At 38.7% G+C, this 266,028-nt stretch overlaps 32 protein-coding genes and 1 non-coding gene across 66 annotated transcripts; 8 read left to right on the top strand and 25 right to left on the bottom strand.

The window, feature by feature from the left end:
• Nucleotides 1-27,943: 27,943 nt before the first annotated feature.
• Nucleotides 27,944-28,016, top strand: Trnam-cau. Its single transcript has one exon. It is a non-coding gene; the product is annotated as a tRNA-Met (tRNA).
• A 1,077-nt stretch (nucleotides 28,017-29,093) lies between these two features.
• LOC108148327 (NHS-like protein 1) lies at nucleotides 29,094-50,751 on the bottom strand. Of its 8 annotated transcripts, none has more exons than XM_017275322.2 (9): nucleotides 50,654-50,751; nucleotides 48,112-48,689; nucleotides 42,196-42,278; nucleotides 36,522-36,610; nucleotides 35,825-36,054; nucleotides 34,780-35,221; nucleotides 33,702-34,189; nucleotides 31,538-32,284; nucleotides 29,094-30,780 (listed from the first exon to the last, which is right to left on the bottom strand). In XM_017275322.2, exons 3-9 carry the CDS (start codon nucleotides 42,240-42,242, stop codon nucleotides 30,049-30,051), a joined length of 2,775 nt encoding a protein of 924 aa, XP_017130811.1. In that variant the 5' UTR covers nucleotides 42,243-42,278; nucleotides 48,112-48,689; nucleotides 50,654-50,751; the 3' UTR covers nucleotides 29,094-30,048. The 8 variants fall into 8 exon arrangements, with proteins under 8 accessions (XP_017130811.1, XP_017130810.1, XP_041565222.1 ...); XM_017275321.2 differs by having other exon boundaries at nucleotides 48,112-48,936; nucleotides 50,654-50,744; XM_041709288.1 differs by lacking the exon at nucleotides 50,654-50,751 and adding an exon at nucleotides 49,047-49,445 and having other exon boundaries at nucleotides 42,196-42,232; nucleotides 48,112-48,936.
• A 5,701-nt stretch (nucleotides 50,752-56,452) lies between these two features.
• On the bottom strand, nucleotides 56,453-59,043 carry LOC108148365 (neurochondrin homolog). The gene has a single exon (XM_017275384.2). It carries the CDS (start codon nucleotides 58,791-58,793, stop codon nucleotides 56,622-56,624), a length of 2,172 nt encoding a protein of 723 aa, XP_017130873.1. The 5' UTR covers nucleotides 58,794-59,043; the 3' UTR covers nucleotides 56,453-56,621.
• Nucleotides 59,044-69,290: 10,247 nt separating this feature from the next.
• LOC108148410 (zinc finger protein 155) lies at nucleotides 69,291-71,290 on the bottom strand. The gene is made up of 4 exons (XM_017275445.2): nucleotides 71,028-71,290; nucleotides 70,352-70,968; nucleotides 69,863-69,997; nucleotides 69,291-69,724 (listed from the first exon to the last, which is right to left on the bottom strand). The coding sequence occupies exons 1-4, from the start codon at nucleotides 71,169-71,171 to the stop codon at nucleotides 69,454-69,456; spliced, it is 1,167 nt and encodes a 388-aa protein (XP_017130934.1). The 5' UTR covers nucleotides 71,172-71,290; the 3' UTR covers nucleotides 69,291-69,453.
• Nucleotides 71,291-72,025: 735 nt separating this feature from the next.
• On the top strand, nucleotides 72,026-78,537 carry LOC108148309. Its single transcript, XM_017275296.2, has 4 exons — nucleotides 72,026-73,416; nucleotides 73,485-73,727; nucleotides 73,979-74,417; nucleotides 74,476-78,537. The coding sequence occupies exons 1-4, from the start codon at nucleotides 72,626-72,628 to the stop codon at nucleotides 76,939-76,941; spliced, it is 3,939 nt and encodes a 1,312-aa protein (XP_017130785.1). The 5' UTR covers nucleotides 72,026-72,625; the 3' UTR covers nucleotides 76,942-78,537.
• A 2,286-nt stretch (nucleotides 78,538-80,823) lies between these two features.
• LOC108148264 (histone-lysine N-methyltransferase, H3 lysine-79 specific) lies at nucleotides 80,824-123,876 on the bottom strand. Of its 6 annotated transcripts, XR_001774550.2 has the most exons (10): nucleotides 123,680-123,876; nucleotides 123,013-123,312; nucleotides 92,416-93,702; nucleotides 91,638-92,221; nucleotides 91,331-91,506; nucleotides 86,794-90,618; nucleotides 85,805-86,023; nucleotides 84,767-85,318; nucleotides 82,885-83,445; nucleotides 82,338-82,447 (listed from the first exon to the last, which is right to left on the bottom strand). XR_001774550.2 is itself a non-coding variant. In XM_017275210.2 (9 exons), exons 3-9 carry the CDS (start codon nucleotides 92,692-92,694, stop codon nucleotides 81,330-81,332), a joined length of 6,753 nt encoding a protein of 2,250 aa, XP_017130699.2. In that variant the 5' UTR covers nucleotides 92,695-93,702; nucleotides 123,013-123,312; nucleotides 123,680-123,876; the 3' UTR covers nucleotides 80,824-81,329. The 6 variants fall into 6 exon arrangements, 5 of the variants coding, with proteins under 5 accessions (XP_017130699.2, XP_017130701.2, XP_017130702.2 ...); XM_017275210.2 differs by lacking the exon at nucleotides 82,885-83,445 and having other exon boundaries at nucleotides 80,824-82,447; XM_017275212.2 differs by lacking the exon at nucleotides 82,885-83,445 and having other exon boundaries at nucleotides 80,824-82,447; nucleotides 123,694-123,876.
• Nucleotides 123,877-124,859: 983 nt separating this feature from the next.
• On the top strand, nucleotides 124,860-145,315 carry LOC108148305 (transmembrane and coiled-coil domains protein 2). 3 transcript variants are annotated; one of them, XM_017275289.2, is made up of 10 exons: nucleotides 124,860-124,995; nucleotides 138,096-138,275; nucleotides 140,612-141,289; nucleotides 142,143-142,207; nucleotides 142,269-142,777; nucleotides 143,700-143,820; nucleotides 143,894-143,998; nucleotides 144,081-144,194; nucleotides 144,285-144,460; nucleotides 144,531-145,315. In XM_017275289.2, the coding sequence occupies exons 2-10, from the start codon at nucleotides 138,134-138,136 to the stop codon at nucleotides 144,655-144,657; spliced, it is 2,037 nt and encodes a 678-aa protein (XP_017130778.1). In that variant the 5' UTR covers nucleotides 124,860-124,995; nucleotides 138,096-138,133; the 3' UTR covers nucleotides 144,658-145,315. The 3 variants fall into 3 exon arrangements, with proteins under 3 accessions (XP_017130778.1, XP_017130777.1, XP_041565184.1); XM_017275288.2 differs by having other exon boundaries at nucleotides 124,860-125,338; XM_041709250.1 differs by lacking the exon at nucleotides 124,860-124,995 and adding an exon at nucleotides 139,593-139,672 and having other exon boundaries at nucleotides 138,164-138,275; nucleotides 139,797-141,289.
• Nucleotides 145,316-146,821: 1,506 nt separating this feature from the next.
• On the top strand, nucleotides 146,822-147,349 carry LOC121467601 (kunitz-type serine protease inhibitor LmKTT-1a). Its single transcript, XM_041709423.1, has 2 exons — nucleotides 146,822-147,045; nucleotides 147,104-147,349. Exons 1-2 carry the CDS (start codon nucleotides 146,964-146,966, stop codon nucleotides 147,292-147,294), a joined length of 273 nt encoding a protein of 90 aa, XP_041565357.1. The 5' UTR covers nucleotides 146,822-146,963; the 3' UTR covers nucleotides 147,295-147,349.
• Nucleotides 147,350-148,019: 670 nt separating this feature from the next.
• On the bottom strand, nucleotides 148,020-155,558 carry LOC108148345 (E3 ubiquitin-protein ligase RNF13). Its single transcript, XM_017275357.2, has 9 exons — nucleotides 155,234-155,558; nucleotides 152,280-152,554; nucleotides 151,953-152,125; nucleotides 151,798-151,892; nucleotides 151,344-151,537; nucleotides 151,084-151,279; nucleotides 150,263-150,625; nucleotides 150,055-150,199; nucleotides 148,020-149,326 (listed from the first exon to the last, which is right to left on the bottom strand). The coding sequence occupies exons 2-9, from the start codon at nucleotides 152,388-152,390 to the stop codon at nucleotides 148,984-148,986; spliced, it is 1,620 nt and encodes a 539-aa protein (XP_017130846.1). The 5' UTR covers nucleotides 152,391-152,554; nucleotides 155,234-155,558; the 3' UTR covers nucleotides 148,020-148,983.
• Nucleotides 155,559-155,997: 439 nt separating this feature from the next.
• On the bottom strand, nucleotides 155,998-158,148 carry LOC108148403 (general transcription factor IIF subunit 1). Its single transcript, XM_017275435.2, has 4 exons — nucleotides 158,001-158,148; nucleotides 157,026-157,939; nucleotides 156,347-156,937; nucleotides 155,998-156,284 (listed from the first exon to the last, which is right to left on the bottom strand). The coding sequence occupies exons 1-4, from the start codon at nucleotides 158,022-158,024 to the stop codon at nucleotides 156,083-156,085; spliced, it is 1,731 nt and encodes a 576-aa protein (XP_017130924.1). The 5' UTR covers nucleotides 158,025-158,148; the 3' UTR covers nucleotides 155,998-156,082.
• Nucleotides 158,149-158,452: 304 nt separating this feature from the next.
• Nucleotides 158,453-160,338, top strand: LOC108148415. Its single transcript, XM_017275455.1, has 2 exons — nucleotides 158,453-158,674; nucleotides 158,739-160,338. Exons 1-2 carry the CDS (start codon nucleotides 158,540-158,542, stop codon nucleotides 160,290-160,292), a joined length of 1,689 nt encoding a protein of 562 aa, XP_017130944.1. The 5' UTR covers nucleotides 158,453-158,539; the 3' UTR covers nucleotides 160,293-160,338.
• A 915-nt stretch (nucleotides 160,339-161,253) lies between these two features.
• On the bottom strand, nucleotides 161,254-164,502 carry LOC108148259. The gene is made up of 3 exons (XM_017275192.2): nucleotides 164,303-164,502; nucleotides 163,231-163,625; nucleotides 161,254-162,290 (listed from the first exon to the last, which is right to left on the bottom strand). The coding sequence occupies exons 1-3, from the start codon at nucleotides 164,465-164,467 to the stop codon at nucleotides 161,369-161,371; spliced, it is 1,482 nt and encodes a 493-aa protein (XP_017130681.1). The 5' UTR covers nucleotides 164,468-164,502; the 3' UTR covers nucleotides 161,254-161,368.
• Nucleotides 164,503-166,133: 1,631 nt separating this feature from the next.
• LOC108148257 (carnitine O-acetyltransferase) lies at nucleotides 166,134-169,299 on the top strand. 6 transcript variants are annotated; one of them, XM_017275187.2, is made up of 6 exons: nucleotides 166,134-166,157; nucleotides 166,766-166,814; nucleotides 166,886-167,500; nucleotides 167,561-168,009; nucleotides 168,062-168,310; nucleotides 168,378-169,299. In XM_017275187.2, exons 1-6 carry the CDS (start codon nucleotides 166,147-166,149, stop codon nucleotides 168,937-168,939), a joined length of 1,935 nt encoding a protein of 644 aa, XP_017130676.1. In that variant the 5' UTR covers nucleotides 166,134-166,146; the 3' UTR covers nucleotides 168,940-169,299. The 6 variants fall into 6 exon arrangements, with proteins under 6 accessions (XP_017130676.1, XP_017130678.1, XP_017130675.1 ...); XM_017275189.2 differs by lacking the exon at nucleotides 166,134-166,157 and adding an exon at nucleotides 166,295-166,403; XM_017275186.2 differs by lacking the exon at nucleotides 166,134-166,157 and adding an exon at nucleotides 166,538-166,682.
• A 370-nt stretch (nucleotides 169,300-169,669) lies between these two features.
• Nucleotides 169,670-171,627, bottom strand: LOC108148258. The gene has a single exon (XM_017275191.2). It carries the CDS (start codon nucleotides 171,574-171,576, stop codon nucleotides 169,687-169,689), a length of 1,890 nt encoding a protein of 629 aa, XP_017130680.1. The 5' UTR covers nucleotides 171,577-171,627; the 3' UTR covers nucleotides 169,670-169,686.
• A 362-nt stretch (nucleotides 171,628-171,989) lies between these two features.
• Nucleotides 171,990-178,607, top strand: LOC108148254 (transcription elongation regulator 1). Of its 3 annotated transcripts, XM_017275175.2 has the most exons (8): nucleotides 171,992-172,288; nucleotides 172,354-173,885; nucleotides 174,097-174,430; nucleotides 174,796-174,946; nucleotides 176,872-177,285; nucleotides 177,498-177,862; nucleotides 177,923-178,252; nucleotides 178,350-178,607. In XM_017275175.2, the coding sequence occupies exons 1-8, from the start codon at nucleotides 172,095-172,097 to the stop codon at nucleotides 178,474-178,476; spliced, it is 3,447 nt and encodes a 1,148-aa protein (XP_017130664.1). In that variant the 5' UTR covers nucleotides 171,992-172,094; the 3' UTR covers nucleotides 178,477-178,607. The 3 variants fall into 3 exon arrangements, with proteins under 3 accessions (XP_017130666.1, XP_017130665.1, XP_017130664.1); XM_017275177.2 differs by lacking the exons at nucleotides 176,872-177,285; nucleotides 177,498-177,862; nucleotides 177,923-178,252; nucleotides 178,350-178,607 and adding exons at nucleotides 175,251-175,427; nucleotides 175,579-175,720 and having other exon boundaries at nucleotides 171,990-172,288; XM_017275176.2 differs by lacking the exons at nucleotides 176,872-177,285; nucleotides 177,498-177,862; nucleotides 177,923-178,252; nucleotides 178,350-178,607 and adding an exon at nucleotides 175,251-175,496 and having other exon boundaries at nucleotides 171,990-172,288.
• Nucleotides 178,608-179,810: 1,203 nt separating this feature from the next.
• On the bottom strand, nucleotides 179,811-190,553 carry LOC108148255 (serine/threonine-protein kinase PAK 1). Of its 6 annotated transcripts, none has more exons than XM_017275179.1 (8): nucleotides 190,475-190,553; nucleotides 186,106-186,374; nucleotides 185,866-186,020; nucleotides 184,715-184,880; nucleotides 183,785-184,411; nucleotides 182,063-183,231; nucleotides 181,134-181,352; nucleotides 179,811-181,069 (listed from the first exon to the last, which is right to left on the bottom strand). In XM_017275179.1, the coding sequence occupies exons 2-8, from the start codon at nucleotides 186,266-186,268 to the stop codon at nucleotides 180,986-180,988; spliced, it is 2,583 nt and encodes an 860-aa protein (XP_017130668.1). In that variant the 5' UTR covers nucleotides 186,269-186,374; nucleotides 190,475-190,553; the 3' UTR covers nucleotides 179,811-180,985. The 6 variants fall into 6 exon arrangements, with proteins under 6 accessions (XP_017130668.1, XP_017130667.1, XP_017130672.1 ...); XM_017275178.2 differs by having other exon boundaries at nucleotides 190,140-190,548; XM_017275183.2 differs by having other exon boundaries at nucleotides 182,063-182,799; nucleotides 190,140-190,548.
• Nucleotides 190,554-191,277: 724 nt separating this feature from the next.
• On the bottom strand, nucleotides 191,278-195,132 carry LOC108148194 (nuclear receptor subfamily 2 group E member 1). The gene is made up of 2 exons (XM_017275100.2): nucleotides 194,447-195,132; nucleotides 191,278-191,489 (listed from the first exon to the last, which is right to left on the bottom strand). The coding sequence occupies exons 1-2, from the start codon at nucleotides 195,087-195,089 to the stop codon at nucleotides 191,278-191,280; spliced, it is 855 nt and encodes a 284-aa protein (XP_017130589.1). The 5' UTR covers nucleotides 195,090-195,132.
• Nucleotides 195,133-196,753: 1,621 nt separating this feature from the next.
• On the bottom strand, nucleotides 196,754-198,860 carry LOC108148405 (tRNA:m(4)X modification enzyme TRM13 homolog). Its single transcript, XM_017275438.2, has one exon. The coding sequence runs from the start codon at nucleotides 198,787-198,789 to the stop codon at nucleotides 197,461-197,463; it is 1,329 nt and encodes a 442-aa protein (XP_017130927.1). The 5' UTR covers nucleotides 198,790-198,860; the 3' UTR covers nucleotides 196,754-197,460.
• A 323-nt stretch (nucleotides 198,861-199,183) lies between these two features.
• LOC108148354 (probable small nuclear ribonucleoprotein Sm D2) lies at nucleotides 199,184-199,889 on the top strand. The gene is made up of 2 exons (XM_017275370.2): nucleotides 199,184-199,327; nucleotides 199,465-199,889. Coding segments are annotated over exons 1-2 (360 nt in total). The 5' UTR covers nucleotides 199,184-199,325; the 3' UTR covers nucleotides 199,823-199,889.
• A 405-nt stretch (nucleotides 199,890-200,294) lies between these two features.
• Nucleotides 200,295-201,866, bottom strand: LOC108148352 (protein D3). The gene is made up of 2 exons (XM_017275368.2): nucleotides 201,634-201,866; nucleotides 200,295-201,114 (listed from the first exon to the last, which is right to left on the bottom strand). The coding sequence occupies exons 1-2, from the start codon at nucleotides 201,760-201,762 to the stop codon at nucleotides 200,635-200,637; spliced, it is 609 nt and encodes a 202-aa protein (XP_017130857.1). The 5' UTR covers nucleotides 201,763-201,866; the 3' UTR covers nucleotides 200,295-200,634.
• Nucleotides 201,867-202,376: 510 nt separating this feature from the next.
• On the bottom strand, nucleotides 202,377-203,265 carry LOC108148353 (protein D2). The gene is made up of 2 exons (XM_017275369.2): nucleotides 203,060-203,265; nucleotides 202,377-203,001 (listed from the first exon to the last, which is right to left on the bottom strand). The coding sequence occupies exons 1-2, from the start codon at nucleotides 203,138-203,140 to the stop codon at nucleotides 202,519-202,521; spliced, it is 564 nt and encodes a 187-aa protein (XP_017130858.1). The 5' UTR covers nucleotides 203,141-203,265; the 3' UTR covers nucleotides 202,377-202,518.
• Nucleotides 203,266-203,563: 298 nt separating this feature from the next.
• Nucleotides 203,564-205,329, bottom strand: LOC108148351 (protein D3). The gene is made up of 2 exons (XM_017275366.2): nucleotides 205,051-205,329; nucleotides 203,564-204,117 (listed from the first exon to the last, which is right to left on the bottom strand). The coding sequence occupies exons 1-2, from the start codon at nucleotides 205,216-205,218 to the stop codon at nucleotides 203,617-203,619; spliced, it is 669 nt and encodes a 222-aa protein (XP_017130855.1). The 5' UTR covers nucleotides 205,219-205,329; the 3' UTR covers nucleotides 203,564-203,616.
• A 563-nt stretch (nucleotides 205,330-205,892) lies between these two features.
• On the bottom strand, nucleotides 205,893-207,251 carry LOC108148350. Its single transcript, XM_017275365.2, has 2 exons — nucleotides 206,737-207,251; nucleotides 205,893-206,672 (listed from the first exon to the last, which is right to left on the bottom strand). The coding sequence occupies exons 1-2, from the start codon at nucleotides 207,137-207,139 to the stop codon at nucleotides 206,233-206,235; spliced, it is 843 nt and encodes a 280-aa protein (XP_017130854.1). The 5' UTR covers nucleotides 207,140-207,251; the 3' UTR covers nucleotides 205,893-206,232.
• Nucleotides 207,252-210,864: 3,613 nt separating this feature from the next.
• Nucleotides 210,865-212,850, bottom strand: LOC108148216. Of its 2 annotated transcripts, none has more exons than XM_017275126.1 (4): nucleotides 212,552-212,850; nucleotides 211,895-212,180; nucleotides 211,632-211,813; nucleotides 210,865-211,267 (listed from the first exon to the last, which is right to left on the bottom strand). In XM_017275126.1, exons 1-4 carry the CDS (start codon nucleotides 212,753-212,755, stop codon nucleotides 211,127-211,129), a joined length of 813 nt encoding a protein of 270 aa, XP_017130615.1. In that variant the 5' UTR covers nucleotides 212,756-212,850; the 3' UTR covers nucleotides 210,865-211,126. The 2 variants fall into 2 exon arrangements, with proteins under 2 accessions (XP_017130615.1, XP_017130616.1); XM_017275127.1 differs by having other exon boundaries at nucleotides 211,922-212,180.
• Nucleotides 212,851-215,632: 2,782 nt separating this feature from the next.
• LOC108148224 lies at nucleotides 215,633-217,248 on the bottom strand. The gene is made up of 2 exons (XM_017275139.1): nucleotides 216,718-217,248; nucleotides 215,633-216,369 (listed from the first exon to the last, which is right to left on the bottom strand). The coding sequence occupies exons 1-2, from the start codon at nucleotides 217,157-217,159 to the stop codon at nucleotides 215,891-215,893; spliced, it is 921 nt and encodes a 306-aa protein (XP_017130628.1). The 5' UTR covers nucleotides 217,160-217,248; the 3' UTR covers nucleotides 215,633-215,890.
• Nucleotides 217,249-220,178: 2,930 nt separating this feature from the next.
• LOC108148378 lies at nucleotides 220,179-236,380 on the bottom strand. Of its 2 annotated transcripts, XM_017275403.1 has the most exons (10): nucleotides 236,095-236,380; nucleotides 231,732-233,394; nucleotides 230,048-230,284; nucleotides 229,625-229,881; nucleotides 227,169-227,347; nucleotides 226,679-227,035; nucleotides 225,896-226,094; nucleotides 223,539-223,649; nucleotides 223,284-223,462; nucleotides 220,179-220,815 (listed from the first exon to the last, which is right to left on the bottom strand). In XM_017275403.1, exons 2-10 carry the CDS (start codon nucleotides 232,387-232,389, stop codon nucleotides 220,674-220,676), a joined length of 2,319 nt encoding a protein of 772 aa, XP_017130892.1. In that variant the 5' UTR covers nucleotides 232,390-233,394; nucleotides 236,095-236,380; the 3' UTR covers nucleotides 220,179-220,673. The 2 variants fall into 2 exon arrangements, with proteins under 2 accessions (XP_017130892.1, XP_017130893.1); XM_017275404.1 differs by lacking the exon at nucleotides 226,679-227,035.
• A 1,051-nt stretch (nucleotides 236,381-237,431) lies between these two features.
• Nucleotides 237,432-239,453, bottom strand: LOC108148193. The gene is made up of 2 exons (XM_041709134.1): nucleotides 239,435-239,453; nucleotides 237,432-238,311 (listed from the first exon to the last, which is right to left on the bottom strand). Exons 1-2 carry the CDS (start codon nucleotides 239,451-239,453, stop codon nucleotides 237,500-237,502), a joined length of 831 nt encoding a protein of 276 aa, XP_041565068.1. The 3' UTR covers nucleotides 237,432-237,499.
• Nucleotides 239,454-240,039: 586 nt separating this feature from the next.
• Nucleotides 240,040-242,006, bottom strand: LOC108148192 (mucin-5AC; the record flags this gene model as incomplete). The annotated part of the gene is given in 2 exon segments (XM_017275098.2): nucleotides 240,040-240,455; nucleotides 240,458-242,006. Coding segments are annotated over 2 exon segments (1,965 nt in total), but the record flags the coding sequence as incomplete, so codon positions are not given.
• Nucleotides 242,007-242,171: 165 nt separating this feature from the next.
• Nucleotides 242,172-243,715, bottom strand: LOC108148221. Its single transcript, XM_017275135.2, has 2 exons — nucleotides 243,320-243,715; nucleotides 242,172-243,108 (listed from the first exon to the last, which is right to left on the bottom strand). The coding sequence occupies exons 1-2, from the start codon at nucleotides 243,633-243,635 to the stop codon at nucleotides 242,588-242,590; spliced, it is 837 nt and encodes a 278-aa protein (XP_017130624.1). The 5' UTR covers nucleotides 243,636-243,715; the 3' UTR covers nucleotides 242,172-242,587.
• Nucleotides 243,716-245,194: 1,479 nt separating this feature from the next.
• Nucleotides 245,195-245,955, bottom strand: LOC121467622. Its single transcript, XM_041709664.1, has one exon. The coding sequence runs from the start codon at nucleotides 245,613-245,615 to the stop codon at nucleotides 245,289-245,291; it is 327 nt and encodes a 108-aa protein (XP_041565598.1). The 5' UTR covers nucleotides 245,616-245,955; the 3' UTR covers nucleotides 245,195-245,288.
• Nucleotides 245,956-246,055: 100 nt separating this feature from the next.
• LOC108148418 lies at nucleotides 246,056-248,158 on the bottom strand. The gene is made up of 3 exons (XM_017275458.2): nucleotides 247,729-248,158; nucleotides 246,784-246,936; nucleotides 246,056-246,724 (listed from the first exon to the last, which is right to left on the bottom strand). The coding sequence occupies exons 1-3, from the start codon at nucleotides 248,045-248,047 to the stop codon at nucleotides 246,552-246,554; spliced, it is 645 nt and encodes a 214-aa protein (XP_017130947.1). The 5' UTR covers nucleotides 248,048-248,158; the 3' UTR covers nucleotides 246,056-246,551.
• A 1,047-nt stretch (nucleotides 248,159-249,205) lies between these two features.
• On the bottom strand, nucleotides 249,206-251,007 carry LOC108148218. The gene is made up of 3 exons (XM_017275130.2): nucleotides 250,673-251,007; nucleotides 249,788-249,993; nucleotides 249,206-249,723 (listed from the first exon to the last, which is right to left on the bottom strand). The coding sequence occupies exons 1-3, from the start codon at nucleotides 250,912-250,914 to the stop codon at nucleotides 249,365-249,367; spliced, it is 807 nt and encodes a 268-aa protein (XP_017130619.1). The 5' UTR covers nucleotides 250,915-251,007; the 3' UTR covers nucleotides 249,206-249,364.
• A 6,721-nt stretch (nucleotides 251,008-257,728) lies between these two features.
• Nucleotides 257,729-265,467, bottom strand: LOC108148411. 6 transcript variants are annotated; one of them, XR_001774556.1, is made up of 4 exons: nucleotides 265,317-265,467; nucleotides 263,972-264,909; nucleotides 262,326-262,860; nucleotides 259,592-259,659 (listed from the first exon to the last, which is right to left on the bottom strand). XR_001774556.1 is itself a non-coding variant. In XM_017275450.2 (3 exons), coding segments are annotated over exons 1-3 (597 nt in total). In that variant the 5' UTR covers nucleotides 262,327-262,487; the 3' UTR covers nucleotides 257,729-258,431. The 6 variants fall into 6 exon arrangements, 5 of the variants coding, with proteins under 5 accessions (XP_017130939.1, XP_017130940.1, XP_017130938.1 ...); XM_017275450.2 differs by lacking the exons at nucleotides 263,972-264,909; nucleotides 265,317-265,467 and adding an exon at nucleotides 257,729-258,805 and having other exon boundaries at nucleotides 259,438-259,659; nucleotides 262,326-262,487; XM_017275451.1 differs by lacking the exons at nucleotides 262,326-262,860; nucleotides 263,972-264,909; nucleotides 265,317-265,467 and adding exons at nucleotides 257,729-258,805; nucleotides 261,217-261,796 and having other exon boundaries at nucleotides 259,438-259,659.
• Between the last annotated feature and the right edge of the window lie 561 nt (nucleotides 265,468-266,028).

The following is a 266,028-nucleotide window of genomic DNA, read 5'->3' as shown; positions in this document are numbered from 1 at the left end:
AAAAAATTGGTTGTTGAAATAATTGAAGTTAGGGCACATAGGGCCTGAGCTGATAATTTGAATAAGCTTTTGAAAATGCACTTTGACCTACTGGCCACAACGAATCCACACAAAAGCAGGCGCAGATTTAAGGGAATGCCCGCCAAGGATTTGTCTCAACTTTCGAACGCTGCATTCAAATGCAAATTTTATGCAGCAGCCAAAGCAGCGAAGCCGCATAACTCTTCGAAAGAGAACTAATGACTGCTTATTCAACGGGGGGGCGTGGGCTGTGGGAGGTGGGTGTGGCGGGTAAAGGAAATGCCTGGAGGCTGACCAGGCTCAAATTTAGTTTTAACTGAAGCTAAAGCTTCAGCTGAAGCTTCAACTTTGCTTTTGCTTGTAACAGGGTCAAACTGTAAGTAGGAAATGCAAAGGGCATTCACATTTTGATTTCATTATTGCCATTTTCTGGGCTGCCAATGCAGACTGACTTCCGAGTGCAACGTCACTGCCTCAAGGATGAGTTTCACCTGCTTTCCTCTAATAAGTGTGCACCTGAATGCGAATGGTGGGTGGGTGTGTGTGTGTGCCCATTGTGGGTGCTCTCTTTACAAGGTGAAGCATTGAAAGGTGGCTCAAGGAGCAAAGGTTGGTGCCTAATGCCAAAGAGCCTAGCCACAAGCGCACCATACACACGCGACCAACAAAAACTCCTTTCAATTGGAGGACGCAAAAGTTTTCGGGGCTTTTGGAATCACAGCCAAGCCGAGCGGTTTGAATGGGATTTGCGCTGGCAAAGGATTATGCTTAAAACCGATTTTGTTACTGACAAGGATGCATTCTCATCGAGAGTTTTCATCGCCCTCCGCTACGACGTTGGTCAGTTGCTAGACTTTGTAAAGGAGCTTGTATTCCTCTTTGGGTGGTCTTAAGCTTATAATCGATTAGTAACTAATGATATGAATTAAAAAACTCAAAATCAATACCTTTCCCAAACGCTTAACTCATTTACGGTCAAGAACAAGCTGGGGATTGATTGTTAAAAAGGAAGGATTAGTTTTAAGATAATTAGCGAAACTAATATAGGGTTGTATATAAAATAAAGCTACATTTTCAACTGAAATTACTCGGATTTACTTTAAATATTTTATTTTTATGATTTTTTCCCTTAAAATAGTTGATGTACAAAAAAATAAATACCAAATTGGTAAATGACATACATTATTGATTTATTAAACTTTATTAATAGGCTGTTGGAAACCAAGATAAAGTAATTAAATTTAGGCTCATATATTTTAATGTACGGTTGCTCAAAGGAAAGCCTTCCATTTCACCATTTTATAAGAGATTCCCCCACATAAATCATTGCCCAAAAGTTTTCCCGAAATAATACCAACTGCTGTAAACATATTTCCCGAAATTATGCGAAAGAAAAGGTCTTTCCGGTGGCCCAAGAGGCAGAGAAATGGAAAAGTGGAAAAGTGGAAAACGGAAGCATGCAGGACATGAGTAAACAAGGACCGGCCAAGGCCGTTGGCCCAAAAATTATAAATTTCCGTTGAAAATGAAGTTTCAAAAGTTCTGCATCAATGGATTTATTTTTAAGCAAAAGGGCGATTGCCGAGGACCCTGACTCGAACCCAAAACGGAAGCCCAAAATGGTGACACCGGACATGAAATAATTTCAATTTTTGGTCATTTCCCCAGCCAAAAAAGAAAGGAGCAGTCCCAAAGCGAAATGAGTGAATTTAAATGTTTAATAAACTTTACGCCAACTACGCACACAAATGGGTGGAATCTTCGCCACATTTTTCCACCACCCCTTAACGCTTTTCCTCCCCATTTTCCGCCAAGCCGCAAACTGCGAAAATGGCCAAAAGAGAGGGCGGGGTGGGGACGGATTTGAGGGGGCACCAGGCGTCGCCGTCATTGCTTTACACTTTTCTTCTAGCACTTTTCATTCATTTAATTTTCCCGGTCACCTTTTTTTTTGTAGCCGCTTTCCCCTTGGCAGATGGCACTTGGGTATTTAACGTTCGCTAATGCCTCCAGCCGCTGCCGCTGCCACTGCCACCGCCACCGCCTTCGTTGCCGTGCAAATGGGGCGTGGCATCGTCCGAGCCAGGCCAAAACCAAGGCGACAGTTGGCGGCCGTTTCCTAATTACAAATCACTGGCGGTTCCCACAGCAACGCCGAGCGAAAATGCTAGCGAAAATAAGAAAAAGAAATTACATTCCTTGCAGCATCGTTCCCCTGTTTTGTTGCTGCTTTCTTTTCGGACTTTCTGGGTCAACAATTATGCAAAATACTGTTATTTTAGGAGCAGACCGTCGCATTTATCTGTCCCTTTTCTGGTTGGGACTTGCGGCCTTAAACAAAGCGCTCCCAACAAAAAGAGGAGACGGGAGGATTCGGGGTGGAAAATGCGGCGCATCCGTTTTATAATTAGTTGGCGACCCCCCGCAGAAAATAGGGGAAATGGCCAAGGGGAACCTGTGGGGTAAAACAGCTTTTAAGCGCGAATTAAAGATTTAATTGCTCGAAATTTGGCTAAGTGCGTTGCGCGATTATTGGTGTTTCTTCTCAGCCCTATTCCCCAACCACCATTTGAGTTTGAGTGATGTAATTGTTTTCGTATTTAAACTCGTTGAATTAGCCAAATATTTGAGTGGGATTATAATTACACCAGAAGGGTCGAGCAGTTGCCACAAATGCATGAACAAACATGAATGTAGTTAAAAACACAGACAGCAACAAAGGTTTTTTAACGCTTGGTAGGCCAATTAATCTATATGTAATTCCATTTTTCTCTTTTCATTTTCAGTTAGATATAATACTATTTAACAACTATTTATTTCGATTAATTCATCCAGAGATTTATGTAGTATTTATTAAAATATTTATGTCATTTCATTTGGCACTTGTAAAAATGTTGTTCAAAAACAAATAACTGTATATTGTTAAGATAAAATTTAAAGAATATAATGTAGACCTAATAAAATCTTAGAATTATATGATAATCCCTTTGATACATTTTCTTATACCAATTTATTTGTTTTTTTACCAGAGGATAGCTCTTAGAAAGTTAAATAATTTTGTGCCAATTTGTTTTTCCTTTGTGTACTCAATCAAATGTTCCTTCCAATGGTGCCTTTATCGTTGTGGCTTAAACGATTTCTGTGGCACTGGCTCTGTGCCCAGCGATAGTTTAATAGTTTCGTATTTTTCACACGTTCTGCATCGGTCTGCCTCAGCTGGCATCGAAAGCGGTTGGGTTGATGCCTTCGGCCTCTGGGTAAAAGTGGAAGTGACATCATTAACTTTTCCTGCCGATGCCGACCACAGACCTAGTCATGTTCATTCCTCTGATTTCCCGTCTGCGAGAGCAAGGAGTTTTAAAAGTTTGCAACTGACCCAACCATCAGTGGGCCTCATCTGTGCATCTTAGAGTGTTGCTCCGTCTCTCGACGTTGAAGTTATTTTGTTTTTGCTCGTATTTTGCGGGTGGTGTGCAGTCTGCAAGTCCTGGACTTAAGGAGCTTGGCCCGCCTGTTTGGTCCTTATTGATTTGTATATTGAAACTTCATTACAAGTTGAGTGCAGTTCCCTCGTAGTTTACTCTATTTCCAACTTTTTTCGTTGTTCAGCCCAAGTTGTTCGGTTTATTTACTCGAGTTTTGTTCTGATTTTTAATGGGGTCATGAGTTTAGTTTATTTATAGCCATTTGTTGCATTTGCTGAGCTGAAACTTGGGGCAGAAATTAACTGAAATTCGTTTTAAAATTTACTTCGATTAAAGCTCCGTGGCTGGGAAAGTGTGCAGGTTCGTGGTGTGTCCTGAAAACTCAGCCAAGAATAGTTGATTTTGAACTTGTATGGCGCAAAACAACCGCCGACTGCCGTTTGGACCTGACACACTTGTCGAGGGCGATGTAATGGATGGGCGTTGGGCGGGTGACACGAATTGGGCACGGGCCCACAATAATGATGAATGCGCACAAAAAGGGCAGCGAGCAGGTCGACAAGACCTCATCACAAACCTCCTCCCACATCCCACCCTTCGGCAGCCTCAACCCGGTTTGCAGTCAACTGGTGACAATGGGCAGGCAACTAAGCAAACCAAAAAAAGAAATAAATCCTTTTAACTTAAATTTTCACAATTTAATTTTAGCCTTATTTGAATTCGATTTTAGCAAATATACTTTTATTTTTTACTTGGAATTTAAGTAAAGATAATTCTTCGCTTAGTTAAATGTTCAGTGCACTACAATTTTTGTTTTTTTTTAAATAAAACATTTACCACTACCTGCAAATAATAAAGAATTTCAAATTTTTAAAAATTAAATGGTATAATTTCAAGTACCTTAAAGCTAAAACCATATGATAGTGACAATATATGATGGTTAATATATGCAGATATTCCTATTTGTTTAAACGGTCGATTTATTTTTAAAAAGTTTTAGCTTTAAAAATATTTCTCTGCTTAAACATAGGTTTATTTGAGTTAATTTTTGCTATCTAATCCCACCTTAGCCCACATTAGCAGCCGCTCATTCGCAGTCTGAGTCGCAGCCCCGGCAATTTCAATTGTTGTAATGCACTCAAGGGGTCGTCGTCGTCGCTGCATGATTACACGAGCCGCTCCTCATTGCCACGCCCTCCCGTCGCCTCCGCCCCCTAATGCCACACATGACCATGCTCAGCTCCCGTGCGTTGGCATGACAGTGAGCCGCTGCTCCTGCTGCTGCTCAGTTCGCCTGGCATTTTGCTACTTATTTTTGTTTTGCCCCAAGGCGCTGCATTCCATGGGGGCAAGGGAAAAGGGGTCGGCGGAGGGGCGTGGCTTAGACGACGCCTAATCTTACATCGCTGCATATCGAGGTTAAAACTTGACAATAGTTCAACTCGACTCGGCTGCCGCTCACCCGTGTCTTTGTTGTCCTTAGACGTTTCTAGCCCGGCCCTGTTCAGGGGTTACGTATACGCAGCGTTAACTTGTCAGCTGTTGTACAGTGTACACACTCTGCTAGGGTGAGTCGGTTTTGGGCAACAAAAATCGTAGGTTCTGTATTAATATTGAATTTATGGGTTTCAAATTGTATGTTGAATAATTTTGGTAAATTTAAAAAGTTCTATGAAAACATAAATAAAATGCTACAGTAGTTAAAGAATTGTTGTTTCTATTTCAAGTGAAATTGAAAAAAAAGAAGGCCAGTTTCGAAAAGGGCTCTAAGACGCGAATCACCCTCCTGCTCACCCCTCGGTTATCCTAATCCATATCCCTGTTGCTTGCTCAGCTCGTGACCCAAATATTTTGCACAAGCAAGATGGAGACTCCCACGTTTTTCGGGCTGTCTCTGCAATTGCAAATGTCTTCAAGTTGCACACAGATTTTCGAGGTTAATGCGTGCGAAACTTTGAAATTAGTAAATTTCCGTTCTGGCATTCGTTTGCCAAGTTTTTCGCAGCAGAGCCCAAGCCAAGCCAAGCCAACCCAAGCTATCTTTTCAACGTCTTCGCCAATCCCATCCGCCTTGAGTGCAACTAATTTATTTGTACTTTGTGTTACACTGCGTATACGTGATGTTGTTGGCTCCTCTGCCCGCAACAACAAAGAAAGTACGAGTATCAACACAACAGACCGAAGACGACAACAACACTTGTTTAAATTAAACTTTTTGACCCAAATTTATGTTTCGAGTTGCTATGCAGTTTCTTGTCCTCTGGCTTCTGCTGTGGCATAATATTCTAAAAAGCAAAACATACGTGACAATATTTCGTAATTTAGCAACACTAAACAAATGAGTTACATTTTAGTTTTCCAAAAACTTGAGAACAAAAGGGATAGATGATGATGCAAAGTTGCCAATGCTTGTTCCAGTTTAATGCTATTTTTGCTCAGCTATGACCAAATTTTCTGCTTGCAAACTAACCTATATTAAACTAAGCTCAATACAAATTTAGTTCGACTCATAGCTCTCTTCCAATTAATTGATAAAAGCCAATAGATATCAAAGACAAAATTTTGTCATTTGAGCCGACTTCATTGGGCAGACAGTCCGCCTTTTTTTCATTATGTTTTCCATTAAACAGACTCCAGCATATTTAAGAGAATTTCTATCTGTGCGCTTAATTAACGGGCAGGGGCGAGGGAAAACTGCGGAAGCTGAGGGGCGACGTCGCAAATTGTTGAAAATAAGTTAGTCAAAGGGCCCAAGGCCATGGAAAACAAGAACAAAGAACATGTAAAAACGAAAGCGTACAAAAATTGGACAAAAAAGGGAGAGGCAAAAAAAAAGCCAAAATGAAAATGAGACGAAAACAGAGCACTATGCGAACGAACATATATATTTATATATATATATATATAAACGAGTACATATATATGACTGAGTACATATATAAAAGTAGTGGACAACTATGCATTGGACGACGGGCCACGCCCCTCCACTTCGGACGCCCTCTTTTCGCGCTCTGGCGCGTGCCTGCGCTGCGTGCTAATTATGATGAAAGATTTCTGCATCTTTTAGCGTTAATCCATTTGGAAAATTAGAAATGAAAATTTTATAAAATTTCCACCAACTTCCACAGCTTTTTGCATACGATTTTTTTCGCTTTTATAATTGAGAAGAGGTCAAACAAGAAGTGAAGTTAAGTACAGAACCGATAAATACCCTTGCATATCAATAAAATCGATCGGACCAGCTTGTTCCCATATCAGCGAAATGTGACTCTTGACATATATAAAATAACAATGTCTCTATTATATGAAATTATATTTAAAAAAAATAATAATTTAGTAATTTTATGTTTCGTTTATGGCAATTTCTTTGCATATTTTGTATTATTGATTTACTACTTTACTTTATTATTATTATTTATTAAACAAAAAAAAGTGAAAGAATCGTTACTTCTTTTTCCTTGTTTCCTTGTTAAGCAATGGAACTTCCTGCCTCAAAACGGTAAGTAAATAAAAGCGATTCTCTTTTAGGAAGAAACATTGACAGCAGCAGGACTTTCTTAATAGTTTCATTTGTGTGTTATAATTTATAACCTCATCAGTCATTTGGTTTATGTAGTAAATTCTCGAAAAATGAACATTTATTTCTGCCAACAGTGGCAATTAACGGTTTCCCTCTTTTTACCCACCAGCCAAGTTTTTTCCAACTTTTTCCGTTTCTTTCCCAGTTCATAACACGTTTTTAATTACCCATTCCTGGACGAGGATATTCTGGGGGCGGCAATAGTAAGGAGATGGTGTTACAGGATGACAACTATACTCGCAATGTTATACAGCGCGACTTGAAAACAATTAAAAACATCGTAATTGTCGCTTTAATGTGTTTCTGATAACATTTTCGCTCTGGCACTTGGAAAGCGGCCAAGGACAGGACAATGCAGGATACAGCAATGACTCGGCACGCACAGCAATTCGGGCGCAATAAAATTACACAAAATTGGAATTAAAGTCGACCAGTTGAAGTGCTTTCAGCAAACTGTATTTTACTGTCAAAAATCATGCACATTTTTCGGTCAGTCCGTCCAGCCTTATTTTAAAATAGGAAAAAACTTTTTTGGTTCAAAGAGGCGGCTGGTATTCAATTTGAACGTGTTCCCGTGGCCATAAAACATGGCCAGGGCCTGTAGTTAATGGCCTATCCGATGGCCTAGCTGGACTAGCTTTGAATCATTAAACGCACTTGCGGCATCGACGAGGAGGCGGTTGGCGAGCTATCCTCCAATGTTCATTGGCCACCAACCGTTTGCCCGACCTAATGGAGGCAAAGATTCTGCATAGCACATGAGCAAAAAGCTTAACTAATATAGTTTATCGGGATTTATTGAACATTTTTAAAACAGATGGGTGTTTTTTAGATCTTTTAATTAATTTCCTAAGCAGCTGTTTCCATTTTGCAGACAAGTCTTATTAACAAACTAGTTTTAATTGTCGTTACACTTTTGAAGCAGAGTACTTTTTTTTTGGTTTTTTTTATGGAAAAATACTCCATAAAAACCTGTCAAAAAATTAATCTATAAGCTTAAAAATTATTTTCCTTTTCGCTTGCCGATTTAAATTTTAATTATTAGATTTTTACCTTTATGTTGACTTAAAGATACAAGTTCAAGATTAAGTTATAGGAGCAAAATCATTATTTGAATTTATCAAGACCTCATCATAAATTTAATTTGTAAATCTATGATTAAATGTTTAGTAATAATAAGTATAAATGTAATACAAAACTACATGTACGAAAACCCCTTGTACAATGAATATAAGAAGATATGTCACTCTTAATGAGAATGGTTCTACTTTTCCCATTTTCGCTTTGGGTGACTAAGTGTATGTGTGCTCCATTACATGTAATTGCCTCAACATTTTTCATACCTTATACAATACACAACCCACGCAATAAGGGATACTGGCACAAAGGACACATCTCTTTAAGGGTCTCGGAGTCGTTCAATTGGCAAGACCGACTTATTTATGTAGTACAACTTGTTCTCCAACGGCCTTTTTCCCTCACACATGTCAGAGGGATTCTCCTTCTTATGTGTTTCTCATTAAAATTAAGCAACCATTATGGAAGAAACGTGCCCATCTGACTGCCGCACCCGGTATAATATTTATTATATGTGTACTCCGTTCGGTTCCTCATTTTATTGTATTTCTTTCATCTTGCTGCGCTTTATTTATTTAGTATTTTAACAGCTTCATTAACTGCAATTACATCGTCTTGGCCAGCTCTTTATAATTTCATTTTCCTCTTTCGTTTTGGTCCCATTATCATATTTTTTGCTGTTTTACCCCTTGTTCTGGGCGGGAAAAATATTTAAACTGGCCAAATGAAACTGCTGTCTGATAATGCAAATGAAAATTATGGCTCATAATTGCAGGCAGTTGTGAAACTTTTTAACTGAAAGCGGAAATGTTTTGACTTGTGATAATCCCGGGAGATTACTTATGAGATTGAATTGAACAAGATCGTAAAACATTTGTCAGACTCATTGCCAGCTGATTTAAATTTCGCAAATATTTTCACATCGAGCGAGGGAAGAAAAAGAGTCGCTTTTGTTTGATTTGGAAAAAGCCAAGGGCAGGGACACAATTGGGCGCCTACATCAAAAGTGACGTGTCTGCACTGAATGCCATTTCGGTCGAATTTTTATAAATCATTTGGCGCTTCCATGGCCTCTTTTTATGGGCAGAGCTCGTCGGCAAGCACAAGCCACAAAACACATTCATCAAATCCGCAGAGTCATTCATCATGGGCAATATATTTGACATTGTCAGTGATGGATAAATACTACGCACAACAACTGCCAAAACGCCATGGGATGGGATGGCCTGGGATAGGACTGGCAACAGGATAAACAAAGGCAGAAGGGACAGATAGGATAAGAAATACCGGAAACACATACTCGTCTGCATGTTGAGCTTGGAAAATTTGCACGTTTCGATGCATGAAAATTGCCTTTAAATGAATTCGTTTTGGCCAGCTTAACAGCAGGTGTTTCGGCTGCAATCCAATTCCGCTTTCAGGATTGCTCTCTAAGTCTGAAATTACAAATATTTTATTTCATATATAGCATTTGATTTATTAGTTTGCCCCCTATGCGGTAAATAGAAGCCAAGATAAGACGCTTTGACTGTTTTATGCAAAAGATAATCCATACACAAATTGAAATATAAAGAGAAATTTATAAAGTACTCACGAGATGTATTTTGCTGTATTTATAGTATTTAACGAATGTTTTTTGAAATGCGTATTTGCATATTTTACATTAAAAGCTTTAACGAGAAAGCAACTAAGATATATTTTATACAAAAGAGTAAATAGATGATTAAATTTTAAATTAAATTTGATCAGGCGATGGGTACGATGACGAAGGTAGTGTAAATCTACTATATCGTATACTTTTTAAATATCCTGACTTGAAGGCAATACCTAAATTACTACGAAATGTATTTTGTTGAATTTGCTCCTTTTTATATTTAATAAAAGTTATCTAATTAGATTCATTAATGAATGCATACTCCACTAGAATGCACATTTTTAAACCAATCATAGAAGGCATATACATTTTATATTTAAAACTCTAAGGAGTAAATACCTAAAACATGTTTTATCCGAAAAAATAAACTCGAAAATCGTTAAATTTTAAATTAAACAGGATCAGGCGACGAGGACGATGATAAGGGTACACACTAATCTTCTATATCTTTAGCCACTTTAATGCTAATATTAAACGTTTTAAATTTTTACTTTTTTTAGCATAAGATGTTAAAAGTAGATTTCCATGGGACACCAAAGAGAAGAAAGCAAATCAAAGTTGGTATGCATTTTTTCAGCTCTTAGATGGCCAGTGGCCGCGAAAAGTTTCCCTTATTCTTGTGAGTTTTTGCGCAACGACAATGTTGGAAATAAATTCGAATCGCAGGCCTGGAACTCATCGCCCCCGAAAATGTCCCCCGATTCCGGCTTCGTCTCATTTCCCCTTCCCGTCTTTTCCTCCTCACTAACCCCGAGAAATCATCGCTGTTTGCTGCTCAACTTTTCTTTTGCCGGTTTTTTGTCCGCTTTGCGTTTTCCGACGCGCTGCCACATTAATTTTGCTTCTTATAAATCTTGCTGGATGTTCCAGTGGCCCATCTAGATGGCCTGACATTAAAGTGTTCGGGACCTTAAAGTCGCGTACTGATGGGGCCATAATTTATTTCCTTATCGCTTGAACTTAAGGCAACAGAATTTTGTTTGCCAGACTTTCAATTAGTGTCAATACTTTAATCGCTTTCGATTAATTTCAATTTGATATATGTAACTTTTTAGCGCTTTGCTAAAATATGTTGCAATTTTCCATCATTAGCTGACAAATATTTACAGAATTGTAATTCAAGCTCAACGCTGCTGCAGGCTCCATTATATCTCGATGCCCTACACTTATATCGATGGATGGGGATTTTGGGGTATATATCAAATGTTTGCCTCTGACCACGTTTTTTACCTGCCTAACCATAAACTGCAAAGAGAAAATATTTTTGCATGCATGTTTACACTGGCATGTACATATGCATAAATTCACATAGTCTAGTTAGCAAAAAATGTTGCGAGCTTTAAGGGTCGTTTAATTTTTGTTTGTTTCTGCTTAAATCGCATGAATTCCCTTTTTCGTGGTTTGTTGGGTAAAAACGGAGTCTGAAATCACAAACATTGTTGCTGCTGAATTTTGAGGTAAAATATTTTTAATTTATTTAACAACTATAAGTTACTAATAATTTGTTTGATGGAAAGGTACAGATTATGCTATAAAGTGTAATTAAAAGTCGGCGCAAATATATTATACAATAACAATTCGTTGTCTGTAAATATTAAATTTGCTCATTTACAAATAAACAAAGAAATCTAATTTAAATGCAGCCACATGCAATTGGTTTGTCTTTTTTCGGTCGTTGAACGAGCCAATTGAATGGCTACTGAAAAAAACATTTTAAAAGCTGTAAATAAAAATAGTTAACGGCGGGAAAAATATATTTTCTCTTGGGTTGGTAGGGCCTTTTGACCATGTTTCGAAATATCTATAAAAACTTATATCTAATGTACACAATTGACATGTTAAATGTGGGAGAGAGAAACTATTAACAGTGGGCAATAAAACCTATATAATGCCGTTCGACAGTGGAAAAATATTGAGCAATAAAAGTCGTACAAAGTCTAATGAAAACAAACAGAACTATAAATAAATTCGCCAACATAAAACTCTCGATTGGCAAAACATTTAATAGAACAAATAAACATTTAAGTTTTATTTATACGAGCAAATACCATTTCCTTTCAACTTAATCATGTTAAAAGCCAGACACTGTAAGTTCGTGGCGATGTAGCCACTACTTCATCTTGGGTTTGAGCTAACAAAAATGCATTTGGAACTGTCTTGGAAACCGGGGCGTTTTCAATCCGGAACTGACAAGTCAAAGTCACTCAGCTCAGTCGGAAAAAGCTTCCAGAACATTTCCAAAAACCAACTGATGCCACATCTGCTTTTCGTTCCACTTCACTATTGCATTTCTTTTTTTTTTTGTTATTCTTTTCGATTGACTTGTGGTTGGCGAATTGTATGGTTAGAGATACAAATTGTTCTGGATATACACATAGATACACACAAATTTGGGTCAGTCGGCCAAGGAATGGTGATTGTTTGGCATGTCAAGCTGACAAAATGATTCGGACTGTGGGTGCTCAATTTAATGTGGTGAAACGAAATATGAGAGCAGGACACAAAAAATGTATACGAGTGTTAGTTTAATAATTGCAGTAATAAAACTCAAGTTCTCACTAATATTTATCTTTTTTAAGCAATTATTTATAAATTGTCTGTTTGGTTTGGATTTAAAGGTAGAAAAAAACTTTTTCCTAAAAGCCCTTATTCCACTTTTAAGGAACAACCAAAATTAAACGTCTGCCTTTGTTAAAAAATGTTTTGAATTACTATACGTTATTTAATGACAATTAATTTTTAAATTCTTTGTTTGATGATGCATATCATATGACGGATATTTAGAAATATCTAGCCTTCAATAAATAAATATGTCGAATCATTTTGCACATATAATCTTTAATGTTGTAGCTCAACCGCGAGAGCAAGTTGCTGCCCATTTTTTTAACATTTAAATTCACATGTCGGCATATAATGTCCATTAGCAAGTTGGCACATTGAAAAAGCCAATGAAACCAGTTTAGTACTTTTTATTACATTTATTTAATATTGCCTTCAATGTGTAACTGCTACTGCTGGCATTGGTTAAATTTTCAATAAGACAATTAAAGCTTTAAATATTGCTATATGATTTGTCCAGAGCCTCCTTAATAGCCACAGACCCAAATCAAATGACTACTACTTCCTCTCCCCAAAACATATCAAGTCAGAATACCTCAACTATTAGGCTTAAACGGTTATTTGTGGTCTCGGCGACCGTAATTATAAGTTAAGCCGCTATTAATTATGGCGCCCAATCGGCAGAGTATGGGAGTTTCCCCCTTTCTCAGCACATGTGCATAAGCCAAGGGATACACACAAATACACAAATACACATACACACCCGGTCTGCTAATCGCTTCGACAGGCAAAAGTCGCCTTTTCGGGGCGCAACCCAAACGAACCCGCAATTAATTTGCAAGTTCGGTATCAAATTTGCATGGTTGTTTGTGTCTTGCGGCACGTGTGTGTGTCTATGTGTATGTAGGTGTGAGCGTGGCACAACTTTCGCGCTAATTAGCAATAAATTTGGTTTTTGAAAAGGAATTGATTGAGCCACCAAACTCCACTCTTGACGCATTATGATAAATGGCAGTTGATGGAGGAGAGGTTTTTGCTGTCACTCAAAGTGAAAACAGCAGGCAAAGAAGTTTTCACAGCTCAAACCACAACGTCATGAGGACGTCTTCCTTTTTATTTTTTGTTTTTTCGGCTTTAATTTGTTATTATTAAAATTTTTAAGATAAATATTAAGCTTTTTTGAAATATTTAAGTACCAGAAGTTTCTTATGTTCAGCGCTCCATTTAAAGATATTATTTACGTTGTCCCTAAGTTTCATGTTAAATCTATTTTCTTGGAACACAATTGACTATTTTCTATTTTTGTATGCTTGACGCTATCTTTGGGCACCTGTCCTCGCCAGACATCTGCCCCGGAACCCGTCTGCTGCTGTAGCCTTGATTACCGCCTCCGTGAGCTGCTGGGCGAACCAATTCCGAACGTAATCAAGCATATAGGGCCCAAACTCTATGCAAGTGGAGAACCGGAAAGGAAAAGGGAAGATGGGAAAGTGGCGCATAAATCAATTTGAAATGAAACGTACACTTCGTGTTCTTTGTCGCTACTTGTAGTACGACCCCCCCACCCTTCCAGATAGCCGGGAATCCGCGGATCGGCAACAATGTATCCGCGTAGCTCTACATAAATTTACCGTGGAAATCTGCATAAAATCAGCGCTAACAAGCAGTCGCCTCCGCAGCGAAAGCAGCCAACATCTTTTCCAGCTACACAAGACTTTCCGTCTGACTGAGCCGGAGAGACGGAAGTGGCAGGAGGGGAATACGGCGTACAACGTCTCAATATTGCAATCTTGTCAAGGCCGTGAAATTGACTGAATGAAACTTACAAAACTGTCAAGCGAGCCCAGCATTTGACAGAGTGCCAAGACAGCCAGAAGAATTAACAATGTGCATAGTGCATAGATTTGTACACTGAAAGAAAACTGCGCTCGAAGTAAGTATTAATAATAGTTTTCTAAATACATTTTTATGATATTCATATTAAAATATTTGAGCAAAAATTTTTGTAAAATGATATTTGGAAATAAAATTTTAAACTAATTAATGATAATAAACAATATATTACTTTTAAATGCATTTACATATATTTTAGTTAGGAAGTAAGAATCATAAAATGTGAGTACACTAAAGCAATATTATTATTCTAAAACTATCTTACTTTTAAATATTAAAATATTTAAAGTTTTGTAAGTATTTTAAAATCAAACTTAAGCTATGGTTTATTTTATCTTTGTATGCAAGTGTCTGTAGAATTAAACTCAATATATTTAAGTCAAATTTTCCATACAGTACCAAAAAGTCTGCCTGTGTTACATCAAAGTCCGCTTTCCATTACCAACGTTTCAGCAATTTTCAAGCGTAAAACCATTGCAACCGTAAGCAAATGGAAAGCGATATAAATTACGGTTTCATGGGCGGAACGCAACTGAATTGGGCTTTTGGAATTGGGTGAGAACGGTGTTGTTTGCACTGCGTCTGATGCCCCTGACAACAATCACTAATTGCCGATGCTGTGGAATGGCAGCGGATGGATTGCGATTCCGGGCGGGTGACAACTTGTTTACAGACCATTGGATATGGGGCTGGGCATCCGAGGCTCTTAGCACTGCGGCTTGTTGACATGGAAACTGACTTAAGGTTAGCTGCTGCTGCCGTAATCCGAATGTAACACAAACTCCGCTGGCAAGTTTACGACAATTTGCAAAGTCATAAACTTGGCCCAGAGCACACTAGACCAGAAGTCCATGGATGCGGAACCGAAGTGGGACTGGCCCGATGTCCTTGCGGCTGCGGGGCAAACACAGCTACGGTAACTGCCAGCTGCTCCTGGAGGATGTGGACTTTATGCTTATGCAAATTACCGTGCCTTCCGGCGAGTGCGAAATATGATCCCCACACATAAAACTTAAAACGCAGCACTCCCAAGTAATTCCGATGGAAATAAATAGTTGAGCGGGCTAATAAAACAAAGGCGGCCATACATCACAATTCCATTTGCCCAGCGAGACATGCAAAGTGAGTTGCTCCGAGTTGCTGGCGAAATATGCATAATCCCTGTGTGCATGCCAAGATTTCCGCCCTCCGGATCGGGACGTTTGAAGTGTGAGTGCTCGAAATACAAGTTTGTCATTACCAGGACAGCCCGAGACGGAGATGAAGTTCTCCGTGCTTGCCCTGCCGCTTCTTTACTTTGTTCAGCTTGTTTTTTATTTCGTTAAGCCAAGGCTACATTTGCATTTGACAATTGTGACAGTGTTGTAAAATTTGCAATGTAAAAGCGCACAATGCACTATGGGCCAAAGCCGAAAGTTTTGGAAAAAGTCTGTTTTGTAATATTCTTACACTATGGGCAAAAGTCTGATATTTTTCAAAAAATTAAATTATATTTTTAAAACTAACCTAACTTATTATGTTTTACAAATATTCATACACAAGATAAGATAAAAAGGGTTGTGATTTGAATTTTTTAGTAATCAAAGTCAGCTTATTAAACGCAATTTCGACTTATCAGAATACAACCGTCAATAATGATAAGCATTTGATTTTATTAAAATTAATTAAAATCATTTGAACTTACCTCAATTTAAAATTTTTGTATTCAGTTTTAAAAATATGTTTGGTAAACTATTTAATTTAGTTTTTAATTCTTAATTAATTTTAGTGCAATTATTAGCCGTATTCCAATTATTCTTCAGCAGAAAAAGTAATAAAACATTTAAGATTGCAAAGGCAAGCAAGCTTACAAAAATTTCCTATTTCTACTTCTAAGCCCTCAAATCGCTTGTATGTAATAAATTTAGGTACGAGTCAAGAGTATTTCTTAGTCGGTGAACTCGAATTTAGCGTTATATTTGCTTTATTATGATATTACAATAACGAGATGGGACATAAGAATACAAAAAATTCTTTGTGTAAATTTTAAACATAAATATGTAATTTTTCAGGTCATATTTTATCTTAGTTCTCACTGAAGGATTTGCTAATGAAGCTTACAGATTTCAATAAACCCATCCACGGTACAAAGGCTAAACCTGACACACTCCCACGGTAGGAAGTGGGTGGAATTGGATAGTGGGTGTGGATGGGGATGAATAGGAGACTAGGCGGAAACTGGAATCGAGACACCGACTGGCAGATGCTAATCCAGTTGCGCTTTTGTGTCATTCGCATTGTCACATTTGCTGGGCCCTCGTTGATAATGGCCCCGGGCTTTATTGTTCCTCCGCAGCCAGACGACGACCGCCCCCTGCCCTCCCCCCGGGAACCCCATCAGTACCGCCCCCCTGCTCCCACGCCCCTGTCACATTACACACGCCACTCGGCAGAACTCATCTCATTAAGCTCTGCATGTGCACATTTTGAAGCTGTTCTTCAATTTGCGTTTGCTTTCAATCTACAAGCCAACTGACAAGCCCGCACAAAGTATTTTTAAAATTTCTTTTTTTACAGCCTTCAGCATTATCGTTGTTTTTTGGTATAAATGTTTTGCATGTTCTAGTCTCGTACTTTAATCAACTAATGCAGCTTAAACAGACCTAGAACTGGAAGGCATTACATATCTTTTTTCCAAAATGAATTTAGAAACTAAAAAGTTTAATATTCAAAGTTAGAGGTTAGATTTTAAAAATGCAGTTATAATACAGACACACATGAGGCTATCTCTCGAAGTGCTTAGCATAAAAGTTAATTAATTATAATAATAAATCAGTTAATTAAATTTAATAGTTTTCTTAGAAATAATGTTCAAAAATTCCTTCTAACTGTATATAAACCCTGAACAAATGCATTTAATTATTTTTCAAGAGCAGCGAAATCTGGAGAAAAACTGGCTAGTCAGAGGATAATTTCATCGTGGACACCAGTGATCCCACCTCGACAGCCCCCGCTGAACCAGAAGAACGGGCCACGGGCAGTTATAACTTCAGCTTCGATCCCAAACTCTCAACTGGACAACGAAAATGGAGAACAATCAAGAGAAACACGAGCAGGTGCGCGAAAAGGATGACATTGAAAAGGAGATGCCACCGGACAGGTCTGACCTGGAACCGGAAAAAGAGCGGCAGCTGAGGTCCTCCAGCGAGGCATTGAAACGCCTGGTAACCTCAATCAACTCGGTGAAATCAGACATTGATCGACCCATGTACCTGATTACTCAACACAAGGGCCGCCAGTGGTGATCCAAACCTCCGTTGTGGGTGTTATTCATTGCTACGGAAATTTCAAGTAATGTGGTTTCACTACATTTGCGGGTGACTAACCACGAAGTCCAGGTCGGGCTTGATGAGGGCTGGTATTGATGTGGTAAGGCTCCATCATGAATTCAAAACTCCTGCCCTTTAGCACCTCCACTGTAAGTTAATAATTTAATATACCCTTGCAGCTGTAACATAAATGTATAACACATATGTTATAAAACGGCTATATATCGAAATGTAGTACTATCCTTCTAATGGAAGATTCATGATTTAATATTGTTTTTATAACCTATTTAATTTAAAATGTATTTTAAAAATATATCCAGTACATATATATATCTTAACAAACAAAAAATGTCTTAACCATGTTAACCACCGCAACTTTAACATATCAACATTTTTGGTTTCATGTTTTTATTTAGCTAGGAAAATAACAAAGGTTTGTTTCACATTCATAAATAAGTGTACTAAGTAGTAGTGTTGAAAAGGAAAGGTCTTCTACAAAACTGAGCGCCACTTGGTCTATGCGTCTTGTACAAGTCTTCCACTTACGGGTCTTCCAAGTTTTCATTTGTCAGATGGATGTAGTCTTGTAACTCTTTTTATGTTCATAGGTCCAGAAGGTGTCAAAGCTAGTTTGTTTGTATGTGAAAGAAGTCTTGTCTTGTAACGGGTGGCTGTTTTAGTGATTATTGTTATATATACCCTTTTCAAAATCTTCTGATTCGGACCGCTTTGGAAAAATTTGTAGGCCACTTGCCTACACAGGGATTTTTTGTTTCAGCGTTTCGTATCCCCTTTCCCTTTTAGCTCCACAAAGCCGTTATTAAGTAAGGCCATGGGCACTTTCTTGAAAATGAGTTAAAACACGGTTTCTCTCTGTGTGTCAGTACATTTTTTTCACTGGAAATTGATGGGACTATGGGGTAATTTATTTGTCTTACTTCATATCAATCCGAACATCTCCAGTGTGCAATTTCCATTATGCGAAAAGGAGAGCAGCAAATGAAACAATCTTCGGGAAATAAAAAACTATCTGACCATATATCTGGGGCTATATGCGCACACACATGGCATCAGCAATTACACGGGATCCAGGCCTTTTTACGATATCTTACTTATTTGCTGAGGCGGGTCAACGCTGCGGCTACTCAATCAATATTGACTTTTTCCCCCGCACACAGCGTCGTATTACGTATACGGGCGTATATACATTATGTGCCTTCTGTTTGCTGGCCAAACATTAGACCCATCGGAACCCACCCAGGCAAGAACCACATCGAATAGAAGTGAAATGAACAAATATTCCGACTCGGACAAATAAATTAAATTAAAATGTATACAAACATAAATTATTTAGAGATAATGTACTGAGGTCAGTCGACCGGCTAACAATAACCAGCAGCCAGCAAGGAGCAGACGCAGCCACCACAATAAATGCAATAAAACCAAATTCAATTGGCGGCCATAACAAAGTAGAAGAAGACAAAGTGGGAGGTAGAAGTGGGAGTAAGACGAGTGAACAAGGCCAGCCAAACAAAGACAAATAAGCGAGCGGCGAACTGAATCCCAAAAGTGAATTTCAAATAAATCACCGGGAATGAGAGCCAAAGTTGGCTAGTAGGATGTTGGAAGTTGGCCTGTTTCTCCATTTGTTTTTCGGCCGATGTACATTTCACTTTGCGTGTTTTCTGGTTTAGTGACTTTTACCTGGCAGCAGAAATCATTCATTGAATTGTCTTCTCGAGAAAAATGCTTATTAACTAACATTTCTTCTCTGAGAAGTTTCCGACTTTCCATTCGTTTTAAGCCCTTAAGATATGAACGAAAAAACATCATCGCTTCAGTCATTTATGTGTTTTTACTTATTGTTTTGCTTTTGTACATTTGATATGACTTAAAAACATGTGAAATGTTTAATTGAATTGTGCACGCAGTTGATTTTTATTTTTCCAGCTCTGCAATTTAAAACTTTTATGCGTATAAATTCATTTTTGGGAAACATTTCTGAAATGCATCCTCTTCAAAATTGTACATTTATTCTCCCCAATTCGTAGCAAAAAGTGAGGTAAGTAGCTGGCATAAGCTTCTTTTGCGATTGTTGCAGCAGAAACTTATTTAAATGCAAAACACCGAGAAACAGTGCACAGCCATCGAGACACTTTTTCATATCCTTTCTTTTGCAAGTAAATCTCACAATTTTTGCATTACATTTGCCTGTACTCAATTTGAATGTCAAAGCGAGTGCTCAGACAGATTTTACCCAGGAATTTTTCTTTAAGTCCAGGTTTGTAATGTGTCTGTACCATAAAGTTTTAAACTAAATAAACCAAGTAAAGTTTAATGATTGGTTATTGTTATTTCAAGTAATAGGAGTTAGGGTTTTAATGTAAAATAAAATACATTTTGTGTGAATTTTTTCTTGAATATGGATTGACGTTTTTTATTCGTACCTTTTTTACATTATTGTGCATACATTTGACAATAATTTCTTTTTTCATTAAAGATTTTTGGCTAAACTGTTATTATCCACAAAAAATTCCGCTATTTTGGGGGTGGAAAACACCCTTAACGTAAAAAAAATGGTTACAAAACGTTGAGGGGCGGTATTTTATATCTCAAAAATGTGTATAATTTAAAATTAATCGGTCAAGTAGTTTTGAAATGACAGTGAACGCGGACTTTGAAAAAGGAGTTTTGAGAAAACGCGTCTAAAATTTATCTGTAAGAGTTGGAGCATAAAAGACCAGGAGATTAAAAAGATAATAACTTCAAAAATATTGCTTAAATAGAAATAAAATTTTCAGGGCATGTTCTTGAAATGTTAAACAATAAGAGAAAAAAAAATCGATTTTTAGAAAGTAAAAACCCAAACATGTGTCAATCGGCTCCACAGCTTTTTGCATGTTCTTTCTAACTTAATAAGCTTTCAAGATATGTTTATTTTTTTAAGACAGCGTTATTCTAAGTAAATAAGTTGTTAAAATATTAAAATCTATAAAAATTGTGTTGAAGAATACAGCCAATTTAGTTCTGTAATATGAATACGGCGGCTTATCATAAGTAGATTACTTTTAGCATATTTCTTGATAATCCGTCTTGGCCATTTCTGCATCAGTAAAGGCTTATTTATTTACTCGACCTGACATTTTCTATGCGACAACTCGCCGCGGTGTGTTCTTCGGAGCTGATGTAACTCCGTTTTTCCTGTGGTCCTGCCATTCGGCCTTGGATGACGTGGAGTGGGCAGTTCAAGTAAAGACGAAGTGCTCACCGAGTTCATAAAATATTCAGCTGCACTTTAGCCAACAAACTGCCGCTAAGAAGTTGCCTGCAATAATGTTATTTTCCCGGCCGGAGTCTGTCGTCCGTAGTCCGTAGTCCGGAGTTCCGAGTACGGGGTCCGTGGTCCATGCTCCGGGCGGAAGTAGCAGTGGGTGGTTCACGGAAGTGGTGCCAAATGGCAGATTAAAACGGTGTTAAGTTGCGGCTGACGGAGATTTCACTTGCGGCAGTCAGGTGCTTAAGATTACGCAAAGCGAATAAATAAGCGCAGCCCGCAAGGGATAAACGGATGTCTACCGCTCGGTCCTTATCCTTCTCCCGCAGGACACGGTACGTATTCCTACTCCTTTCGGTCGAGTTGAGTTATGTGTCCTTGTGCAATGAGGTAAATGCCTGGCAAGGTCCCCGGCACTTGACCCTCACCACTTGGCACTAATTGCGCTGAAAATGCGATGCGATTCCAGGCGCCTCTGCTGTTGCGCCTTTGTTTAGGCTTTTAAATGAAAACTCCAAACACGTGACACCCCATTCATGTATGCAGCCCCGAACGCCAGATGCCCAGGGAACATCGGATGCTGAATGGGCCCATATATGTTGCCTTCACACTGAGAAAATTAGATATATCCGCCTTAAGATAACGTTTTATTTCATTGCGCCAGATCTTGGACTTAAAATTTGAATGTGTTAACTTATTTTTGTCTCATATAAATCATGTTGTTATTATTTTTTGTATTTCATAAAAAATGTTTCAAAATAAAATAGGAAACTTAAACGTAAAAAAGGAAACGCAGTAATCGAATTATTTATTATTGTTTTTTTGAGGTTTGCTAGAACTTTAGTTCCTACAAAATGATTTGCACATATATTCTGATGTAAACTCATTACAGCATCTTTAAAATTTAAAAAATGATTAAGTTATCAAAATATGTTGTTAATTTCTTGCATGATTTTTGTTACGTGAATTAAAATTCTAATTTGTTGTCTTTCTACTTGATGGTTCTCTTGTTGTGATAATGTTGTGTACTTACCACGTACCTATTTTTAGTTTAAACATTGACATTTATATTTCTGTGTAGGAAAAACAAGGGCGAAGGTGTCGCCTTAGCCACGTCACTGCCAGGATAATGTTTGATGCTGAAGGACTCAAGTGAGTGAATGCTAAAACGTCGTTGGCATTCGGTTGTGTAAACATTTTAATTTCTGCTGCTGCTGACAAATGTGCAGCTCAGTTCAGAGAAATAAGACCAAAGAACCGCATGACCAAAGGCAAAACAGCAGTAGCAGCAACGTCACCTTGCATTCCCTTCTCCATATCCGCTCCGCTCTCCATATTCCGTATCCGCCATGTGGACCATGGTCGACCGAAATGCCTTAGTCCCACCTCGTCCCAATTTGCGGGACATGGCCAAGACAAGTGCTGATGCTGATGTTGGCCCCACAAAGCTGTGAATGTGCAGCTTCAATTTCAGTGGTAAAATGGTTGTCAGGGATGTGATAAATTACGGGACTGGATGGCAACCAAAAACCAAAACTCACTGGGGAATAATCAGGTGCGATCTGATTTGATTTGGTGATTTCGGTTTCGGCCCCATGCTCACGACTCACGCGGCCATCGCCAGGATTGGACTGCGGGGGTCCTTGGGCAGTGTATGAAATCTGAGCCTTTTGTACATTTTACTGCAGTCTCAAAATGCCGTTTATGCTGCATGCCTGGACCCACTCACTCACACTCGCTTGCAAGCGGAAAAATATGTTTTTGTTCATTTTATGGCCTTTTCTGCTGCCATAAACACCAACACCTACCCGCCCACCATTTCGTGCATGGCTAAAGTGCAAAAAGAAAGAGAAGACATCTGAAAACCGCATTTGGTTTCAACAAACGCACATACACAGCCAGGGAATCTAATGTTTAGATGTGTTTGCATATAATATTTATAAAATAGAGGAGGGGAGATGGCTCTAAGCTCTTTGCAAAAATATCAGATATGCATTTCAAGGATACAATTACAAAAGCGTGCCCCACAAAGCCCCACAGCAACCAGAACCAAAAACAGAAGCTGAAACTGAAGCATAACCAGAACCAGAAAACTTTTGCAGTTCCTCATCCTCATTGTACAATTAATGTTGAAATTTGAAATTTACCAACAGAAGGAGAAACACGAGAGGTGCCAGTATCTGGCGTTCGCCTTCATTTCGCTGACAGTTTATTATTTTTAATGAGGCATATTATAATCAAAATGCCGCAGCCGCATATATATATTTGAAAACTGCAAGAGAAAGAGAAACCGTTTGTTAGTTGTCGCTGATTTTGACAGCCAAATTAAATGCAATGACAACAGCCATTAAAATGTTTATGTTAAACTGAAACGAAATTGCGCGAAACAGAAAGACTGAAGGTCGCTGCAATGCAAATTGCATGATCTTTAACAAAAGGTAGAAAAATGTTCTAGTTAGGCAAAGGCTGTAAATTATATGAGGAAAGTACCTTGCCCCACCTTCACAGAGGGCAGAACAATAATATTCAACCGGGAAAGTTTCGCACCATAAATTAAATCTCAATGTGGCGGTAGCTAAGTGAAAGGACATTTATTATAATTTAGGAGAAAACAATGAAAAAACAAAATAGAGAAAAACCTACAAAGACTAATCGAAGTTGGTATACTCTTACAACATTTTCATGCATTTTTTGCACATGTCTTGAACAAGTAAGAAGGCGACTTACAAAGGAAAGTTAGTAAAACATATCCTGTGTAATCTTTTTTTTTTGTATCACATTTTTTGTGCGAATAAAGCATATCCAATTAACATTTAAAACATACTTGTAAAAAATACATTAAAATATTGCAGAGACTTACACATTTATTAAACATTTCACAAATTTAAGATTTTTAAAGAAACTGTAGTTGTTTAACATATAATTTCCTCCTCTTTTCCAGCCCCTTGAAAAGTGTTTCCATAACTCCCCATGCTTGCAGAGATCTCTAGAAAAAACACTGGCAAATATATTTATGAATTATGATAAACTTGAATATTCTTTGTAAGAAACCTTGAACTTTTTTCCTCCTCATTCTGAGCATAGACCACTTCTTGTTGGGAAACTGGAGACGCCTGTAAACATGGACCCGCATACAGGCCATTTGATCTTGAGCAAACAATTGGAGCGGGTCTACACGAAGAACACGACGATTTCAGTTGACCTGCGACCCCAAGGCAATCCAGCCGAGAACAGTGTGCGACTATTATCCTTTGACCAGTGGCCCCAACCATAAATTGGCCACATACCCAAGTCCTGGCCAAGGGTTGACAGCGGGTTTACTACGCCTGACCGCCGATATGAATGTTGGCCAGAAGGACTCCACTGGCCTGTGTGTACGTAGTCCAATCAATTTATCACTCGAACAGCGTCAAGGAAGCAGCTTCGACATGCACAAACACCAAAAAGGAAAAATAATAATTTGCCCTCCATTAGAACATTTATAAACAAAGGCTATAATGGTGGGGGTGGCAGAAGGAGGCGACAGGCAAGGTATTAGGGCACACGTTATGGTGCTCATTGAATGTGTCGCCAAAGATTTAATGGAGCACGAGAATGATGGCAGTCAAGGTGAAATTGCTCGGGCCACGTCCGCTGACCAAACACAATAAATCATAAGAAGAAGTCTGCCGTTCGGTTTATTGATATTGCATGTCCTTGTTTCTGTGTTATGATTATACAGTTGCGAGCAGAGCAATAGTTTATAATAGAAATTTATAAAACAAAAATCAACTAAATTAAAAATTAACTAATAATTTTGCAACAAATAAGAAGCAAAACACTTTCTAAAAAACAAAGCAAGCAACATTTAAATAAATTAAAACTATAACTATTTTATGATACTTAGACAAATTATTTTATTTAACTTAAAAAATCAATTTTTCTTTTTCAGAAACCAGCCATTCATATGTCAACGTTAGCTGTTTTTGTTCAAGGTTTTAGCACTTTCATTAAATCATCAAATTTATGCTTAACTCCCGCTGTCCAAGCACATGTGTGTAGTAAGGAGGAGTGTATATACAAGAATTGATGATCATGGGTTGAATGGGAAAAGTTTTCCGCTCGCCTTATTGACTCTGAGCAGTGGCCTTATCAATACATTTTCTACTCCGCAAAAGTTTTACAATTTATTTGCTTTGGAAAGACCGGACAGCCTGTCCTGTTGGCAACTAAATTATGTTAATTTTGTTTTTATATGTCCCGCCTGCACTGGCCATAACTCATAACTAACAGCCAGGCGAAAGATATTCCAGCTTGGACAGATTAAGCATACGCAGGGGGTTCACTGGACGGACAGGAAGCGTGCGCATTTCACATACCGAATCGCATCATTTGCAGCATTTAGTCAAATGAAAAACGAGTGCAACAAATCAACAGAAGGAAACAGGCGCGCTTTCTGGCGACCAGTTAGCAGCTGACAAATTGCCCCTCGGCTTAGTGGGGAGGAGTTGAAAGCATTGTTTATTTGGCTTTCATGTCGCGCATGTTAAATGCAAATTATTCAGAAGCACTCTTAACCTGCTCCGCCGCCTCCAAAGCTGTATGACTGCACTTGAAATAATATATCCGTAAAATAAATGTTTTAAGACACATAACTTTTTTACTGAGCACAAAACATTAAATAACGAAAACAGCACATATTTTTGGAAACAACCAGTTTGACTTTACCGATTTTTAAACTTAATGCAACGCTTAAAGTTATATTAAAAACCTTAACACTGGGTATATAAATAAAAATATAAAATATACATAAATGCTATGTAATATAAAAGAAAAAGACATTTTCTAGAACTAAAAAAAAAAAATTCGGCAGATTCTTTAAATTTAAGCTTAAATTTATTTTGTAAGTCAGTGCTAAAACCCTTGTTTGAGTGTCTGCCTATGGCTTAGTACACGAATTCTGCGCATTGACCCAGGACTTCCACGAAGTACCCGACATCATGTGTGATTCCTGACATTTTCTGTATGTACGTTACTTCGTTTTTATTTTACAAATACGCTTCACGCGATTATGCAAATTCAGTGAACAACAAAGGTTCAAGCGGAACGAGGAACCAGGCTTGTTAGGCATTCGAAAGGTCACTTAACTTAACTTAACGCTTGACATGAACCGCGAACCGCGACACGTATGAATAAATTTGCAATTTGAGTACTGAAATTCGAATTTCGGCTGGCAAAGAGGTGGCGGCGCCAAATAATGTGCGCTGCTCAATCATCGCTTTTAAGGCTTAATTTAATAGAATCCCGCATAACAATGAAAATAATAATAAAGTGTCATTTGGCTAGCTAGCAAGTCTCTGGCGGTTTATATATGGCAGCTGGGAATGTGTGCATTATGTGCATTTGATATATTTCTTAATAAAAATATCACGCAAGTCCGACGCTGTCACCCGTGCACCCGCGCCCACACCCGCACACATCCAGGAATCCTGGAATCCAGCTGCAGACAACCGGCTAGATGGGTTGGGAGAGCTCATGTGTCGCTTTGGAAAATGAAAAATGATCAAAGTGAGTGTTTGGCTCAAAGAGGAAAAAGTGCTGCACCAGCAGCTGCTGCCCTGCTGCTCATGTGGGAATGGTAGGGGCATCGCCTGGGACATCATCAGTTGCTAGTTGCAATTTTTAGCAGCTCCCTAGAGCTAGGACATCTGTGGATGCCCACTGGATGGGATGTCCACTCAGTTAATGCTGGCAAACAAAGCAACGCCAGCTGGATCGGGCGACATCAGTTGGGGGCGTGGCACAACTGCCGCCGCAGAGTAATCAGCAAATGCACTGTGATAAAATGGGCACTTGAAAAGGATTAATATGTATAGAAAATCATAAATAGTTTTTCAAGGGCTTATAAGTCAAAATTAATTACAAATAAACAATACAAATAGAACTTAAAAGAAATCCCTCTTAAATAGGGGTAATTTTTATGGAATATTATAAATAGTTTTTCTTTAGTTATGAAGTTTAATTTAATTATTATAAAAAAATTAAATTAAATGTTATTAAAAATTAGTTAAATTCGTTAAAATTCAATTAAATATATAATTTTAATAATTCCTAAAAAAAAATTTAAATTTATCCTTTAAATTAAGAAGGTCAATAAAACAGTAGCCAATAATTAAAAAAGGACAAAAATACACACATTTAATAGATGTTCTTAAGCCAATGCCTTCATCGTTATTTTTCAGCGTACCGTAAATGCAGCTGAGTAAGAAAGACATCCTTACCCAGCAAGTAATTAGTTACCATGCATTGATTTTTATCCTGCTGCTGCTAAATTTCGCTTGACAAATTGTTAATACGTCATAGCTCGGCGGCTAAAACAATGAAATGCTCTCGTAAAAGAGAAACGCGTGGGTTTGGGGGTTATGACAGAAAAACGACAGAATTTATGGTAATAAAAGCAGTAGACATTGCCTCCACAACAACAGCAAGAAACAGGCGTCATAAAAACTCGTATATATGTCTGCATTTGGCAGAGAACGGTATTGTCTGAAAACTCTGAATGATTGAGAATTATGTGCAGACACAGCTCATTGAAGGCGCCAAGCCACGGTACCACACAACAGAAACTAAACAAGTGCCATAAAATAAGTATACGCGCGTATGTTGAGCGCATAAACCAAAAGTGAAAAACTGGGATACCTGTCACTCTGAGTCGGTTTGTACCCGAAATTTACCTCTTTTAATGGTTTGGGGAGAAAGAAGTTTCCTCATTAACGCCAACACAAATACAAATTTAATAAACGAATCAAGCCGGAGGACATATGGGATCATAATTGGTTTTTGTGTGTTGTGGATTGGCAGTATTAAACATTTAAATTATTCCACATTGTTCGAAGTAATTTTTGTTAGATGTGTTTTCCATACAACATAGTTTGGTTGGATAAATAATTTGTGTGATGAAATTCAAAAAAGATTGAAAAATTGAATTTTCATTCTGTATATTAACAAAATAAGAATTTATATATATTTAAATAACAAAGTTTAATGGAAAACGTGTTTTATTATCTCTGCGTTCTATGCGATAAGCATTCTCCAGATTTAGATCAACCAATTTAGATCAGTATACAATTAGTGTGCCCGCATTATTTCATTATTGGCACCTAATTTATCGAGGCCTCGGTGGCGCAGTTGGCAGCGCGTAAGTCTCATAATCTTAAGGTCGTGAGTTCGAGCCTCACCCGGGGCATGTACATTTTTTTCTATTTTTTTTTTTTGTCTTTTGCGTTAATCTTTTTTTTGTTTGTTTGGATCATTACACGCAATCTAAGAGTTTATGTGCAGCACTTAAGGATTGATTGGCTTCATAGGTTACCATATGATTTTTCATTGGCAATAAACCAACTCATAATGATTACAAATTGATTTCTCATGTCTTTTGAGAGACAAAGAAAGGGATTGGACTGCATCTGGCAGCAGTTAATGGCCAAGACAAACACATTGCAATAAAATAAAACTCGTGGCAATCTGGCAAAACTTGGCAGCCAATCAATTAAACGAAGATGCCATAAGCTCTGTTATTTCTAAAACGAATTCAAGTGCCGCACAATTGATTGGCAGCTGGCCAGTGATGAAGTCCAGTGTCCTCCAGACACGGAATGTGTGGGGGAATACAATAAACTGCGCTGTGGCCCTCGGCTAGGTTATATTTTTTTCTGGCGCACTGCGGTTGCCTCTGACCTGGGTCTTTTATTTTTATTTTTTCACGGCGATCCCATCACCTTCACGCTTTGCACTGCAACCGCAATTTGCACTGGTACATGGAGAAAATTTAATTTGTTTCCTGCATATATCCTAGAGGCGTTTTGTGTGTCATGCATTTTTACACCTTAATTTGCGGCTAATTTGCATATTGTATATTTTCGCTTGTTGCGCAATTTCAGTTGCAGTTGCAACCGTCGTTTCCTGCCCGGCGTGTCCTCTTATCCTTTTAAAGTCAGCGGTTCCGCGCGGTGAGTGAAACTTTAGAGAGGCTAGCAAGCGTGAAATGAAATTTTGCAGAAAAAGTTCTGACAAGGGGAATTGAAATTTAGAGGCAGAGCCGATTAGAACCAACTTATCTTGTTACATCGCGAAATAATTAAAACAAACAGAGTAAAATAAGACCTGATAAAGCGATAAGTAAGCAAATATAACTAGGTTCTTATCTTATATTTATCTACTATCAAGAAGCAGTAATAATAAAGCTTTTTCAATGTTTTTTATGGTTTTAGTTCTAGATAGTTTGCTTTATTATCATTCAATCAGGTCTAGTAAATACCATAAATAATTTTCTATTTTATATTTCTGATTTCTGTTCATTCCCAATTAAGCAACAATTATAAAAACATAGGTTTGATTATACCATTTACATGACTTAGTTTTCGAGACCAACATTTAAATTCTACAACTTAATCGTTTCTATAAGAATATGTACAACAAAGTTCAGGATTAATATCGGATTAAGTTGGTTAAATTTTAAACTTTTTAAAACTGTTTTTGTACCTGGTTTCTAGAAACAAATTGCTTTGCTGTTTTTCTTTTAACAATTTGTAAGCCATATACAAACACATAAATTGGATAGTTGAGGATCTAGAAATGTACACTCAATAATGGAATACAGTGTAATTTCACTTAGCTGCAGTCAATATTGACCTTAATCGAAAACAAAATCTGAGTGGATTATGCTTGAAATGATATAAACCGTTTTTTAACTTTTAAGTTTTTGGCTTGAGACAACTTTTTAACATAAAAGCGCTTTACAAAATAGTTTTGCAAATGGCCCAAAATAAAATCTAGACGTGGAAAATAACGAAATTATTTACTTTTCAAATGGACTCTAACGTATTCCAAATAGGGGATACAATCAATAAATAATTTTAAAAATTTGAACAGAATTACGATGATAAAAAAAGCACGGCTTACAGCAGTGTTTTTATTTATTTCTGTTAAGAAAGTTGCCATCTATGTTGCCATCTTTGCTTATAGTGACTTATACAATTTGATGGATTTATTTTATAACTTTTCAGAGACCTCTTAATCTCTTTGACTGCATTTATCAGCTTTATTTGAGAAATTAAAAATCGTACATATAAATTTCGAACATGACTGTTCGAACTTAGTTTTTTAATTGTAAATTTCATGCAACTGAAAATTATGGAGAACTTAAAACAGCCAGCTAAGTGAATTACACTGAGTTTCTTCCTGGACGGTAGATGAGTTTACCCTCCCCCTCCCCCGATCTACAGGCACCCGTTGCCCCAGCAGCCGCACCACGGAATCTTGCCGCCCGTGTGCGAGCTGACCGAAATCTTCCGGCGATTGGAGCGCATGCTAAAGCTCGTGGAGGATTCGCGCGAGGAGGCGAAACTATTAGAGTTGCGATCGGACAGCGAGGTGACCGTCTCGTGGTTGCTGTCCTGGTGGGAATGGTGGCTGTGGTGCGGGTTGCTGCTGATCACCATCCCGCTGTGCGGATGGTGGTGGCTGTGGTGATGGTGGTGGCCACCGCCTCCTCCTCCTCCTCCGCCGCCGCTGGCTGCGCTGTTCCGGTGGACGGTGTGAACGGTGCCCTCGGAATGCCGCCTGGAGCACTTGGTGCGGCTAACAGTGGCCGTCATGGGAACCGGATCACTGCCCTCCTTGCGATGGTGGTAATGGTGGGAGGTGCTGGGCGGTGCCGACGAAGTGGCCCCGACCTCGGGGTGACCACCACCCGCCGGCACTGCCGGAGGCGGAGCCATCGAGTTGCTGTTGGTGCGACGACGCGAGGAATGCGGCGAACTAGGCGTGCTGTGACTCATCTTAAAGGCCTTCACGCTCGGGTGGGCGAGCACGGTGCTCAGGTCCACGCAACTTGCGGTAGACATGGGCACGGTGGTCACGGGCACGGCCACCTCATCCTGCTGGGCACCCTGTCCGGATCCACACACAATGGACACGCGTCGCGCCTTTCGCCGCGCCAACTCGTCCATCTGGAAGAATTGTAAGGGGTCAGTTTTATACACAAACAATAAATAATTTCACTATTGTTCTTTAAATTTGATTTAAACAATACAAAACAATTAAATTGGTGAAATTCGAAAACTAATATAAAATATTTTATACCTCTTATTGTCTTTTTCATTTTTTTTTTATTTTTTTATACTTTTATAATTTGTGAGTATTAATTTGTTTATAACTTATTGTCAAGGACAAGCTGTCGTTCTCTTCAGCGACATTTTTTTACATTTTTTTTTAATGAGGATAAAATCGTCAATTGTTTTGATTTATATTTTTAAACTTTAAACAAGGCTTTACTACTTTAATAAGCAGCCACGAAATCTGCTAATAAAAAAACTTGTTAAAAATTTTTTTTTCAATTTTCTCTTATACTATGCAACATTGTCAAAAGAGTAGACGAAAAATGTTAAGTCAGTTAGTCGATAATTTTAACGCATTAAATATGCATTAAATTCCACGAACAATTTTTTGGAATTGTTGATTTAAGATAGAGCTCAAACAAAAAATATAAAGTGTATCGTATTCGAAAGAAAAAATACGTATTTGCCAATAACAGGTTAATTAAAGTAAAAACCCATTTGTACATTACATTTAAGAAGAAAAAACATTTTCTTTTTGTGTCTTATTTGTGCTGTTGGTTTTTGTGACTCTCAAGTTTCACTTTTAATTTGGTTAAATTTTAAAAGGACTTTCCACGGAATTTATTTATTTGTTATTTTCGTTACTCACATTTCCAGCAGCTGTCTGTTCAATGCCCGCCTCCCCCTCTGCTCCCGTGAGGTCCACGTCCAAGGATCTGGTTAGCTGCGATGGCGAGGAGCGGAAGATGGCCCTTTTGGCCGCCGCCGAGGCGAGTGACTTGTACAGGTGGCTCTTGTTGGGCGGCAGGCCGACTACGCCGGAAGCGGAAGTGGCTGGAGGCGGGGGCGGTGGTTCTGTGGGCATGGCTGGCCTGCGGGCAGGTGGCAGCGGGGGCGGTGGCTTAAGTGGTACGTTCGGCTTGGCTGCGATGGGCGGCCTCTGGCCATTTGGTGATTGAGGAGGCACCCCCGCCCCTGCTGCTGCCTGGTTCATCTGCTCGAATCCCAGATAGGTGCACTTGTCGGGAAACGGAGCCATGGGGTCCGGAATGTGCGGGGCAGGACTGTCGGTGTGCTCCCTCTCCAGGGATCGGGTGCGTCGCATTAATTTACCACTCCCACTATTTCCCGACTCACTGGACGTGGTCACCGCCGGAGCAGACGTTCCGATTTCCGTTGCCGTTGTGGCGGGCGAAATGGTCGGATTTGTGCCGTCGTACTGCAGATACAGATTCATCTCGGAGCGATAGGGTTTCTTCGCCCGATCATCGTCCTTGTTGTTGTGATTGTGGCTTAGGTTGTCGCGCGACTTGCTCTTCTCCAGCTGAATGGCCAGTATGTCCTCCGAAATGGTCTCGATGTCGTTGAGGATCGACTCCAAGTTCACGGAATCCGTCTGTGGGAAATTTAAAACATTGGTTTAAAATATTCCATTAGTTGTTATAGCTAAGCGTAAGCATTGCAATGCACTGTAATCTTGTGTGGAAAAAAGAAGTAAAGTTTATAGGTGGAGAGGGAGGTGTGATTGCTTAAAGAATTGCAAATCTAAACATTTATCACTTACAAATTTAATTGTATTATTAAAACAATTGAAATAATTATTTTTAAGACTAGAGAATCGTTTAAAATTGGATTGGGAGATATTTCCATAGTACTATATATTTGTAGTAGTAGGAGCTAACGCTTAATAATTTATGATTTTTCTCTGGGTAGTAAATAAAAACTATATGAAAGCTAAATTTAATTTTAGTCAAAATTTGAATTAAATATTTTAATTTAAAATTGTCATAAGCCATACAAAATAAATGTTTTGGGTACTGAATCGAAATGTCATCTTTCCTACGAAAAAAACTTGAAAATTTTTAATTTACAGATGAGGTTTCATAAAAATAATAATCTTATTTTACTGAACTTCATGAGATCATATATTACATTTATGGGTCGGGTAAGGAAATGTGTTATTGAGTTGAAATGTCACTAAATTTCACATAATTTAACACTTTTAGAGATGGTAATATGAAAAGCAAGACTTAAACAACAAATATTTTTACAGAATATATCAATACAAAAACCATTAATTATTTTCAAAAATATTGACGGATAAGCATTTTGCAGATAAGTTTTCCTACTAATGCACCATCGGTAAAATTTAAAAACTAGTTTAATAAAACGTGAGAAAAGAATGTACTAACATGTGTAACACTTAATTAATTAAACAATTTAAATCATCTATATACCTATACAATGTATACACAAAAACATGAACGGGAACGGGTTTAAGGAACTAAAAACACATCGACATGGGCTAGTCGGAAGACTTGAGTGGAATGACTATGACACGAGGATGATCGTCTGTTGGCCAGAGGATCCCTCACCTGACTGACGTTCTCGGCGGACTTGGCCACCCTCTTGACCACGCCAACGGCCCTCGCCTTGTGGGCCAATCTCAGTGGCGAAGTGGTGGTCTTTGTGGAATGGGTGGTGATGGTCATCACCGGCTGTGTAAAGGCCGTGGCCGAGATGCACGTGCTCTGGCCGGGCTTTTGTGCTGTGGCATAGATGGGATCCGGGCATCTGGCCGTTGGAAGCGGAGAGCAACGGGCGGCAGCGGCTGCCGCCAGAGCGGCGGTGTATATGTCCAGGACACTGGAGCCCGGATGCGGACCCACTTCCCCCAGACCAACGGCAGCCGCCACGTCCACCACCGCCCGGTGCAGAGAGCAATGGGCGGGCTGTGGACGTTGACGGTTGCGCTGGTGGCTGTGGGCGTGGCAATGCGAGTGAGCGGGGGAGCGCCGGTGACGAGGACTTACTTGTGGGGACACCCGTCGCTGATAGGGCGAGGCCAGGGCGTTGTTCACGAAAATATCCGGGGGATCTCGCAGCGGTGGCGGCGGAGAGCCCGGCGGAAGGTCGTCCTGCTCCAGGTCCTGGCCCTGATTGGCCAACTTGGTGTTGAGCTTCAAACGCGGCTTGATCGGCGCAAAGAAGTGCTTGGGACTGTTGAGCGCATGTTGCGTGGCATTCGTGGTGATGGCCACTGTTTCGATGTCGCCACCATCCGGCTGATGCGGTGGCGCATTCAGGGCGATCTTGGGCATCGTCTGCAGGGTGGACGTGGGCACGAAGGTGGTCATCGTGTTCACAGGTGGCGGCGGCGAGCGGGACGGCGACGACAGATCGGAGTACTTGCGCTGCGTGAAGGGCGACTGCAGGTTGTAGTCCCAGCCATTCGTGTGGCGCATCGTCTGGCCGGTGGTGGTGCTCGAACTGGTGCCCAACTCCGGAGAGGGCGTTTGGGCTGCAAATATTTCAGTTAATGAGTTTCCTTTGGTATACAAAAATCTTTTACCAAATAAATGAAAACAAAGTAAGTCTAGGGCTTAAATAAAGTTAATACATAAGGTATTTAGTAACATAAAAAAAATGTACATAATCCATTTAAAAATACAATGATTAATCGATCATCAAAAGGCTTCGTTTCTTTATATACTCTTCCTGACCGCAAATGAGATGTTTGTAATGCAAACATAAAAAAAACGATATTATTAGCTTTTCAAAATAACCATTCCCCATTAAAACAACGAGCAGTACCCCAGACTTTGATAGCAAAAAAAAAAAACAGTTCATTTTGAAAAATGGTGATCCGATTGATATTGATAAATAGAATTTCTCGCTCATTTAGTTATCAAGTCATCACTTAAAGTTAATAACTGTTTATCTGTTTATAATCAGAAAGTCTAAGCAACCATTATTTCTTTTTTACTCAAAATTTTCTGCACAGTACCAAATCTTCTTTTGACTCTTAAATGTTATATTTAATTTTAGATAATTTAAGATAAAAATATTCAACGAAAAGTGATACAAACTTAATTTAAAAGAAAAACTTACCCGCGTTGCGTGCGCCCATATGCTGCGACAAGATGTTCTCGAAGTAGGACAATGGTGGCACCATGGCCTGCAGGTCGTTCAGCTGGTTGGCCACCAGTTCGATGGGCGTGAGCGGGGTGATCGGTCCCATCATGCTGGGCAGCGTGCTCTGCGATCCGTTGGGGTCTGGCGGGCAGATCGTGAGGTGCTCCTGCTGCTGGGCGAGCATCAGCTCCGGATTGCTCAGCGTCTCCTCGGAGACAACCGACAGGTGATCGAAGTGCATGGGCTGCTGCTCCTTGTTCTGGCTGCCACCCTCCTCGTTCTTCGATGGAGACGGGTGGCTGGGCACTTCCGGCGGAAGTGGGGGCTTAAGCGGCGCACAGGATCCTCCCTCCTGGCAGCACTCGTCGCTGCAGTGGCCGTCGTCTGCCCCGCGACACGTATCACATGAGTCAGAGTCCTGTCAAGTGAATAATAATATGGGGGCTTTAAAAAAGGTCAAAGAAAAATACTATGACAATGATTTTTACTTTCCCTCAAGCTTAAAAACGATAAAAAATAAAAAAATAAATGTCTATGCTACGCCGTTAATTTATTTAATTTTATGATTTAATTTTTAGTTTGCATTCGTATTGAGTTGGAAGAGATTTTTGAAATACCCCAATATATTCTAGCCTGGGCTAAGCTTGAAAATCTTAGATTTCTAATTTCGATAATGGATTTAAACAAAACAATTATTTACAATTGTAGAAATGAGGTTGGATAAAAAACTGTCTAATTTCTATTGCGATGGTATTAAAAAAAAATGACTTTGACTTTTTACTTGGCAGAGAGGTCAATGAGATTGTCATTAAGTCTTTATTAAAATGTATACTATTATTTTTGACTACTTTTAAATGATTTTAAGTTTATAAATATAATAAATAATAAAAAATTGTAGACCGCATTCGGGTTTTCTGTATAATTTCGATGGATGTTGCTTGAAGTTTGAGAAACTGCTTAGATATAAGATCAATTTTGAGCTGAGAAACTGAAATTATTTACATTGACTAACACCACTTACATCACTGTTTACATCACAACCGCCGCTCCCGCGCCCACCGCCTCCGCCGCTGCAGCGGTAGGCGTGGCAGGTGCCGCCACTACCCCCGCTGCCCCTGCACCCACCGAACTCGTGTTCGCTGAGCTTCGCCTTGAAGCGTTTGTTAAGCCTGTCACACTCGTCCCGCAAAGTCCAGATTTCCCGACGCAAATGCTCATTTTCCCGCCGCAGGCGTTTGATGTCCGATTGCCCTGCAAAATGGATATAATTTTAGTTTTCCACACTAGAGAATAACAGGGTAAAGTTAAGGATGAAAACTTTTAATAAGATTTGGCTGAGTCTAAAGAGCAGCACGTGGACATCACGCAGAGCTGTCAGACCTTTAGACACCTCAAATCGCATTGTTTACATTCGCTTATCTTCTGTTGTGGCAATGAAAACATTTTTAATGAATATTCCGACAGATATATCTGAAGAGGTGGGCAGATATTTATGTACGAGTAGGTGCGTGTAGAGATATTTCTTTAGCTAAATTTTCTGTTGGATTATTTTGGTTTCCTTAGCCACCATCTAATGTCTTTTTAATTGGCTGTTTTCAGGTTGTTTTTTGTGGCATTTATTTAACGATTATTTGATTTCCTGTTTGTTGTGGAACATATAATTTTATGGCGCATTACTGGGCCAGTTTTTGATCAGCTATTATCACTTTTTGACGTACCTCGTTCCACTTCTGCATTAATGTTAATGGTGCGCAGCCTGAGCTCCTCATTTTCGTATATCATGCCACGCGATGACTTTCTGTCCAATCTGAAAGTATCCAATTCAATTTAGTTATTTTGTTTAAGAAGCATTGGTTATTATACAACTTAAACTAATAATTTGCCTTCGATTGCCAAGCGGTTGCCATGGCGAACGGCAGCCAATCAACATTCCAAACTCTTTTCCAACTTCACTTATCAAAAATATCTAAATCCCAAAATATGCGGGTCGTTCTTCAACGAATGCTGTAAGTCAACTGAACCGGATAGGTCCAGCATTGGTACCAATTGTTAGACGTTCTCTTCGACTATATGGCTGCGGCCTTTCAACACTCGGCACGTATAAATAAATAATAATAAAAAGCAGCGTTGTAGAAAAAATAAATATAAATATATCACCGATTTGGTGTGCTTGAAGGTGGTGCTAAGGAAACAACACCAAGGAAGAGGAAAATAAGCACAGCAGAGCTATAAATTACAACAACGAAGCATAAATAAATTATTTTATCCAATCAACGGCTGTTGGCATACGTAAAAAATGAAGGGAAAAATTTACCAGAATTTGTTAAGAAAATAAATATGAATGGGGATCTTTCAAAAGAGTATTCCAAAGTTTCCAATGACTTTTCAGCGCACTTCCCTTTCTCTGCAAATCAAATTAGGCATTTTAAAAGATCTATTCAAATCCCAAATGATCCATAAAAATGGGATTCTTCGCAGATTTTCCATAACTTACGTGCTTTATACCAAGCGATTTGACACTCCTGTCTGCGTTGAGAATTTTTGACAAACTGCCGATCGCTCAAGAGACCTCAGCTCTTAGAGCCATCGCATATGCTTGCATAAACAAATATTTATGAACACATATGCGTACATATATTTAAACGTACATATCCAGTCTGGGCGACTGTCTCCCATATGACTTGTGGAATGCGTAAATGAGAAAACATCGTCCCATATTTATAAGGCGTCAAAAGTTTTTGTCTTCAAATATTTGGCCGCTACGATAATCGTAGACAAGAGTCATTTATTTTATTTGATTAAAAGGTTTTTTTTAAATACTTTTTTTGAACAATGTTTCAAAAGAATTTCGAGAGAGCATTAAATAGTAATTGAATGTCAGATCTTTTAAAACAATCCATAAATGTGTGGCAGTCTTTTAGGCGCTAATGATATATAGCCTGCCCCTTATTAATTCGCTTAAGCTTGCCAATACATTAATTGATAAACAAATAATTTGAACGAAATATATTGAAGATTTGAAAATGTTTTGACATCGTTCGAATCTGGGCTATTCAGGAATACACTTTTGCCATTGACACTTTAAATAAATCAAAACAATTTCAATACCCTAGCAAGGGTTATTATATATCAAACAAAGGTTAACAGCACGGTGGTTTTAGTGGTTTTAATTTAAAACAAACAACAAGACAGTGATTAACCCTCTGCCACATACAAAGCCAAATATGGCTTCTCACTTGTGATAAAACAGTACGTTCGCTGATCCGACTGTTATCAGTTATTCTCTTTACACTATTTTCTGTTGGAATTAAATTTTTTAGTGTTGCCCTATCAGTTTTGTAAAGCCGTCTCAATCAGGTGAACGAAAGTGAATTTTGCTGAATTTGTACTTTAATTGGCTTTTTAATTTTTAATATTATTTTTATTCTAACAGAATATAAAGTTATCTTTAATTAAAAATAAAATTTGTCCATAGGTAAGCATCTATTTTATGCAAAAAACTGCTGAAGCCATATATATTTTTTGGCTATGCTCCAAAAAAAAAAATAGGACAAGCTCTACAAAAACAAAAAGGAACGCTATAGTTCAGTGCCGCGACTCCTAGAAGCAAGTTACTCAGTTTATCAATTTTAAACTTTTGACTTGTCAAACTTGTTTTCTACCAACTATTTGCTACCAATTAGAATTATATACAAAATCAAAAACTTGCAAAAATTATTTTGCTAAACTTTTTTACGCGTTATGTACTACGTTACTGAACCTAGGAGGACATGTTGTCATAATTCCATTAAGAACATATTTTTAATACATTTTTTACCCCTTACTTGTTAAGGGATTTAGGACATGGTAAAGACTAGTTATAAAGCTGTGTATGCTTATTCGATCAATTTCTATCAACTCACACAAAAAAATATTTATTTTTAAATTAATAAGCTGTTTTGTCAACAAATATCGATTATTTAAAAAAATATTGCATGCAATGATAACGGTCCCCGAATGCAAAAAATACTTGCCGACCCTTAGCACCAAAAGTTGTGTTTTTTGTTAAAAAAATAAATATCTCTGTGTTGACTTTTGATCAGAGAGTTCTAAAAATATGGCAATTTATGAAGTTTAGTAAAAATTTGTTCTGACTAAAAATTTCAAATCAGCTGGTTCTCATAAACAATCCAGCCCTCGTTTCTTTATTCTATTTCAAAAACTTCCAATATACACAAAAAAAGCTTGGTAGCGTCACGTTTGCCTCTAAATATACCAAACAATAAAATCGATAAACTGATGATCGATAGCAAAGAAAAATATGGCAGTTTTATTGATGTCTACACACAGGAGCCACTATACACAGACAGTAAGAAAAATACACAGATTGTATAAAGATCTGCATGAGTAAACTATTTCAGCGAGCTTTGTATACAACTTTGTAGTGTAAAATCAAATTGGACAATGTACACGAACCGATAATAAACAATCTGAAATTATTTTTAGTTCGGCTGGCCATAAGCGAATATTGTTTATTCTACGACCGCTAAAGTGTACGGATATTAGAAAAAATTTTAATGACTTTTAATAATTTTCGAGGGCCAGATGTCCGTGCCCGAAGTTAAAGTGCATTTCGCGAAACATTGGGAATAGGAAATACATATAAGGAAAAAACTTAGAAACATTTTCGAATTTTGCTTACTTGGCCGACTTTTCCGAGCGTTTGTTGCTCTTGCTCTTGCTCCTTTCATATTGAGTTCGAGTTGTCTTCGCGCCTTTCATTTACTTAAAAGAAAATAACGACTCTCGAAACTAACACACTTTTCTGGGTTTTCTCAAGTTTACGCAATCATCGACGAAAATTTCACTCCCGCACCTTTCTCAACGACTTCACATTAATTTCAATAATTAATTATAGTTTTTGTTAACACCCAGCCGCGTGACAATATGAGAAATGTGCGAACAAAAAGTCAATTTTACCGCAGCAAAACCGCACGAGTCGACTATAAACCGAAAACTGACAGTTAGGCGAGATCAGTTTTGGCCAAAAAATAAAGCGACTAGAACAACAAACGCCGACGACTGGCATTGAACGCTGCCGCCAAGAGCAACAAGCTTTGTCTGCATCAATTTTTATACAAATTAAAAGAAAAATTAAAAATGAAAATGAAAAGCGAACACAGCTAAAAAGTTTCATAAAGCAACTAGGAGGGAGTAAATCGAAGGAACAACAAATCATCGTTCTCAATGAAATGTACGCATGCTGTGTCGAGAATTCGTTTATAAGATTAACAAAAGCCCCGTGAGCCATACGAATAAAGAGCGCAAAAAGCTAAAATGGCAACAAATGAAAAGTACAACGACCTTTAAATGCTCTTAAACAATTTAAATAAAAAAAACAATAGTAAAAATTGTTCATTGTTTAAAGTAATGCATTGAATTTCACTGATTAAAAGATAATGGGACAAGGATAGTTAGAAACGTTAAGATAGTTAGCAGCAACATATAAATAAAAGGGTATCGCGGAAAAAAATGAGTCACAATAACATATATTTATTTGGCTATAGATTTGCTAAAAATGCATTTTTTTAATAATTGTTGTTCCTCAACAATAAATAACTCATACGCGATGTTCCTTAAGTTAGTCTTTAGTTATGTACATATTTATTTTAATAAATACGCAAACGATTTATATTTATATTTAGTATTCTAAAGCCAAAGGTTAATAGAGAGTTTTTTTCTTTAACAAATACATACATTACAATTGCTTGTAGTTTTGTTTTAGGCTGGTGACAAATAATATATTTTGACCCGACATTAAATGTATCAATAAAGAAGTAGAAACAAAAAAAATGTTATTATTAAAATATAATTTATTACTAGACAAAATATTGCAACATTTTTTAAAGAATCTGCAAACTTCATTCTAAAGCGGGACGCTTTGTTGGCTTATTCTTTTTTTCTTGAATCTTTTTTATAAATTATTGAAATTGCAATTAATTGGCAAAAAACTCATAATAGCTATGCAAATATTTGAGATTTTTTCGCACCTTCAGGGTAGGTAAAATAAAATAATACGCTTTCACAATCAATTACCCATCTAATTATGTCAATATTGTTTTTAAATTTTTTCTCCCAAGCACGTTCACTATATTTACTCGTAGATTTATGTGTTGAATGAAATTTCCGTTTGGGTCATTTTTTATGGGGTCTAGCATCGGTATTAATAACATAGGAAATAAATGAAAATTAATCAAGCCTTTAATCGCATTCCATGCTGCATTTGGTTTGGATTTTGCGTGTTGGCATTGTAGCTGGATGTAGAAGATATTAATTTATTTCTTTGGTAAGCAGCAGATGATAGAGTAAATTAACAATAACCGCATTTTCAATTAAATTAACAGCTCTTTTATTGAGATCCAAATGGAATTAATTGTATGGCCAGGGTGCTCTCTTCTAGTGAAATGTGTCGCGACATTGGCAGCCTAAATAAAACTACAGCTGGCACCTACACATTGACAGATCCCATTAAATCTTGGATATATATACATGTGTTCCACTACGCACAAAAGTTTATTAATAAGTCCCACTCAATCGGCTAGTTCCTCTCTAGTCTTTATTCATTATATAAAGTTCAGATGCTGGCCCCCACATCCAATAAATAATAATTTCGTATATGAAAAAGATTGTGTGAATCCGCTTATTTATCAGCCAATTAGAAAATTAGCAAAGGTTAACTAAGCGCGGCAGAATCATAAATATAATTTAAGGAGCCCGCACCGCTTTCTAACTCGTGCCAATTTGTTTCAAAGCTAATCGTCGCTGTCATTTACCGCCGCTGTATCTATTGTTTATTTTGACATAAATTTGACGTGGACAGTTTAATCTTGGACTTTCAAAATCAGCAAGTTGTTTGCTTAAGCAATAGTTTGGGTACTTCATAAAAGTACCCAATCCTTTTGGAATGTGAATAGAATTTATGGCTTGCTGAAATTCATATGGACATTAATTGTAGGCATATATTAGATTAAGGAGATTAAGAGTTAATTGTAATAAATAATTATAGTTACATTTAGAGAGTTTATAGAGCAAAGGTAAAACATTTTGCTTAGAATAAGAACAATCTACTTTACATTCATTTTTATAATTTTGTTGATAAAATATTTTTTTAATTTTGTATAGTCAAATTCATACGTAAACAAAAAAGCTTTTGCTGATCAGATAAGCTCTTTTGAATTGTGAAATATAAGAGAATTGGAACACGGTTCCTAGACTTCCCCATAGTAAAAGCTTTCTTGTTAAGCTTTTACTCTTATATCCGATCGCTTTCGAGGGACACGTCTTGGGACTTCAGGGCGTATACTTAATTCTAAAGCTTAGTGCTAGTAAAGAAATTTGTTCAGTTAAGTTTACCTGCTGTTTAGCTTAAAGTGTGCATGACGTCTTCGTTCTCGGAGCATAGTCGTGCATTAGTATTCCCGCATGTGAAAGAAAACCAACAAACAAAAAACAAAATACACATAAAGTAAAACAAAAAAATGTACACAAAACCAAAACAATACAGAAATAAAGAGGGGCAACAGAATAAGAAATAGGGGAGACAATAGAGACAAAATCATAATAATAATATGGAAAATTATTTTTTTGCTTATTTGATTTTGTTTCTGTGTGCGTGTGTTTTCTTTAAAATTGTTTGGCTTTGAATTTTTATTTTGGTTTTGTTTTCTTTTTGATTCGATCGTTTTGTTTACAAGAGCTGAGAGCGTGTTTATTTGGACAAGAGCAGAGTATGTAAGCGCATTGAAAAACTACATACTACAAAAACCCGGTCTGGAAAAAATATAGTTAAGGATTCCAGAAAAAACTATTATAAATTCAACCATTTTAATTAGATATATCGAGTTTTATTATATGTTATTTTTCTTTTGTCATTAAGTATACAAGCTTAAAACTTTTGAATTATTGATCTGTATTACATACCTATTTAATAAATGTAACTGTAAAGTATATATTTATTCTTTTAAAAGTTACAAACATACATACAGGGGTGGTCAAAAGTATTTGGACAAATGAAATGAATAGATGCTTATGAACTATGTTAATACTTGCAACCACCCCTATATGTATAATGTTAACACAAAATAATATAATTTATACAACATTTTCGAAACAAATATGGCAAGTCATACGTTTCAACCCAAACGTTTTAGAGTTTTTATATTATAAAATTGTAATCACTAATATAGTTTTAAAAATACTTTTATCTAACACTACCTTTAATTTTATTGAATTGAAATGTGTTAACATTTTCCTTTACCATTCAGATGTTATTTTTTAGAAAATCAATTGTGGTTTCTTTTCATTGTGTAAATACAATTTTAAAATGCTTTTGACATTTGGAATACGTTTTGGGACACCTTAAAAATCTTGGGCTCGGCGGCTTGCCGTGTGGAATACTGATTTCTGTTTTAATATCTAGATGTTCAATGACATTCCGTTTTTTATGGCTTTTGCGGCGAGGCTGTCTGGACGGTTTGTGGGTTGTCGCTTACACAATGTACCAGCTCCAGGATGTATGCTACACACGCACCGAACGCCACCCGTGCTCAACCTCCTTGTCAAACAACCACAAAGGGCCAGACAAAAAACTGTAGCGGAACACACATTTTTTTATTCAAAAGGGGTAAAGCATTATCTGGCATAGCAATTGATTTATCGATTAAGTTGTCAAGTACACATTGTCATCCTTCATTAATATTTACATGTGTTACAATTCAGCCTCGCTCCTTGACGGCCTCCCCGCATCCAACCACCATATATGCCCATATGCCCACCCTCTTGGGGATTTTTTCCTTTCTCTCGGGTAGCATTGAAAGGATTTTCTTTGTCCGTTACATAACTGGCACACAGGACCCTAACCCTATATAATGAAATATATATACAGACATTCCCTTCAGCTAATTTATGGCAGGGGTCGTAAATTTATCAAGGTGAAAGATTCCCAGAAGATTGTGCATACACGTTTTTATCCCCTTCAAAATATGCCAATTGAATGAAGATAAACGGGCAAGTTATGATTAAATCTGCGAATTCCGCAAATTTAATATCTTTCGCCAAAATATACATTTTGGATAAACAAAAGAGAGAGGGAGGGCGTGTATCTCATTTATGAACTTACTCAGTATCGTAATAAGAACTCATAAATATTTGTGTTAACTTTTATGAATTGCTATTTTGAGGCGAAATTTATGACGGCCGACAATTCACAATTAACCAGCCGCACATAAGTATATCAATTCAATTTATGGTAATTCATTCCGAAAACTTGAGCACAATCTCGCGTTTTGAGATGATCACCAGGTGATTTTATAGCTGCACTTTTGAGCACATATATATGTCTGGAGGGGTGGCAATTGCCCACGACACCCACGAACTGTCGGCGGTGAAAAAGAGATACGCACTGAACGATAAAAGATACTTCTTCAGACGGATTCAGATACGTTGTGGCCTGCGAGGCACGCGACTGGGAACTGCAACCACTTGGCTTCAGCATTGAATTTTGTGTATTCTGCGTTTTCGTGTTAAATATTTTGCGTACCCACAGTTTATTTGTTGTTTCATCCATGGATATGTTTGTGCGTATGTGAGTAAGGGGGCAGAAAGCGGATAACGGGAATGGAGGGGCGGTGCATTCGAGCGGGCTAGCATAAGGCATGCCAATAAACTGCCGGAATGTGCGTGAGCCGCTAAATCGTCTACAGACAGTGGGTCCCATAAATCTGTTCTCTGGCAATAATATCGGATAGGTTTTCTTTTCATTTGATTTCAAAGAATGGAAACGGTGGAAACTTGTGGAATTCTAAATGCTGATTTCGAATAATCATAAAACCAACAATAACATTTTTTTTTAAATATACCAATTATTCTTCGTTTACATTGTTTGGATTATAACTACATAGCAAAAAATCATTCTGTTATGTTTTTTGATCAATTTTAGGATTTTAGGGATCGATTTTTAAAAAAAACTTTTTTAATTTGATAAGTACTTCAAACCTTATTTAAACAAGTGTTACATTTAACATTTTATTTAAAGATATTTATTTTCACAAGGACAGACAAAAGGATATACCGACGGACATAAGGGACTAATTAATTATAAAAAAAATATATTACAAGTGGTATGGGTATGCATTTTTTTTTTAAATTCTTGTTCTGATTAAATTTACCTATACCCTAAATATTTTTTTAATAAACAACTTTACTGAAAAAATCTTTTCAAATAATATTTTTTGAATAGTTGGTTTTTTGTTGCGAAAATAATATTGTTTTTTTAATGAAAGGTAACTGTTCTGTAAATATGGCATACATACATTTTTATTTTATTAAGAACCCTTCCATCTACTTATATTTAATTTCTGCAGAACAAAAAAAAAAACAATTTAAAAATTAGTATGTCTATTAAAACATTTTACAAATCATTTTCGTCAGCTTATTTGAGATCAGCACTGTGCCGGCTAGACGAATCCAAAAAGAATAGAAAAAAGTAAGAGAATACAGAGAGATACAGAGAGAAAAACTAAATGGTGCGTGAGACAGGAGGCGGCGAGTAAACAAAATGCACAAGCAAAATGAACAAGTTTCCGTCTATTTTTGCTGCCGCCTGTTGCAGTTTATGGTTCTATTATGGGGCAGTGTGCCTCCGGGTGATACAAATGTACACATGTGTGTGGGTCACTTTTTATGCCAGATGAACGAGAGGATCTTTCAACCGACTGCGAACGATTTCATAAATACACATAATGGTGCACTCGTTGGGCACAACTTTTGATGTGCGGCCGCAGCAGTTAAAGTTCATAATGGCCAACATATGATTTTTCTAATTCGATGAACGAAGTGCGGAAGGAAAGGGGAGACAGGGATTTATTTTAATGACCCATTGTGTCTTTAATTTGATTGGTATATTCTGGAGACCAAAGCGGCTTTTATGAAATCAATAAATAAACATATTTTATGACCTGTTGGAGTGATTAACTTCTAATGGAAATGATTAAAAAATCAAAGACTTTATTTGACAAATATGAGTTAAACGCACGAGAACCTATGGGACAATGGCTTTTATTTCTATAAAAATGTTACAAAACTAAAAAGTTTATTTTACAGATCGACAGAAAATTTGAATTAAATCTTTAATTTTTAAAGTACTAAGCTTTAGGATCATTACATTTACGGTTAATGTATATAAATAATAGAGTAATTTTGCGAAAACACATAAACATTTTATATGCCATCATAATAACTATGAAGCTTTAATTTATAAATGTGCCTTAAGTCAAGTGCATCAACCCTCCTCATTCCCTATAACAATATATGTTGACTACTTAAAGGCTATGATATAAATTTGTTGAAATAAATTTTAAGAAATGTAATTCTCAAATATTCTTGTTAAGGTAATTCTATGTGATAATTTCCCCATAGCAATTTATTTTTATTGACAATGTCTGAAGCACAACAACTAATTTAGATTCTTGAAATTTTTTTCTGACAAATATGCTGCTCAGTAGTTTTACTGGGTCATCCGCAGTCGTTCCAAAAAGGTGAGAGAGTCGAGGCTATTTTAAGCAGCATGCCACAAGTTGTAATATTTGGACGTCGCACAGAATTGCCACGATACAAAATGAAACCAAAAGGAATTTGTAAACAATAAATTACAAATTAAATTACCATATGCCGGCAATTTTTCGACATTGATGAGATTTACAGCGACCAACACTTTGCTATTCGTTGTTGCTACGAATTATTTCCAAAATAAAATCAATGCGTCAAGCAATTCGGATTGGATCCACACGATCCGGCTGTGCTAATTAAAGGCTTTCGGAAAATGGGGTAAATACTGAGCGGAAAATTCGGATCAATACGGGCCATTCCTGGCCGATGATCGATGAACGATCAAGGTAACGGAAGCGAGACCAATTTAATTGCTCCCACAAGTTTGCTTGGGAATCGTTAACGTAATACACGAATCGATTCATAAAATATATTTTTAAAAACAACCACAAACAAGTTCAATGAGCCACATCCGCATAAAATCGAAACGAGAATGATGTACAAATGATTTTTCTATTTGCCTTTCAATCGTTGCTAATTGCTCGGACTAAATGATGAATATGTTTTTAATAATTGAAACTGAATTATGAGCAATCCACGGATAAACACATGGGCGGGGGGCTATAATTTGCTGCCCAATTAAAATTGAAAACAATACATTTTCCCCGCCGCGCCGTTTGAATTCAATTTCGCCTCTGGGAAAGACAAATTTTGCTGGAATCCCGCTGATGGAAGGAGGCTGAGTAAAGGTAATTGGGTAAAATCGTTTTCAAGTGTTTTTGATGGCCTAATTGGAATTTATTTTTCAGATAGTGCTTTTTTCGTTCAAACCGTAAATGCATTTTTCTTGCCGCTTTTTTCTCGCTGCATTTTTTTTTGTCAAATATCTACAAAACAAATTGTTTTTGTCTGGCACAAAAGAAAAAATAATTGAATGAAAAACAATGACAAATTCAGTTTGTGAATTCTTCCATTTTTGTTTAATTATATTTTTTTTTTAAGACATTTTTTTTAAATAGCTTCTAATCTTTAAAAAACATATAAAATTTCTGATATTGCATTAACAAGACCAAAGTCTTTAAATTAGGACTAAAATATACAATATACAATTAAACAAACGTACTACAAAAATAATACAGTTTTGCTTTTACCAGCTTAATTGTTTCAATTTATTACGCTTAAACAAAAAAAAAAGTATGTTCAATTAAAAATTACCAGCTTTTGTAAATACATAAATTGCAACAATGTATATTATAAAAATAAAACAAAAATTTTATATTTTTTTGGCGTAAAAACACTTAAATTAATTAATTAGGCTAAAACTCATTTTTATGTTAACATCCCCAACAATATTCTGCTTTATTATATAATAGTTTTTGTAGTTACTGAAAAAAACAAATTGATTTTATCCAGAAAAAAAATGTGCTCTTTTTTTCATTAACAAACACAAATTTTATATGTTAGTCTTTCCGTTTTTTCATTTTTAATCGGGTCTCCGAAAGGACATTTTCATTTTAAAGTAGCGTCTAGCACTCACAACTAGCGTTTAAAAACTTCAGCTTAACCAATTTCTAACTGAAACTCCTGGGGGATAAAGATTACATGGATAGTTTGCGTTCTCCTCTCGCTCTAAGCCAAATAAACACGCTCGGGTGGCTCACGCCAACAAATTAAAGCTCGTGGATATGGTGTACAGTGTACATACTGTGGTATAGGTCAACCTACTTGCTTTGGTGGGCGATGAGCTCGACTGCGTTGATTTCCGCTGATTGCCGTCGCTGTTGTCGCCGTTGCTGCCGCTGGCGCGTCCGCTAATTAAATTGTCATCCAAAGAAATGCCGTCGAGCCAATGCATGACATTATTTCCCTTTGTTGTCTACACGCACACACTTAACACACCGCTCGCAGTACACCTCACCCGCAGGCAGGTGGATAAATCACATTTCAGCAGCAGCTTGGCCAATTGATAATTTCATCCCAAATCGCTGACACTTCATTTTCGTTTTCCATGGATTCCCCTGGCACTCGTCTTGTATTTTTCACATATTTCCCTTTACACTCTCGGGGCATTGGCAGTTGACATTTGTTTTATTTCCACAACCGCACTCAAACACTCAAGCACAGCTAATAATTCAACAAGTATTGAATGGCCGTTTAGACCTTTTCCTTTTACACTTTCTTCTTTTTGAATTTCTGTTTGCCGTTTGCGCCTTTTACTTTGGCTTTTACTTGCTATTGGCTTTCAACATCACGCATACGCCCCGTGTGACATAATTAGCACATTGCACTTTAACACTTGTCACCTGTTTGGATAACAAACGAAGGTATTTTCGTAAGCCTAACACTTTTTACCGCACTCTTGTTACTATTCGAACAGAATAATTAAAGAAAGAGGGTTATCGATACATTTATTTCAATCATTTCGCTAGCTAAGTTAATCCTAATGAACTGTTTTAAATGTTGATGAGAAAAGACAGAAAATAAACATTGATTAGATTGCATTATTTCATCAATGCGCATGAGGGTATTTGGAATCAATTTATTTTTATTCTGAAAAGAAAACACAAAACACTATTAAACAATGTGACGACATTTCACAGATACAATTTTACGTTTTGTACGATAATTTCGATTATTATAATGAATCGGCCTATGCTTACAAAAAATGACTCAGATTCGATTTAATTATTTTAAACGATTATTTCGATAATTCCAATCGATTTCCTGTTCGCGCCTGCGACTTGTTGTTGGCCCTCCGACTAGCCGGTTGCGTCTGACTGAGAATCGGACGCTGACCGGACTGGGCCAGTGATATAGAGATATAGACTGGGACTGAGAGGGCAACGTCGGTGGAGACAGCGTCAGCGACTGACTGTGGCGCATTTCCAATCGTTTCGCACATTATTGTTTCCATTGTGTTCGATATTTGTATTTTCTTGTACTTTTGTTGTTCGCGCACACACACAAATATGTTTGCCTCAATTTATTGTACCTTCGCCTGTTTATTTTATACAAGTCCGGGCGCTCTAGTGTTACGCTACACCACCAGATCTGAGGAACAGAGGGAAACTCAAATAGTTAGCCGCTTCTGGCCAATTTCCTATTAGACATGTCGGCAGATACGATTCGTGTGCGTGTTTACCTCCGACCACGTATTAAATGTGAGCTCATTGGGGGCGGGTGGAGATAAATATTACCTGGCTGCCCTTCGGGGGCATTCTGCGATTTGTACATTAGCATTGGGCAAATGGAAATCGAACGAAATTCGGAGAAATACGAATAAAGCACCTACACGTTGCACAGGCCCTGGCCCCAAGAGGCATACCATTTGTAAAGCCCACAGTCGCTAAGACGACGAAGTCCTATTATGCGAAATAAATATTTCCGAATTTCGAAGCGAGGCCCACTCAATAAATCATTTATTACACACTGAAACTGTCTCGCTTTTAAAACATTATGTCAAAATGTGTCAAACAAGAATTTAAGCATTTTGAAAACATTCGTCTGCATTCTATTATAGAAGGGTGGGTGGGCAAGAGAAAAACTGGTGCTCTTTTATAGACCTGTTTGTTTGAGAAATTCGAATACGAGTTTCGATTGTCCAAATGTCTAATTGCTTGAGTTGCTTCAATGCCGAATGTTTGTTTACCCAGTAGCATGTGTAATTTATTTAAAACATCTGACTAAACAATCGAACCAGTCAATGAATGATACACAAAACGCTATAGCTTTAATTCTTAAATAGGAGGGATCGGCGATCTGCTGCCTCAAGGCTAGACAATACTACATTTTAAGTTATTTTATAAAATTATTTCATTTTTATTGTGCTAGATTGGTAAATTATTAAAAAAAAAATAGATTGATTTTCTTTGCCTTAAGATACTTTAAATTTTTAATTTGTTTATGTATTTTTGTGCCTATTTAACCCAGTGTGCATTTAATGGCAGCTTGTCAACAGTTCAAGATGGCTTGCCTCCTTCTTTAAATTTACTTTTGAAATGTTATATTTTGTCGGTAATTTAAAACCGAATGTTTGTTAAAATGGAAGGCGCGGTGAAAGCACATTAAAATATTTTTTCGAGAGTTTTATTTCAAAATAATAATTCAGTGAAATTAGAAAATTCACATTTTCGACAGAATAATTAAAAGAGACGTCACGGCTGCAGTGCACTGCATTCATCGATGCCTGCGTCAATCAGCGGTCAGCACTTTCACATTTTTTCAATGATAAACACGATATTTGTTTTGGCAGCCTTTGCTTATTTACATTTCAATCAGAAAACAATTTCACTTCCGCATCGCCAGTGATCGCGCCACGCGCCAAGGGGATGGCAATAAGGCAAACACAACGTCCGCTGGCGTTGAAAGACCGACTTATTCTGCAGTCGCATCGAACCCATTGCTCCAAACAGCTGTCTTCCAGGCAGCCAGACACCCCGCCCCCATATTCCGCCCCCCACAGCGTGGTTGTGTGCGTGCGTAGGCCGTAAGTATTGCCAGACAACGTAGGCATCTGTATTAGTAGCCCCATCCAATGTCCCTTATGCTGTGGAAAATTAAAAGAATCAAAGGCAACGGCAAAGAGCAAAATTAAGTATTTAGTTGTAGTATCGTATCTAGTGTAGACATGCATACTGGCTTGCATTCTGTGCGGAATCCAAGGTGGCGGGAAATACCAGGGCGGCAGGCGGACTGCCTATAAGTTGTCTTCTGGGGTTGCACAGAAAAGGAAATGTAGGCGAAATTAACAAAAAAAAAATAGCTAAGCTAATATTAATATTACTTAAAGAATTTGGAAGCTAAAAGGTTTTTTTTGTTTTAACAACTTTGTAGTTAAGCTTTAAATGTTTTCACACTTGTACCATATTTTTGAAAAAAATAAGAACTTTAATCCTTATGTGGCTCATGGTATAATGCGCCACTTTTATCTGCTAAAACTTGTAAAGTACTTGGAGATGTTCCTTATAAATTAACCCACACACGGCTTTATCGCCGATTCAAAACAAAATTGTGGTCTTAAATTTGTTATATGAATTTTACACATAGAAATCAGCAGTCTTATTTTCATTATTTATTTAATATTATTATTTATTTAGCTAAGATTTTATGCGAATAAAACGAATAAGCAAATTTAAGCAAATTTAGTATATGCAAATTAATATTTTAAATATTTAATTTTTTGTATAGCTTTAAAGAATAACTTTAGTTACACACAATAATAACATAATTAAAGGTATGCCCAGTTGGTTCACCCCAATAATGTAAGCGTCTCAGCTTCTGCTTCCATGTGCGTTTCCACGTTAAACTGTGTGTGTGTGTGTTCTTATGTCAAAGCTGAATGGAAAAGAGTAAAAATAAAATGTGTAAGAGCCAAGATAAAATGCATTGTTTCAGGAAAGCGAGAGAAGCAAAAAAAAAAATGTAAAAGGAAAATACTTTTACACAAAATGTGTAAGAATTATTGGGGGTGATGGTGCATGCAAGGCAATGGAAATTGCCCTTAGGGTTGTCAGGTCACATCAAGAGAGCTTCGAAAACATAAGGATTTAGCCATTTTTTGACTGCAAGGCAGGTGTTCAGTGCATTTATTTAATAAATTTTTTGCAAACAATCATATCAGATTATTAATATGTAGATATATGGTGAGATGTAGGCAACCCTGGTCTATCTGATTGCCTGTTTCCTTGGCCTCCTTGGAATTGCGGCAATTAACACATCAATGTATGGCGATATCGATGGTAGCACACCCACCCATTTCCAGCCCATTTCCACACCCACCGACCACGCAACAGAATCGCCTCCAGAGAGGGAAATAAATTATTCTATTTGAAAGCTTTTAAAGCGTCCACACTCGGCTAAGGCTGCTGGCATTAAAATGCATTTATTTGAATTTCTTGTTGATATCGAAGGGAACAGAGCTGGCAAACAAACAGAAACGACGCCCACTTGCAGTATTTATTGTGTTTTGAATTGGGTAGGGGCATAAACTAACCTTTGACGCTGCCTTCTGGAGGGTGGAAGAGCCCTGGCTCCGTCGATTTTGAGCCTTTCCACGTGCGGATGTTTTCTGTACCTTGATAATTTATTGCGTTACGTATACGAAGCGTGGGCGGGCAATTGAATCGAAATGAATTCGGCATTTGGCAGAGGGGGAAAATGTTTCATAAATGTTGCCAAAGGACCACAAACCCACGAAAACTGCAATTGTTTCGGTTTGTTTTGAGCCTCGATAGCAAGCTAATTTAATCCTTGTTTTGCAGGGGATTAGTGGTTTGTTCTACCTCAAACTCGGCCAAACTGCAATAAAAATTATTTATTAAAAGGCAACAAGTGCACTTATCGGTTGACCTCCTTGCCATAAAGCGAGGGCCTCTCATGAAACTCGATTAAGATATTGAGATGTAAAGGGTAATGGCTGCTATAATTGTAAACATAATGGACAATCATAACTATGCAAATATTTCAAGTTCTTCCGCAGAACTCTAAATAACATTATAGACAATAACTTCAAAAGCAATTATCGTTAATTGTTATGCCCATTTAAATTTAACGCACCATTAACAGCAACGGAGGAAAAATAAAAAAAATAACAGAAACAGAATCAAACAGAGAGCTTTGCAAGAATATGCTAAAAAAAGCTTTGGGACCAAAGCTCTGCCCACGAAATATAAATTAAAGAGAAAGTAAGAGAGAGAGAACTCTTTGTTGGTGAAATTCGCTTTCGTTGGCTCTTTAATGACTTGCCTACTTTTGGGCGTCAGTTTTTATGACCGTTGACCCACGACCAATTGCCAGCTGAGCGTGATGACAAATTTAATTACCAACACCCGAAATAATAAAAGAAACCCCCTCAAAAAACACCCACAGGAAAATATGAAGCGAAGCTGCTGCTGACTGAATGCGATAATCCAGGTTCAATGAGGCGTACGAAATTTATGGGGATTATAAAATTTCCGGAATTCCATTCGCTTTTGACAAGGTCAAGGCTTAAATTTAATCAAATTTAAATTGGAATTCAACCCATCCGGTATCTGTTCGAGATTAAGTTTGAAGTCCCCGTCAGCGGCATATGTTACGTCCGACAGAACTGAGTTCTGGCTGATACTTGCCAGTTGGAGCTGACAAGTGTCCTGAATAATTTATGACTTGGCCAGTTTTGGCTGCAACATCTGCTACTGCTACTGCTACTGCTACTGCTACTGCTACTGCTACCTCAGCTCCTGGATGTCCACGGACTCTGCATTAATTTTAATTTGTTGTGGGACTCCAAAATCTTCAAGACACCAAGCGGCGGACCAATTCCCCGCTGGTAAGACAGAAGTGTTAAAAGCATTTATTTATGCCCATCGCACCCCTCAGCGACCATTACGTTCAATTGGAAATTTGCTGAGCAGCAGCATTTACTTTATTTCACATTATTATTGCTTGGGGTGGAATCAGAGTCAGACTTTGTTTGGGGTGCGCATTTGTGCGTGCATCATCCGCACCCTTTTCACTTCAAGCAATTGCTTTGGCTGGGGCTAATACTTGCACCAACAAGTGGCAATTGAATCTGGCAATCAAAATCGCATGAACTCGCGGATACTGTTTATACTTATAGGATGTTAAGCAAGGAGGTTAAATGGTTCGAGGTTCTTCCGCCCAAACACCTTAAATAATCATTCTCAGATGCTTTGGTGTACTTAGCCAAGAGACCTCGGGTGATAAATAAAATAAATAAGCTAAAGCTAATTATCAAAATAAAGTTTGCGCTTAAAAATGATCTGTTTTTCTGTTTTCAATAGCGCAAATTAATTATTAAATCCTACAGATGATCCCTTACAGCTACTGTTTGTATTTAACCCATTCCCACAAAGCAGAATAAAGCTTACAACTTAAGAAGTTGACTTTGTGGATGGAGACCCTTGTCGACGAGTCCTCCTCAAAGCGTTGCCATGAAGTGCGAACTTGGGTTGAATTTCTCTTTGCCTCGTCGTTTTCATTACCATTTTTTCAACTTTGTTTTCATTTCATTAAGGTGGCAACAAAGTCGGAGAATGCTACTAATTGCAATCAAGGTGGCTTCAACTTGTTGCTGCAACAACCACTTGAATCCAGTAGTGCCACATGAGCTCTAATTTTTTTCCCTACTTTCCTCCTTTCTCTCTGGGCTGATTGAAGAGTTGACTGTCTAAATTAATGGATCATTGAGGGTAGATCCAATTGCATGCCACCATAATTGCACCGTAAGCCAGGGCTTTAAGTTATAGATAGATGTGCTGGACATTTTAAATTTTTTTCTCGCAGTTGTCAGCCACAAAAACCTTTTAATTTTAATTAGAAGCAAACACATTTAAGCCCACAAAAACAAACAGAAACCGAAAATGCCAGCGCATGTTTGCTCGCCCAAAAAAAAAAGGTAAACAAACAGCAACAAAATAAAATAAAAATACATTTTTCCCTATATATTTGTATATATATTTTATGGCTTTGAGCTGAACAAGCAGACCAACAAAATCAACAAGCAGGCGACGACGACGCTTCAAAAGCCAAAGGGCTCTTTTTATTACCTTTGTCAAATGCACAAATAGCCGAAAATCCAAAGCCACTGCCGGGTCACCAGCTCATTCCCTCCAATTCCCCTGGAATCGGCACAGCTAAGCAATTCCGGTGACAAAACACAACAAACGGCTCAGGCAAATTCACACATTCTTTGGACCAGAAAAAGTATGGCCCGAAAAGGGTTGAAACTCAAATGTTGCGAGCAGCCAAATATCCAAACATCTAAAGGTACACAATAAAATATTATATCGTAATAAAACCCCATCCGCCCCCACTCTCAGATATGTAAGAGAAATGGCTGGCAGGTGTTGAGTGGAGGGCGGAGGGTGGCGGGTGGAGGTTGGAGGTTGGAGGGCTCTCATAGTGGCAAGATAGCACGATTGAGCGATACTTTTCGTATAATATGTATTCCTTGGGCCAGAAGTAGGGCCCGAACAGGCAGCGCAATATGTATTTAAGATTTATTGGAGATTTATGCCCGGCTTTGGCCTCAGTTAGCAGCTGCTGCCTTACCATCTCCTGTTACTGCTCTATTTTCATTCATTGCTAACAAGCAATTTGGCAACTCAGCGGAGCAAATCCGCTCAGATACGGATATGTACCGGCTATAGTCGGGCCAAATCTGGAAGCTAACCCATAAGCTCTTTAACGACAACCGTTTCCATAAATATGCGCCTAGGCTATTAGCAGCGTTAAAACCATTCCCAGCCCGAAATAAAATAAACAAAATATCTAATGAAGTAAAGCGTTTGAAGTCATTAAGAAGATGTCCAAAATATATACTATAAACAAAATAAATATGAAATAATTGTATATCACGTAATGTAATTTACATTTTTTTATATGAAATCTGAAAGCTATTTGTGCTATATTAAAATAAATGCTAATAGCAACGAAAAAGTGTTTCTTTTTGAATAAAGTTTTTACAAATATTTATTTCGCTCAATATCTTATAATAAGCTAAGTAAAATGAGCGCAGATAACCACCATTTTAAAACTTGTACTGCTCCAAAAAAATTTAATATACTAAATCAAAGTTCTTTAACATTGTTTAATTTTATGAATTATGTTGGTTTATCCGCATATTTCGTTCCATGGAACAAAAACCACGCGGAAAAAGTTATCCGCAAAAATGTAGCATGCATTTCCCTCTCTACAATTGCGAACCAAAAAAGTTGTCACTCCACGTCAGCACATTATTAATTCTTTGTTTCCGTCCATGCCATGTTTTGTAGAAAAAGTTTTGCTGCATGTTTTTAATTAAATTGCACTTATTATTAGTATTATTTTCGGTCAGCCTTTGCACTCGTCATCGTTGTTTCACGCAAGTATTTTATTTGTTGGTCTGCCAAATATACGAATGTGACGTGTTTCCACTGTATATAGTGCGCTTGTTCGAAAATAAAACGTACAAACAAAAGTGAAAACAAGCAAAAGTTTTAACTAATTCCGTTGAGTTGGCCTGAATAAACGAAAACAAAACCGAATGAATGGCAAAACCAAAAACCATTTTTATGACCGGATGTGTTTTAAAAATTGGTTTTATTTATTTTTTAATAAATTTAGGTATTTAATCATTAAAATAGAGCATATAAAATAGAATGAAATCCATACAAAATATTTTCCATTTTTCGCTTGTTCACAAATCACACACAAAAAATGCCTGTAGAAAAAACCAGCGTTTGGTGTTTGGTTTAGTCGCCGAACAGCTTCTTGCCCAGATCCATCATCCTGTGATTGCGGCAGACGCGCAGAGCATCGGCTTTTTTAAGCACTTCCTGGACATCGCCATTGACGTCCACCAGTTGGGACAGGAAGTCCTCGTACGCGGATTTCACGTTGGCCGGCAGAGTGCCGATCTTAACCTTCTTGAGGGTCTTCACAATGCCCTCTGCCCAGCCGGATTCCAGGGCGAATTCGGAGAGCCACGGCACCAGCGGCAGTACGGCGCACATGGTCTGCATTCCCAGGAACCACAGCTCGGACAGATCCGACCAGTTGCCCTTGTAGGCAATGGACACGACCAGGGCAGTGGGATCGTTGCTCTCGTCAATGTTGTAGGCATCCCACAGGAAACGGATGGTGGCCTGGATGTAACGACAGATGGAGAAGTCGTTCTGCTTGACCTTCTTGGACTGCTGCTTCAGCAGTAGCAGTCCCAGGACGGCCAAATTGCCATGGATGACCAGGTTATCGGGGGTATCCTTCAGCTCGGGCAGATTCTCTACTACGAACTTCAGCAGACTGGCAAACGTGGCTCCATCCTCGGCCTTCTTGGGCTCCAGAACGGTGAAGTTCATCAGGATGTTGGAGAGGGCCACAATGGCACTCCTGGCCACCTTCATCTCCGCCTGCTGTTCCGGACTTGGCACCGGATCGGGCTCATTCATGCGCTTCAAGCGCTCAGCTCGCGGAATGGGTGGCCTCTTCCAATGCGCAATGCTGAAGTAAAACTCCAGGGTCTCCAACAGTACCTCATCCTGCTTGTGCGTGAAGAGCACCCTCCTGGCCTCCTCCTCCACGGCAAAGTGACACAGAGCGGGCAGCATGATACGCAGGACATCGACGGGTGGCTCACCCTCCCGGGGACCTGCTCGCCAGGCCTTCAGCTCCTGGAAACTCTCGTTGGCAACCTTGAGCATGAAGGGCAGCAGTTTGTAGATGGCCGGCCTCATGGCCGTCGTCTCCTGGGCCAGCCAAGCGGACAGGACCTTAACGATGGCAAACACAAACTTCTTGTCCCTGGGATTGGTGCTATCCCGGATCTTGTCCTGGCTGACCCTGGTCAAAACGGCTAGAACCTGATTGAAGGCGCCCTTGAGAGCCGTGTATGTGGTCTGCTTTTCCTTGGGTTCCAGATCCAGCTGATCCGCAGCCATGTACTCGATGCACTGCTCCAGGATGGTAAAGCAGCAGGTGAGTAGCTCCGCCTGCTTGAAGGTCGTCTCCAGTTTCTTCTCGTCCATCTGCATGCGCACCTCGATGGCTCCCAGTTGAAGAAGCTGCAGGAAGAACTGCTTCTGCTCGTCCATGAAGGCCCATTGGATTCCCAGCACCTGCAGGGTGGTGGCTATCAGATGCAGGGCCGGATCCCTCTGTTTGGGACCAATTTTCGCCTTCAGGATATCCCCACAGCCCTTGAACAAGCTCTCCGGCCAGATTTGACCCTCCAACGAGTTGATCACGATCTCACGACGGCAGGTGATAAGGATATCAGCCAGAATGCGGCAAAGTTCGTACTTCCGGTCCGTGTGATCGGTTTCCATGTCCAGCGCAATCCTCTGGATCAGGGCGTGGAAGGCACTGGGATCCTCGGGCCACGACAGCACGCCAAACTGCTTGACGAGGAGAACAATCAGGTGCAGGGCCTCGTCGGTTTGGAAACTCTGGGCGGAGTAGATCTGGGACATCTTGGGTATGGCACCGGTGGCCAAGAGTGCCTGCTGACCCGGCTCATGGCTGGCGATGCTCTTGAGGCAACTGTACGCCTCGCTGACCACAATCAGGTTGTCCTCGTAGTCCTCGTCGTCGGCCTGTTCCACGATCTCCAGCAGAGTTGGTATGGCATCGATAATGTCCTTGTGCGTGGCCAACTCCTCCTCCTGACAGAAGCAGGTGAGGATCGACAGAGCCACACTTTTGTATACCAAAGGGGGGCAGTCGCTGGGCAGATCCTTGGAGACCAGCAGCTTCTTCAGAAAGGGAAACCCAATGGCCTCGAAGAGCAGCTTCTTGCCCGACGCATTGCAGTCTTTGCCCTTCACCAATTTGGTGACCATAAACAGGGCCGCGAATTTTTCAGTGTCATTGCGAGTGCTCTTCAACAGGTTGGCGCACTTGCTCACGGGCTCCGGCACATCCGTCATCCTGGGGGTTCCGACTCTCCGGGTGTGTATCTCGCGGGCTGCCTATGTACGGCCTATATACTTAGCCGCTGCTTGGCTATATGTGTGTGTGTGTGCCGTGGCCTTCTAAAAATATATCTCCTCACACTTTCACTTGGCTACAGCTTTCCCGTTGGTTCTTCCTCTGCCGTATACTTTTCCGCTGGGCTCTGGGTTCTGGGTTCCGTGTCTTCGCTCGACGACGCACTCTCGCTCACTGATCACCGCCAGCGGAAAACTCACTATTGGCTTTCCCCCATTTTCCAAAAGCTGTGCAGCTGTTGCCATTCGAACGGGGAAAACCTACACACAATTTATTTATACACGGAGCATACACTTTACTTAAGCAGGGGATCTGTATTTTTTAATAATTATGTTATAACAATAATGTTTGAGTTAATTAAATTAATTTTTACAAAGCTAAGACTATTAATTTTACAAAATTAATTAATAATAAATTAATAAACTTAAAAAGAAACGGGCCCTATCTATGTAAGAATCGAAAATTTAAGCAACTCTTTATTGCATGAGCAATTTTGTCTTTATTAATAAACAATAAGCACAATTTGTGTTTCTTAATTTTTAAAATTCAAGTGGTATGACAGTTTTCAAAAATAGCATTTTCTTTCAAACAGACGACATTTTGTTCATTTTTGATATTTTTTTCAAAAATTGCAGGTCATTGAAGAAGAAATACCTTAAGCTTTAATAATTTCAGTCAGTCACTCAGTGCCCCAAAAGACGCTCCATAGCTTCTTTGTTTCTCAATATTTTTGTGAAATAAAAAATCTTAAAACAAAGATGAAATCCGACTTTATTATGTTCAAAAAAAAATTCCCAAAAATTACCAACTTTTTTATGGATTACGCTGGTATATCCTCTTAAAGAGTATTTATATTTTCCTGAACAACTTTTTCACTTTCTTCAGCCTATAGAATTTGAAAATCACTTGAGATCAAACGGATGACCAATGCATTGCTATTTGCTCTCGGCTTTTCCTTCTCCACTTTTCCACTCTCGCTCAATTTCCTCCCGCATTGCGCTCTGTTGAGCATCGTTGTTTATAATTAGAAAATGATTTTTCGTTTTTCCGACATCTTCGTGTTTACATTTGGTCAACTGTAAAATGTTCGCTGCCGGCTGCATTTCTTCCAGAATATTTTTAATATGTGTTTGCATTCTTTCTCCGCAGCACATAAGCTCCTATGTGGCCACAAATACCTAGTGATATATATATGTATGCTATATATAGGTGAGTCGGCATCAATGTCCAGACATATAAATAAACCACTCTGTGCAACGGGATTCAACAAACCAAATACACATATTTTTACATACATAAATTATACATTAACTTAGTTATATAGACACATTGTTATTTTGCATATATGGATCGGAAATTTGCATATTTAATTTAAGTGCGGTGCTTTTCCACTCTGGGGTCAATGAATTTAATTGCACATTGCACTTTGCCTTAAACTAAATATATTTTCATTACATTTATTTTAAAATATAGTTATTTTTAGATGTAGGTACAATTGCTGATTTATTGTTCAATTTCAATAAGTGACTCATATGTATGTTTTCATAAAATTATGTATCAAGCTTTCTATAATAGCAATTATAACAATTATTAGGCCCTCACAATCGCCAAATGTTATTTCATTGTTTTTGTTATTCAACCTTTTCTTGTTTTTCTAAAACAAAAAAAAAACAGCTGTTTTATATATTTTACAATGACTACGTCGACGAAAAAGACATCATGCGGGCTATTTATTCTTTTGGCATTTAATTCTTTTAGCACAATTTTAGATATTTATCTGCTAATGAGCCATAGAATCTGACAAATTTAGGAAATTTTTCTCGGCAGCGAGAAAAATATCTCACCATTTTCTGCTCTTCCAACGAGCATTTAACCATAAAATCTTTAGCATGGAAAAGTCGGTTATTCGGACGCCGTTGGTCATAATGCAAATGAAAAACTTTATCCATTCTGGATTATTTACTGTAACACAAAATGCAAATTTGTCTGGACCAGCAGCAGCGCTCGATCTCAGCGCACCAAAAAAAAAATTAATATTACACATATGGATGTGGATGCAGCAGCACTCGACCCGTACAGGACCCAAATCGGATCCCATATCGGTTCTGTTTGCTTTTGTTATTATTATATTGGCGGTTCGGCCAACCGACATGGGCCAAGTGGTCGTTGAATGTGGTCAGTTGACCGTTTTTGGGCAAACGCGGCTTAATTGCGTTGCTAGCAATTTCAATAATTGGGTTATAACGAAATTGATTAATTTTTACATTTCACTAATTATGTGCCTGGCGAATGCGCTGCTATTGGTGTGATTATAATTATAATTATAAAAGAGAAATATGCTGGTCGCCCACGGGTGTTTGTTTGCTCTCATTTGGATGCCCATTTGCACTTTTGTGTGGGTGCCTCGAATGGAACACTCTGGTTGCCTACTTTAAGGCGGTGGTCGAAAATCCGTTTAAATTAGAGGAGCTAAAGTGAAAAATGTCCACAAACTAGCTACTTACCCGGATACATCACAGTTCCCTTATCTAACTCGGTACATAACCAACAAAAAGGCAACATCAACATCAATAATTGAAATAAATCGCTTGACAAACGATGTTCGGCCAAAGACCAGCAAAGAAACTGAAAAACCAGAGCTCACAAAAGGAGAAACCGAAAACGGACAGGAAACGCAGGACAAAAAAGAATACACTCTTATCACTAATCACGAAACCAAATCGGACCAAACCAAAAAGGAGAAATTGACCCCTCAAGTACACCCAGAAAAAGGCTCTATTACACTTCTAACTTTGGTTTTTAAAAAACTTATACTTATGAGTATTTTTTATAAAACTAGTTATAAAAATAGTTAAAATAGTAAATGATAAAAAAAAAATTGTTTAAAAAATTTAATAAAAAAAATCTGCATTGGGAAGTTTCTATATTGTTACGGTTTTATTACCTAGTTAGGAGGTGTTATATGTTTGTATTATTAAAAGAAAATGGACCTCAACGATGTTTAAAAAGATTGAATACTTTTGTAAACGCATTTTCATTTTAAGAAATTTTTGTATAAAAAATCATCTTATTTTGGGAGATTGTGCTCTGTTAAAATAATATAAGTTATAGACCAAACGTATTCAGAATGTTAGTTTTAAAGTCAAAAAATTGATGGCACTCCAAAAAAAGTTTTGTGGGCGGACAAACGTCATTGAAATCTCTTATTAAACTGATTAATTTTTTCTGAATCAATATTTATTGAATGGTTTTGTATTCTCAGTGTAAAGGCAACAAAGAAGGAAACCAACAGTTCTGTAGCAACTCCACCGAACTCACACTTATCCTTCCGCTTCCCATTCCGTTTCCTTTCTCAAACGCCGTCTTTTGTGCGAATCGAAGGCTCCGAGCATCGATTTTCGGACCTCGGTCCAGAGTTTGCAGAACTGTTTCGAAATGTTTTGACAAATGATTTTGTTTATATTTTCCATTTCATCGAAGTCCCCAATGGCGACACTTCTGCGGCAAGTTCACCTCCTGCCACAAAATCCCATAGATAGCAATGAGAAAGTTTCTACTTTTAGCTGGCCCAGAGATCATCAACATTGATTTCAACTTTTTCGGCGGCAATGATTGTCATCATCACAACAGCTCCGCCCAGGACAAGTTTGTTTGTGGGCGTGGCACTGGTCCAATTTGCAGCCAGAAGTCCACAAAAAAATAAATTGTCTGTCATTACGAGCTTTAATTTGGTCAACGAATCATTTCGCTTTCGATGAGCTTGAGTTCACCAAAGTTGTGGCAGATGGAAATTAATCTTTATAATGTCGAAGCCATTTTATACAGGCAAACAGCTCTCATTATATTCTCAATAATGGGACAATTTAAGCCAAAAGTTCAGTAAGTAAAACATGATTATATTATTTTGATTTATGAGAGAAAATATTTGGTCAATTTACCTTTAGGAATGCAGGTAATGACAGCATTTTGGAAGTCCGGTTCACCTCTTGAAGATGTTAATTGTTGCCATTGTTAATTTGGTTAGCCTGATTAAAACATGTGTTATACATTGCTGAACAAAAATGTATATTTGTTAAGCAAAGACTTAAATTAAAAGGAAATATTGAAAAATAATAAACACCAATTAATTATGGCAATTCGAGCTAAGTTTAATTGGTTTATAATTGGGTAATGTTATTTAAATTTCGTAGTTTGAAAATTTAAGGCAATAAACTTGGCTAAAGTGGTGTTTTTGTAGGTTAATTTAATATAAACAAATCTGAAACCGAAATTGGTTATTTTTAAAGTAAGCAACAACAATTTGTAGCGTCGCAATAAATTTATTAATTTGGGTAGACTTTTCATTAATACTCGGACTTAAAGCCATTTTAAGAATACCAATACCTATTGGGACTTTAATAAACATTGTAACGCAGTTTTTATAACAAAATGCACTTAAATTAATTGATTTGCTATTTATTATGTAATCCCAGAATTTCTTCAGTCGAACACTTAGCTTGAAGAATCACAGCGGAAGTTGAATAAATGTAAAGCACTTTCAAATCTCAACTTCCTGCCATCCCCTAAGTAAGATTCCCACAGCTGTGCCCGAACACATGAAAGTGAACCACTTTGCCACAAAGGACCCGGCATCATCCCAAAGACGAGTTCAAAATAATCACTCATACACGTGCACATCGTTGTTTCTCCCGTCCGCAGCTTCGATTTCCCCACTTTCGGACCTTTTTTTTTTGCTGGCGAGCGTGTCCTGATTGTTTGCGAAGGCTGCTGGCACGTGTCAATTTATATTTAAATTCAAATGCAAAAACCGAATCAAAATTCCTGCGTACAGAATAGAATTAAATTTCAAAAGGCGACAGCGAAAGCAAAAACAGAAAACAGAAAACAATCATATTTTCGGGAAAGCATCTGCCGGCTGTTAATGGTTTTGGTTTACACCATATTAATGCCTGATTAATGTGAGCGACAGGGAACTGCGGAATGGAGTGTAGTTTCCTGAACCGATTCATGAAAACGTCTTAAAACAGATCGGCTTTCGGCCAGAAGGTATCATAATGAGAACACTCGAATAAAAAATGTTTTCTTCTTAAAGAGCTCTTTGATCTGAATCATCCTTAAGTTTAGCATTCATTACATTCTTATACGCAAGCTAAATTAAATTAAGGCAACTTGGTTCAACTTTGTACAGTCAATATAACAAGGCGTAATACTTAAGTACATATTAGTTTTTTGATATTATGTGAAATGTAATTTACAAGCTTTCGACCATTTAAAAAAAAAATTTGTTGAAAAATTATTATTATTAGACGATATTTTTTGATTAAAAAAAGCAAACGTATCTAAAAAAACAAAGTAATTGGTAATTATCCTTCAATTTTAAATTTCGTTGCATCTGCTAAAAATATTTTTGTACAGCTCCTAATCCAATTAATCCCATTAGGCCAAATAATAAGACAACAAAAAAAGTAACAATTTCGGCATTTTCCGCATCCTCTTCTTACTGACAATTTTTAGCGTTTTTTTTTCACAGTGTGGTGCTGTTGGTTGTCATCCCGTAGAAGTTTTGTAATTGTGGCCCCATTGTTCACTTGAGTTGTATTGTGTGAGCAACAAGAGAAGTGGCAAATGTGAAAGCGGAGCGATGGGAAATTGGAGGTCCAGGAGTCGGCAACAAATTATGCAAATCCCCTTTTGAATGGCTTATCCTTCATGAATTTATATCGAAACGGAAAGCCAATGACTACGCGCCTTTGAGGCCTCGGTCATTGGAACAATAAAAGCTCATTTCTTGCTATTATCATTTCACTAACAAATAACAAATCATCGAGCTAAGCGACCGTTATCCTCGGGAGTAAGGTGGCACTTCTGGGCGGTGGAGGCGGGGGTAGGGGGCGGAGGCGGGGTCGGGGGCAAAGGCGGGTAACCCCAAAACGTGTTCACCTCAACGGCAAACAACCATATCGGAAGGCACGCTGAGGCTGCAGAAACGTCTGCCAATAAATTCTGTTAATAAACCAAAAGTTGTTAATTTAAATGATTTATATCTGAAGAGGAGAAAGCGGCAGAGATAGAGAGAGAGAGAGAGAGGGGAAGCAGCTGAAACGGAAGTGGTGATGGCAGAGTGCGAGTGGGAGGGTCAAAATTCCCCCCAGTAGCCAGGCCAATGCGCTTGTTATTGCTGAGCCTCAAAAATTCTCGTAATTTGGCATAACCTTTTGGGCAGCGCCAACGGGCCATAGTGCTCCATTTGCCTCCTGCCTGTTTGCATAGATACACTGAAGTAAAATATGGTAATCAATAAGAATGTTATGCCTAAAACTTGTTATGAAAAAGGCTAATTTCATGGGCTTATCAGCTTAGGTTGTTTAAATCAACTTTCCAAATGTGCTGATTTGGATTCAAATGTAATAAATTGTAAGAAGTTATCTTGGTGACATTGGGTTCGGCTTTAAGAATACAATTAAATTTTTACATTTGGTATAAAATATAAAAAATTTAAAATAATATAATACAATTACAAAGAAAACTTAATAATCAACTCTCTGGTTGATCAACTGTTTTTTTGTTAAAATAATTTAAGAATATTAAATAGAAGACATTTTTTTTCCGTGTACCCTTCCTTTTTGCTCGCTGATCCCTCTTGCTGTGCAAGTTTTGCGTGGTCGGGCAATAGGTCAAAGTCGGTGTGCCACTGGAAGACTGGGATGCTGGGATGCTGGGATGCTGGTATGCTGGGTGCCAGGAGATTGGGTGGGCTGTCCGTTGCCGTCAGCTTAAACCAATTTACGTACCCGATGTCTTCATCGCAGGCCGTTTCCATGGGTTGTGTCCGAATCCGAATCCGAATCCAAATCCGAATCAGTACCAGTGATTCGTGCGTACCATAGTACCATAGTGTGTCATGAGTTATTGCGTCTCCCCCAAAGCGGCACAACTGTGCGTATGCGTAATTTGGCTAAGCGGACTGGACAAGGACGCCTGTGCCCCTACGCCTATGCATTATACATAGATACGCGCACATATAGATATTTGGGAATCAAGCATTCTTGGGCCAAAGCAACCCATAAACGTTATATAGAAATTTATGCCCCTTTGTTTGCAGTCGAAATTATTTCACTTGTTTGTGTTTATTACGGCCAAATCTCGTCCAATGTCGGGCCAACGTTTGAAGGAAACATCGTTCGTTTTCCACAGCGTTTACTTTTAATGGTTCAACTGTTTTTTTTTTTTTTTCAGGGGGATTTTCCACATCTTAACTTTGGCCGAGACCTACAAATATTTGATGCTCCAGAGCGCCAGTTGTTTCGGGTTTTATTGATTGGCGTTGGCGTGCCTGGTTTATGTGGCATCCCTCCTCCGGCCGCCTTCTCCAGTGCCTTCCCCGTTGATTGCTGCCCTTGTTTTTGCGTGGCTGTCAAGCGTGAATGTTGCGCTACATTGAAAGGGATTTCTCGGCATTTAAATGGGTCTATACCCCCCAATTGCGTAAGTATGCTACTTGTCTGAGAATGCGAATAGAACTTTCAAAACATTTATTAATTGCATTTAGATTAATTAATCAGCGAGTTGTGAAAAGTTTTAAGACTTAAGACTCAAGAACAGTGCTGCCAGCATCAAAATTTTATGAATAAATAGAGAAGACACAGACACAATATACTCATAAAATTTAGAACAACATTTTATTCTTTTATAGATATTTAAGTAAATGATCTAAGCCATAGTAAGGTTCTCTACTTATTTTAATGAGTTTCAGCGATTCGGATGATTCCATTTAAGCCATATTTAATCAAATTTCCAACGAAAAGCAAATCAACAACACAAATGTTTTTTCTGCGCATACCTTGAATTTGCTTTATAAATGCACTGTTTTTATTTAATTGTATTTGAATTTTCTTTACATTGAAATTACAAACCAAATAAATGTTTTATAATTTTCTGTACACAATGATGTTAAGATGTTTCACCCTTACATCCCACATTATCTTGCGGATGCTTCGACTATGAGCAACTAATTTCCTCAGATGAGGCAACCGCAAATGGTAGAGCATCCTGTTGCACATGCATTAACCATGGCATTCACAACATTATGCAAACTTACACACACATTCAAATACTGCACCACATATACATACATATATATATCCCTGCACAAGGAGCTCATCAAGTCTTCCGGTTTGTCGAGGATGTTCACATTGTTTATGCTCCGGAATAAATGAATATAAAGCATTTAGTTTACAGCTGCCATTTGACAAGCATTCGCCCCAGTTATTGAATGAGTGGGTTGAGGGGAAGGGAACTCAGGAGAAGGTGTGGTACCCGATTCGTTGTTGGTTTTGCATTTTCTTTTAATAAAATACATGAATTATGCAGGCATATTAAATGGGAGCAAGTGACAGTTGTCGATATCGACGACTGGCTAGGGGACGCTTTCTTAACTTTCTCCCAAGCCACTTGACATTGACAGGCAACACAAACATGAATGCAGTGTATAACGCGATAAGACGAAAATGAAAATGGCCAAATGATTAATAAAGATAAAGAGATAAAATGTTGTATTAAAAATAATTGGCAATGAATTAGCCAATGGTATATTGAATTCCTTTAAAAAAAAAACAATAAAATGTAAAGAAGCTAAAAACAACACGTAAACTCTTTAAATGTTCATTGTTAAATACCAAAAAATGTAGCTTTTTACTAAATGTTATTCTAGATTGAACCACTAAACTAAATCTTTGAATAAACAAAGGGTCTTTAAAAAAATAGTCTATACCCAAATATTTGATAATTAAAGACCATTGTCAAGTTATTTATGCGTGGATGGTTTTTTACTAAGACCGAACAAGTGCTGTTTTATTGTCCCAATAAATTTACGATTAATGAGTAAAAATATGTTTTTACGGGCAATTTATAAATTATTCATTTTTTTAACTCAGTTGACCCTTTAAGAGAATTGACTGCTTGTACATGAACTCATGGATTGAAGAGTTGCTCTGGCGTACCGAAAGTTCTTTGACTCCTCCACCTGCTCCGTAAGCAAAAACTCTCGAAGATTTTCCAATGCCAACGCGGAATTTGCAATTCAGCTCGTAAACTTACTGATTTGTTTGCCACAAAAAAGGTGGCGGGACTTGCGTGATGAGTCAAGTCCCGACTTTCTCAGTCGATTTCCACAAATGCAAAGTCATGGCCAGGTCAAGGCCGGAGGTGAGCTCCTGAAAAAGGGTTTTTTTTTTGTGTTGTGTTTGGGGGGGGGAAATAAATTTGCAATTGATAGCCCGGACTGGCTCGTAATCAGTTTAAAAGGGCCGAATCTCAATTTGGCAATTGAGTTTGGCTGGCTGTGGCTCAACGTTCACACCCATAATCCAATCGTTTGAAGCGCTTTTATGGATTCGACATGTCAAATCGCGTGCAAATTTGTTTGAATTGGTTTTTCCCATACTCCTACATTTTGCATGTCCTACACTCAAACCAAAAGTCTTAAAGTGCTCACATGTAGTTACATTAAAAAAGTTTTAAAGTTAATCTAAAATTAAGAATAAAATTTAGTTGTTTCGCTTTTGGATTGTTTTATTCAATGGGATATATGTATGTACATATTGCCTATCCAAAGGATGTGCTTTACAAAATATTAGTTTATACAATAAAATTGTTTAAAGTGCTGGTTTTTTTGTTTGTGTAAAACACTCTACAATCAAATACGTAAACCCCAGGGGCCAAAAGGCTTTACAGTGTCCATAAGAACTTTTTTGTTGTTTTCACTAAAGTGTTAAAATGCACGGGGAACCCCAGAAAAAAAAAACAAAAAAAAGAAAAGGCCAATGAAAAAAAACTTTATTCAAGTCATGTAATTTCGAAACATCCTTTGATATCGTACATTCGCTTGTGTTTTGTATGCGCACGGTACAAATTGGTTTTTTTCCCATTTTCATTTTATTTACTCGCGGCGACATGAGGACAACCATATTTATTGCATAATTTTCCGCATAGCTCCCACACATGCCAATAAAGAAACTCAAAAATGGTCCAGCACTTCAATAGCGTTGTGATTTTTGCTGGCAGTACAGCATATGAATTACCAGCTAGTTTTTGGGTTGGATTTTTTTTTCATTTCCAAAATATAAGGAAGTATATTTTTTTTATCAACCCTTTAAGCAAATCTGAAATGGAAATTATTATCGTCAAATTGGTGATGCATTCTTTTAGGAGAAAATTCATTCCAAGGCAGCGCTAGCTGTTCTGATCTGAGAAAAGTTCTTTTTTCGGTTGATAACATTCGAAAACGACTTTTGTGGCCCATCAAGTTAAAGAATCTCAAGGAGTATTATAACAATTTTAAAAAGAAATCTTTTGGACCGTTTTGGAAAATTAAAAAAAAAATGTAATTTAAAAAGGTGTTACTTGTACTATATTACTCTCTATTATTTATACGCGAATTTACTGTCTAACAAAAATAACCTTTATTTAAGAGTTTGTTCTTACAAATAATCTGCTAAGCTAGAGATAAAAATAGGACTACAAGTTGCCTGGGATTATAATTGGGTATTATACAGTACGTTTAAATGAAAATGAAACCAAGATCTATTGGAGTGTAAGGCGTCAGTGAGCATGGAGTCTAATCTCGTGCGCGTCCTCTTCCTCGGCCACCATTTCCACCTTCATGCTCTCGGCCAGCATAACCGCATTCTGGTGAAGTTTGGTCTCCTCGTGCTGACGCATGTGGTGCAACAGTCGGAAATCCTTGTGACAATAATCGCATCGGTACAGCTTGATGTCCGTGTGGATGAGCTCGTGCTTGGTCAGCGAGTGGGCGTAGGCAAAAGCTTTGTCGCAAACCTTGCACACGTATGGCTTAACGCCGCGGTGAACACTAAATAGAATATAGAGAAGTTTATTAAAATTTGTAGTACCCAAAAACTTGTTTAACCACATTTATAACATTAACATTTTAAATTAAATTATTTTAAAATGCACAAAAAATACCTGTCTAGCACACTATGGTACTTACTTCTCATGAGACTTCAGGACACTCTCGTAGAAGAATTGTCTGCTGCAGTAGCTGCATTTAAATGGTTTGCTACCCGTGTGCGAGTACATGTGCTTCCGCAGCTGCTCGCGCACCTGAAACTTGGCATCGCACAGTCTGTAAAGGTATGATAATGTAATCAATGGTTTTAAAATTGATTTTTTTTCTTGTGATTGTTTTATAATACATGGAATGTTTTCGGCGTTTTGAAACATTTACACATTAAAATATTTGTAAGCCCTTAAACTTTTAAAACAGTGAAGTTACGGTAAGTTTTAACAATTTTCGGATAGGTTTCAAGTCTTAACTAAAATCTGGTTTCTGAAACTAACTTTTAGGATCAAAAGTTTCCTTTTCCAGAAGAGTTCTTATCTGATCAGATTTAAGAAAATTCCCGAAAAACAATTAGTTATTAGAAATCAATGAAATGTAAAAGATAATAATGCAATAAAGATGACCTTTCGGACTTACTCGCATGCGTACTGGCAGACGGCGTCATGGCGCCGTCGGTGTTCCATCATCCGTCCGCGCTTCTCGTAGAAGTTGCCGCACACGTCGCAGATGTAGCCGCCCTTCTCGGTGCCGTCGGATGTGGTCAGCGAGTTGAGGCCGCGGCGAACGCGCCCGCGACGCACCTTTAGACTGGCCTTGGCCGCCTCTTGGAGCGCCAGCTGTTGCGAGGGCGTCTCCTCGTACTGCTTCTCGGCTTCCAGAACGATTTCGGCCTGGTCGGCGCTCATGTCGATGGTGTAGTTCTCCTCCAGGTACTCGATGGTGTCGCCCAAGCACTCTTGCTGCTCACTGGTCTCCACCTCCAGGTACTCCTCCTGCACCTTATCGTCCTGATGGTCTCCCTCTCCGGCAGTGCTCTCCTCCAGTATGTACATCTCCTCGTCGCATTGCGACTGCGAGCCGTCCTCCTCCTTTATCAGCATATCATCGGAATCGTCCAGGAGGCCCAGTTCCCGGCAGTAGTCCTCGATCTCGCCCTGCTTGCGGAGCGCCTTCTCGCGGAACTGATAGGCCATGTTGAGTTCCACTTTGCAGGACTTGCAGATGCCATCCGGAATGTTTTCCTTGTCGTTCAGCTAAAGTGGACAAGCGACCCTTGATCAGCTGATCGCTTCAAAATCGCGAATTTGCTTACCTTGCTGTACGAGACGCCCAAAAGTTGGATCAACATCTCGTTTGGGGTCTCCTCGCCCTCCTCACGAGACTCGTCCAGACGCTGTAGCCGCGCACTGGGTTCCAGGCACACTCGACACGTCTGTGGGGTTAGTTCGCTGCGCATTCTTGCTTCCTACTTGCAATTTAATTAAAAGAACCGCTCGCAACAGTATTTTAGTGTTAAAATTTGTGTTGCTAAAGTGTTGTGTAAAGCGACTGAAAAAAAGTAACGCAGCATCGCCATTTTATTGCCAGGGCTGCACAGCGCCAACGCTCACGCACGCTGGTTCATTTCACTGGTTCCGTGCAGCAGGGTGTACCACACTTTAAATATATTTTTATTGTTCTATATAAATTTCATTGTAATAATCGTTGAAGAAAATATATTAAAAAGAATAGCGATAATACTTTGATAAGATAGTTATTAGAATAATAATTTTCCATCGGTGTTTCAACCATTTAATATTAAAATCCAGTTAAATATTTTAATAAGTGATATTTGAAAATTTAGAAAATGTATATTCAAATAATATGTATAATTTTTGAAACAGGAAATATGTGTTGAGAAAAAATGTATTTGCAATAAGTTTATTTATTTATTTCGCCAATGGATTAAATCTTTAGTTGACTAACGGGTTATTAGCTGAACTCTAGAAATACTTCCAAAGCGCTATTTGGATACCCAGCAAAATGAGTTGCATAACCGCAAAGCCTGGTATACCATTTCAAATACACATAAGTCTAGTTTATTAATGAAATTTGCTCTCATATATAATACAAATCTTAAGCAAATACTAAAATGCATTCGCAAAAGTCAAATTGAATTTTTATTGGTAAATAAAATGTCAGCGAAATTTATAGCCAGCTATGAACTAGTTCACTGAACAGCTAGCTTTGAACTGAAGCGATGACGATAACATTAAGATCATCATAACACAAAATTGGCACGGTTATAATAAAAAAGGCTATTGAGTTTCAATTTGATTGGTTAGTTGCATACAAAAAAAGTATAAAGTTAACTTTTTATGAACGACATAGTTTAATTTAAACCCTGTGTTTACATCCGCAAGCCTTGCATAAAATAGTCAATTTGCGACCGCAGCGATCTGGCAACGCCGCATATTTTTCGAGACGCAGAACGCAAGATATTTCTTATCTGTCTTGTAAAAAAAAATGGATTATTTCATTTCGGTCGGTGCGTATCTCGGAAAATCGCATGCTCGTTGGCAGTAGAGAAGGCCATCGACTTTCCACGCCCAACGCCCCGTGCCCCCCGCCCGTGGGGAAAATGGGAAAGCAACATTATCTGGCCTCCGTATCTTCGTCCGTCACAGCCGTCAAAATGTTCGTCGCGCCAGTTATCGACTCGACAATCTCCATCTCCTAAAAGCACACACAACACACACACACACTCAATCGCACGCAGGCAGGCCAGCACACACACACACACACACACGTAACCTGCCAGTGGAAGCGCCCTTAATCTTGGCCAGAAACCACAAGAACAAGAAGAACACCAGCAGCAGCAGCTGGCGGAGGTAAACGGAGGCGCCGCTAGCACTAGCACTAGCACCTATCATGTCCGAGAAGCACGGCCAGCTGGGTGAGCAGTGGACGAAATCAGCGGCGCCAGCAGCCTCGGCACAAGCCTCCAATTCCATCCCCATACATCTACCGATTCCCGTAGTGCTTCCCCTCCAGAAACCCAATGCCAGTCCCTATGGCAACTGCAGCCTACAGCCAGCGGATATTGTCTATAATGCAACCCGATTCCAGGGATCTGCTATCCATGCCAAGGCTTCACCCCTGACCATAACGCCCGTGGGCCCTGGCAGTGGTGCTCCTGCCGCTGCCCAGATCTCGCCCACGAGCCACACCCATGTACCTGTACCTGTAGCCACGCCCAGCGGCTTTGTGCCGCCTCCGTTTCCCATTGCCGCCGGCGGCGGCGGCAGTGGTGGTGGTGGTGGTGTTGGTGTCACCACATCCGTGCTCACCCCGAATCAGTTTGCCACGGCAACTGGAAACACTGGTGCGGGACTGACCTTCGCCAATGCCTTCACCTTCAACGCGGCCCAGCAACTGGGTCTGGGCAAGATCATGCACGCCATGGGCGGAGCCACTGGTGGAGTGTCAGCGGTATCCGTACCAGTCACCACAAATCCATCAGCGGCTGCTCCTTCGGCTCCCACAATCACTGGCCAGAGGCATCCCAATGACGCAGTGCCAGCGGCCGGTGGAGTGATCAATTCCACCATTGCCGAGAATGTAATGAACGCTTTGAGCAACTCCAAATCAGTGGGAGCTTCATCGGTGTCCAGCGATGAGAAGATGCGAAGGGTGCAGCAGGTGATCGAGGGCAGCTTAGAGTGAGTTTATAATAAAAATGAATAATAATAATAAACCATCTTAACTAATGGGGATTTCCTTGCTTTAGCGACAATGCCAAGCTGCAGATTTCGCAGATCCTTGAGCGCGTCTCGGGATTGAAGCCCATTGAGAAGCTATTCCTTTATCTTCGTTTGCCTGGCGAGTGTGCTGACACAGATCCGCTCAGGCAGCCACAAAATCCACTGGGAACGCGCTCGGAGATTAATCACACCATCAATTGGGTGCGTTCCCATCTGGAGCACGATGCGCAGGTGTCCATACCAAAGCAGGATGTGTACAACGATTACATGTGAGTGTCCTTTGGCCTTTACTCTTGATTCAGGTTTAGAAAGTTGATAAACTACCTACTAGCATCTATTAACTGTTTAAATCAATCAAAATTGTTTAAGCAAGCGATCAGTAAAGTCTTTTTAAAATCATTTATTTTAATATACAAGATTACTTGTATTTTGCACTGTTTAAATTAAATAATTTATAAAGTTTTAGTTCAGTTTTGACGTTTTTAAATAATAACAAATTTTCTTTTATATCACCGTTTAGAGCTTATTGCGAACGCCTCAGTATCAAACCACTTTCCACGGCGGATTTCGGCAAAGTGATGAAGCAGGTATTTCCGGACGTGCGTCCCCGGAGACTGGGAACGCGAGGAAATTCCCGATATTGCTACGCGGCCATGCGGAAGACCACCAAACTGACGCCGCCACAACTTCCACAGCTATGCAAAACCGAGCAGGCCTCAGGTGGTGAAGCCACTGCCGACGTCAGTCATCTGAATAACGCCTCTAGTTTGGGTGCATTACAACAGTCGCCAGGAGGCGAATCGGAATGCTGGGATGTGGTGCGTAGCTGGGCAGAGAAATTGCTGAACACCAAGCTGGAAAGTGTGGCGGATTTAAGCTCCCGCATCAGGAGCAACAATGCCACAGTTTCGGCCAAAAAGTACACACCCCGTGAACCCAAGGAGAAAAGAGTTTTAGCAGTAAGTTTGAGAAAATCTTTGGAGTAAAAGACCCCTAATCCATTATGTTTTTTTTTAGGACATTGGACCCCTGAAGAAGCGGCGCAAAAAGAAACGCAAGGGTTCCACATCCTCGGAATCCAGTTGCAATCAATTAGTTGCCGGTCAGGATGCGGGCAGCAGCCAGGAGGCCAGCGACGAACAGCTACTGAAGATCAAGCAGGAGATCATAGACTCGCCCATTCAGCACCAGCAACCGCCAATGGGCGCTGCCTACCTTCAGCAGGTGACGCCCATGAACCTGGCCACAGATCAGCGAAGCAGTGGCGCTGTGCGCAACCTAACGCCCAAAATTTTGGAGATGGGTTCGCCGGCCGTTCTGCTGGCGCAGCAGGAACCGTCGCCCACGGGCATAGTTATCAAGGACGAAGTGGAGGACTACACATCGAACATTTTCTGCAAGAAGGTCTTAAAGGCGCAGCAAACGAAAGGTTTCTGGGCCAATTCTCCCAGCAGTGGTACAACGAGCGGTGGCGGTCTTCTGGTACCACCAACAATCACCACCACCTCGGCCACACCCCCGCCGCCGACGAACTCTAATAATTCCCCAGTTCCTGGACCCGGACTCTCCATGGGTCCGCCATCACAGATAATGAACGCCAGTTCGGTGAGCCCGTCGGGCAGCGTGGATAGCACGCCCAAGGTGGCCTCCCGAAACCAAATGATACTGCGAGCCAAGCGGGTAATGGCAGCGGAAAATGCCGCATTGGCAGCTGCCGCCGAGGACTCCGGACTGCCGGAGAATCTTGGATTGCCCAGAGAGCGTGTTATTAGCATCTGCAATATGGATAAGCATGAGCTGGATGACTACTTTCTGCCTGGCGAGGATGAGGAGAACTCCGAGGAGCCCGACACCGAGCTGCTTCAATATTTTCCGATGGGAGACGCTGAGGAAAAACAACTAAATTCCTTGGATGCTGCCGAACAGAATTGGAATCCACAAGAGCCAACGACGATCAACGACGGTTCTGCACCGGAAGCGATGCCCGCTCCCGGCCGCGGAGCAGCCAACGCCGCCGTCGTCGTCGTCGCCGCACCAGCAGCGATGCTGGCACCGGTGCCAGCGTCTACGATGCTGCCCGGACAGGCTGGAGTGGTTTCTGCCTCAGCGTCTCTGGCCCTAATGTCAAAAAAGCATCAGCAACAGCAGCACCAGCTTCAGAGCCTGCAGCAGCAATTGCTCCAGCGCTCCAAGCAGCTGCCCAATATCAGCAATAACAAGCGAAAGATCAGCCTGAGCAACGCCTCCAGCAACGGTAGCAACAAGAATTGCATTTTCCTGCCCATTTCTCCGAATATCAACGGATCCAATGGATCCAATGGACCAGTGGCGACCACGACAGCTCTGGGGACGGTGAATGCCAGCCAAAATTGCTTCGCTAGTCCGGGTCTGACCAGGATGAGGCAACGCCCGAATTTGTTGAGCAAACAGCAATCTTTGGACTGTGACAATCGAGATCCCATGATCGGTGCCCATCGCAAGGTTCGTGGCTATGTGTATAGCTATCCGACGAGCACGTCTGCCTCCGCACCACCCAGTCCCTCGCTGCTCCAACAATGGATGGGTGGCAGCTGGTCGTTGAGTGGCGGGAATAGCTCTAGTTTTGCGGACACCAGTCACAGCGCTGATCCGCTGGTCAACCAAAACTCAATGGATCTGGAGACGAGTCTGGCGCTGACGGGAGCAAACGAACTGGATACGTCGGAGATGCAGCGTTCGCAGTCGGTGCCACTCTCTCAATTGCAACGACGGTGCAGCCAACAGTCGCCCAGTCTACATTTCTACTCCGAGAACAGCAACAGCCAGCAATCGGCGCCATTGAAGGATACAGGATTACTCTACGAGGAGGTGGATGTGGGCTCTCTGATCTCGCCCAATTTCAACAGCAAGTTTAATAGCATCACGCAGCAGACGGCCACCACGTGCAGCTCGTCGGCGGGCTCATCGTCCGGCTACAGTAGCGGCGGCTCTGCGGGAATTGTCTCACGATCGGTACCCTCCACTCCGCTGCCACATCAGCACCAAAGCAGCCTAACATCTTTGAACGGAGCAGGCGTAGCGACGGCCAGTGGAGGTGATGTTCTGGGAATCGGAAATGGAGGCAACTGCGGAGCTGGAAATGGCTTCTTCACCATCTCGGACTCATTCAACTGGGAAGGATCTACGGGGAGTGGTAACAACCAGGTTGCCTATGGATCACATTCTTACGGTGCCCGCAATCCACTGGACATTTCCAAATCGATGCCAACGACACCGATAGCCACACAACGTTTCCGCTACAGTCCAGCGGAGGTGCATCGTGATTTTCTCATTAATGGCAATACCATTGATAGTTTAACTTCATCCGCTTTTGGAGCGGGAGGAGGTGCCACCGATCCGGCATTGGCACTCAGCACGGACACCCTGATCGATGACAGTGCGCCCAGCAGCGCCGGTGTCGTGGAGGCGATGATCGGTGTTACAGACATACTCGACGACTTTTAGAATTTGCATGAAGAGAAAGCTCAGGAGGATCATGAAATACCCGAGCGCCAGGAGCCGGATGAAGTGGAGGAGAGTGAGGTCGAGTCATCTGCCAAGGAGGACGCCAATGTGGTGGCCTGTCTGCTGCAGCATGTAGACCAGTTGTAGAGCCTTCTATCATCCGACTCCTGCTGTGTTCATGTCTCGTTACTTATTTGTGTTTTATGTTTTGTCCAAGTCCATTTTTTTTTTGTTGTTTCTGTTCCAAGAGTTCCATTTTTCTATACTTTTTTTTTAATTGGAAAATTTAGCTTCTTAACTTAACTACAAATTCAATTTACGATTATTTCTGAAAGAAAAGCTTAGCTTTAAATTAGGTTGTGACAAAATTTAGCACGTTTATTTAAACATACATAGAAAACTGGAACAGAATCCTGAAAACCTCCTCCACAAACGAGCTTTCTCTTCATGCCAATCGCAAAATAAGAAACAAAAAATCCAACAAAATCCTATCTTCCCTCTGTCTTAACTAATCAACAGCTTAACTGTGCCTCTAATTGGTTTCATGAAATGAAATGTCCAACAGCATTAGAGGTTTAAGTTGACCCGACTTCTGTAATCTATCTATGTATCTTTACCCTCAGGCCCTTGTTGTACGTATGCAATTGGCATATTGTTGTAATTACTAAACATAAACATTAACAAACGGATGGCGATGGCGATGACGATGGCGGACAGCAAATCGGTTTCCCCTTGCTGTATGTAGTTGCATAGTTTTATCGTTGAACAACATTACAAATGAAACGAACTTAAAGTCTGATTGAAGGAAACGTGTGCAGCGGTTTTAAAAACGAAAACAAATTTACAAAATGTTACTGTAAACGAATGTACATCTAGAACTATAGAACCTAACCTCGGCGCTCGACGAGTTTGTCTTCCTGCGACCCTCGATTGTACATATATAAGTATATATACTTGTTCCACGAGGATTTTATAAAGGGTCGCAGCGAAACAGTCTCAGTTCAAAATTGTCAAATTTAAATGTGTGTGTTTGTATGGTGTTGTAAGGTATTGAGAATAGCGAGCTTCGTCAATTGTTCATCCAATTCATTGGCCTCCTCCTTCGATTTTAACTAACCCAGCCCCGATCTACATAATATATTTGTTACGCTATATCTTTATCTGTCTATCTTAAACGCTTTTGATTCTTCGATTAGTTGTAAGTGTTTGTTTGTTATACCTGTTTATTATTTTTTGTTTAATTCACGCTTTCTCGGTTCGATCTGCGCGTGTAGTACTTTAGTTGTGCTATCAATTTTTCGATTTTGTACGATGTTTTGTAGTTCATGTTTTCTAATGCCTGAATTTCTAGTTGTAGTGTCGTTTCTTGTGCCCAGTTTATCAGAGTCTTAAGTTCTATTTTATCGATGTGAACAAAGTTTAGCTTTAAACCCTTCTTATTCATAATTCACATTGCAAATGAATGTTAATTTGTTTGTAAAACAAAGTAAAACACAAGCCCCAAAACCTATTTTCGTTCTAAAAACAATAATGCGGATCATGTGAGCATAAAATGTTTATAAAATTGTAAAGGAAATAAATCATAAATGTGCCTCAGGCTTTATTGTAAAACAATTATATACCACAACAAAAATATTCATACAAACATACAAAATGCATTAAAAACAAAAGGAAAAAACTAGATACGTATACACAAATAAATAGATTAATAGAACGTTATACGAGTATAATTAAATATACACTCATTTACAAAAGGCAAGGCTAGGGAATCAAATGAATTTGTTAGAAACTCGGATTCAACTAGTAGACTATATATATAGTCATAAAGAAAATAATACAATAACCAGAACTGCACTCTTTGCGTAAAATAAACATTGTCAGCTAAATTCAAAAAAGGAAGAGCTAAAAATATAACGATTATTTATTTTTAAGCAGCGCCACTTACCCCGAAGTCCGCTTTAAACAACAACCCCCAATATAAGAGTAAAAATAGCAATAGCCCTAAGTATGGTAATAAAATTAAACATATTGTCACCGGGAACACTTTAGATGAGATATATGCAATTATACAGAAACAATGCATTAAAGTTAAACAAACCAAAACTGTACTTTTTTATAAGATATTTCAATGACATAAAATACAGATAACAGAAACGAAAAATATGCGAATATTATTGGTTCGGGAAGATGTTGAAAACAATTTCTTATCTTTTAACTTTTTTGCCGGCAGGAAATTGGGATTCACCTTATCAAATACTTATTGATATGTTTGTTGATCACCTTATCAAATACTTGTGGGAACTCTGATTTATGGCCAAATAAAAATTTTAGTTTAACCATTTTCATATTTCAAAAACTTCAGGATGACAACCAAAACGGATACGAATATATTTACATTTTTGCAGAGGGTAATATAATTTCAGTCAAAAGATAGGATAGCATCACACATATTTGTATAAGCTGCAAAGGTATATAAGCTTTATATTCGATTTATTTTTTAAATAATTAGAAACCCTTTTTTTGTCATTTAACAACGAAAAAACGGTCGAAACTGGTTTAATAAATACATACCCAATGTTGTGTTATGGTTATTATTTAGATTTAAGTCCAATTTCAATCCATATTAAAAAAAAAACTTTAGCATTTGCGTAATTATATATTAATACTTTTTATTAAACGTTTAAGTTTAAAATAATAATATGCAATTAATATTTGTTAAATATACATAATAATAATACCTTTAATTTTAATATGCGTTTGTGTTCATTTAATGTTTTTCGCTTTCTCATCTCCCCGAATATCTTTCTTTTACGTTCTTCGTTTATTGTTTTATAAATTTTACATGTAAATTTAACTATTTAATAATATTTTTTTATATGCATTTTACATGTCCTTTTTTTTAATAGCGCCAAAATAATATTACATTTGCTACAACTCATGTTCATTACGCCACATTTCTGTCCGATTTAGCTCGGACTCAGTATAATATTTTACGTATAAAAATCATTTTACGCCTAATATACTTGTTTTTGTTTAGTATAGTTATTAGTTAATTTACTCATTTATTAATCGTATATTACACTACGCTAATAGCACATTTGAAATTCCCTTTATTCGCTATAAGTACTGTTAATCATATAAGTTTTATAATTCATTATGTTTTGCTAAATATTTGTTGTTTATGCTGGTTTATTTAAATGCTTGAAAATCATTTATTTCTTTGTTTACTGTTCAATTGGTTTCCTGATATTTTTACCTCCCACGCTGCTCGATCGTCGTATATAATATATATATATATATATATATGTATATATTTTGTATATGCTGCTATAATATAATATAATTTATAAAATTGTTGTTTATCTCGCTGAGGTGGAAAATTCATTAATTTATAAGGTTACTTGTTGTTCTGCTTCTTTTGCTGCTGTTGCGGTTGCGAATGCATGTTGCTTGTATACGTTATCTAATTCCCTCTACTTCAGTTTAGATTTATTGTTTTGCGATTAATCTGTTAAAGTTTTTGTATATCTTCTGCTTGCTATTTGAGCACATCCAGTACACCAAGTACTTATATTCCTATGAGCGGAAACATAATACAAAATAAAAAACCAAAAAGTCTAAAAATTGTTCAAAACGAAAGGTAAACTCTTTGTGCTTTACATGATTATATTTTGTATGCTGTAATATTAAAATATTATTGCCAAATCTCTCGAGGCAAAGCAAAATATCTTTATATACATTCGATTTACCATCCATCTTTGTCGTCGTGAAAACAGGAACGGGCTTGGAATTTGAGGGTTGGTCCCAATTCAACGTGGCGAAACTGTAGTCGTATTTTTAAAAAATTATTTTAACACAAAACCGAGAAAATCAAAAGACGAATTTTTTAACATTAGTTTACAATTTTATTTCAAAATAATAAAGACAAAAACATTCAACTTATGGGCAAACGTAATTAAACAATAATTCAAATTAAATACATAATCGTAATAATTGGTAATCGGTACAAAGAAGTCAGTAACATTGTTCATTAGCAGTTGGGTTCATTCGGGTTCAACCTTATAACCAAATACGAAAAAACGTCGCTATTCTAGTTAAAATTATCATCGAAATAAAAACACACTGGTGACAGGAGAGCTGGTGGATAGCAATAATCAAATAAAACAAGGCAAATGGAGAGCTGGGCTATACAATAAGTTAGCTATGCATACACAATTCATTTAGTTAAAATTACAAAATATCTTCATTAAATACAGTACAATTCAAAGGATGATCCCATCCAATTCATAAAATAATCTGGCTAAAAAGCAGCAAAGCGTTGCACACACTTTTCTGGTTATCTCTCCGTTTCATTCAGCAAATTGAACTAAATTAGTTTACTAAATTAATTAATTACTCGTTGTGGTGGTTGAGTTGTTGTTAATGTTCATGTTGTTATTGGGTGGCAGCAGATCGCCCGTCTGACTTCGACTGTCAATTGACCAGTCCCAGTCCTTGCCCTTTGGCCGAAACTTGGATGATTTGTGATGGTGTTGCTGCTGCTGCTGCTGTTGCTGCTGTTGCTGCTGCTGATGATGGTTAAATACGCTATGGTGCGGTGATGACTTCTCCTTGGGCGATTTACCAGATTTTCCCAGAAGAGGAGCAGCTGCTAATCCACCGATGTGATTCGGAGCATCCAAATTGGGTGGCGGCCCATTGCCCGCCGCATCAGCGGCCGTGGGCGGTGCACTGGAGTTCGAGTAGGCCAGCAGTTCGTCGCAGTCGTACTCCCAATTACGTTCGCAGAACTTCTTCTTGTAGTGCTTTTCCGAACTGCTCTTCGACTTGCGCTGGTACTTCAGCGGTATTCCGCCCAAATCGCCGGACACCACTGGTCCACTGGCCAAGGGCGGAGTGGCCACACTGGCGGCACTGGGACTCGGAGTCCTGGGCAAACCGACGTCCGACAGCGGCGGCGATTCAATGGCACTGGGATCCACTGGCGACACGGTTTTCAGGGAGCCACCAGCACCATGCAGCGATGAAGATGCAGAGGATTTGATGCTGCTATCGCTCAAGTGATCGGACAGGTGGTGGTGGTGGTGCTGCTGCTGCTGTTGGTGCTGCATCTGCAACTGTTGTTGTTGCTGCTGCTGCTGCTGCTGTTGCTGCTGCTGCTGGTGATGGTGATTGCTGCTGCTGCTGCTGATGCCTCCACTGTTGAGCTGGCCATGATGGTTGTACAGGCTATTGGTGCTGCTGCCACCGCTGCCAATGGGCAGCTCCAGCTGCGAGGAGCTGGACGAGGTGGACAAAAACGTGCGCACCGCATCCGAATTGCTGCTGCTGTGCGTAATGCCCGAGTCCGGCGATGTGTTGCAACTGATCGAGGCCGGCACGGTGTCGCCATCAATGCTCCGCCTGGTCTTATCCAATTCAGTGCTGGCAAAGGCCACCAGTCGATCGAAACCGGAGCTGACGCGATGCTGCCAGTGGGTTTCATCATCGGCGGCTATAACATCATCTGGGGAGAATGAATAAAAATCGTCGTTAGCTTAATCTCATCGAAGCATGTGGCAATAGTGCGAATGTTTTTGATTTTTGGCTTGGGTGAAAAGTTGGTGAGTTTCGGTGGGTTTTTTTTTTGGGGAAATAGTCAGTCGGATATCAGGGGTGATAATGATAACGATAACGATAACAACACGGGCGATAACGCGCCGTGTCCTAAGCTTTTGTCCATATTTTTAATTTATCTTCTTGGTACAGTTGCGTTGCGCTTTGCGTGCAGGGGGAATTTTGTTCGTGTTGATTTGTGTTTATGGCTGTTTTTGATGTGCATTTTTTGTGTGTGTTTGGTAAATGTTTAAACAAAGGTGTTACGTAATGAAAGTAAAATAAATAATAAATCATAACTAAATCATAATTAAAAGAAAGAAACCAATTAGGCGCAACAGAACTTACCTCATGCTCGTAAAAATTTCATAAATTTTGTTCGGGATTTTTAATTATAATTTGGATTTTGGCATATAAATTCTGTACTTTTAGTAGGTAAATTATTAAACGCAAAAATTAAAAGTTGTCTTTTGTAGGTTTCTGATTTGAAATCATTGTTTTTCATCAGGTTTTTTTTTTCTGTTTTGTATTCTGCTTATTATTTATGGTTATTAGAAGATTTTTTTTTTCTTTTGCCCCAACAACAAACATGTTTTCGGTTTTGCTTTTCATTTGGTTTGGTTTGGTTTGTTTGAGGAATTTTGAGGTATGCAAGTCAATCAATTCAATTCAATTCAATACAATTCGGTTCAATGCAAGTCAATTCAATGCAATGCAATCGATCGATCATTGGTTATTGGGGTACAGTGGGGCAACTACTACTACTATCGGCCAGAACATATCCGTTCAGATTCTGATTATTATTATGGGCAGCTGATAGTTTCGTTGGCGCGCCAGACAAAGTCGTGCGAAGGCGACGTCTGGGATCGTAATTAGTTATAGTACGACGTTGCGTTGCCAAATCGTTAACTGTATGGAGTAGAGCATAATAGAAGGGATAATAAAGAAGGCTGGATAAGATGGGACATAATTGGTTTGGTTTTGGTTTTGGTTTTGTTTTTGGTTTCTTATAGCATTACCAATTTGCATATGCAGTTTTTTTGTTCGAATTTTAGTAAAATTGAAAATTAATTATGCATTATAATTATGATAACATTCCAGAAAGTTGCTTTTTTTGGGTTAATTTTGAAATAAATGTTTGCATTTATGGGGGTGTATGTGTGTTTGTATATTTATGTATGGTTTTTACAAAAGAGCTTTTTAGCTTTATGTGTGTGTTGTTGTTGTGTTTTGCGGGTGGCTCTGGATAACATATCATATACATATGCAGTAGGTATAGAGATGATTGATTTGGCATGACGCTTAAGATAAAAGAGGAGCTAAATTACTTTCAGCATGTTGGATGTTGTTGGCTTTGATTTTGTGGTCGTTTGTTTGCTTTGTTTTTTTATATAATACAGAAATGTTTGTTGAGGCATCGAATCGAAAATATTAAAAAACATAGATAGTTTGTACATATACACTCTTTCTTTCGCGATAATCTTAAAATTTGTCTATTGTTTTCCAGTTTTGTTCGTAGTTAAATATGGATAGTTCCTTCTTTACTTTCGGTTTTCTTCACTTTCTAAAGTTTAATTTCAATGTTGATGGCAGAAATAAAAATACAAAAAGCAATACAAAATCATAAACAAATAAAATAAAAGTACTCAAAGCTACATAATGTAAACGAAAAAAAGCAACAATTACAGTGTGGACTACAAGTGTGATGGACAAAAACCAAACTACGAAGAACACGCAACATTTAAAATGAGTTCAGTGGTGAGAAATCAAGATAATTTTTTTTTTTTGCATGTTATATTTACAAAAGGGTGAAATGTATAAATTTAAATATAATTGTTTTAAGATGTGTGTGCAGTGCTGTTTTAAAAAGCAATTCAAGCCGAGTCAGAGTTGGAATTAGATCCTGAGCCAGAGCCAGAGCCAGAATCCGTGGATGAGGACTCGCTATCGGACACCACTTCCTTCTCCGCTTCCGATTCAGATTGCGAATCCTCTTCCGTTTCCGGTTCCGGTTCCGGCTCTGCTCGCTTCATGGTTAGATCTTCTGCCACCGTTTGGGCGGCTAGTCGAGTTTGGTAATTGTGCTGGTGAAGAATGTGTGGTTCTAGCAGATAGGCTACGTGTGCTGGTGGTGGTTGTGGTTGTAGTGGTGGTGGTGGTGCTTGTTGTGGTGCATATTTGCTTGGTGATACCGTTGACAAGCTTGCGGCTTGGTCTACGTATAGCTTACCATCGTCGGCGCCATTGCCACTGCGCTGTCCGCCCAAAGTGGGCGTGGTGCTGTGACTGTGATTGTGACCGTGACCGTGACCGTGATTGTGCCCATGACCAAGGCCATGTCCCAGATGGGGCACCCTCAATTGCTGCTGCTGTGCCAGCTGCAGGTGTTGCTGTTGCTGCTGCTGCTGCTGTTGCTGCGACTGATGGTGGTGCAGCATTTGCTGCTGCTGCTGCTGTGGGTGGTGCGTCAGCTGCATGGCTCGCTCATCGCCCAACAGCGAATTGATCTCGGGACTCATCAGTAGTGGTGGCTCCACCAGCAATTTGCCACTGTTGCTGTTGCTGCGACGTCCGCATGACGACGACGATGACGAGGGCGTGGGGAGGGGCGTGGTCGCGTCATGAGCTGGAGGCGGCGGCAGCACTTGCCCGTTGACATACAGGTGTGCGTGGTGCGGCTGCTGCTGCTGCTGCTGCGTCGGTGGCGGCTCATAATGCGCCAGTTTCGAGGGGCGCGGCGGTTGCTGGTGCGACGCCAGCGGAGAGCTTCGTTTTATTCCAACTAAAAGATTAAATTAGGGAGTTAGAAAAACAAATTAATTTTTAAGAATGTTCGAAATAATATTAAATATTATTATTACTGTCATGGATTTACTATTCACAGAAGCTGGATTAATGTAACATCAAATTGGGCACTATTAATCAAAAGTATAAAAAAATATATAATATTTTAAATTTGCTGATCTCCTTCGATCCTTATGATTTTTATCAATCCTGCACTCATGTTTGATATCAGTAAAATAAATATGATCTATAGGTTTTATAGCACATATATATAATAAATATTTATATTTAGGCATGTCCCAATTTAAGGCTTATTCTTATCAAAAAATCGCTAGTTTCCAAGATAACTAAACTTAAAGTAAGCTAAACTCGCTTTAATTCGACTATTAAATTGAAATAGTTCCCTTTGACCAAAAAGTATTTTCTGGTGATCAAGCAAAAGCATAGTTCTTAAAAATCAACCCATCCTTTTTTGAATACTTACGCTCGACTTTGTGCGGCGTTCCATTAAGATTGGCACCATGGTGATGGTAACTGTGGGCCGGCGGCGCCTGGTGAGCATAGTGCGTTGCCAAATCCAAGCCAGAAGGCGGTACTCCCGCTGAAGACGAAGAGGCAGCGGCTGCTGCACGGCGTTGACGCTCCTCGGTTTCTTCCTTGTATTTCCTGGCGCGCACATGATCCTGCAGCGAGGCAGCTAGTCCTAAAGAAAATGTAATGTTGTATTTATAAATCAATTTTTGATAGTTTTTAATTTTTGGTCGATGATAAAAATGATGATCAAATAAGTTTTTTAAATTGAAAAATATCCAGTGAAAGCGACTAACTTGTATCCAAAATAGTTTTTGAATGGCAGCTTTCTTAAGAGCGATCGCTCGCAGGCACACACCGCTCCACATAAAAATTTTTAACGCTTTTTTCTCGAAACTCGACTATAAATGTATCGATCGGTTTTAAAGTAACACTCAATCATCTTAAATGGGTTCTACCATTTGACAGAATTTAAGAACTATTTTTATAAACCTAAAAAATTATTTTTTTTTTTAAACCGGCGCCATTTTGTTAATATTTAATATATTTTAAAGAAGTTCCCCAACGATCTTATGGATATATGATGTAGGAAAAATATATTTTGCTTTCGTAATCATTCAGATTTTTTTCCTTGATATTTTGTAAAAAAAAATATTTTAAATAGATTTAAGAGTTACGTTATAATGTGCAAAAAGTTTTAAAACATTCTATCTTGTATAATTATCTTTTTAATTTTTTTTCTTAATATTTTGTAAAAAAAAAAAAAATATTTAAAATGGAAAGAAAGTTACGTTAAAAGTTTCAAAACATTCTATTTAGTACTTTCTTTAACAATAATTCCAAAGATTGCCTATTTTTTCGGGGGTTACACTGGATATAGCCCCGTCCCTTTACAACTTAATGCGTCGCGGTTCCAAGTAGAAAAAGGAAACTTAAACTTACCTTCGAGTGGAGGATTGGCACCATTGAGACGCGGTCCCCGCAAAGAGGCTGCTCCCGCCGATGCCGAGCCCTTGGACTGCTTCTGCTCTTCGTGGAAATAGGCCTCGATGCTGCCCTTCAGCTCCGCCCGGGGCAGTGCCACCGGCTGGTAATCCCGTCCAGAGCGAACAGCAGCGGAGTGGGTGGTGGGCGGTGCAGTGGCTGCATTGGCTCGAGCGCCGGCCTGCGCCTTCTGGACATAGGCCACATGTGCCAAAGTGGCCAGATTGCTGTTGCCTCCGGCGGCAGCTGCACCAGCACCCACTCCTGCTCCTCGCTCCTGGGCATAGCTGGTGGGATGTGGCTCCTGTGACTCCTCGGAGAGCGGACGCACATGCACTCGCTCCGGTCGCTGGGCATTCAAGTTGATCAGCAGCCGATCGTTGGATCGCTCATTGAGGAAGGCTCGCTCCATGAAGTTGGCGCCACTGGTGCTCATGTTCACGGCTGCATTGATGATGCTCTGATGCGAGATCTCCAGAGTTCGCTCAATCTCCCCGTTGACCAAATCTCCAATGGTCTTGCCCGAAGTGGCAGCTCCTGCCTGTCCCGAAAGCGGTGGCGTGGCCTGTGGCGGCGGCCCATGCTGGCTCAGCTTCTCCTGCGATAGATGACGACGCAGTGCCATCTTGGCGGGTGACACCTGCGTGTAATCCGGCTGCGATGAGTTCGAACTTGGCCTGCTTGGCGGACGGATGCGATAGCCGCTGTAGTCCGAGTTGGCGGAACTGGCACGCGGCAGCAGCTCCAGCGGTTGCTGCTGTGGCTCCACAATCAATTGCTCACGGCTGCCCGAACGCTGCAGATGATTATCAGCCGGCGGTGCCTTAAACTCATTGGGATGATGCGGATGAGGATGTGGATGCGCATGTGGATGAGGGTGCTGATGCTGATGCTGGTGCTGCACATGCTGCTGCATACGATGTTGCTGGTGGTGATGATGATGCTGTTGCTGCTGGTGATGATGATGCTGATGCTGCTGCTGCTGTTGCTGTTGCTCCTCCACTCGCATGTGCTGACGTTGTGCCGCATGAGCGGCGGCGGCCAGCATGAGCTGCTGTTGCTGGAGCTGCTGCTGCTGCTGGACCATAAAGTGCTCGTAGCTGCTGGCGCTCACGGAACTGCGTCGCCGCTGGTAGCCCAGATCGGCCGGAGTCGTCTGCTGGCCAGCTGCATACAGAGCAGCCATGTGAGAGGGTGGAGGCGGTGGCGGTGGCGGCGCCTGTCGAACCGGCGAGTACTTTGGCTCCTTAGCTGCCTGGAACTTGCTCGATACCGATCCTGATCCCGATCCCGTGACCTTGCCGACTGAACCGCCATAAGCGCCATAAGGAAGATTTGCTGGTGGTGGCGGCGCCGTGGATGCAGTGGCTCCTGCCCCCGGACCCGGCAGTGGTGGCGTTATGGGCGATATAGTTGTGTTGGCGTTCAGATGCATCAAACCCTGCGTGGACACGGTAATGATGTTGTGCAGATTATTGGGCAGCGATTGGGCAGCTGGATTCATGACAGCAGCAGCAGACGATTGCTGTTTCGATCGCTTGGGCGCCGGACTGTGGAGGGGAGAGGGGGATGGCGACGAGTCCACTGCCTTGCTGCGCAGCTCCTGATCCTCGTTCAGGGCTGTGGTGATGATGCTCTTCAACCGATCCTCAAAGTTGGCCACCTTGGGAGATTCCTGCTTCCGGCTGCCCGACATTCCGGGTAGCTCACACTTGGGCAGCTGCGAGAACTGCTGCTGCTGCTGCTGTTGCTGTTGCTGCTTGGGTGCCGGCATCAGGGTGCTATCCTTGTAGTGGTGGCCAGGTGAGGACTTAATGCTCACCGGAGCAGTGGGCGGTGGTGGGGGAGTGGCCTCTGGCATCGCTTTGCTCTTGCCATTCACTTGGTAAGTGGGCGCCGCAGATCCCTGGAACTTGCCAGCCTCAATTTGGCGGCAAGTCTCGACGATTTTCTGGGCCAGCACTTCGGGATTGCTCTCCTGGATCTTGCCCACTTCTGGCACCTCTGGCCACTCTTGCGAACGCGCACGATGCTCGCGACTGCGGCGCGAGTTCTTGGCAGTGTTTAGTTTATTGTTTTGCACTGTCAGAGAGCTCGTAGCGTTGGCGGTGGCGGCGGAGGATGAGGAGGAGGATGTTGATGTCCCAGTAGATACAATCAGGTTTGTACCTTGCGCCAAAAGCGTGGCAGCGGTGGACCTCTCCTCCGCTGTCTTCTGCAGCACCGTTGTCTCCTGTTCGATGGTGGACACCTGGGCGTAAAGTTTCTTGCGCTGGCTCAGCGTATTGGCAATCTCCTTGAGCACCAGCTCCTGGGCAGTGGTCTCCGAAAGTTCCGGTGCCACCTCGAGCTTCACCTTGCCATTGACCGTACTGCCGCAGAGTTTCTGGTACTCGGCCAGGTTCTTCAGCTGCTTGTTGAGCAGTAGCTTCTGCTCGCCCTCATAAAAGGTGACTTCGTTTCGCATCCTGCTTGCCGTATGCTGCAGATCCTTGTGCCTGCCCACAATCTCCTTTGCCTGGGCAATCAGATCGTTGGGCGAGTTGACATGGATGCCCAGCTCGTTCATGCGCACCTTTAGCAGAGCCACACTGTCATCGATCAGTACCTTGATCTGCTTGTCCAGCTGACTGGCTCGGTTCTTTAGCCTGGCCATGCGTTCCTGCTCTTGGGCAATTTGCTTTTGAACCTGCGGCACATACGCACTGGACTTCATGTGCTCAATCATCGATGTGTATTGCGAACGAAACACATCCAAAAGGATCTGCAGAGCATAAGGCGTGTCCTGGGGCGCAGATGGAATATCCAACTCCGTGTGTGCCATGCTTTCCGTGAGCAGAGCCGTAAGCTGTTGATCCACGGTTCCAGGAGCTGCTGGCAGCTTCTTGGTCATCGTATCCAGGGATGTACTCAACACCGTCTGCTTGTGCAAGGCTTCCAGACCGACAATCTTTAGGGATTTCCTGCCCCTTGCCCCCTTCTTCATGCGTCCCTTACGACCAGGTCCGGCACTGGCTGCCCTCGGTTGATCCTCCTTCGAGCTGGACTCCTTGCTGGTCACCGCTGCCGCCGCCGACGCTGCTGCTGCTGCCGCCTCGGCTTCCCTTTGGGCAGCGGCCGCGGATTTACTAGCAATGGCCGCTTTCCTTGTCAACTTTTTGCGCTTTTTCTGCGTCGTTGCTCGTGCCTGTCGGCCAACTGATCCTCCGCCCATTCCACCGCCATTGCTGTTCGAGTTGTTGTTCTCCTCGTCATCCGACTGCGAACTCTTGCCCTTGGAACTGCACCAGTCGGACCAAACCTTCCTGGTCATCGGCCCGTTCGAGGCGGAGGTGGTGTTGGTGGCCGTGGTGGTGTTGCCACCATTGCCATTCGTCGCCTCGCCATCGCTCTCCGTACTGCTCTCCATGTCCAGGCTGCGTTGCTGCTGCTGCTGTTGTTGCTGCTGCTGGTGCTGTTGCTGGTGTTGGTGCTGCTGCTGTTGCTGCTGCTGCTGTTGCAGTTGCTGGCGTGTTTTGGAGGCAGCTTGTGGCCCACTGGCAGCTGCTATTCCCCCGCCGCTGACATTGGCCGGCGATTGGGATTGATTTCGCTGCTGATGGGCAGCGGTGGTAGCGGCAGCGGCAGCTCCGTTCGACTGTTCTCGCTCCCGTTGATGATTGTTGCTATTGTTGTTGTTGTTGTTGTTGGCGTGATGGTTGCTATTGTTATGATGGTTGTTTTGATGATGCTGGCCAACATTCGCCTCACGCTTGGCACGATCTCGTGTGGTGCGAACAGTTCCTGTGAGACAAGATAAATGTATTTCATAATTAATAAAGAATACTTTTAAGGACCTAGACTAATCTTATTTAAACCGTTTTCACGTAAACAAGTATAAATATATATTTCAATAAAACCCTAGTAACCAAAAGCATTTATAACAAATATTAATCTAACTTGGTTAAATCAATCACTTCATTAAATCGTTTGTAAATAAAATAAAGGAATCATAATAATACCTTAATAAACATCTAAGTATAGATATTAAAAAAAAAATCTAACCAAAAAAACCACACGATTTCCTAGTAAATTTATATTTTTATTATCTTAAACTTAAAGAATTAACTGAACTATGACATTAGCTCTCTCCTAATGCTAAAGAACACAATAATAAGAACACAAAAATAGTTCCTAATATTAATTTCCTAAATCTGATTTTAAAATATCTAAACAACATTAACCTGATGATAGGAAATGATAATTGACTTGATAGCGAATGAATTTATAACATTTAATGATAAGAGTAAAACAGATTTTCATTCCAGTACTACTGGAATTAGAAAATTTCATTAGAAAAAAACCATAAAAGATGAAAAGAACTTCTTGATTATAAACAGTGACTGATTGATTGGGAACATGACGTTAATGACTGATTTTGTGTGTATTGTTTGGTTGTTTGATTTCCCATTAGTTCATCCTTTATCTCTGTCGTCTGTCGTCCTTTTGAACTTACCAACACTCTCGTGATCGTTGCCGCCTTTCGTTTTCAGGCGCTGAAAGTATCGCTCCAATATGGTGCGATCTATAACGTGCAGATAATACGAGACGGGCTTACAGGTCCAGGAAACGGAGCCCTTAAGGGGCGGAATCTCGCTGACGTGCATAATGGTGCCAATGTCGCTGAGGTTTCTGCAAAGAAAGTATTACCATTAAGCACGAATTTATTCAACAAAAGCTTAAAGGTTTTATCCTGCACATCAACGTATTCAATTGTCGGAGCCAGAATAGTACCTTAGATTTGTAAAACAACAACAACCAACCTGTCCGTTATCCGAAAGTTGAGCGGACAGAACGACTTGGAGGACACGACTCGCGCTCCGTCGCGCAGATCCGCAAATCGTTCCTTGAGCTGGTGATCGACCGTCGGGCCAAAGGCGAAGTTGTTAACAAAGACCAGCGTCGAGGAGGTGATCTTCTCACGATGTTCATCGACCAGAAAATCACCCTTGATCAGCTTATATTCGCAGAAGCGTTTGCCAAACCATCCCATATATTGGCGAAAGATCACGTCCATGCGTTCCGCATATCGCGCCGGAGTGTCCGCCTTCTCGATGCCAATGCACGTTTTCAGGGGAAAGGATCCGGCCATCTGGAGGACCACCTGGCCAACTCCCGAGCCGAGATCGATGAACGTGTCCTCCTTGCTGACGGTGACGTGCTTGAGCATCTGCTGTACCAGCTCGTAGCTCGTCTCGCCATAAACCTCTGGCGAAAAGGGCTCATACTGATTGAGTTTATCCGGATCGAGTACGGCAGCATTGTATACTAATTGCAAAATGTGTCTTAGAAGGCTAGGGTGAGCGAACTTGTTCAGGCGCTCGGCGGGCAGTGAAGTTCCTTTTTCCTATGAGAAGCGAAAATAGTATATTTCATTATATAACAAAAAAGTTATTTTAAAAAGAAAAATGTAGCAAGACTTTCTATAAACAAAACTTCAACCATTTAAGGCAAGAAACCTTCGAAAATTAAAGTTTAACAATAGTTTTTCTTTTTAAATAATTTTCTATTAGTACTATAAGAAGGGGGATAAAAACTCACCAATGCAACGATGCTGTCGACGGCCTTATTGAAGCGATCGACCAGACCGGTCATAGTCTTATAGCAGGCAGTGTCAATTTGATGGAGATTGGTCTCCTCGAAGGCCGATGACATCGATGGCAGTTCATCGCAGACGAACTTAATGGTGTCGATAATGTCGATGCCATTATCGTGCTTATCTTGTCCGTGTCCGATTTGCAGGGGCCAGGCGAAGGAAATGACATCGGAGGAGCCAGCGGGCGAGCGCAACACCAAGTCCTTGACTTGGGGTGTGGCCATATTTTTCCGCTTTCCTTAGCCAGGCTTTTTTTTTTGTATTTTTTTTCTATTTTGTTGTGTTTTTTTGGTGTCCGTGGCAAGGGGCGAGATCGGTTTTTTGTTTTTTGAGAGTGTTTGGACACTAAAACAACGTTTGCTTTTTGTTGTTTTAGTTGGTTTTTTTTCGGTAGTGTCGTTTGAGATTTTGTTTTGTTTATGATGCGCTTATGAGGGTGAGTCTATGATAGGTGCTAAACGACTTGATGATCAAAAATTGGCATAGGATTTGTGTTTCTGTATTTTAACTTGTGTAGGAGGCGTTTGCGTTACGGTTTACGGTTTACGGTTACGACTATGGTCTACGTTTATTTTAAATGGTTTCTTCTTCTGGTTGTTGTTGTTGTTGTTGATGTCTTAGGAACAGTGGCAGCGTTGGGTTAATGTATTGGGCTAATAGTATAATATTATGCTTCAACTACTCTAGACGTTGCGTTTCGTGGCGTTACGTCGCGTTTGCTCTTAACGTTATTGCTGCTCCTGCTGCTGCTGCTGCTGCTGCTACTCTGCTGCCTCTTCTTCTACTTCCGTTGCGGCCACTTCTCTTTCCGTTTCCGGTTCGTCTTCCACTCACTACTTCCGCTCTTCCTCCAGCAGCAGCGTCAAAATACAAAAGTAACTGATGATAGTTGCGTAGTTTGATATTTTGCTGGATGTTAAGAAAACGATGCATTTTCTTCAGTGTGCGGGAACAACATTTTCCAAATGCTTTCCTTTCTCCCAATAATTTCTGTTTCGAATTCTTCTTGCTGCCGCCGTTGCTGTTGCATTATAGATTCCCACCGTTCCGTTTCGATTCAGTGCGTTCCGTGGCACTCGCTCGTTCCCCAACACCGATGCGCATATTGCACGCGCCTCGGCCCAGTTTTGGCAAGCGTTTCGATTATGGAATTTGCTGTTTTTATGCTTTTACAACACACGCGCCGCCTTTATTTTGTATATACAGATTTAAAAGTGTGTTCTAGTTTGAGTCTGTAACAAGAGAGAAAAGAAGAGAAGACAATGGTAAAACATAAATAAACAACATAATCAAAACAAATTGTTTTAACAAAAATGCGGGGTCTAGAACTTGATGATTTGTATGGTTAGCGAGTATTGAAAATGCGGTTCAATGCCAAAAGTCTGATGGTACTTTATAATAGTGCAGAGGTAAATGTGGTAGATGCATCTTACGTTCTATATTTAAGCTAATTTATATTGAACCAGTAGCTATTTTAAATATAGTTTAACTATTTTAATGACAGAAAAAAGTGTGTTCACTGGTTTTGCTCTTGTCAGTTATTGAATAAAATAACTACGACTACTTGGTCTTATTTAAGTTTTGAAACTGTATTTTGTACCCAACTGTTTTCAAAAGTATTCAAATCTTGTGCGTCGAATAGAACGGTACAGGTTGAAGGGACCTTAACCAATCAATTTATATAGATGAAGCTACAGGACACTTGTAATTCAGTTGGAGATAATATTATGTTATTATTTGTTTTAAATTAAGCTAAGCACCCCTTTGCTCTCGCAGTTTTACAAATCTTGAACAAACTATTGTTAAAGATATAGAGTTTTTTTTTACCAAAGAGACAAATTTAGTTATTTTCATCCTACAATATTATTTTTAAATATTTTATGTCTCAGAATGATACAAGTTGGCTTCTTGAATATTGGCCAGTGCAATGGCTTTAACGAAATTGTAAGATATTTTATAAATTTCTTAACTGCCAAATATTCCCACACTGGGATTTGTTCGAACTGTCACCGATATATTTCATCATTGATATGCAACACCTCTTTCCCTGTGGGTTTTGCTTTATGTTATGAGCACAAAGCTCAGGGTGACGGCTTTCGTTATATTTGTTTATTATGCTAATTAGTCATGCCAGGCACGTTTCAGGGCTTTTTTTTTAATATACTTTTTTCACTTTGTATTTAATGTGATGCCATTAATTTTTTGCTTATTCTATTTTTGGTGGGCGTAGACGCAAGTCAGCGACAATGTGACTTCATTAGCATAAACAGCGTTGACGACAGCTTTCCTCGAGGAAAGCAGGGGGTTGGGAAAAGCCAGTCACGAAAAATCGATAACAACCCCAAGGCCTGGGGTTTGAATTAAAGAATGACTGAAAATTAAATGTCCGTCACTTGGATATTTTCTAATTAAAGCTTACTCGTCATAGGTGTTTAAAGTCACCACTGAGGCGGATTAGTTGCAGCTTAAAGCTTCAATAAATCTATGTATATAGAAAGGGAGATATCCAGTCTAGCGTTAAAATTTTGGCTAGACAAGCGCCACATTAAATTGAATGGGTTTTTGGCCTGCACACACACATAGACAAAAAATATATACAGCGTTAGTTATATATATATATATATTCTAGCTCAGTCTGGCAACTGCAAACAAAATTGCAGTACATTATATAAACAAGTGCTGTTATGTGGCATCACATCGTTGTTGTTTATGCATGCACGTGTGCGCATCCAACCAACCTCCCCGCTTCGAAATATGTATCTACATCTCCTATGCGTGTGTATCCGTATCTAGATATATATATATATATATGTATATGAAACCATGACAGCCCCAACAGACAGCCAGACAAAAGCTCCATGTGGCATCTGTCTCCTGCCCGATTCTCCACCCCTTTTTGGCCACTGCCCCTTTCCGAAAGCATATTCCACCCACATTTCGCCCATTTCGCCGGTCAAGCCGACAAACAACAACACGCGGGCTATAACAACGGATAGCTACAGAGGCAACGACGACGTCAACAATTTATTGTTAATCAATAACATGCAATGAATTTTATTTTCAGTATTTAAGCGCCATCGGGTATTTGCAGTTTAAGAGAAATGTGCGTGTGGCAATGAAAAGCTGGTGAGAAAATGTCGTCCATGTCGTAAGGGGAGAAAGTGATAAGAATGAACTTTAATTGTAAAGAATAGACGAAAATAATGGTAAGATTCTTGTTAAATAATAAAAAACAACATTTATTGCTTATTTTGTGTCTGGTAATTTAGGTTATTTACTGAGATTTTATATACTCTTATTAGTAGTGAAAAAAATGAAGCTCATTTTATAGATTCAGGTTTTCTGCGTTAATAGATACATTATTAGCCTTTTCTCTACTCATATAAATGGTTTAAATGGATCCCATTGGTTAATTTACATACCCTGACATCACTGTAGAAAGTCTACACCCTGGGTGGCCAAACAAGCCCATTTAACAGGCATTGAACTTATAGTCTGCCGCCGAAACCATTTGTTGTCAATTTTTGGATGTAACCGTAAATTGTGGCTTGCAAACAAGAAAGTCAAAGTTAGGGTGGACCAGACAGACGACTAAGAAGAATCCTTTATCATCCCTTTGGTCCTTTTACTGCTGTCTAGTCGACAAAGTGAAAGCATGTGTGAGCAATTTTGCATGTTTCTAATGAAATTTATTCAAAACAACAGACGACATCTCATTTAACAAATTTTTCGGAAGGGCTGTGAAAAGGTTTTTTTTCTTATCCCCACATTGGTTGAAGTGAAACAAATAAAAATGTGGGAGGGTAAAAAACAAACGGATACATAAAATAATTTTAAGTTATCATTCATTCTAAAAATAAAAAGTTAAACTATTAAAACTGTATTAATTTTGTTTTTCCGATATTAGCTGTTTTTACATTAGTAAAAAGAAAATGCTAGTTAGACACCGCTGTTCTATTTATATCATATATTTTAATTTGTTTTTTTTAGCCCGTAGAGGCGTGACACACTTTTCGCTGTTCTATTATACACAAACATTTACTGAGAAAAGTTGACACAATTATGAAACCCATGGAGAAAAGATAAAAGGGAGCTTAGTGGGGTACATACAGCCATCGGCAACATTGCGCTTTTAATCAACTTAAAAAGCACATACAATTTTCAGTTATTCCTCTCTTTATAATGTACATTGAAAACAAAAAACAAGAATTTACTTCGCTTAAATCGAAATATAGCTTGAAAAAATAATAAATTATTAAGGCAAAACTAACTAGATTAAAAAATATTAAGGAACTTGCAATATATTTAAAAACAGCAACGGTTTTATTTACATAACTTTTTTTATCCGACAGCCCTTATGACACTACACTATACGACCTGCATTAGAAAAAATACTTTTAGGAACGTTTCATCCATATAGCTTTAAAAGTAAGAGACTAGTTAGCAAAGCAACGAACTTTCGGACGGACATGGATAGATCGACTCTCCTAGAAATGTTGATCATAATTTTTGGAAACTTTTATAATACCATCAGCAAAGTAAGAAAAATATAATATATATTTAAATAGTGTCCGCATCTGTTTTAAAATTATTCTTATACATTTTTTTCTGTGTAGTAGCAGACAACGCCCACGCAAACTGTTATTATTATTATTTTTTCTCTTTCTTTTTTTGCAATATCATTTGCGTGTGTTGTTTTCTGTGTTTGCCTTTCCTTTTTTATTTTATGACTCTGCCTGCCACGCTGTCTGCCTTGTTTTCAGCTTGCCTCCTCTCATTTTCTGTTTTTGCTGATATCCCAAACTAAAATAATAAAAACAAATTGCCTATAAAATGTGAGCCATATACAACAGTTCTGAAAATGAATTTTTCGAGCGGGAGGGAGAGCTTGGGTGACTAGTTTTATTATAATGGCGATTGTGTGTCAAGGTCAGCAATTGTGGCAGCAATTAACAAATCAGCTATATATTTATATACATTGTTAACTCTGTTAGCTTGTAGTTCTCTGTTTCGGGTAAAGTTTATTTTCTTGATTTTGTTTTCTTACAAAAAATATATTTCTATATTCAATTTTGTTGCATTTGCCTTTGATTTTGTTTTGGTATTTAATTTAATTTGTATTTTCTCTGCTCCCATGGTCATGTGCTGTAATTGTTGTTGCTGCCCAACCGAAGGTCAAAATAGTTTACGCTTTGATTTCTCGTTAATTATTGCCGTTTCCCAGTGCTCAAAGCGTTATCTGGTTTTTGTTGATTTTCATGTTAGCTTTGTTATAAAACCATATATTATTTCAGATTCTTATTCTTCTGGTCATTGATGATCACATATTCACTTTTAATATTAACAACAGATTTGTTTTAAACAGCTAACTAAAATAATAAATAACTAAAAACAAAGTATAAAAATAGCAAAACAATAAAAAATAACTTTGTAATCTATAACAAATAAAACGTTGAATAAATAATTTTTTGTTTTTTGTCATTTTAAATATAGTTTTGCTTCTTGCTTATAGGATCAAAGTCTTATCTGTTGTTTTTCAAATGCATTGAGGTCAGTATATACATACATATATATTAACGTAGTTTCATTGCATCATGTAGTTTGTAATCATGCTTCCAGGAAAGCAAGCGCATGGCTTTAATTCATTTTCATTATTTTGTACTGATAAGAATTTCCTATGTAGAATAAATTGTATAAAAGCGCAACCTGTTGGCATGTGGGGGCCATCAAATGTTTTTCTTCTTTATGTCTTTAAACAAACAACAAAAATATTGATAAGATACGACAATTGTTGACCTACTTACAAATGCTTTTGATTAACAAAAGGCTAACATGTATTTAAAATGAAAGAGAAAAAAAAATTTGTTGAGTTAACCATGTGACATTAACCGCAATGAAGGAAGTTCCTTATTTTTTTATTGCAGTTTTTGAACCAGGCTGCAAGTCAAACACCTGCCAGGCATGGTCAGAAAGGAAGACAACAAAAGATCGCCAGCATTTCGGTTTGGTACGTGCCAGGGGGAATTCCCCTTGTTTATTTTTTTTCTCGAGCTCCCCTTTTAAGATCCGTTTGGGAAGGTCATCAATCGCTTTGCTTATATATAATTTTATGTCCTGCGGTTTTGTAAAAAGGAACAGCTGCATCTTTAAACACATGGCAAACAGGAAAATTCACAGCTTTTGAGTAAAAAATGCAGTACAATGCAGTACATGTAAAGAAAAAGTTTACTGAGGTACGTGCAAAGAACACCAAACAAGCACTGTAATTAAGTTCACATAAAATTAAGACAACTATATTTCGATGGTATGGTGATTGTTGATTTTGCTGTGGATTTATAGTTGGTGGTGTAAAAGAGCTCACAAACAACATCGTTAAATCTTATAATACCTTGACGAGCTCTACTCAACAACTATTAAAGCTACACCATAAAAAACTTCTTTGTGTTAAAGTAAAAACTTATTTATAAAACAGTTACGTAATCTTATAGATCGTAAAGTTATATACATGAGCTGGATTAAAAAAAGATTAAAGTATGCAATCATAGCTTTGGTAAATATCTTAAGAAGTAGTGCAGTAATTGAAAGGCAGTCAAGAACCTTAAAGTTCCCGCATGGTAGCGTTGTTGCCAAACTTCACGCAAATACACATTAACGCATTTTGGAGCTGCCACACCCAGAACTTGAAATGCACAAAGAATCACCAAGAAACCTAAAATAAAAAAAAGAGGAAATAACATCGACCCCATCCACAGAAGTTTTTTGGTTTTCCTAACAGCAAAGGTGAACCAAACTTCAAAAGAAGAGCTGAGAAATTAGACAAGAGCTCTCTGGGAGTAATCGATTTTAAATTACCATAAAGAACCTGCCAGAGAAAAAATTTTCACATCAAAGCAAAAGATCAGAACAAAAGCCATCATGTATTTTTGGTTTAAGTAATTTAAAGTCATTTAAACTGAGAGCCGAAAAGTAAAATTTAAAATGTTCTCAACCAAAAATCACTTGCGCTGAGTTAATAAAAAAAATCGCCACCAGAGTTCCTAAAATTCTTTCAAATACTAAAAAAGACATTCTTAAGTGCAAATACATTATTTAAAATAGGGCAATGAAAAAGCTTAGAACAGTAACTAAACTAAAGCGGGGAATTTTATGAATAAAAACTTATAAGCAGTCCCAGGAAAGGCACTCTGCCGTTAAATAATGCCTTCTGCTTAATCAATATTGTTGGTTGGCAAGGCACACAAAGGAGACTGACAGATTAGCCTCGAGCTAAATTGGCGCTTAGAATTTTGAAATTTAAGTATGTGCTTTTGTTTTGTATGGCGGTAGAAATTATGTCCCTGAGGCTGAACAAGTAACAATGAGAAACTTTTAAGGAAAATTCGAGAAAGGATTTTGGTTTATATTTTGATACAATTTTAAGATTTTTATCTTCTACTACTGAAACAATTTTTGTTTATATTCACACCTTGTGAATCTGAACAATGAAGACAATAAGAATAAAGATAAAAGCAAAATCCCAAATTTTTTTTTATTTTAGAAACAAATAGTGTTAAGGTTTTCTTAATTTTTTTTGATAATTGTTCTATAAAGGACATTTTAAAAATTAATTATTAAATGCAACAAATTTTAAGGATTTGAAAAGGTTTGTAGTACTGTAATAATTTTATCAATTCTCGGTGGTAACTTAAGTATTAATAAGTTAGCACATTATGGTTTTATAAATAGTTAAAAATATTTAATTTTTCTTATAATGTTTCGTTACAATGCTGTATTCAACTATTTCAGGAAAATGATTTTTCCTACGTATGCTAATTAACTTCTCAGGCTGACAATTTAATGAAAAGTGATACCCGCGTTTTAAAGAGTACCAGAAACAGAAGCAGCAAAAGAAAAATAAACAATAAAAAGCGGGTGGTTTGAATTCGGACTGGGTAGGAGTATAAGAATGAAACTGATGATGATGGGATGGTGTTGCTTTTGGTGGTTATGGGGCGGTTTATTAACACAGACGACCGTCGACGTCCCTTCTGCTCAGCTTCTGGTTCTCTACGAGACCTCTCGACCTCTTCGTCATCGGCAAAGCCATCAACTTGTTTATTTTTTCCGCACAGGGTTGCTGATTCTCCGGTTCTCGTTCCCATTCTATTGCTGGGTAGGTGGAAATTGGTAGAGACTGCTACTCTTTTGGCATTAATTGCTTTATCGATTTTTTTTCGAGCATTTCCCCCAAGCAAACACCGCTCCCACTCACCCCCTTTGATGCTTGTTGTTGTTTTTAGCACAAGGACGTGAAAAAAATAAAACAAAGCTGGTGAATACCACTCGTGTGTTGCCCTCTTCTCTTCTCTCCTTTCCTTTACTTTATATATTTCTTTCTCACTCTTTCCGTCTGCCTTGGTTACTGTGAATGAATGTGAATGAGAAGCACTGGAAAAACTGGGCGGCAATGGGCGGCGCGAAAGTAGAAAAGGCTGTGGAAAACATGGAAAGAAAATGCATTCGCTGAATGACGCTTTGCAAAATAAAAGCGGAAAAAAACACACCTGCCGCAATTTTCAAAAGGATCGCAAACAACGCCGAGAAAAGCAAAATAGAAGCCGGGGAGAGAGCAAATGTAGGCCAACCCATTTTTTCCGCCCACTCGGAAAAACCAAAACAGCGACAGAGTTGCCATCCCAAAAGAGGGAAAATGAGAAAAACAGAAATGCATGTAAAACGCAAAATGAGTTCAACGCCGGCAGAGCAATAACAGCTACAACTACAGACCGCCAGGCGGCGCCTCAACAAAAACTTCTCTGTAAATGCACAAAAAAATAAACCAACGAAGCGGGAAAAAAAAACTGCAGTAAAAGTGTGTGCATGCAAAAGCCCCCAAAAAACGAGGTCAACTATTTTTGCAAGTAGAAAGAGGCGGAGGGAGCGGTTAGTTGTGGGTGGGAGTGGGCGGCAGTCGACTGCATTGGTTCAATTGCGTGCTTAGTTAGTAGGTTATGTTTATGAAAATTTGCATAATTACAAGCACCATACCCAACCGACAACACGCCTACAAAGTAAATATAAAAAATGCGCAAATATTTGCACGTTAAATTAAACACCCGACTAGATTTAAAGTAAGATATGTTAGGATAACTTTGCAGTTTTAAGGGAAACAAACGCAAATGGGCTTCAACAAGTTAAATTATTGTTCATTTAACACACATGTATATAGAAACATACATGTTTAAAGAAAATAATACTTTTAATAATATGTAGCCAACTGTTTATTAAAAATTTATTTAAAATTTAGAATATATTTATAGCTAATTCTAGTGATTTATGATCAAATCAATAATCTTAGATCAATAAATTTATAATTATAATTTGTTGATAAATGTGTCTTCTTGTTTTTAAAAACGTTAACTGATAATTGATAAATCTGTTAAAGCAAAACTCAACTCACTCCATGACTTTATTCACTCATTTCTTTTAACATTCAACTTTTAAACAAACTGAAGTGCGGCAACATCGCTGCGAAGGAGGAAAAAACCTGAAATGGGTCAGTAATTAAAACTCATCGCCTGCAGGCGTCAATTGTTAAAAAAAATATAAAATCGCTAAAGAAATGTCCGACTAAAATGTCAAGAAAGAAACATAAAAGAATCTGAATTAGAAATAATTGGAACACAAGTAAAGCAGATGAAATCAAAGAAAGGCATAGAAGAAAAACTAACTATGTAGTTGAAAACTGTCTAAATGCTCGAAGTTTTTAAAACTTAAACAGAATTCTCTTCGTTTTATGGTATTAAAATAACGAACTTTGCAATATAGGTACATATATATTTTTAAATGCCAAACAGAAACCCAAAAATTATCGTTGGACCCAATGACATTTCTAAAACAAACAAGAGGAAAGCAACGCAACTCAAAGGAAATTGCAGAATGCCTTAAATAAATAAGATAAAAGCCTGGCTAAATTACAGAGTTAAAAAAAAATAATGTAGAACGAAATAACAAAGGGAAGCAAACAAAACAGAAGAAAATCAACAAACTAAATCAAAAGAACAGCGACGATATACACACCCCCGGATTGAGAACAACAAAATCAAAAGGGACAACGGCAGAATTGAATGAAAACCCCAAGAATAGACCGCGAGGTTGCCAATTTTCACTGTTCTAAGCACAGACAGAGTTGCCCATCCACTTTCAGAAGCTAGAAGCTCGCTCAAACGACCGATAAAAACGGAATGAACGATGGAGGAAAAAAGAAATATATAAAACAAAATAGAAATTGAAACATCCTTCCTGGGTAGCGTTTGTCAGGTTGGTGGTTGCCCAAACTACTGCTGAAATTTATATGGGAAAACCCGAACAATGGTGGCCAGGGGGTGGATGAGTGACGCGCGGGGGTGAGTTTTCCCAGCGCCAGTAGTGCAACAATTTTCCATGGTGTGTGTAGCAAAAGAACCTGCCACAAGGGTTGCCAGCCAGAAATTCTAGAGACTCCTGAGCTCTCCCCAAAGGGATGGATGGCCGAGGTGCAATGCTCTAATGCCAATGCAGAGAAAAAAAATAGCTTAGTATTAAACTAATATTTTTAATAACAAATTAATTTTTGATTTAATAATAGATTTTAGGAAATATTAAAATATTAGTTTTTTCAAATAAAAATATCAATTAAATCTTGAATAACTCAATTTGTCATCCAAACAACTCAATGTTTTACTAACTTTTAATAGCAATTGTTTGTATTGAAATGACAATATTGAGACGTAGCCACAAATAAGATGGAATATTGATTTCCCCAAATTTTTTGTTTTTGGTGTAAGAACTTGAAAGAGTACGACGAGAGTTTCCGGATAAGTAGCAAAAGCGCCGTAATAAAATCTGTCTAACCATATTGGGTGGTTCGGGTCGTGTGGAATTTGAATTTTGGTTTGGGGTTATGGGTTATGGGTCCTGATGGTCTGGAGCTTAGTAGAGTGGGCCGAAATGTGGGTGGTAGCGCTCTTGAAACATTTCTGTTGTTGCTGCCTGGTGACAGCGCAAAATAAAGTGGGGACAAAAAAAGGAGGTTGGTTACCGGGGGAAATGTCAGATGAAATATGGTAAAAAAAAATCTAAATTGAAAAAAATTTGTTGTTCGAGGTTGAGACAGAAAATTTATGGTGAAACGCTCATAGAGAGAGCCATAAACTAAAGTAGAAGAAAAGTTCGGTGAAAAAATAATAAAAATAAAATAGAGGAAGGCAAGGTACAAAGTAAGTTGAGAAAAGCGATTAAATTTCATGAATTATGGCTAACACACAACTATAGGATGGGAAGCTGTAAGCCGAGATGAGTTACGATAGATAAAACGAAACCAAAGAGTAGAAAGTTGAAGTACAAAGCGAGCCAAGCTGTAACTAAATTTTTGAGTGAAAACTGGCTTGGCATTAAAGCTGCAAAGTTTGTAAACATCGTTTGGTCGAAACCTAAATATAACATCCAGCAAAAAATTAATTTGCATTTTATATTCAGCCACTAAAAATACGCAAAAACAAAATTAAACAAAGAAAAATAATTTGTATGCGAACCATTTGTGTTTGCATTTAGCCCAAAAATGTGGGGAATGGAACAAAAAAGGAAACATTTAAATTAAACACACAGCATAGCAGACATTGACAGTTTCAGTTCATTGAACTGAACTTAATTAAAAATCAAGTTGAAGGTCGCTCTCTCGTTTCAGAGTGTGTGTAAATATGTGGCCAATGTGCCGTAAAGAAAATACACTTGCATGTATGTATGTACATATGTATGTATGTTTAATTTGAATATAAAACGTTTTTCGATCCAAAATCCAACAAAAGTCAGCCTTTTGTGATCAAAAATACGTTTAAAAAAACTGGTAATTCGGCAAAGGTCAGTGAACATATTTTACAATAACAATAATATAAACAAAAAAAAACCAGACACAACAAGTGAAGCCCGATGTGAGATTGAGAGAAAAGTAAAAAGGGAGAGGTAAGGGGAGTATCGTTTCGATCATGATTATTTCTGAGCAATGTCTCACGAGAAAACCTGTTTTAATTGAAGTCAAGATTCGGTGGCTGTGTGCCGCCTGAAATTTGGCAACAGCGCTCACGCAACAAACAAAAAAGTAAAGCAAACAAACAGTTGGAAACACTGCTACGCCAGCGGCAGCATCCCAATCAGAATTTCAAACATGATAATATGAAAAACGTGACGCAGCAAAAATAGGAAAGCAAAAGGAGGAAGAAACGGCAGACAGGAGCATTGGTAAATTAAACAACAGCAGCAGCTTCAAAAATTCAGCAGCTGCTTGTGACTACGATTGTGGTCAGAATAAAAACAAAGATGGTGTTGATGTTTTAAGAACTTTTTTAATTAGCTTTAGTTACTTTTATAGGGTGAACTTTTTTATAAATTAAATGATCAAATTATTGTCATATTTAACGGGAAAAAAAGGTAAGCTAGAAAAATTACAGGTTAAGAAAATAAGACCGTAACATTTTTTTAGTATTTAACAAAAAAAAAAAAAAAACAATAATAGTAAAATAAATATTGTAATATAAGAAATTTTTATGTTTTTATGATTTTTTTGTGGCGACTCCTATATTATATTATATTATTATAAAAGTTTGTAAGAATGTAAGAAAAAATTTCAAAAAAAAAAAAAAAAAGGAAAATATAAGCCGGTGAATGTGAATCTTCGGGTACGCCTTGAAAAAATGTTGGTCTGCGGTGAACATCATAGTTCGTGGACGGATTTAAAAAAAAAACAACAAATTTTGTATGCATTTTAAAGCTGGTGAATTTTGCGAGTTAAACACGAAGAGTTTTTTTTTTCTTTTTTTTGTTTTTTATTTTTTAATAGAAAATTAACAGAACATGTATGTATGTTGGACGACTCTTATACTTATAAGCAAATAGTAAACCAACCACCGCTGTAGAGAGATGCGCCTTAATAGCCCCTGGGCATTAGATCGTCTCTTACACGGTGAGTTTCTGAAACTGTGAAGGAGTTGAGTGTGTATTTGTGACAGGTGTTCGTTCGTGCGTGTCTGTGCTTGCATCTGTGCTGGTGTTTGCACTTACGTTGGTGCACAGACGACGTAATAGCAGCATAACTGCATCGAGTGATAGTCACGTACGCCACACACCTCACAGTGAGACCCAAAAAAAAAAAAAAAAAAAACCAAACCAACACAACCAAAACAAACCAGACCAAACAAAACCAAACGCAGGTGTTCATTTTCATTCCGAGAGCGAAAAAAAACATAGAGAGCTTCTCAATTTCAATGCAATTCACTGCATGCGCAGCTAACAAGTGTCACGTTAAATAAGGAAATGACAACAAGTTCTACTTGTCAACTTTTGTTGGTTTTAACGCGTTATGCAATGCATTTCGCCTTGGTATTTTTATATTGCTCCGAGAGTCTATTATTTATAATCATTATACGGTTTCAACAGCAACTCTCGCATCGGGAACTTAAAGGTCATTGCTTGAAGTATTCGTCTTTAAATTCTAAGTGTGCGTGCTTGCCTTAAGGCAACATTAATTTTAGCTTTGAACTTGCAACTTTAACGGATTTTGGTTATTAACTTTGGCTTGTTAAGTTCTCTGCTGTTTAGAAGACTTTGGATGAGGTAATCGCCGCAGTTTCAAGTGCCCCTGACATCTAGTTTTTACTTATTTTTCAAGGTCTACATCGGTTCTTTTGTTAAATTAAATGTTCTTTATGAAAAGTTTAATAATTATATACATATATGTATGTATGTATGTACATTAGTGAATTCTGGTTATTATTGTTTATACAAATCTTGATATAAAACTATAATGGTAGCAATATTTTAGATGCATGTACGTTTAAAATGTTGTTGGTTTTAAAAATCGACAAATGATCTTGGAAATATAGTTTGTTAGAAATCAAAAGTGTAGTATTTTCGAATACATTGCTGTAAGGCATTTTAATTTTTAGTTCTACCTATTTCCTAACTGGGATACCAATTGGCACGTTTTCCGTAGCGTTTATAGCTTCGCCCTGGATGATGGCTCATATTTCGTTGGTTTTTAAAGCCCTCCGAATGTTTAGTTGGCAGCAGGGCTTAGCATTCCCATTCTGAAATGGCCTTAAAGGCTGCGAAACACACCCACACAAAGGTGAATATGATGGCATCCCTCTCTTTCCGACTCATTCCGTCTCTTTTGCTGTCTGAGTTTTGTGGGTTTGTTTTCTTTGTCTATTCAGTGTGTTGGAGTTGCTGTTGGAGCAGGAAACGTGTTTTTTTCAGACGACCAAAAACCGACGCGGCCTATACATAGCACACAGCAACAACAAAAGCAGCAACAACTACTGACTGACAAAAACCTGCAATACATTTCATGCCCTTAGGCTAAATACGTCGCCGTGTGTTTGTTGCTCATCGCCAGTATTCTCTCTGCCCCTATCTCTCCTTATGCTCCTCTGTCCCGTTCTCTGCCAACATTGTTGTTGCTGTCGCTGCTTGGCCAACGACCTTTATCACGCTCGCACACACACAATCACAACGGTTGCTCTTCTTCTGCTGCTCGCTCACTCATTTTATAACCCAACAAATTACAGTGCGACTTCCCTATGACTGAAGCAGTGCTTAGGCCATTTATTTAAATATTTTCTTTTTAAACTATGGTACATTAATGATCATTTTCTCTTTTATGTGTCAATACTACGGCAAGCCCAAAAATTTAATGTTCCATAAAAGTGTATTTAGATTTTATTGAGTATATGTTTAAAAAGAATGAAGGTAAGACGACTTTTTCGATGGTTTTTATGGCACCTATATGATATCGTTGTTCGAATTAAAAAAAAATTAATACCGTAAATCTGAAATATTAAACAAGTACTATACCTGGGAGTACTATACGATTTCAACAAAATTTAAACTATTATTCTGAAATATTAAAAACAGCGAAGTTATAATTTTAAATTATTTTTTCATTTATTCTTCCGATTGTTCCTTTGGGAGCTATATGATAAAGTCGGATCATACGGGTTGACTTAAATACTACCTGCAACAAGAGATAGCTTTTGGGAAAGTATTATCCAAAAATGTTTAAAACCGAGAGACTATTTTGCGTAAAAACGCACGGACAAAAAGGCAAGCGGACAAGAGGACTTGCATGAGTCCTACAAGGTAATGGTATAAAAATAAAATTCTTGTTTAACTTTATTTTCTAAAACTATTCACAAGAAAAATGGAAAATCATCACATCATTTAAAACCTATTATTTGATGTTCATTAATTTTCGCTCAATCTTTGGAAGTACGACTGTAACTCCAGCTAAGTTGATGATTTTGGCCTTTTCTCGGCTCTCTTTCGCCTCGTTCTCTTTTGCCCAGGGTTGCTGCCTCGCCTTCTTCGTTCGTTTGTGCGTGACTTGCGTTCCGCCCCTACGCCCCTTGCTCCCCATCAAGCCCCCTTTACACCCCGCCCGTCTTGCTGGAGCGTCGTCTGCAATTTAATTATTTCGAGTTTTAGTCTCATTTGAGTCTCTTTTTCTGCACACACAAACGCTTAGCAACAACCTGTCTGGCACACACTCGTGTTTTTTTGTTAGCGTCGTTTGCTTTTTTTCAAGTTTTTATTTATATTTTTCTTTTGCCTTGGAGAGTTTTCCAATTAAAGTGCAGGCGGCGATGGCAAATTTTTAGTTTCCTCTAATGCCATCTCGTTTGCACGCAGAGCACCTGACAAGTAAGCGTGTGTGTTGTAATAGCCGCTTACAATTTACCGTTATGCGCCGGTGTAATAAAACAAAAAAAAAAAAAAAAAAAAAACAACAAATGGCAGACAACAGTTGTTTTTTTGCTTTAATTTTATTCCACCCAGTCCGCGTTTTATTTCTTCAGAACGCTTCGTGAGCGATTTTTATCGCATTTGGCACGCACACGCAAAAGGCAAAGTGGCGCCATCTACAGCGAGAAAAATATAAAAATGCAATTTTTATACGCAACATTTTTGTATACATTATATTGCGTTTTATTTTTGTGTACTCGTTCATTGCTCTTTCATTCCACCTGAACTTGGTACCGCTTTCGTGAATCACGCGTCGCTTTAAAAAGCAGGTCAACCGCTCATTCCATTTCGTTTCCCCCTTAAATATATGAGACAGAAAAGCAACAGCTAAAAAAAAAAACAATAATAAAATTGCCAAGCGAAGAGAATTCGCCATAAACATGACAAGTTTATTTGACACAGATTTTATTTATGTATTAAATGTGTATAATATTCACTGCTGTTGTTTCTGCTTCTGTTCGGGGCGCAAAAATAAATGTGATATTTTTTTCATGATCAATTTTATTATAACTCGCCAAATAGAGTGATGGTCAAACGATTCTAATAGTTGGAATAACTTACATCTAAATTTGAAATATATTATAACGTAACTGTCTGGTCTGTTTTCGTAATTTAATCGCTGTAACTACATTTCGTTTGAAAAATGTTTTTGCACAGATGTAATCCAGAAAACAAAGGAGTTTTTTTTTAATTTTCGGAAATGAATTTTTATAGTCAATTTAAATATTGATTATAAAAAAATAGTTATTAAGGATTAAAAGAGAAAATACACTTCAAAAACAGCTTAAACGAAATACGAAAATATTCCCTAAAAAATATTCCTCATAAATAAATATTCCTAACCACTAAAAAGAGAAAAAACCCTTTGCCGGTATTCTAGGTAAGTTTTTTATTCCATAATTCACTGGGTTTTATTACCTTTGACTCATTTCAAGCATGGCAATTTATAATCACTTGCTAAACCCACACACATAGATCGGATAACATTCTTAGAAACAAATCAAAAAGTTCATTCTTCTTCGTCGCTAGTTAAACTAAAGTGTTAAAGTACACCCCATCGATTTCAAGAATTTGTGGCTGATTTTGTTGAATAAAATAAAAGAAGAAGCAGACAACAGAAAACAGCTGTGAACCACAAAAAAGTTACACAGTTTTTGCGACTGCATGGCAAATACAATTTACAAATGGAAAGTGAGTAATTTACTCGATTCCTCTAATTATATATACACAAAACCTATTGAGGTGTAGACGGGATCCAATGAACTGAGTCCTCTTATCGCTTGAGTAAATTATGGTGTTTGTTAAAGGGGTAAAATCGTAATTATCTTCAAATCGATAGTGCAGGTAGTATTATTAAATTAACTGTCATTATACAAGACATGACGGGAAGTGGCTGTCACATTTTAAACGAATTCCATATGCAAATCGAGGGAAAATCAAACATCTGGCAATAATGACGAAGAACCTTTATAGTTTATAAATTTAATATGGATTACTTGATTGCTATTTAAGTATTACTATCTTCAGTGAGCCGTAACATATACTTATCAATATTACTTTTAAATTCAAGTGGCATTAGTGAAAAGGTAAAGTTATTATATTTTAAACTAATTTTTTAATGTGATTCTTTCCTTTAGACCTGACCTACACCTTACTCTTTACCTCTGTCCCTTCGCTTCCTCTTTCTCCCTTGATCACAGAGTTGCTCAGCGGATATTACGCAACACATGCAAAATGGAAGCGAAGCACAGTCACAGCTAATAAATAATGCAAATGCATTGCAGTGGCGGAGTGGAACGGGTTTTACAGGGGTGCAGTGCAGGGGGTTTGCAAGGCAATTGAACTTTTGCTGCAGTAACTTTCTTAAGCCAAACAGCTGTTGCTGCAAAAGAAAGAGATGGCAACATCATCAGCAAGTGAGACGGGAAGAGTGCAATAACTTTTCGTTTGTGTCCCGCCACATTTATTATCGCTTTATTTTTATCGCATAAATAAAAGTGCAAGAGCGTAAAAAAGGGCTTGTCAACGGCAAAGTCGCGACGTCGAGTCGAATGAAATGAATGAGTTCAGCTGAGTTGGGTTGAGCTAAGAGTAAGACAGGAAATAAGAAACCGAAAGAGAAGGGTAGCGAAAAGTGTGTGCAAAAAGTTTAAGGACATGTTTGTCATGTTTACATTTCACTTCAAGTGCTTTGCACTTTAAGAACTTTACCTTGGAATTTTATAGGGAGAGAATGGGAGGTCAGGGGCGGTTTTTATGAAGGGTTAAGTTGCGTCTTCCTGCGAGTCTTATATTTATGATGCCCGAGCACGCGACTCGCATTTTATTACACTCAGCTTGCTGAGTTTTGTTTTGAGAGAAGGTAATATAAAAAACCTGAACCACACCCAACTTATAGAACTCTGTCTGTCCAAAGACCCCTGAGCGCTCGTTTTCCCGTCTTTACCGGCTTTACCGTTTAATGGTGTTAATAGCCTTTTGCCGAAAATGGGCGTGTTCAGTAGACAGTTTTCATTGTGAGCCTTTGTTTTATGCTGATCTAAACAGGGGGCAACACACTCTGTACATGAGGGTAAAAAGGTGCGATCTGATAATCAAACCAGAAACGAGAGACAGCTCAGAAATTATTGGTCTGGACTGGGATTTTCGAATTGTTTTTGTTTTGATGGGCACTTAAGAAAATAATGAAACATTTTGGTATGTCTGAAGCTAAAATCATTTTCTACCTTACATTCTAATAAGCATTTAATGTTAAAAGTGGAGAAGCATATTCTTATGTCTAGAATTTTAAGGAAAGGATCACTGTGGACGTCTGTGAGTCTTTTTAGGAAATGTCTTCCTAAATTTTGTATGAAAGGCTTAAATTTAAGGCAATTTTCCTAATGTTTAGGCAATTTTTCGAAAAATCAATGAATAAATAATAATTGTGACCACATTAAATATAAGATCATTTTTTTCGTTACATTATTGTTAGCTCGTCAAAAGGTGTTTTTGATAAACTTCAAAATCAAAAATGGAACCAAATCAAAATCAAATCGAAACTTTATCTTTAATTACTAATCCGTTTTAATAACAATAACATAATAATAAACATATATTCTTCTCCCAATATATAGTTAAATATACTTTCAAATTGAACATTTAAGTACACTTGAGTTACATTGAAATTTTGCTCTTTGTTCCTCTTCAACTATTTCCCAATTGATTGCCTTACTTTAACACACAATAAGTAAAAATTAAATTGACCGCTCAAAAACGCACACACACAATGCACTTGCACACAGATATACACCTAAACCAAAATAAAACTAGCAAAAGCATTTTAAAATTAATTGCAAAAGCCATTTGGACCGGACCTCGGACAACATTTTGCATTCAGAGAGGATAGAGTGGGACGAAAGAAATGCGACAACGAGAGCGAGAGGAAAGGAAAGGAAACGAGGGCGTTGGTCACTTAAACAGAAAAAATTGAAAACTTAAATGCACCAAAAATGGTCGATATAAGGCCACGAATTTAAATGCTGCAAAATATTTGCCGGCAAAAGATTAAAGCGCACTCACACACATTTCTGTGTGTATTTACACACACACACAGACACACAAATGTGTCTGTATCGGGTTGAATAAAGCAATTTCAGTGAGTGGATGGGTGGGTTAGTGGGTGGTTGGGCGGTGGGTGGTTCGTTGCTCGTGTGGGGTTAAATGCCATAAATAACGAAACAGGCGGCAGTCAGCACATAAAATACAAGCCAAGCACATAATATACAAAACAGAGAGGGAGAGAAAAGGGGAGGGAGACTGAGAGAAAGAGCCGGCCGGGGAATACACAAGCACACTCACAAAAAGCTTAGCTTGTGTGTGTGTGTTCCGTTTTTAGGTGTGAGAGCCAACGAATAAGGGAATGAGGGATAGACAGAGAGATGTGTTGCATATTTAGCTATCTTCCAGTCAAATCTGGCCATTTTAAAAAGTCAAAAGACTCTTAATATTGATGACCGTTTAGGGAAATTCTAATAGCGAAATAAGTGAGTGCCTTGTTATAATCTTCATATTCAAAGGGGTATAAACGAAACAGTTACTTTAATATCACATCAAAAGTTAACACCATGGGACAAACCAAATAAAAAAGGAATAAAAAATACAAGAACGATGGAAACGATATGAACTAATCAAAAGTGTTAATTTAAGCGGAATAATATTAAGAGATTTCCGATTTTATTGTTGTTCCTAAGAATTTTTCTGGATAAACATTAAAGCTTTATAGAAAATTATTGGTTATTCGTATTATTGTGGCTTTAACCATGTAACCATGTAGTATGTATTTTAAAACAACTTTTCTAGAACGATATTAAACGTGGAATTTAAAATATACAATTGGCCGTTTCTTACATTATTAAAATTTAAATGTTTAAAAAACATGCAATATGCAAAAATATAACAAAAATTTATATTTTACAATTCCCATGAAGGAATTGTACCGCCTGGATTTATTTAGTAATTCACAATGGGCAGCACAAATTTTGGATTGGCTCTGACGTCGCTGCCAGCAGCCGAAAAAGGCCAAGGGGCGGCAGGCGGGGCAAGCAAAAATCGATAAAATCAAGGGCAGACAATGCTGATGCCGCGGTCGACGTCGCTGCTTTCGAAAGCAGCGCACGTGAGGCTGCTGCTGTTCTTCTTCTGCCTCTTGTGGGTGGGTGGGTGTATTTTTTGGGTGGGGTTTATTCTGCCGGCAGCGACAGAAGCAGTGCCAGCAACCCCCAAGGCAGCATTATTGTGAAAGTTTCCGACTGCGCAAGTGTGTTTGTGTGTGAGCAACGACGGCAGTAAAACGAAATGAGAAAGCATGAAAAATAATCATTCTGTGGAGTTACTCCCACAACGTCCACCACCTTCATCCCCCTTATCGCCACCTCCCTTAAATCCCTAAGAAACTTTTTTTGGGCGGTGCCTGGCAAAATATTTCAAATTGCAGAGCAGCAGCTAAAAAAGTAGAGTCCTTTGGGGTATTGGGTGGGATCTTTTGCTTTTAACAGTTGGGGTCAAGATTCTAAAATTTAAGCACTTAACTAGGATTTATTTTGAATTTACAAGGCAGCCTAGTAAAATGGGCTTCGTTTGCGTATTAGAAAGTAAAGTTTTTGATGAGTACAAAATATTTAAAGGTTTTTATTCTCTTTGATTAATTACAGACCAAACATTGTATTATTTAAGTTTTTAATACCATTTAATCTAAAACTAAATATTTTTTTTTAATAAAATTAAATTTCAATTTCAATTAATCATTAACGAATTGGTGAGTGAGGTCTAAAAAGAATGTTGGTTTGCTCCGACATTCTTAAGACCTATTGTTTTGGCCAAATCTGTGCAGTGTGGAAGCAAACCTTACTCTCCATTTCGCTTTCTCCGTCTCTGTCTTAGTGCTGCCTTTTGGGCGCTGTCAGAGGCAGAAAGGACGAAAATGGCAAAATGGAAGAAGATGGCAGAATAGGAGCAGCTCGAGAGGCAAGAAGAAGCGGCTTCTGTTTCGCTTGCTTTTATTTTCGCCTCACAAAACTTTTTTTGGGAGCGGATAAGAGGGTGCTGCTGTGGGTGTGGCTGTCCTGGCAGGATATTGTTTTTTGGTATAAGGCGCGCCATCAAATTTAATGTGTGGACTAATAGAAAATGGCGTCTACATTTAAATTTGCCCCAAGTTTTTGGCAAGGACGTTAAGACGAATTTTCTTCATTCCCATTTCGTTGGAGGAAAACTTTTTTGCTGTTTTCGTATTAAATTAATGTGAAACGTCAAATTTATGGAGAGAGGGGCTGGTGATGCCTTTGGGATTGGCTTCCAGTTGGCCCTTGTTGTTATTGGTAATGGGATACACTTTAGGGTGCGGAAAATCATTTTTTGTCGTTCTGTCGTTACAACTGTAGGTTTAAACGACAACAAATTTAAGAACCTTATGTAGTACAAACAAAAAATATGTTTCTAGCTCTCAACTTTTTCAATGCAAAAGGTTGGCTGTAAACTCTCACCTTATTTAATTGATCAATATAAAAACCAATTCCACGCAAATTTAAACTGTTAATCTTGAAAAAATTCATACATATACATTAGGGTGGACCACCAAAAAAATCAACCGAACTGTAATCCTTTAATATAAAAGTTTTTGGTGCACAAAAGATGTGTTCGAAAACCAAAAATTTTATTTTAACCTTAAATGTTCCTTAAAATCTTGGTCTACGCGAATGTGTAGTACATATGTATGTACATGTTAACTTTTGCAATAATATAATTTTAAGAACAAATTATATAAACATAAATAATGAAACATTGTTCGTAACAAAACTCAAAACCAATAGACCTTATCTTCTGAAGCCCAAGAGTTCACTGTTTCATTTTCATGGATAAGCTATCAGATTTTGGGCCATATAATTGGCCATTAGAACCTGTCCACAATCTTGCTCGTATTTGATCCTGTTTCCTTTTTTTGGCGCTGTTATCGTCACAAATTATCTCAAAACACTTAAAGCTTTCCGAAAAGTTTCGAGAATTTGACTTGGGGATTTAATATCTTAACTGACGTAAGATTAAGGAAGCTGAAACAACAATTTGTAAGCTGAACTTTCGTCAAGCTCTCCCTAGGAATAATTAGCCATTAAAGTAGTCAAGAGTATTCAAATATAAAATAACTAAGACTTCACAAAGTTAAAGTAATTTAAATTAAAAATAACGCTTGTCATCAAGAATAAGAAAGGCATAGCAATCTATCTTCATATTCAATGAATTAAATTATCGGCATCAAAGTGAACGAGAGCAAAATGGCTTATACGAAAAGCCTTTGCAGCTTTAGGCTGGTGCACTAACAAAAATATTTGTTGTTTATAGAAGTTTGATTTGACTTGAAGTTTACGTTCTTTTAGTTAACGAGAATAAAATAGGAAACGCTTTAAGAAAAACAAATGTTTATTTGAAAAAAAAACTATATAAATTTAGCGCACTTTTTTAAATAAAAAGTAAAGACATCAGGATCTTTCTTGATCATTTATTTTGCATGGTGATATTAAAAAAACAATTTGAATACGAGATGTACGCTTTAAAATGTTTCCAAAAAATCAATGTTTTTATCGCGAATTTTTGAATAGGAATTCTTTTCTAGTTATTTACAAAATTTAGTTAGTATTTAGTTAAATTATAAAATCTTGTAATACATTTTGTTCTTAAATAAATGTACAATATTTGTGAACTGTAATATTTCTTTCTGTTTGAGAAGATCGGCAACAGCGCAGCGTCAAGAATGCCAAAGTAAAAATGGGCGCAAAAACTAGTTACACAAACACAAACGCACAGCTACAGCTGCAGACAAGATGCCAGCCCACCCAACCGCCACCCACTGACCTGGCACGTTTCCCCCACCCCCACCCCTCCAAGGCCCCTCTTTTACCCCTCAGCAGACAGTGCCACCCCGCTCCGGCGGAAAGTTGAGCTTGGGGCGTTGTTGCCGCATTATTTTTATCAAAAATGTTATCAAAATGTGCGTTGCCAGCTGCGGCTTTGGGGGGAAAAGGGGAGGAAAAGGGATTCTCGGAGCGTCGGGTGGGTTGAGAAAAGTGTGCTGAGCTTTTCACTGTGTGAATGAGGTCGCATGGTGGGTATGAGAATGGGGGTTTTGGCCGCCTTAGATGGCACAAGAAAAAGTTGAAAATGAAAATAATGACAGCGTTGAATGAGAGAGGTAGGGCAAAGAGGGCTATAAAGAGGAGAAGCAAAAGTAGGGGGTGGTAAAAGTGTGGGTGGCATTTGAGTGGGCCTTTTGGGGTGGTAAAGTAGGTGGTGTGTTGGATTTCCAGCTTTTGTTCGTTGCTTTTTGTTTTGTTTTGTCTACGAGAAAAAGTTGCAGTTAGTGTGTGTATGTGTGTTGGCTGTGGAATTTTGCGCATGTACAGCGAATACATAATACATAAGTTATATGCCTGTGTATATATACACAACGCTACGTAAATTGTTATCGATTTTCTCTGTTGCCATGTAAGAGGAAATTGGTCCTGAGGGGCAGAGGGGGGGATCAGGGAATAGAGATGAGAGCGTACATATGTGTGTGCCTTGTTTATGTTTATGGCATTTTAGCATAACGACAGCGGCTAAGTAAGTCCATCTATCTATCCGCAGCATGTCACAGTATCTCAAAGATACAAAACATGTATGTTTGCGTTAAGAAAAATAGCAACTCCAAATCGAAATGGCTTAATTTCGATCATTTTATAACATTTGAAAAATGTAATATTCTTTCTGTATAATTTGATGCCTACATTAAAGTCAATTTAAGTTACTCCAAAAAAATACTTAGTAGTATTCACTGTAAATAAAATAAAAATAATTAGTTAATAAATCAAAACTTTTGTAAAGCCGATATTTTACTATCCTCCCCTTCCGCGTAAAAATCTATTATTTAATTACTGGATGTTTTAATTTGTATATTTTAAAATAAGCTTTTCAAATACAAATATGTATACATAGAAAAACATACATTAAAAATTGAGTGCTATTATTTTGTCCACAACTAAACTACTGTTGCACGCACCAAAGACTACAAAACTTAGTTTCCACCGTAGAAAATGAAGAGGCAATATCCGCTTATCTGCCAGAAACTTTTACATATCTTGACTTCTCATCGCGCCACACAGGCTTGAATGAAAGAAATAATGTAATTTTATGCCATACCTAAAAAAGTTGTTCTATGGATTCATTATCTATCTCATTTTACACCAAACCCAAAATTTGGCTTGATTTTACTGTGTAAATACACTAAGACTTGTGTATTTATCTGTAAACCCAATGAAAACGGAACTGTCAACTTTTGGTGGAATAATTTACCATTATACGAAGAATTTTATCGGAATCACCTAAAGCTAGATTAAAAGTGCTTATATTAATTAAATCAAAAGAAAATATTGAACTCAAGATTGAAATGTTTTATTTAGCAAAACGGAAATTTCCATAAAAATGGTCTTTATGAAAAACAAAATTAATCGGCAGGACTTTGCTCATTTGCCGTTTATGTCTTACTTACCGTAATTAATAAAACAAACTAAAGCCCAAAATAAAGAAATGGCCAACAGTCTGTTCTAACAAGGAGTAACCTGCCAAAATCCTTGATAAATCAGTCAATCACGCCATGCGATCAAGGATTACAATTTCAAATGGAAACCCAAGGAGCCCCCGCCATTTTCTAATCCCGTTCGTGTGGCAAGGAGAGGAAGTTATATTCTATTTTGTCTTTCGGGTTCGGTTCAGTGCTTTACGTGCGTGTTTTCATCATCAAAATGACAGAAAAGTAAGAAGGAACAAAAAAGAGGGCAAAACTACAATGTTCTGCCAAAAATATTTTATTTTTGAAGTAAAGGTGGCTTTTATATACTCTGATTACATTTAAAGTACGAACATAAAAAACAATGTTTAATTTAAAGGGCTAAAAATAAACCTAATGTATTTGGATTTTCAATAAAATTATTTTCTATATATTTAGTCAAAAACGCCGAATACACTCTTAAAACATTATCTTCACTTTTAAGCCTTAGTTCGAAACATATTTCTTGAAGCCGGGCGAGAACTTGGAATTTGTTTAATTTTAACTAAGTAAACAAAACAGGTCAAGGAGGCGCAGCAAAATTTTTTTTTTAACAAAACTAAATACTAAAAAATTATTTAAATGAGGGTCAAAATCGGTAGCCTTATTAATATTCTTTACAAGAAAGCCTGCACATAACTTGAATTAAAATTCCTATCTGATATAGTAATCTGAAAACTTTTAGTATAGAGCACACATAAGTAAACCTTTTTTGGCAGACAGCTCCAAAAGCCATTTTATTAGTTTCTCGTGCTCCCAACACAATTTTTCTTTTTTAACCCTGTCGGACCGGGAGCTTATATATTTTTTTTCGCTTTTTGCTAGAATTATTTACTCTGACAGGCGACGCCAGTTTGTCTTGGCTTCGCTTTCAAACACATGTTTTGCTGTTTTGGCTTTTCTCTGGCAGCAGCTGCCACAGAGAAAAATCAGGCAGCAGAAAAACTAGAGCAAAGCAACAAATACATAAAACACAAAGCAGTTTGAATCCTGCAAAAGCAAAAGGTGTGGCCGAGGGAGCGAGAAAAAGGAAAAAGAATTAAGCAAGCATTTATTGATTTATGTGCCAAAGAGAACTTAAAGCTTAAACTGGAACAGCACGAAAAACGCGAGCGTCATGCGTTCTGAAAAGTAAGCTATCAAATATTGCCAACGACCCAAAATGGTCGGTGTTTGTAGGTATATATGAAAATATATATCTGTGAGTCCCTGGTTAATTTGATTTTTAGTAAAGCACATTAAACAACAAATCAGCACAAAAAATTTGATAAATAGGAATGAAGAAAACGAAAAACGATCTCAACTCATAGCATTTATTTAAGCTGGTTTAATGAATACGTCAATGTGAGACCGATGAAATTACATTACCAAGAACATTCGAAGAGCCTTAAAAAACCCTTTAACCACAATATATCTAAAAAAAATCTGAAAAAATCCACCCACATCCACTCAAAACCCACTTGAAAAGAGAGTGAAAATGCGTTAGGCATTTAAGCACACACAGAAACTGAAAGTTGGCAACAGCGCACAACGAGGTCTTTGAGTGAAACAAAATATTTCGAATCAAAAGTTAAAACTAATTAAAAATATCTAAATGAAAAATTATTTTTAAAAATTGTGTTTTAAAATAAAAAAGTATCAGTTGATTAAAAAATATTACTTTGTTTAATAAGATAAATTGTTTTTAATTTAAAACATTTTTGAACAATATATGTATGTAAGATCCTCTAAAAGTAGAGGAAAATTTTAAAACGTTGTGTATTTTATTTAAGCCTTAAATTTAAAACAGTAAAAAATTTTACTGAACATTTAGATTAATTAATAATTTTTTCCATAACTTTTCTATTGTGATTTGAAAGTAGCACTTTTAACGCATGAATTAAAAGCTCTCATTCCAAATACCACACTGAACTTAAACTATTTTCTATTTTCATCTATTTCCAATACCAATTCTCTGTATCTAATGTCCCATACAAAGTTGCATATCCAGTGTGTCTGAACAATGAAAATAAAATATAAAGCTGCACAAAACAACAGAAAAAGAGAGAAGCAAAGGAAAACCAATAAAGGCAACAAACATTGCCGGCCAACAACTCCACGTAAACTTCATTTACTGTCTGGCTGTGGGCCCCAATTCATCCACCCCTTTCCTCTATTCCTCCTCGTTTTCCTTCTTTCCTCCGCACATGCCGCCACATATTGAAAGGCCTGCACACGCAGTGTTTTTTTGTTTTTATCTCTTTTTTCTAGCTCCTCCAACACAAAATTACTTTTTGTGGTTTGACTGGTGAGGTCTTTCCATCTTGCTCTTATTGTCTTTGTCTCACTCTCATTCCCTCTTTATCTGCACTGCTTCCTCTCACTATCTATTTACAGCTGTGGTCATATTAATAGTCAGCATACAAATATAATTAACTGCTTTACGTTTTGTAAGGCAACAACGACAATTTTTTAACAAATTACTTTATATATACAAATATTTTATTTTTAATCTGTAATTTGGTAATTGTCAACTGTTTTAATTTTTTATTTTGTAATTTGGAATCCTTTTGGCTGAATTAGCTGTTGTCTTACAAAAAGTTGTGAAACTTCGGTTGAAAGCCCCTAGAGCCAGAAATATCTCCTGGTATTCGGACTGAATCTCTTAGTTTGAAAAAGCTAAAAATATTATTCTAATTATGGTAATTTAAATATTATTACCATTATGTAAAATAGCTTAGTTTTAAACAAACATTAAAAGCGTGGTCTTTAAATTTGCTTATATAAGCAACAAAAGTAAACTATTATCTTGACCGCTTCTGTAGCTCTTCTGTTATTTTGTACGCTCCTTATGTTTGTTATTGTGTGTGATAGCTTTTATTTAGTTTTTGTTTTTGTTTCGTTTTTTTTTTTTTAATAAATGCTTGAGTTCATTCAACTGCCAAAAAACACTAAGCTCACACATAAAAAGGGGCAGATATAGACAAGAAAAGAGATGGGAACGAACAAAAATCGAAGCTCACGACGTGCATACGAAAGATGTAAAATAAAAAGATTGTATCTTATTTTTTTGCTTGAATCATTTATTAAAATATCTTACATTTCTGATTTTCTTTATATGTATGTATTTTTGTGATTTTCCGGCAGCTGCGTTCGAACTTTTTGATCTATATTTAAGTTTAAATTCTAAACAGTCAACAACATTTTACAGCAGGCCATTTACCACAATCCCGCCACCCTTACACAATCTCCTGGACTTTATACCCAAAATTCCCCTGCATTTGCATTCTGTAAAAGTTTTCCCTTGTTCTTTTCCGCGTTCAGTTATCTATTTTAGTTTTAGTGCCTCTGTTTGTGTGTTTGTTGTATTTATGGCATTGTTTCGCTTTTGAGTTTCCGCCATGAAAGTGCAGACCTCCAAAATGCAACTATTTCTGGCTCACATAGATACACAGTCAAGTTCCAAGAGTGTAAGTGGATGCCCCGATGCAGGCTGTCGAAATTGTTCATATATACATATGTATGTATATACATACAAAGAAATATACAACCGAGCAAGGTTAATCATCTTTTGGGAGCCAATTTACTTGTTTTAATACGAAAGGAGCTATATTTAACATACAAGTACATTAGGTTGGTCAAAAATTTGTAAGAACATTTAAAGGTTTTCCTCTAATCCGCTTAAAGCATGCGTTTAGAATGCGTTTAAGGGTCTCCGCATTAGCTTCAAAGTTTAACATCCATGCGTACTGTTGCTTCTGATCAAAAATTTGTTTTAAATTCAGTTTTCACTCTTCATTTTTTTTAAATAAATTTAAATAAAAAAAATCGCAAATCATTTTTTGTTTTATTTAAGTTTTTTTAACCCTTATATTATAAATAAACTAACTTTTCCAATTAAAAAATAAAATTACAAGTTTTTTAGAGTATATGTACGATATTATTTAAGCTACCTTTATTTTACAAAAAGTTTATATTTAGTTTCATATTCGTCTTTCTGTGATTGTGAAACAGCGCCAAAACGGAACGTTGTAATCTGTAAAAGAGAAGACTCAACCAGGAAGAGAAGCAGAAGATACGAGAAGAGCAGGGACACAAGAAAAGCACCCAAACAAAAAAATCGTTACTAATACAAATAAACATTTGCTGCCTGACTGGCAACGGTATCTCTTTTTTACAGACACACATGTGGTACACATAACAGGCATCAAAAGTTACTCCGAGAAAGAGAAAAATCAAGAAGCGGGCTAGAAAAAGAAGAAGCAGTAGGCGGAATAGAGTGCAATGGCAACAACGAAATGCAAAAACAACAACAACAACCCATGGAGATAAAGTGGGAAGCAAAAGCTGTCTGTTTTTTTTTTATTTTTTTCTTTTTACTTGTGACTGGATGTATGCATCCACAGCAGCAGCCGCGATCAAAACAAAAATAGTCGATGTACAGTAAACGACAGATACGGTGAACTAAGTTCACTGTAATGTTTGGCATATCTATATTTTAATGATGATTTTAATTTTTATTTACTTTTTTATACATTTCCTATTTCCGAATCATTCTGTTGTCTATTTTATGTTTGGTCGCTTTATGCCTACGCAAAAAAAAATAAAGACGGACAGGACAGCACAAGACAAACGAAACTATCGCAACTTTTAATTGACAGAAAACTTGTGGCCAGGATAAATGGCTAAATGGCCAAAGTCGAAGTGGCCAAATAGCACGCATGTTACCAGACCCCCTTTCACGGCCCTCTCTCTATAGCCAGTCCATCTAGTTTGCCATAATTGGTTTTTGGTTTTCGGGTCTTTTTCATGTAATCAACAAGAAAAAGCTTCTCTAACTCGGCATTGGGTATTTTTATTTATTTTTTTAAGACTGAAGCTGACAAGCATGAATAACTTTTAATGGTCAGTTTATATCTAGAAAAATAACAGAAATCAAATATAAATGTCCAAATTTTGATAGAAAATCAGCAATCATCACCTCGTAATACCGAACAAATTGACAAATTAGCTTTTAATTAAAAATCAAATTAAGAACACTATTAGAGAAATTAGGAAAGATATCTAATAAAAATATAAAACAATATGAACAAATTATTAAATCCAATTCGTAAATTCTCTTATAAATACAGACAGGTTGTTTATTCACATTGTATTAGAAAATTTTTAATTTTAGTTCCATAAAAAGTACCCGTGGGTAGATTTTATAAATATTTTTTTAAGCTTGTTGAGAAACTGAAACAATTTTTGAAACTCTCTTTGTTTTTATGATTTTTAAATACATTAACTCGGGTGCATTTGAAATATCCATGACTTTTCCCCTTCAAATTTCAAACCCATGATACGAACGCCTGTATTTCCCACTCGCAACTATCATTAAACTGCCCCAGATTCCACAGAATTCTGGCACATGGGAAACCGATAAATTAATAAGTTAGACTTTTCTGAAGGTCTGTTAACTTCCGATATTATGAACGGCGCGGAAAATAAACACAGCCAGTGAACACACTTTCTCGACCTACTTTGAAAGTTTAAATTGCAAATTTCCCTATTGTCAGCTGAATTTAATGGCGATATTTCCTGGTTTTAATACTTATTTTGTATTTATGTTTCGTTTTATAAGAATACTTACATTTCGCGCACTCAGCGCTTTGTCACTTCTTCTTCGTCTCTCGCTTCTTCGCTTTCCTCGTGCTTCGTCAATTGATAGATAAGCAGTTAGCCGACGCCTTGGTTTTTTTATTTTATTCCATTCGTTGTTGTTGTTGTTGTGGATGTTGGTTATTTGATGTTGGTGGCATTCCGGTTAAGAAAATGCAACGAAGGGGAAGACTAAGGCGTTTGAAACCGCAGTTCACTGATTATTAAGCACTAGAATTAACCTCTGTTGTATTTGCTTTTGCTATACATATATTATTTTCGTTGTCAAGCGCTGCAAGAAATATGGAAATATATAAGATTACTTTTCTCACTTTTTTATTACTTGCTTCTTCTTATTCGGTATTTTTCATATACATTTGTATGCACACTAACACACGCGCGAAAAAAACTCGCGGCGGCTGCTGCTGCTGCTTTTTCTTCTTCCTCTTTAAGCAGCAGCCTCTTTTTTTTATCGCTTTCGCTCTGCTATTCGCTTCGTATATTTCATACAATTTTCTTTTGTTGCAATTTAGGCATTTGTTTTAGCACACATGCACACTACACAGAGGCACGTACACACAGAAGCAATTTATATTTTGCTGCTCTTTAACGCCGCACTGATTTGCCGCCTCGCTCTGACACACACACAATTTACTCACGTAATTCAGCTTACTTATTATATATTTTCTGTGCAGCTAAATCGCACAATGTGCTTACTTCGATTTGCTGCGAGAACAAACACGAGTATTGTATAATTAAAAATTTTTTCACCGATTGGCTGCGACCCCAAAATGTTTCAGTACACACAGACACACACACACACGCGCGCGACGCAACGACACGTCCGTTATGTTTCAGCGAGTGAGTGAAACAAAAACACAAAAGGAAGATGACAATAAGGGAAACGGAGAATCCCTAACGGGAGGCGCAAATCACCTAACGCCTTGATAGTATCGAATATTCGATTAATTTATAGCAATACGAAATAATTAACTATCAATAGTATGATGGGAAAAAGCGTAAATGAATTAGTATTTTCCTTCTCCACATCCAAATAAATTAATTGGAAATCAACTTGGGCGAATGCGATAACTTCAAAATGGTGGCGTTTTCATAGCATTCAGCTTTTGTCGGGTCTACGTATTTATACCAAAAGTTGGTAGTGTTTCGCCGCAAGGAAATTCTCAAATTTGCGTTGCAGTCGTAATTTTTTTTTAATTTCCTATTTTTAACCTTATTTATACTTTTGTCCGATATTAAAAGACTTTTATAACTTTTTTCTGGGACAGTTCTGAATAACTGTCATCAAGAAAAAGTGTTCATTTAAATATTTTTAAAAAAATTTCAAAGTTCTAAACCATATTTTTGTCCAGATCGGATTTTTCAAATAAAATAAAACTGATTTTTAGCCACACATAAGTCCATACGTGTTATTTACATTAATATTGTTTACGTGTTAAAAATTAACTATATATTTGATATACATTATTGGTGCCTCAATTTGCGATCTTATCCACTAAAAAAATCTTTGCTTGGTCATATTAGCTATGTCTGTTTTTCCATTAAATCAGGTCATAAAATAAATATAAATAATAAAGATGTTTTTCTTGATTAAGTTAAAATTATCCCTTTAAAAGTATGTCGATCCTCTGTAATGTGCGAATTCTATCTAAATTTAATTCATAACATCGGACATCAAGCAAGTGGAAAATGCTCAGTGGGAACAGGCCTTTATGTCAGTGTGACCATTCGGCAGTGTGTTAGTTGACGGCGTATCGTAAATACCAGCATTTTCCAAATCTTTCTTTGTTGCGGTATTCTGAACGAAAAGATCGGCGAGCACACTTATTTTGTGTTGATTATAAGCGGCGGTTGGTCGTACGTCGGTCGAATCGGAGAGAAACGAAGAGAAGGCGACAAACAAAAAGAAAAGTGCAGCGACTGGCAGACAAGTTAAAAGGGCATACAATTATATGTAAGAAACAACGCAAATGTTTAACAATAATTAGCACTGGTTGAACAATACAAAAACTACACTTTTCGCGAGGTGCGTAGAGCGAAAGGAAAATCAAAGTGAAAAATCTAATATACAAAAAAAATAGAGCCAAATTGTTGTTAACAGAGTGTGAGCGTGTATGTGCGATAGTTGTTGTTTGGTTAGTAAAAGAGAAAATCGGAAAAAGGGCGTCGCAGTTTGAAAATTGATGTGTGCATAAAAATCAAGCTGCAGCAGCCAAAAAAAAAGGGAGAGAGACAGAGAGCGTAAAGAGCGGAGAGAGAGAGCGGGTGGCTGCACCTCAAAAACTGTTGTTGCAAAGGTGAGTGCGTGCCGAATATTGTTTATAGTTCAAAGTTGTTTAATGTGTATTCAGAACCACACGCACGTACCAAAAAAACGTGATAGATTGGTTTTTTATGCGAAGAAACCACGGAATTTTATCCAGAGTTTTTTTTTCAACCTCAATAACGTTTTGGGTTAACGTTTAACTCGACATAAACAATATATATATCTATTCCAAGTTTTTAGTAGGCGTAATTCTTATAATAAAAACAACCATGAATCCATTTTTAATCCACTCTCAAATTTGTCGTAATGAAAAAAATCCATCCTTATTTAATTTCATCTAAAAATGTAGTGATTACATTTACAATAATATATTATGAAGTATAAAATAATTTTTACATACATATGTAAGTAGTTATTAAAGAATTTTACTTAATTATTTGATAAATAAAAAGCGATAACAATTTATACTGCAAGTAGGGTTTTTTCTTTATTACAAATAATATGTTGTTTGATGTTTTTCTGTTTATTCAAAAAGTTGTCCGAAAATGTGTTACACTGTCCCAAAAACTCAGTTTTTGGTTGTTAGTTAAACAGTCTAAGCGACATATTAAGTGTGGTTGGGAAATTGGTTAGTGCTCGATAACTCCGCTCCTGAAAAGCGCTACGGATGGTCTGGCTTTCCCTGCCACTGCACTTGATTACTATTTGTTAAACTCCCACCTCCCCCCGACATATGCATAACACAATCAACGTTAATAACAACTTCAATTCAGTTTATAATAATAGAGAATGCGTTTTGTGGCCTGGCAACAATCACACTTTCCTCCACGTCTCCACGATCAATTCACTTAGCTGCACATTTTGTGTGAGATCGTCTTAAGCAAGCTTGTCTTTCTATAGCCTCTTCTTCCTGTTTGTTGTTATTATCATTTGGTTGCTTTTGTTGTTGTTCGGAGACAGGCACGGTTGAGTCTACAACAACACGTTTTTGTCAGCAATTGAATTAAATTCAACAGGAATGATAAATGTAAGCGGACTGAAACTGAAAAGAATCGGCATTTATAGCGAGGCTATTTCTACACAGAACAAAACTATAGTTTATTTAAAATTGCGGGTGATGAAACTAAATTAAGCAAGTTAAACAGGAAATAAATTTTAAAAATTCATAAATATCGAAGACTAGAAATGGAATCGTTTCCTAGGGTTTGAGTTTACTTTTTTGTTATGCGAAAAAAGTGCCTTTTTATCAATAAACATAAGTTAAGTTTTTACCGCTTTTGGTATCTCTAATATCTAAAGACCTATATATATAAATATTTAAAATTAATTAATATTGTACTTGGTTTTATATTTATTTATGCTCAGTGTAGCCTTCTTGCTCGCACTCGTTTGCTTGTGCTTGTCAGCTATTTCTGGCGCAGTGTTTATATTATTTATTTAATTTCGTGTGCAGATCTACCTTCTCCTCTCTCTTCCACCGACTAATCTCGTTCAGTCTGTGACAACTGATGATTTTATTTATGAGACTCTGGGCTCATATTAAATATTTCATTTTAAAAATTCTTTTGCCGAAATGTTTAAACATCGCGCGCTCATTTTGTGTTTGGTTAATTTGATTTTGTAATCGACCAAGAGCATAATGAAAGCTTTTGCTCTTCACTTTGTTGCCAACGGCGCCAAAAACATTTGCACACATACGAATCTGGAATTTTGAAAGCCCACAAGAGGGCGAAGACCTAGACATTAGCCTGTGATGACGTCAAAGAACAGGTGGGTGGTGGGAGGAGTGGGAAAGTGCTGGATTATGAGAGAAAAGATTAACACATTGTACTTTTCATTTAGCCAGAGGTATTACTTGGCGAGGAGTTTTAATAGAAATACTCATGCTTATCAAGTAGCCGAGAATAAAGTTTGTTAATTTAATATATTTTTTAATTATTTAGGTATGCTAGGTAAAATAGATCCAATACATATTTACCCAAAAAAAATGTTAATTTTCCTGAACAAAAACACAATTAAGGGAATGTTCAGTTTTTGAGAAATAACTGATTGACAGATTTCACTATTGATTAATTCTCTTTCAATCATTAAATATCGACATTAATTAGCTTTCTCTTTTTCTGATTAATTGTCTTCAACTAAACAGCCTTGATCGAAAAACAATTTTCAAACAGACCTCCGGATAAATTACTTTCGGATATGACCGAGTCCCAGTTTCGTTAAACTACTTCAAATCCCCATTAATCTTTGAATATCGTACATTATGCAATAAATTCAAAACATAAAAAAGAGCACGAAAGCCAGCAAAATTATTTGCATATTTAATGAAGTTTTTTTGATGAGCAAAGGTAAGCGATTAAATAAGCAGAGGGAAAGTTGTGTTGTTGTTGTTTATTTTGTTCTTGAACTCTTCTCAAACCGATTCAATTTGTTTTTGTTTTCCCCGATGTTATTTCATTTTGTTCTGTTTATTCTCTGTTATTTTGGGCGTGTGCCCAAAAGAGAGAGGCGAAATGAGAGCGAGAGAGAGAGAGAGCCATGTGGGACCCGGCTCTTTAAATGGATTTTGTCCTGGCAACAAGCGAAACGTACTTCCCAAAAAAAATATTTTGTTTTGCTGTGTCTCCTAAAATTGGTTTAGTTCACCTGATTAGACCTTTGGATTAAGGCAATAGAAAAAAAAACACCTTAGATAACCTGAAACGATCGCATTTCCGCCTCTAAAATCAAAAAATCATGTTCTCTTTATGTACTTTTTAAAGTACATACATTCTGGTTTTATTACTCAGTATTAGCTGCCATCAAAATTGATTAGATTCGTTTGCTAATTTTTTGCCACTTCTCTGCTAATCGTACAGATTACGTTTATTAATCATAATTGGCTAATAAAAAAATGTTCCGTTTCGTTTTAAATATTTCTTTGAAAGTTGACTTTTCAAAGGAATTCAGAGCTAAATACGCAGAAATGGGTGAGGGAGTGCCATTAAATGGAATTTCTTTGTAGATTAAAGTTCAGTAACCAAGGTAAAGCCAGAATTATGGCTGTTTTCGGTTTGTTGATGATGTCAGGCATGCTAATTTGGATTAAATGCTTATACCTATACCTTGGCTAGACGAAAATTAGGTTATTCATCAATTTTTAGTGATTCTAGTTCCACTTTAAGAACATTTTGATATTTGTCAATAAATATTTTAAGTTTCTTTGTTTTCAGAAATTCTGGGAAAGCATTTGGCGCATTGTTTTTTTATGAATGAAAGTATTTGTATTTGAGTTCAGGTTACTCATCCACTAGTTAAAAATTTGTTCAATCAGATGACCAAATATGACAATGACCTTATAAGTTAAACTACAGCTTTATAGGCTGCTGTTTTGCTATTGCCGCTCTGATGGCCCCACACATAAGTTTTAACAACTTCCGTTGTGAAAATTTACACATAAATTGTTAAATTGTTTTGCACAAACAAAAAGAGACAAACAACAATAGAAACGGCAGTTTTCACTTTCACCTTTTGAGTTTTGCCCGGTTTGTGTTGCAAAGAAGGGGACCATATGGGAAATGGAAAGGGTTGAGCGTTGTCAATCAATAATTTAATATTTGTTTTTCAAGACTAGCAAAAACAACAACAGGATGACAGGGCGACAGATCCAAACAATGAATGGAAATGCCAGAGGTTTGATTTAATGTAATTTTGATGACTATGATATATCGATTATTAATACTCTTTCTTTCAATTTTCCATTTAACATTTTTCACGATGACTAGTTGACACACAAATTATTAAACTAAGAAACATAAAAAACTATTATTCTATAATCTCGAACTGAATTAACTGAATTGAAATAAACGATACAAATTTAAACTATCTAAAAGATCTTTAATAATTAGGTCGTTGAAATTCTGAATTCTGAGTTAGTATTAAGATGTTTGAACTTAATGATATTAAGAGTCTTTTAGATCAGAAATAGCATCAATATTTTGTACAGAACTAAGTTAAAGAAGTATCTCAAACTTTGGGCACTTGATTAAAAGTTCTTAGTCTTAAAAGTGCATTTTTTAACAAAAACGATGGTAAAGGATTAATTATTTTTTAACTAAAAATTTGTAATTGCTTTATCATACAAAAATATCTTCATTTTAAAACCACCGATAGTTATGTGACATAAAAGATCCACTGTTCTGAATGCAATACAATATATTTTCCCTTCTTTAGTTTTAGTGTACACATTTCGTTGAGCACAATTTAAATTCATCAACCGAGTGCGATTTAACGTCACCGGCAGCCACCAATGAATCATTGCGCTTTTGTGGGCTCGTAAGGGAGGTGGGGAGGTGTGCTCCTTCCAAAACACGAGCTCACAGCAAACGTGTTTTGATCTCTTTTCTTTGTGTATAGAGTATATCGTTCTGGGTTTTGGTTTTAATTTCTGTTTCCCACTCGACAAAAAACAATGACCAAATTGAGCATAAATATTTTTGTTTGTGTATACGTCAAGTTAGCAGCATGCTTTGTGTTTTTCTTTCCGGTTTTCTCGATTTTCATGAGTTTAATATTTCAAGCACGATTCTCGCAGCGTCCCATTGGCTTATTCGTATTATTTACTTTGCTTATTTTTGCATATTTGCATTTTAGTCATGCGAGTTTTTTGCTGACGACTTTTGGTCGTCGGTCAATTCAATTCATTGAACATTCAGTGTAAAAATGTTAAGCAGGTTGATCTTTGTCCGAATATTCGATGAGTAATATCAACAACAGCTGAACAAGCTGTTGAACTAACAAGAACACGACAATCTGAATCTGTGGCAAAATCCTGAAGAATGAAAAGCCAAAAACACGTGTAAGAGGTGGCTAAGGGGAAAATCAAATAATTTTCAGGTTTATTCATAGATGCGAAGTCTATGAAAAATGTTTCTAGGAAAAGCATAAGAGTGTCACACTAATATTTTTAAATCTTATTTATTCAACTAGATATGTATTTTTCAAAGAATAATTCGATGAGACTTTAGCGTTTGTGTGCTAATCAATATTAAATTTCAGAAGCAGCTGACTTAAATTGACTAGCAAATAAGGTATAATAAGTTATCACTTGAATATTAAGTTTCTAGAAATAACATTAATAAAATGCCTTGAAGGTTATAGAAAAAAAACAACTAATTTTTGGTTTTAATAACTGTTATGTTATAAGGTATGTGGTTATATTTTGAAGTTTAAAACCCAAACAAATACAGAATCCCAACCATATATATTTTAAAACTAATAAATACTTCAAAATAATTTCTTATTTAAATCTTCAATACCTTTATTTCTTATCCATTTACTACGCAAAACAAATGAGTCACCAGATTACCTGGACTTCAGTAACTGTATCTTGAGCCGAGCTCAAGGTTCAGACAGCTTTAAGTTCAGCTCCGAGTGTCTCATTTGACAAATGCCATGACACCATAAAAATAATGTCCGAACCCAACTCAACCTCTTTGGATTTCGTCTTTCTCCTCGCGTCTCTGGTTGCCATCGAAAATGTTATTGACCCGCAGCAAAAGTCAATTAAGCGATTCGCCCAAAATGGAATGTGAAACAATAGGTAAAGGGCGTGGTCAATATACAAATTAATTAAATGCAAATTTTATAAACTTTTTCATCGTGTTTGAGCAATTAGTTTATTTGCTAATAATAATTCGTGCTTCTATTGAGCTGATTATTGTGTAATGAGCCAAAACCCAATTTGTTTGCTTGCAATGAATAAGGTGTCATAAATGGAAACTAAAAACGTTTTTGGATTATAAAAATTGTTTTGGGAAAAAACCTATTGAAATTTGTTAATTTATTTATTTATTATTATTGTTATTTAACTTTTAGATGTTCTAAAAAAAATTTAATTTTTAAATTAAATATAAAGCTAAATTGGTAAAACGTAAGAACGTTTTAATGGTTTATAAATTATTTACTATCTAGGTCAATTATTTTTTTCTACAAAAATTTAAAAATATATTTAAATTATTTTATAATTTAGATTCATGGTTGCAGAAAAACTAATCCATTTCAAGAACATTTCGATCATCCGATAGACCAACCTTAACCTGTAGGCGGGGTCAAGGTTTTCGTCTTTCGATACTCTTTTTATTTTTATACACAAAACATAGGGAAACAAAAACAAAACAAAAAAACTGAGCACCCACAGCTGCTAGTTTTTGTGTTGTAGCTGGCCATAAAAAAGTTTTAAATGTGTCATGAGTTATGACCGAAACATCGCCTGGCCCACTAGAAGTATCTGCCAAGTTTTAGCAGCATCACGACGGCCCCACATGCTGGACTCGTGCTGCGAGTATCTCAAAGAAAGTGGCACAAACCAATTGCGTTAATGGGAAGCCGCAGCGGAAGAGATGGTCCCGCAGAGAGAAAAACTGGAGAAGTGGCAGTGGCACCACAGACTTGGGCAAAAGGCATTAGATAACTGTCATAAAGGTAATTGCCTGGCTGACTACTCTGTGTTGTTAGTTGAAAAACTTTTTCCGCACCGCAAAAACTGCAGGTAAATAGAAAACCCGGAAAGAAAAGCATCGAATGAATCGATTGAAAAAAACACTGTTTGTTTTTAATTTAGAAGGATGTTCAGACCATCCTGAGTTTTAATGACAAAGCAAGAAAAATTATTGCCACTGATTACAAAGCAATAAAGATAATAATTTAAACTGATAATTGGGTAGTATTTATGATTAAATGGCTTTAAAATTTAGCAAAATTCCCATTTTAGGTCATACTTTTTTGAACATGGCAAAAGAAATATGTCATTTGTCATTTACGGGATTCGGTTTGTCTATAACAATATATAAATAAATATAATGCTTGTTCTTCCGGGCTTCTTTCCCTCAAATTTTGCCTTCTGTATACAGAAATGACGATATCAGGTTTCCCCTCATTTGCTGCCCTCTGATTAATAAGGCGGTGAATCAAATTCATATATTTACACACTCGATGTGGCACCAATTGGATGTGGGCTTAGCCCACACCTGAGAGCTGATTAAAGTCAGGTGGGTAGGTTGTGGGTTCTTGTGGACATTAGATAAGACGTAACCACGGTCAATTGATAGCCAATCTTACCGAGAAAAGCTCTAAGCGTGAATAACGTCTATTTGGCAAAGAAAAACATCTGGAATATGAGAAAACCATAAATTGTGACTAAGAAAAAGTGCAGGTCTTACACAATAATGAAGTTCAGAATTCTTATAAGATGTTGTATTTGCATTATTGATCTTGACTTTTAGTCGTCCAAAAATGATGTCAAAAATTCTTTAAAAAACTATATAACCAAGTTTTAACTTCTACTGCTTTTTGAAATACTATTCATTTTGATTTATCACTTCTGGCACTTAAAAAAAACAGTTTTACTTTACTTTTGTTTACCGGGCGCTATCTTTGTGAGTATTCCGGAAATTGCAAACTTACTCTTTGTGTTATTTGCATTTAAAAGGAGGATGGGAAACCATAATTCAAATTTTATCTTTGTTTTAAGGCCATGATTCACCCAAAGTTTTTAGCATGAAATGCTGTTTAGATATTTTGCGAATACTCTTAGACGTAGCTAATGGGAAAAGAAAGTATATGGATATATGTGTACAAATATATTTCTATCGTTATCTAAACGCTATTAGTTCGATTTGCACTCGTGTTACCCACTAATTATGGCAGATAGTGAAATAAATTTTCCCTCTCACTTTTCCATGTTACACAACATCTTTGGCTGATTGATTGATAAATAAGGTTTGTAATTAAAATACAATTGCAATGGCTGATATCTTTCGGTGGCAGTTCGAAAATAGATCTGTTGAGTATCCATTGCAGCGATAATAAGCTTATTGGAAATATCGCAAACGTTTCTTTTCTTTCCCTGTTTTTTTTTTTTTTTTTGTGGTTGTGGTTGTCGATTATGACAGTACCAAGTGTGCTTATCTAAAACAAAAATACAGCAACAACATGTGGCGCAATTCTTTTGTTTCTATTTTCATACCCTTACAGACGTTATTTATAATTTTAGGATCCATACCATTGCCATACCATTTGTATTAAATTATAAATGTATTTTCTGTGTTATTTCTGTGCAATATTTAAGTTTTATTTTATATATTTGTGTGATATTTTTAGGACAAATACAAAGCAAAATTTATTTATAAGACAATTTCTTTAATTTTGAAATTTTTTGAGTCGTCTGGGAAGGATAATTTTTTAACTAATTGCAGTCATAAATCAAAAAGTGCATTTAAACTTCATACTTTTTTGTGTGTAGCATGAATCACGACTCGCACTTGACACCTGCCAGCTGCTCTGCCACCCGCTTTTATTTCCCTTTTCGCCACCTTTTTTACCACCCCCTGGTTTTGTTTAGCAACGAATGAGAACAAAGTCGTCAGCCCCAATAATAAAAAAAAAAAAAAAACTGGCAGGCTACAAGTTACCTTTTGCTTGTCTCGAACACCAATTTAAACACCTGCAATAATAAAACACAACGCAAAATGCTGAAACAACAAAGCGCCAGTAAAGTAACATCTATAAAAAATACATTGACAACATCGTCTTGTCTTGTTAAATTGTTGAGGTAATGGGCCAACAGTCAAAAGTTTACTCACTCATTTGTTTTTGTTTTCTTTGGCCTCTTTTCTTGGCTTTTACTGGTTTTGTTGAGCAAACTTTGCAATTCTTCATGGGAAGTTCAATTGGTTGTTGGTGTTGGTATGTTTTGATACCCTGACCTGCTCAACATTTATGAAACTGTCGGTATTCGCAGCTCTTGCGTAATCGGGCCAAAAATAAATAAGTTTGAATTTACGATAAGGAAGCATAAGGCATACACAGAAAAAATAAGATTGATTAAAAATGTTGATACTCTGCTTATAATAATATTATTAATTGGCAATATGTAAAAAGTGTAAAAAGGAAAGATTAGTTTAGTTATAATTTTTTTTTGTATGGCTTTGTTACAATCCATTTAATAATTTGATTATTGTCAATTTCAAATATTATTACTTTATTGCTTTCTTATGAAAAAAAATGTACATTGTAAGTCTAGGAAAAGCTTATTATATTTATATAAATAGTTTTAAACCGTTTAGAGCTGCAGGAACATAAAAGTGTAGTCTTATTGAAATAAACAGTAAATCATGAGGTCATTTGAATTGCAAATTTTCCAGACAGTCGAGTGCAACATTATTTAGATGTCAGAAATGTGGACCAAAGTCTATAAAAGGCAACAACATGCTGTCTAATGATAGAATTACTCACAGTTCATAGGGTGATGTAGAAAGAGGGGCGTGTTCCGGGGGGCGGTGGGCATGGGGAGACTGGGGGCGGGAATGCAAACGAGACCGAGAGACAGTCGTGTAATTACTTGTTGACTGACTGTCGTCTGTATGCACGGACTTATAATTTAATGCGGCTCTTTATATTTATAATCCAAGCGTGGTGACCTTCACAGAAGATAACCAGCTGCGCTGCCAAGTCAGAATTCCGAGATGTTGTATTGTAGAACGTTGTGGTATTTCAGTACCGAGTCATTAGCAAACGTCTTGACATAATTGAATCTGCATACTTAGTATGTAAATGTGCATGTGTGTGTATAGGGCGCTCGTAATAATATCAATAATGTCTATTTCTGTAAGAATGTTGAAAAAGATAGTTGTAAAATAAAAAATTTGTAAAATACATATGACAAACAAAAACTGCTCTTAGTAATTTATGAAATCTGTATGTAAACAGTTAGTAAAAACAGCTAGTATCACAAATATTACATTTAAAATAATTACACGAAATTTGAACTTGCTCAGCACTCCATTAACAATAACAGCACTTTTGTACTTATTTTAATATACTTAACGTACTAAATATAAAATCACTTTAAGTACAAAAAATATAAGTATGCCACAATTTTAATTGAATTTAAATTTTAAAAGGGTCTGTGTTTTCAATAATGCATTGTCTTTTGTCATAGGTCTTGACTTTGATCATTGATCTCTGGACTGTAAACACTGACCACTCCCCATTCTTTACTTAGAGATAAAGAAAGCGGAAGTTCCGACCGATTTGACTTGTTTCCTTTCGATGGATCTCTCGCGTTCAGTTGCACTCGAGAACAGACTATTGATAACCGAAATTGTCTGTGATGGTGTTCCTCTGTCCTACTGTTTCTTATCACAACAAACTGCGACTTGTTCCAAACAGAAATCTGAAAATGAGTAACATGTAGAGGAGATACGAGAGATTATAGTCTGCGACACCATGAGTTTCAAAGTCGTGAGTGCAGTGACCCTGAATATGTTTTCAATTCACATTGCAATTTACTTACTAGAAGGATTGATAAGCTTACTTTGTTTATTGAATAAAATAAAATTTCTGTTGATAACATTTTAATTGATAATTCATTCTTAAAACAAGAGTATTCCTATTTGTAGTAAATAAATTAAAGCTGTTAATCCTAAGGTTGATCTGTGCCCTACATAAATAAAAAATCTATATTTATTGATATAAAACAGTGTAGATATCAAATCAGAAAATCATTAACAAAATATAAAAATATATCGATCGGAAAAGTTTATTTGTATTTAACTTACAAATGCTCTTAATCCGAGAAAGGGCATTCCGAATTCGTCGAGGTCTTTCTTCGTTTCGCTTGATATATAGTTTCAATGCGCTTATTGTTATTTTGTTATTGTTTTGTTTTCTGTTTAAACATCAGTCAGCACACGAACAAAAACAACATTGCAAGAAAGCGAAAAAGACGCGAGTCGCGGGAATAACAAAGCACGAAAAACAGAAGAAGGTTACAAAATACGTTGATTAAAATTCACAAACAAACCGAAAGAAAGGGGCACAAAGAAAAATGATTATGCTCGATTCACACAGCAAATCGTCGTAGCTAAAAGCGCCGAACCTCCCATCCACTTCCCCTTTCCCCCCTTTCCACCATCAGCTGTGAAGCAGTCAAGTGCAGATGAGCATTTGGGTTGAAAGCGCAACGGACTGAGTAAAGACCATCTTTATCTCTCTTTCTCTTTCTCTGTCTCTTATCCCCTTTCACTTACTCCTCTGTTCGAGATGGCATTAGTCATAGATTTCAAAGTAGCTAAAAAGATTAATAGATTTTAAGGTAAACAAATCTTTAAGAATTATGGAAAAAATAAATGGAAATTCAAATTTGACAATGGACAACATAAAGACTTCACGCAGAAAAATCATGGTATATCCGAATATTTTCAGTTTAAAATAAATATTTTAGGTTCTGATTTAGCCTCGAGAGGTGTTGTAGTTAAATCAAAGTGTGTTACACTTTTAGTTTTTATTTTAACTATGCAAAAATTAGCTTTTAACTAAAAAAAATGTAAATCTACAATTTTCCTATTGGATAAACCAATTACATATGTTATTCATGGCATTATCATGTTTTTAGTTTACTTAAAGTAATTTTATTCAAATATTTTAATGTTTAATTTTACTGTGAAGTTTTTCTCTGGTTTTTTTTTCTTTTTTAAAAGTTTTAATATATTTTTAAAGACCAAATTTTCAAAGCTCTCTGTCTCTCTACGTCTTACATTATTAATAGTAATCTTTCTTTAACCTTTTGGTAAAAATTGTAACAAATTTTTAAAGGCAATATTTTCAAACCTCTCTGTAACTTAAAGTTCTCCATTATTGGGAGTTATGTTTAATTCTAACTTTTTTATGGCGGTATCCCAAATCTTAACGGCAGATAAAGCTAAAAAATAAATAACTATGTTGCCTACACAGCTTAAAGGCTTAAAATGCAAAATTGTAGATTGTTAAAAAGTCTGAGCATGTGCGATTGTGTCGGCTGGGCTAAAAGGGATTTACCCAACGGAAAATTACCCAAAAACTTTAAAGCGCACAAAGAAAAAGCGGAACGCGAGTGGAAAGTGCTGCCTGTGGATTCTCAATTGGTTCAAGTGAAGTAACAATGGGGTAGGTCTTCGGCGGGCGTGAAAGTGGCATCCATTAAAGCTGATTACGATCCGAAAGGCCATCCAGCTCGACAAAAAAAAAAAACCAAAGATTAACTGATTCACTTGGAAAAGAGTGTACATTAATGTAATGGAATTTAGGATGTTTCATGTGGCGGATTAAATGCAGTGGAATTTGTTAATGGGAGGAGAACTCAACTGGGTGTGCTGGCAACAAAGCAAACAAAAAGGCTCGAATATATAAATGTTTATAATCAAGTAAACAATTTATATCAGGGTGGCACACAATGATAATGATGATGCGTCCGCCGTCTTTATTAGAGTCTCTCTCCAACAATCTAACATCATTGGCATGCCGCCCATGACACTTGAGTTCTACACATTTTCAGACGGAGAACGTATATACTCACATAATCAATCTATATAAGGTTCTCCGATATAATCAGTTGGTAGCTAGGGGTAATAACTCTAACAAATTGCTACCATATCTGGTTAAGAATAGATTGTATACATATCTATCTGAAGGCGAAGCCGAAGCCGAAGCACTTGAAGTGTGTCAGCGATGACAGTATTTTGGGTATTTGAATTTACAAGATGGTTTCCATCTGCCAAGAAATGCTAGGAATGTATAGAATTCATTATTCCATGTGCTCCAGTTTTGTTCACACTTGTATATACATATAAATATATATTCCGATTATGCGCGGATTATCAGCTGGCTGGCTGGCTGGCGGGCAGTTGATTCACCTTTAGACTTTGCTACCTAGCCTAGAAAATGCTCTGAAAAGATTTTTATATTAATTCTCGTTCGTTGTTTCTTTGCAGTCAGCGAAATCGTGGTCATTGAATGGCACCTTGCAATAATGGACTCCACGCCTAATGCGGCCCTTAATCCGAACCATAATCGGGATTTCCTAACGCTGCAGCCTCTGCGTCCGTCTCGTGGATCCAGCTCAAATCTGCGCTCTAGTCGCTCACCCTCAGCCAGCCGAAGCACCGAGCAAAGTAATTATCAATTATGATTATTAATCCTCCGGACTCCTCCTCTTCCCGAACCACAATCCCCTCCTCGGGCTACTTCTCTTCCATTAGTTAGTGGCATAATTGGATTGATTGGCTCGTGTTGAAGCTTGAGCTTCCTGCATCTTATCAGCGGGGCTAATGTCAATCTGCTGAGGGACTGAATGTGGTTGTCAAGCTCTATTTAAATGGGGAATGCTATATCAGTGGGCGTCTTATTCAATTTGTGCTTCCGCCATTAAAACTGAGATGGAGAAAATATTAGTTAAAGAAACAGGAATACTTTACTTACGTTTGTGAGCATCATTATCCCAAAAAAAATGTCATAGAATCGTAACTATTGTTACTTGAATTTAAAACTATTGGGTATGAAAAATGTCTCAATAAGACTAGTATTCAATTAGAACAACGAAAGTATCAAAATAAAACTTATTTGATTTAAAAATAAAGACTAAGAATACAGTTCAAGAAATAGAACTATATAGAAATAAAAATAAATAGAATAGGGGTTATATTATTTAGTAGTAAATTATTACTTATATTTTAATACTGTCTGCGTTTTATTTTGAAAACACACTTATTAAAACTAAACTTTCATTTTTTTTGGGGTGCACTTTAATATAAAATCTTGGAATAATAATACAAGTTTTTCCGGAACTTTAATATTCAATCTTGGAATAATGTTCAGAGTAAATTTAAAAAAAAAAAAGGTTTTCTTTTTAAACATTTTTAAACTTAAATTTAGTTTATTACAAATTCAGTAATCCTTGACTTCATTATTTAAAAACTTTAACTTTTTCTTTAAATGTTATGTTTAACTCTAATTGGAAGAGAACATTTTTAGGTGCTAACTTCTGAACGGGAAAGATTTTAAAAGTTTTTAATTATAATGAGTTTAAAACCTAAATGAGAAAATAGTTTTATAAGCCAGTAATTTTGATTAAAAGTAAACAATATTATATAGTTTGTTGTAGTTTTCTCTTCAAAAAGCATATCCTATTTTGGGGTACTCTCGTCTAGGAATTTCCACCCCGCCAGATGATGAGCGATGACTCATCTTCAAGAATCCAAAAGCCCTCCCAAACACCCCCTTTACGTCCATTATTCGCAATATTTTTACGAGTTTGGCATCAACAAGCTTACAAATAGCCATATATAAATCAAAAAAGTATAGCCCACTTTTGAGTGCTTTCGTTCATTATGTTGATTTTCAATATTTTTTACTGTGCCTAACATCTGCTTTCAGTTTGATTTCACACTTTACATGTTTTTTTCTTTCTTTTTTTATATTTTCTTGTTTAGCTTTGTAACCGTTGAATATTAGCCTGCCTAACTATCTACACTTGCAATTCAAACCAAATCAATCAGAATCATTGATAAATGTAGGTATACCGACCGATACAAAAATTATTTTGCAAGTTTTAATAACAATGCAAACACTTTTACCATCACACCCATGCACTCATTCACATAAACTTATAACTGTCAATTTGGTTCTATTCACAGCGATTAACACGCAATTTTAAACGCTATTAAACTGCCTGCGATTGCTTCTTCTTTTCCCCGCTCTCTCTTTCCGTCTCTTTTTTGTCTTGTTTGTATATATCTTTACACGGCTCACGCACAGGTTGTCCAACTGTCAATCAATAAAGTGAAATAACTCTTTTTTAAAACACTTTTTCAATACACAACCCACACTCTGAATCATTACCGTTAAACACAATTTATTTTTGGAACTCTGATCACTTTAAATCCGCGGCTAATGTAACAGTTAAATAAAAACATTGAAAATATTGTAAATCATTATTACTATCACTTTAAATTTAGGTTGAAGGTTTTTTAACCACAGTCAATGATTAACTCAGTACACACATAACACACTTAAAACGATAAACTAAAACAAAGTACCTACAAAAATAAGTAAAAAAAAAACTTTACCATTATGACAAAAACAGAAAAACCGGCGTTCGCATAATATCATAAAAATAATATTCACAAAACATTTGCTACAGAATATTTGCAAATTATAACTTATGATTAATTAAACTTATACGCAAACGAGATAAGAAAAACGTAAAGAAAAAAAAAAAACTCATTCTAATAAATGCACAGTAAACTTAAATAAGTAAATCATTCCACACCATCACCATCCCCGTACACAAAATAAACTCAATGTGATATCATTTTTTGTTTTGCATTGCTAAAAAACGTGCCTCATGATCAAAAGAATTTAAAAACAAAACAAAAACAACAACAAAAACCCAGCTTAAGATTTAGAAAATAACCCAAGACGTACTTTTCTATGCGCCACAATTCGCCAGTGTCCCGGGAGCGAGCTAGCGAGGCAGCGGCAGCCACACAGACAGCAGCAGCGACAGGGTCGAGTGCCACATCCGCCGGAGTAACGGGAGCAACGGGAGGAGCAGGGACTGTGGCAGCGACGACAACGGCAACTGGGTGTACTGGAGGTACAGCCTCCGCGAACACGAACAGCAATTCCTCGGCCTCATCCAGCACAGTGGCAGCTGCACAGGCGGCTGTCTACAGCGGCGGCAACACGGTGACCGGCAGTTTGGGCAGCGGCGGGGTGGCGGCTCGTGGCTTCCGCAGCCACAGTCCCACCCACCGGCGACGGAGTCGCGAACGCCAGCGACGCACCCATGGCTCCGATCAGGGCGGCCTGTTGGCCTACAGCGGTCTCGTCGGCGTGAACGACATGACGGATTTCCTGGGGCCACAGCAAAGCGGCGGCGGTGGCGGAGGTGGCGGCGGTGGAGGTGGCGGTGGAAGCGCCGGCACAGGCAGCGGCCTGGAGGACTCCCGATTGTCCGGCAATGAGGATTACTACTCCTCCTTTGTGTCGGACGAGTTCGACAGCAGCAAGAAGGTTCATCGCCGCTGCCACGAACGCAGCTCCAGCGTCCAGGCCATAGACCGGTTGAACACAAAAATCCAATGCACCAAGGAGTCCATCCGACAGGAGCAAACTGCCAGAGATGGTGAGTAAAACGAATAAAATATAATTAAAATATAACACTTTGAAACAAATCGAGCACTCAGAGTACATAAAATCTGTACGCATATTGAAAGTACAGATTCGCAAATTGGTTTGCTAAATTTACCTAAATATACTACAATGATCTTAACTTAAACCACTCTAAGTGCAATGTAATTTCCTTTTACCGCTCTGGATCAAGGACATCTAATTATTTTCTGAGCTCAAACCAGCTACTACGTATTTCACAAACATCAGATTTAGTCGTTCTAGTTAACCAATAAAAATGTTGAAACTAACCAAAAAGTTATAAATGGTTTTACACTTAAGGAATAATAAGCTAAAAGTAAATACAAGATTAAGCAAAACGTTGCTTTGACTTACGTTCTAGTATCACCAATAATATTGTCAATTTAAGTACTTTTTAAAGCTATTTAATTGGGAAATCCAACAGCTATTAACTCCTTTAGATAAAAAAAGACATAAATAATATATTTATTTACCCAGACTTTTCTAATAACAGGTAGTCATCAGATTTTAAAAGCCACAATATATGTATTTATACGCCATTAATTACGTCCTTAATTACACCCTTAATTAACTAACTATTTAGTTGAGAATGTTAATGATAGACATCAATAAAGGCAAAAGAGTTTGTAAAAAAGTTTGAAGGAATATAGGTATAGAAATGACTATAATAACGTGCGATTAGACATTTAAAGAATTTACTGATATAATTTAATTCGTCTATTTTAAATAATGTCAATGAGTATCTGCGATTAGACATTTAAAGACATTTAAAAAATATTTGTTGTCCTCATGAATTTTTCTGATATAATTTAATTCATCTATTTTAGATAATGTCAATGAGTATCTGAAGCTGGCAGCCAGCGCAGACAAACAGCAGCTGCAGCGTATCAAGGTATGTTCAGCCATCTATCATTTTTTAGAGCATAATTGCTTAACTTGGAATTCCTTTGCAGGCTGTCTTTGAGAAAAAGAACCAGAAGAGCGCACACAACATTTCGCAGCTGCAAAAGAAGCTGGACAACTACACAAAGAGGGCCAAGGACCTGCAGAATCATCAGTTCCAGACGAAGAGCCAGCACCGTCAGCCGCGTGAAGTCCTGCGGGACGTGGGCCAGGGACTTCGCAATGTGGGGGGCAACATACGTGATGGCATCACCGGCTTCTCGGGATCCGTGATGTCCAAGCCGCGGGAGTTTGCGCATCTGATCAAGAACAAGTTTGGCAGCGCCGACAACATCAACCAGATGAGCGAAGCCGAGCTGCAGGGCATGCAGTCCGCAAACGCCGACGTCCTGGCGGGCAGTGAGCGACTGCAGCAGGTGCCGGGAGCCGGAACCTCAACGGGATCGGGCGGCGGCGGACAGAACAACAATGTTGGCGGAGCGGGAAGCGGTACGGGAAAATTCAACAGTGACAATGGCAGCGAATGCAGCAGCGTGACCAGCGAAAGTATACCAGGAGGGTAAGTGAAGTGGTGTCTTTTCAAAAAAATTAAATACTTTAAAATATAGTAATTTGTACCTTATGGTAAAAAAAGGTTTCTCAAGAGGACCAAATTTAAGTGTAATTAATAGTTATTCAATTTAATCTTTTAAAAAAAAATAGTCATAACACTAAACCGATTTGTCTAAAATGCCAAATGTTTTTCTGTAAAAAGACCATTCCATTTATATTTAACAGAAAGCTTTTAGCGGAACACTAAATTTTAGGTTTAATTGTAAATGTGTTTTAAATTAAAAAATTTCCTTATAAAAATATATACTTTTTTTCAACCCATTAACAGAAAACAAACATTTTGAAACTGAGTGTTGTCCGAGTCAAAAACATAATTGTCAGGTGTTGAAACCCCATCCGACTGAACTTTCAAGGAGGAATAGCAAATATTTTACCAATAATCCATGCAAAAAAATTATATTTTTCATTTGTTAAATCGTGCTATTTTCTCTACCTCTCGGTTCCAAATTTGTTTATTACTGATAAATTAGAGTTTATAACTCTTGAGAGTATTCCCTTAAAAAAATCCAATTAAAAATGTAAAAACAGCTGTAACTTTTCCCAGCTTGGAAAAATAAAAATCATTCTACGACTATAATTAAACATACATTAATGGCGCAGGAATTAAAAATAGAGGGGTTTTCTGTTTAGGGACATTTTTAATTAATGTTTTGGCTGACATGGAATGGGGTCTGGATACGAATTTAAGCTCTTTATAAACTTTAAAGCGTTTTTCTTAAAACATTGTGTTTATGTAAAATCGGTGAAAATGTTTTCTTACTTATAAAATTGTTGAAAGAACCCCTTAATTATCAAATTTATTCTCTCTATTCAGAAAAAATATTATTGTTATTAATTTTCTGCTAATTCTGTTTATTTATCAATTAAAGGTCGGGCAAAAGCCAGTCGGGTGCCAGCCAATACCACATAGTGCTCAAGACATTGCTAACAGAGCTGGCCGAGCGAAAGGCCGAAAATGAGAAGCTTAAGGAGCGCATGGAGCGGCTAGAGGTACGTGTGGAAAGCCTGGGAAAACTTTGCTCTGTTACCAATAATATTTTAACATGCTTTCTATTTTCGGTAGACGGGCCAAAAGGAATTCAACAATCTGACCGCCACACTTGAAAGTGAACGCTATCGTGCCGAGGGACTCGAGGAGCAAATCAATGACTTGACGGAATTACATCAGGTTCGTAGTTCACTTGGGCTGATGCTTTGGCAGTTTGCCCGACATTCGTGCTAATGCTTTGCTGCCTCCTTTTGTTTGACAGAATGAAATTGAGAATCTGAAGCAAACGATTGCCGACATGGAGGAGAAAGTACAATACCAAAGCGATGAAAGACTACGTGATGTCAACGAAGTGCTCGAGAACTGTCAAACGAGGGTAAGTTCAAACGTTTGGAGCCTACAAGCAACCTCTAGCCAAGCTCATACCATCGAAATGTAAACCGAATCTAACAAAGCTCTTGCCCAGATATCGAAAATGGAGCACATGTCGCAGCAACAATATGTCACCGTCGAGGGCATTGATAATTCCAATGCACGGGCCCTGGTTGTGAAACTCATCAATGTGGTATTAACGATACTGCAAGTGGTTCTCCTGCTTGTGGCCACCGCTGCTGGCATCATAATGCCATTCCTGAAAACGAGGTAAGCAATAATAGTTGCTAAATTCTGTGTCACAATGAATGTCACAAATATTGTATATAACTATTTGCAGGGTTCGCGTTCTCACCACATTTTTGTCGATTTGTTTTGTCATCTTTGTGATACGACAGTGGCCGGATGTTCAGGATATTGGATCCGGCCTAGTGCGCCATCTCAAACAATCGCTGGTGGTCAAGTGAGCTAAGTTGGGTTGGTAGCCACCATCTCATCTACCGAGTAGTTCATACGTTATTTAGTTAGCCTAAGTTATTGAGTGCATATTTTGTATATAGATTATATCGATAACGATTATAACAATTATTTTAAGCTGAAATTGTATCAATTATCAATACGAACACACACTCTCGAGAAACTGTACAAAACATTCATACGCATACGTCTTTATCACATGCCCGCCTAATCATCACAACACACTCTCGCATAAAATTTAGCAAAATTGATTTAAACTATGTAATAACTTAAAAATGCTGACATGTCTACGTGCATTACTCAACTATATTTCAATATACATAATTTATGTATAACCTATATAAAATATTTACATTACTATAAAACAATTGAAATTATATAATATGAAAGTTTGTATAAGTCGAAAATTTATTCTCTATCGGGAAAATTTTTAGAAACGGTGTTTGCCAGTGGCAAATTCTGCCCCCATGCAGGCTGCATTGCCTGCCAATCGACTAAATAGCTCCGATTACCAATCTACCAACTATTATTAGTGGACTTAACATATACCATTGTTCACGCAGTTCGTATATGTTAATTTGAACGGCTGTAGACTTTCCCAGCTTGTAAAAAAAAGATACAAAAATATAGATTGATGACACACCAAAATTGAAAGATAGTTGTTTTAATACTTTTTTTTTAGAGATTAAATCAACTATTGGTTTAGCTGACTTAAGGTGCGTTTAAGTTAACTGCTGGGCACAGATATTTGTGAGGAACCAAACAATATATATATATATATATATATATATATATATATATATATCGATTTTTTTACGGCCGGGCGAACATGGATATGTCTAAAGCGAATTGCCTGTTAGTATCGACCAGAATATATTATCAATTAGACTAATAGGTCGAATAAACCATACCATTGCATACTTTTTGACAAACAAAGTAGGACATATGTACATTTGGGTTGATCGATTTGATGAGGGCCTAAAAATTATAAGAAGTTACTGGATATATTTAGCTAAGTTTTTTACCATTGGTAGAGATGATTTGGAGCTATTCTAAACAAAAATTAAAAAATAAAAAACCTACCTTTTCACACTTATTTTGAGTGCTTAAGATGTCAGGATGTCGCGTCCGAAGCCATGGATTTGCCCATAGGCAGAAGGTAATCTTTAAACATTTCTTATCAATTATTTTTAAAGGAACTATTGCTCTAAAATTACGTTTTACTTTCCATTTGAGGAAAAATACAGTTTTTCAAATGAAAAATTTCGTAGTAGCCTTTAGGGTTTGATCAGTTTTATTATTATAATTACGTAAAAAAAATTAAATCGTAGGGGAAAAAGAAATATAGTTTTTTGATTTTTTTTTTGTGGAAAAATATTATAGTACTTATTTTAAAAATATAACAATTGCTATTTTTTTTTGCTTAAAATAATCTCATGGCCTCCTAAGAAAAATCCGACTAGTTTTCATTGTCTTCAATTGTGTTGATTTGAGGTCTTGCTTTTAAATGGTATATTTTCCCAAAAACCCAAAAGTTATCTTTTCAAAGTGCTTTTGACATTTAATTTTTATTTGCAATATTGTTTAGAATTATCTGTCTATTACCTTTTAGCTATTTGATATTGCTTAGAATTATACGGAGATTACGTTCGCTCCTAAAATTAATCAGTTTTTTGTATCCATACAAATTTCATGAGTTAAAAACATCTAAAGAGGAGCCCAGTTTAACAAAACTAAGTTTTGTAAAACCATTTAGATTAGCATTTAGAATGCAAATGCATAAACTTGGACTTCAAAATGTGTGGCTTACAGCAAACAACAACAAATTTAAAAACAATAAAAATACCTTGTTAATTTTCGTAGCACTGGCAAATTTTAAATTAAGTTTTAACAGAATCTTTTTTTTTATTTATAACCGGCATTCTGTTCAGCACAAGTGTTTTTTTCTTCACGCAATAATTATTGAGAAAGATTAATCGAAAGTAGATCGTTCAGATTTGTTGACTTGGAAGTGGAAAGTTTTGAGAAAAATAAATTTCCATTATCATAGCAGAGTTTAATCGAATCTTACTTAATAATATTGTATTACTGCCCCGGACACAGATGCATCTTGCGCAATTTTTAGAATAGTCTTCGTTGAATAGCATTATCTGATCGTCTCAAAAGACAAAACAATAGAGGCCATTGTCGATGTGTTTTCGTCTCCAAATGGAAAAATGTTGTATTCCAAGTATAAAAGCACATCATTCGACCGATCATTTTAATCAAGTCGAATATCTTAAAAAAACCATTAAAAATGAAGTTGTTTCTGGTTCTGGCATGCATCGTCCTCTATGTGACTATATCCTGTGCCCAGGAGCGCTGCGTTGGTCGTCCCAGTAGGTTTATAGGCTATACCTATAGACTTTAAACTGTATGAACTTTTGTATCTTATAGACAATCAGAATTGCATCGGCGGCAAGCATGAAGGACATGGACGAGTTTCATCTTGTCGAGGAAATGCTATGGATGAAATGTGGTACTACAACCAGCGATCCAGAAAATGCCTTAAGATGAAGTACCTGGGATGTGGCGGCAATCGAAACCGTTACTGCTCCTTAAGGCACTGCCAAAGCTCGTGTCCTTGAAATCGAATATATAATTTCTGATTCTGCTCTTATATGATTTCATTTTTTTGTGAATGTTAAACTGCAAGGAAATAAAAAAATTTTTTTTATTTTAACAGGCTAAATTTTTTGTAAAAATGGTACCTTCGATTTTAAAAAACCCCAAAAATTTAAAATCGCAAATTCTTAAATTTAATTTCATTTATCCGCACAATAAACTAATATATTAAAAAAATGTATTAATTTTTTTGTAAATACAACTTTGCGCACCCAATACGCCATTTTTTGTTTTTAAAGACTGACCGACCGCTGCAAATTAAAAAAAAAAACAATCCTAGGTACTCTTCAAATATATTTATATTCGCTTAGAAATGAGAAAATCGCAAAAATCAGCGTTTTGTCCCCTTAAGAACTGTAGTTTTAATTTTATTAAAATTGTAGCGTTGCAACAATAGAGAAAAATATAACTTCGCTGTTATTCAATTTTTGTATACTACGGTTCTAAAATCATTCCAATCAGACGACTATATCATTTGTACAAAATTTCCGGAGGTGTTTGAACTGTATGGGTGACTGTGTCACCCTTCCCGTCAAACCTAAGCACATCGGGGGGCGCTTAAGCGAGCCTGGGAACTTACTTCTTCGATTATAGCATCTGGGCTTGGGGCTGGTAGCTCAAGTGGTGGGTCTAAGAAAATTAGGTACTTGTAAGCAATATTTTTTTTGGTAGTAAGAAAAAGCAATTCTTTAGTTTATATCCGTTACGTTTATTTTGTTGAATGTAAATTAAATTTAGATTACACTGCCACAGCATTTTTAAATATATATCTGCATCTATGCCCTAATTGATTTCGTTTTGTTGTGAACAGCTTTTATTGGTTGAATATATATTTTTATTTTTGGGAAAAATAATCACAAACTAGCGCCTAATTTTTCTACTTTAAGTGGAGTGTGGCAACGACTTTGACTCGAAATATAATTTTCCATTTTGAAAACAGAGTTGGAAAACCTATTGCATCATTGGATTTTTTTTTGTTATATGCTATATAGTAAACTTAAAATTAGTTAAATCGAGAATAATGTACAGTATACGGGCCAATTCCACATAATCATGCGTTTGCACTAATTTCATTGCAATTTTGTTGGATAACAGTTCGCAAGTACAACGAAATAAAATGACCACTTATTGGGTAAAACATGACTATTATTTTAGTGAATCAGGTTAATAGGTGTGTGTCTGAGTGTTGCTTGATTTAATACAGAACCAATGATTAATGCGAATCAGGTAAACAAATAAATCTTAAACGTGTTATTCTTGGCTTTCCATATATCGTTTATATTTTTGGTTGGGAGTTTGCAGGCGAGGCGGTATCTATGTAAGTATGCCGATTGGGTTAATTGTAAAATGTATATAAAATAAATCACAATTTGTATACGCATATAAATGACGTGTGTGTTTTGTGTCTGTGTGGGTATTTGTGGGTGGGTGTCCTGGAAGTGGGACAGCGCACAGTCCAACACAAGGTTCGGCTACATATTTATCAATATTAATAATAAACATTTGTTAATTATTTAAAACAAAGCAGCTGGCAGCCAAAGCATTGATCGCAAGCCCACAATAAAAAAAACTCGGAACCGGATTGGTGGTCCGTGGATTGGCGACCACCGACACAACCTACAGGCTAAGGACTCGTGGCGAACTAGCTCGCCTCATATGAGAAACTGGCGATCGGAGGCGCTGTGCGGCAGGGCGGCCACGCCTATGCCTCCCTGCGTGGGCGTTTGCAGGAACGCCGAATCGTCGACGGCTCCCGAGTCCGCGGCAGGAGTGCTGATTGCTATCGGTTCGTAGATCGAGCGATGCGGTGGCATTTCTTCGTCGTCCTTGAAGGAGCCGCTTAAATTCGGATTGAGGATGTTGTTCGATGCGGGCATGGCCACAGCAATTGTCCCCGTCGCGGGCAGACCCATGGCACTGGTACCGGACTCAACGTGCTCCAGATAGGGTGGCGCTGCCACACTTATTACAGTCGGTCGCCGGCGGAAGAACGAGCTAATGAGAGTAAAAGCACACAATTATTTTATGGATTTTAATAAGAATATAATTGTGTCACATAATCCAACACCCATGAATAAATAAATATATATATAATGGATTGCTAAAATGAAGATATTAGTTAGGGGTAAAAAATTAGCATATTAAGGTAAATATAATAACAGGAACTTTGTTAAAAATTAAAATTTTTTTTATTTCTCAATTAAAAAAACTTTTATTTCATTAAACCTTTTAACCGAACTACATAGCAACTAGAAAAACCATTATCGGTACCGAAACATTAGTACCGGTCCTGTAAAAATGTGTTTTTTAATACTACATAAGTCGTAAAACATCTTAACCATTTATTATTTTAAGAGGATTATTTTCACACTCCATATCATTCAAACAAAAATTTGCTAACGTAAATTTTACACGTCAAACATTTAAGTTAGTGTACTTAGTGTGAAAAATAGTGTCGATATGTAAATAATATTAATTTTTTATATAAAGTTGCTAAGAGTTCATTAGTAAATAAGTACAAGTAAAAAAATTTAAAGCTATTGCATGCAAAAATCTTTTCCGCTCTTATCTTTATTTTTTTGCAATAATAGATAGTTATTTGAACCATTACGATACTTGTTACTACATGTTTTGGCTGTGGTACCGTAACCGCAAACGAAATACAAATTTTTACCAAAACCAATATATTGGTTGGATTCGGTTTTAATCTCTGATATACTTACCCAAAATTGATGCGCGACCAGACCGAGGGACGAACTTCAGTTAACTGCTCGGCTAGGTGAGCCGGTAGATTGGGAGCACGGTCAAAGGGATTGATGCGTTCGTGTGCTGCAGACGTGGCCGGACGTACTTCGTAGTCCAGTAGAGCTGCCCAAGCAAGCGCATTAGCTAATTCAGCAGATACAGAATCAATTTCGCCAGCAGACGTACCATTCTCATCGTCCGAGCTCTGAGACTCTTCAAACGGATTTCGGCCAGCGTCTCCACGCCGGAAGGTTCCGTGTCGTGTGGTTCCGGCGACAGCCGCTGCAGCAACACTCGAGCTGCTCCCGGCAGCTGTTCCAGTTGCCGAGGAGGCGGAGTTCACCTGGGTCGCCTGCCTGCCGTTGGATTGGTGCTGCTGCGGCTGCAGCAGAGGCGTAGTATCGTCATCTGTATCGGTGACGTTATCCAAAGAAGGCTGTCGATTCCGACTTGCACGCGCTTCGCCCTTCGTAAAAACCTTGCGTTTGCAGATGGGACACACACGACGGTTTTCGGTAAGCCAGGGATCGATGCAATGTGTGTGATAGGCTAAAAGAAAAACCGGTGATTAATTCATGGATTTAGTAATATTTAGCATTATTTAGAATTAATAGCATAAAAACATTCCCATAAAAAACATTCCAATTCAACTCAATTTGATTTTGTTCTTCGCTTTACTATGTTGTTTTCTATAGAATAGATAATACAAATAAAAATATAACACAGAATTTTCAGTAGACGCTTAAGTTTCTTTTGTATTTTGCATAACGGTTTAAACAAAAATAATTATAAAAGCTTAAAATATTATGTATTGGTTTTTGATGCAAACAAAAAGGAGCACCATTAAAAAACCATTAAATAATTATATGTTTGAAAAAAATAGAGGAAAGCTGGCAACAAAATAAATATACAATCTATACCCCCTTAATGCATTGATTCAGATAAATTAGTTATCATAAAACCTCTACAAATTAAGCGTATAAGTTCAATGAAGTAAGTTCACTTACGATGCGAGCAGGGCAGCACACGCAGCTTATCGTCCTCGATGAAGTCCTCCAGACAGATGACGCAGGTGTCGTATTTGTTGTTCGCATTGTTCTTGGTGTATCTGAGCACTGGCAACTTCTTCAGCATGCTCTTTGGCAGTCGATGGCGACGCTGACGGCGCTGCTCGCGTATGCACTTGTAGATCATATAGATAACCTAACCGGTAAACAAAGAAATCCAGTCAGAGCAATAACAAGCGATTAAACTTCGGATCTTTTACCATGATGATGAAGCACAGGCCAATCAGTATGGAGAAGGGCAATATTAACTGGGTATTGATGTTGAAGGGCAGCTCATCGTTAATTATTAGCACCACCTCGGGTGTGTTGTACGTGGCCAGCGCCTTGCCAGTCGTGTGGCCCACGAAAACCGACGGTATTCTTATGCCCGACGAATTATCGGCGGACATTTGCTCTGCAATATGGGTGAAATTAGAAACCATACACTACATAATAAAGCTTAATAAATATAAGCACATTATTAATTAAAAAACCAAAATATTTTGTATAACACAGCAAGGGTTTAGGCAAGTGAAAGTATTGTAAGTAACCCTTACAGTTAAACACTGAGCTTTGAATGCTCTAATTTAGTTTTAGGGTTCCTATTAAGTTATTTTTAACAATTCTTTGGGCTACTCATTTTGTTGACTTAATTACATTCGTGCGTCTGCTTACCCAAGTCATCGCCTTCGTTATTGTAAACAATCACAGCAGAATAGCTTGCATTCTGGGCCACTCGCACCTTCCGCTCAAAGGTGCAATCGCCACCGCTACAAAAGAGTTAAAGTTAAGCTAGAACAATGCATTTAATATTTACTTAGATAACTCACCGCGATACTAATGCCACAAATTTGGCTGAGGGTGGGTAATTCAAGTGCGGTGGTCTGTCCAGGGCATCACAACCGTAGTAAGGGTACCTGGCGGGAACCACATACACTTTGAGACCATTTGAAGGCACCTGGGGCCCGAATTGCGCTGGCATGTCATTAAACTCTTCAATTAACTGAAAGTTAAAATATTACATTAACTTGAAATCTTTTATTAGATACAAAAATTGCCTTTTCCACTGTTAAGTTTTGAATGCTTTAATTATAAGCGTTTATTTTAAATATGTAGATATAAGTTTGCTTTTATAAGGTTATCCTTATTGAACTTACCTGGCTGGTTATTTTTCGATAGACCAGCACATGACCCCTGACCACAGCAGCCTCATGACAGACCAGGCACAAACCCAGCAGGGTGAGTATGTGACAACCCCTCTTGGACATTCTGCCACCCAGGACACTTCTTCTGGAGATCGGGTCTTCGTCTATACTGTTATTGTTCTAGTCCGCTATGTCCACTGCTGCTGCGATTTGTTATTACCATCCGCACTATTTGCATCTCTCATTTGTGTGACACCGCCAGCGATTCAGTGCCTTTAGTCTTCGGGCTGAAAAAATATAAAGGGGAAGATGTTTAATAAACTGGATAAATCTTGTGTGTTTGGACCTGAAAGTACATATGGTAGCAGTGTTGGGAAGTACATTACTTATGATTAATTTTGGTAAGAAAATGTACTCTTTACCATACCTAGTTTCAAAAATATGTGGCTACTTTTTAGTTTTCCTAGGTGTTGTACCTTACGAAAAATTTATCTAGTTATTTTGGAACCGAAACAGTTTTTATTTTGGTTTTTCAAATTAGTTACATCACAGTTTTACTGCATTAAAAAAATAATTCCAACGAAAGATATCTTTGTTGTGTTGCTTGAAGTTTAGCAAATACCTTGTACCTTACCTAGACAATATAAAAAAACAAGTACCCTTCCCAACATTGTATTTAGGTAAAGTAAAAAAATTACAAAAATTTTTCAAATTTCTAGGTAAGTCAAGAGGTACAAATAAGGTAGAAACACAATTATTAATTAAATTTGTTTTTGAAATTAATAATTTTTAAATCAATATGATCTTCACGAAGTTGCAATTGAATTTTAATATTTTGTACACACCCTGACATTTTCTGGTTGTAGCAACATGAAATAGGAACATAATTGTATCTTGCATCTGCGGTGGAATTAACTTATCAAGCTAATTAAAAAAAATAGGTCAGTAGCTAAAAACCAAACATACCATATTCTTAAGATAAATAATAATCTTTAGCTAGGCAAGGTTAAAGGAAGCCTAGGTACCTAGACAAACTATAAGGTACCAAAAAGTATCTAGGTACACCCCAACACTGTTTTTTCCTTACCAAAGTTATTTCTTCGCAAATATTTTGTACTATTAGCAGTACCTTTCCGAAAAAAGGCCAAACTTAAAAAATGTAAACTGTATACTTATTTAAAAACATATTCTGCTGGAAAGGAAGTTTATAAATTCCATCGACATTTTAGTGTTTTTATTCCGTCTGGTAATGTAAATGAGGGCTTTGGTTGAGGCAACCTGTAAATTCTCCCCCCACCAAATTCTCATGGACAAACAAACAGCTCAGCTGATAAGATAAACGGCTTGTGATCAATGTTTTTTATTTCACAAGCAACTGGGGCTGTTGTTGATTTGTTGATTTGTTGATTCTTCAAAATTTAACGTATTTTCAGTCATGCTGCTGCTGCTGCTTCTGTCAAACATCTGTTTTGTTTGTTGACACAGCGTCGGTCAGTTCCATTTCTCACGAATGCATTTTATGTTTACCTAATAGAAAAAAATCAACGCATTTTGCTGTATGTCTGTTATTGAGCTCAATTTGCCATCAATTGATTTTATCGCCATCCAATAGTGACCGAGATCTTAGGGGCAACTGCTGCAGATGCAATCAAAACTAAAACAAATGCCTGCCTTGCCGGCTTAAACCAGATGAGTCACGAGCAGCGTTTGCTGATAAGACCCAGATCGCATGCCCATTTACTAATCGCCGACAGAACGCTGTCCGATCCACAAATGGGGCAGAAACAAATGTGGAAAGTTTTTTACGCTAAATTATTAAATCTGCTAATATTTTTGGCACACACACACCCGGGGCTAGTGTGCAAATATGTCACAAAATGTGTATTAAATTTACGATTTAACAAAAAAAAACGTCACAGGCATTAGCACATCGATAGACAAACGGAGCAGAGGTTTTAATGAGAACGTGACTTTATTTTTATTGGATGGGTAAACAATAATGCGAAATTCAATCTGTGGAGGCGCGTGCGCTTAATAGAATAACGCTCTAGGGATTGTTCAGGAATTGGAGCTACGAATTACTTACATTTTTAAGAACTAATTAAATGCCCAAACAATTTGTTAACTATTTTTTACAGTTATTTAAGAAATATGTTATTTTTAAAAATATAACATTTTACAACTCTTTTTAAAAATTTATATTACATATATCCCAAATTTGCTTTGCTCTGTAAAAAATATCACAAACAAATAGTTTTAGCTGTAAAAAAGCAAAATATTACAATACAAAATTTAATAATTCATTTAAAACAAATATATAATAAAAATAAACTTTCAAAATGTTGGTTAGCTTTTTCTCTTATCAACAAACTTTTTTTTTTTTTTAATTTTGTTAGCAAATGTTTGTTATGAAAAAAAGTAACCCTTAATCAACTTAAGCTCATGCAAATAACCAAAATATCCAGGCATATCGATTGTATGTTCACCAATTAGAAATGTTTCAGAAATTACATTTCGTGAAAATCGCGTTAATTTGCTTTGTTTCGAATTACACATTACATACCACACACCACACGCAGCGCCCAGCCACCCACACTCACACACACTCACGAACGCACACCTTGAACTTTACAAGGCACGAATGTGATTTCAAGGTTTTCTTTTTGTAGGATTGTATGTACATATGTATGTAGAAATGTGCCCTGAAATGTTCACAATCGTGGGTTACAGGTGAAAACACCCAAAGGATAAGCGAATAATGCGCCCAATTGGAGACAGCAGCCACAAGTTAATGTACTTCAATTTCGTATGTTCGCTTTTGTTATGCTTTTTTTCAGGCGTATCTGCTGAGACCCGTGTGCATGAGTGTGTGTGTGTGTGCGTTTAATTAACACAACAACAAAGCAGCTGAGCGATTTCCTGTGCTTTTCCGACTTTTGATTCACGTACACCCACTGCTCACTCACTTGATTATTGTTTTTCGTGCTTTTGGCTGACTGTTTAGGCCGACTTTTGGCCAAATCCTATATCCAGTCCGATTTTTTCAACACTCGCTCGCCCCTTCACTCGTCGCCATCGCAGTGGTATTGCGTTTTACTTTGTTTTGCTCCTGCCCGTGGACGTGGGATTCCTTAATTCGTGGTCCAATCTCAACGGGGAAAGCGACAGCTCGTTGGCTGCAGCCAGAGCATGACAGTCGCGATAAGGGACACTTTGGCTCCACTTTGCTAATTATCGGATATTAGAATTTACATCCGCAGAGGGCTCACACACAAACATCTAGAGCTGGAACTTAAAACGATTGTGATTCGATACTATCGATATAGCCAGGCCTTTAACCATACCGTACCTATATATCGATAGCTACCGATATATTGCCATAGTAATTAGCAAAGTCACATCCCTAACGTTACACGTAAGCTAACGTTATAATTTGAACGGGAAGAAAATTTGAAATCTGTGATCTTGATTGACGTAAAGAGCTTTTAAATTTCTATATGATGAGCAGAAACTACCAAAACTTTTGAAAGAAGAATGAATCGTTTTAAAACAAATATTTTATGTCAAAGAAAATTGGCGTAAAATTGTTTTAAGTACTTTGGAAAAAATAATAGCAGTTTTTAAGCCTTTGTTATATATTAATAAAAAAACATTTAACAACTATTTATTTGTAGTGTCTGCTGTTAATATACTCATTTTTTCTTGTTCAAATAAAACCAAATTTAACAAATTGATTTCAACTTTTTTTCTTTTCTATATTAAGTGGAACAATAATGCATTTGGATTATGAAATCTTAAAATCACATGATCGCTGGCTACTTGATCCAGAGATACATTTTTCCCTGAATGGTGTGCTTGACAGGATTTATCTTTTTGAGAATTTTTGTCATGGTCTCAACCAAACGGTCGCTTGAGACGGGAGTTTTCTTGTTCTTGAACTTGGTGAGCAGCTCGGTGGCTGTGAGAGGTTTGCGCTTGAGGTAGCGACGCACTGCCTCCTCGGTGATTCCGTAGTCCCTTTAGAGAAATGAGTACACAATTAATTGGAAGTCCAGAATAGATCCCATGGCTTTACTTACTCAACTTTGCCGCCAGAGAAGGAAGTGGGCAGCGAGGTGGTGATCTCGTTCTTGGGACGCTTGGCAGGGGTGCTGGTGGGACTGTTACTGGTGTCCGATCCGGTGAGATCGCTGGGCAGACTGTTCATCTTGCGCTTGCTGACATCCGTCGCAAGCGTCGGGGTGGCCGATCGTGATTTGTTGGCATTGCTGCTGCTGCTGGTTGAGGCCTTGCTGCTGGCAGCGCTCTCTTTTTCCTTTTCCTTCTCCTTGTCTTTGTCCTTGGACATGGCCTTCTTTTTGGGCGGCCCATTGCTCAGGTCGTCCTCGGAGTCTGTGCTGTCTGAGCTAAAGTCTGTGGACGAGTCGCCGCTGCCGTTTGACTTCCCCTTTTTGTCGTCCTTGGAGGGTTTCTTCTTCTTTTTGTCCTTGGAGCCCTCGTCCTTGCCCTTCTCCTTCTTTTTCTTCTCGCCGTCGGCGTCCTCCTTATCAGACTCATCAGACTTCTTCTCGTCCTCCTCCTCTTCGTCGGAGGTAAGTAGCTTCCGCAGCGCATCCTCCTCGGCCACTCCTTTCATGTCCTTGTCCACCTTTGCCTCCGGATCTGGTTCGCTAAAAAGAGGCATAAAAAAGTGGTCAGTGATAGTGGTATTACCAATAGACGAAGTAATATACTTGTCTAATTATTTGTGATACATACTCTTCACTGGAACTGGTGTCATAGTCCATTTCCCTGCCCTCCTCGTCTCCATCGTCCGACTCCTCGAAGGCCTCGTCATCCACATCCCGCTTTTTCTTTTTCTTGTCCGCGCCCTTCTTGCCCTTGCCTTTGGCCTTGCCGTCGTCGCTGTCCTCCTGCTCCTTTTTCTTCTTATCCTCCTCGTCCTCCGAGTCGGACTCGTCCTCGGAATCAATCCACTCATCCATGTCAGTAATCTTAAGCTCCTTGGACTTTTTGGTGGCTGCCTTTATTAGTTTAGCCTCCTCCGGATCCTGTTCTTCCTCCTCGTCCCCTCGCAGACGCTTTCGCAACATAAGAGAGAAGTAGTTCATAACCTTCTTACGGCGACCAAATTCCTGTTCAGCTTCCTCCGCAGATAGGGATTTGTAGCGCTGAATGGGCTGGAAGTTGTACCACTCCGTCAGAGGATACGCTTCGATGGCACCGTCTGGAGCATGGGTGAATACGTAGAAGGCGGCGTTCTCGCCCACGCCACCCTCGCGAATGCCCTTGAACTTCTTTCCCGTTTTGCCGCCCACTTTTAGGATCCAAGGCTGCGCCTCCGGCCGGTACTTTCTCGCTATTATGCCAAACTTCTTCCGACGCGCCTCCTCTCGCTGATCTCGATTGTACTCCGACCCGGCACCGAACTTGGGCTGATCCTCCTCCATGCCCCGGAACTCCTTCATATTGTTCTCCCGCTCCAGTTTCACATTGCGCCACTGGGCGAAATCCACGTTCAGCGTGGCGTTGAACCGCATCACATGGTGCTTCTTGGACATCTTGGGCACCCGGATCTTGAACTCCTGCACATTGGCGGAGGAGGAGGCGGATCCTGAGGCGACAGAGGCAGCGGCGGTGGCAGCTGCAGACGTGGAGCTAGCAGCGCTCGGCTGCGAAAAGGTTAAATTAAGTTTAAGATTTGGCAGGGAAATCGTTGGGTTATGGCCTTACCGTCGACTTCGACGCACTCGACATGTTAATAGGTTTCTCTATGAAGCTTAATACTTTTCATACGTTTCTATTTATTTACTATTTTTATATGTTTTCCAAACTATTCCAATGCAATTTGCAGGAAAGAGTCGGACATGCTAGTGATGCGCCATGGGCCGATAACATAGTCGCGGCGAATGGTCCTGTTATTTATCGAGAGCAGTATTTTTAACTTTTCGAGATGAGTTATCGGAAAATAGGCAAAATATATATGTAAATATATATAAAAAGGAAGATAACTTTTAAATAATGGTATTTTATCTTAATTATTATTATTTTATTATTTTAGTTTTAATAAATGAATCTTTACATATTTCAACACTTATACAGGCTTGCACTTAAAGTATCTTAACACTGTGACCGCAGTCACCGTTCACACGATAACATTTTCAGCAGTGACTCTTTACCGGCTATCGCTCATCTCAATGCCTCGCATAGCGCTGCGCTCTACAGTTTGTTTAGGTTTAATTATTGAAATTGACCCTTAAATTTATAGAAAAATGTCGCGGAATGTTACGCTCTCGGATGAGCAGAGTCGGCTGAATGCGCGTCTGGAGGCGCACATGGTTTATATATGTCCGGAATGCGGAAAGGCATTTCGTACTCAGGCCGAGTGGCGTCAGCATTTGAATACGGCAAGTTGGGGAGATATATATATTTATATATATATATTTTAATAGTTTTTCGATATGCCCACAGAAACACGACTATCTAAAGAAGACCTACTCGGACTTCAACTTCATCCAGATCGATGAGAGGTTTCACGAATGCCAGCTGTGCTTCAAGTGGGTGGAGAATGCCCACAAGACCATCGCCCTGCTGCAGTACCACTACTTCATGCACCTGGAGCACAGTGAAACCTATCGATGCGTGCACTGCCGCATGGCCTACACGAGGCGCAGGGCTCTCAATGTCCACCTGTTGGAGACGCACATGCGGGAGATCGAGAAGTACGAGAACAAGCTGCGACAGATGAAGCGGCAGCAGCAGCAGCAGCCGCAGCAGCAACAGCAGCAGCAGCAGCAAAAACCCACCGTTGTGCCAGAAGCTAGCAGTCAAGGCAAGGCACGAGGGCGTCCCAAAGGATCCGGGAGCAAAAAGCAAAAGGATCTGCTGCAAAAAGCGCTCATGGACATCGATCTTCACACGGAACTGGAGAAATCCCCAACACAACCATGCGTGACAAAAACAGCAGCAGCAGCAGCAGCAGCTCCTGCAGTCGCACCCAAGACCAATGCAAATGCCAGTGAACAGAATCTGGACAGGTGTTTGAATGCCTACGAGGATATTGTGCGAAAGGAGGAGGAGAAGGTGCCCAAATATGACGCCGAACTGGATGCCCTTTGCCAGGAGTTCTTTGAAGAAGGCAGCATCACTGGCAAAGCGGGACCGGATGTTGGGCAGCAGTTAGCGGATGCGCCGCCGCAGCAGGAAAACCAGGAAGTGGTAATTATCGAGATAGATGCACTCGGCAAAGAGGAAGTGGCCCAGTTGAAGAAGGAAATGAAATCGGACTCACAGTCGAGCCAAGCGGCCAAGCGTCGTCGTCTGTCCACGACGCCGCCACGCGACTCCGACTCGGAGATGTCCACCAACGGCCTGATGAAGCTCATCTCGTACTTGTGCCCCAAATGTGGCAAAGAAATCTCCTCGATGGACGGATGGCGGACGCACGTGTTCAAGAAGCACGACTTCGAGCACATAATCGAGAACAGTTTCAAGATCATGGAACCGGGACGCAAGGCCATGTGCCTGCAGTGCCGCGAGGTGCAGCCGACGACCCAGCGGTCACAGTTGCAGAAGCATTGCTTTAAGCATCTGCCTTACCGCTCCTATCTCAAGTGCACACTCTGCGAGCGCACCAAGACCAGCACCTCCAAGATCCTCAACCACATTCGCTACAACCACCAGGAGGAGCTGCAGCGGAAGAACAAGACGCAACTGCTCATCAAGCCGGAGCCCAAGTGGTCTAGTCCCAATAAGTCAGGACAAGCAGCCAAGCCGGACGAAGCCGCTTCTGGTGACGAGGAAGAAGAGGATGAGGAAAGTTTCGTTTGCGAGCACTGCAACAAAAAATTCCAAGCTAAATGGCGTCTCGATCGGCATATCTTTGTTTGTAAAAGGCTAGGAGTCACTCATCCAATTTCACCAGTCGATGGTTCCGTCGAAGCCATGCTGAATAATTTGCGAGAGGGGCACATGCGGATGAATGTCATTTGGAAGGCGATGCAACGTGAAAAGCTTAAGATATAGTATAGTTAAATCGGTAAGCTAAAGAATAAAGAATCTTAAAATATAATTATTACATATTAGTTTTATTTCATATATAAACTTTATACAGTTCGTAAATAATAGGTGTTGGCCCCTTTTAAATACGATGGCATTGAGCTTATTTTAATTAATTTAATTTAAAAGTTGAATAACTAGCAGACTATTAAAGATATCAATATAATGTAAATGCTTTATTCAGCAATATTATAATATATTTTTTAAAAATATACATTTATGATTTCTTTAAATAACTAAAATGTTGGATTTGTTTAATGTCTCAAAACCAAATAATGATTTGGTAAAACTTAAAAGTCCCATTCATGTGGCCTTCATCACGTTAAGTAACATTTTTAAGGCCCATTTTATATTTTTTCCAGGGGTAACTCACCCTCTCAACTTTTTAATGAAGACGCTTAGGGTTTGTTTTTATTTGGAAATCAATTAGTTGAAGCCTGATCTTAAAGATTTATGGATTGGGCATTATTATATTGAAACAATAATTTAACAAATGAAGCCATTTTAGAAATTCAAACGGCTATGGATAAAGCACATTTCAGTAAAAGTAGTTGTTTTATTTTAAAAAAATGTGCTTCAGACATCGATGGCTATTTTTACTTAAAAAATAGCGTTATTTTACTTTTCGATAGAATCTAATAATCTCACCAATCAGTCTTTAAAATTAACAATTAGTTTACAAGTTCAGAAATTTTTTTTTTTCAGTCTATTGGGAATTGATTGTGCTTGAGACTTGGCACAACATGAGGATGTGCGTCGATGTGGATGTGGACTTTTTTATGGGCATAAATATTGGAATAAAGTTGTTTTGTAGAATATTTAAATTTTGCAATATCTGCCTATGTACCCATATTCACTTCTGCTTGCCAAAGTTTACTTCCTTTCCTGTTAAGTCACAAGATATAATATGTAAAAAAATACTTTTTTATTTATTTACGATATTTATTATTATCAAGTTAAGAATTTCTAATATAATTCAAAGGTTTTTTCTTTAAATTTTGGTTTAAATTTTAGGAACATCCAGGAATGCAGTTAGTCCAAACTTAACTTATAGCAATCCATTTGGGAGCGGAATATGTGTTACCATGGTGACTTCTCGCGTTAAGTCTTCTATTGTGACCCATGGAGCGACCCATTGACCCAGTGCGTTGCATATTCAGATGACGTTTTCGAATAGTCCTGTATACAGCTGTCTTCATTGTTCTTAAAGTCAAAGAATCGTCGACATTCTGCTTAATGCGATCATCGTCCACCATATGGTTGCTGGTTATGACCATGATCTTGCGACGACCATGGTGCAATTCAGCCAGTTTCATAAGCTCCAGGAAGCGGGCGAATTTTTTCTGCAACATGTCCGTATCGGGAAGTGTTGGCGTGGGTTCCATTAAACCTTCAAAAGTGGTTTCCTCTCCGGATGCACCTGGTGGAGCTGTTGTCGCAGCTCCTGCTGCTGGCGTCTCACCTCCAGCAGCTGGAGCGCGGCTGGCGGTATTTACTGGAGTTGCACCACTAGCTGGTGCAATTGTTGTTCCTGCGGCAGCTGGAGTTGCTGTTCCTTCGGCTCCTGCCGCTACTGCTGCTTCGGCCGGGGCTGAGCCATCTCTAGGTTGCAATCCATCTGGTGCGACATCATCCACTGCACTCTGTAGCGCAACAAAGCTTCTTTTTCTCACAGTTCTCGCTTTCTTTGCTTCCGCTTTTTCGGAATTTTCAACACTTGGTCCTATCTTCTCGTACTTCTCGCTTTCGGAACAGAGATGTACGTATTTTGGGTTGACTCCGGTCTTGCAGGACGTGGCCGCCTGCTGACCGACCTCGTACACGGCCGAGTCCACAACTGGGGCATGGCCAAAGTTGCACGTCATGAACGTCTGAAGCCAGTCGTTTCGGGTCTGCTGAAGGATGGCACAGCCCACCAGACTAGCGCTCTCCAAAACTAACTGTATAAAGTTGTACTTGGGCGGCCTAGAATGTATTAATTTATAGAAAATTAATTTAAAATAATTTAGTAGCTGAAAGAGCTTTGGAAACTGTCATGGAAACTCAAAAAATGTTGTTTAAAGTATTAAATTCGTATGTCAACAAAAAATATACACTTAATTTGAGAAACATTTTTTAGGGATAGCCTGTATATTTTAATTGCTGTTTTACCCAAAATCGCTTTAGCGTATTTGACATAGATTTCAGAAGTCAAAAATTCAACTCCGCCAAAATGTCGCATTTAAAATTTATATTATTTGTACTTGCACAAATATGTACTTTAAATAAGCAGTAGTTGGAAACAAAACTGCTTTTCCAAAAAATAACTGTTGCATTTAAAATATTTTGTTTCAAATTGCAGGTTTTGCAGGGGTCTGAGCGAGAATCATCCCTCAAAAACGTATCTTAAGATATATTTCGCTTTCGATATATTTAAAAAAAAATGTACGTGCATTTGTACATTAATAAAAAATTAAATAACACATTACAGTTCGTGCCTTTAATATAAGAGTTTCGTGTGAAACTAGTATAATGAATAAACAATAAAAATCAAATGTTCATAATATATTATTTGATTAATAAATAGAAATAAAAACAAGCAAGGAAGCAAACTTCGGCAAGCCGTAGTTCATATACCCTTGCAGCTATGGCAAAAATTAAATATTTTTGAAAACATTAACATTATGATTGACTAGCGTATATATTTAAAAACATTGAAGCTATGATGATTTGCAGCTCAATCAAAAACAATATGTGCCATAATTTTAAATAAAAAAAAAATGATAAAAAGAAAACAAACAAACTTTTAAGTTGATCAGTAAGGACCGGTAAATTAAACAAATCATTTAATTATCGAACGCAGTTAAAATAAAAATGCGTTTAGCCTTTTCGGAACGACAAGCAAAAACTACGAAAGAATTCTCACCCCTTTTTAGGATCCTTATACTTCATGATGTCCAACATCGAGGTTCCGGTACTCTCCCGCATCCAAAGCCCAGATATATCCTTAATGATGTCCTCAAGATCTGGGATTTTTCCTCTCATAGCTCGATAGCCAACAATCTGGCCGGCGTGAGTTGATGTCTTTGTGTTCCGGCATTTGTCGCCCTTCATGTAACAGTCTTGCACATTGAACTTGGCCAGGTAGGAAAGTTCCGGGTCCCACTTCAATGTACCCATTCGGGCAGCCGGACTCAATCCGTTGTATCCGCCCTTGGCCACGCTGTCCCGCAACGCATTAAAGCGCCCCACTAAGAACCTTTGCAGCTTATCATTTATGACTAAAACTTCAGCATCAAGAGAGCACGCTGCGTGCAGTCCCTAAAATATAGTTTGTGAGCCTTAGGATTTGTTAGGAATAGTCATAAAATCTTAATTTTTTGGATGGAAGTTAAAGGTTTTATAATAAAGTATATCGATCATTAAATTTAATGTGTAAAAATATATTTTTCCTGCAACTTCAGGGAAATGTCAGTTAAATAATGAGGTGAGTAATTTGTAAGAAGCAATTATAATAGAATATATTCTATTTAATCCAATGATACATGACATGGTAGCCTGATACATGTCATTTAAAGAACATTCTGTTAAGTTTTCATGGAGAAATATTAATTAATATGCAATTACTCTGAAGCGTCTCGGAAAATGTCTCATCTCAGCCAATAAAAAAATGAAGGTATCTTGTATCTTATGTGTTGAAAATTTAAAACAATCGCTGCAGTAGTTTTGAAGTTATGATGGGCACCTACTTTAAAAACGTGAGTTTTTTGAAAAAAATTAATTCCGACACATTTATCTAAATGGCATTACTAATAAATTAAAGGTAAGGCCAAGCGTTTAATTACTTCACGGCTATTCAATACCATTTTAAAAGACTGCTAAATCATTAAATCATTTTTTTTTTATATTCAAAAATTTATGGTGGACTATTTTTACATTCATGATTGAAAATAAAGATGTAAATCTAAAAATAAAACACAAATGAAAAAAATGCATACCAAAGAAACATTGCAGGCCACATGTTTTTGGCCTTTTAAACACAATGACGAATCGCAGTAGTCCTCATTAAATTTCGGGGCTTCCGTTCCTTCAATTGAGTCCTCCTGGGCTGCTATAAAGTTAATGACCAAACTGGCAAAGAGGAGACTGCCAAGAACCAACATTTTTGATCTAGATCTCAAGGCGTACTAACTAACGTTTTTTTACAAAATATTTATTAAAGCCATTATTCCGTGAAATCACAATTACTGAAGAAAGAAATCAACAGATAACAAAATAGTTTCAATAAATATTGTAAAAAACATATAATATTTACCTGTATGGGAAACAAATTAATTTATCCAAAATTTATGAACACACATTTTAAATGATGCCTTTTGAAAAGTTAGTTATTAACTTTAACTTTAACATTTATGCAAAACAATAGTTTCAAAATACAATTAATTTACTTTCCACAAGTAATAAATTGCTAATTTAAATAAAATTATTATTCCGTTGGCTTTAATAAAATTTGTAAACTTTTTTTAGGCACTATTTTAGAAATTTAAATCGACAAAATCTTCCAGAGATCCAAACTTTAATTTTTCAATGCAGTTGGGCTCCCAGGATTCAAAAAAAAAGGTTCAATGGAATAAAGAACGTGTAGTGGTACCCAATCGAAAAAAAATAAGTTGTAAAACATCATCCATATATATATTTAAATATAACAAGCAAAATGACAATCCGCCTTCGTTTGCCAGCTATTTTTTGTTGTTTTAGAGGTGACAGTTGGAGCACGGTAGTGCGACTTCGAGTAGTTATCGAACAAAAGTCACAAGGTTCCCGCACTTATTTTCCATCTCTAGCTGCCTATGTACAAACAAAAAAGAACGCTATAGCTCGTTTTCCGGCTATTAGATACCCCATACTCAGCTAACAAAATATCAAACTAATTTTAACCTCACAAAACAATCGGGGTCTAGGTGGCGCCATCTGTCAAATTGCATATTTCACGAATATATAACTAGGCTCCAAGTGTAAACATGAAATAAATATGAATATTATATCCTGATTCCATTGCCGCATTAAAACGCATTTAGCCAAATGCGCATTTATTTACACAGGGAATCCCATAAGGCTAAATGCCGCATTTAAAATAAATGCGATTTTTAAATGCGATTAAAAACCATTCGCCCCGAAAGTTTTTAGAAAAAATACTGGAAAATACCGATGTTTAACGATATTTTGTTCGTGCCACCACTACAACAGCTGTTTTTTATAAGCAAGGTTGGCGCAATTTTTGATTTTTTTTAATATAAAATCTATTCCGTATAAAAATGACTGAAACCTAGAGCGCACGCTGCAAATTCTGCTCGCAGTACCACAATGCATTACTGCTGGATCTCTGGAATAAAATTACTCCCACATATACGGGGATCCTTGCCTTTTTTAGAAACTGTGGTGGCCTTCATTGCAAACCCGTCATAACAACGCAATCAGCTTCTCTTCTTTGTCGTTCAAGTTGGCAAATGTCTCGGTCGCAATATGGATGTCCTGCTGAGCATTACAGAGTTTAGTAAACTCACTCATGTTCATTAATTTTAATTAATTTCTTTTGGATTTGCCAAAATTCAAAAGTAAACAAGCCCAGATCAGCTGTTCGTGCCACTCACATGTCGGAGTAGCATTAACTAAATGCTAATGCGCCAATGGAATCAGGCACATTTAAAAAGTCCACTAATGCGGCAATGGAATCAGGCTATTAAATATAATACTTCATTTTCTTGAGTGATTACGATAGGGGGACTTATCGTATTTTCTTTGGGTTAATAAATATCGATAGTCGCTCAGCTCGATATTCTCGATGGTTTTAAAGTAAATATTTTTAATTTTAAGCCTTATTATTTTATTTAATTATTATATCCTATAATCTTAACCTATTAACGCTTGAGCTAGTTTACTAAAAACGTTCTAATTTCAAATAAGCGCGTAAAATGTTGAGCCCATTCAAACTGCTGCATGTAAACAGCTGTTCTTTGTTTTGAATTGTACACGGATAATAATAAACTCGGGAAGAACAATAGCACAGTGGCCAAAAATTACCTAATATTACTTTTAATGGTAGGGATGATTAAATGTGATTGTTTAATCAGAATTTACTGCATAAGTAAACAAAACGCTGACTCCGCGACAACAATGGACCTCGAAAAGTCGCAATCTGAGAGAGAGAAAGTGAAAGTAAACCGGTCGCTGATAGCATTTGAGTTGAGCTCTGCACCTCTGTCGACGTGGAAGCGTTCGTCTGATTGTGATTGCAAGCCAATTTGACAATCAACTGCTAGCTCTAGCTAATCGTGAGCCTTTTGTTTATCGCTTCTAGATTATGAACAAATATCAAAGGTTAATTGCGTGCTAGTAGAGCCACAGGTGCCGACGGGCTAAAAAAATTGACCTCCTATGTATACAATTTCTCCCTTTTGCAGCGACACCGAGATGCAGTTCCCTCGCAATGGAAAGCTTTTGTGGAATTTGGTAAGATATTGCCAAACTAGTAAAGGTTTACCATAATTCACATCCCAGTGCAATTCCAATTCCAATTCCAGACAAAGAACTCGCTGACGCAGCAGTCTCAAAATGCGATTGCCAAAAGGGTGCTGCCCGCCAGTTACAGTACCGCTGTGAAAAGTGCGCCATCGGAGCAGCCGAATCTCCTGAAGTATCATGTTCTGCCGCTGGAAGAGACCCTGAATCGGTTTATGACCACTGTTGAGCCCTTGCTGACCGCCGAGGAGCTGGAACAGCAAAAGGAGATCACTGCTCAGTTCTTGAAGAACCAAGGACGCGATTTGCAGCAGCTTTTGGAGGCAACCGGCAGTAAGGAGAAGAACTGGTTGGCCCACCGTTGGCTGAAGGCTGCCTACCTGCAGTACCGATCGCCAGTCACTGTCTTTGTCAGTCCAGGCATGACCTTCCCCAAACAGAATTTCAAAGATTCACGCGCTTTTCTGGACTACACGGCCCGAGTTATCTACGGTTTGGGTAAGTTCAATGACATGGTCCATGCTGGTAAAATTCCAATTGTTAAAATGGGCAAGGACGAGCTGGACAATAGTCAGTTTGGCAAAGTATTTGGCACATGCCGCATACCAAGAAGGGGCACCGATGAGATCGTCTACAACCCAAACTCCGATTATGTGGTGGTGATCTACAGGAATCATGTGAGTCCATCGCATTCCATGGCCTTCGCTTGATAACTAACTATCCAAAATTTATTATAGTTTTACCAACTGCAAATATATAACAAACAGGGCAAGCTTATTGCTGCTCCATGTCTAGCTGCTCAGTTGGAGAATATCATGTCAAAGGAGACACAAGTTGGAGTTCCCTATGGTATTTTGACCACCAATTCGAGAGACAACTGGGCCGAAGCCTATGAACATCTGACGGAGACACCCGGTAACAGGGATGCCCTGAAAACCATTCAGAGTGCTCTCTTCACCGTCTCACTGGACGAGGGTACCACCTTGAAGCCAGGCGAGGAGGTTGACGAACTAATTCTATCGCTTATCCACGGTAGTGGCAGCAAGGTTAACAGCGGCAACCGCTGGATGGACAAGACCATTCAGCTGGTGGTCAATCCAAATGGCAACGTGGGTTTCACCTATGAGCACTCGCCTGCTGAGGGCCAACCCATTGCCATGATGATGGACTATGTGGTGCAGAAAATGTAGGTGGTATAAACCACATAAGTAACTCTCATTCACACATATATTTTTTAGGAAGGAAGATCCTAACTTTGGGCAAAACGGATCGGAGGACTTTGCACCCGCACAGAAATTGCAGATTTCATCGGCTAACAAAAGCGTAGAGAAATCTTTGAGCGTGGCGCAGAAAAACGTCGATCAACTTGCCGAAGCGCTGCAAATGAAGGTGCTCAAGTTCGACGGTTTTGGAAAGGATTTCATAAAAAAACAACGCCTGGGACCGGACAGTTTTGTTCAGATGGCGTTGCAGCTTGCTTTCTTTAAGTAAGTGGCCTCACTGATGGTTAAAACTTAAAAAAAATAACCTTGTCTTGTCTTTACTATTTTGCAGAATGCATGCGGAGCCAGCTGCGCAATATGAATCGGCACATTTGCGCATATTCGATGGCGGGCGTACTGAAACTATACGGTCGTGCTCCAATGAGTCATTGGCCTTCTGCCGCGCCATGCAGGATACGAATGCCACAGATCAGGAGCGGGCTGATAAACTTCGTGCGGCAATAACGTCTCACCAGCTGTACACTAAATTGGCTCTTCAAGGGAAGGGTGTCGATCGTCACCTGCTTGGACTAAAGCTGATGGCTCTGGAGAATAGCCAACCTGTTCCCGAGTTCTATTCATCGCCAGGCTTTGTGAAGTCCAGTCACTTCCGCATGTCCACCTCACAGGTAGCCACCAAATATGAAGCTTTCATGGGCTATGGACCGGCTACTGACGATGGATATGCCTGCTGCTATAATCCACGTGAACACGACATCATTTTGGCCATATCTGCATGGCGTCATTGTCCGATAACCGATCATCTGAAGTTTGCTAAGACCCTTGAGGAATCCTTTTCTCAGATGAGGAATGTTCTTGAAAATGGTTCTGGTCCGGTTAAATCTAAACTGTAAATGTCACAAAAAATAATGCATTTTTTATGCAATAATTGATTAAAATTTAAACGACTAAGTTTATGTTGAATTTGGGGGAGAGATGCAATCCAACATTTAATATCAGTGGACGAATAACCTTTTTTGTCCTCCTACAGAGTGAATTATACAATTATAGTCAAAACTATTTAAAATCAAATGTATGTACTTTAATTTCATCAAATCGGACGACTCCCATAGGAAAAAAAATTATAGCTTCGGTGTTTTTCAATTTATTTGAATATATTAATGACTCAATATTTTGTAATTACGGTTTTAATTTTATTTAAATCAGACAACGATATCACACCGTAGAAAGATTAATAAATTCATTGAGAAATATTCGTGACTTTACTGTTTTTAAAAATATACGCAAAAAAAAGAAATATCGGCAAAGGTTTATATATACTCTGCCGAGGTTTGTTTCCTTTCGTGTTAAAAATATAATTTTTAGAAATAGAAAACTGGTTTATGAATTTTTGAAATTAAATAATTTAGTTTGGCAAATAAATGGGCACGTCTATGTTTTGTCATGATAGTTTTTATTATAGTAAAAATGTAAACAACTGAACAACATTAGAATACTCTTAGCTAAATGATTAAAATCTTTTTGTAGAGATGCAATAATGCTTTGCTCCTCAGCTGAGAATATATCTCATATATCCTCTTGTCCCTAGTTTCTCTTGAACTAAATAATATAAATAACATACACTTGTCGTCAGTTTGCTTTTATTGTTTACAGTTCTTGCTCAGATACGAAACGAAGCGTGCAAAGTTAGTTTTTACAGTGTAAATAGTGGCCCGTCGCTCCTTCAGCTCGCGTCGCTGTTGGCGCAGCTTTGACTTGAACAACTCCTCCAGTGCCTGGACGCGATCGCACATCTCCAGCTCTGCGATGATCTGCGGCCAGTCGTCCACGGCGAAAATGTCCATGAGACCGTCTAGTCCTTCGGACATGGCCCACAGGTCCTCCTCCCTGGCGCACGAAGTCAACAGGAATTGGACTATAACCTTAACCAGTGGCTCTGAGAGAAGGGAACCCAAGGTGCCCAGCATGCGGTTCCAGTTCACACGTATATTCAAATCTGTACACTTGCTGGCTCCCTCGATAATCATGTTCAGGTCATTCTCGGTCATCTGACCAAAGAGATCCCTGTGCGACTTAAGCAAACTCAGTGAAGAGCGCATCAGCGAGGTGATGGCCTCCAGAACGGCCACATCTTCGGTACCCTTAAAGGCCTGCTGGCCCAAGGTCATCCACATGTTGTAGACGTCACTGTGGCCGCCCAAATCTTCTGCCGCCAGCACATTGCATAGGTTCTGAAGGCAGATCAAATAAGACACCCGCAACTTGACCACCTTCTCCTTGATGTCCCCTTGGTCGCCCAGAAGTTTTTCCAGGGCAGGATCCAAGGGCTGTGCCTTTTGCCACAGCTTCTCGACCACCTTGTTCTCTTTGATGGTCTCCAAGAAGTTGGCGGGCAATCCACCCGCACCACTATCAACCGCCTCGTCCTCCATGTCGAAGTCGGCCACGCTTTCGGTCTCCGACTGCTCGCTATCCGTACCCCAGTTGCTTTGGTCGTCGCTGGAGCCCAGATTCGTGATAATCTCCGCCACCAGTCGCTGGGCGTCAAGCAAGTGTTCCAGGTTCTTGAGTGTCACATCAGCATCGCATTGATTTGGCTTGGACTGATTGACGCTCTGTGCTTCCGCCATTTCCTCCGTCTCCATTGAGATTTCCAGCACGGGTGCTTCGTTCTTTGACTTGGAATTCTGTATCTCGGCTTTGCAGCTCAACAGCTGGACCTGCGGATCGATGGTGAGCAGTTTGTCCAGGCTGTTGAGGATCTCGCGAGTGTGGGCCGCCGAGCAGGCGGGCACGTTGCACAAGATTCCAGCGGCCAGGGCGTTGAGGTAAAGCTGTGCATGGCTCTCGGCGGGAACGGTCAGGAGCTCTGGTAGTATGCTACTGCTGGCCAGAACGTTCCACGAGCTGCTATTGTTCTCGGACACCACCAGCACCAGTTGGGCCACCGAAATGGCAACTTCCAGGCCGAATTTCCGGTAATCGAAGCCCATCAGCAGACTGGGAAGGAAGTTTGCCTGATTGAAGGCTTCTGTGGCCGTGGGCGAGCTCTCGCACAAATTGCGGAGCACATGTATCGCCTGCAGAAAGGTGTCCGCATGTAGTTCGTTCTCGAACCCGTTTTGGGTCAGATCATAGCCCCGGATGAGCGTCAGCAGGGCGGTCAGTATGTCGCTTTCCACGAGAAAGTCGCACACTTCCGTGCCAAACACGGATAAGTTTCGAAAGGCACCAGCCGCCGCATTGCGGATGGCGCTGTCCTTGTCACACAGCAGGGGCGCCGCAATTCGGGCCAGTTCGCTGCCGCAAATCTCACGCACCTTCTCCTTGCGCAGCGCCAGCACGGCGAAGGAGTGCAGTCCGTTCAGCTTGTCCTCTACATCCGAACGCTGCAGGTGCACGCAGATCGCTTCGATGGGACCGCAGCCCGCCGACTCACCCGCCGCATCCGAGTCCAGGGCCTGCTCCAGGTCAGCCGAGGTGTCCACGCCTGAAGGCGTCCGTGTTTTTACTTTTCGGACTTTTCCCATTGCAACTGCACGTGTTTACAAGCCGGAGTGTGACCAAGTAACGGAATTAAGGTCTTGGACCCACACAAAATATGGGCGCGTTCATCAAAATCACTTTATCAGTAATCATTGGTCGCGTTCCTTTTTTGATATGTGATTTTAAGGTGCCCAACATGTTTCAAAAGAAGCTAATTTCTTTGTTTTTGGTGATTATGATTTCGGAGTGTTTTCATAATCCCTTGCTAAAACAACCCAACAGCCCTAGACTAGCCAAATAATAATTTGAAACAAATAGTTTAAATTGGAAAATACCTAAGTCGCAAGCAAAATATATATGTACATAGATTTGTGAACTCTACTTATACGGTCTGGCAACGCCGTTGTCAACTTGTGCTGCCACCTGACCTGTTTTATTCGATAACATACCTATCGAGACCAGTAAGTTGTTTTTACATCTCTAGCGGCAGAAAAGTGCAGAAAATTTTCTGAAAATTTCTAAATGCAAAGTGAGAGAGTGCGTACAGTGATATCTGTGTGCAATGGAAGCAAGTCTAGAGGAGAGCATGGACAGCGAGCACACCAGTTCGCCGATCACCAAGCCGGAGGCAAAGGAATCCCCACCAGGAGTAGGCCTCAATGGAAACGGCAATGGTAGTGGCAGTGGCAGTGGCAGCCAAGAGGCCCCGAATAATGGCGTTGCTATAGCCAAGGAAAAACCCATCGATGGCCAGTGGTGCGTTGTTAGGGAAAAGTCAGTGTGTTTGCCATCGAAACTATTTTACCTTGACCTAATTTCAGGAGCAAGCCGTTTAATGCATTCAGTGGCCGACCCATAGGAGAGCACTCGGCACGAGAGCACACACCGCAGCAGCAGGCGCTACAGCAGCAGCAACAGACACAACAGCAGCCGCAGCAGCCGGTGCAGGTGCAGCAACAGCAAACACAACAACAACCTCCTCCTGGAGCAAATGGTGTGGCGGGACCGCCGGAAATCTGGGTAGAAACCAAGGCAGAGGACGGCAGGTCCTATTATTACCATGCGGTGACAAGGGAAACCACCTGGACCCGACCCGAAGGACCCGATGTGAAGATTATGACCCAGGCCGAGGTGGAGGAAATGGCCAAGCGACCTGCCCAGGTCGCCAAGGCAGAGGTCAAGGCCGTCGAGACGCCCGGAGAGATTCCAGCGGTTTCGTCACATCTCACCTCGCAGCCGCCGCCGCATCTGATGAGTCAGCCGCCACCGAATGCGGCAGCTCCATTGCTTTCCCAGCCGCCACCCAATGTGCGCCAACAGCCGCCGCCCATGTTCCAGCCACCCGGAATGCAACCGCCTCCGGGGTTTGGACAGCCGCCGTTTTGCATGCCGCCACCGGCGTACGGATTTCCTGGCGGAGCGGCTCCAGCTGGAGCGCCCTGGGGCGTGGGTGTACCGCCCTGGCAGCAACAGCAACACATGCACGGCGGCCAGGATAATAAGCCAGCCAAGTCGTTGATCATCAAACCGGGCGTTATCGATCCGGCAGTTATTGCACGGGCAGCAGAATGGTCAGAGCATCGTGCTCCCGATGGCAGGCCGTACTATTTTCATGCTGCTCGAGGAGAGAGTGTGTGGGAGAAGCCGCAGGCGCTGAGAGACATGGAGGCCGCCCGAATGGCTGCCCACTCTGGGGTGGCTCCTGCTGTGGCAACGGCTCCGACCGGACTGCCACCCCATCTGCTACCCAATCCCATGATGCATATGCCACCAGGTTCAGCGCCACCAGGATTTGATCCGCATGCTGCATTTGCGGCCGCTGCTGCTGCCATGAAAGCGAATGCGGAGAACAACAAAGCGGCCCAGGCTGCCGCTTTGGAAAAGGAGGCTAAGAAGGCGGCGGAGGAGAAGCGGAAAAAGGAGGAGGAGCAGAAGAAGGCGGCGGCCACTGCCAAGCAGACGGACAAAAGTCGACCGGTGACAAGTACACCCATTGCCGGTACTCCCTGGTGCGTCGTTTGGACAGGAGATGCCCGCGTCTTCTTCTACAATCCTTCGACGAGAACATCAGTTTGGGATCGCCCCGAGGATTTGATGAATCGCGAGGATGTGGACAAGGCGGTTAACGAGCGACCCGAACAACTGAAGACCCCGCAAGAGAAGTCGGCGGAGGCGGACCAGAAATCCAGCGAGGAAGCCACACAGGAGCAGACTCAAGCTCAAGTCCAAGCCCAGCAGCAAGAGCAGGTGCAACGGGTGGAACCGGAGGATGACGACGACGATGAGGTGATCAAGATACGCACTGAGTCCGAGTCCAGTGTGGAGGAAGTGCCCACAAAACGAGTGCGAATGAGTAAGTTTATTTTTGCTTCCAATGATTGAGCATAACCATTATATTTTTTACATTTAATCAATCAATTTAAATGTATTTCGGCTAGTATTCGAATATTATCATTGAAAACTAACTTTAAACTGCGATATTTAAAACTTTTTCTAAGGCTTTTAAAGTTTATTACACGCATCTTAAGCCAAACTGATTCTAATGAATGCATTTTCAACGTCAGTTTCGAAGTCAAAGCGGGCCGAGGATGCTGCCCTAGAGGCGGAGCAGCGGGCGGCTAAGGAGCGGGCCCTGGTACCCTTGGAGATGCGCGTCACCCAGTTCAAGGAGATGCTTAGAGAGAAGGACGTGTCGGCATTCAGCACCTGGGAAAAGGAGCTCCACAAGATCGTGTTTGATCCGCGATATTTGCTGCTGACGTCAAAGGAACGCAAACAGGTATTTGAAAAGTATGTCAAGGATCGAGCCGAGGAGGAGCGTAAGGAGAAGCGGAACAAGATGCGCCAGAAGCGAGAGGACTTCCGCAGCCTAATGGAGGAAGCCAGGCTGCATGGAAAGTGAGTATATCGTGTTTTGGGACACATAAAATATGTTTCTTTCGATTAAGACATCACCGATCGTCCGCATGAACACCAAGATTTAGGGAACTATACAAAAATATTTAAAGAAAATTAATACCCAATCTATTAACGATACATTTAAAATGAAGGACAGAAATTATTGTGTTGATTTTTCGAAAAATGTAGAGTTTAATTGCTATAAGAAAATCTCCATAGAATAAGAACTTTTACAACATTGTAGGATAGAAATGTGTGTTGCAGCTTTTACAATATTTTAAAATTGAACACTTTAAATATGTTTAAAATAATTCCTTTATCACATTGGTTTAAAGAATGTTTTTTTATCCTTGATCGTTTTTCAGATCCTCGTTCTCAGAGTTCAGCCAGAAAAACGCGAAGGAGGAGCGGTACAGGGCCATCGAGAAGGTGCGCGAGCGGGAGAGCCTCTTCAACGAGTATATCGTGGAGGTGCGGCGGCGCGAGAAGGAGGACAAGCAGCTGAAGAAAGAGCAGGTAGGAATAGGGTACGCTCGAGCGTCCAACCCCATCACCTTACGTATCTTGATGTTTAAACATAAATGCATATCTTTATATATATAACTTTATAACTTATCTGTATGCCAAATGTATTTACATAATGTGATTGATTTTCTGTTAACTTTTAAAACCATAAACAACGTGTGAATCGAATCGAAACCGAATCGAACCAAACTGAAAATGAAACCGATACCGATACCGAATCCGAATCTGAACCCCGATCGATTGCATTATCCCTGAACGTGTTGGGTTCCCGGTGGTTTGCCACCCGATACCTTAGCCACTAGCTAGCAGGTTACAGCACAAATGCACCACCCAAAACACCATCAAAATACACAACAGCAACAGCATCAAGAACAACCACCTGTACAACCACCTCGACAGCCAATTCCGACCGCCGTCTGTCATCGCCGTCCACTGATCTACTTGACCCACGCACATGCTTGCAATCTGTGTGGTGAGTTACTTGAAAACATACAAAGCAAAAACATTAAAATTTGTTTTTCTGCAATAAGAAACAAATTTGGAAAAAAAAAACAAAACTAAATAATAATAAAAAAAATTACAAATACAAATATTTAAAACAATAAAAACAAAAATATCGAAAGGTTTGCCAAATTGAAAATTACCTGATAATCGTTGGTGTGATTTCCACTTCCCGCCCTTCGCCCCACGTCGCCCCTCTCGGATGTCATATGCGATGTGATCAAGAGGATGATGCGATGATGTGATGATGTGATTGGCATTGGGAGTGAATGATGATGATGTTTGAAGTTCGCGTTGGGCTCTCGGATGGATACCAACGAGCAGGAGACGGACAGAGAGAGAGAAAGATTGTTCCAGAGCGATTGTTCCAGAGCGACAGCAATACATGTGCAAGTGTCTGCGGCGCTGAGCAAACAGTATGAATAATACTTAATTTAATTAACCCACTATTTTCGTTTTGTTTACAAATAATGAAAGCACACAGCAGTTTGTCACCTGACAAGAGAGGCAAGCCCCCAAGGAACCGAACTCAGCCCATCCAATCCAAACCAATCCAACCTGTGCAGACCAAAGACTCACGAGATTTTGAAAGTCGCCACATCTCGAATCTTTGCTCTCGCAGGTCCAGACAGCGGCCCAAAGTCGCTGAAATGCTCTCTGTCCCATATTCTTACCGTATACCATATATATATTTACTGTAGATCTATCGACTATTGTACCCTTCGGCCTTGCTGAAGTCTCACAAACCACGGCCTGTAAATTAAGAGAGAGAATAAAGGGTTAGCTGGTCCGCTTTCGGTTCTAAACGCACACAATCCACAACTATTGCTTGATCCTAGCACCTATATTATATGAGACTTTGTTGTATATATTTTATTTTTATCAAGCACCACTATATACATGCAAACCTGCTGCACTTATATTTTACATTAGAGTATAATTCACTGAGCAAATAAATTTGAATAAACCACTATTTAAAATCTGAATTTCATTGATCTTATTGCTAATTTGGTGTATGCACTTTTATCAACCCTTCAGCCCTGTGAATTATACTGTTTTTAATCATTTTTCTTAATTTATTTTGCCATTTCCTGATTGCGTGGTTCGATTTGAGTCTGTTCCCACCCACTTCTCTCTCTCTGCCAGCAGGACCTAAACTAATCTAACGTTCTCTTTCAGTTAAGTATCTGACAACTAATCAAAACCCTTCTTTTGCAGGCTCAAAACAGTGTAACTATGTTTAATAGACTAAGAAACAATAGCTCTAAGCTTTAAGTTAGACTATTAAGTGATAGTGTGTTAAGTGAAGGACACATCAATGCCAGATTTCTAATTCTATATGTTTTTCGCATTTCTCTTCTCTTCCGCATGGCTGTCATGTCAATATTCCTTTCACAAACACTCACAAACTCTAGATCCGCAAGGACTTTCTGGATATGCTACGCGAACGGCACGACATCGAGCGCCACACCCGGTGGTATGACATCAAGAAGAAGTTTGAGTCCGATCCGCGCTACCGGATAGTGGACTCCCTGTACCGCGAGGAGTATTTCGAGGATTATCTTCACATAATGAAGGAGGAGAAGCGAAAGGAGCGGGAGTTGCGCGAACAGCGGGAACGAGAGCGGCACCGCGAACGCAAAGCGGATCGGAGGGATAGGGACAAGGACAAGGAAAAGGATAAGGACAAGGACAAGGAAAAGGGTCGCAAGGATCGAGGACGCAGTCGTTCGAGGGACAAGGATCGCGAGCGCAAGTCGTCCAAGGAAAAAGAAAAACCCAAGGAGGAAAAAAGCAAGTCGGAGAAAATCAAGAAACGAGAAACTCCGGTAAGTCATCAATTTACTTGTTAATGCTAATTAAAAGTTTTTTTTTATCCGCTATTCCATTATAGAAATGGATAGTAAAAGGATGTTTTTATAGAGAATAAATGTTCTTGTCGATAAAGCGATTTCCTTTATAAAATACATAAATATATTTGATGGCTTTTTCGATGTGTACTATATTATGCTAACCAAAATGTGTGTTCTATTTTCTGTAGGAGGAGGGCGAGCACCGCGAGGAATCCGATAAGGAGGAACGAGCTGGCAGCGTCGACAGCGAGATGGCTCGCCAGCGGGAGAACGAGGCTGAGCAGAAGCAAAAGGAGCGCGAAAAGAAGCTCAGGGCAGAGCAGAGCATCCGGGAGCGGGAGAAGGAGGTGCAACGAACCCTGGCCGGGCATCTGAGGGATCGGGACAAGGAGCGTGAGCACCATATGCGCGAAGAGTGCATTGGCCATTTCACCGCACTGCTGACAGATCTAGTCCGCACGCCGGACTTCACATGGAAGGAGGTCAAGCGTCAGTTGCGAAAGGACCATCGCTGGGAACTGATTGAGACCCTCGATCGAGAGGATCGCGAGCGGTAGGGAAAAAAACATTTTTCTGAATATTTTTCAGCATACAACTAACTTTACGCTTACAGCAAATTCAACGAGCACATTGACAATTTAATGAAAAAGAAGCGGGAGCGATTCCGCGAAATGCTGGACGAGATCAGCACTCTGCAGCTGACTAGCACATGGAAGGAGATTAAGAAGCTGATCAAAGAGGATCCGCGGTATCTCAAATACAATTCGGACAAGGGCGAACGCGAGTTCCGCGATTACATCAAGGATAAAACGATGACGGCGAAGACTTCCCTGCGGGAACTCTTGCAGGAGTGCAAGTTCATTACCCACAAGAGCAGCGATCTCATCAAGGAAAATCCCAACCATCTCAAGGAGATTCAAGACATACTGAAGAACGACAAGCGGTAAGAACAGATTCACTAAATATTGCCTTTTCTGATAACAAAATAACCTGTTTTAAATTGAAAAATAAACTATATTTTATCTTTATATGTCCTATAGCTATCTGGTGCTGGATCACATGGAGGAGGAGAGAAACACTATTGTGCTCGGCTTTTTGGAGGAGCTCAACAAACGCGGCCCGCCGCCACCACCCACAGCTTCTGAGTCAACGCGCCGCAACAAGTAGTGGCATTATAAGAAAACCGCAAACTAATCAATTTAATCATAACAATTAAATTATTACACTAAGTCGAAGTTTTGTAACTTCTAATATTTTAAATGAATAAAATAAAATACACACATTAATGCAATTAAAAATATATAATGACTCAATCAACTCCTTTTCATTCATAAATATTTATTGATCATTTATACGTTATGTTAGAGTTGCGTTTTTCATCTATATATTGATCATGTTTTATTTTTCATTTTTGCAATTTTATTTTTATAATTTATGTACTTATTTACCCATTCATCGGTTGCCTCATAGCTACCGTTATTGTTTAATACACATTATTTCTGCACTGTAGCCAAGTTTACTAATATCTAAAAATAAATACAAATACAATAATCCGTAATTTTATTCGTTTTCAAAGCCAGACTTCTTTCCATCCTTATGGAAAATGGTTGTGTATTAGGAACTAATATTGAAAATAATGTTTCCTCAGTGTTGCAAAGAAATCTTTTCCTCTCGTTTGTATAAAGTTTTTTTTTCTGATTTTGGTGTTTAAATAATGTTAGCACAAGCTTAACTAATCTAATAGCCCTGTTATGAAGGGAAACGATCGTCTAAGTCGTCTGCGCAATATGGATAATAGCAGGCTCTGGCTTTAAAGATATCAATTAAATTACAATTCTAAACCAAAACTTGAAAAATAAAATACGCCTAAAATTATTTGGATTTAAATATTTTAAAACCAAATCCGATTGATTCAAATCTTTGTAAAATTCTTTAAAATGTCGGAAAACATTAATAAAATAAAATTATTTACGATTAAAGTATTTTTGTACAATTTTATTTTTTATGATCAAATTTCTTTCATATTAAAAAAGAACCGTTGAAATAAAGAAAATTGCATTTTTTTTTAATCGGTAAAGCATAATTTGAGCAGGATCCGCGACACTTGCAAAATCAAGAAATAAATGAGATAATGCATTCGGCCTAATAGTTTAATGAAATAAGGTATGTAATTTTATTGATCTCGACCGATCCTTTCAGCACCCTCAATATACACGCACCCATTCAAGCATGCTATCTATGTTAGCTGGTGTTTTAGTTGACTTCTCTATATATGCTAGAATTTCGATTCTCTATGTTACGCTACAACTGCTAGTTACTATCAGTATAATATTTACTTGTTGCTGTTGCTCTTATTGATTTCATTTTTCGGTTTCGGTTAGGCACAAAGTAACTGGTTTCCATTTTATCTTTCACTTTTCTCATTGTTCACGATCGAATTTTTACACTATTTTTTATTTTCTAGTTATATTTAGTGGCTACTACCAATTAAACAGTTAGTGTGGTTTCTCTGAATAATTCCCTCTTATTACAATTATTTTTTAATATATTGCTACAGTTTTGTTGTTCTTTTTGACGTGCAAAATACGTTTCATTTTTGTAAATTGAAAAATACAGGTGTCTTTGTGTCTTCTATATGTGTCTATATCTAAATAGTAAATTCTATTACAGTTAAATGTTTCATTTTGATATACAACTACATGTACAGACATAAAAAAAATTGCAATAAACGGGCGGGTGGAAGTTGTGTTGGAGTTAAGGGTGTGTTGGTCAGTGTAAAGTGAACCTTTTTTTTCTTGAAAAGGATGAGTTCTGCTCTTCTCGGGTTAAAAAAAATCAAGCCGAAGCAACTTAGAAGAAGCAAATAAAAATCATGCAAAAAACAATATTTTAAAATCATATAAAAAATATATTTTTTATTAAATAAAGCTGTTTATGAACTTAATGAAACTTTTACTAAAATCAGCAATAATACTCCAAGTCATAAGGTTAGTAACAGCGTTTCAAAGTTCATACTCTCATAAAATTATTCTTTAAGCTTTCTTATAGAAATGTAATGACAAAGTAAATGAAATAAGTGCTTTATACATTGTACAAATTTGTATGTATACTTTAATATGTTTTAAATGCAAATGTTACCAATTATAATGTTTCAATCTTGACAACTATTATATACGTGTTTTGTTTTCTCCTTTATAAATCATTTTTAGGCATACAATTTGAAAAGCATTCAAAATGCTCAATACAAATTTTGGGTCTATACAAATTTAAATATATGTTTTGGTATAACAAATGTTAGAAACGTGTTTCAATGATGTAATGGCCAAAGCAACGTGTAATCTTCTTGTGTTTTTTATATAAGAAAACCGAAAATCGATTTGTGGAAATTGAACTACGCGTGTCTCTTGGTTGTCGTAAGCAGTTTTTCTTAGTTTTGCTGTTTGTCTCGTTAGAATAGATATAATAATATAATAATATGTATGTATATAATACGTTTGTATAAATAATTAATAATAGTAATCATAATCATTAATAATTCATCATCTGTTCATATGCATAACTGTTATTGTTGCTATTGTGGTTGTTGCTGTTGCTGTTGTTCTTGTTGTTCTTGTTGTTTTCTGCAGTAGTAATTCATTAGTAATGGTTAAATAAGCGGTTTCTTCTTGGTTGTCAATCAGTTGCCCTTGGTTGCCTCCTTGGCGGCCATGATCAAAGGCGTCAGACTGGCCAATGGACGGGCCAGTTTCAAGAAGGGGTGCTGCAATGGAAAGGATGAGATGGTTATGCTAGGAGTGTGGCCAGCAGGTCGACTAAAAACTCACCTTCAGCAAGTCCAATGCACTGGCTCGCCGTTCCACCTCCACTTCCAGGCACTGATCGAGGAAGTCCTGAAATGCTGCGGACAGCTTGTCTTTTTCTTTAATCTCTGGCTTGCCGTTGGTGGCAATGAGGTACAAGGCTTTGAGCGGATTCTCGTTCAAGTAGGGTGGTTCTCCCTCAACCATTTCAATGGCCATAATGCCTAGCGACCACAGATCCACCTGCAAGCAAAAAGGGGCGTTAGAATTTTTCTCTTTTTATAACATTGGTTTTCCAGAACGCCAAAGTTTTGAGATTTTGTACACACAAGAACAAGAAAACATTTGTTTAGCCAACCAACTTTAATCTTATCTAATCTATATGTCTACACTTTTATTACATTAAAAACATTAAATTAAAAACATTAATCAATAAACAAAAACCCTTTGATATTGTTTTAGTTTTTCAAAGAATTTGTAAACTGTTCATAATATCTTAAAATTTTTTTCTCGAAATACTGTAGTAACTTATTTTTTTTAAGCGATTTAAGGAAGTAACCATAACCATGAAATGAAAATATTATTAGTATCTGATCTGTTTCTCAAATTAATTACAACAAAAAATTTTAAAGTCTTTTTTAAACATTTTTAAAAATATTATATTATACATAAGATAATTGTAGATTTTTTATATTTGCCTCATTAAGTTTATAGTAATAGCTTCACGAAAATATACAAATAATAACAAAGGTTATTTCTAAAATATTTATATTGATATTTCCATAAGCTAGAAGACTAATATTATTTTGACCGCAACTGTATATATAATATCAATTTATTTTCTTTTTTATATATTTTTTAAAAAACTTTTGTTCAGTGTTTTTTTTTTGGATAGTAAAAACGTTAAGGCGTACAAATAAATTAACAAATTAATGCTTAGTGATTGTGCTCACCTTAGGTCCGTACTGCTTCCGGGTGACCACCTCGGGTGCCATCCAGTAGGGAGTGCCCACCATGGTTGTGCGTTTGGATTGCTCCGGCGATATTTGCGCACAGAAACCGAAATCAGTCAGCTTGACAGAGCCGTCGAGGCCCAGCAGGATGTTATCACTCTTGATGTCGCGATGGATGACCTGGTTGGCGTGGAGGAACTCCAGGGCTTGCAACACCTCGCGGCAGACGGCTGCAATCTGGCCCTCGTCCATGCAGGTCTCTGTGACAACGTCGGTGAGCGAGCCGCCGGGCAGGTACTCCATGACCACCCACAGCTCCTCGGACACCAGGTAGCTGTCCAGATAGTTCACCACATTCGGATGCTTGTTCTCCCGCATCACAAGGATCTCGTTGATGATAAGCTCCTTTTTGGGCTGCTGTGACAGGTTCATCTGCTTGATGGCCACCTCCATGCCCGTCGACGACTCAATGGCCGTGTACACGGTGCCCGAGGCCCCCTGTCCGATCTTCTCCATCTTGGTGTACTTGCGATTTGGATCGCCCACGGATACAATGGTGCGCAGCTTCTCCAGGATTTCCTCGTCGGACATCTTTTTCTTCTTGGCATTGGCTGCCCGCGTGTTGGGCGTGACAGACGCCGCCTGGGGCACGGCGATTTGGTTGCCGGCCACCGCCGGCGGAGGTGGAGCAGCAGCCGCTGCCACCTGGCCCGCCGTCGGTTCCGTCGTATACAGATCTGAAGGTCCAACGGCGGGTGTGGGCGAAGCGGGCGTGATGATGGGCGGCATGGGTACCGCAACCGGCGGCATGGGCGGAACCGTCGAGTTGCGAGCGGAAGACGTCGGCGTGGGACAATGGATCGTTGGCAGGGTGTGGATCGTGTGGAGCGTGGCATCGTCGTCGTGGAACGAGGGAAATGATGAAAAGGAGGAAGCAGAGGAATGGTGATTAGTCGTTGTGGCTGTGGCTGCTGCTGCTGCTATTGCTGCTGCAGTGTTAGCTGGTGCTGTTGCCGTCTCGACAAGACTACCGCGAGACGCAGCTGGAGCAGGAACAGTAGTAGTAGGAGTGGTAGAACAACTAGGATTAGTAGCAGACAAAAGTGTTGATGTTGCATCGGTGCCTTCTGTTTCTGCTGTTGTATTTGTGGTTGTTGGGGACGTTGGAGCTGGCGTCGTCGCAGTTGTTTAATTTATTTTATTTTAGCAGCAATTAGAAGCAAAACAAAACAGAACAGAACACAGAGAGGCGATACAAATACCAAAATACACATTCATTAAATCTTCATTAGCAATATTACCACAAAAATTTATAGTTTATAGTTTTATCAGAAAGGCAGCATTGAGAAACTATGAACGGCACATCAAAGCCTTTGAGCCTTGGCAGCAAACAAGTTAGTTAGCTAGTAAAAGTCAAAACTTCCTGAGCTTGCAACACAGATATATTAAAAAAACATATTTCCGTTAGAAAAAAAAATTAAACTTATTTGCAGAATATCTTTTTAAATAATATTTATCCCACTAACATTTTCTACATTATTAAGAAATGTTAAATGTTTGTTATATCTTTAAAACTTTTTCATCGAAAAAACAAATTTTAAATAATTGCCAAAACTGTATTGTACAACTTAAAGAATTCTGACACTAATAGCTTTTTAATGACTTGCTGCCTAGGCTCCTTACAACTAGGGAATGACCCACATATCGTGGAGCGGCACTTACTTGCATTGTTCTTGTTCTTGTCCAGCGTCGTCGTGGCATTGTTATGCAGCAACGGCGACGCTACTGGCGCCGTGATACCGCCCGGCGCCCGATGATTCTGCAGCGGAGTTGTGGGCGTGGTCGCTGGCGCCGCTGGCATGGGCAAGATTGATGGTTGCAGATCCTCGATGGGCCGCGTGTAGATGGATTTCGTGCGCTCCGGCCTTGAAGCCACCGGTGGCGGCGGCGGCTGCTGCTGCTGTTGTTGTTGTAGTTGCTGCGGATGCGGATGCTGCGATCCCAGCATGTCGTCCTCGTTGGCGGATGAATGTTGCGATGTGGATGAGGAGGCCGTGTGTCCGACAAAGTTGTACGAATGCGATTGACTTATGCCCATGTGATGCTGGTTGTGATTCTGGTGCAACTGTTGCTGCTGCTGCTGCTGAAGGAGGTGCTGCTGCTGCTGCTGTTGTTGGTAGTGATTGCCCAGGATTTGGCCAGCCACAGCCACGTTGTTGGCATTGGGTCCCAAGGTCATGCTGCCCAGCTGAACGCCAATCAGGTTGCCACCGCTATTGGAGCCATGCAGCTCCGAGTCCGTGGGTGTGCTGCTTGGACTGCTACTACTGACCCGACTAAGCGATGAGCCTGGAAAATGTAGGGATTTCATTAGAATCAGTAAGACATGGGAAAATACGCTTGAAAGCAAAGAAATTAAACTACAGTTTCGTATAAATTATAATTTGTCTTAAATTAAGCGTTGATCGTTTACTATCGTCAATTGTTTTTAAATTGAATTTTGTTGTTAAATGCTTCTAAGTAAAGTAGTAAAAGAATCATAAAAACTTTAATTAGAAAATATAACTACTTGGTGAGTAAGGAGTACCCTTTTTTCAATAATTTCTGTTACATACATCGTTCTGTTAAATTAAAATCAAAGCAGTGACCAACCTGAATGCGTCGTAATGGCATTTGTCATGTACTTGGAACTTGGCCTCTGTTTGGTTGTGTTATCGAACCATTTGAGCACATCGAGAACGGCCTGGGGATTCTTCTTTTGCTCCTGCTTGCTGATGTTCGAGTTCATCAGCAGACGCGCCCATGCCTCCGGCATTCCCTGCAAAAAGGACGCAGGTCAGTTTGTTGTAAGAATTACTTAACACAATAACAGCGATAGGATTTACTTCTAAAAGGCATAGGGTAAAGGTAAATTCTTGGGTTTTGGGTACGTCAATGCACGACCAATTATTCCGATCATGGGGAAATAACGAAAAGCCAGCGACAAAGGCATTTCAACTTCTAATTCTAGACAGCATGGGTCGGTGTAATGTTGTATGGTCTAGTGTAGGAATATGGTGAAAGTACAAATTTAACATAGGACCGAGATCGTAACGAACAAAATGTAAACCATGAATAAGAGCGATCGAACTTGAAACAAACACCGAGACAAAATGGAAAGACAAAGGAACACAATGAGACTTTATTGAGTAACTAATGAAGGCAAGTTCCGAAGAGTTAGTTTGTCGTGAGGTTTACTTACTTTCATTGGCAGCTTGAAATAATAATAGATAATAGAAATCGATATAGAGCACGTGTCGCGAGAGAAAGATAAAGACAACAAAATGTATGTTGAAGTACGGTGTAATATATTGTATATTTTGAAAGCGCTAAATCAAAAGCAAAAATACAAAATTTATTTGATAAAAGGTTTTAGCAGTTTTGACTAAAGGCTAAATAATGTTATTATTTTATTTGTTAAGTTCTCTTTTAAAACATTTGTTAAAAAGTCGTACAAACAATTTAAAAAACTTTTTGTCTGAAAAAAAAAACATTTTTTTAACTTTATCATTCAATATTCGTGTTCTATTACCCTCATCACCCAAAAATTTCACAAAATGTTGAGCCTGGGAATCAAAACTTAGAGTCGTATGCTGGTGACTGTGTTTTTGCATATGAATTTGTTGTATTAAAGCTTATCAAATGGAGGACATAAGCAATAGAACCAAAAATTTCCTTGCTATTCTTAGAAAGCAATCCGTAAACATAATGGCGAGGCAAACACGACTGAAGGTGTTCGGAATCGAGCATAACAAAGAACTCACCGTAAACTCGCCGGTTACAGCATCGAAACCCACATGGACCGTGTGCTCAAAGTTCGTGGGATAGGAGATGTTTGGCTTGGAGTCTGCGTGCGAGGGTTTCGAGCCCTTGATCTTGCTCTTCAGCGTTTTCTTCTTCCGGTCGGAGTCATCGGGTTCTTTTGGGGGGAAGAGATAAAAACACATTGTTAAGCGGACCAACGATGTCCACATGCTGTGTACAACTAATCGAATCGTACTCACCTTTGGGCAGCGGACGCATATCGGGCGGTACATCGCCGCCACCCCCACCACCCAGTCCTCCGCCGACGACGCCCACTCCTCCCCCCACGGATCGTTCGATGCCGCCTCGATTGCTGGTGAGACGCACGGGCGGCGCTGGCGGTTTGTCTTCCTCGCTGGACATGCCTTTGACTTGGAGTGCTTCTGGCTCTTCTGGTTAGCTTCTGCTTCCTCCGCCTCGCTTCGTCTACCGCCCCTTAATGCACAGCTGTTCTAAGGCCAGAAAACAGCTGTCGAGAGTGGGAGAAAAAGATCATTATTTGTCGAAAAAGCAAAGTACGATGAGACATATCTTCTCATTTCAGTTGATAAACAAAACTGGCACAATCTAATTGATCAAAACTGAGATATCAATTCTGTTTTGAGTGTTATTTTATTTGGAGTTATTGATTTTATCAAATTAAATCAATATGGGGAAGATTGTAATTTTATTTAGGGAATTATAATAATTCATTAATTTTGAATTCATACAAAAACGGGAACTGAACTGGGCAGGAATGATTTAATGTTCGGAGTATTTCCAGGCCTTCTAACCGTCTGTTATCTATCGAAAAAATGTACCGCAGCTTATCTTACTATATATTTCTTTCTGTTTTCCCCGCCCTATTAGAATCGCGTCATATGGTTCCGCAAAACTTTACATTAGCCATACAACGACACAGGAAAGATTGTTGGCATATATTTCGCCAACACTTAGGCGTTGTGTGTTTCACAGAATTCTGCACAAAATTATACAACTTTGGCACTTTATTATTCTTTTTTTATGCGATCTTCTTGAAGATCACGCCAAAATTGTGTGCTCTCAATTTTTTTTTTTTTTGCATGAGAAAAGCACTTTGTTTTGCTTTTTTAAAATGGTAAAAACACCCACACACACACTCGAACACTCAGAGGCTGTTGCAGGAGAGGAGAGATAGAGATGTATAGCCACAATAATAAATTTATCAATATGGGCCGTCCGGCGAACTAAATCGGACTGTGCCGTTGCTCAGTTGCTCCGTCGGTGTGACTCTCACTCTCGAGTGTCACTGCCACTAGAGCAGCCGGCAAAAGGCAACAAACAACATACATATACCGCTCCAAGAGAACGGGCGCGGAGAACATTTAACGCGAGAGTAAGTGCCGCAGTTTACAGTGCTTAAAAAAAGTTTTTTTTTTGAATTTTAATAATCTTTTTTATAAACAATATCCTAGGAAACATCAAAGAGTGAAGGAAGCTTTTAAAAAAGATTTTCGAAATTTTTCGCTATTTAACTATACATAAATAACTAAATATTAATAAAAAATATCAATATTGCAAATCGTACATTTTTAAATGTTTTCTTTTCTGATCAACGTTACCAACTAGTTTTTTTTTTACTATTTTTACCTACAAAATTAATCTTAGCGCTATATTGAAGCATAATATTATTTCTATGCCAAACAAAATTTATAATTTCCCTCAAATCATACCCACAACAAAAGTACAATTTTGTTGGATTTCCAAGTATGGAGCAACCACTGTACCCCATGCAACACACTTCAACGGTATCAGCGGTGCGCTCTTTCTCTGCTCTCTCGCCCACGTTAACGATCGAGTCACAAAGAATTCGTTGCGATAATAAGAGTGGCTTCGATTATCGCTTGTTACAAAAACAAAACAGCTCACGCATTCGAAGTTACAGCAACACAGAAAAGGAAATAAAACGCTGGGGACAACAAAAACATTGAAACACTCGGGTGGGCGGGCAACGCAGTCAAACATATGACCAGAGAGCGAAAAGGAGTGGGAGAGAGAGAGAGTAGAGCGATTTTGGCGCCTGTCTGCTTATGCCGGCGAAGTCGGCAGCGCTGCTTTTATGATTCATTTATCAACGTCAGGCGTTAAGAGTCAATGCAACTAACGGGAGAGCCAGAGATGAGAGGGGCGCTAGCAACAACATGCAGTACCTACAGCCGAGGTCAGAATAATAATATACAAAAAAACGGAACATTTCTTTTGTTCAATTTTAATCTGTTAACAATTGATTGGTGACGGTGGTCAAATAAGTCGACGGCACTTACTGGTGTTGCGGCAAGATAAACCACAAAAACAAAAAAAAATTGATTGGAAACAAATAACTCTTGCCAAACAAAGTGTATGTCATGTACATGTCATTCCAATTAAAAACTATACACATAAATACAACACCCAGAAGCAAAAAGTTCATATATGCATATTCGCTTCCACAGAGTTGCTTAAACTTTATATCAAACTTTCTCGTAGTAGAACACAGCAAAAATAGTTTAATTTAGCAAAACATATAAACTAAATCGAAAATTCTCAGTGATATAATCTTGACCCCAGCTGTATATCTGTACTAACAGCTTTAATGGTATTTGTAGGTTTGTTGGCTGCTTGCCGAGAGATCTCTATATGATTATATTACATACATATATAGGTGAGATTTTGTTTTTAGATCAAGCAACAACAAACTTTTCGGGAGCGTGTGGGCGCCCAGAATTGGGTTAACGGTGTACCGCATTGAGTTCGATTTTGTTGTCGGTCAAACTTCAGGTAAAATCAATAAAATACATGTTTTTCTTTCTGCAGGGCCCATTGCAAAATTATTCCCTAATGAGCCAAGCACACATGGGCACAGGAAACTCGACAACACTTGCGGCATTTAAATAAGTGACAGGGGTTGTAAAACGGGGCTGTGCAGAAGGGGGTACAAGAAAAGAGGAGGACTTTCCAAGTGGCGCAGGCCTAGGTGCATGTTGCAACGACAGCAACGCAAACGTGGCGCTTGCTCCAAGAGCTGAAAGAAGCCACAAACATATGCAGACTTCTTCAAAACGTTTATGCGGAGCAGAAGCATGCGATAATCCTAAGACTTTTATTTGGATAATCCCATATTTGTCAGATATACAGTTTCATTTTATATTTATGATGTAAAATGTTTTCATATTATGACTATTACATCTTTGCCACACTGAAATTATAGCTGTTTCCCCAAACATCTTGAAAAGAACTCAAATCTCAAAAATAATTGAATTTTCCTTGAAAGTTCTTGTTTTTAAAACATCTTTAAACTTACAATATGTAAATAAATATCAATTACATTCTTCAATTTTGAAAAACCGATGTTATTAGAAACAGCTGTACTATATCTGTCGTATCTAATTGGACTTCATTCGTCGATTTTATAGTAATCTAGCTTTTTAAAGTTTTCGAGACTATAAAGATACAGTCAAAAGTTCGACTTGGATTATTGGTCCCGAACAAGGTATGAACATGACGGAGATAAGGGTGTTTTAACAAAACCCTGCCAACCGGCTTGTTAATTTGTTCGCGATTTATGGCCACCCATAACCGCTGACGGTGGCGACTCTATGCCGCTGCGACGTTGTCTATTTTTGTTGCGGACGCCAGCCGAAAGCAGCAGGCGGAAATGTTATGCCTTTTATATTCCTCTTTCCAGTTCCCTTCTCCGTGTCCACTTCCCCTTGTCCCTTCCGTTTTTACCTGTGATCGTGCCTAGCAAATATGTTTTTCTACGAGGTGGGGGCGGAGTGTGGGGCACTGGACTTGTGTCGTTAAGACGGTAACTGTTAAATGCCAAATCGACTGCGAAATGTTGTTGGTGCTTTATGTAAATCTATTTTCTTGTTTTGTCACGTGTGTTGGTTGCGGGGGGATCGAGGGACAGGTGGAGGTGGAGGGGCAGCTTGTTGGCTTTATTTCTATGCTGGAAAATCGGGAGCACCAATGCGTTAATCCCAAATAATGTGGCATGGAAACCACTTGAAACGTTTTTCTTTAATCCACACACACACATGTGTGAATAAGTTGGAAAAATCAATGTGTGCAACCTTCTGAGCCTGTGTGCGTGTCTGTGTATTGGAAGCCAAACCAATTGGACTAACGGTGCACTCTCTTTTTATGAATGAAACTCCCTCGTCCCGCACTCCTCCAGCACCTTAAACACTCTTCCCTCCCCCTCTCTTCCCGTGAATTCACTTCAGGTAGGTACCTTGGTTGTCTTTGCTTTTTTGCACGGTGCACCCTGTACGCCGCTTGCAGTCGAGGAAACGCTTAGGATTTCACGGCTTGGAGAACGCTTTTCTTTTTCCCACTGGCTTCTTTCCGAGCTCACAACACTTCAACGCACACTCGCACACACACACACACACACACGAGTATTATTTTCCCGTTTTCTCTGTTGTGTGTCTTAATGGCCGACGGACGAGGAGCACAAGCAGGAAAAGCAAACGAATCTGATTTCGGCACGAAAACTCTATAGCATTCTAGCTCCTTTGGCAACGCGCGCGCATTTTGTGCCCTTGGGTTCCCCAATAATTAGCTTACATTATTCACGGCTTGGTTAAATACGAAAAATAATTACAGAAACGAAACGGCCGCAGCAGACACTCTAGTGATGGCCAAAATATACCAAAATATCGATATAACAAGCGAAACGAGCACAATTACTTCGTGACTTATATCGATAGTTGACGTTTAGTTAGTATTTTTAATACGGTCATCGTCACTTCAAAATTGTTTTAAAAATCAACATTGAATATGGGGTATTCTCTAAACGACCGAAACCTTAGGATCAGGCTGATCTATAGGTCGATGATCGATGCAAAAAGCCGTCTTTGGAATTAAGTTATTTGGAATCTTTATTTGTATGGATGTTTGGAATTTAATGTTTCATTTGAGTTTAGATTCTGCTGGCCATCACTTTTCTATTTCAGGCATCCTCAAGCTGGCTTAAAATATTTCCTTATTTTAAACTATAAATTCGTAAAACTAAGTCTTTTTTCGAACGATAGTTATAGAGAAAGATGTTAATTAAAGCAAACAAATTTAGTATTTGCTGATAGAATAAGAAACTAAAGCTCAAGAGCAGTAACTTTACTGTTCAAAAATTGTAATAATTGTAAAGAATTATTTTCGTAATTGTAATTTCATTGTAGCCCAAACACAAAACCCTCGAGATTCCGTAGCCACCTATTGTTTCCTCAAGAGTTGTAAGTTTTTTAGCACATAGCATATCCAACGGTGTTACGGGTTCCTTAAATGTTGTTAGCTCATCTCACTGAACTAGTAAAGTTTGACATCAAAATTAAGCAGTTCTATTGGGAGTGGGTATTTTATTAAACTTAATCTCAAAGTGTTTTTAATATGTCCCTAACCACAGTGCGAAACATGCAAGATAAAGCGCAGTCGAAGCGTCGCAGGCATAGTTGTCTCAGTCCAAGAAGGAGTTGTCCAAATCGCAAATAATTCGATTGTTGCAGTGTATATCGAGCCAAGGAAACGAGTGCAGCGTTCGAGTGACTTCCCAGAATTATGCCGTACTGCGCACTGATAGCCAATTCTGTAAATAATATTTTAAACGACTTAAATAATTAGAATGAATTCATAAATTGTTTGATGAGGAAGCCTTTAAACTTGAAAAACTCAAAGAATTTGTTTTATGACAATATTTAAACTCTATGTTGTCTGAAAAAAATATTACCAGAATCCTGGAATCTCAATGAACAATGGATAAATGTCCTTTATCGTTTTGGATTTTAACTTAATTATACTTAAATGTAGTATAATTATATCGGTTTGGTTTTTAATTTAATAGTTTTGTTATAATAACTTTTTTTATAATTAGCGTTTTTTTTTTTAAATCGACCAAATCCTCCAACAACGGAAGTTTGATTTTCCGGTCGAGATTGACCCCCTGATTCAGAAAATTACATTTTTGAAAAATTTTATTTATGTTTTTTTAACTGTTCTCATGCTTATTTTGTTTCTATGTCCAGTTCTGCTAGTCATCGATAGAGTAATTTACTAGAAATTGGTTTCCTAACATCAATGTCTTTATTCAGCAGAACACGATCACTGATCACTGGTGATACATGATACATATTTCTTGACACATGATACATATCTGCTAGCCTATATCGATAAGAACAAACACAAGAATCATAATATAAACAAAACAAAAATAAAAAACCAACAAAACAAGAAAAAATTAATTAATTAATGCCTAATGTATCATAAGTGTTCAGCAGAAAAAACTTGGTCACTGATTACTGATCCATCAGGGATCAGTGATCATGTTGTTCTGCTGAATACGTCCAATCACTTTTGGATCAATTTTAGGTCGATTTCGGGAGTTACTAATTTTATAGTATTTTACTGTATATTAGTAAGCCAAATAAACATATATCTTATAATTTTAGTTATAAAACTATTTTAAAGGTCAACAATTTAATTTAAATATGAACCATATTATTATATGAACCATATTATTATATTTAATATAAAATCAGGCAACATAATGCGCATTGTATTTAAACTTATGATTTAATATTTAATATAAATATTTAGTATACAATTTTGCATTCAATAGTCAGCTATTTATTTGTACTATTCCATTTTTTTTTATCAGTGTATGATATGTGTTTCGAATGAGGTATGTTTCTCATAATTTCAAAGAAAATTTAAATATTTATTGCAGTTTACAAATTCGAAAAAAAACTAAAGCAAATGCAATCCTCTACTGTTCAAACAACCAATTCGAATCCAAATCATCGGTGCTTGTGGGCGTGTCCTGTTTCGTGAGTCTTGGATGGATTGGGATACGTCGGTGGCTTTGTGTTGTCGGTGGCTCTGTGGCAATTGTGTCCTTTGCGGAGCTTTGCGGAACGAACAGTTCATTTGAAAAGTGATGCTGCAGAGTCATCGGTGACTTTTGCCACTGGAGAATGTTGGTTTCGAATAGTCGTCTGTCGGCCAAGTCCTTACCAACAAGCGAACTGCTGGGACGTGGAATTGCCTGCTTTTCCAACGTCTTCCGATTGAACTTACTTATAAGCTCGTTGTAGGCACGTGTCTTTTCACCCTCCTGTTCTGTTTTTGAAGAGCTTAATTCCGAATTCATGTCCAATTCACTTTTCTCTTTGTCATCGTACTTTTCTGTATTGTTTTGTTGCCAGGAAGGCAATCTTAGCTTGGAATCGTCGCTAAGCCGCGGTACTCTATTTAATATAATAGAAGATTTCCCAGTCAATCCGGTCTTCTTTTCCGTTCGCTGAAACGCCGCAGAATCTTTTGCAAGTCCATTTACCGACTGTTCAAGTGCACTTATGCGAACTGTAAGATTTTTAAGATTCTCCTCGAAAGCAAGAATCTTTTCAGCGGTCTCTTGAACCTTCTTTGCGTTATTTTCGATGACAGACTCGACCATGAGCTTGTTCACAATATCCTTTAGATCATCAAGTTTTGCAAGATTGACTAAATTACCAGCCAAGGGCATTTCTCTTCTGCCTTCTAGGGCTGCTCCTGTTTCGAAACTGTGCTTAAACATGGCTTTAGCCACTTCCTGGCGAACTAATTCAGCGATTGGATAGTTAACGCTATATGGTTGATGTGTAGTTACGTTGAGATCATTAAACCGATGCGGTGATCCAGAAAAAGTGGTGGCATCGGCCGAAATGGTAGGGGGTGCAATGCGTTTTAGACCTTTCACTTTCACTGTTTTCCCTCGATTATTTTCTACGATTTGCTTCTTTTTGCCAACCTTCGTAGATACCTTCTTCTTTCCATTTGTGGTCTTTCCATACATTATTTGTTTAATTTAAATGAAATAACAATGAATTTGTTTGCTTAATATGATATGGACGTTATTATACCAAGTAACTTTTTACAAAGAGCCTACTGAAACAAATGTTTATTCGTATTAAATATGTGTAGCTTACATCTCCATAGGAAAAGTATTTTATTTGATGCAATACAGAATCAAATTCTCCTTTTTTTGTACTTGTCAACATAGCAAGACTACACATAAACTAATTAATATTCTGTTTTCTGTTCCTCTATAATTTATAGAACAGCTTCTACCTATGTTTCTTTTAATAAGCAGGTCTAATTTCTACTTACATCTACCGTTTCGGATTTTATGTCTTTCTAAATCACCTGAATTTTAAATGTTTTAAATATTGTGTCCAATCGATCTATATATAAAATCCCTGAATTAACAGTCGATGTAAGTCGGAGCTCATCTTTAAAAACAGACCGCAACTCGATTACAAGTAATGTTTTAATTGTTGTTTTGTCAACCTTTTGCTTTCATTTAATTTAAAAAGTTTGTCGAGCTTGCATATGTTAGATTTATATGCTTTTCCTTAAAGTTTTTTAAACGAAGTATTTTTTATTACATATTTCCAAATTGGTTTTCAAATCTATAATTTAGTCAAATAGATTTCTGAAACTTGTTATAAAGAGATTTCCAGGGCACTCCGATTTCCGATTAAAGCTCAACTTATTTGAAACCCTTACCTTTTCTGCACAATATTAGGGTCTCCATGAAGTTCAGCTCCAGCACGTCGGCCTTCAGCTGCTGGGCCTCGAAGATGAGCCGCTTGAGCTGTTCATCGCCGCAGCCCTCGATCATGGCACTGATGTCCAGTGACCAGTGGGAGGCGCGCAGGACGAAGATCTCGCTCCACACCGCCTGCAGGATGGCATCCTGCTGGCAACTCTCCAGCAAAGCGAACTGCTCGTTGGCCTTCGCCTGGCGCAGGCACGTGACGAGAATCTGGGCGAGGATCTGGAAGTGCAGCGCCTGCGAGTGGGCCGTTGGAGATGGCGCCGATGGCACCTGCACCGTTTGTCGCCGGGCATGGCGGTACTGAGTGACCTGCTGGTTGCGCGGACCCCGCTCCTCCTGAACGGCGGCCGCATTCATGCCCACGGCCAGACATCGCTGGAAGCGGCAGCAGGGACACCAGTTCCTACGCGCCTTGTCCACCACACAGTTGCCGGCGAGGGCGATGCAGGCGTAGCTACTGCCACGCCTCACGCTCCGCTTGAAAAAGCACGAGCAGCCGTCACAGCAGGCCACACCGTAGTGCTTTCCGGAACTCTGATCGCCACACACGGCGCAGGCACTGCCAGTGGCACTGCCACTCAAGTTCGACATGATGACCGCCGCCAAATGAGAGTCGCCCCGGAATGAACCAGGTCCTTTGGGATATTGGTGGTTTTATACGCGACCTGGATGTCCTATACCAGCAAATGATGTGCAAACCAGCTACACATAAAAAAGTAGCCTATTAAGTATGTATATTCTATGGAAATTCATCATAGATCGATTATAACCAAAGTTTGTCCTGCTTAACTTTCATATAATTTAATATATGTTACATTTTTGGTTTGGTAAAACTGAGAATCCAAATTATAAAGTTGAAACAATTTATCTAAAATATTTTAATCTAAAACTATAATTTTACATTCAAAAATCTTGGAGGCATTCCTTTTCGATTTTCGTTCCAAACTGTATTAAGTTTTTTAAAACTTTGTTATGAATTTGTAATGTCAAATTGAGAATGTTAAAATAAATTCGTCCGTTCTTTGAATTTGATTTTTAAAAAATTTAAAACTATTTCAGAAATAAGAAGGATGGCAAAAATATCTTTTTTATTTAAAAACTTTAAATTTCTATATTTATTGTCTACCATCTCACAAAATATACAACAATAAAAAGTGGCAAAAACTTAAAACTATAAATCTTTGTGTTTTTTTTTATATAAATGTCTAATTTCTCACAAAATATATAAAAATAATAACATTCTTGTGAATAAAAAAGTGTAGTTTTACAACAAGGATGTGAGGAATGCTATAGCATTGTTCGATTTGGATACCATCTTAAAGTTCAATAACAATGTATGCGTTTAAGATTTGTTTGAATTCTACAAGATTCGAATATTATTGAACCATTTGTAGATGGATTATGTTCCGAAAAGGCATTACCAATACCAAAATTTTTCTTTAGTGTTAGAGTGCATTGTGCCCGAGCGTGATTTGTGGATTTTTGTTTGCCCGAGACGCTCCTGGCAGGGGGCGTTGCGCGTCAAAAGTGACAATCATCTACTGCTATTCCGGAGCGTGTTAACAATTTGTAAACAATTATTGTTTTGCTCTGTGATTGGACGCGCGCTGGCCACTTCAAGTGTCCGCGTTGAGGTCCTTTTATACTGACATTTCGGTAAACACCGAAAACGTCCATGGCTGGAATCCAAAATGGGGTTGGGCTTACAAATCTATGTGGTAAATAGTTCTGCAATTCTTCGGTGAATCTGAAAAACTGTTTAAGTGAATGTTAGCCGTAAGTCACCTCTGTTATTTAATTAAGGGTAAATACTGGGATGAAACCTATGTGCGTTGGGTTAAAGCTCGCGTTCAATTCTTTACCGAGTTGATCTACCATAACTTATTATGAAATTACATGATTAAAATAAGAAATATTTATTTAAAAAATTAAATACAGTTTTTAGAAGTTAGTTTAGTAGTTACATTTCTGGCTCGGTAAAACTTAGAATTTAAACCATAAATTTAAACCTCTGACAAATAAACGTGGAGACGAACTTTGAGACATTTTTTTTAATATTTATCGCCAAGCTGAAAATTTTTGAAGTTGATTTGAAATAAAATAACAATGTTAAGTGTTTATAATATTCGAGACAGTCGAATGGAAGGTTTTCGGAAATACACCCAAGAAAATAAAATAAAACCAATCATTTCAAAGGTTATTTTTAACCCAGGACCCCAAAACACATATTAGAAAGTTAGAAAAGCAAAATCGTATTTGTGAGCCAATCAAAAGTGTCTTCATTTTTTATTTTAAGACTTTGGATAAAGCTAACATTCAAAATCCTGCTGATCAGATAGCCGATTACGGATAACTTACGAATTAAGAAATGTACATATAAAGAAACAAAAACGAGACAACAAGGGGAAAAATAAGAATCATACTGCGTTAGGTTTGTAGAAACTAGATTTCGTAGTATTTTTCTACAATATATACAACGTGTGCACAATATTTAAATGTAAAGCTTATTTCAGAAAAAAGTCTTTGAATATATTATGTAGATCCGGACATTTGAGAGCGTAACCCAACTACATATTTGTTGCGTTGGAGAAAAAGTTTTGTTTATTGTTATTTTACTCCTGTTTTAAGTTAAGGATTGGGTTATTTTGGGTGCAGCAATAAACTGTCATGCCACAAAGATATTATTTCGGCCCATCCTTTTTGAGCACACCAAAAGCTTAGCTTTTGTGTATAAAATCAAACTAACAAATAACGATGCATAAGGCTGCGCAATAATTATGTTAACAGCTCCATCTGCGACACACCCATTCATCTCTATATGCAATTATTTTTAAAAGCAATAAACAATTAAAATATAAAAAGTAAAAACTTGTGGCATCAATTAAAAACACCCTCCCGAAAATCAAGTGACAGATTTGATACAATCAATCAGATTAACAGGAAGCGTATTATTTTACTATGGTCAACTGCATTTATTTTGGCAATCGGGTTCAGAGGTAGATCGTCTGGCCAGCAGGACCACATTTTCCAAAGTTACGTCCCTCGGAACGTAGAACTTGAGCTCCGCCTGGTATCCGTGTGAGCGCAAGTGCTCCAGTCGTCCGCAGTCCAGCACCCGCTTACACTGCTGGCCAATCTTTTCCCGTTCCTCGCGACTTAGTCGCTGGGTGTTCGTCTCCGCCGGCTGTTCGTCGGCCGCCTCCATGGCCCTGCGCCGCTCTCGACTCAATCCGGTGCCGCAAACCGCCCAACTGACCATTTTGGTAAGGATAACAAACTCCCGTGGTCCAATGCCGGCTTGCTGCAGAAACGATCGCCCGACATAAGAGCCCCAGGAGCAGCTATGGTGGCAGCACAAGGCAATGAGCACATAGTCCGTGGTGGCAGCTTCATCGTCCAGTATACATCTCAGTGTTAAATCCGTGGCTGCACCACAAAGATGCTTCGATAGCGCCACCGTTCGTTGGGTTTTCTTTAGGTCCGGCAAGGCGGAAAGTTTCAGATCGGCAATGTCTGCCCGAATGCGCTGAACCATTTCCTTCTTGGCCACTTTGTTGTCCTTTTTGTGGCGAAGAGACATCCGGTCGATGAGGACCACCTGTGAGCGTGTCATTTGCTGATCCTCCAAAACGGTGGTCAAATAGTAGGCAAATTTTCCCTTTCCGGCACCGAATTCCACAAAGCTTGTGTGATCCGTGAGCTGCTGATTCCGCTCCAGGATGCCCAGCAGGCTAGAGGCCTGGGTGAGCTGACGCAGCGTTTCATGGCCGTAGTCCTTCCGATTCAATTTGCTTTTAAGCGATTCATGCTCCATCTGCAACTCCTGTATGCTAGAATTGATGTGCTTATCATACAGTTGCTTTACTTTGTCGATTAACCCATAGAACTCTTCGTCCGACAGTTTGTGCAATTTTATTTGGTTGAGTTCATCCAGTTCCTCGAGATGCTCCTCCGAATTCTCCCCAGCGTTTACTCCTTTTACAATGTAGGGCAATGAGCTTTCCTGATCCCTGGCATTGCAAATGGTCAAGTGCTTGGCTAGCTTTCGTTTGAAGACGGTGTGTTTGGGATCCAGGGGGCAGGGAACTCGTTCCTGAAAGGAATCTTCCACAGACTTTTCATCCGGATTCGAGGCGGTGACGGTGGGAGGGGCATGGGCGCCGCAAAATGGGCTGCCCTTGTTGGCCGTCATCTTGCAGCGGCGCTTCTTGCGTGGCACCCAGTAGGAGCAGGTGGTGGTCACAGAGCCCTCCTCCTTTACATCGCTCATCCTCATTTTCTTGGCCGCCATTCAGCTTTTTGAACCAACAAAAATAAATATAAACTCTTAATTCACAACTCGTGTGCGGCAGTGTGACCAAAGTCGGTAAACTTAAAAACGCCATTGCAAAATGAATAAAAGCACTTTTACGGTTTCCACTAGCATTTTCATAATACCAAGTACTTTCAAGTAAGTGTAAAAATGTAAACAACAGTTGCCTTTCACTATTTTGTACATTGATAAAATCATAATCTTGTATTATGTTAATTAACCCAAGGTTTCCGTGGCATCATATAACATAGTCGACTGATTTGTATAGTTTTTTTTACATATTTATGAAATCGTAATAAAATCGAATACCCTCTACATGCGCATAATATATACCAAAAAATACCAAACATAGTTATCGCCGATAGTCCATCGCTGGCGTGTCACCTCTAGAAAAGCAAGCTAAGAAAAGAAGCCGCGCTAGAAAATCTTTTGCCGACAATCAAGGCTAAAAACCACTGAAAAGGATAATAAAAAGACTTTTAATTGCATTTAACAAGCCATTCGAATAATTTGCCATGTAAGTACCGTGGACAAGTGGTAAATAACCACGCAAAAAAGGGTAAATGGGCAACGACATGTGCGCCGGCATTTTGCGTTGTTGATTGTACGCCGGTGATATTGCAAAATCATCTAAGTTTATTGTATTTTTGGCAGGGCTCTTGTGAAACCAAAATCGGAATTGACTCCGGAGGAGCTGGCTCGCCAGGAGGAGGAGGAGTTCAACACCGGGCCGCTGTCCGTGCTCACGCAGTCCGTGAAGAACAACACCCAGGTGCTCATCAACTGCCGCAACAACAAGAAGCTCCTGGGCAGGGTGAAAGCCTTCGACCGCCACTGCAACATGGTCCTGGAAAACGTCAAGGAAATGTGGACGGAGCTGCCGCGCACCGGAAAGGGCAAGAAGAAGGTGAAGCCGGTGAACAAGGACCGCTTTATATCGAAGATGTTCCTGCGCGGCGACTCAGTGATCCTGGTGCTCAGAAATCCCCTGGCCACGGCGGCCGGAAAATAGTCTACCATAGCGAAAAGCATACAATAACCAATAACCACCATCAACACTTAATAAATCCGAAAAACTATTCCCTATTCAAGAATTTCCTGTCTGAGGCCGAAATGTTGTGTAAGTTGTTAGTTTTAGCTTTTAATTTCACGGACAAACACAGGCAAGTATCAAATTCCAGTTTATGAATGTTTAAAGGCGAACTTATGTGTCAATTCATATAGAAAAAGAGTTTAAAACTTTTAGCCATCATCTAATTGGGTGTTTCTAGACTAAATTGGTTTAAATTAATGTTTATATGACTGATAAAAGGGATGTTGTTTATAAACTCATCATAAATATTTTTAGTAGCTGTCTGAAGATATATTGCGAACTTTTTCCATAAGTTTGACAGTTTTTATTTGTTATTTCAACGTTGATAGATAAATTGCAAAAAGAAATCATTTTCCATTTGATTAAGTGTGTATTAAACAGGGGGATGAAGAACTGTTTAAATGTTTTTAATTGAAATTCATTACTAGATACAAATCTGATAAACCTAAAAAGTGTGTATCGGTATATAAAATAGTATTTATAGTAGAGAACTTCCAATTGCGGAGATCCATCATGTGAAAACTTTGTGTTTTAAAGTATTTTGTGCAGTGGAAAGACAGCTGTAGTTAAAAGGTATAAGGTTTTTAAGTTCCTTTACTAAGCCTTTAAAAATACAATTTCTTATTTTAATTGTTGTTCTGTCTGTTTTGTATGTTTTCTGTGGTTAAAAAAAATACTTTATTTAATTTGTTTTACATTTTATAATAGTCTGCAAATGGCTAGTAAACCATTTAATTTGCCGAAAGTTGCTTGTGCAATTTGGGTACATAGTCATCGTACTGGGCTTGGTAAAAAGTTCCGGCGATGGGACTTCCCAGCTGATGTTTGGTGGCGAACTTGGAGGCACTGAATTTCGGCCGATTCTTTCGGGATTTATTGCTTACGCGCTCCTCGTCGAACTCAAGTTTGCCGGACTGTTTGTACAGCAGGAAGACGTAGCGATGCAGACCCGTTCCCTGGGGAGGACCGGAGCCAACGTACTCGGCGATCGGCTCACCGCTGGCCAAATCATTACCGGCGATATTGACCAGCACCCAGTGCTTAAACTCGCGGAACGTGGGCTCCGTCCGACTGGGTGCATCGGGGTCAGTCATGATGAGGGTGTAGAACTCGCCTGGCTGGGCATCCCACTCCACAGTCGGTTGGTCCTTAACCTGAGTGGGTGTGAGCTCCACTCCATCCTTGGCCACCAGGCCGTTGCTGTACGTGACCTTTGAGCAAAATGTTGTTTACATGTTATTTGCCTTAGATCTTTGATTGGTGTTTCAAGGTTGCGTTTTTTCGCATCATTGAGTTTTGGGTGAGTAAATTGAAATTAAATTTAAGTTCTCATACAGTACATACATACATAAAGAGGGAGATACAATAAGAATGTTTGCTCTTGATAATATATATCATTTTAAGGGGTTTGCCTAAGGTGTCATGGTAAAATGTTCGAAAATGCAGAAACTATCCTCAATTCTTAAAGATTTCATTTACTCGCTTACTGCTTAAGCAAAGGCATCAGTTAATGTCCAGTTTGTGACCTTTGATCAGAAAGTTGTGTCAAGTCATTTTTGTAGTTTTCTTTTGAGCTTGGGATTATTTGCACTTAATTAAAAATTAAAACAAAGTTAGTAGCTAACACGATATAAAAATTTGATATAAGATTTCAAAATTTGTAGACACTCTTTTTATTGTTTTTATAAATTGAATTATTATATTTCAATAGTTTTGGTTAGTTGACCCACCTTTAACAACTGGTTTGGCGGCTCGGAAATGACATCGGGAACCACCTGATGAGTTCTGAACACCTCCTCCAGCGAACCAGCTTGGACAGCCAGCAAGCAGCTCATCAATGGTAAAAGAACCAACAGCATCTTTGTAGGGTAAATAGATTTCTCTAGACGATAAGAACTCAAATAAAAAAAACTTTGAGCACTAGAGATCCGCTCCTTAGCAAGGTTTGTTAGCAACTGAAACCAGTTTGCCGTGATGCCATACTTTTAAAACTGAGCTGAAAGCTTTTTATTTTATAAACAGCTGGGAAAAAAGCGATCTCAGAATAGTAATCAACGATATCTTTGTTAAGGTCACGCTTCAAAGAATATGGTTGCATCCAATTAAAAATTCTAAACGATTTTGTTCGGTGCATTCTGTGATTAGTTATGGTAATTGGTTAATAATATAAAAATGATTGAAACAAAATAATCAAAGATTGTTTTTGTTTTGATATACATATTAAATGTTTATTCATTTAATTTATGTAAAACTAAATTATTTCCATACATATTTTTGGAATTTAATTACTTTTCTAAAAATGTTGTTATTCATGATGAAATGAAGCTTACTTTCTAAGTTATTTAACAATAACTGTATTTATGTATAGATATGTATTTTTTTTTTTAAAGGATTTATTGACTTCATAAACATTACTAGCGTATTAAGTTTTTAAATTTTTTTTAAATCGACAGTAATTTTCGTTTTTATTAGATTATGATTTTTTTACTCATTTATTTTATTTTTACAGGCTGCTTTGTGTGGATTTGGAATCAATTAATAATAACCTAGTTATAAAATAACCCAAAATTAATTATTTTCGACACTGAAGACTTTTTTGGAATCACGGGTACTAGCTACTTTTTGCCGGACAGCTGTTTGTATAGCTTGGGCACATATTCGTCCCACTGTGCCTGAAAAAAGTTGCCGGCAATGGGATCACCTAGCTTATACTTGCTCATGAACTTGGTGGTGCTGAAATTGGCTCGCTTATCGCCGCTCGTCTTCGGGATTTTGGGCTCGTTGCACGTGAGCTTCTGGGACTGCTTGTAGACCAAGAACACGTAGCGATGGAGACCGGAGCCCTGCGGCGGACCGGAGCCCACATAGGCGGTCAAAACCAAACCGTTATCAACTTGGTTGCCCGGAATATTGACCACCAGCCAGTGGTGCCACTCGCGAAACTTGGGATCCTTGCGACTGGGCGCATCCGGATCGGTGAGGATCAGCGTGTACATTGCGTTCGGATCCGCATCCCACTCAACACTTGGCTGATCCTTCACCTGCGTGGGCGTCAGTTCGCCGCCCATGTCCACCACTAGACCGCCGCCATACGTGACCTTGGAGAACAGGAAATGTGGCATGCGACCTTGTAATTTGACAGATGGTTAAGCCTACCTTAAGCAAATTAGTGGGACACGTTTTCAGGATGTCCGGCACAATCTTATGTTTCGAAAAGCACACGGCAGCTTCGGACATTTTTGGCTGAGTGAGTAATAATTTTGTTTAAATTTAAGATGTTAAAAAGTATCAATTGTATTTCACATATTCCTTCAGTACCGACACTTGTCTCAAAGGGTTATTGTTTTTAAGGGGTTGTCAGACCATTTTATTCATTCATTATATAAAGCTAGCTTAAGGTATAAAACTAAAAGCCAACTATTAAATAATCTAGAATGAAAGTTTTGGTTTATTAAAGGAGAAAAAGAACAGTTTTAAATTTTATGGATGAGTTGAGACCATTTTAAATTTAAGAGTTCACATATTTTTCTGTGCTTTATAGTGATTTAAACTGAATATAAGTTATTTCCCCAAAAAGTTATGGCTACGATGAATACTATGACAGCCAAACTACATATTTTTACATTTCTTACTATCAATTTTAATTTAATAAAGTGGTAGTTTGTTAAAGTAGTTTATTTAAAACTTGTTTTATCAGTAACATAACCTCTAAATCAAGAATGTGTTGCCTGGCGGGCACCGTTTGAGATGGATTTTATAAGTGCTGGGACATTGACGCTCCAACTGGCCGTGAAAAAGTTTCCAGCCACTGGATAACCCAGTTTATATTTCCTTGCAAAGTCTTTAGTGTTGAATCCACTGCGCCCCTTAATCGTGTGCTTGGGCAGTTTTGGGAAATTGAACTTGGTGTAGTCCCTCTGTCTGTAGAGTAAGAAGACAAAGCGATGGGTTCCGCTGCCCGCAAGCGGAGTGGCTCCCATGTATCCCACGCGCACATCGCCAAGGGCCAGTCGATTGCCGGGGATGTTTAACACCATCCAATGCAGGAACTCCCGGTGGGTGGGCGTTATGACGTTGGGTGCATCCGGATCCACCATCAGCAGTGCATAGTAGTTTTCCGGTGCTGTGGGCCACTTTAAGGAGGGTTCATCGCGCACTTGCATGGGCTCTAGTAACTTTCCACCATGTGCTGCCACATGACCGTGGTATGTAACCTATGATGGAAGCAATCGAATCGATTTCATAGATACAAAAAGTTTCTAATTAACAATTACGCAGCTTGAATATTAATAACTTAGTGTTATGCTTTCATTACAGTAAAGCATCACATTAATATTAAATTATGATTTTCCTAAAAAAGACATGTTAATTCGAACCAATTTATCTTCTTTTCTCTTAATTTGTATTAGTTCGATAAGTAACCTCTATGTTTTTTTTTAATGTTTGTGCGATATGATAAGTATACCGAGTTTCAGAATTAAGATTTATTTTATTATACCCGTTACTCGTAGAGTATAGGGTTATATTATATTCGTTGAAAAGTATTTAATAGATAGTAAGCGTTTAGGACTCTATAAAGTATATACATTTTTGATCAGCATCAATAGGCGAGTCGAACTAGCCATCTATGTTTGTCTGTCAGTCCGTCTGCCTGTCCGTCTGTCTGTCCGTGTGTCTGTCCGTTTGTCTGTCCGTCTGTCTGTCTGTCCGTCTGTCCGTCTGTCTGTCTGTCCGTTTGTTTGTCCGTTTATCTGTCTGTCTTCTCATTTGTCTGTTCGTCTGTCTGTCTGTCCGTTTGTTTGTCCGTTTATCTGTCTGTCCTTTTGTCTGTCCGTCTGTCTGACCGTCTGTCTGTCCGTTTGTCTGTCCGTCTGTCCATCTGTCTGTCCGTTTATCTGTCCGTCTGTGTCTCTATTTGTCTGTCCGGTTGTCTGTCTGTCCGTTTGTTTGTCCGTCTGTCTGGATTTTAGATTAAGACATACAGATTCAAGTTATTCATACGCCGCACAAGATTGTTTCAATTTGCGAAAGTCTGTCATGTCACTCTTTAACATGGTAGATGTAAGACCTTGTGCTGTATATCTGTGTTTCGGTCATATCTATCACAATGAGAGAAGTCTGGGTAATATTGATTTTTGGTTACTCACATTGAGAAACTCCTGGGGTCCGATCTCAATTAAATCTGGTATCACGTCTAGTGTCCTCATGATCTTGCTGACTTCTGTGTCCGATTGATGATCATTTCCCCTGATAACTCTCAGGCTCAAACTAGAACCGAATCGCCAAAAGAGAACAATCCATAGGATGGTTAACATTGTGTCGAACCTTTCTTACTGATTTACTTTCTTAGACTTGCTGCCCTTAAATACCTAGCTCATCTAACAGATGGTTTCTGCCAGGCTAATTGAACAAAACAGCTTTCAGTACCATTAAGCCAAGCCAGTTTGTCGTTCGGTGTTCTCCATAAACTTTAAAAAATAATTTGTCGTGACGCCGGGCAATTAGTGGTCTACTAACACCACCACCCCCCATCACATGCGTGCTGGCGGGTTCTAAAAACATGCAACACAAAATCAGTTAATACCTCGTTTAGTTGACAGACTATTAAGCTAAGTGCTGGTGACTTTTTCACATGCAAATCTCGATTACACTTCACATTAAAGACCTAACTGACCATTAATCGCTGATCAAAATATAAATTGTTCATCATATTTTAATCACGCAATAATAAATAAATATTATTTTATGTGATTAAAAAATAATAGTTTCTGGAAAAATTTACTTACATAAATTTAATAATTTCTTGTAATTGTAATTTTTAAGTTAAATATTGAAAAATATTAATTATTAAGAATTTCAAGATTTAAAAAAAGAAATAGTGCAACTTTAAATAAAAAAGCCAGAGAAAAATAAATATAATTTCTTGATTGAATGTCTTTTTATCAATTTAATGAAATAACCCCAAGCACACCCCTCGATAATCAAAAAGTTTTTTTTAATGTTTTCAAGTGTTGCATTTTTAATAAATTAAATAAATATTAATTCCATTTAGTGTGATTTTTGGTCGATTTGTGACGAAATGACGAAGGCAAAAAGAAAGAGAGTCAATGAGGAAGAAGTTGGTATGAAGAGGGGAAAATCAGGCTAAGTGGCGAAGTGGTTACGGCTGAAGAATGGCTAAAACTCTCGCGTGCTTAACCCTTAACGACTACAATTATGGCCTGGGCAGGTTCCGGTTTCATTTGGTCTGTGTGACTCGCAGTGATGCCTCCTCGGAAGGACCACTCATATTCTTGGTATGTACAATGGGGCGATTGACTTTCCCCCACTTAAGAGGACGAGCTGTAGCTGGACGAAGAGCCCGATGGTCCCGACGACGAACCCGAGGAGTAGGAGGACGAGCTGCTGGGATGGTAGGAGCTGTAGGCCAAGTTCTGCGAGTCCCAACGGGCATAGGGTCCTCCGCTCATCGGTTCCCAGCTGCTGGGATCGTAGGACGAGGCCGTGGTACTGGGCACTCCGTATTCACTGGCCGGAACTGGCGCCGGCATGGGCACCATGTTCATCTTCATGCCTCCCAACTTCTGGATGAGGTTGTAGATGAGGAAACCCAGCACCAGCTTGATGGCAATCTTGGACAGGATCAGAGCCTTGGTGGCCTTCAGACCGATCAGGGCCAGCAGGATGGGCATGATCACCTTCAGCTTGAATTTCATCAGCAGCAGCAAAGGCAGGAACAGCTTGTCCTTGTTCTTCTTCTCAGCGCGACCTGCGGGGATTTGTTTTAAGTTAATTCAAAAGTATTAAGGGTTAATTTTTTAATGACTACTGACCCTCCTCCTTGGGCAGCTCCAGATCGAAACCGCGATCCGAGCGATAGGAGATTACGGATCCGGCGAAGAAGGTCTGCGGCAGTTGCAACCTCATCTCGTTGGTGTTCAGAATGCGGCCCAGACGATCCACAATGACCTTATCGATGACATCGTCTCTCAGGGCACGTCCGCTGACCTCATCCTCCACATTGGCCACCGTGTCCAGGTAGCTGAGCACCTTCTCCTTCAGGCAATGCATGGCATTGGCATGGAAGCACTTATCCAGAATGGTCGAGATCAGCTCGTCGGAGCTATGGATCCGCGGGGTCACCGCATTATCGATGGCAGCTCCGGACACAGATGTTGAGGCCACCAGCAGTAGCGCACAAGCGAACGCGAGCAAGGATGAGAAACGGACGGCCATGGTGTTTCCAATCGAGTTAATTACAATAAAAAATTACAATATGCCTTCAACACTAGCAGAGCGCGTAGTGTTCACTGTGGAATCGATGCGGCGACAATGTTGGATGATTTGCCGATTGGTTCGGGTTTTATACTGCCGCTCCCCGAGACTGCCGCTCAAAGAGACCCGTGCTGGTTTTTTGGAGTGCACAATTCGGTTTTTGGACAGCCCAACGCAGCAAGTGACGAGCGACGAAAGTCAAGACACGGGCCAAGTCCACGGAAAGCAAGTGGCCAAAGTTTTTCACCAAAAAATAAACGAAAAGAAAACCAGAACGCTGGTGGAGAGTGTCACGAATATTAAATACCCGGCTCTTAGCTGTACAAATTTCTTACAAGAAGCCCTTTTAAACATTATCAAGCAGGACAAATATATTTTTTTTTCTTTAGCTCTACTTTTTAATAAGTCATCTCGAAACTTTATATAATTGATCAAATTTTCTATCAAAAAATAAAAAAGCGACCCAAAACTTTACATGTAAAAAATGTAAAGACAAGTAAAAGTGTTGACACGAAATGTTCCTTTTTGATAAGAAACATTTTGTAAATCATCGTATTTTAATCAATTTTACTGCATCAAACAGTGATAAGGTTCAAATATTCTGGGGTTTTATATTTTTGTTATTTTGTCTAAAGCTTATATCTACACTAGCGAATCCTTTGTGTATCTATCTATATATAAAATTAATTTGAATTGTATATTAGTAATTTGAATTTAATTTGTTGAGGAGGTTGGAACGATATTGAACACCTTCATATATCTCACAGATTGAAATAAATCATAATTTCACTGAAATTTACTGGAAATGAAAGCATTAATTTATAGGTTTTTAGTTTAGTACTAGACATTTTTAAATTTTTGATAGGGGCTACATATTTCCCGAATCAGGACATTTCGAAACATATTATGGAGTTAGAACTTGTTATTACTGTGTGCTATAAAATATTTCTGTCTAAATGCGATATACCCTTGCACTCTTTGCGTACCCCGCCTTAAATCAGTAGCCTCTCCTCTGCTAACTGGGTTGCCCCTTAAGCTTTCTCGCTTTCCATATTGGCCTCAGACACCTAACCCTCCCACCAGCCAAAGTTGCATTATTGACGCCTCGATGGAAATAACTTTGGTTGACCATTAGTATGCAGGCCCATTACTCTTACGCGAGTCCACAAGAAAGCCAAATCGGTGGCACGTACATACTTCGGCGTTTTGTGTCAAATTTCGATACAAGAAATCAGTACGGAACTCAACTACGATTTGGTATTGACTCCCCACTATATTCGATACGTTTCTGTTTGATTTTTGTACGCGGAACTCTTGTCTCGATTTCGCAGCGGTTTCATTTATTATTATTTTGTTTGCTTTTCTCAGATTACGAAATAGATTTTCGTTTTTATTTGTGCCACATATATTTAGGTGACACGCTTTTTAGAGACTTGCATTAAAAAGGGAGTTTCTGTTCATTTATGTCGCAAATTTTGAAGGTGAACTGTTTCCTCAACACATCATTAAATTAGTTAAATATAATCTAATGTGTTCAGTATTTATTATTAAAATGGATTTCTCAATTACTCGCTATACTCTAACCCCTTTCTTACTTTCTTAAGCCCCACAAAAGTTTCAACAGTTAAGTAAATAGTTTTTGTTTACAAATTAAAAATAAATAATACGAATTTAAAACAAAAACATGAAAGCGCTGTTATAACAATAAAGATAGTTAACATTAAAAATGTGTCTTTATAATCAGGGATGTCTGTATAACTACAAAATAACATTTTTTGAAAAACTTCACCAAGTTACACAAGCGAACATATTTTTATTTTGCCTGCCAAAATCATTGAAATCATCATAGATTACCTAATGCTCATTTTAAATAATTCAAAAGGTGTCTCTGTGGTGTTTATATGTGTAACACTTGCATCCTACGATAAAAGAAATTGGTGGGACAGCTTAATGTTTATTTCACTAGCGCCACACTTTTGCTCGGATCGTGCCAAAAAAAAGGTCCGAATGCTTTTACGGTACGATAAATTTTCACAAGCTCGTGTCTTGGCTTTAACTCGATGCTGATGATGATGTGTGATGGTTTGACGACCAAAGCAGCGTCCTCATGCATGGCAAGCGATTATGAAAGCGACACCACCTGTCCAGGTGGCTAGCCATACCATCGGTATCCCTGTGGGAAATCCTCAGACACCAGTTCATTCGCCTGACAAATTGGCTTAAATTCTGTGAAAATTTCCAACAGCGTGAGGCCAGTGCCCGAAAATGCCTATATTAAGCCAATTTTCACACTTTCTTGGCTATCAAAACATACATACATTGCAAATTGGTGCTTGACCCTCGGTAAAGGTTCAATTTGGTTCAAATGAAATTTATTCATCCCCAGGTTAAAAATTTAATTTTTCTGAAAATAACCTAATTGGAATGCAAGATTGTTGTTGCAAGAATTTGTTGTTAATTTAAAAGGCGTTATGTGTTTCAATTTTACGAAAACTAAATATTCATTCCAATAGCAGGCAAATTGTATGTCTATAACCAATTTTTTATATCCTTGCATGGAGTTTTATAATTTCAGTCAGAAGTTTGCAACATTTCCGATTCTATAAATTATATATTTTCTTGATCAGCATCAGAAGGAGAGAATTTTTTTTATTCTTTTGGAATAGTCCTATTCATAATTACGCGTTTAATTTTATTAAAATCGAAAAAATATATCATATAGCTGCCATAGGAACGATCGAATAATTGAAGTGATTTGAATTTGATACTTATATAATTGGAAATTTAAATTTTTAATTTTTTTTCGGCTTGACGAAGTTTGCTTTGTATTGAATATTGAATTTATTATATGTTTAATGAACTGTTTGAATTTTGTGAAAATTAAATAAACCAATCATTTATTATTATATTATATTATCATTATTATTTGTTTCATAAACTGTTTGAAATAAACTGAAAAACACAGATGTCAATTTTATGATCAAAGAATTTATGTCTAAAATAATAATGAATGAATTGTATTTTTATAAAGTTTTAAATTAGGGTGATTTTCGTGAGTTTTTCCTTAACCATTAAATAGCCATTGTAAAAACATGTCTTTTTATTTATTTATTAATAAATTCTTGGTGCATTTAAGCGTAGTCAAAGCGGAAACTTTAATTAACCAATTAATTTGTGTCTACTGCGAAACATACGCCTCAGTGAACGCCACTCGGGATAAAAAATGTCCCTGGTCTATTTGGCCCTTAACCTTATTTTTACGGGAAAAAATTTAGAAAGACTTTCACTCTCTGACGCTTGGCAACTTTCGCACAAGTGAAAAGAGGAAATTTAAATTTTTAAATTATAAGCAGTTAATCAATTTAATCGACTCTTCCAGCCGGGCCTCAAACGCGACTTGAGTGGAATATTTAATTAGAATTGTCGAGGGTCGACGTTGGCTGTGGATTAAATTTGGCTAATTAGGACACAATTGCTGTGCTGGCGATGGCTTATACATATTGTATGCCAAGTGAAATTGGTCGAGACTCTGACCAGAGGGTGGAAACGTTAATTACGTCTGCTGGTCTTAGCATTCAACCGGTGCGGTTTAGCCCCAGGCTGTTTTTGGTCAAATGCCGTGGGTTAAGCTTTAATCTGGACTTAAATGTTGACCTCCGCCCATGCTCATAGTAAACGATATAGAATTTAGCATGTTCAAGGCTTTTGTTTTGCTACTTTATTTTGGTGCTTTGCTTCTCTGTTCTCTTAATCTCTTGTTTTCAATAAATAGTTAATAAATATTATAAATTAAGTCTAATTAAACGAGCAGCGCAGGGAATATGGATAATGGCCCAAAGTCACAGAACGTTTCTAACAATTAACAAATCATTGTGTGCTTTTGCGACCACTTGCTGGCTTCAAACTGCTCTGCTCCGATTGGTTTATTCCGGGATTTATCTGTGTGGTTTAGGCGTAGGCCTGATAGGCCAGGGTTTGGGCCAACTTCTGGGGCTGCTCCACAACGGAGGCAGGAACAGAGCCAAAGGTGCGACCATCCCACGGACCATGGGCGGTGATGTGCGCGGTGTGATGATGATCATGCGCAATCTAAGGGGCAGAAAATGTGCAAAATATCGAACTTAAAAATCGGATTTCGAGATATATATAAAATAGATAAATATTCAAAATGCTAGTCGTGGTGGGGTAGTAAGTTTTGTGGTTTAGTTTTGGGAGCGGGAGAGTGTGGGCGAGGATTCTGGCTCGACTTACCCTGCTGCTGCCGCCCTCTTCTTCGACTTCTTATACATACATACATGCATTACATAAGACACTTAATTGCAATAAAGCTTTGAACTTCGAACTCCACGCCCAAACATCATCATCCCAACACACAAAACGCATACTAATTACCACATCCGGCGAATGCCTAGAAGACAATTGGAGATGCGTTTTAATATCATGGCCGGCTTACCTTTTTGCACAATTGGAAAATGGCCAAACCAACCGAGACAATGAAGGAGAAGAAGCCCAGAGCCAGGGCATTGAAGGCCTTGATCTTCAGAATGCCAATGGCCATGGGGATCACTGTGATGGCCTTCAGCAGGATGAGCACCAGGATGGGCATGGCCAGCTTGCGGAGACGATGCTTCTTGCCTGCAACATTGAGGGGTTTTGCGGGTCAGTAGCTGCTGGCCATTGGGTTGTTGACAAAAGGCATGCGGAAAGTGAACCCACCCTTCTTGAAGATGTTGCCCTTCTTACCCCTGGCTTCGACATCGGTGCCCTCATCGCCATCGTCGCCATCGTCGCCATTCAGCTGGAGGTTCAGGCTCAGCTGATTGCTGGCCAGGTTGCGGGCCGAAACGGTGACCTTGGCATCGGCCAAGGGCAAGTCCATGCTGACATCGTGTCCCCGGATGTAGTTCTCAATGGCATCAACGAATCCATCGGCACTGCTGGCACGAGCTTCGCTGATCGGCGTAGACTTCTGGCCATTGGAGCGCACTTCCAGGTTGGAAACCTATTTGGACAGAACATTTTGGTTATACAATTATAAATTAAGTTTTAATTCCCTATTAAAAGTTTATTGATAATCGCCAACTTTAAGTTAGGCAAGATTGTAAAATCAAATTTTATTGAATTGAATTAGGATTTTCTAACGGGCATATTATTTTTATTGTGCTCTTCAATGATCAAAATATTTTAACTGAACTTAGTATTAAATTTAAAATTTGATCTGCAGGTCTAGTTAATTTGATAAAATTTTCCAAAAATTGTAGGTATATTTAAAACTAAATAACACTGTATAATACAGTTTTAGAGCAGGCAAAAAATAGCCTTTTCTGTTTAGAAATGTATAGTATCTGCAGCTACTACTGTGTTTAAGCTCACCTGGAAGCTGTCTTTGCTCATCACATTGTCCACGAATCGCATGGCCCGCTCTTTGATGCAGGCCATCGAGTCTTGGCCGCTGGCGCACTTGGTCCGCTCCTCGGCGATGAGTCGCTGCAGCTGCTCCGTGGAGCCACCGGCCGCCGCTTGTCCCACTGCCACGAAGGCCGCCACACCGACAATCACAAGGAGCAACTTGGCCATTTTGTTGTCTAGGTTGTTTGTTCAGGTTCGTCGCTCGCCGCTGGTTAACACACAACTCGCCTCTGTGCTGGCACAATTGCGTTTAATAATCGTTTTTCTATTGTTCACGATTTTTATACTCACTGGATCTTTAACTCGTTCGCTGCCGAATGGCTGCGCGAAAGAAATGGCCAGAGAAGACATGAATGAAGCGTACGTCGAAAGAGACGCTCCAACTTTGTTATTTGCGTCTGTGTGCGTGCCTCGGCGCACCACGTGTCGTATGCTTAATGTGGCTTTATTTCGAACGCGTGCCGGTCGCATCCCAGTGTTTTCTATGTGGGTGGATGACTGCACTCAAAATTATTTAAGAATGCAAGAAGTTATTTCTGTTGTAATTGAAATGATATTGACTTTTTATTTTTGGAGAATGTTTATATTGTAAACGTACGAAGGTCAAGCAATTCCCATTCATTTAAAAGTATAATTAAGAAGTACATTGATTTTTAAAGGTGAATATATTATTTAAGTAATATAAATTACAATAATTTGTTGCTTTACGTAGACAATTTATTTCAAACCACTCTCGTAGTGTTATTTTAGCTTAAGTTTTTAGCAGAATTTTTCTAATTTGTATTTTTATATTATACAAAAAGAAATGAAACTCAAAGTAATATTATAAACAAAAATTCTTATTGCATTAACTTAAGAGTTGTGCGTAGAGTAAATTATGTAGTTAAATATTTTTTGTATAAATACTTATGCTTATGTTTAATTTGAAAATTGTTTAACATATTTTTTTCTGAGTGCAGGAATGCTATTAAACAGTCTGCTCCTGGATTATGAAGTGTCTTTGGGGAAGCAAAGATGGGGACCATTTACTGATTGAATTTGGAGACAATAAATTTGCCCCCATTACTTTGGGTAATTAGTTAGGATGTTTGGGGCGTTCCTATTTATTCCAAAACAAAGGAATACAAAACATTGTTTAACTTCTTCACCCAAAGTAAACAATACGTAGGAACAGCTAATTTCAGAAACTCTGCTCCGTCAGAATGTTTCATTTTGTTCATAAAAAACTTCTGGGGGGAAAAGGAAATAAAGCAAATAAGTTTGCGGACAAAGTAGGAACAGAAAGTTTGTAACAACTATTGTTCTTCTCTCGCATTTTCTCTGTTTACTTTTAGTTATAAACCAGGTGTACCTCCTGGCACTTTTAAAACTGAAAATCGATTAACAGGCATTTAAAAAGTTTTAATTGGCTATTATGAGAAACAGTTTTTTCATAAATTAACAATAATCATAACATTAAAATAAAAGGTATTCCCAGAGATCGTGTGGTCATAAACCGTTTATTGGCCACAAGAAACTAGCAGTTAAATTATCGCAACACATAATTTTATACAGCCGTCCACGCCAAATTGCGCAAACTAATTACGGCACTCAAATCATAATAATAATTGCTAATTGGGGAAGGAATATGGAAACGGCCCAATGGACTTTGGTTGGTCGGTGGCCAAAAAGAGTGACCACCTACATGTCAATGAAATAGAAAGTGTGTTTCCTTAACGAAAGCGAAAGTGACATGTCCACCTCCGCTTCTCGGTTTATTCAAAGTCATGCGCTGAATTTCGAAATACGGTTGAAATATGAATCCCGTGCATCGATTACGCACTGTTCGCCATGAAAATTGATTTGATAGCGGCTCCAGAGTTTCTGTTTCTCTGCCATTTTTTTTGGATTTCGATTGTGTCGTTTGGTCAAGAGTTTCACCTTTTCGTTGGCGGACAATTTGCCATTCCGGTCGCATTTCATTTTCGAGCCAATTAAATTGGAAAACTTTTTCATATTCCAAATTGTTGCGTAGAAACGATGGCCGCGCGATGGCGGCCAAGTGCATGCCGTTAAATATAAATGAAGTGCTGTCGCTGTCGATGGTGTTATTGTTTTTCAATTTCACGTTTTTTTGCTGTTAAATTCTCGTTTTTTTTTTGTTGGCGCCATTGCCATTTTGCATTTTTTCACGCCATCGCCGCCAACATTTTGGCCAGGAGGTGTGTGTGTGTTTGGTGCAGCTTTCCAACCCACCTGCCTCAGGTGGTGCGGTGGTTTTACTAGGTGGCTATTGGAAATTGATATGACCGCACCACTGGCCATCGATTTTCTCTCTGGGATGGCCAGCACACCAGCAAGTAAGAATGGAATGCAATAAATTCTTACATGTGGCTTTTGGGTTATTTTTTTGGACCCTGTGGCGAGAGGCGATGGAATCTCCTGAAAGTATGCTAAAAATGTAAAATATTGATTAGCCAATAAACAGAGTTATTGCATTATTATTATTTTTAAGATAACTGTTACTTTAAAAGCAGAACATTAAAAACTGAATGACAAATTAAATCTTTATTAGTTTTCCATTAGTCAAATAGATCCTGAGATTATTTTGAAAACATACTTTTTAAAGTATTTACTTTGGCCATTTAAGCAAAATATTAAATATATTTAATATGATTAAGAACTTAGATATGAAAAGAAAGCATAATTAAACAGAAGAACACAATCTTCTCTTTTGCTTACCAGTACGCAGGGTACCTGCAGTATGGCGAAGCCTTTTCTATTTGGCATATAAAATGTTTGCATTTCATTAAAGGACTTCTCGGTGGTTTTCTTCTATCCGCTGTTTTCACCTCCTTAAAAGTCTGTTGAATTTTACATTAGGGCTCATCACTTTGGCCAGAAGTTTGGCTCATTATTCAGGGGTATTCAATTTTCTGAGCTCTCCTGGCAACCGAACACGGACCTCTCTGAAAGGATGCCCCCGAGCATTAGAAAAGTTTTCGGGTTAATTACCCATTTTGCTTTGGGGTTGCAACTCCCAAAAAAAGTCTTCAATTAGGCACATCGTTTTTGCATGTTGTTTTATTGCAGAAATATTTACACAAAAAGATACCAGAGCTAATTCCCACTTAGTACCTTTAAAAACGCCCTGGGGGTTTTGTTCTTTTTTATGGTTTCTTGCTTTGTACACTTCTCAATAAATAAATAAATAAACATATACGCCGCGAGCTGTGCGTTTCAACTACTTAACTTAGAGCGAAATAAATAAGGTTGCAGTTTGGCCAATTTTCGTAAAAGGGGGTTTGGTTTGTAGTCTCGGGCTCACTTCTGACCCGCGTAGGCCAAGTCCTGGGCATCCTGCGGTTCCTGCGAGGATCGGGCCCAAGCATGAGGATCCCAGGCGGGCGAAGGATGCTCCAGGTGCTCGATGTGCTCCACGGGCAAATCCACATGGTGATCGATGTGATGCTCCAGGTGATGATCGATGTGATGCGGCACAATGTGCTCGATGTGATGGGGAACCACATGCTCGATGTGATGGGGAACCACATGCTCAATGTGATGGGGCACTACGTGATCCACATGGTGGGGATAGTGCACAACCTCGTAGTTGACGATCTTGGGCTTGGCAATCTTGAAAATAACCAAAGCGCCAGACAAGACCAGCGAAAGCAGACCCAAAGTCATGGCCTTCCAGGTCTTCAGGGCAATGAGTCCCAAAGCCAGGGGCACCAGAACAGTAGTCTTCAGTTTCAGACCCAGCAGGAAAGGTAGGATTGCCTTGCGGATCATGCCGCGTCCTGGAAACAATGAAAATTGGGGTTAACAATTTAATATCCACTAAACTTAGACTTTTTAAAATGTAATTCAGTTGTTTATCTAAGAAATTCTTATTTTATTCTACCTTATCTCATATATAAATAGGTTTCTTGACAGCAAGAAAGTAAGATTTTCAAGGTTTATAATATACCGTTTTTTAATTTAAACTTGAAACCAATTAGAAGAATCAGTTTTTGGGAATTTACTTAATCTATGATCCGGCTTGAAGGACCATTTATATATCGCCTACTTATACTAACACTTTAATTTTGTAGACACTTTTCTTCTGAGTGAGTAAATAGCATATAATTGCACTATTCTGTACGCACCTTCGTTGGCTGCTGCCAATGGAATTACACCGCCCTGGGTGAGGGGATTGGACATGAGGAAATCGGGCACCAGGGAGCGGGCCTCCGAGCTGCGGAAGTATTCCGGGGCCTGGATCCTCAGCGAGTGGCTGGCCAGGTAGCTGTCGATGTCGTCGAAGAGGCGCTCCTCCAGATTCAGCGATCGAGACTCGGCCTTCTCCGCGGTGCGGACAATGGACAGGCGCTCGGTTATGCGCACCTCCGGCTGCTGGAGGGCCGAGTTGAACCACTGCAGGGCCTTGGGGCGGACACACGAGACACTCAGGTCCTTGAGGCACCCGTGGTACATGTCCAGGGCCAGTTGGGTGGCGCTTTGCGGCGCCCGGTGACCTTCGGTGGGCGCCGAGTGGGCGGCGGACAGCGCCGCTAGGGCGACTATCAGACAGGCGGCGGTGCTCTTCATCCTTGCGGTTAATGTGGTTAATCCCAAACTCTCTCCCTTTGGTTCGGTGGTGCGCACGCGTTGGCCACTCAGTGGGTTATGCAAATGTCGCACGGGCACCGCTTGGTTTTTATACGGCGGTACTTTGCTAATCGAATTGCGTATGCCAGCTACGCACGGTGCTCTTTTTGTCCCCACCGCTTTTGGGCTGCAGCTTTAGCGACCATTTCGCTTTGTTGTCAAAGTCATGGAAAGCGCAAGTTGACCACCTGAGTTTCACCTTTGTGCGGGTATGGATGGCCCTAACGGCTTCTGGCTTCTGGCTTCTGATTCTATTCCTATAATATAGTCCATTGGGTCGGCAAACGTTTTATGGGCACGCTGTTCTCTTTGTCGGAGGAATTCATCGCGACGATTTCCCGCATAATACCCGCCATAATGGGCCGCACATAATTGAAAGTTATTTGATGGCTTCTTCTGCATCGACAACCGGGGACTCCGTTTGTAAAATCGTAAAATCAAGTGCCCAGCAATCGGAGGTGCGTGCCTGGAAACCAAATTAGAATACGACTCTCCTAGTGCTCGTTTCTTTGCCAGTTGCCCAGTAGGCAGTCAATTGCACCTGCTGACCACTGAGGCAGATGGAATACATTTGGTTCTCTTTTGTGAAGCGAGTCGCTTTGATTTTCTTTATTCGTCGTATGTATTTGAGTAACAATTTGTAGTTGATATAACAAGTAGAATATCAAAGACGATTTAATAAGAATTCAATTTGCTTGTCGTTGAAGAGTGGGTACATATTTCGAAATCATATTTACCTAATTGTTTTTTAAGATTTAAGCATATTATAATCAAAATGTAAACCGCTTTCAACTTGGCTTGTATTTTTTTTTTAGAATATCGGTTCCTCACTTTAAGTACCTTTGGGTTTTATACAATTATACTTTATTATGCACTTGACTAAAATGCCTACTTACCTAGATATAAAAAAAGTCATAACTGTTTTACATCAAAATTAATTGCAGTAAAGTCTGATTGCTCATATTATTTTGTAATTTAAAAATAAATTGTTTTCCCCATATTGAATTTAAAGATTTATTTTATCATATCTTTTTAATATCATTAACAAGCCGAAAATAACATTACAAGTGACACATTATTTATATTAAAAATAATTATAAAATAATATGTGTTTTGACGACTTGATTTTGTTTGTTCAGACAGACGTGGCAGGTCGTTTCTCCTATAAAGGCTGATCAAAAATGTATATATTTTAAAGGGTCGGAAATGTCTCCTTTACTGCGCTGCAAAACCCTCGGCAAGAGTATAAAAAAGAGGTTTTTTGAAAGGCGAATTTTTTATTATACCCGTTTCTCGTAGAGTAAAAGGGAAAAAGCATGCAAAGGGAAGCGTTTCCGACCATATAAAGTATATATATTTTTGATCAGGAGCAATAACCGAGTCGATTTAGCCATGTCCGCCTGTCTGTCCGTTTGCATGAACGACGACATCTCGGACACTATAAAATATAATATAACAATAGTTCCTACGCAGAGCAAGATTATTTCAAAACGGAACCACGTCACATAAAACGCTAAAAACGTCTGTCACGTCACTCTAAGACATCTTAGACCTTTGTTGTTATACTCTGTTTTGGTCATATTTATCAGTAGACACAAAAATGTTCAAAGTCGAGCTATTAAAACCATTTAATGTTCATTAAAATCTGGACCTTAAATATTGAACAGGCTCCAGTTTAAGAGAAATGTACACGTTGAGAAAAATTAAATTCAATAAATTGAAACCCCAATGTCAATAACGTTCCGTGTCAATGAGCTTTTCTCCTTGCATTTCCAGCAGGTCAACAATAGCAGGAATTTTATAAAATACTTTATTGTGTCATTTGAATAAATAAACAGAGTTTGGAAAATGAAATATGATTTCATTTAAATTTAATTTCTTCGGATAGCGGAAGTATTTTCGTAGGCAACAAATGAGCCAAGTCCATGGAAATTATAAGGGCAAAGTAGGGGTCTTAGTGTTGAAGTATTTGGGCTGCTTTGGCATTTAATGAGCTGCCAATTTGGCAATCGGTGTTTTGATGTCAGTGCAGTTGGCTGGGCCCACGAATCTTAATGTCTTACTTACGCTTCCGCCTTTGTTGTAATTTTTGTTCGTTGTTTTTTCGGATTTTATTTTGCTTTTGTTTTTTGTTTGGGCAAAAAGGAATTTTTTGTACTTGAATGAAAGTGAAAGCTTTGCCATTTGCGTGTTAATTGCGCCTGGAATTTACATAAATATTAATTTCAGATGAGTTTGTGCTCGTCATATAGACATCAAAGTCGCCCCTGACGCCAATACACTGCCTAATAAGTATATTTATGCAAATAGGTTTCATTCCATTTCGACTGTTTGCCAACGACAATTAAGCGACATATTGGCACGCCATTCCTGCTGGGCCAAGGCGCCTTGATTTATGCAAAGAAATCGTGTTATTATTGAATCTACTGGTCTGAGTGAGTGATTTCCCAGAATGTTCCAAATATAACCTGCTAAAATATACACGCAGACTGCCTTGCATTAGCAGCATTGACTCAATCAAAGAGGAATAAATTTTAAAGCTAAATTAGGCTAAGCCCCAGGTCAATTTTTCATGCGTATTTTCTTAGAATTTTATAATACCACATGATATATTTAATAAAAAAAAAAACAAAACGTAGAAATCTGAATATAAATATAATTTCTATATATTAAAATGTTGTTTTATTTAAATGTAAATGTTTTTCTACTTTTATTGAAACTATTTTATTTAATTTGAAGAAATCTGAGGTATTAAAATCTTATTAGTACTTGTATATGTTGTTTTACCTAGTGCTTTGGTCTGAAATAATTTGAATTGCTTTAAACTAGTTCTTATGCAAACGGCTTAGTTTATGCAAAAGTATTAATATTCATAAATAATAAATAAATTATGAATGACGTACCGTTTTCTAATTTAAGTTCGCTTTAACCTGTTGGCCCAAACGCAAAATTATACACATTTAACACAATTTCAATTTATTTTCCGTTTTATATGCTCTCTGATAACAATTTTTGCGTATTGACTAATTGAATTTTTATCCTCATCCGTCTACCCGGCAAATAATATATATTCTGATTTCATTTATATCCTATTTTAAGCGAATTATCTGTGAACTCCTTGTGTGTGTTCCACGTGTGTGTGTGGTAAATTTAAAAAGTGTACTGACCGCAGTCAAATTTAATGAATAATTTGTAAGCTAGCTTCAACAAAATCAGAATGAATATTAATGCAGGGGTTAGTGACCGAAGAGCTTAAATGGACATTAAATAGGAGAACCATTAGACTACAATAAATAAATAAATAAATAAATAAATAAGAGTTTAACAAATAAATTATGCTTAGCCTAGATCTATTATCCTATTTACAGTTCGGTGTTTAACAAGGAAAAGTTGACTTCAAAGTTGCTCGTACTCGCATATCATCTGTCTTTCCCAAGAATTTGGGACCTGCGGCTCACTTGGCCGGCATGTTGCACTGTGGATACAGGCTTTGGCAGTCCTTTTGATCCTGGCCATCTCGGGCAGCCTGAATTAGTCGGTAAAAGCGACGCACTGCCTCATTCGCATGCGTTACGGGCTCCAGTTCGCTGGTATCGCTGCAACAGACACAAAATAATAAACTTTTACAAAACAACTTTTCATGTATTTAATTAAATGGCATTTTTTATGTGGGTGCTCTCTCGGCAGATGCTCCCCTTCTTGGTTATTTTTATACACTCGAAAACTAAGACCCAAAAGTTTTTAGATTTGTCTTAGTCTAGTTTAATTTTTTAACGCTGTTTTTTTTACCCCAAAATCTAAACTGCTTTGTACATTTTATTTTTAATTTTCTTTATATTAATTTTTGGGATCCTAGGTTAGTTTTTTTCCTTGGTGTTCCTAGTTAGGTAATCCTAGCTGCAGGCCAAATCCCATGAATGCCTTTTTGTTGGGTGCCAGGAAGTCGGCTAATTAACTTTGCCACTTCGGCCCATCGCAGTAAAGTTTTTGTGAAAGCAGGTTGATTCGCTTCTGCGTTCATTTGGGCTTACCAACACGCGTCTTTTGTGCGCCAGACATTCCATGTTTTACCCAAAAACTCCTACTCCCAATCCTCCATCCTGCTGCTCAGCTATTCAAGCTTAAATTGAAGGCGTCTGGGGCAATTGACTCAGTGGACGGGGTGCTGCTAATGGATTTTATGTGACTAGTCAGTCGTGCTGGGAGGTGGTGGCCGGAAAACTGCACCCACATAAGCCAAAGTCAACGGATTTCCTATGCTCTATGGCCGGACCAATGTAGTGAGTAGTGGAACGTGACAAGGATATGTTTCCTGACTTTTAATGCGCACCACTTTTTATTTTTTTTAGTGGGAGGCTTTTCCTCCATGAACTCAATGTAGCAAATAAATTTAAACTTAACAGTCTTTGGACTAATTATTTTGCTCAACATAATTCGGTTTTAGATAATAGAGCTAGTTACTTAGTTACTTTTTTCAAACTTAAGTTTAACTGCACTGCGCCCTTTAATTTGTAATTATCTTCAATAAGCTTTTGAATTATTTCGCATTTTTGTCATCCATACATTTAATGATTATTTCGAGAAAAAAGCCCAATTACAAAATAAATAATATTTAAAGAAGTAATCCAATTAAAATAATGAATGGGAAATTCGCGAAACACTACAGGATGATTTTCAATTAATTAAGATTGCTTATTGATTTTAATATAGATGCGCATGACTGCAGACGACTGAGACGCTCTAAGCAAACGCAGCCTTTTATAAGGGCAATTTATTTTAATTAATTTTCAACTACTATGACCAAAAACCTGAGCTGCGAGCCATTGTCATTGACGCTTCGATAAGGCAATTAGTCAGACATTTGGGCCACTCAATTATTGACTTGTCATGGGGACGCAGACTCATAAATCATACGCCATAAGGGACTAGGTCTGGATGACTTCGCTTGGGACAAGAGGCTGTCACTCACAATTTTGTCAACGCAGTTATCTTGGGTCTAACAATTTTGCACTCATTGTTGTCAGTGCGAAAAAAGCCTTAGGCATGCCCCAAAAGATAATGAGCCATAAGAAAAATGATGAATACGAATGCGCGTTTATCTGGCCTGCGACATGCTCGACTGGCCATGGAGTGACCGATGTGGGTGGAACCACCTCCAATGATGATGATGATGATGATGATGATGATGATGATGATGACACGCGGCATGTGGCAGGGAGTTCCACTCTGCTGCCCATGTGCAGTATGCAGTTCAATTAGAAGATGCGGTGCGACAACCACGAACTTGCGATGACAAACTGCACTCCGACAGCTCCAAGTTCCACTTTCTTTTCACGCTCTTACCTATTAATTGAAATGCAATGATGGGGCACGAAGCCCGGGTTGGGCCGTTAAAGCGAAAACGCATCGCACTAAGCTAGCTGCAAAATGATTTCAGTGCTGACTGCCTCACATCATAATTTGCAACGGCTGCATAGCAATTAGAGCACAAAATTACAAATTTCATGGAGAATGACAAGGTTAGTTCACGACATACAACCATAAAGCCATCCTGTCTCTTGATTTTAAGGCCAAAATCGGTAAAATAGTCAAATTTGGAAATTGAAAAGCATAATAAACTTAAGCATAAATGAACTGAGAAACTTGAACTCGGGTTGGCTCTACTTCGCCCTACTAAGTAGAAAGTTGGCATAATAAACAAAACTTTAAAATAAACATAAATAAAGTGATATATGTTTATACTTTATTTTCTAATAAAATGCATTTTTGAAAGTAGTTTTCGACGATTCCGCCTTACACAACGATAGCTGTTGAGTTTGAGGTGTCAAAAAAACGTTGTGTTATATAAATTTATAACCAACTATGATATATTGCACCATTTGAAAAGAAATTAAGCCAAATTGCTTAAAACAAAAAAAAAATTTCCAATCTATGACGTTACTATGTCAGTACTACGATAAAATAACAAAGGCGAAACCTTAATCCTTTATGACGTTTTGACCCTGTAAATCCTATTGCATTCGCGTGCTGCCATTGTTGTCAATTTTATGGGTTGATAACTTACCGACTTAACTCCGCGGAAATGAAATTGCTGTGCGGACTGTAGGTGGCCGGATCCTTGTACATGCTGCACACAATACGCTCCTTGCACAGGTCGTTCTTCACCCCCAGCTGTTCGACGATTTTGTCGATTTTCAGCAGAATAGGACTATAGAACGGATCGTAGTTGAGCGGATACAGCGGCTGAAAGGGCACAAAAAGCGCACAAGTTATTCACCATGCCAGCAGATTAGCGCGGCGGATGTGAGCGGTGGCAAACCTGTCCGTCCTGCACGAATGGCTGGTGCTCCAGTATCTTCTGCTGCTGCTGGATGAGGCGCTGCTCGGCCTGAATGCGGATGGCCTCCTTCAGCTGGGCGGCTAATTCGGGCTACAAATATAGAAGATGCCGCAAACATTAACAAAACAGCGAAATTATAATCTTCTTTAAATTTATTTTTCCGTTGTAACTCTATACCACCTGCATTAAAAAAACAACATTTGGGAAAGATTCATGCAGATAACTAGAAAGTAATGCTGATCTAGAATGTTTATACTTTATTTGCTCAGAAGTTTCTTCTCCACTGCGTTATAAGCATTTTACTGAAAAGTATTTAAAGCCATTCAAATTTATTAAAAACCCTAAGAGAGACATGGACTTATTTATTAACATAGTTTGCTACGCATAGATCTTACACACTATCCTTTAAAAAAATAATGTAAGGTTTTTTACTCAAGAGCGGTCTAATTATGGAATTTGCTGCATTTAAGGCAAAACAGAAGGAATTTGTTGTTAAACATATTTTGGTTGTATTGACCGAGGGAATGAATTTTTGCAGAAACATTTTTATCAAAACAATTTTTTTTTTTAATTTTCGAATGCACTTATTGCATAAAATCTATCATGTTTTATTGATAATAAGTCATTCCGTTTTAAGATTTAAGTGAAAAATTCTTTGTTTTTGTCTATCCAAGTCAAAAATAGCCCAATGGTTTTGGAATGCCTAAAATAATCTAATTTCTGCATTAGTTTTACTCTTCCCTGGAAATGAATCAAACATTTTTAAAGATGTAAGCATGTAAGAAAAATGAGTACTTTTTTGTAGCTTAGCTGAATGCATCGCTAAAAAAATGATCCATGGAGCTAAAGCATTTACCATTTTGTGTGAAAAGGGTTGAGTTTGCGTGAGCTGCTAACCTTTTGCTGCGGACAGCCCAACGAACAGAGTATATAGTGTCGCTGGCACACTTTCCCGAAAGGCCAGTTCCCATCATATTCGGGCGGATCTGGCAAGGTGTGTGCTCATTTAATTAAGGTGAACAGCGGGGTGTTTAGCAAGCCTACGGATTCTGCTGTCAGCCGGGCGGTGCAATGGCAAAGTGCATTTTAATTATGGCTCAGTTGACGAGCCAAGTGCTTAAAAGCCCGACCCACATGTGGCCGGCCGGCAGCTCTGCTCACTTGAAAGTGAAAACTGTCGTTGAGTGTCAGTCAGTCAGTCGGTCTATCAGTTGGTCTGGACTGGTCCGGTCTGGTCTGGCCAAACTGTTTGCCAAGCCATTCACCTTGCAGGGCCCTGCAGCTCGAACGGTGTCGCTGGGTAAAAGAGAAAAGAATACACCTGCCATGCGGACAAGACAATTTGCATCATAGCAAGACACTTTGCACTCGGAAGGAAAGTGTCAATAGATGCCGCCATGCGCCAGACAATTGTTTGTGAGTGAAACTGCAGCAGCCTGATTGATTGTGTTGCTTTCCAGCTGTGCAAATGTGCAACCTGCAAATGGGGAGCCACTAATGATGCTAGTAAACCAGGAGGAGGAGCTGCATGCATCCCAAATAACTGCACGGCAAATATGCTGGCTGTAGCTGCTTGCACAAATGGCAATAAAATTTAATTCTTCCTGGATTAGTTTTCGAGGAAAGTCCTCATAAATGCTTTTCTTAATTAAATATATTGTTAAGCTTTCATAAAATAAATGAAATAAATATTAATTTTCAAAGATAACTGAATTTGGCTTTTATAAGCATAACTGAATTTCTCAGTTTCCAAGTTTTTTTTTGTCTTTCATTAGCCTAACTGAATTGCTCAGATTCCCATTTTTTACACAAATCAGATCTTAATTTAATATGTATTTGCTGTATACAAGTATAGATTTTTTTCGTTGTGTCCAAAAGCTTGGATAAATATTACAAAAATATATATTCCATGCCAAGGTTATGTACCTAGATATGACTTTTTGTAATCAATTTCATTCTGCTGGGTTAAAACAAAAAGAAGCAATTAAAAAAAAATAGTTCTTCATTGACCCTTGATTAAAAAACTCACGAAAGATTTTGATTTTATAATAAATTTTAAATCTGTCAATTTAAATTTTTTCCCTGTTATGGACCTTTAAATTAGCTGCTCCTAATTCCCCAAGTGAATCTCAATTTAAACTGATTTTTCTATGTGTGATTCCCTTGAAGCGTTACTTTTCAATAAGTGTTCTGTAAACAGAAAATTGCACCCATAACCATACGTGGGCTATCTGATTTCACAGACTCTCCCTTTTTATGTACATTACTGCGATATCAATAATTGCACATTCGGTAGCTAGGAATGTAAACGTAATGGTCTGAAATGTGATACTCACCGAAAGTTGGGGCTCCGGCGCAGCCTGATTTTGCTGCTGAGGGTACTGGTGTTGCGGCTGCTGCTGCTGCGGCTGATTATTGCGCGCTGGATCATACTGGGCGGCAATTTGTGCGGCTGCCGTGAGTCCGGGTCCATTTTGCGACGGATGGTGTCCTGGGACGAACACCGGATGGTGCTGCGAGTGGGCTGGCCTTGAGCTGGAAAAACCGGGGACAATTAGGTGCCGTAAGCTTTGGTTGGCAATAGTTTCATTGGGGCGGTGAATCAAATTTCCTTTTCGCTGCTCTTTTTAATTGGCAACAATTACCAGCCAACAGTGTGTGCTGTTTGGCTTTCATTAAAGATTTTAATTACATTTGGATAAGCAAAAAGGACATGTGGAGTGGTCGGAAAACAAACAGATAGCTGCGGAAAATTTCCATTCAATTGGATCGGTAATTATAAGTCCCAAGCTTCTATAACATTGGGTTTAATAAACTTAACGTCAAGAACGGTAGAAATATTATATACTACAAATTATTTGTGTTTTTGGCCTTGGCTAGAACGAAATTATTCAATTTTATGTACAGAACTTTTAAACATTATATAGCAGTGCAGACAGTGATTTAAATAATGTCACCAGGAAGAACAGGGTTAGTTGATTTAAGGCTGGGTTAGTGGCTTATGTTACGACCTAATTTATGGGTGTGCGGGTGTGTTTTTCTGTGGCAGTGCGAGTGCGTTTTCGTGTGCGTGGGTGTACTTGTTTGTTGATTTTCGGGTGCCCTTGAGTGGCATGTACCTTTGCTTGTCCTGACTTTGAAATGGGTTTAAACTGTGACTAGAGCCATGTACTTTCTGAGCACTTAATTGCTGTTGCAGCTGTAGCTTAAGCTGTTGCTGTTGCTGTTGCTGGTGGTGTTGCTGGTGTGATTGTTGTTTGGACTGAGTTGGCGGCCTCGCCTGCTGGGTGACAGGCCAACGTTGCTGCTGGCCCTGATGTTGCTGATGTGTCAGTTGTTGCTGGTGTGCCAGTGCCTGATGTTGTGTTGTGCCCAGGCCCCAAGCATGCAGAACCCCGGCATCATTCGCCGGGTTGGGCTTAAAGTAATGCGCATTCTCCTCAATTTGTGCAACGCGATTTATATCGCCTATGTATCTATGGTGAGGCAAGTCGGTTGTTGTGTGTGATGTGTGAGTGTAGTTTAGAGACAAGACAGATACACAGACAGTTACAGATGCGGATACAGTTACGGAAGGCGTGAGGTGTGGTCTACAAAAGCGGAACTTACTCGGATCCCAATCCCGGGCCACTGTTCTCCCAGGCTCCCTCGAAGTGCTCGAATCCCGGGCCGTAGCTCTCGTGCACCGGAGCTCCATGGAGATAGGCGGACGGATGACCCTTCGGCGGGTGTGTGTAGATGATTTCAGGAACCGAGTGGTGCTCCCCACTGTGCCATGGCGGGACCACCTAAAATTAAAAAAGGAGGCAATCAGAAATAGAAAACTTTCAAACTAATTTATTATTTTTCTCACATTTGCTATAGCAATACTTATACAATTTTGGTTTGTTGTTGAAAGGAAAACACACTTTATTTATCAACTCTTAGTAATTTTCCTTATACTATTATTTTTTTGAAAAGAGAGCTTAGTAAACCCATTACATTTTTTCCTACTTCCCTTATACTTGTACTGTAAGCTCTTTTATGACAAGCTAAGAATTAAATATAAATAAAGCCTCAGAAATTACTACAATGGTTTTTTTTTTTTAAACTGAAGCTATTTATTTTAAATTTGTACAAAATGCTTTGTCTAAATGTTTTATATATGAAACTACCATTAAGGGAAAAGAGCATTAGGAGAAGGAATTCCATAATACCTTTAAAACAAACAGTCAATGGACTTTCTATAGTTTCAATTAAAAAGTGATTAGTCAAGACTAACTGGCAAGCGAATAGAGACTTTACTTCCGAGATTACATTGCAAAACAAAGGAAACTTTGTCATTCCCAAAAATCAACCCTTTATCTTCAACATTTCTAGTTTAAATGCTTAGTTTTAAGCATAGTTAACATGTCAGTAAAAGTCTTATATATAAATAACTTTCTATCTTTTAAAAGTGTAGTGTGCTCTGCACTTGGTTTAAAGTGCTGTCATTGGCATAGAGTGAGCGCAAATTAAAAACAAACTTAATAGAGAAGTGGATGCTGCAAGGCTTCGCCTTGAAATTTAATAAACTCTGTTCTGGAAGGCTTCTTTTTCGAGAGCTCTTAGCGCGACATCTTCTAGGCTATTTATAGTCCATGTTTGAATCGGCAATAAATACGCATTATGCTGTTCGACTTTGTCTGGTGGCTGGGCACTCCTTAACTCAGTTCAATGACTGCCAAATAGTCGTAAATAACAAATAAAATTAGTCGTCGTCATTGCCTGGCAGCTTGGCTTGGAGTTCACGCTCTGCGTATTATTTCTGCTTTTTATTGTGCGCAAATTTCAAATCATATTTCATGCTGTGCGACCCGAAAAACTTTTCCTAGTAAAGAGGTGACAAGCACTCAGAAACAGACGACAGTTCATTGGGTGTTTCTTTGGGAAGTCTTTCACTCACTGATTTAATTCAATTTACACTCACTACTCAATCAGCCAGGGCTGGCGAAGCCACTTTAACTGGCAGCAAATTGGCTAGAAAATATGCACATATCATTGGCCACCCGGGTGTAAATTCACACTTATGTAGCATCCATATAAATTACTCCTCTATCGATACTCCACTTTTTATTGGCGTCCAAGCTTTCATCTTTCAACACTTTAAGTATTCATACAAGTATGTATGGCATTGAAGAACATGTTCCCCACGGAGTCCTGCTTTCCCCAGTCGTTAAAATATCTGTATAGTTGGCCTAAATCTCAATAATCGATGCATTAAAAGGATTATAATTGCTAAATTGTTCGCATAATCAAATCAATTCCCGCGGAAATCCCACTTGAGCAAAGATTGCTGTATGCAAACATGGGAACCCGGATTATCACGAGAGCTCAGACCCTGGTTCTATTCATAGCCACATTTTGGAATGCGAACTTAAACATCTCATAAATACGCGTATCTACGCGTGAACACCCTTTCGCGGTAAAATGGGGTGGTAAGGCAGTTGCTTTGCCTTAGCCATGTCTAATCCCCAATTGAAAAATACGACACTGCTTTTGACGATATGTCAAACCGGGTGCTGTCTGTGCCAGCGTGAGCTCATTCCGAAGGCACGTGCTAGCTATGCCAACTTTGAGACGGGAATCTTCAATGAAAATACTTTCCAACTGAGCCTCTAGACTTTTCTAATTGAATTTCCGGCAGCGCGGGCTTGCACATGAACAAAAGAAAATTTCCGAGCTACAGACTTATGAACTGACAAAACGGAATCACATTGAGATTGATAATGAAATTTCTCCAAAAATATGCCCAAAACGTGAAAATATAATCGGCCTAGCCCAGACCAGATTAGATTTATTCGTTGGCATCGAAGAAATGTTTTTTTTTAACGAATGTCATATGCTTACTTTTATAACAATGTCTATTGCGGCATAAATTATCTATCACATTAAAAGAAGTCAAGTAACAACTTTACGCTACGATAAACTATGAAATTTGACAAATAGCTGGCAAAACTTTTTAGTTTTGAGTTTTCTGTGAACTTTCTAGAGACCTATGCGGATTGAATGCAATTTGTGCAGCATCATCGGCCAACTGCGCTTACCGTGTGATGATGATCGATGAGGTGATGGTGGTGGTGGTATTTGGCCGGTGCGTGATAGGATTGCTGGTAGTGCGAGCAGAGCTTGAAGAGATGCGACAGCGCCGGGAACAGGAAGAGCAGGAACTTCAGCAGCAGCTTCTTGGCCGCCCCGACTCCGATGACGATTGGCAGCAGCCAGAACAGCTTGATCTTGATGATCTTGATGATCAGCAGCAAGGCCAGGAATGACAGCACCAGTTTGCTGCGTAGAAATTTTTCTGGACAAACGAAAGTAGCAATCGAATCAGACTTTTGAATGCAGCTGTTAACGCAGATTTGCCAGAGAGTGAAAGCGGCTAGCATCTGCCTCTGTTTCTGCATCTGTATCTGTATCTGCATTTGCATTGGCGTGATGGGGAAGCAAAAAATTGCGAGTATACTTACGTATCTTCTTCTGGATTATAGCGCCAGCCAGTCGGGCCTTGACTACCTGTTTGGGAATGAGCTCCAGCTTGGCGATGATTCCGTTGCCTTCGATGGCCCTCGGCGAGATGCGAAATGTGGCGCCATTGAACATAACCTCGGGTAGATCCACCTCCAGATCGTGGGTCATGGCGAATTTAATGCTTTTGCCATATAGAGCGCTGGTCACTTCCTCGATCGGGGTTTCCGCCGCACTGGCTGCTTGGGAATTGGAATATTAGAACGAGAAACATTCATGAGTGACGCTTTTGGGTTAATGAAAGTTGTACTGATCAAGATTTCCACCACTCAGGATGCTGGAGTTGTTGCGCAACTCACATCTATTCACATCTGGGCTAAATTATGGTTTTTAATTTATAAGCGAGAGTTGCTTGAGTATGAAAGGAAAAATTAATTGTTAGACTTGAAAAAGACGAAAAAAATAAAAATATCAATTTTGTAATACCAGAAAAGTTTAATTTATTAAACTAGTATGCGATAGATTTTTTCCTTTTTGCATTATAAATTATTCTTTAAGGAAATTTAGTATAATAAATTTTCTTTTTTACAAGTACAACTTATTTAATTCTATTACAAGGCAGTACCTTTATTTTGACAAACATTAATTTAATTTTTGAGCTAAGAAAATATTCAGCCTGGCTTTAAGCATTATCATTTTACAAAAATTGTGGCCTTATCGAACGGCCATTTTTTGTGTTTTAATTTAATTAATAAATAATTATTGGTAACGCTTTCGCTTAATGTCCGTTTCTTAAAGTGTAAAAATATTTCAAATTTTCACCTTTCTGTAAACATTGCAATACACTCCAATCACTTAAAAAATTCTAAACAATCTACAGCCGCTTACATAATTCTTGACCGACTCGATGGTTGTTAATGTGCGGTTGTTACAGTGTTGGCCATGATAAAAGCCAAAGAAAACATCTGATAGATGGTAAAAAACCGCATAATTGAGCGCAGTCAAAGCGCCGTGACTCACATAAACGAGAGATCGTTGCCGCAGCAGATATTTTACTGCTCTCTGGCGCAGTTGAAATACGTAAAAAATCAAATCAAAACGCGGCAAGTGAAAGTTTGCTGGAAGTGGCAGCGGCTTTTTTTGTGAACGTGCTCGGGTATAGGTAAACAAAACGAAGAAAAGAATCGATGTGAAAACTGATGGCACACACAGAAAATCGACCACAAACAAGGGCTCTTACATAAGTTGTTAGTAAGCTAAAGACTTAATGAAGCAAACAACGTAACTTTAAAACAAGAATGGGCTGTTACACAACTAAGTTAAACTTGGAAATATTTAAAATTAAAAAGTATTGCCACTATAACTATTAATTATCTATTTTACTTTAATAATAAGAAAGAATTCAAGCAATAACCCTGATTTTCAATGACTTAAGGTCGTTTACATTAAAACTATCCATTTTAAAAAATGTAAACATTAAAATAAATGGTTATTTTTATTTATGAAGAGAGTACCAAATTAAAATAAAATTATATTTGTAATATTGGCTAGTAAAAAGAAAGCCAAAACATATTTTTGCGATTATTGTTTTTTTGAAATTTGAATTAACTGCTGACTCTAGCAAGGGTCTGTTGCCAATAGCATTTAGAACATACTCAATATGTTATAAGGATATTCCCCACTTACCGGCACGTGCTGTCGAGTGTTCCTCCTTCTCCTTGGCCACTTCGTAGTCCACTTGGTTCTTGAAGAACTTGAGCCTTTGTGTCACATTCACATCCTGCACATCCAGAGCGCCATCCAAGTAGCTAAAGACGTTCTTCTGGAAGCACGAGACGTCTGGCTTCAGATAGCAATCGCGAACAAGGCCATCCCACAGCTCGTTGCCACTGGTGAAACGGCGGGCCAGACGGAGGAGCAGGGAATCGCCTGGGTTCGTCTTGTCCAACTGCATCCGGACCGGAATGTCGGTGGCATTCACCACTGGCTGCCAATCTTCCGGCGGCGTTGGTTCTTCGGTCGTAACCAACTCCGCTGGCGATTCCGTTGGCGACTCCGTTACCGCCTCCTGCTCCTCTAAAGCCTCAGTTTCCAGGACGCTCAACGGAGTGGTGGAGAGGTGGCGTCCAAGACGACCATTCCGAGACGTCCCATCCGCTTCGGCGGACGAGTTCATTAGGCAGATCAAGAGGAGGAAAATCAAGTGGCCATGCTTTGATCTGACCATGCTCACTGGGTGAGTGCGATTGCAGGTGCGATTGCGATTTCTACTTGAGGATGTCCACTGCCGTCGACTCTCACCCGAGCCCCAATTATGGGGCAAATCACTGTGTGTGCTGGGCATTTTCTGTTTCGTTTTCGGCTTTGGTTTCACTCAGCCAGTTAGCACTGCTGACGTTCGATTCACACCTTCAACCTGCAATTGCAATGGCAATGGCAATGGCAATGGCAATTGCACCTTGGCCCTGCAATTTAACTGTAGTTCAACTGTTTGCTTAGCTGATTTCGCTAGGGCTACGACGTGGTCGGGAACACCGGCTTTTCGGCGGACACAATGGCCGGTTTTATTGGCGAAATCGTTAGCCAATTGACAAATCAATTTATGAGGCACTTGGCTTAGCACGCAAACACAATTCCATTGATTGTCGGTCGACTTTTTTGTGGCAACTCAATTCTTTTTATTCGTCTTAATGTACTTTCTTCGTGGTGTTTGTTTTTGGACTCGTTTGTTTGGAATTTCGCTGCCGCATTTAGCGCGTTTTCTATTTGCTTTAGTCGGTTATTTAGCTACCTGCAATTACTTCATCGCGACACACCTACGGTCTAACGGATTTCGTATCTGAAAGCCAGTAACTCGTATCTGAGCGTATGCAAATCACCTGTTAGCGCGTTTCGCGTGCGCATGCGTGCGCGTCTGGTTAACAACTGAGCGTGTTGTGGCCCAAACGGTTGGCCAAGATCATGGCCAGGCTTAAAGCAGACCGGTCGCTCTCTCGCGTTTTTCTCTCCTGCGTTTCGTTCGCTTGTCGCCGACTTTTTGCACTGCAATATCGGTTGTATCTTGTAGTTGCTATCTGGTATCTGGTGTCTTCTGCTGCATTCACACGTCGCTCTGGCCAGATTCTTCTGCCGCGCAAAACCTTAACTGTAGTTTTTTTCTGCCGCGGCTGAAAGTTGTTCCGTCTGTACTCGCTCCTCTATGTTTGTTTATACATTTTCCAGTTAACTTAAAATCGTATCGAGTGCAGTTTGACTGCTTGTTTGACGTTAATTTTCCTCGTAGTTTTAGCGCGACTCTTCCTTAGTCGGCGCTTTTCACGGCCATTTGGTATCCAATGAACGGGTTTTCCTACAACGATAAAGTACATATATATGTATAGCGATATTTATTATGTTTTAATGGCGCCAATATGGTTAGTAAGTGTTTGGTTTTTCCGGTCACTTAAATTCAAAATAAAAAAGAAAATGGGTCAAGAAATGGGTTAAGAAATGGGTCCAAATTATAATTATCTTTGAATTTCTTTAACTCAACCAAAAGTCCACCATCGATTGATATAATTAAATCAATATTGTCATGGAATGTTGGTAAATCAAATGGGCAAGAAAACAATAATTTAATTTATAATTTAAAAATTGATAAACATAAAAAAATATCTAAAGATGTATAGATATTTCTTAACAGTTAATAGCTTTTTTATTTATTTTCAACAAAAAAATTGACCTACTTATGCAAGCTAAGAACAAGAATTTCTAAAATAAAGTCTAAACTTTATTCAGAACGATTAAATTGAGAACGGAATAGAGAAGTCGTTCCTGGTAACAAAAGAAAGCAATCAAGTTGTCAAATAAAATCGCCATTACTTGAACCACTTCCGATGAGCAACAAAAGATGTGCGGTGGCATATTTGTGACATATGCTTTTCTTCTTTTGTTGCTCACTCGCCATTGAAAGTGCTTCAAGATATACTCCATCTATGATCAAGATATCAATCTCGGTGCTTGCACATTGACCTTATTATTGCTTCTTCATTCTGGCTATGAATTTAATTGGTCGCAGTCTGATACCCTTAATACATTCTAATTAGATGAAAATAGTCGCTAATTTGGACCTAGACACAGGAGTCCTTCTACAAACGGTCTTAACCGTTTTTAATCATGTTTTCAATGCAATCAATTAGATCGCATTATGCGCACAGCTGCATACTGGAGTACTACCTACTTACGATTATTATTATTTTTAACGAGCTGCGACTTTGTTGCTCTCGGTAGACGGTACGTATGCGTAATGTGCATAAACGACATATGTCTCATGTAACGTGTCGCGTTGTTATGGCTTTTCATATTAAAGACATTCTATTAAAGTGCCACGGCGGCTTATGTCATTCCGAATGAAATAGCCATAAAGCTGCGAGTACACAATTGCTATAAAACTAATGGCCAGCTAAATCAAGTTTAGGAAGGCAGCAGCCACAGAACTCGCTAACTCGCTCCTCACCCAAAAACTCATGTGATGTAAGTTCTTCACGGGTTCAAGTCGAGTCGAAGACCCAGCTCCGACCGTTAGGTGGCTTGAAGGGTTAGCTGCTCAGAAACATGGCATTTGGAGCCAAAACAGAGATATATATATTTTATTTTAATTTTTGTAAGATGACGTTTGAATTTGGTTTAATAACAACCAAATTTTGATATTAAGTAGAGTTAATTTTCTGTGTATAAATACAATAATCTTAAAGATTTAATTTGACTTCTTATGCAAGACTCCCGGATACATTTAATTTCAACTGCTGTTCTGTTTTTTGGCTTTCACTCGAATGCTTTCTGCTGTTGTTAATAATGATTCAATTACATCTGTCTTAATGACACTTGAAAATGGCCAGCTCTCGGCTGGCATTCAGATTACGTTTTCGGAAGGTAACAAGCTTTCCCTACACTGTCAGTCGCAGCATTTCCGTGAGATTTTATTGCATTTTTATGTGACAATTTCTCGGGCAGACACTCGCATCCGAACATCGCGAATGCTCGACTCGACGAGCGGTTATATAAAGCTTTAAGTATTTGCATTTCTTTAAATTGTATCAATGTTCGGTGCCGACTTTCGGTTTCAGTCGAACGCCTAGTGAATGTATCTAATAGATTACTAATTTCACTTTATGCGTGCCTGTAACTTAGTTCGCCGAGTGTGGTGTGATTTGTGTTAGCGTGCAAATATTTTAAAGAGTTTTTTAACTCTGTCTATATTTCTTCGGTTGCGTTTCAGAGAAATCCGTAGGTAAACTCACTTTCGTTGCGGTTAACCAACTTGACTCACTAATGGCTTATTAAGTCCAAATAGATCGGATTCAACGTACTTTTTTACCAACCCATCTGCCGGGGAGCGTAACAAATTGAATGTAATTATTGGCAGCGGCATAATAAAAACTCAAATAAAAATAACTTGGGCTTGGAATAAAAACAATTCTGCCACCGCATTGCTTCGCATATATTGCTGCGGTTTAACGCCTGCAAATTATGCTGAAAGGTTTCATTTTCAATAAAAATATATGATTATTTGGTGTGAACCACACTTTGAGCTTGGCCCAAACCATTTGTTTACTTTCTTCTGGCTTGCTCTTAGTGTGTGTGTATCATTGTTTTAACAATCTATTTTATTTGGTTTGTTTTGTTTCGAGAATCTACAAGCGGTAAGCACGCAAAGCAAAAGACTAATTGGGATTCTAATGTGTACTAGAGCGCGCAGAGATTCCCATCTGGCATGCGCTAATAATTCAAGGTAGGCGGGGAGGGTCTTTAAGAACTTTATGAAGGCAGCTGGCTGGTTCCACTAAACCGCAGGAAATTTCACTTTTACCCACTGAGCTAAATGCACATGGACATGCATCGCATTTCCCTGGCAAACAGGTTTCCGTTTTTTTCGGTTGATAAGTGCAACCGGCTAGCCAGCTGTTGGCTCTTGTTCGTTGGTCACTGAGTCGTCTGAAACTGGGTCAAATATTTGCATTTCAGTTCAATTGGAGTGGGAATATTTGGCTTCCTGCTGTTACCAACTCACTTGTCAAGATGTTCCAACAGCAATTAACACGCACAGTCACTTAAACCAACACTCGCCATCACCATTGACTCATAATTCTTGGGCGCAATTTGTTGTTGCGTACATGGCGTGACGTCTAATTAGCAAGATATTTTGTTATTTGTCCGCTAGTCACTTTCGCTCTCGGTTTTCACAAGAAGAAATTTTGGTGGATTTGGTTGCCAGAATCCGCGGCGTCTTTCACTTTTTACAGTTGCCAATAAAAAACAGCCAGAGAGGCGCGATAAACGTGGAAGACCGGCGAGCGTGTAAGACCAACTGAACGGAGGTGCCGTCGCGCAAAAGATGCGGCCAACTTTGGGTGTTGGTAGGTGAGTTTAATCGTACGGATACAGATACAGATACAGATACAAACCAGTACTCTGAAACAGTGAGAGAGATGGAGAAAAAGTAAGCACCTTTTCCCGCCTGAAAGTATGCGACAGTTTGTTGTCTGTCCCAAGAAATGATAGCAATAAAAAATACCCTTGACTTACTAAATTTTACCCTTTACAAGGAAAATATTTATCAGAATAACCACATTGTATTAAGTGTATATAAAAAGCTTTACAAAAATTGAATTTTAAAAAGATTAAACTTAAACAAACTTGCGTGAGAAAATACAACATTTTTAGAATATATTTAATGTGTTAAAAGATTTAAAATGTCATAACACTATTGAATTTACTTTACATTTTTTATATTTTAACCGTTATTCATTCATACTACCCTTTTTGACCTTAAATAAATTAAAAAAATCTGAAACATAAAATAAAATTGTATAAAAACACAACAAATTTTTAAATATATCAATGTGCTCGAATATTTGAATTGTCGTTAAACTATTGAATATCCCTTAAATTTGTTCTTTTCTTGCCTATATTAACTAAAAAAAATATCCAAATAAGAAATTTTTTAACTACAAAAAAGGGTATTTATAAAATTTTATCCCATCTAATAACTTTTCTAAATTAGAATATTCCTTACAGACCTACTCGTCGATTCCATCATTAGTACTACCGGTGTCGAGATCAAACGACTTCCGATTAAACTCATTCCGAATAAGCGGTCCTATGCTTTAAACTCAAATAGATCCTTGAATATTTTAAAGATGTCCTTGGTTCTAAATAAATAAACAAACAAAAAACCAAAGTTCCAATGTCTTGTTAACGCATTTATAACTATTCCCAAAAAGTATAGTGTGGTGTGTATAACAAATAATTTTATTAACAATTTAAATATCAAGAAGTAAGCTCTTTAAATTATAAATATAAATTGGACGTGATGGATTATTATCATGTCAAATTTGAGAAGGTAACTTTCTCCATAAGAGTTTTACCTGCAGTTATCGGACTGAAGTATGACTCCTCTGCTTCATAAATTTCTTCTATTGGATTGCTGTTTCAGTTGTCTCATTATTCGCATTGGCTTCGATGGATTTTACTTCACTCTCACCTTGACTACTGCTATTTATGATTAATCTTGTGGGCTCAGTTATAGCTGTAACTGGAGCTCCAGTTGTTGAGGTAGTTGTAGTTGTCGTTGTTTTTCGCCATTTTCCCCTCCATTTTTTTTGACCACTTTGGTTTGCCGGTTGTATCTGATTTTTTGATATCTTCTGCAATTCAGATCCGATGTCTAGTTGAATGGAGCTTGTAAGAAGTTTTTTCGACATCATCTCATTGAAACCCATTGCAAGTTGGTCCTCCACTTTGTCTTTGGACGGTCTGCCCATCAGATGCATCTGCTGGTTTATCATGAAGGGAACGGGATACGGAATATAGACTGGCACGGGGTAGAAAAAAGGTTGAGCAGCTACTGAATCCATCGGTCCATGGGGAACGGTTATTGGAGAACTCTCCCACATTCCTGGCATCAGCAATAAGTCCTGCATTGAAAGTTTGTGTTTTTGACCATGATTAAGAGCGGGTCTTTGCTTTTGAGGAGGTTGTGTTTTTTTAGTCGGTTTTTCTGAAGAAGTTTGTGGAGGAACAGTTGTTGCTGCATCGGGTGTTAGTGTGGTTTCAATATCCTGTTCCGATTTAATTGCCTCCCCAAAGGCTGGCTTTGCGATGAGATTTGAAAGCAAAATCAGTGGAGTTTTTGCATCATCTCCACTGGCTTTAAGCAATGCTAAAGGTTGCCCATTTTGCAATTGGCCAAAAGTTGGTCTTGTTATGCATACGAAAAAGACTACAACTGTAAAAAAGAAATACTTTATTATTTAAATAGCATTGCTTTAATTTTCTACATACTACTATAAAGTAACTTCATGGCGTTGTTGAATAAACTAAACTTCTTTACACCGATTTAGCTTTTTATATGGCCGATTTTGATTGAAAGTAGGTTTCAGGCTAATCAATTCTTAATAAATTTGCTAATTAGTTTTATTTTTTCTGGCACTTTTTTATGTGATGTTTGCTTTCTAGAGAATAAATGCAAGATAAGAAAATACAGATAAAAAAAAGTAGGGTCTTATTTTATGTTAAAGAAAAAGTAGGGATAAACGTTTTAGGAGCGGCAGAGAGTCAGAATATGATATATAACATCTGTTTTAATCAGAATATTATCTGAAAGGCTCATGCAAGTCATAGTTAAATCTACAAAGATTTAATATCAGGGAAAAAAAATACGACGAAAAAAACGCAAGTTAAGTTTAAATTTAGTTTAATAGCACACTTCACTTTTTTATTGCTTTTAATTTGTACATTTAAAGCTACAATAAATAAAGTTAAAATACTTGAAATTATTTATATAGCTTAAAAAACGAAGAGCTTGTTAAACCATTTGACTCTTACAGGTTCGTTTAATGCAGTATTTTTATAAGTTGTTATGGATTTCGTTTTCCTCGCAATTTCTGCAAAAACTTGTTAAGACTTAACTGATTTGGAGACTTTTTATCATCTATTCTTGAGGTGTCCAGAATTTGATTTGCGTGGTTTACTTTATTGACCTGGAGTGTGATTTGGTCATCCGTTTTTGGGCTTAATGAACTATACAAATGCTGTTCGGCAGAGTTTAGCATTAAGGAAAATGGAAAATAAATGTTAAATGGCAAGGAAACAAGTGGTAGATGCGGTTGCAATGCAACTGAACTCTCCACATTCCAGGTAATGACAAAAATTGAGATTGCAAATAATTCTGAAGCGGATGTCTTGAACTTGGTGTCAATGTTTTTTGTGTGGTGCGGTTATCTTCACTATCGTTTGATGCTTGAGTAAAAGCCATTCCCGGCAAACACATAATGCAAATAAGATATGCAGCTAGGAAGTAAAAATAGTCACATTCGGAAATTAATCAAAAAGCCTTTTCTTAAACTTACCATAATTAAGGAACAACATTGTGTCGAGAAATTTTCTACTAATCGTCTGATAAGCTAAGCTTTATATACCACAAAGTAAACTAGAATTCGAAAGCTGGTCAGTGGTATAATCATTTCTTAATTACTGCGCTAATTGATAGTAGCGAAGGCTTACGTTGTATATTTTGTATCTCGATATTAAAGAAAAAGGTTGTCATAAAATGCTTACTGTTAAAATTTGCACAGACTAGAATTTTTAATACTACTAAACGATTTGTGCCACCTCTAGTACTTGTTTTTGCTCCCTGAAGTCAAAACGGAATGTTGATATTTTCTTTTTTCACTCACAATTAAAGTCATTAAATTGAATATTCGGGTTTTAATTGAAGCTCTCACCGGCGATCCACATATATTCTAAAAAAGTGGAGTATTTTGCCGCTTAGCCTGAATTAATTTATTTTCATAAAGTATGCACAACAATCAAACCAAGCTAACTATGTTCTTTAAGTTTCAATCTGGTCTACATATTCCCAAAAATATGAATTCGGTTAACAATATGAGACAAAAACACTTTTTTTGAACAAAGCATTCGACTTAAGAATTTTTTCGTGCTTTTATTTTATCTTTTACGCTTTTGGTGTTGTTATAGTAGTCGGAATTGCTGTGGAAGTCGTTGGAAATTCTGTAGTTGTTGTTATAAAAGTTGGAAGTGCTGTGGATGTTGTTGGAGCTTGTGTTGCTGTTGTTGTAGTAGTCGGAATCGCATCGGATGTTGTTGAAGCTTGTGTTATTGTTGTTGTAGTAGTTGGAATTGTTGTTGTGGTTGTCGGAATTGCATCAGATGTTGTTGGTGCTTGTATTGTTGTTGTTGTGGTTGTCGGAATTGCATCGGAGGTTGTTGGAGCTTGAGTTGTGGTTGTTGTAGTGGTTGGAATCGCATCAGATGTTGTTGGTGCTTGTGTAATTGTTGTCGTGGTGGTCGGGATTGCGTCGGATGTTGTTGGCGACTGTGTTGTTGTTGTTGTTGTAGTAGTCGGGATTTATCGGATGTTGTTGGAGATTGTGTTGTTGTGGTTGTCGGAATTGCATCGGATGTTGTTGGGGCCTTTGTTGTTGTTGTTGTAGTAGTTGGAATAGCATCGGATGTTGTTGGAGCTTGTGTTATTGTTGTTGTAGTAGTTGGAACTGCATCGGATGTTGTTGGAGCTTGTGTTGTTGTCGTTGTAGTAGTTGGAATCGCATCAGATGTTGTTGGAGCTTGTGTTGTTGTTGTTGTAGTAGTCGGGATTGCATCGGATGTTGTTGGAGATTGTGTTGTTGTGGTTGTCGGAATTGCATCGGATGTTGTTGGGGATTGTGTTATTGTTGTTGTAGTAGTTGGAATTGCATCAGATGTTGTTGGTGCTTGTGTTGTTGTTATTGTCGGAATTGCATCGGAGGTTGTTGGAGCTTGAGTTGTGGTTGTTGTAGTAGTTGGAATTGCATCAGACGTTGTTGGTGCTTGTGTTGTTGTTGTTGTGGTTGACGGAATCGCATCAGATGTTGTTGGTGCTTGTGTTGTTGTTGTGGTTGTCGGAATTGCATCGGAGGTTGTTGGAGCTTGAGTTGTGGTTGTTGTAGTAGTTGGAATCGCATCTGATGTTGTTGGTGCTTGTGTAATTGTCGTGGTAGTCGGGATTGCGTCGGATGTTGTTGGCGACTGTGTTGTTGTTGTTGTAGTAGTCGGGATTGCATCGGATGTTGTTGGAGCTTGTGTTATTGTTGTTGTAGTAGTTGGTATTGCATCAGATGTTGTTGGAGCTTGTGTGGTTGTTGTTGTAGTAGTTGTAATCGCATCGGATGTTGTTGGAGCTTGTGTTGTTGTTGTTGTAGTAGTCGGGATTGCATCGGAGGTTGTTGGGGATTGTGTTATTGTTGTTGTAGTAGTTGGAATTGCATCAGATGTTGTTGGTGCTTGTGTTGTTGTTGTTGTGGTTGTCGGAATTGCATCGGAGGTTGTTGGAACTTGAGTTGTTGTTGTTGTAGTAGTTGGAATCGCATCAGATGTTGTTGGTGCTTGTGTAGTTGTTGTCGTGGTAGTCGGGATTGCGTCGGATGTTGTTGGAGATTTTGTTGTAGTAGTTGATGTCATTGGAGTAGATGGGTCACGTGTTGTAGTTGTGGTTGATTTTCGTCGCCATTTTCCCCAGAATCTTTTTAGGGCGAAGTCGGGAGAAGGCTCATCATAATCTTCATATGTAGAGTCCTTGCCCTCAGTCCTCATTTCATTGATTCTTTTTTCTATTTGGTCTTCTAACTCTCCTGTCAGGGGTCTGATTTTTTTGTTAACTTGTTGATTGCCGTAGCTTAGCTTGATGGGAATCGGAACTTGGAATTCAAATATGTGTCCTACTGCTGGTTGATTGCCGGTAGGGGCTGTCTGCAGAGTCAAGGAATGATGATTCTCCTCCTGGCAGATACTTATGCTTGTTAGGCAATTAGGAAGGTAAAAGTTATACAAATAATATTTTTTAGTAACGAAGCCATGGTGATGCCAAATCAACTGATGTGCTCTTGATAGACTTCGCTTTTTATATAGACAAACTCGTTCGAATTAGAAAGTGTGTCATTGGTAAAACTCAATGTATTATTATTCTGCTAATTGGAAGGTTTTTGGAACGTAGCAAAACTTTTTATTAAATTCTTTATTTGCCTAGATAGTGGCAAATAAATCGTTCTGTTACAAATAAGATTGTGTGTATAAATAGTTTTGAGTTAATTATGTTTTGCTAATCCATTAATTCTTTATTTGCCTAGGTGGTGTCAAAGGATCGTATATTTTTATTTAGAGATTAGAAATTGAAGATTTTCAATTATTAACATGATATAATTGTGAATATTTGAGATATCTTTTACGAAATAAATCGATATATGTTTTGAGGACAAGAACCATGTAATAGGAACTATCGCACTTGTAAGTAGATTTATAGATTGCTTAATTATGTAAAGCTTTAGTTAGCATGTCATCTGATAACGCTGGTTTCTGTTTCGCGATTTTCTTATGGAAAATATTCCATGATATAAACTAAATGAAAGATTTTACTGCTGAATTTTTTTAATTTTGTTTCCGTTTTTAAAGTAAAATAAATAAATAAATTATGAGATTATGTTACACATGTGTGCTCAGGCCTAGAATTATTGGATTTGGTTGGCTGACTGATCCACTTTGAGTGACCTGGCATAGCCTCCATACCCGAAACCACTGGCGGTGCCACCACCACCTCCCCCAGCGGCAAAGTGGGCACTATGTCCATGACCTCCATCCTCGTGGGTCACGGAATGCGAGTGGCTGGAGGTGTAAATGGGCTTGGCCACAATCTCGTAGGTGGTGGACTTTCCGCCACCGGCCAAGCTCTTGAGTCCCAAAACTCCAGACAGAGTCAAGGCCATCAGAGCTGTCATCAGAGCCTTTCCGGCCATCAGAGCGATGGCCCCAAGGCCCATGGCCATAAGCATGCCCTTCATCATCACTCCGGCAGCCACCAGGGCCTCCAATCCTCCTTTCTTTCCAAATTTGTGCTTGCGCCCCTCCTGCAGGGACTTGTCATCCAGCAGGCGAAACCGAAGAAAGCGCGTTTTCAGTAGATTCTCCAGCTTGGCGACTATGTAGCCATTCAAACGAGTGCTGGGATCACTGGGATAGCTGCGAGCCACTTCTGCAAAAATAGAATTCGCTAAGAGTGTTAAGTACAACTTGATGCACGGGATTGAAAGCATAATTTTTCTTAACTATAAGTAAATAAGCATTTCAACATGAATGTCTATCGTAATTATGTTTTTGTTTTATACAGCATACTTGACAAATATATTTCATAGCACCATGATATTTTCATATAGCTTACATATTTGTTTGTCTGTTAAACCTACCTGCCATTAGTTCCGATGTCTTTAGTTCCGTGGCATTGTCATCCTTAACCACGCTGATGCCGGGCAAAACGTTCAGTTCCTCCTGTTCGGCTAGCTTTTCCATGATCTTGACAAACTCGATCTTGAGGCACATCCAACTGAACGAAGACGCCTCACAGCCATTTAGAAGGCCCTCCGCCTTTTGGGGTTTTCTCAGGGTTGCCGTTGCAACTGCAGGCGCTTCCGTGGATTGCACGCTCGCTGCCTGTGCGTATTTGCACATGAAGGCGAAAAGGGCCAAATAAAACAGATATTCCAGAGTTTTGGTGACCAACATCTTCGCTATCTACTGCCTTGGGGAATGTTTGTGAGACTGCATCATCTCAATTTTATGGCTTTGGCTTTTATACCCGCTGCCACCAGAGCCACTGCCACTGCCTCTGCTACTGCCACTGCCATTGCCACTGCCACTGCCATGCCCATTTCCCTTTCACCAAAGCCGTACTCCGCACTACGGACCGTAGTGCTTTTCTAATTAACCAAACGTTTTGTGGTCGAAATTCTTCCCAGCGTCAGTCAGCTGCGTCCAACTGGGCGGCACTTTCGCTTTCCTCTGCGGCAGCAGCCAGTTCAGTCTTGCGAAACGGCCGGCTAATTCTGTCACCAAAAAGTTCCAGCCAATGAATTCCCCAATGGGGCCCCCAGAAGAAAACTCTCCCAGACTCGGGCATCCAGGTAATTAAGAGTGCTAGATAAAAGTCGCGTGCCTCGGACCTCCATAAATTAAGAGTCAACATTTTGCCTGCCTAACTGGGACTAACTAACAATTCATTGTTAATTATTACTACATTTTCATTTGTGTCTGGCCTAGCCTCGTTTCGCTACTTTCTTTGCTCGTTGTGCCCATGAGGTAATATATCTTTTCATGCCGAGTCTTGACTGTTTAATATTCAGATTACATGCAGTGCTAATGACCAATTTGTTTGTCGGTCTTTGATTTTCGCTCGTCGCCAGCCTTCTGCTTGAACTGTAAAGCAATAGAACGCTTTAATTAATTAATATTCTTACTTGAACTATATGCTAGTCAAAATTGCTTAAATACAAATTAGAATTGGAACTGTCTTGCTATTTTTTAATTTGAGGAACAAACCTGTTACATTTTAATTTAATATATTATTATTAAATCAGAAACTAAAATGGATTCCAAACTTTAAGATGGCATACTCATATAATCTGTTCCAAATTTTTATAACCTATAATTTCAGTCAGAAGTTTGCAACGCAGGGAAAGAGACATTTCCGACCCTATAAAGTATATATACTCTTGATCAGCATCACTAGGAGAGTCGATCTAGCCGTGTACGTCTGTCCGTCTCAGTTTTTATCTTTCTGTTGCAGGTAGTATATAAGTGGAGCCGGATCGGACGACTTTAGCATATAGCTTCCATGGGGACAATCGAAAAAATATATGAAAAAAATATAACTTTGTTGTTTTTTAATTTATTTTTTTTTCGAGATGTAGTGATATTAATATTTAAGAAACTCGGTTTAAATTTCACTTAAATCGGACAACTACATCAAATAGCTCCAATGGGAACAATAGGAATGTTAAAAAAATAAATTTAAACAAAATTTAACTTTAAAAAAATTTTTTGTTGAAATGATTATAAATGGTTTAAATTTAATTCAAATCGGAAAACCATATATAGCTGCTATAGGAAAGATAGAATAATTGAGCTGAAAATCATTATGGCTTCAATGTTTTTAAACATATCAAAGTTTAAGTGTTTTCAAGAATATTTAAGCAATAGCTGCAAGGGTATACAAGCTTCGACTTACCGAAGTTTGTTTCCTCTCTTGTTTTCTTTTATTTTTAAGTAATTACAATGTTTTTTGTTAAAAATAAATCAAAGTAGTTCGATTTGAATAAATATTTATATAAAGTCGACGGAAATCATCTATGTGATGGTGGGTATTGCCCCTTTGGGCTCCTATTTTCCGGCTGGACGTCTTGTTGTAGTGGTCGTGGTCGTGGTAGTAGTTGTCGTAGTTGTAGACTTCTTATGTCTGAACTTTTCACCGAATCTTTCGAAAAATCCAGTTCCATTGTTGTCGAAAGGCGGGAAGCGTAGTTGTCCCAGGTCTTCCTTGGTGTCCTCCACCACCGGGGCTGCTTCAATGCTCACACCCTCATCTTTGGCTGGAAGTGTCTTCTTTTCATCGTCGACAGGAAGTGTCCAGGCCAAGGAGACCAAAAGGCCAACAATAAGGGCGATTTTAATCTGACAACCGATGAGTTTGTTGCTTGAGCTGTTCATTTTGGATCTGTTGACTTTTGGGCAGCTCGATTGTCAGTTTTATACCAACGGCAAGTGGGGCATTTGATTAAAAAGCAATTAGGAACTTCACGCAAAGAAAGCCAGTGGTCCTAAGCCCAGTCAATAAAATTTGCTAATATAATTAAGCCGTGATATGTTTTCACTGAGTTTGCTTTTGCAAAAGATTTAATGAAAGTGTTTGAGAAAGAAATTATGGGACAAACTGATTCCAACTTTAGGTTGCTTGTGATTTTTATATTTATTTATAAGTGTTACTATATATGTATATTGTCTTTGCTGATTTCGGTTGTGCTTGCAGTCATAAATGGTTGCCATCCGTTTATATTTTTTAATGTCTGACTTTAGATATCTTTTGCCCCATTTACATCACGTTTTATTAGATTCCCGGTCGAGACAAAAAAGGTAGAAGAGATTTTGGATTTGCATTTGATGAATCATTTTTATTCAATTGCTTTAAGTTATCAGAATAAATACTTAGTAAGTAAGCTCTTTAGCAGGCATAATCTTCGTTGTTTTCGATGAACCTGAGTGACATTTACAACCGCCAAGAGACATGTGGATTGTGGAAATGTGCAATAAATATGGCGCAATCATGATTGACTTTAGTATCCTTAAGCATTGTCCTTGAGCTAGCCAAGAGTCGTGGGACCGTTTCAATAGTTCTCTTTTTTTTGTGACTTTCTTTTTTTTTTTGGTATGTCGCAGCTAACTAACTAAATGTACCTAAATAATTATTGACTACGAATTAGGCCATTCTTCAGGGAAGTCTTAGGAGGACAGGTGGAGGAAGTGAGGAAAGTGAAGAAGGGTGAAGAAGGGTGAAGCTTTGGTAGGGTAAGATATAGCAGGTGAAAGATTGAGGCTAGTGCAGCGTGTGAGGTTTTATAATCGCTTGGTGATTTGGTGATTTCCGGCTTAGAAGGGCTGAGCCAGGCCATAGTGGTTGTAGGCCAGATCGGCGGCTCCAGCCTGACCATTGCGGCTCCAGTCGGAGTGCACGATGTCGGCGTTCAGAGGGCTGCCGGTGATGTAGGCAGTGGTGATGTGTTCCTTCTTCTTGGCCAGCAGATCCTTGAAGAAGGTGGCACCTGCGGGGAAAGCCGGCTTAAAAAGTGCCCCACCTGAGCTCCACTTTAGACAAACTCACCAGCCAGAATGAGGGCCAGGAAGGAGATGGCCAGAGCCTTCAGCGAGATGAACTTGATGATGGTGAACATAATCTTGACAACGATGGCCTTCTTCAGCTTCAGGGCCAAAAGAAGGGGCACCAGCATCTTCTTCATGCGCTTGCTGCGGGATTCTGTTTTTTTTTTTTTTTTTTTTTTCGGGGAGACAGCAAAGTGAAAGCGGGAATTAAGCAACGCTCCTAAAAGTATTCATTGCCTTTCAGTAAAGTGAAAGCTTTCACTTTGCCTTTGGCCAGCGCAACAAAGTATGCCAGTAGTTTTGCCCTGGCATTTGGCTTTGTACATAGTCCAGTGGACTTTACTGTAAAAGTATTACTTTGGCCTTCTGCAAGTGAGCTTCAAGTGCTTATAAGGCGAAAATTATGTATTTGTGCCCTTAAGGTTTTAAATTCACTCATACGTACTGTTGCCGCTGCTTCTATATTAATTTATTAGCCATCTAATTTGAGTTTATTTCAATTACTTTGAATTTAAAATACTAGGTTTCAAATTTGATTCTTAAACGGAAGCTTGGTATTTTTAATTTTTAATAAGCCTACAAATGTACTTAGTAGTAGCTCACCATAAAATAAATTATTGGACTGTAAATCAGGCCATTTACGTATTTTTAAAATATAGATATAACCGTATTAGTTTTTTTTTTTAAATTAATAAAATCTGACTTTTTTAAGTAGTATTGTAATAATCATAAGATTTACGCAAAAATGCTGTTTTTAATTCCCGCGGAAACGAAGTGCCTATATACTTCTTAGTATCAGACAATTTTAAATGACATATTTACGTTAAAACTTTTTTTAAAAAACCTTTATAAAAACAAACTATTTTCAGTGACCAATTTAAAGTGATCATGATTTATACCCAAAAATGTTGTTCTTGATTTCCTGGGGAAACGCTAGATCACTCACCCTCCATGGCGCGTCCGGTGTACTCGTTGTCGGCATTCTCCTCCTGCTCATCGCCGGAGAAGGAGAGGTTCAGCTCGTGGGTCTCCAGGTAGCGTTCGGCGCGGTCCTCGAAGGACTCGACGGCCTTGGCGGCCCCAAAGCTGCGGCCCGTCTCCGACCGGTCGATCCTCAGGCCGCCGAAGAGCGCAACGGACTCCTCGCCGTCCAGACGGTTCAGCATGTTGACCAGGTCCCGCTCGGTGTTGTCCTGCGAGGGCAGGGCCAGGGAACCGCTCACAAGGCTGGCCAGCAGCACTACACATACGAATTTCGCGCACATTTTGAGCTGGTTAATTTTTGGTGGGTAATTTAATAATCCTTTGGTCGGCTGCCTGGAGCTGGTGAGTGCTGCCTTTGTGAACGGGAATCGCTTTGTGATTAATTGAATGCACTGCCCCCGCGTTTTATACCATTTCGATTCGCCGTCGATTGACCAATTTTGTGGCTAGAAATCGCGCGTCAGGCCAAAACGCACCGAGCGGCGGCACTGCAATAACAATAACAATATCGAAAAACCAAAACCAAAATCCAAAAACAAAAACAAATTATGCAAAGCATATGCGTATACTACCTGCCCGGCCATTTCTTGACCATATTTCCACGCACGTCGCGATGTCAACGAAAGGGAAGTGGCTGGTGGCCAGTGGCCGCCTGGCTGGCAATCGGCCGGTTGAATATGATTTTTGTATATATTTTTTATATAAGCGAGTGGCCCGATTTCGGGTGTCCGCCGTTAGCCGGCACCCAATTGGCATTCAGTGGTGCCGCGGACGACGTGTTCGGCTTGCCTGTGCCAGATTCTTGGTTGGCTGTTCCTCCCCTGCCGTCGGAGCGGCGAAGATTAGTGGTGGATCTGCGAGAGCCACCCGTATTTGGTATGCCCCGGCGGTGGTGACTTAATGCACCATTTGGCCCACTTAGCTGCTCTGGCGCTTTCAACGCTTTCGATTTCGTTCTCCCTTTGTCGCTCGCTCGCTCGTTGGCTCGTTTTCTATTTCAATTGCTTCTAAATCTGCCCCCCTCCCCCAAAAGAAAGCTGAATTGTAGCACATCGGCGCATATATCTCTTTTCAATCGCAAAGTGACACTTTTATGAGCATAAGTAGAAAGTTTCTGGCAAACAATTAACATGCCAAGCGGCCGTCACATGCCCACTAGAAACTCCAATTATGAGCAGGGCCACAAACTTGCCAAAAACTAATTCTTCAGCTTATCAGGGCTTCTTTGTAATTTTTTTTTTTTTTCACTTGCTGTCCAGCAAACAGAACCTGCCACAAGTTTTAATTGCCAGTCAGAAAAACTTGTTGCCTTGCCGCCCAGTGAGTTAAGTGAGTAAAGTTCCACATATTTGTTTTTGGGGTCTGTCAGCATTTCAATTAAGCCCTGGGAAAGTCTATGCCCACAGGTAAACACGTGCGTGGATTTACGTGGATTTTTGTTTCGGTTGCAATACTCTTGGTTTTATTCAAACATTCGACTTGACTGTGTGTGCGTTGTGCGGCAATAAATTAGTTAATTACATTTCGAATAAATTACTACGGACTAAAGGTTTCAAAACGAAGGCACATCGGTGGCATCTCCTGGCCAATTTCCCAGCTCACTGCTGCTGCTGGCCGGCATAGGCCAACTGCTGGGCCTCCGACTCATCGGCACCGATGCTGCGGGCATAGGGATAGGATGAGGCGGCTCCGGAACTCCAGCCGGCACTGGCCGGTGCGGACCAGGCGTTCGAGCTGTAGCCTCCGCCGATGGAGTTGCCGCCGAACTTGTTGCCGAACCCGCCCAGCAGACGGGAGCCGCCGACGAGGATGGCCAGGAAGAAGGCCAGCTTGGCCACGATCACGGCCTTGAAGGTCAACAGGGCCAGGAATCCAAGCACCAACGGAATGACGGCGAACAACTTAGCGCCAATGGCGAGAGCCACGGGTCCCAGCATCTTCTTGATCTTGCCGCGGCCTATGAAATATTGTTGTGTAATTATTATGTATTTTTGGGGGAAAGTTTGACAGGCAACACCCACCTTCATCGAGGGCACGAGCCACCTGCTGGGTGGTCTCAGCGGGCAGCTTGAACTCCAGGTTGTGGCTGCCCAGGAAATCGGCGGCACTGGAGATGGCCATGTCCACCAGACGACCAGTACGCTCATCGGCGTTCTGGGGCAGCTCGGCATACACATCCTGTTCGCTCAGGGACTTTCCAGTGCGGGACACAGGGCTGGCGGGATCTCTGCAGGAAGTGAGGTAATTGCGAATTTTAATTTAAATACGAAACCACTTAGATATCATAACTCCTCTTAAAATTTTCAAAGTTATGTAATTGAGATAGGCTAAGATACGCTTAAGTTAAAAATCTATTTTAAATCCGTAACGTTTTCGCACCAATTCAATGTCTATATATAGATTTATGAAGATTTCATAAGCTTTCCATCTTAGGTTTTATAAATTCTGAAGAAACGACATAAGTATTGTTTTGTGTTAATTTTACCATCCTAAATAGCTTGAAATCTGTATAATTTATCTACGCTTGAAAACCTGACAAATTAAACACTTCTTATAAACTAATATCTGGGAAACTCCTATAAATTGTTTGATTTTTGTGATTAGTGCTTTAAAAATATAGGAAGTTATAACTGATAGCACTGGGATAAAGCTAATAAAATAATATTAACTATTTTTGGACTACGTAATGTAAGCCAGTTTTGATCTACGTGACAACTAAGTTTCTTTTTGAACTAGCTTTCTTGTAAGATAACTCGTAAGCTTTATGATGCAACCACTTGAACTACAAAACACTCATTCAAGATTTAGTCAGGCACATTTCGATTTCGTTTTCATTTTCACGTTCGGTTATGTTTGTTGTTTCAAGAACTAGGGGGCGGGCACTTTCACTATAGGCAAACACACACCTCTGGAAGGTGACTCCGCTGGCCAGCTCGATGTTGTTGCTCCTGGCGGCGCGATTGAGAGCGGTGATGCCCTTGACGGCCAGGCAGGTGGCCATGTCGTCGCTCTCCAGGCAGGCGCCCAGATATCTGGCGGCCCGGCCCAGGGTATTGTCGCCCTCGACCCGATTGTCTTGGACACTGGGGGCGGCAAAGGCGCAACTGGCCGCCAAGAGGGTCACACAGGTGATGGCAAACACTTTCATTTTGGGTTAATTCGCGGTTAATCCTGGCTGTAAAGCTGATCCGGCTGCTGCTTCTCTTCGGGAGCGCTGAGATGAGTTTGATGTATGCGTCTCCGGACATCTAGCCTTATATATTGGGCCGCCGGCTGCAGCCGCTCAGCCGCTCGGTCGGCGTCGCAGTCGGTGCGCATTACAAAACAATTTAAAAGTTAAAAGTAAATTAAATAAAAGCCGGCGAGAGACGGCGGAAGCTACGCAAAGACGCGAAAAGAGCGCACTCCGAATTGGAGACCGGGGCCCAAAAAAGAGTCGCTGCCCCAGACGCAGACGCATAAATCTAGAGAACGGCGGAGAAATAAAGTCAACTTGTTTGTTAAGTGAACATGTTCATTTCGGGCTGCCTTTTTTTCGGCAGCGCCGCTCCGGCGACGTCGTCATCCGTCAACGTTAACGTCGCGGAGAGAGAAACTTGTACTTGGTCTTGGTCTTGCCCATTGGGCGAAAAGGGGCGCCCTGGTGTAAACAATCGGCATCATGGCTAAGGTCTGCACAACAAAAAATCAGTTATCTCAGTCTTAACATATCCAAATTGCCCTTAGTCATCACTTAAAACTAAATTCCTATGAACACTATAAAATATATATAGTAAACAAAACATTTTCCATAAATACATTACACCAAGGAATAAGCTAAATTATATTCTAACAATCAACATAGTTTGAATCTTTGATGTCCATATAATCAAATTCTTATTTGGATGTAGCACATTGTAGTGAATTTTAGTCAACTTAGACTACTTATTCAAAAAAAAAAAAAATACAAAAGTTTCTTATTGACAACTTTGTTATTTTTACAGCCTATAAACAATATTGAATTTAAAACTTATAACTAAAGGATTTTGTTTTTAGAATTATACTTTCAGAGCCGAAACTTCAAGCTTTTAACTAGCTTCTTTTATAATAAGTTTCGTTCATATAATCTTACTAAAAAATAAAAATTATAATTAAATGTAAAATTCCTTAAACCAATTAAAGAAAATTTAAACAAACAACCAGAAGCGTGACAAACAACAAATAATATGAAAATGAACAGATAATTAATTAGAATGTGATACATAAATATAAATATATCTGTCATGGGAGGTTATCTGTCATGAGAGGTTATCTGTCATATAGGGAAGTAATTTGGGCTAAGAAAGGTAAAAAACTTATCATTTTCCCTCCGTGTATGTGGTCTAAACTTGGGCATGGTCTTTGGTCTTCGGGGTCCGATACACACACGCCCTCAATGAGGCTGTGTTTACCAGAGTCTGAGTCTGCGTTTGTCCGCGCCTTCGCGTTTGCGCTTTCATCCGACTCTCGCAATACCCAAGCCACATATTTGCTAATTTATTGACGCTTCTTAACCGATCCGGTTGCCGTATATTTCACGCAGCCCATTTATGAGCGCGAAAATGTGTTTTTTTCTTTCTCCAGCATAAATGGGTCATTTTTATTTGCCGTGGTTTTTGTTGTCACTGTTAGGATATGGTGAAATAGTGTTTAGCACCTTCGATGATTGAACTGGACTGTGTGGCGAATGTGTCTATGTGGTAATAATTGAAAGTTAAGTGGTTAAAGTAGGTGGAGGTGAATGAGAAGCTCTTGCCGGCATTTATATAACAAGCTGAAAGGAATTGTGAAAGAGCAGTTCGAGGAACACACAAAAACATGACAAATATATTTTATTGCCCAAGGCAGAGTGTGTAGAACAAGATGATATTATCGTTGACCTTTTATTTTATCGATTTGCAGTGCTTAATTTACTTAAAAAGCCATGAAATATTTTACACAAATGTTTTACGTTTATCTAGTTATAACTACGAATCTACGATAATGAAAATTTATCTATTAATACCATGATCACAAACGGATTTAAAAACTTAGTTGTAATTTTTTTTAAAATAAATTATTATTGTAATTATTTAAAAAAAAAAAAAAAAAATTTGAAAAGGGGAAATCTCGGCAGATGGTTGTAATTAGTTGCATACATTTTTAAAGACATGGACCATTTAACAATGATGCTACTTTCTTTCATTTGTTCTTTTGCTGATTATACAAATTGCAGGAGTAAATAGTATACAAATTAAATAGTTAGACAGAAGTATAATAAAATTAATGCATGTCAAACTACACATTCATGATGGCCAGTAATATAAAATATTGTGAGAACTCACAGGCAGAATTAACTCATTTGACTTCATTCGAATTCTGCAAGCAAAGTACAAATAGTGCCTATCATTCGAATGGATCTGCACTCATTTACACAGCGAAATAGTTTCTCTGGCGACCTGAGACATTTATACAGGTCTATCAAGCGGCAGTGTGAACTTTTTGATTCATCCATTCAAAACATCCAGCCATCGATGATTTTCCCAGTCACGTTCTGTTTTCACGGCCTGCATTGTGACAGTTTATGTTGCCATCCGAGTTTCTCTGCTCGGCATTGCATCGTAAAATCTCGTGTTCCTGACAAAAGATCTCTATAAAATCGAAACAGCTTCAATTTTTGGCAGCAACAAAATTTGTATTTTTATTGTCCCTCAGCAGCTTATTAAAGGCAGTCCATTCAACGGAGGAGAAAAAAAGACTGCCTCACTCACTTTCATTTATATTACAACGAAATGCGACACTAAATGTTGCCTGCCCTCAATGTTGTTGTTCGTGTTTTTGTCGCTAGTGTTGTTTTGTTATTGTGTAGTCTTGCTTATTGTTATTGTTATTGCCGGCTGATTGTTGCTGGGCAAACCAGCCGCGGGCGTCGGCTTGTCACACGCTGCGTATGAGTGACGCGCCTTTATTTTCGGTTATTGTTTTAGCCGCGTAAAACGGCCAAAAGGCGGCCCGAAAAAAAAGAAAGTGTGCTAGGTATGCCTTATTGAGCATATTTCGCCCAGTGAATGATTCACTTGCTGCGCCAATTTGCATAGTTCCACGGACTCCAGATTGCATTGCTCTGGCGTTTCATTCATGATGATGAAGATGATGATACTTGGGGCCGCTGATAAACCGCATGCCATTGGCTTGGCTCATACGCGATCCAGTTTTTCGCCTTCATTCATTCATACGATTCGCGTCATCGTTTTCGTGAGTGAAAGTTATGTAATATTAGCGTGAATTTTGCAATCTGCAGGGCGCACTGCTAAACCGGATGGATCGACATCGGCATCGAAATCGACGGATAAATGTCTGGGGACCTCCAACGCGCAGCCAATAACGTATCGGGGTTTATTACCCGCCTAACTGTCAAATCAAACAAAATTTCTAAATGCCAATCAATAAACAATTTCTCTTTTCTTCGTTGCGGTTTTTGGGTTTCTGACTCCGAGAACTGTCAATGTTGCAGTGAAATAAATAGAATAAATTCCATGTCTTTTAAGACTGATTTAAATATAATGATGTTTGATGTATAATACTTTTAATAGAAAATTAGTCTTAATAAAGTTAATAAAAACTATCCTTTTAGGGTATCATTATTTAACAAAATCCAAATAAACTTAAGTTCTTTTAATAAAAGCTTTAAATTATTTTGAAAAGATCTGCATTATTTTAAGAACTGTAAAAGGAAAAATGTTTTTCTCTATATATTTTTTCCTTAATTATTGTTACTGGTAATTTTTAAGGCATTGATTGGCAAGACCAGCAAATTGAAAAGCAAACAATATAATCATTTCATCCATTTTTTCTATAATAATTTACAAACAATTTTTTTTTTGTAACAGTGGTAATGTTTTTCTCATAATATTGTTTCACTGTGTAATTTTATTTTGTGATAACCTTTCTCAATATTTTTCCCTCGAACCTGCCCTTCATTTAATGCGTTTCTGACACCAGCCTGGTGGCCATTTATTATTTACACAAAGTCAATTAGCTACGTTTCATTTGTGCGATTTTCGATTTGCGATTTGTTGCTGGCCGTCGCTCAATTAGCCGGCAACAAGTTGCCATAAATCGATAGCTCACTTTCCTCCTACTCTGGTGATGTGGGTGTGGCCGGTTGGCCGGATGGTCGAGCTCTCATTCGGTTCCATGTGCGTTTGCTTTTCAAATTAGCCTGCTCATTCCGCAGTCGAATTTTGAGGCTTTGCCGGCTCGTTTTTATACTTTTGGACAGCGTACGTTCTACTGACCCATTTGCGTGTGTTTTCATCGAATTCAGCAAACGGAATGCCATCGGCATTATTGGAATTCCAACACAGTGGGGGATACATAAATCTACGGAGCGTAGAACATTTTCTCAGGGTTTGTGTTGGGATGGGGATAGAAATTTATTTTGTTCGAATCAAAGGTCAAATATTTGAAATTGGCAGCCAAACCCTTACCCTTAAACGTGACCATTAAACACGAATTTTTTAAGAAATCACAAAACATTCTTTAAATAACTTTTTAAAAGAAGAAAAATTGATTAAATTCATTTAAAAATTGTTTTCATGGGAAAATATCTAGCCTGTGTCTGCAAGAATTTTACAAGAAATCCAAATAGAATAAAACCCACATTTGCAAATTTTTTATCATATTTTCATATGTTTTTTTTAATACTGCAGAGTGTAAAGAAATGTTCAATTGGTTTATACTGTAATTTTTATCAAAACATACAAATATAATTCATTGTAATTTCATTTCAATCAATGTTATTTTAAATGTTTAAATGTTAGGTTTATCTTTTGACCAGAAAATCCAAAATTTATTTCCTGTCAAGAGCCGCACAAAAATAATTCATCCCCGTCTGCAAACACAATAACCCGAACCACAGCCAAATTGTATATTTTTAAGCTTTTTGGGTAAAGCGCAGAAATACCAGCAGGTGAAATTGATTTTCTTTTCATTTGTGCAAATATGAAATGTCAATATTGTGCGTAGTCGTTTCTGTCATTGTCGCTTGGCTGAGAAAGTGCAGCGCCAACGCGAAGCGTTTTCCATGCATTAAGCGACTCTAACGTATAGTATTTTTGGCCCAAAAGGTCTTTTTTTTTGGGTCGCAACTAGTTATGTTATTTGCATTTAAAAAATTCATATCCATTACCTTTGAGGGCACAACCCGGTTCAAAGCCAAACGACATTCAATTTACTTTGCCACGAGAGCTAGGGCAATTGCCAATTTGGGATGGGAAGTCTACTTATATATTGTTTATACCCTTACAAGGAGTGATGTAATATTTCAAAGTGTTTGAAGGTCTTCATTTATTATTTCACTTTACTTAATTTATTCAAGTCTAAACATAAGTCATAGATATAAACCCATAATTTTTGGATGAAATTTATTTGGTTAATAAAGTTGGTTTTAGGTGGTTTTAACATTACTCTAAATATCTGAATGGATTGAAAAAACAAATAACTTATGTGGAATTAATTCTGTAAAACCTTAAAATAATTTTCATAAAATAATCATTCTATGAATCATATTTCTTTACTGTATTAATACTAGTTAAATCATGCCAGTAAAATGTCGTAGGGTATGTTAAACCCAAGGCTAACCTTTATTTCCTGTTTTTGTTCATTTTTGCCAGGTGGAAAAAACATGATTAAGTGTGCCTGTGGGATCACTTTTAGCCCGGGCTCAGGCCTAAGTATCGTCGCTTTGTTTAAACCCATTTGCCTCGGCCGAAAGAAAGTGAAATTGATGACACAAATGCGCAGACAACAAATACGAAGCGGTGTCTATGCTAAATGGCCTGGTTAAGTAATCTCGTGAGAGCCGCAAACATTGCGCAGTCAGCGGAGCTGAGAATGTTGTTAATAGCCAGAGCCAGAGCCAGAGCCAAAGCCAGAGATGCGATGACAAAGGCCGCCATGGTGGGTTTCCCTTCGCCCTTCCCTTTCTCCAGCTTAATTGCCCAGCTCGGGCCCCAACTTCACTTTCAACGTCTCACTTAGAAAGAAAGATACGCCCTGTTGTTGATCGATCTGTTAGATACGCGACAGGCATGCGCATACCTGGCTCTTGTACCTCGTATCTCTGGGCTGCAGATGTATCTGTTGCTGCTGCCACGCCCCTGCCATACTTGCAATTGTCTCTTTGCGTTTGGACGCCCTACAACTTTCACTTGTTGCGCGGAAATGGATGCGCGATTTGCGTAGGCTGCTAGCATAAATTCAGCCAACCGTGGCGCACTTGTTGTAGTTTGCGTTCTCTTTTGAGCAAGGAATTAATGCCAAATTTGTAATAAAAAACATAGTTTATTTGAGCTCTATAAAAAACGATGTTAGTGGAAAATGTTACAAACAATAAGTTATTCAAGACATGAACAAATTTTTTGAGTTGGCTTAGTTTTAAAAACAAATTATTAAACTATTTGGAATATGTCGAAACAGTGTTAGTACTTAAACTGTTGTATACGATTATTTCCAGATGCTTAAAAAGTTAAAATAATATTTTTAATATATTTTAACCAAATAGGTTGATTGCTTACTAGTTTGACAAAAGATAAAGTATAGTTGCAAAGCGAATAAGGTACACAATAATTGAACATTTTATCATAATATGATTCGGTAGATGCTTACATAAAATATAACGTCCGAACTATTTAAGAAAGCGTTGAATTAAAGAATTAAAATTAAAAAATAAAATGTTTATTAATTATTATGTAATAATAACGAAATATAATAAAAATAATAAAATCAATATTTGTCGAATAAACTTGTAAACTTTTCAAACTTTTTATTATATATATGTTAAAACAAAATTTACTAACTTAACTTTATTTTAAATACACTGTATTATTTGTTTTAATTTATTTAACTTTAATAAGTAGTGCGTTTTTAACGTTGACTAATATTCTAAAATATTGTCGCTCATATTGGATCTGTCACTTTTGGACTTCGAACCACCCATGATGTTGATCGTGGATCTAAACTGCATCGGCTGCAGCATGCTGATTGATTTGTGACAACCTGTCTGTTGACTTTGGCTTTCGGTCGTGCTTTTTACATAAGCCAGACCGTCGGCGTTTGTCGGCGTTCATTGCAACAGATACTTGCGGAAGTGCCGCTGCCCATTCGACAAACACCGATGGCTTGGCACTGGTCACTGCTCGATTGCCTGGGATTTTTGATGGGTATTTGAGGGCCGGCCGACGGTGCGCATGCGCAATAAACCGTTTTATGCATAACGGAACCGCAGTGCTGTTAATTTCTGCGCTGCGTGCACAGAGCTAAAAGCGTCAACGGGTCGGCGACGTAACGTCGTCAAAGTCGGGCGAGTCATGTGCTAATTAATTGTTAATGAAGCTGGGAGTTACGTGGCCTTATTTGATTATTGGCTAACATTGCCGGAAAAGTGATATTTGTAATGATGATCAAACTGATATGATTGCATATTAACACTAGATATATATACATTTAATCTTTTAAAGTGCTTTCTTCATTTTTATTTAATTTTATATTTTTTTTTTAGTTTAGTTTAGTTCAGTTTAATTCAAATTTAATAAAAACTTTATTATGGGAACAGCATTTATTGCCCCTTCTCTATCTCAAGCACTCTTACTTTCGTTGCGGGTGGGTCTATAAAAATGGTTTATACAGGTTTTCAAAGTTATGATCCTTGGATATTCCCAGGGGTATGAAAGGCTGTCGAATTGGCATCCAACTGCTTGCGCTGGCGGTGAGGTCAGTGCCATGTAAACCCTTTACGGCTGGTCCATGAGAATGAATGATCTCCAGGCGATCGTGGCCATGTCCTCCGGATAGTATATATCTGAGCGCCAATAGTCCAGAGATGGCCAACGCAATTTTGCCCATAACAAACGACGAAGCCGAAAGTGCAGTCAGCCATTTTAAGACCAATGGCAGCAATACTACTTTAGCAACAGCTGCGGCAGCCAGTAACGGATAAATCATTTTCATAAGTTTTTTCTGCTTATGGTGTTTGCCGCGACCTGTTAAACAAATGGCAGTAATTAAAAATTTAGGAGCATGGGAGGAAATTGTGGTATTAGTGGTAAAATTAACCAAGTATCTTGATTACTTTTAAAACTTAAAATTTTAGTTCTTTATTAAAGTTTTTTAAATGTGTTATAATTTAAAGTTAATGACTATTTATTAAAAAGTAGTAATTCTCTTCATTAAGCTGATCACGTTAATAATAATAAAAATATTCAAAATAAACATATTCAATTAAAAATTTTATGTTCTAAGCAAGTTTCATTAATTTTTTTTTGGAGTCACTGGTTATTAAAAATTCAGGCAAACGGAAGATTGCTATATAAAATATGGAACTAGGTCCTAAAACTTGAGCCCAAGTTTAGCTTGGTAAAGTTAAAATAATAATTGAATAATTGTAGGGATTGCCTCATCGTTTAGGTCAATACTCAAAAATTGTATTTGTATTTGTAATTTAAGCAAAAAACCAAATGGCGTTTAAACTGTGTTAAATTTTAGCAAACATTTTGATGATAAATCATTTCTGTTCTTAATTATTTTATTTTAGGCAACACGAAATTTATTTTAAATTTAATGTTTTTTTTCCTTGTCTTTTGGGATCCTCCAAGGCAATTCAAGTTGCACCCACCTTCTGTTGACCAGCTATCCAGCATGTTGTTTACCTCCTCTGCACTCACATCGTCATTGATCAGGCTGTGTAATTGGGTTTCGGCTTTCGTTAGCCACTCCCGCTCCACTCGCTGCCGCTCCTCGGTGGCAGCTTCCTGCTCGGCGTCCTGCTCCACGGCAGCCACAATTGCACCGCCCAGCTGCACCACCGGCGGAAGGCTGTAAGCCATACCGAAGGACACTAGATAGATCAGGTGGAAAATTGTAATTGAGATCGATGTCTTGAGCATGTTTAATCCGTTGCACCGTTCTCAGACGACTGAGCAAAAGTGGGCGCCAACTGCAGACTACTGGTAATGGGGCACTCTCTTCGCTACACTCCGCTGCATTTCAATTTAATTCGGTATCTGTTTATTCTTGGCCAATTGGTGGCCACTCTGTACCGCTACCGATTCTTCTTTACACAGCCAGAAAGTTCTAAGAATTATAACTTGTTCTTACATTGCCTATTAAGTGAAACTCAAAGTTTTATTTGATCGATTAAACATAATTATAATAATTAATAAACAAAATAACAAAGAGTTAAAGATATAGAAAGAAAATTTACGAAAGTAAATAGTTTCATAAGACAAGTTGCCATTTTTCTTACATTTAAAAATGGAAACATTCTCAGCTGAATAGTTAACCTGTGATTTATGATTCCGCTTTTCCCCGAGTGTTCTACCTTGTTTTCGCTGATTTTGTTGTGCTCCGCCGATTCAGTTTTACTTGAGCGTGAACGGACACATTAAATTTTCCCTGCCTTAATGAACGGTTTTCCGCAAACGTTTCACTGTAACTGTGGCTCTCGTTGTGGTTGTTGTTAGTAGGTTGTGTGCACCACACTTGTCGGGGGTCAATTGCTCCGACCATCAACAAGTAAAAACTCTTCATTATCGTTGGAAAGCATTTTACTCGGTCCGTTTCGGTTCACTTGCCCTTTTTGTTTGGCTGCCACGTTTTGCCATTTCTTAGCTGTGTGTGCAAGGAAAAGCTTTTCGGGGAAATGCTCCACGTCACTCACATAGGGATTTTTACCCCCTGGCAAATTTCTTGTCACTGTCGAAAAAATACGCAAACGCATTCATTTATGTTTAGGTGAAGACAGTTGCGGTTAATAAATAAGTATAATTCTCAGACAGCAAATATGTATTTATTTATTTTAGTTCAAAGAATCTTAAGCCTTGTTTTAAAAAAGGTTTAGCAATGCCTTTGGTTTCGCAATAAATGAAATAATTATAATTTACTAGTTTACATATATTTAATAAGTGTATACAATACGTTTATTCTTGAAAATCAAAAGATTAATAATGTAATTGAATAAATTTTGTATATATAAGCTTGACTTATTTAAATTTCCTCGAAAGCCTTTAGTTAAAGCTATTACATTGCTTTATTAATTGGACATCAATTTTCAATTTAAACTCCACTGCTTCTACAAAATTCAATCAAACCAATGGCCCAATGAAAATGTTATTAAAAATTCATTAATAACATTGCCATTAACATGGATAGCCCTGAATACATTTTGGATTTCATTTAAATGCTTTGGCCGAACTTGTGTTTATGTAAAATTTGGTTAATGCCCTGTGGCCAGAAATAATGTTAATTAAATTTTCCCAATATTGAGGAGGCAAGGAATCAGCTTTTACAATTACACGACTCGGCTATCAAGGCAGCAGATTTGCTGGGAAATTAAATAACGTCCAAACTGAATTAGGAGCCGCCCAGACGAGACAAATGGACTTATCTTGTTGACCTGCACATATGTAACTCAGGCTTTATGCACGCTATATATTCACAGGGCGTCCAGGTCCGAACACATTCAAATGCACACGCGTGCCTCGGAACTAATCGCAGTCAACAGTCAACATTCGTTAACGCTTTTGCTGTCGTCACTTTTCATGTCCAAAACCCTGACTTTACCGACTGCAATGTGTCTGCGGAATTTATCGTGGCTTTGCTTTTATTTGGCATCCGGTTAATGCTGAAACTATTCACTGCCAGTCGAAGGTATATTTGGTAAATTCGGCACTGTATGTGTTAGTTGGAAAGTGCTTAAATTTAGCAGAACTTGTTATTTGGAATCGAATTTAATTTACTATTTTTTACATTTACATATGTATGTGTTAAATATTAATTTTGGTATATGAATTCAAGTGCTAAATGGGAAAATACCTTGATTTTCAGATTCGACTATAAATAAGAATAAATACATAAAAATAAATAAAATAAAATTATTAAAGTAATTAAGATAAAATTTGTACTTTAAATACATAAAAATTAATCAGCAATTACCGCAAAAGTTTTGGTTAATAAGTCAAAAAATCGTAATAAAATGAAAAATTAACAATTTTAAAAAACTTTTATGTTTAAAACTGTCCAATAAACAATTTAATTAGAAAATATGATTAGTACATTTTTTTTAATTGCTTGAAATTTTACTTTTTTGTAAAAAGTCTAGGATTGTCTTTTTTATAACTCTGAAATAAATAAATTATTAACAAAACACTATATTGAACCATATTCTTATACCCTATTTCTATATATGTCTGGGCAAACACACACTGCTTATGTTAAGAAAAGAATAATGAAAATGAAATTGAACAAGGTAAAATTGAGGTTAAAAGTGGTCAAAAAAACAAAAAAATTTTAAAATATTGATTACAACATTTTCTTACTTGCTTAAAATTTTTTGAAAAAATTCTCGAGTTTCGTTTTTATCTTTAAAATGAAAAATTAATTAATGAGTGCTGTATATTCTAAAACCCTATTTCTCCTTAAAATCCCTTACATTTATCTAGTCAAACGCAAATTTTCCATTTGCTTATCGTTTTTTTTTTGGGATTTTTGCTGTTATGTACATACTTAATTTTACTTGAGGGGGCGACGTCGCTATCGAAAAAACTCAACATCTCTGGTTTTAGTTACCGAGCAGACAAATCAATGCCGACTGACTAGCTGCACAGCTGGCCAACCCGAGTCGAACAACTAAATCTAAATGTGTTTTGAATCGGCAGCACTCCTTAGAGTTTCTTCAAGACAAGCGACTTGCTGGCATGGCCGCCACCGCCGGAGGTCTTCAGACTCATTACGGCCGTAAAGAGAGCGAAGAAGAAACCGGCCAGGCCCGTGGTGCCCACGAGCAGCGTGAGTCCGCCGATGAGCACCGGGATGAGGGTGAGGAACTTCAGCTTGTAGGCAATCAGCAGGGGGAAAAACAGCTTCTGGATCTTTTTCTTCAGCTTCTTGAGCTTGCGGCCTTCGGATTCCGGGGCCAGACGTTGGGAGCGACCTTGAACCAGGGGGTCCTTTGATGTTGTCGCAGCACCTGGTGGTGCTGTGGCTGCTGCTTCTACTGCTCCGCTTGTGGTGGCATCCAATTTATTTGAACCGGCCTCATCTGTGAGTGGAGAAGCAGCGGAGGCATTAGTTAGCCAGGTAATTAATGGGTCAGTAACAGACGCCCTGAGGTCATGGTCAAACGTCACTTGCATTACCGCACTGAGAGGCTATATATTCAAGGATATATAGGATTATATAATGGGGGTAATTATATGGAGCTAACTTTTAATCAATTTTTATAAATACTTTTTTAAAAGAAAAGTATAATTAATCTAGACGCAAACTAAGTCCACTTGAAACATTAATATTATGTAAAAGATTTATGACTGAAATGTTAAACCTCAAACTATTTATGGAAATTCTCTCAAAATGTAACATTTGCTTATCTTGCATACTACATAACCACTTTTAATCAAATTTTGTAAATATTTTTTTAAAAGAAGAGCACCAAAATAGTATAAATAATCTAGAACACAAACAAAGTCCACTTGAAACATTAATATTATGTCAAAGATTTATGACTAAAATGTTAAACCTTAACTGTTTATGGAAATTCTCTCAAAATTTAACATTTGCTTATCTTGCATACTACATAACATGTTTAATTAATTGGCTTTAATATCTTTGAACTTTTGTGAGTCCGCTTAAAGCTTAAATATCATAATTATGTTTCAAGTCATAAAGCTTTTATTGATTATGGAAACTCTCAAAATGTAACATTTGACATTTGCTTATATTGCATTTTATTAATTGATTTAATTTTAGATTATTAGAGCCTTATGACACAACTATTGAAAGTTCTTAAGAACAATTCATTTAAAATGTAATCTTTGTAAAGTCTAATTCACTTGAAAATATGTATAATTGTTGTACATTTTTCGGACAAGAAATTGAAAATTAGGTAAAAATGGTGGAACGAAGTAACAATATTTTGGAATATATATTTTAGTAATTTTAAAATATTTTTCATAAATATTGTGTCGTTCTATATTATGCTACAGATCGCTTTTCTTGTTTTGCAATTACAGGAAAAAATAGGATAAGCAGATTGAATTAATTATAAATTAAATTGACAAAATTCAAATGATGAACACATGTTGTTAAGTCATATTCTTGAGTCCTTAATCAAATTTCGTTCTTGATTGAGAATTCGCAGGAAAAATACGCACCTGTCTCGTCGCTAATCACACTCCTCAAAATGTCGCAGAAGTCGCGCACTTTTATCAGAGCCCGTTCCAAGGGCGCCAAGTAGGATTCGATACCTCGGAGCGACGCCTGTTCTCCAGCTCCGACTTCCATGGGAAGGATTTCGTTTTCATCATCATCCTCATCACCATTATTAACAGCATTAGCCGGGTGGGTTACCTCGCGAACTTCCGGCTCGACTTCCTCCGCATTTGGAAGCTGTCGTAGGAGTTGGCCCCGTCGCATCTGCTGGCTGATGGCCAAAACATAGCTGGCTGGATCGCTGGGAGGAACCTGTTTGTAATTTCCGCCAGCCGGTCGGGAGCTTTCGTTATAGCGATGGTTGTAGGCGTAGAAATCGACAGGAAGTCGTTCCAGCTCCGGCTCCGGCTCCGGCTCCTTTCGCCTTTCCCGGATCTCCTCGCGCGCCGGCGGCATTGAACTGGGCGCTGTTGCCTGGAGGATGAGCCAATTGTTGTGCTGCGTGAATGGCTGCCATGCATTCATCTCCAGCTTCAACGGCGGATTTTGGCTGCCGGCGGAAGTGGCGCCATTAAAGCGGAGACTGGGGCTGCTCCTTGCCACCTTCATTGTTATGAGCCCGCAAATGCCGAACACCAACACCTGTCGCTGCCACATCTTGGATTGGTCTTTTGTTGCGTATCCTTTGGATGCCACTTGCTACTTGCCACTGCCACTTGCCACTGCACACACGCACTCCGTACGCCGTCAAGAATCGAACTGTGAGGAGGTGAGTGTTTCGAGATCTTTGTAGACCAAATTCTACGGGCCATTCGACAATTTATGGCGCTCGCTGGTTGAGTGATTTTACGGCCTTTCGCCGAAAAGTGCTGCCGCTTTTTGCTTGCGGTCAAGCGCCCAGTTGATCCCCCAGATGGCTTTTCACATCCAAAACTTTTACCTGGAACACACGAAAAGAAATAGTTTTAAAAAGGTTTGAACGTAATTATTGTGGGTCTTGCCCATCGAATTTTGAAAAATTATTTTTAAATATGATTAATTAATTCCCAACAACCATATCTTTTAAAATTTTGAAAAAAATTAATAACCTATATATCCGATAATAGGAATTTACAACGAAAAATTGTATAACGGAGCTCGTTTATGGCTAATATGTAGATTATTAGTAATTAAGTAATTAAATTTTAGCATTTATTTTAAATATGTTTTTAGTTTTTATTTATTAAACAAGGACACAATTTTTAAAATGCATTTATGGTAAGAACTTAGGCAATCATTGCCTTATTTTATGTATTCACTCGCTGAGTTTGTTTTGTTAATTAGTCAAGATTTTAAATTTAAATTTACAGAATTGACTACAGTTTTTTCCTTGTGTACAAATACAAAAGGGTAATCCGTCAGGCGTAACCGGATTGGGTGGAGAGAACCGACCACTTCCCAGTTCCCACTTATGTAAATTTTCACAGATGAAGAGCGGGGTGGTCTCATTGCAGATCGAAGATTAACGCTCCAGGGAGCACAACACGTGCTGCTGCTGTTAGGCCCATTGAGGCATGGCCAGTTTATTTAGAAAACAATGCCGTCCCGGGAGTTTTCACTTTTCACCACCTGACTACTCAATGGCCATGTTGCACGTTCAAAACCACAAGTCGAACTGGTGGCCTTGCACTCGTTGCCACTATTCTATATAGGTTTCGGGCCCTGGGAAAGTGTGCCTAATGGGTAAATTCGAGTAATTGTAGGTCCGTGCGTGCTAATTGGCTCTCTGAACCTGCCACTTGTTGCTTGTGGCAGATAAAGTTGGTTGCTGCCTCGATTTGAATGCAACATCTCTGGTGCTAGCCATGCGTTTAATCTTCTCAAATGGAGGATGGGCCACAAGAGATGTATCTGTGGGTTTTGCAGCACTCACCTTATTGCTTTCCCATCGTCTGTCACATACTTTTGGCCACCAGGTGTTTATTCACCCACCGGCAGGTAAAAAACCTTGCCAGCTTTTCAACGCGTTCCCAAGTTTCTACTTTTTCGTGATGCTTACTTTAAGGCTTGTGGTTGAAAA

Source organism: Drosophila elegans, unplaced genomic scaffold, assembly GCF_018152505.1.
Source record: "Drosophila elegans isolate 14027-0461.03 unplaced genomic scaffold, ASM1815250v1 contig_476, whole genome shotgun sequence".
Classification (NCBI taxonomy): Eukaryota; Metazoa; Arthropoda; class Insecta; order Diptera; family Drosophilidae; genus Drosophila; species Drosophila elegans.
The sequence above is the reverse complement of the archived record's forward strand: the minus strand, read 5'-3'. Positions and strand labels throughout refer to the sequence as shown.

Excerpts from the sequence above, each read along its gene's own strand:
- LOC108148418 (XM_017275458.2), bottom strand. The coding sequence starts at position 248,047 with ATGTGCGCGAAATTCGTATGTGTAGTGCTGCTGGCCAGCCTTGTGAGC. Across the intron at positions 246,937-247,728 it reads CACCGGACGCGCCATGGAGG|AATCCCGCAGCAAGCGCATG; the intron begins GTGAGTGATCTA and ends AAAAAAAAACAG. Across the intron at positions 246,725-246,783 it reads CCTGGCCCTCATTCTGGCTG|GTGCCACCTTCTTCAAGGAT; the intron begins GTGAGTTTGTCT and ends CTTTCCCCGCAG.
- LOC108148216 (XM_017275126.1), bottom strand. The coding sequence starts at position 212,755 with ATGGCCAAGTTGCTCCTTGTGATTGTCGGTGTGGCGGCCTTCGTGGCA. Across the intron at positions 211,814-211,894 it reads GGGCAACATCTTCAAGAAGG|GCAAGAAGCATCGTCTCCGC; the intron begins GTGGGTTCACTT and ends TCAATGTTGCAG. Across the intron at positions 211,268-211,631 it reads TTTTCCAATTGTGCAAAAAG|ATTGCGCATGATCATCATCA; the intron begins GTAAGCCGGCCA and ends TCTGCCCCTTAG.
- LOC108148415 (XM_017275455.1), top strand. The coding sequence starts at position 158,540 with ATGTCGCGGAATGTTACGCTCTCGGATGAGCAGAGTCGGCTGAATGCG. Across the intron at positions 158,675-158,738 it reads GGCGTCAGCATTTGAATACG|AAACACGACTATCTAAAGAA; the intron begins GCAAGTTGGGGA and ends ATATGCCCACAG.
- LOC108148221 (XM_017275135.2), bottom strand. The coding sequence starts at position 243,635 with ATGTTGGTCACCAAAACTCTGGAATATCTGTTTTATTTGGCCCTTTTC. Across the intron at positions 243,109-243,319 it reads GACATCGGAACTAATGGCAG|AAGTGGCTCGCAGCTATCCC; the intron begins GTAGGTTTAACA and ends CTATTTTTGCAG.
- LOC108148345 (XM_017275357.2), bottom strand. The coding sequence starts at position 152,390 with ATGTCCAAGAGGGGTTGTCACATACTCACCCTGCTGGGTTTGTGCCTG. Across the intron at positions 151,538-151,797 it reads TAACGAAGGCGATGACTTGG|AGCAAATGTCCGCCGATAAT; the intron begins GTAAGCAGACGC and ends CCCATATTGCAG. Across the intron at positions 150,200-150,262 it reads GAGCTCGGACGATGAGAATG|CTCTACTGGACTACGAAGTA; the intron begins GTACGTCTGCTG and ends TTGCTTGGGCAG.
- LOC108148194 (XM_017275100.2), bottom strand. The coding sequence starts at position 195,089 with ATGTCGAACTTGAGTGGCAGTGCCACTGGCAGTGCCTGCGCCGTGTGT. Across the intron at positions 191,490-194,446 it reads CCTAATATTGTGCAGAAAAG|AATTGGCTATCAGTGCGCAG; the intron begins GTAAGGGTTTCA and ends TATTATTTACAG.
- LOC121467622 (XM_041709664.1), bottom strand. The coding sequence starts at position 245,615 with ATGAACAGCTCAAGCAACAAACTCATCGGTTGTCAGATTAAAATCGCC.
- LOC108148352 (XM_017275368.2), bottom strand. The coding sequence starts at position 201,762 with ATGCTGTTGGTTCTTTTACCATTGATGAGCTGCTTGCTGGCTGTCCAA. Across the intron at positions 201,115-201,633 it reads CGCCAAACCAGTTGTTAAAG|GTCACGTACAGCAACGGCCT; the intron begins GTGGGTCAACTA and ends TTTTGCTCAAAG.
- LOC108148411 (XM_017275446.2), bottom strand. The coding sequence starts at position 264,626 with ATGTGGCAGCGACAGGTGTTGGTGTTCGGCATTTGCGGGCTCATAACA. Across the intron at positions 262,861-263,971 it reads TGTGATTAGCGACGAGACAG|ATGAGGCCGGTTCAAATAAA; the intron begins GTGCGTATTTTT and ends CTCCACTCACAG.
- LOC108148305 (XM_017275289.2), top strand. The coding sequence starts at position 138,134 with ATGGACTCCACGCCTAATGCGGCCCTTAATCCGAACCATAATCGGGAT. Across the intron at positions 142,208-142,268 it reads AGCAGCTGCAGCGTATCAAG|GCTGTCTTTGAGAAAAAGAA; the intron begins GTATGTTCAGCC and ends ATTCCTTTGCAG. Across the intron at positions 142,778-143,699 it reads AGCGAAAGTATACCAGGAGG|GTCGGGCAAAAGCCAGTCGG; the intron begins GTAAGTGAAGTG and ends TATCAATTAAAG.
- LOC108148327 (XM_041709288.1), bottom strand. The coding sequence starts at position 48,241 with ATGCATTGGCTCGACGGCATTTCTTTGGATGACAATTTAATTAGCGGA. Across the intron at positions 35,222-35,824 it reads GTTGTGATGTAAACAGTGAT|GACTCTGACTCATGTGATAC; the intron begins GTAAGTGGTGTT and ends TTCACTTGACAG. Across the intron at positions 30,781-31,537 it reads AACAGACAGCTGCTGGAAAT|ATGGACGAGTTGGCGCGGCG; the intron begins GTGAGTAACGAA and ends CAATTCTTCCAG.
- LOC108148351 (XM_017275366.2), bottom strand. The coding sequence starts at position 205,218 with ATGTTAACCATCCTATGGATTGTTCTCTTTTGGCGATTCGGTTCTAGT. Across the intron at positions 204,118-205,050 it reads GACCCCAGGAGTTTCTCAAT|GTTACATACCACGGTCATGT; the intron begins GTGAGTAACCAA and ends CTTCCATCATAG.
- LOC108148254 (XM_017275175.2), top strand. The coding sequence starts at position 172,095 with ATGGAAGCAAGTCTAGAGGAGAGCATGGACAGCGAGCACACCAGTTCG. Across the intron at positions 173,886-174,096 it reads CACAAAACGAGTGCGAATGA|TTTCGAAGTCAAAGCGGGCC; the intron begins GTAAGTTTATTT and ends TTTCAACGTCAG. Across the intron at positions 178,253-178,349 it reads ATACTGAAGAACGACAAGCG|CTATCTGGTGCTGGATCACA; the intron begins GTAAGAACAGAT and ends TATGTCCTATAG.
- LOC108148365 (XM_017275384.2), bottom strand. The coding sequence starts at position 58,793 with ATGACGGATGTGCCGGAGCCCGTGAGCAAGTGCGCCAACCTGTTGAAG.
- LOC108148264 (XM_017275211.2), bottom strand. The coding sequence starts at position 92,694 with ATGGCCACACCCCAAGTCAAGGACTTGGTGTTGCGCTCGCCCGCTGGC. Across the intron at positions 90,619-91,330 it reads CAACGATCACGAGAGTGTTG|GAACTGTTCGCACCACACGA; the intron begins GTAAGTTCAAAA and ends CTTGTCTCACAG. Across the intron at positions 85,319-85,804 it reads AACGCCGCACAAAGTCGAGC|TTGGAATAAAACGAAGCTCT; the intron begins GTAAGTATTCAA and ends TTAATCTTTTAG.
- LOC108148378 (XM_017275403.1), bottom strand. The coding sequence starts at position 232,389 with ATGCCCAGCACACACAGTGATTTGCCCCATAATTGGGGCTCGGGTGAG. Across the intron at positions 229,882-230,047 it reads TATAATCCAGAAGAAGATAC|AAAAATTTCTACGCAGCAAA; the intron begins GTAAGTATACTC and ends TCGTTTGTCCAG. Across the intron at positions 220,816-223,283 it reads ATTTCCGCGGAGTTAAGTCG|CGATACCAGCGAACTGGAGC; the intron begins GTAAGTTATCAA and ends TGTCTGTTGCAG.
- LOC121467601 (XM_041709423.1), top strand. The coding sequence starts at position 146,964 with ATGAAGTTGTTTCTGGTTCTGGCATGCATCGTCCTCTATGTGACTATA. Across the intron at positions 147,046-147,103 it reads GCGCTGCGTTGGTCGTCCCA|ACAATCAGAATTGCATCGGC; the intron begins GTAGGTTTATAG and ends TGTATCTTATAG.
- LOC108148405 (XM_017275438.2), bottom strand. The coding sequence starts at position 198,789 with ATGGCGGCCAAGAAAATGAGGATGAGCGATGTAAAGGAGGAGGGCTCT.
- LOC108148224 (XM_017275139.1), bottom strand. The coding sequence starts at position 217,159 with ATGAAGAGCACCGCCGCCTGTCTGATAGTCGCCCTAGCGGCGCTGTCC. Across the intron at positions 216,370-216,717 it reads ATTGGCAGCAGCCAACGAAG|GACGCGGCATGATCCGCAAG; the intron begins GTGCGTACAGAA and ends CATTGTTTCCAG.
- LOC108148353 (XM_017275369.2), bottom strand. The coding sequence starts at position 203,140 with ATGTCCGAAGCTGCCGTGTGCTTTTCGAAACATAAGATTGTGCCGGAC. Across the intron at positions 203,002-203,059 it reads GTCCCACTAATTTGCTTAAG|GTCACGTATGGCGGCGGTCT; the intron begins GTAGGCTTAACC and ends CTGTTCTCCAAG.
- LOC108148259 (XM_017275192.2), bottom strand. The coding sequence starts at position 164,467 with ATGTTGGTTCTTGGCAGTCTCCTCTTTGCCAGTTTGGTCATTAACTTT. Across the intron at positions 163,626-164,302 it reads TGGCCTGCAATGTTTCTTTG|GGACTGCACGCAGCGTGCTC; the intron begins GTATGCATTTTT and ends ACTATATTTTAG. Across the intron at positions 162,291-163,230 it reads TATAAGGATCCTAAAAAGGG|GCCGCCCAAGTACAACTTTA; the intron begins GTGAGAATTCTT and ends AATACATTCTAG.
- LOC108148410 (XM_017275445.2), bottom strand. The coding sequence starts at position 71,171 with ATGCGCAGCGAACTAACCCCACAGACGTGTCGAGTGTGCCTGGAACCC. Across the intron at positions 70,969-71,027 it reads TGGGCGTCTCGTACAGCAAG|CTGAACGACAAGGAAAACAT; the intron begins GTAAGCAAATTC and ends TGTCCACTTTAG. Across the intron at positions 69,725-69,862 it reads GTCCTGAAGTCTCATGAGAA|TGTTCACCGCGGCGTTAAGC; the intron begins GTAAGTACCATA and ends TATTCTATTTAG.
- LOC108148218 (XM_017275130.2), bottom strand. The coding sequence starts at position 250,914 with ATGAAAGTGTTTGCCATCACCTGTGTGACCCTCTTGGCGGCCAGTTGC. Across the intron at positions 249,994-250,672 it reads AGCGGAGTCACCTTCCAGAG|AGATCCCGCCAGCCCTGTGT; the intron begins GTGTGTGTTTGC and ends CACTTCCTGCAG. Across the intron at positions 249,724-249,787 it reads GGCTCGTGCCCTCGATGAAG|GCCGCGGCAAGATCAAGAAG; the intron begins GTGGGTGTTGCC and ends AATATTTCATAG.
- LOC108148255 (XM_017275179.1), bottom strand. The coding sequence starts at position 186,268 with ATGTCCAGCGAGGAAGACAAACCGCCAGCGCCGCCCGTGCGTCTCACC. Across the intron at positions 184,881-185,865 it reads CTGTAACCGGCGAGTTTACG|GGAATGCCGGAGGCATGGGC; the intron begins GTGAGTTCTTTG and ends TCCTTTTTGCAG. Across the intron at positions 183,232-183,784 it reads CAAGAACAAGAACAATGCAA|CTCCAACGTCCCCAACAACC; the intron begins GTAAGTGCCGCT and ends CGACGACGCCAG.
- LOC108148258 (XM_017275191.2), bottom strand. The coding sequence starts at position 171,576 with ATGGGAAAAGTCCGAAAAGTAAAAACACGGACGCCTTCAGGCGTGGAC.
- LOC108148403 (XM_017275435.2), bottom strand. The coding sequence starts at position 158,024 with ATGTCGAGTGCGTCGAAGTCGACG. Across the intron at positions 157,940-158,000 it reads CGAGTGCGTCGAAGTCGACG|CCGAGCGCTGCTAGCTCCAC; the intron begins GTAAGGCCATAA and ends ACCTTTTCGCAG. Across the intron at positions 156,938-157,025 it reads GACACCAGTTCCAGTGAAGA|CGAACCAGATCCGGAGGCAA; the intron begins GTATGTATCACA and ends GCCTCTTTTTAG.
- LOC108148257 (XM_017275185.2), top strand. The coding sequence starts at position 166,740 with ATGTATACAATTTCTCCCTTTTGCAGCGACACCGAGATGCAGTTCCCT. Across the intron at positions 167,501-167,560 it reads TGGTGATCTACAGGAATCAT|TTTTACCAACTGCAAATATA; the intron begins GTGAGTCCATCG and ends AATTTATTATAG. Across the intron at positions 168,010-168,061 it reads GACTATGTGGTGCAGAAAAT|GAAGGAAGATCCTAACTTTG; the intron begins GTAGGTGGTATA and ends TATATTTTTTAG.
- LOC108148309 (XM_017275296.2), top strand. The coding sequence starts at position 72,626 with ATGTCCGAGAAGCACGGCCAGCTGGGTGAGCAGTGGACGAAATCAGCG. Across the intron at positions 73,728-73,978 it reads GATGTGTACAACGATTACAT|AGCTTATTGCGAACGCCTCA; the intron begins GTGAGTGTCCTT and ends ATCACCGTTTAG. Across the intron at positions 74,418-74,475 it reads AGGAGAAAAGAGTTTTAGCA|GACATTGGACCCCTGAAGAA; the intron begins GTAAGTTTGAGA and ends GTTTTTTTTTAG.
- LOC108148350 (XM_017275365.2), bottom strand. The coding sequence starts at position 207,139 with ATGGCCGTCCGTTTCTCATCCTTGCTCGCGTTCGCTTGTGCGCTACTG. Across the intron at positions 206,673-206,736 it reads GGAGCTGCCCAAGGAGGAGG|GTCGCGCTGAGAAGAAGAAC; the intron begins GTCAGTAGTCAT and ends AAATCCCCGCAG.